Source organism: Hyaloscypha bicolor, assembly GCF_002865645.1.
Source record: "Hyaloscypha bicolor E unplaced genomic scaffold K444scaffold_92, whole genome shotgun sequence".
In the NCBI taxonomy this organism is placed as follows: domain Eukaryota; kingdom Fungi; phylum Ascomycota; class Leotiomycetes; order Helotiales; family Hyaloscyphaceae; genus Hyaloscypha; species Hyaloscypha bicolor.
Window position 1 is genome coordinate 9209 of NW_020194594.1, and position 279679 is coordinate 288887.

General features: G+C 37.3%; 61 protein-coding genes across 61 annotated transcripts; 34 read left to right on the forward strand and 27 right to left on the reverse strand.

The window, feature by feature from the left end:
• Positions 1–3149: 3149 nt before the first annotated feature.
• K444DRAFT_532041 (uncharacterized protein) lies at positions 3150–8236 on the forward strand (the record flags this gene model as incomplete). Its single annotated transcript, XM_024875050.1, has 2 exons — positions 3150–3242; positions 8138–8236. Coding segments are annotated over 2 exons (192 nt in total), but the record flags the coding sequence as incomplete, so codon positions are not given.
• Positions 8237–26526: 18290 nt separating this feature from the next.
• On the reverse strand, positions 26527–27519 carry K444DRAFT_664437 (uncharacterized protein; the record flags this gene model as incomplete). Its single annotated transcript, XM_024886960.1, has 3 exons — positions 26527–26838; positions 26913–27130; positions 27207–27519. The coding sequence occupies 3 exons, from the start codon at positions 27517–27519 to the stop codon at positions 26527–26529; spliced, it is 843 nt and encodes a 280-aa protein (XP_024735235.1).
• Positions 27520–28006: 487 nt separating this feature from the next.
• On the forward strand, positions 28007–28225 carry K444DRAFT_532027 (heat shock protein DnaJ; the record flags this gene model as incomplete). The annotated part of the gene is made up of 1 exon (XM_024875046.1): positions 28007–28225. A coding segment is annotated over one exon (219 nt), but the record flags the coding sequence as incomplete, so codon positions are not given.
• Positions 28028–29164, forward strand: K444DRAFT_563618 (uncharacterized protein; the record flags this gene model as incomplete). The annotated part of the gene is made up of 1 exon (XM_024877030.1): positions 28028–29164. A coding segment is annotated over exon 1 (912 nt), but the record flags the coding sequence as incomplete, so codon positions are not given.
• A 900-nt stretch (positions 29165–30064) lies between these two features.
• On the reverse strand, positions 30065–32083 carry K444DRAFT_532111 (SCF E3 ubiquitin ligase complex F-box protein-like protein grrA; the record flags this gene model as incomplete). The annotated part of the gene is made up of 4 exons (XM_024875053.1): positions 30065–30339; positions 30389–30500; positions 30553–31278; positions 31328–32083. 4 exons carry the CDS (start codon positions 32081–32083, stop codon positions 30065–30067), a joined length of 1869 nt encoding a protein of 622 aa, XP_024735238.1.
• A 1680-nt stretch (positions 32084–33763) lies between these two features.
• Positions 33764–34063, forward strand: K444DRAFT_725509 (uncharacterized protein; the record flags this gene model as incomplete). Its single annotated transcript, XM_024888649.1, has 1 exon — positions 33764–34063. A coding segment is annotated over one exon (300 nt), but the record flags the coding sequence as incomplete, so codon positions are not given.
• A 768-nt stretch (positions 34064–34831) lies between these two features.
• Positions 34832–39817, reverse strand: K444DRAFT_630943 (uncharacterized protein; the record flags this gene model as incomplete). The annotated part of the gene is made up of 1 exon (XM_024883282.1): positions 34832–39817. One exon carries the CDS (start codon positions 39815–39817, stop codon positions 34832–34834), a length of 4986 nt encoding a protein of 1661 aa, XP_024735240.1.
• A 610-nt stretch (positions 39818–40427) lies between these two features.
• Positions 40428–41396, forward strand: K444DRAFT_614125 (uncharacterized protein). Its single transcript, XM_024880480.1, has one exon. The coding sequence runs from the start codon at positions 40461–40463 to the stop codon at positions 41286–41288; it is 828 nt and encodes a 275-aa protein (XP_024735241.1). The 5' UTR covers positions 40428–40460; the 3' UTR covers positions 41289–41396.
• Positions 41397–41619: 223 nt separating this feature from the next.
• K444DRAFT_532017 (putative altered inheritance of mitochondria protein 18, mitochondrial) lies at positions 41620–42855 on the forward strand (the record flags this gene model as incomplete). Its single annotated transcript, XM_024875043.1, has 1 exon — positions 41620–42855. The coding sequence occupies one exon, from the start codon at positions 41620–41622 to the stop codon at positions 42853–42855; it is 1236 nt and encodes a 411-aa protein (XP_024735242.1).
• Positions 42856–42967: 112 nt separating this feature from the next.
• On the reverse strand, positions 42968–43412 carry K444DRAFT_531964 (putative glutaredoxin; the record flags this gene model as incomplete). Its single annotated transcript, XM_024875039.1, has 3 exons — positions 42968–43125; positions 43188–43286; positions 43361–43412. 3 exons carry the CDS (start codon positions 43410–43412, stop codon positions 42968–42970), a joined length of 309 nt encoding a protein of 102 aa, XP_024735243.1.
• A 288-nt stretch (positions 43413–43700) lies between these two features.
• K444DRAFT_653445 (uncharacterized protein) lies at positions 43701–45600 on the forward strand (the record flags this gene model as incomplete). Its single annotated transcript, XM_024885880.1, has 2 exons — positions 43701–43801; positions 44158–45600. 2 exons carry the CDS (start codon positions 43701–43703, stop codon positions 45275–45277), a joined length of 1221 nt encoding a protein of 406 aa, XP_024735244.1. The 3' UTR covers positions 45278–45600.
• Positions 45601–46058: 458 nt separating this feature from the next.
• K444DRAFT_614128 (60S ribosomal protein L13) lies at positions 46059–47465 on the forward strand. Its single transcript, XM_024880481.1, has 5 exons — positions 46059–46179; positions 46294–46429; positions 46539–46592; positions 46662–46920; positions 46972–47465. The coding sequence occupies exons 1-5, from the start codon at positions 46159–46161 to the stop codon at positions 47108–47110; spliced, it is 609 nt and encodes a 202-aa protein (XP_024735245.1). The 5' UTR covers positions 46059–46158; the 3' UTR covers positions 47111–47465.
• Positions 47466–47854: 389 nt separating this feature from the next.
• On the forward strand, positions 47855–50435 carry K444DRAFT_614129 (2-succinylbenzoate-CoA ligase). Its single transcript, XM_024880482.1, has 3 exons — positions 47855–48907; positions 49136–49759; positions 49832–50435. The coding sequence occupies exons 1-3, from the start codon at positions 48100–48102 to the stop codon at positions 50140–50142; spliced, it is 1743 nt and encodes a 580-aa protein (XP_024735246.1). The 5' UTR covers positions 47855–48099; the 3' UTR covers positions 50143–50435.
• A 12200-nt stretch (positions 50436–62635) lies between these two features.
• K444DRAFT_430978 (uncharacterized protein) lies at positions 62636–65197 on the reverse strand. Its single transcript, XM_024872762.1, has 4 exons — positions 64456–65197; positions 64037–64398; positions 63198–63955; positions 62636–63147 (listed from the first exon to the last, which is right to left on the reverse strand). Exons 1-4 carry the CDS (start codon positions 64998–65000, stop codon positions 62695–62697), a joined length of 2118 nt encoding a protein of 705 aa, XP_024735247.1. The 5' UTR covers positions 65001–65197; the 3' UTR covers positions 62636–62694.
• K444DRAFT_430944 (uncharacterized protein) lies at positions 65198–66253 on the reverse strand. Its single transcript, XM_024872761.1, has 2 exons — positions 65976–66253; positions 65198–65918 (listed from the first exon to the last, which is right to left on the reverse strand). The coding sequence occupies exons 1-2, from the start codon at positions 66116–66118 to the stop codon at positions 65396–65398; spliced, it is 666 nt and encodes a 221-aa protein (XP_024735248.1). The 5' UTR covers positions 66119–66253; the 3' UTR covers positions 65198–65395.
• On the reverse strand, positions 66056–68254 carry K444DRAFT_664447 (uncharacterized protein). The gene is made up of 3 exons (XM_024886961.1): positions 67996–68254; positions 67456–67942; positions 66056–67403 (listed from the first exon to the last, which is right to left on the reverse strand). Exons 1-3 carry the CDS (start codon positions 68076–68078, stop codon positions 66390–66392), a joined length of 1584 nt encoding a protein of 527 aa, XP_024735249.1. The 5' UTR covers positions 68079–68254; the 3' UTR covers positions 66056–66389.
• Positions 68255–68764: 510 nt separating this feature from the next.
• K444DRAFT_531939 (uncharacterized protein) lies at positions 68765–69860 on the forward strand (the record flags this gene model as incomplete). Its single annotated transcript, XM_024875037.1, has 3 exons — positions 68765–68849; positions 68897–69090; positions 69144–69860. 3 exons carry the CDS (start codon positions 68765–68767, stop codon positions 69858–69860), a joined length of 996 nt encoding a protein of 331 aa, XP_024735250.1.
• A 494-nt stretch (positions 69861–70354) lies between these two features.
• K444DRAFT_614137 (uncharacterized protein) lies at positions 70355–72672 on the reverse strand. The gene has a single exon (XM_024880483.1). The coding sequence runs from the start codon at positions 72214–72216 to the stop codon at positions 70450–70452; it is 1767 nt and encodes a 588-aa protein (XP_024735251.1). The 5' UTR covers positions 72217–72672; the 3' UTR covers positions 70355–70449.
• Positions 72673–75357: 2685 nt separating this feature from the next.
• On the reverse strand, positions 75358–79437 carry K444DRAFT_563644 (uncharacterized protein). The gene is made up of 6 exons (XM_024877031.1): positions 78843–79437; positions 78730–78786; positions 78353–78673; positions 78135–78306; positions 77950–78085; positions 75358–77899 (listed from the first exon to the last, which is right to left on the reverse strand). Exons 1-6 carry the CDS (start codon positions 79278–79280, stop codon positions 75544–75546), a joined length of 3480 nt encoding a protein of 1159 aa, XP_024735252.1. The 5' UTR covers positions 79281–79437; the 3' UTR covers positions 75358–75543.
• Positions 79438–81198: 1761 nt separating this feature from the next.
• On the reverse strand, positions 81199–82335 carry K444DRAFT_531874 (HET-domain-containing protein; the record flags this gene model as incomplete). Its single annotated transcript, XM_024875034.1, has 1 exon — positions 81199–82335. A coding segment is annotated over one exon (1137 nt), but the record flags the coding sequence as incomplete, so codon positions are not given.
• A 3221-nt stretch (positions 82336–85556) lies between these two features.
• K444DRAFT_591615 (NAD(P)-binding protein) lies at positions 85557–87104 on the forward strand. Its single transcript, XM_024878198.1, has 2 exons — positions 85557–86106; positions 86342–87104. The coding sequence occupies exons 1-2, from the start codon at positions 85636–85638 to the stop codon at positions 86942–86944; spliced, it is 1074 nt and encodes a 357-aa protein (XP_024735254.1). The 5' UTR covers positions 85557–85635; the 3' UTR covers positions 86945–87104.
• A 2287-nt stretch (positions 87105–89391) lies between these two features.
• K444DRAFT_531984 (uncharacterized protein) lies at positions 89392–90110 on the reverse strand (the record flags this gene model as incomplete). Its single annotated transcript, XM_024875041.1, has 2 exons — positions 89392–89830; positions 89887–90110. 2 exons carry the CDS (start codon positions 90108–90110, stop codon positions 89392–89394), a joined length of 663 nt encoding a protein of 220 aa, XP_024735255.1.
• A 255-nt stretch (positions 90111–90365) lies between these two features.
• Positions 90366–92840, forward strand: K444DRAFT_664453 (uncharacterized protein; the record flags this gene model as incomplete). Its single annotated transcript, XM_024886962.1, has 3 exons — positions 90366–90424; positions 90558–90630; positions 90688–92840. 3 exons carry the CDS (start codon positions 90366–90368, stop codon positions 92782–92784), a joined length of 2229 nt encoding a protein of 742 aa, XP_024735256.1. The 3' UTR covers positions 92785–92840.
• A 183-nt stretch (positions 92841–93023) lies between these two features.
• Positions 93024–93973, forward strand: K444DRAFT_614143 (uncharacterized protein). Its single transcript, XM_024880484.1, has one exon. The coding sequence runs from the start codon at positions 93189–93191 to the stop codon at positions 93591–93593; it is 405 nt and encodes a 134-aa protein (XP_024735257.1). The 5' UTR covers positions 93024–93188; the 3' UTR covers positions 93594–93973.
• Positions 93974–103901: 9928 nt separating this feature from the next.
• Positions 103902–104853, forward strand: K444DRAFT_431160 (uncharacterized protein). Its single transcript, XM_024872763.1, has 2 exons — positions 103902–104087; positions 104143–104853. The coding sequence occupies exons 1-2, from the start codon at positions 104038–104040 to the stop codon at positions 104543–104545; spliced, it is 453 nt and encodes a 150-aa protein (XP_024735258.1). The 5' UTR covers positions 103902–104037; the 3' UTR covers positions 104546–104853.
• Positions 104854–108113: 3260 nt separating this feature from the next.
• On the forward strand, positions 108114–110383 carry K444DRAFT_431245 (uncharacterized protein). The gene is made up of 4 exons (XM_024872764.1): positions 108114–108317; positions 108364–108990; positions 109050–109224; positions 109276–110383. The coding sequence occupies exons 1-4, from the start codon at positions 108240–108242 to the stop codon at positions 110157–110159; spliced, it is 1764 nt and encodes a 587-aa protein (XP_024735259.1). The 5' UTR covers positions 108114–108239; the 3' UTR covers positions 110160–110383.
• Positions 110384–110489: 106 nt separating this feature from the next.
• K444DRAFT_664458 (uncharacterized protein) lies at positions 110490–111929 on the reverse strand. The gene is made up of 2 exons (XM_024886963.1): positions 111300–111929; positions 110490–111253 (listed from the first exon to the last, which is right to left on the reverse strand). Exons 1-2 carry the CDS (start codon positions 111740–111742, stop codon positions 110608–110610), a joined length of 1089 nt encoding a protein of 362 aa, XP_024735260.1. The 5' UTR covers positions 111743–111929; the 3' UTR covers positions 110490–110607.
• A 2556-nt stretch (positions 111930–114485) lies between these two features.
• On the forward strand, positions 114486–116000 carry K444DRAFT_532220 (bacterial luciferase-like protein; the record flags this gene model as incomplete). Its single annotated transcript, XM_024875064.1, has 4 exons — positions 114486–114580; positions 114635–114867; positions 114950–115017; positions 115083–116000. The coding sequence occupies 4 exons, from the start codon at positions 114486–114488 to the stop codon at positions 115998–116000; spliced, it is 1314 nt and encodes a 437-aa protein (XP_024735261.1).
• Positions 116001–119998: 3998 nt separating this feature from the next.
• K444DRAFT_591626 (uncharacterized protein) lies at positions 119999–123497 on the reverse strand. The gene is made up of 2 exons (XM_024878199.1): positions 122729–123497; positions 119999–122670 (listed from the first exon to the last, which is right to left on the reverse strand). The coding sequence occupies exons 1-2, from the start codon at positions 123154–123156 to the stop codon at positions 120117–120119; spliced, it is 2982 nt and encodes a 993-aa protein (XP_024735262.1). The 5' UTR covers positions 123157–123497; the 3' UTR covers positions 119999–120116.
• A 78-nt stretch (positions 123498–123575) lies between these two features.
• K444DRAFT_664461 (uncharacterized protein) lies at positions 123576–124796 on the forward strand. The gene is made up of 2 exons (XM_024886964.1): positions 123576–123890; positions 123941–124796. Coding segments are annotated over exons 1-2 (516 nt in total). The 5' UTR covers positions 123576–123889; the 3' UTR covers positions 124456–124796.
• A 652-nt stretch (positions 124797–125448) lies between these two features.
• Positions 125449–126113, reverse strand: K444DRAFT_664462 (uncharacterized protein; the record flags this gene model as incomplete). The annotated part of the gene is made up of 1 exon (XM_024886965.1): positions 125449–126113. Exon 1 carries the CDS (start codon positions 125899–125901, stop codon positions 125449–125451), a length of 453 nt encoding a protein of 150 aa, XP_024735264.1. The 5' UTR covers positions 125902–126113.
• Positions 126114–173343: 47230 nt separating this feature from the next.
• Positions 173344–174269, reverse strand: K444DRAFT_591630 (uncharacterized protein; the record flags this gene model as incomplete). Its single annotated transcript, XM_024878200.1, has 2 exons — positions 173898–174269; positions 173344–173828 (listed from the first exon to the last, which is right to left on the reverse strand). The coding sequence occupies exons 1-2, from the start codon at positions 174076–174078 to the stop codon at positions 173344–173346; spliced, it is 666 nt and encodes a 221-aa protein (XP_024735265.1). The 5' UTR covers positions 174079–174269.
• On the reverse strand, positions 174255–175501 carry K444DRAFT_653453 (uncharacterized protein). The gene is made up of 4 exons (XM_024885881.1): positions 175127–175501; positions 174975–175072; positions 174673–174915; positions 174255–174618 (listed from the first exon to the last, which is right to left on the reverse strand). Exons 1-4 carry the CDS (start codon positions 175438–175440, stop codon positions 174458–174460), a joined length of 816 nt encoding a protein of 271 aa, XP_024735266.1. The 5' UTR covers positions 175441–175501; the 3' UTR covers positions 174255–174457.
• Positions 175502–176923: 1422 nt separating this feature from the next.
• Positions 176924–177963, forward strand: K444DRAFT_664464 (carbohydrate esterase family 3 protein; the record flags this gene model as incomplete). Its single annotated transcript, XM_024886966.1, has 2 exons — positions 176924–176990; positions 177038–177963. The coding sequence occupies 2 exons, from the start codon at positions 176924–176926 to the stop codon at positions 177742–177744; spliced, it is 774 nt and encodes a 257-aa protein (XP_024735267.1). The 3' UTR covers positions 177745–177963.
• K444DRAFT_431386 (uncharacterized protein) lies at positions 177897–178569 on the forward strand. Its single transcript, XM_024872765.1, has one exon. It carries the CDS (start codon positions 178049–178051, stop codon positions 178532–178534), a length of 486 nt encoding a protein of 161 aa, XP_024735268.1. The 5' UTR covers positions 177897–178048; the 3' UTR covers positions 178535–178569.
• A 35-nt stretch (positions 178570–178604) lies between these two features.
• K444DRAFT_630970 (uncharacterized protein) lies at positions 178605–179468 on the reverse strand (the record flags this gene model as incomplete). Its single annotated transcript, XM_024883283.1, has 2 exons — positions 178605–179205; positions 179272–179468. The coding sequence occupies 2 exons, from the start codon at positions 179466–179468 to the stop codon at positions 178605–178607; spliced, it is 798 nt and encodes a 265-aa protein (XP_024735269.1).
• Positions 179469–180136: 668 nt separating this feature from the next.
• On the forward strand, positions 180137–182253 carry K444DRAFT_563672 (cytochrome P450). Its single transcript, XM_024877032.1, has 6 exons — positions 180137–180357; positions 180498–181316; positions 181367–181447; positions 181525–181674; positions 181758–181901; positions 181983–182253. Exons 1-6 carry the CDS (start codon positions 180224–180226, stop codon positions 182056–182058), a joined length of 1404 nt encoding a protein of 467 aa, XP_024735270.1. The 5' UTR covers positions 180137–180223; the 3' UTR covers positions 182059–182253.
• A 2139-nt stretch (positions 182254–184392) lies between these two features.
• On the reverse strand, positions 184393–185472 carry K444DRAFT_614159 (uncharacterized protein). The gene is made up of 2 exons (XM_024880485.1): positions 185090–185472; positions 184393–185044 (listed from the first exon to the last, which is right to left on the reverse strand). The coding sequence occupies exons 1-2, from the start codon at positions 185209–185211 to the stop codon at positions 184528–184530; spliced, it is 639 nt and encodes a 212-aa protein (XP_024735271.1). The 5' UTR covers positions 185212–185472; the 3' UTR covers positions 184393–184527.
• A 1811-nt stretch (positions 185473–187283) lies between these two features.
• K444DRAFT_563676 (uncharacterized protein) lies at positions 187284–192007 on the reverse strand. Its single transcript, XM_024877033.1, has 7 exons — positions 191852–192007; positions 191707–191789; positions 191208–191656; positions 191136–191152; positions 190748–191071; positions 190439–190685; positions 187284–190383 (listed from the first exon to the last, which is right to left on the reverse strand). Exons 1-7 carry the CDS (start codon positions 191852–191854, stop codon positions 187646–187648), a joined length of 3861 nt encoding a protein of 1286 aa, XP_024735272.1. The 5' UTR covers positions 191855–192007; the 3' UTR covers positions 187284–187645.
• Positions 192008–193594: 1587 nt separating this feature from the next.
• On the reverse strand, positions 193595–194669 carry K444DRAFT_653457 (uncharacterized protein; the record flags this gene model as incomplete). The annotated part of the gene is made up of 2 exons (XM_024885882.1): positions 193595–194220; positions 194305–194669. The coding sequence occupies 2 exons, from the start codon at positions 194667–194669 to the stop codon at positions 193683–193685; spliced, it is 903 nt and encodes a 300-aa protein (XP_024735273.1). The 3' UTR covers positions 193595–193682.
• Positions 194670–197969: 3300 nt separating this feature from the next.
• On the reverse strand, positions 197970–198422 carry K444DRAFT_431473 (uncharacterized protein). Its single transcript, XM_024872766.1, has one exon. It carries the CDS (start codon positions 198290–198292, stop codon positions 198023–198025), a length of 270 nt encoding a protein of 89 aa, XP_024735274.1. The 5' UTR covers positions 198293–198422; the 3' UTR covers positions 197970–198022.
• Positions 198423–199212: 790 nt separating this feature from the next.
• Positions 199213–199930, forward strand: K444DRAFT_614161 (uncharacterized protein). The gene is made up of 2 exons (XM_024880486.1): positions 199213–199508; positions 199581–199930. Exons 1-2 carry the CDS (start codon positions 199503–199505, stop codon positions 199785–199787), a joined length of 213 nt encoding a protein of 70 aa, XP_024735275.1. The 5' UTR covers positions 199213–199502; the 3' UTR covers positions 199788–199930.
• Positions 199931–201285: 1355 nt separating this feature from the next.
• On the forward strand, positions 201286–202024 carry K444DRAFT_614162 (HET-domain-containing protein). The gene has a single exon (XM_024880487.1). It carries the CDS (start codon positions 201420–201422, stop codon positions 201792–201794), a length of 375 nt encoding a protein of 124 aa, XP_024735276.1. The 5' UTR covers positions 201286–201419; the 3' UTR covers positions 201795–202024.
• K444DRAFT_431479 (uncharacterized protein) lies at positions 201544–202568 on the forward strand. Its single transcript, XM_024872767.1, has one exon. The coding sequence runs from the start codon at positions 201846–201848 to the stop codon at positions 202422–202424; it is 579 nt and encodes a 192-aa protein (XP_024735277.1). The 5' UTR covers positions 201544–201845; the 3' UTR covers positions 202425–202568.
• On the forward strand, positions 202569–203257 carry K444DRAFT_431480 (uncharacterized protein). Its single transcript, XM_024872768.1, has one exon. The coding sequence runs from the start codon at positions 202712–202714 to the stop codon at positions 203216–203218; it is 507 nt and encodes a 168-aa protein (XP_024735278.1). The 5' UTR covers positions 202569–202711; the 3' UTR covers positions 203219–203257.
• A 703-nt stretch (positions 203258–203960) lies between these two features.
• On the reverse strand, positions 203961–204833 carry K444DRAFT_591649 (glycoside hydrolase family 11 protein; the record flags this gene model as incomplete). Its single annotated transcript, XM_024878201.1, has 2 exons — positions 204450–204833; positions 203961–204393 (listed from the first exon to the last, which is right to left on the reverse strand). The coding sequence occupies exons 1-2, from the start codon at positions 204722–204724 to the stop codon at positions 203961–203963; spliced, it is 708 nt and encodes a 235-aa protein (XP_024735279.1). The 5' UTR covers positions 204725–204833.
• Positions 204834–219989: 15156 nt separating this feature from the next.
• Positions 219990–220809, forward strand: K444DRAFT_630978 (uncharacterized protein; the record flags this gene model as incomplete). The annotated part of the gene is made up of 2 exons (XM_024883284.1): positions 219990–220110; positions 220205–220809. 2 exons carry the CDS (start codon positions 219990–219992, stop codon positions 220807–220809), a joined length of 726 nt encoding a protein of 241 aa, XP_024735280.1.
• Positions 220810–222028: 1219 nt separating this feature from the next.
• On the forward strand, positions 222029–222834 carry K444DRAFT_614164 (uncharacterized protein). Its single transcript, XM_024880488.1, has one exon. The coding sequence runs from the start codon at positions 222455–222457 to the stop codon at positions 222764–222766; it is 312 nt and encodes a 103-aa protein (XP_024735281.1). The 5' UTR covers positions 222029–222454; the 3' UTR covers positions 222767–222834.
• Positions 222835–227308: 4474 nt separating this feature from the next.
• Positions 227309–229031, forward strand: K444DRAFT_563688 (uncharacterized protein; the record flags this gene model as incomplete). The annotated part of the gene is made up of 2 exons (XM_024877034.1): positions 227309–227763; positions 227819–229031. Coding segments are annotated over 2 exons (1668 nt in total), but the record flags the coding sequence as incomplete, so codon positions are not given.
• A 1766-nt stretch (positions 229032–230797) lies between these two features.
• K444DRAFT_531857 (P-loop containing nucleoside triphosphate hydrolase protein) lies at positions 230798–234912 on the reverse strand (the record flags this gene model as incomplete). Its single annotated transcript, XM_024875032.1, has 5 exons — positions 230798–231047; positions 231123–231238; positions 231290–233189; positions 233261–234621; positions 234670–234912. 5 exons carry the CDS (start codon positions 234910–234912, stop codon positions 230798–230800), a joined length of 3870 nt encoding a protein of 1289 aa, XP_024735283.1.
• A 323-nt stretch (positions 234913–235235) lies between these two features.
• On the reverse strand, positions 235236–237304 carry K444DRAFT_664474 (uncharacterized protein). Its single transcript, XM_024886967.1, has 3 exons — positions 237023–237304; positions 236385–236957; positions 235236–236329 (listed from the first exon to the last, which is right to left on the reverse strand). Exons 1-3 carry the CDS (start codon positions 237176–237178, stop codon positions 235454–235456), a joined length of 1605 nt encoding a protein of 534 aa, XP_024735284.1. The 5' UTR covers positions 237179–237304; the 3' UTR covers positions 235236–235453.
• A 696-nt stretch (positions 237305–238000) lies between these two features.
• On the forward strand, positions 238001–239793 carry K444DRAFT_563694 (MFS general substrate transporter). Its single transcript, XM_024877035.1, has 2 exons — positions 238001–238261; positions 238316–239793. The coding sequence occupies exons 1-2, from the start codon at positions 238036–238038 to the stop codon at positions 239497–239499; spliced, it is 1410 nt and encodes a 469-aa protein (XP_024735285.1). The 5' UTR covers positions 238001–238035; the 3' UTR covers positions 239500–239793.
• Positions 239794–239807: 14 nt separating this feature from the next.
• K444DRAFT_431562 (uncharacterized protein) lies at positions 239808–240406 on the forward strand. The gene has a single exon (XM_024872769.1). It carries the CDS (start codon positions 239850–239852, stop codon positions 240150–240152), a length of 303 nt encoding a protein of 100 aa, XP_024735286.1. The 5' UTR covers positions 239808–239849; the 3' UTR covers positions 240153–240406.
• A 205-nt stretch (positions 240407–240611) lies between these two features.
• K444DRAFT_503173 (uncharacterized protein) lies at positions 240612–241051 on the forward strand (the record flags this gene model as incomplete). Its single annotated transcript, XM_024873367.1, has 2 exons — positions 240612–240923; positions 240980–241051. Coding segments are annotated over 2 exons (384 nt in total), but the record flags the coding sequence as incomplete, so codon positions are not given.
• A 489-nt stretch (positions 241052–241540) lies between these two features.
• On the forward strand, positions 241541–242705 carry K444DRAFT_614171 (P-loop containing nucleoside triphosphate hydrolase protein). Its single transcript, XM_024880489.1, has one exon. The coding sequence runs from the start codon at positions 241765–241767 to the stop codon at positions 242455–242457; it is 693 nt and encodes a 230-aa protein (XP_024735288.1). The 5' UTR covers positions 241541–241764; the 3' UTR covers positions 242458–242705.
• Positions 242706–242779: 74 nt separating this feature from the next.
• K444DRAFT_488842 (ankyrin) lies at positions 242780–243049 on the reverse strand (the record flags this gene model as incomplete). The annotated part of the gene is made up of 1 exon (XM_024873173.1): positions 242780–243049. A coding segment is annotated over one exon (270 nt), but the record flags the coding sequence as incomplete, so codon positions are not given.
• A 703-nt stretch (positions 243050–243752) lies between these two features.
• K444DRAFT_431583 (TPR-like protein) lies at positions 243753–248062 on the reverse strand. The gene is made up of 7 exons (XM_024872770.1): positions 247439–248062; positions 247314–247373; positions 246939–247259; positions 246701–246875; positions 246579–246611; positions 246385–246520; positions 243753–246338 (listed from the first exon to the last, which is right to left on the reverse strand). The coding sequence occupies exons 1-7, from the start codon at positions 247880–247882 to the stop codon at positions 244046–244048; spliced, it is 3462 nt and encodes a 1153-aa protein (XP_024735290.1). The 5' UTR covers positions 247883–248062; the 3' UTR covers positions 243753–244045.
• A 20616-nt stretch (positions 248063–268678) lies between these two features.
• On the forward strand, positions 268679–269737 carry K444DRAFT_431694 (uncharacterized protein). The gene is made up of 3 exons (XM_024872771.1): positions 268679–268848; positions 269018–269683; positions 269736–269737. The coding sequence occupies exons 1-2, from the start codon at positions 268822–268824 to the stop codon at positions 269561–269563; spliced, it is 573 nt and encodes a 190-aa protein (XP_024735291.1). The 5' UTR covers positions 268679–268821; the 3' UTR covers positions 269564–269683; positions 269736–269737.
• Positions 269738–269924: 187 nt separating this feature from the next.
• K444DRAFT_532135 (uncharacterized protein) lies at positions 269925–271643 on the forward strand (the record flags this gene model as incomplete). The annotated part of the gene is made up of 6 exons (XM_024875055.1): positions 269925–270140; positions 270191–270688; positions 270743–271019; positions 271136–271230; positions 271291–271489; positions 271540–271643. 6 exons carry the CDS (start codon positions 269925–269927, stop codon positions 271641–271643), a joined length of 1389 nt encoding a protein of 462 aa, XP_024735292.1.
• Positions 271644–271741: 98 nt separating this feature from the next.
• K444DRAFT_563714 (Clavaminate synthase-like protein) lies at positions 271742–273454 on the reverse strand. Its single transcript, XM_024877036.1, has 5 exons — positions 273091–273454; positions 272807–273037; positions 272679–272752; positions 272448–272617; positions 271742–272368 (listed from the first exon to the last, which is right to left on the reverse strand). The coding sequence occupies exons 1-5, from the start codon at positions 273425–273427 to the stop codon at positions 271906–271908; spliced, it is 1275 nt and encodes a 424-aa protein (XP_024735293.1). The 5' UTR covers positions 273428–273454; the 3' UTR covers positions 271742–271905.
• Positions 273455–273899: 445 nt separating this feature from the next.
• On the forward strand, positions 273900–275685 carry K444DRAFT_591681 (uncharacterized protein; the record flags this gene model as incomplete). Its single annotated transcript, XM_024878202.1, has 1 exon — positions 273900–275685. One exon carries the CDS (start codon positions 273900–273902, stop codon positions 275634–275636), a length of 1737 nt encoding a protein of 578 aa, XP_024735294.1. The 3' UTR covers positions 275637–275685.
• Between the last annotated feature and the right edge of the window lie 3994 nt (positions 275686–279679).

A 279679-nucleotide genomic window follows, 5' to 3' on the forward strand; every position in this document is an offset into this window, starting at 1 on the left:
ATAGTTAAAGGAAATTAGGGGTTATTTGAATATAGTTATAGTAATAGTAGTAATAAGAGTATATTATTTATTTCTGGAGCTTTTATACTAGTATATAAATCTAGTAGAGATATAGGATATAATAGTAAAGGAAATAGTAAAGGAGGTAATAATAGTATAAGAATATTAAAAATAATAGGTTCTAGATACTTATTTTTTATAAGAATAATAAAGCCTAATAGGATTAGTTCCTTAATAAGGTCTAGTCTAGCTACTAATATATTCTTATTTAATTATATATATAATTTTTTTTTATAATAATATATAAGGTATTTATAATAGTATTAATACTATTATTTTATTATATAAATATACTACTATACTAAAGAGTCTTATATAAGTATAATATCTCCGGGAGTTCGAATTTATTAAAGTTTCTTTAATAAGTAAAGTCTTTAAAGTTATATCTAAATAGCTCTCAAAGGTTATTATTAACTATTTTATAGAGAATATATTAAAATAGCTTAGTATCTAAGAACTTAGTTATCTTATTTACTTTAGTAAAGTTTAGGTTAATCCTATATTTCTATTTTCTTACTAATTTCTTGAAATTATTATTATCTATAGAGTAATTAGATTAGATAGATCTAATAAAGGAATTATTTACTATAGTATATTCCGCTATTATATATTCCGTAGGCTTATATCTAGTTCGAGATATAGTAGTTTGTAAGGAGGGTAGGTTTATAAGAAGGAGGATAGTTTATAAGATAAATAGTTTATAGTAAGTATTATATTTGAGGTAAAAATTTCGTCTATAATGAGAAATTTAGGAAGTGAAATTTAAGAAGTGAAATATCGAGATTCCGGGAGGACTTAATAGTTCTAAAGCTTAAGAGCCCCAGGGATTTAAAAGAAGGTAGTTTTTGAGAGGGTTTTATAGGAGTTAAATAAGAATAGAATAGGATAGTCAAATAGCTAACCGTTTTGGTATTTGGCAAGATTAAGTACTCTTCCTGCCTATATAACCGAATTATAGGTAATAGAACTAATAGATATTTCCCTCTTTAATATAGTATAATCGGGCTTTAGTAAGATTAAGTATCTTTCCTGCCTATATAACCGAATTATAGGTAATAGAATTAATAGTTATTTCCTCTTTAACTAGAATAATAGCTTTGCCCCTAAGTAACCGAATCTTAGGTAAGTATAGCTTAATTTTTCCTAATCTATAAGTACTAACTAATTAGTATCGGTTTACTAGAAATATATAGCACTATTATATATGCGTGAAAGTACTATTTATATAAGGTTAGTAAAGTTATTATTTAGAAGTAGGGATTATAGTATTATAGTATTAATATATAATCCCTAAATCTGCTAAGCCTAAAGGAATCTAGTTTACTAGTCGAATTACTAATAAGATACGAGATTATATAACCATATCCTATATCCTATATCCTATTACCTATATCTTATTACCTATTACCTATATCCCGTATTCCGTATCCCGTAATTATATATGTGACTTCTAGAGAAATAGCTATACTAATAATAATATATTTATAAGCTAGTAATATTCAAATATTAATACTATTACTTTTAAATTAAATAATCTTATTAGTATTAGATATCTGAATTAGTATTTCTAATTCCTTAAATATTCTATCTATTATATAAGTTATAATTACTAGTTTTATAAATTTCCTAATATATTTAATTATATTTAATATAATAGTAGTTCCTATTTATAAAATAATAAAATAAAGAATATTATTCTTAATTTATTAGTTCTAAAATATAATAGCTAAATTTGGTATTTTTATTTCTTTCTAAATCTTTAGAAATAAAATAATTACTTTTTTTAGTAGTTTTATTAGAATATTATTAATTTCAGAAATCCTATACTTATTATAGCTAAGAGTATATTAGGTTTCTAATTCATTTTATTTATTTCTGGAAAACCTCTTTAGTTATTTCTATTTCTATTTTTTTTCTTTTTAATAAAAAACCTATTATAGTATTAATAGAAATACTATTTATAATTAAATTTTAATACTATTTATTAATTCCAGAACCTGAAATATTAGTAATTCTAATATAATTTTCTTTAAGGCAAAATAGCTATTTAGATTCTCTAAATATAACTTATTTACTTTTATATATAAATTCCAGTTAGCTAATTTCCTTATTTCTTTCTTATCTAGTAAATTAGATATTTTCTATTATTCTTTAAATATTCTTAAATTATACTTTTAAATTATAATTGAATTCTTCTTTTTAGACTTAGGAAATAATTTAATTAAACTACTAATATTTATTAATAAAAAAAAGGAAAAGCTTTTTTATCTAGGCTTAAATAGCCCTTTATATTATTTTTTATTAAATTAATAAATATATCTATAATTTATAAGCTTTTCTATTAATAGATAATAGAACTAAAAAGTATAAATATATTTTAAATTAATATTATTATTCTTATTTCTATTATAATATTTATAACAAATTTGTTCTTTTAATTTAGGTTTATATTATAGGCTATATTAACTTAAATAGTATTCTCTAATTATATTTAAGACTAATTTTTTCTAGAATATAATTATTTAAATCCCTTATTTATTTTAGTTTAATTATTATAGCTATTATAGTATTTCTTATAACCTCTATTATAATTTCTAATATATTTTTTTTAAAACCCCGAATTATATTTACTAGGCTATTAATACTATTATATTTACTATAATTAGCTAAATTATATAAATAGGCTATAAATATTTTCTCGAATTATAATAATAGCTATATTAAGTTCTTTTTATAAGTTCTTTTAAGTTATAATAGTAATAGATAGTTTTTCCAGATTCTTTACTAGTTAATTAATATTATTTCTTTTAAGTTTATTACTTTTAACAGGTTTTATATAATTAGCTATAGGCTAAATTCTTTTTTTACTTATATTTATAATAGCTTTAAGAAATATAATAGAAGGAACTAATAAAAAATAATTATTTTCTAGCTTAGAAACTATATTATAAACTATTATATCTAAGTATTCTTATTTAAATCTAAATATATTAAAATTATTAATAATATTAAAATAGTATTTCTTTTTTTTTATTAATGAAATTTTTTTATTTTTTTTATATATTTTATATATTTTATTATATTTTATTATATTTTATTATATTTTATTATATTTTATTATATTTTATTATATTTTATTATATTTTATTATATTTATAAATAAAAATATTTATAGATTTAAAGTTTATATTCTTAAAAATATAATCTTTTACTAAAATAGATAATTCTTTTATAAATTCTTAATATTAAATTATTTCTTTTATTTCTTTTTTCTTTAATAACTTTTTTAATATTTTATTAAATATATTAATATAAAACTTAGAAAAGATCTTTTTATTCTAGGCTTATATAATAATCTAATTAAGAAAATTATAGCTAATTTTGAATATCTCCTAGTTATACTTTCGGAATTCCTTTAATAAGGCCTTAAAAAACTTAATTTTTTAGTAATTTCCTAAATTATTAATATAATATTCTAGTATAGCCTTAATTTAATTCTTATAAATAAAAGAAATATAATAGATAATTCTTTCTTTTTTAGTATTATTAGAAATATAATAGTTCTTATATATATCTATATACTATTTCAAGAATATAGAAATATTATTTTTCTAAAACTATAATATTTCAGAAGCTTTTATAAATAATAGATTTAAATCCGATATTAGTATATATTTGTTTTTAGCTATATTAATTTTAATAATTTCTTTTATAATTAATTATAGAATTTCTATATCTAAAACTTCTATTAATAAGATTTCTAAAAAACTAATTTCTTATTTAAATATATCTTTTAGTTTAGAAACCGGAATTTGAAAAAGAAACTAGTTAATAATAATAAATATAATCTAGATTCGAGTTTTAATATTAGTAATAATAAAATAATAGCTTTTCTAGTTTTATTTCTATTATTTATATTCTCTTTTATATTCTATTAGCTTAATATCTATAGTATTTTTCTTTAATTTTACTAAATTAAATATATTTAATAATATTATTAAAGGTAATAATAAATATAATAAATATAATTTTACTAATTTTTCTGACTATTCTGAATTTTCTTTTTTCTTTTTATTTAGTATCCTTTTCTTTCTCTAGAAGCTTCTCTAAATTATTTATATAATTTCTTATTTCCGATTTCTATTTATTATTTTACTTGAAATTAAGAATATTTTCTTTTTTAGATATCTTTTTTAGATTTAGAAATAAGCTTTTTTATTAAAACTAATACTATTTCTATTCCGGTTTTTATTATAACTAAAAATAATATATAAATTAATAATATAATTTCATTCCTAAATATTAAAGTTTATTTCTAATTAAAGTCTAATTTATACTATTTTAGTATAATATTTCTTATTTTATTTCTTTTCTTTTTATAATTAGCCTTTATTTCTATTATTCTTATATATTATACTAGTAATTATATCTTATAGCTAATTTATATTCAAGTTACTAAATATATTAGAAATTAATATAAGATACTAAGATTAATACTTATATATTTTTAATATTTTAGCCTTAGGCTTAAAGTATTATAATAGCTCTTTTTTTTCTAAACTTATTAAACTAATAATTCGCCTTATAAAAACCCTTTAGAACTTTATAAAAGTATTACCTTAATTATAAAGTTTTAATTTCTTTATTTTATTTATTATAAAATATATAAAAAAGAAATTATAATAAAGTAAAAACCTATATAAAATATACTAGAATATAAAATATAACTTAATAATAAAATAATAAGATTAAAAATATGAATAATAAAGTATAAATAATAAATAATATATAAAAGCTTAATTAATTAAATATTAAAAAGAAATTATTTTTCAGAACTATAGAAAAATTAGCTTTTTTATATAATTCCTATAAGTTATATATAAAATACCACGGCTTTTATTATATAACTAAAACCTTAAAACTACTAAAATAATATAATTTTTAGAAAATATAGCTTATTATATTATATTAAATATATTTCTAATATATATTTAACTTTTATTATTAAGAAATAGTATATAAATAAATTAAAATATATCTTACTTTATTATTACTATTATTTATAATATATATTTAATATATAAAACTCATATATTTAGTATATATTTAATTTCTATTATTAAAAATATATAAGTAATATAACGAGTTAAAATAATATAATTTATATACTTAACTAAAAGCCTTTACTAAATTATATAATAAAGACCGGGGCCTTTATTATATAATATATCTCTTTAGATTAATGAAATAATTATATATTATTTAGGAAGCTCGAATATTTTAGGAAATATAATTCCGCTTCTTTCTGTTTTTTCTCTTTCTTTTCTTTTTAGAGAATTCTATTTAATTAATTAAATTACTAGTTTTTTTTATATAAAGGCCTGGCTCGTAATATTAGAATTCTTTTTCTTTTATTTTTACTAACTAGAGATTATATATATATAAAGCTAGAAGTAAAAAGTACTCGAATCTATATATAAAAAATAAAGCTTAAAATAGATAAAGCTAAAAATAAATTCTATTTAAAACTACTTATAAAGCCAATGCCTTAGTAAAACTTTAAAGTATATAAAAGCTAGTAATAGAAAATATCCGAAATTATATATAAAAGCCAGAGTATTAACTTAGCTAGTTAATACCAGGAATTATCTGGATTTTCCTAAATCCGGCTTAAAAAAAGAAAACTACTAAATTCTTCTATTATATAAAGATTTAGAAGCAAGACTTCTAATAATTAGTTAAATAAATAAATAGCTATATAAAGTTAAAATAGTAAATAAAGCCTTCTAATAAATATAGAAAGCCTTTATAATATAGTTCTAATAGCTATTAGAGGTAGTAATATAATAAGTAAATTTAATAATAAATCTGGCTATATAAATTAAATTAATTAATAAATATATAATAATTTCAAATCTTTTATAAATATAAATATTCTTTCTATTTTATATATTTCTCTAATTTTCTTTTATAAGATAACTAAAAGCCTACTTTTCAAATTCTAATAAGTTTAATAGAAATAACTTAGTTCTATATCTCTATTTTAAAAAACTCTTATAAATAAAGCTAGAAATTAATAAAAAGATAATTAGTAGAAAAAAAGAAAGAATTTAGTATAAATTCGGATATTTATTTAGAGAAATAGTAAGCTAGATATATTTATAGCTAAGATATATCTAGAAAAAAGAGAAATTTATAATTAAAAAACTATTTAAATAAATAAATCTAGCCTTTTATAACTTATAAAAATAATAGAAAACCCTAGAAAAATTAAACTAAATTTAGTAAAAATTAATTTCTTTAAATAAATTCTTAAGTGATTTTAATTACTTAATTCTAGAAATAAAGAAATAGAAATAGTAAAATAAGATTAAGAAAAGATATTTTAAAACTACTATTATAACTAAACTTATAAAAGAAATAGTAAAAAAAATTTAAAAAATATTATATAAAAAATATTACTTCTAGTTATAAATAATTAATAACTAGCTAGCTAAAATCAAAAACATAAAATTTTATTATCCGAATTAGTTAAATAAGAGATTTAAAAGCCCTTTTTTGTCTAGAGCTACTTTATTTATTTAGCTAATAAAATAGAAGCCTATTATAAGTAATATAAGATAATAATTAAAGAATATTTCTAATTAGGCCTCTCGAAATAAAATTAATTAATAAAAGAAAAAAAAACTTTATTTTTAGTATAATTAAAATAACTATTTTATATATAATTATTAAATAAAGCTATATTCGAATTTCTTTTTTCGAGCTAGTAAATAAAATTAAAAAATTAAAAATAAATAGCTAAAAATAAAAGTAAAAAATATAAAAATATTAAGAATAGCCCTAAAAAAACAAAAGTAATTTAAGAAAAAAATATTAATATCTCGAATAAGAATAAAAATAAAAATAAAAAGAACTTGAATATATCTAATTCGGAAAAAGACTAGCTTCTAATAAAAATTGCTATTAAAAATATATAGAAATAAGCTTAGATTAATAAGCTTAGAAATAATTCCGGAAAGATATAATTAGACTTTTTTTTCTTATATTAGTAATAGTTAATAAAAAGTATTTTATATAAACCTTTATTAATATTAGATATATATTATATAAAATAATTAATTCTTACTTTATTAATTAATATAACCTCTAGTATATACTAATTATTTCTAAATAAATAAAGGCTTTTAATAAAATAATAGTATTTAATATAAATATTAATAGCTATTATAAATCTTATATTTTTCTTAATATAATTCCTAAGATTTCTAGCTTAGATATAATCTTAAATATATAATAGCTTTATTTATAGAATATATAAATTTATAATTCGAGATTAAAGCTATTTATTTTATTATTAGTAACCTTAATATAGAATAAAATAAATAAATTATATATAAGTTTTAATAGCCTTATTCTTTTATTTAATAAAGAGAAATAAAAAGAGAAATATAAAAGTTTTCTTAACTAGTTTAATAAATATTTAAAAAGCTCTAATTCGGAAAAATAGAACTAATTTTTATATAAAGCTTCTAGAATAATATAAGAGCTTCTAAAAGATATTTTATCTAATTAAAATAAAAAAGTTATTATTTATTTAAAATTAGGAAATTAATTACTAGATTAAATTAAAAAAAATTAATAGAAAGAAATCTATTATATTATAGGGCCTATTATATAATATATCTCGAAATAAGCTTCTAATATTATAGAAGATTTTACGGAACTATTAGAAAAGGAATTTATTTAAATAAGCTATTTTTTTACTATTATTTCTATTCTTTTTATATAAAAACCTAATAGGGAATTATAGTTTTATATAAACTACCGGGGCCTAAATAAGCTTATAAAAAAGAACTAGTATATATTTCTATTAATTTATGAGATTCTTTAAAATATTAGAAAAGTAAAATAATTTATAAAGCTTAATATTATAATAGCTTTTTAAAAGACTTATATTATTAAAAGAAATAAATAAAAAATAGTTTTTTATATAAGGTATAAATTCTATAAATAATTAGTAATTCTTTTTAGTCTAATAAATATCCCGAATATATTTCAGAAATATATTAATTAGGCCTTTATAGATTTTCTAAATAAGTTTTATTCTATTTATATAAATAATATTCTAGTTTATTTATTAGAATTAAGGAAAAAATACTATAAATATATATAAAGAATTCTCTAATAACTTTAAAAAACAAGTCTATAGCTAGATATTAATAAATTTAAAATTAAAATTAAATTAATAAAATCCTTGAAATTTATTATAAAGGCCAAAAAGAGTATTTATATAAATCTAGTAAATATTAAAGCTATTTTAAGTTAAGAAATCCCGAAGTTAGTAAAAATTATATAGAGTTTTCTAAAATTTACTAATTTCTATTAATATTTTATTCGAGAATTCTTAGAAATTATTTAATTACTATCTAATCTTATATATAAGAATCGAGTATTCTTATAAATAAATAAAATAGAAACCATTTTCTAAAAGCTTAAGAAAATATTTATTTTGACTCTAATACTAATATAGTTTAATTATAACCGGGAAATAATTCTCGAAATAAATTTCTTTAAATAAAATATAAATAGTATTCTTATATAAATTAATAAAAAGAATATTCTATAATCTTATATATATTTTTAAAGAAAAATAATTCTATAAAATATAATTATAAGATTTATAATAAAGAAATAAAATATAAAATTAAAAAGTATTTATTAATTCGAGATTTAAATAAATTATAAAAACCTGAAATACTTTATAATAATATAGAAACTTATTAAATAATAAATAAAATGATTCTTAATTCTTTTATAATATAATTTCAAGATTTTATATATTTTAAAAAATAATAATAAATAAATAAATAAATATAATTTTAAGGCAAGAAGAAAATCTTTTTAGTAAAAAAGAAAATAACTATTAATAGTCTAGAATATTATAACTATTAAAGCCAAAGACCCTTAATAATTTTTTTTAAAAACTCAATTCTTATAATACTAATATAAATAAGAAAATAAATTTAAAAAAGGCCTATTCGGTTTCCTAAATCCGGCCTAGAAAATTAAAACCAAGAAAAAAATTCTTAGTTAGGAAACTAATAAGATATAAAGGCCTAACTTATAAATATAAATTAGTAAAGAAATAGAGAAAATAAAATAAAACTTCTTTTAAAATAAAAAAATCTTTCTAAGCTAAATTTAAAAAACTAAAAATAGAATAAAAACTAAAATAATAATAAATAAAAAATAATACCTAAAATATATTATTAAAGCTTTAGTATAATATCTAAGAAAAAAACATACTATATTAGGCTATAGTTAAAATAATATAAAAAGAAAAATAAATATTCTTTATTAATTTAAAAGTTAAAATATTAATAAAAAAATATTTATTATTTTAATTAAAATAATTTCTTTTTCGGAAATAATAATAGATTTCTAACTTAAAAAAGCTTTATATAAAGCTAATTTAATAGACCTATAACTTAATCTAATATAAGTATCTAAAATAAGATATTATAAGTACTTTTCTTATATAATAATTCTTTTAGCTAAATATATTAAAATAAATATACTAGTTTATATAGAACTATAAAAGAAATAAAAGAAATAAAATATAAAGAAATTATTATTAAAGGTTTTTAAAGCCTTTTCTTATTTTAAATTAAATTTAGTAAAATATTTCAATTAATTTTATAATAAAAATTTTATTAAATAAAGAATATATTAATATAATAATTATTATAAATTATCTAGAAAAAAAAGTAATACTTAAGGCTATAATAAATATTATAATTAAAGTAGTAATAAAATAGTTTATAAGAATTTATTATTACTAATATAGGCTTTCGAGAATAATAGTTTCTAATTAAAAGAAATAGTTTATAGAAGTATTATAGACTAGAATATATAAATTATTAGATATTATTTATTAATTATTTATAATATATTATTTAGAAATAAATAAGTTTATAGAAAAAATAAACTAAATAATTAAAACCTTTTTTTATATTTTTATAAACTATAATTAAGAAAACTAAATAACTTTCTTATTATATATTAAGCTAGTAATTAATAATAGAAATATTTTATTTATAGAAATTAGCTTATTTTTTCTATTTTATAAATATTATATTAAGCTAATATAGTTCTAGAATAAAGTTAGTAAAAAAGGCAAGAGATTATTACTTATTTAAATAATAGATAATATTATATATAGGCTTTATAATATACGAGAATATATATAAACTATAATAGTAATAGTCTAATAATTTTAAAAGAAAATAGTAAATTAGAAAAAAAACCAGGTTTCGGAATTTAAGATTAGAAATAAAGTCTAGCTTAATCTCTAGAATATCTAGATAAATAAGCTAATTAAAAAGCTTAATATAAAATATACTAAATATATAATAGTTAAGGTAATAAAAAGCTATAGTTTTTGGCTTAATATTTTTCTAGAAATATATAATATATTTTATAATAAGCTTTTTTAGCTAATTATAATAGACTTATTACTAAATTAGTTTTAAGATAACTTATAGCTATAACTATAACTTGTAAATAATAAATATAAATATAAAATTAAACGAATTCTTAATAAGAAAAATATATAAAATATAATTAAGGGCTTTTAAAAAAGCTATTTATAAAATAGAAGAATTATATATACTTTATATAAGAACTATATTTCGTATTTAAGAAAATAATAGTATTAGAAGCTTAAAAAGAAATTATTTAATAAAAAAAAACTTTATTTATATATTTATAGAACCGGTATTTATAAATAAAAAGAGAAATAATATAATAGATTAAAATCCGATTTATATATTTGGCTAAAAGCCTTTACTAAATTATATAATAAAGGCTAGAGCTTTTATTATATAATATATCTCCTTGAATTAATAGAGTAATTATATATTACTTAAAAAGCTCGGATATTTTAAGGAATATAGTTTTGCTTTTTCCTGTTTTTTCTCTTTTTTTTCTTTTTAGAGAATTCTATTTAATTAATTAAATTACTAGTTTTCTTTATATAAAGGCCTAGCCTATAATAAATAAGTTAGAATATATTTTGCTTTACTATTACTATTATTTATAATATATACTCGATATATAAAACTTATATACTTAGTATATTATAATATAATAAGTTATATTTTCTAAAAATTATATTATTTTAGTAATTTTAAGGTTTTAGTTATATAGTAAAGGCTATAGCCTTTTATATATAACTTGCGGGAATTATATAAGAAAGCTAGTTTTTCTATAATTCTAGAGAATAATCTCTTTTTAATATTTAATTAATTAAGCTTTTATATATTATATACTATTTATACTTTACTATTTATACTTTTAATCTTATTATTTTGCTATTAAGTTACCTTTTATACTCTAATATACTTTATATGGGTTTTTGTTTTATTATAGTTTCCTTTTTATAATATACTAACCCTAATTTATAGGGCCTTTATATTTTAATATATTCTAATATAAAAAGCTTTTACTATTCTTTTAAACCCCCGGGGCTAACCCGAACCCTAATTCCTAACCCTAAGCCCTCTTTTAAGCTCGAAACTAACCCGAACTCTTCTAGTTTATATTTATAAAATATAAAGAAAGTATATATAAAGTATATATCTAAAATATAATTATTACAAGTTCTATTTATTTATTCTACTAGCTAGTTTGCTTTTTTAAGTAATAATAGTAATTAAAGTAGCTAAATAAACGAGTATATTATAGTATAGCAGGCTATACTTATTAAAAATTATATTATTTTAGCGGTTTTGAGATTTAGATTATATAATAAAGGCTGCGGCCTTTTATATATAACTTATAGAAATTATATAAGAAAGCTAGTTTTTCTATAAATTTAGAGAATAATTCTTTATAAGTATTTAATTAATTAAGCTTTTATATATAGTATACTATTTATATTTTACTATTTATACTTTTAATTTATTATTTTACTATTAAATTACGTTTTGTATTCTGGTATACTTTATATAGGTTTTTGTCTTATTATAGTTTCCTTCCTATATATTTTATAATAAGTAATATAGAGAGAATAGAAACTTTATAATTAAGGTAATACTTTTATAAAGTTCTAAAAAGTATTTATAAGGCGGATTATTAGTTTAGTAAGTTAGGGAAAAAAAGAACTATTATAATACCTTGAGTTTAAGGCCAAAATATTAAGGATATATAAGTATTAATCTTAATATCTTATATTAATTTCTAATATATCTAGTAATTTAGATACAAGTTAGCTATAAGATATAATTATTAATATAGTATATAAAAATAGTAAAAATAGAGGCTAATTATAAAAGAAAAAGAAATAAAGGAAATAGAATAAGAAAAATTATACTAAGATAATATAAGTTAGACCTTAGTTAGAAATAAACTTTAATATTTAGAAATAAAGTTATATTATTAATTTATATATTATTTTTAGTTATAGTAAAAACTAGAATAAAGGTAATATTAGTTTTAGTAGAAAAGCTTATTTCTAAATCCGGAAAAAATATTTAAAAGAGGAAATACTCTTAAATTTAAGTAAAATAGTAAATAGAAATCGGAAATAAGAATTAAAAAGAAATCAGAAATAAGAAATTATATAAATAAACTAGAGAAGCTTCTAGAAAAAGAAATAGATACTAAATAAAGAAATAAAAAAGAATTTAGAAAAGTTAGAAAAATTAGTAAAATTATATTTATTATTTTTATTATTATCTTTAATAATATTAATAAATATATTTAGTTTAATAAAATTAAGGAAAAATACTATAGGTATTAAGCTAAAGAAATAGGAAAGAAAATAGAAATAATAGAAATAAGACTAGAAAAGCTATTACTTTATTATTACTAATACTAAAACTCGAATCTTAACTATATTTATTATTATTAACCGGTTTCTTTCTAATTCCGGTTCCTAAATTAAAAGATATACTTAAATAAAAAATTAGTTTTTTTAGGAATCTTATTAGTAAAAGTCTCAGGTATAAAAATTCTATAATTAATTATAAAAGAAATTATTAAGATTAATATAGCTAAGAATAAGTATATACTAGTACCGGATTTAAACCTACTATTTATAAGAGCTCCTAAAATACTATAGTTTTAGGAAAGTAATATTTCTATATTCTTAGAATAGTATATAAATATATATAAAAACTATTATATTTCTAATAATACTAAAAGAAAGAGAATTATTTATTATATTTCTTCTATTTATAAGAATTAGATTAAGGCTATACTAAAGTACTATATTAATAATCCAGGAGATTACTAGAAAACCAAGTTCTTTAAGGCCTTACTAAAGGAATTCCGAGAATATAACTAGGAAATATTTAAAATTAGCTATAACTTTCTTAATTAAATTATTATATAAGCCTAGAATAGAGAAATCTTTTTTAAGTCTTATATTAATATATTTAATAAAGTATTAAAGAAATTACTAAAGAGAAAAGAAATAAATGAAATTACTTAGTACCGAGAATTTATAAAAAAGTTATTTATTTTAGTAAGAGATTATATTCTTAAGAATATAAACTTTAAACCTATAAATATTTCTATTTATAAATATAGTAAGATATATAAGAAAATAATAATATCTTATTAGTATAAAAAAAAGAAATACTGTTTTAATATTACTAATAATCTAGATATATCTAGACTTAGATAAGAATACTTAGATATAATAATTTATAATATAGTTTCTAAACCGGAAAATAATTATTCTTTACTAATTTCTCTTATTATATTTCCTAAAGCTACTATAGATATAAATAAGAAAAGAATCTAGCCTATAGCTAATTATATAAAACCTACTAAAAGTAATAAACCTAAGGGAAATAATATTAACTAGCTAGTAAGAAATCTGGAAAAACTATCTATTATTACTATAACTTAAGAGAACCTATAGAAATAATTTAGTATAGCTACTATTATAATTCGGGAGAATATTTATAGCCTATTTATATAGCTTAGCTAACTATAGTAAGCTTAATAGTATTAATAGCCTAGTAAGTATAATTCGGGTCTTTAGGAAAGATATACTAGAAGTTATAATAAAGAATATAGAGAATACTATAATAGCTATAGTAATTGAGCTAAATTAAGTAAAAAATCTAAATAACCATATTCTAGAGAAAGTTAGTTTTAAGTATAATTAGAAAATACTACTTAAGTTAATATAGCCTATAGTATAGACCTAGAACTAAAAGAACGAATTTACTATAAGTATTATAATAGAAATAAGAATAATAATATTAATTTAGAATATATTTATATCTCTTAGTTCTATTATTTACTAATAAAAAAGCTTATAAATTATAAATATATTTACTAATTTAATAGAAGATAATATAAAGGGCTATTTAAGCCTAAATAAGAAAGTATTTCCTTTTTTCTTACTAGTAAGTATTAGTAATTTAACTAAATTATTTCTCAAGTTCAAAGAAAAGAATTTAACTATAACTTAAATATTTAACTCAAAAATATCTAGAGATTAATAGGAAATATCTAGTTTACTAGATAAGAAAAAGAAAAGAGAACTAGTTAACCGGGATCTATATATAGAAGTAAATAAGTTATATTAAGAGAATCTAAATAACTACTTTGCCTTAAAGGAAATTATATTAGAATTACTAATACTTTAGGTTCTAGAATTAATAAATAATATTAAAATTTGGCTATAAATAGTATTTCTATTAATATTATAATAGGTTTCTTATTAAGGAAAAAAGAAAAAGAAATAAAAATAGCTAAAAAGGTTTTCCGAAAATAAGCTAAAATAAAAAAAAAGCTATTTTATATAAGAGGCCAGAAAAATACTACTTTAAGAAATAATAAATAAGGAAATAGCCTAGCTAAGAATATAAATATTAATACTTCCGGAGATAAATAGAACGAATTAGAAACCTAGTATACTTTTAATTATAATAAGTATAGAATTCCTAAAATTAATAATATTCTAATAAGGCTATTAAAAAAAAAATTTATTTTATTTCTAAAGACTTAGAAAAAAACGAGAATATTTATTAATATCTTAAAGATACTAGATCTAGCTATTATATTTTAGAACTAATAAATTAGGAATAATACTTCCTATTTTACTATCTTATAAATAGGAAATACTATTATATTAAATATAATTAGATATACTAGAAGATCTATAAAGCTAGTAGCTATAGCTTATATAATAAATAGAATATTTAAGAAATTAGAAATACTAGCTCAGGTACCTAATACTAATAGAATTATTTAATTTAAAAGTAATAATATTAATATTCGAATATTACTAGCTTATAAATATATTATATAATCTCTATATTTTTAATTTATATTTCGAGAATCTTAAGGAAATATTAAATATAAAGAAATAATTAATACTAGAACTAAAGTTAATATTTTCCCTAAAAAGATCTTTAGAAATATTAGTAAAGTAATATATAATACTATAAATTATTAAATATTTACTATTATTAGAATAGAATTTAGATTTATAGAAATAATAAAGCTTAGAGCTAAAGTTATAGATAAAGTAGAATATAAAGATATATTTTTCCTAATTAAAAGAGCTCTAAAGATTTTACTTAATTAATTATTTTTAGTAAAAATAAAAATAAATATTATATATAAAAGTAATAGTTTATAAAATAGAAGATTTACTAATCCTAAAAATAATTAGAATACCTATATTATTATAATTATTTCATTTTTGAAAAATATTAAGAAATAGAGAAAAGTAATAGTTTAAAAGTATTAAGCTTCTAGAATTAAGGAATTAAATAATATAAAATAGGAAACTAAAAGTAAAAAAGAAAAATAAAGCCTAGTATTATAACTAGTAATAATATTAGAGGAAATAGAAAAATGCCAGAATTTCTTATAAATTCTTTTATTTTGGGTTTAGGAGTTTAAAAAATTAATAATATTTTTAGGAAAACTAAAATAAAAAAGGCTCTAATTAGAGTATTATTAAAAGTAGTTCCGGATTTAATAGAAAAAAAATAAAAAGAATATTAAGTAAAGATATTTCTAAAAAAGAAATAAAATAATATTTCCTAATAATAAAGAAATATATTTCCGAAGCTAAGAAATATAAAACTTAAGACTAGAAAGAATTCTGGAATATATAAAAGCTTAAGAAAAATATATTAAAATACTAGATAAAAAAATACTTTTTATATCTAACTAGAAAGAAGCTAAATAGAAAGATTATAAATTCCGGAGATTAGATAAAAAAAATACTAGAGAAAATAGCTATAGCTCTTAAAAAAAAAGATAATAACTATAATTTATTTCTAGTTATAGAAATATATAAAATAAAAAATAAGAAGATTTAACTAGTAAATACTAATAATAAAATTAAAAAAGGCCCTAGTAAATATCCGGACTAGTTTAAAAGATCTAAGGCTAGAAAATATTTATAGAAATATACTAGGAAATATAAGAATTACTTTTTACTAAAGATATTAGCTATTTTAAGAGATTTATAACTTATTCCGGAATGCCTTAAATAATTAGATATTAGTAACTAGTTCTGAGAAAAGAAACTAGCTATATTCTAAGAATTAATAATTAATTAAGAAAATATAATTATATTTAATTAGAAAGAAATAGGAAAAGTTTATAAGAATATTAGCTTACTTATTCTAATTAAGACTATTAAATATAAGGTCTAGTAAGAAAAGAATTTTCTATATCCCAAAGCTCTAGTATTAGTAATAGTAAAAATACTATTAGAATATTTAGATTATAGAGTTTTTAAGAAATATAATAAATCTTACTAAAATCTATAATTTTTGGTTATAAAAAAGATTACTAGAACTTATAGACTAATTAATACTACTATAAAGATAAATTTAGTAATCCTATAAAATACTAACTTACTTTTATTTACTAATAAGATCTCGAAGAAATTTACTAGATATATTTATATTTCTCTAATTAATTTCTTTTCTAAATATAATTAATTTATACTAGATACTTATAATAGAGATTTAACTATATTTATAATGCCTCTAGGGCTATTAAGAATAATTATACTACTTTAGGAAGCTACTAATTCTATTATATAGTTTATATAGGTTATTATAACTATTCTAGAGAATCTATTTCCTAAAATCGCTATATTATTTATTAATAATATTAAAATTAAGGAACCTTATATAGATTATAATAAGTAGCTTATTTTACCTAAAATTTAATATTTTATATTTAAATATTTTTAAAACGTAAATATAATCTTAAATAAAATTAAATAAACCAGAGCTAATATTAGAGAAAAATCGCAGTTTTATTATAATAATATAATTATTATTAGCTTTATTTATAAAGTACTTAAAAGAAGCCTTTTAAATTCAGGAATTACTAAGATCTTAAAATAGGAATATTATAATAATATAATTAAAAATAAGGTATTTATTAGAATTATTATTTATTACTATATTTGAATTAAAGGCTTTATAATTATTACTAAACCTATTTACTATTTAATAAGGAAAGATATAATATAAAACTGGAATAATAAATAAAAGTAAATTATATAAATTCTTTAAAAAAAGCTTATTACTACTCTAATACTTTATAAGTTATACTATAATTTATTAGAAAGTTAGGAAATAATTATATTAGTAATAAATACTAGCCTTAATAAATAAAATAGAACTTTTAGTTAATATAATAATAAAGGAAAAAAGAGAGTTATATAATATAAGTCTGGAATCTGGAATAATACTAAATAGAAATATAATATTATTAAGAAAGAATACTAAGAGCTAGTAAAGTATTTATAGAAAGTATAATTCTGGCTATATAGAGTTTACTTTATCCTTAAACTAGATACTAATATACTTATTATATAGCTAAGTAAAGCGGCTATAGATTTTCCTGAAGCTCTAGTTACTTGCTAGCTAATATGAATTTAACTATTTAATTTTAAAGTTAAGTATATTAAAGAAACTAAATATATTATTATTAATAAATTATTAAGATACTTATAGTAAAAAGGTAATACCAAAAATAATAAGAATATTAATAAATAGTTAGTAATAGAGTTTAATACTATTAGAATAGTACTTATTAGACGGAAAGTTTAGTTAAAGAAAGCGGTTCTAGTTTAGTTATATAATATTATTTTAAGAAATCTTATTCCCAAGATCTTTACTAGATATTTAAATAATAGTATCTAGTTACTAGAGATTAATAATTAAAGCCTTATTATATCTGAAAGCAAATTAGTAATATTAAAAAATAATAAAATCCGAAAGTTATATAATAAAGGCTATAGCCTTTTATATATAATTTCTAATAAAATAGTAAATAATAATACTAACTCCTATACTTTATTTAATAACCTAACTATTTTACTAGATTCTTTAGATAATAGCTATTTCAAATAATACTAGAATATTATATAATACCTTATAATACTTTTTAGACTAGAAGAAATATCTAAAGCCGAGTTTCGAAAATTAAATAGAGAAGCTTTAAATTATAATATAAGAGATTAATTACTATAAAAAATAATATCTAAAATATACTTATCTTAACTTATTATTAATAATAAAGAATAAAGAGAAATTACTATTAAAGAGCTATATAATAAGATTAGATATATTAGAAAAGAAAGTACTTTTTACTTAGTAGCTAGCTATTATTACTAGAAAAGTTACTATAATTATATATAAAAGTATATTAATACTTATAAGGTTTATTAGTATAAAAGTAAAAGAAAATAAAAAGAAGTTCTATATCTAATAAAAGCTATATTTCTTTTCTATTATTTTGGGATTAATATAATTAAACTATTAGATTATAAAGAATATAACTTATTAGTTATTACTAGAAATAACTTCTTAGAATAAGTTAAAGCTAGATCTTTAAAGAACCTAACTAGTAAGAAGATTACTAAGTTTATTTAGGAAGAACTTATTTATAAGTATAATTTATTTAGCTAGCTTAAGATAAATAGTAAATCGGAATTTAAAGAAGTAGTAATTCAGGAACTTAATAAGCTAGGAATTAATAGAATTATTATTTTGGCCTATAATTTCAAGAGAAATAATATAATTAAAAGAAAATATTAACTAATTATTTAAGTACTTATTATATTTATAATAAATAAAAAGAAGCCTTAGGTTAATTTATTATTATATATTCTATTTACTAACCGAGTTATTATATATAGACTAACTAGATTTATTTCTTTTTATATAGTCTATAATAAAGAAGCCATATTACTTATAGAATTATACTTTTTAACTTGGAAAATACTTAAATAAAATAAAGTCTATAATAGAGAAATACTTCTGGAAATATATATAAAGTAAATATAAATAAAAGATAAAGATATTAAAGAAGCTAGAATAAAAAAGAATAAATAATATTAAAAAAAAAGAAGTAATTTAATATTACTTACTAGATTTATTTAAAGCCTATTTCCGAAAAGAATCTAGTTCTTATATATAATATTAAATTAATAGATTAAAATAAGTTAAGAAATATAAAGCTATTATATTACTAGCTTAACTTATATAAAATAAGATATATAGATTAACTAAAAGAATACTATATACTAGAAAAGCTTAATAGTACTATATTCCGAAAGATATATACCGGGAATTAATTTAAATAGTTTATTAAAAGAAATAAATTCTAGTATTTCCCTAAAAACAAAATTAATAATAAATATATATTTATAAATAAATATTTTAAGATAGATATAGAACTAGAAAGAGAAATAGTTATAAAATATTATAAGTAAAATAGTATTTAGGAAATTAAGAAAGCTACTAGTATTATTATATATATTCTAGAGTTATTAGAATTAGAGAAAGTAAAATATATTTCCTTTATAAAGAACTAGAAGGAAGTATCTAATAATAGAAGCTTTTCTTAACCTGAAATAAAGCTTATTATCTTTAATTTCTTATATATCTTTTAAATTCATTTTTTAATTATTACTTATAATCTTTAAAGAATATTATTAATAGATTACTATTCTAGAAATCGAATAAACTTTATTATTACTTATTTCTTACTATTATCTAATTATTATTACTAGATAATATTCTTAATATATAAAATTCTATTACTAGATCTTGGGAATTAAATATAAAGTATTTCTTTTAGTATAAAAATAAATAGGGAATTAAGAAATTATTTTATAGATTCTTAATTCCGAATTATAATAATAGATAATAATTATATTTAGAAATAAAAAAAAATAAAAAAAGAAAAAGGGCCTTTTATATATATCTTACTAAGCTAGAAATCTTTTAGAAGCTTTACTTATTCTTTTAACTAGCTATTCTTATAGCTTATACTAGTCTAAAGCTTAATTATAATATTTATAGATCTTAACTTTAACTTGAATTACTATTATAAGTTTCCTTATAATATCTAAATAAACTTCCTAATTAGGAATTATATATAAATGAAATAGCTAAACTAGAAGCCTTATAAGAGAAAAGAAAACCTTATTAAATCTAATAATTATTTCCGAAAATACTTAATAATATATAATTCTAGAAATCTATTAGATATTAGATAAACTAAATCTATTTATTTAAAGCTTATCTTATATTAGAAAACCCATTTCCTCTTTAATATAACTATAGCTACTCTTAAAACTCATACTAAGGCTTAATTAGTATATTATATATTCCTACTTTTATAAAGAACTTCTTCTATATTAAATTCTTTCTCTAATTATAATACTATTTTATTACTAGAAACTAGTTATTTCTTTAAAAAGCTAGTATAATTTACTAATTCTTATTATTAATTTATTTCTTATTATTAAATATTATCTAAATAATTCCTATATTCTTAATATTAATTCGAAATACCTGATTTTCTATATTTTATATTAACTTTAATATTAACTATTCCAAACTTAATAATAGTATTATAAACCTTATTTATATTATTTTATAATTCTTCTTTCTATATATCTTAATATTTTTAATATTACTTTTATAAATATAAATATTACTTTAAAGTCCTAACTAACTAAATAGTTTTATATTATATAAAATTAACTTTAATAAGTATTAAATAAATATAATTAGCTTTTAGAAAAGATATAAATTAGTTTTAGAAGAAGTAATATCTTATTCTAAATTATTTCTTAATTCTATTATTCTAATTTCTTTTCTATTAATACTTACTTTATATTTTCCTAATATCTTTAGTATACTTATATACCTTACTTTTTATATATTCCCTATATTATTTCCTTTCTTTTATATTTTTTTTTAAGTTAATAAAAACGTTTTTAAATAAATAAAGAATTAGGATATATTTATATTATAAAAATTTTATTATTTTCTTTTATATTCTAATACTTTAAATACTATTATTATATTTATATTTATATTATATTACCTTTTTATTTCCCTATTATTACTATTTAGTTTAACCTGCTTTAATTATTTCCTTAATTATATTTCCTTAAATATATATATTTATATTCTTTTTTATAATAAAAGCCTAACTTTATATTTTACTTTCTATAATTATTTTTAATTTATAATTATATTACTTTAAATATACCTACTTATTATACCTATTTTCTTTATTATATATACTATTATTTCAGTTTTATTTTCTTACTAGAAAGAAAGAAAAACTTAAATATATATAATATCTTTATATAATTCAAGTCTATTCTAATTTACTTTTTATTTTGGAATATATTTAAAAGAAATTCTCGTAATCTCGAGAACTTTTAATTCTATAACCTATAACTATTATACTAATAATATCTTTATAACCTATTAAGAATAACAAAATGGCCAAAATATAGATTCCTTAAACTAGTAAAGTATAGTAGCTAGTTCTTATAAGCCATAGTATTATTAAAAGCCTATAGATTAATAGTATTAAAGTTTAGAGTATTAAAGAAGCTTAGGCAGTTATAGAAGGCCTACTAATACTAGAAAAAATAACTATAATTACTGAATTTAATACGAATATCCTAGATAAGCTAAGTAATATATATAATAAGCTCTTAAAGTAAAAAACCTTTATTAGAAACAGAACTAGACTAGAATTAACTAAGGAGAAGCTAAAGAATTATTAAGCCAATAATAGAGAATTCGAGAATATTATTAAAGGTATTTCTAAAAGCAAATAAGAGAAGCTTAATAAAATTAAGACTATAATAAATAGTTTTAATACTAAGAGTCAGAATAGAATTATATTATATAATAAAGCTTTTGGCTAATATATTAATAATATCTATAATAACCTTAGTAAAAATATTTATAAGAAGTTATACTTTTTCTTTAAAATAAAAGCTTTAGTATATAAAGCTATTTAGTTAATTAATAAAGCTATTTTAGAGTATATTAAGGATAAAAAGTATTAGAATACTAGTATATTTACTAAATTAGATATTACTAAGATACTTAAATATACTAAAGCTATTTCGGAATATAGAGAATTAGAGTTTAAGCTATTATTAGCTAATAATTTTAAGGCTAGATAATATATCTTTAATATTTCCGGAATTCTAATTAAGGAAGTTTATAATAATAAGCCTTTTTCTGCTTTCCGAGATAAGCCTAAAAAATAGGCTCCTATTATAATTTCAGCTTTAATTTAATCGGATCTAGCTAAGAAAATTAGAACTAATTTAATAGAGCCTAATAAGAAAACTACTAGTAAAGCTAGTAGAACTAGTATAACTAAATAAGAAAAACCTAGTAAGAATAGAGAATAAGCTAAGCCTAAAACTTCTAATAAATAGTAGAGATCTAAGTACTAGACTAAATATAAAGTTAGTAAAATAGAAAAAAATAAAAAGAAATTCTTTATTTTAAAAGGAAAGATATTATCTAGAAAGATTTTTATAACTATATCTAGAATTAAAAAGCGGAAAACCAAGAGTATTAAGTCCAGAAAACTTAATAAAGGCATTTAGTATATTTATAAGATATTAGCTAAATAGAAGTTAATATTTACTTAGTAAGATAAGTATATTTTTAAGGAGATATATAATAGTATTATAGAACCTATTTATAAGCAAGAATATTATAGGATTAATAATAGATTTCTTAAAGCTTTCTATATAGTATATACTTAGTAATTTACTAATACTTTCTCTATTAATATATAAGAGATTAAAGATACTCTAAAGCTAGTTATTAAGATCTATAAAGTTACTAAAAATAAGAAGTATATTTTTATTATTTAGGTAAATAAGGAAATATAGGATTTCTTTTTTAAGAACTAGGAAATTAAGAAGTATAAATATAAGTACTATATTTCTAATTAATTCCGCTTAAATCTATAGCTTTAATTCAATATTATAGTCTCTATTCCTGAGTCTAGTATTACTAATCTAAATACTAATAGCCATATTTATAAGAAGAATTACCTGAAGTAAATTAAGAAGCTTAGTATTTGAGAGCTTTTAATAAAAGAAATAAAAATACTATAGTTTTATTTCTAAAAAGATAATATATTAATATATAAAGATTTTAGTAATAGCTATTTTATCTTAGCCTCTTAACTCTTAATAACAGATCTATTAATATGGCTCGGATTTTATAAGATATTAAGCAAGTATCCTATTTATCTAGTTACTTATCTTTAGCTAGCCTAATACTTTATTTCTAGAAATATTAATTATAATTAATATAAAAGTAATACTAAAGATCTAGCTATTACTAAAGCTTTAAGTAGCGAATTCTATTTTAGTAAAAAGTATTAAAATATTAGCTATATTTTCTTTATAGACTATAAAAAGGCTACTACTTTTAATAAGAAGTTCTTTAAAAATATTAATTACTTCTCTATTTCTAATAAATTTAAGCCAGAAGTAGTTAAGGAAATAAGCAAGTATTTACTAAAGGTAATAGGAAAAAAGGCTCCGAATATAGTCTATTTAACTAGATAAATAAATACTTTTAGCTAGGTAATTTATAAGTCTGGAATTATAAGAAAGTATTAATTCTCGGATAATATATAAGTTAAAAAATAGCTTAATAATAATTTACTACTTAATAGGCCTTTTATTATAGTTCTAATAAGTCTAGTTACTATTAAGAATAAAATATACGAAAATGAAGTCTTTTATAAGGTTATTAAAGCCTTTTATCTAGAGCTTTCCTCTCTTATTAAAGATTAATTTCAGAATATAGTAAATAATATAAAATTCGAAGAAGCTATTTATTTAGAGTATATTAGTATGATTTATAATATAATTTACTATAATAAGCCTTTTTAATATCCTATAGTAAAGGCGGAAATTAAGTAATAATTAAAGGCAAATACTAATTAATATAGAGAACTATATTGGATTTAGTATAAGAATATAGCTAAACGGGTTCGAATTGCCTTTAAATAAGTTCGGAAATATAAAATAAGACTATTTAAGGGTAATAAGTCTTATTTTAGGTATATAAAAGAGAAATTAGATTAATTAATAGAGGAGAATCTTAAATATTTTATTATTTCGGACTCTAAATAGGATTTTTCTATTATTTTTAGTATTTAGGAAATAAGTATAAATAAATAGGGGATCGGATATAGTATGGCAGGCCATACTTATTAAAAACCATATTATTTTAGTGGTTTTGAGGTTTAGATTATATAGTAAAGATTATGGCCTTTTATATATAACTTGCGGGAATTATATAAGAAAGCTGGTTTTTCTATAGACTTAGAGAATAATTCTTTATAAGTATTTAATTAATTAAGCTTTTATATATAATATACTATTTATACTTTACTATTTATGCTTTTAATTCGTTATTTTACTATTAAGTTACGTTTTATACTCTAGTATACTTTATATGGGTTTTTGTCTTATTATAGTTTCCCTTTTATAATATATAGAGTTTAATAATAATAATTAGCTTAAGTAATATTATGAATTAACTAAAACCTTAATAATTTTATAGTAATACTATAATAGGGATTTGATTATTATATGAATTTCGGACTATATATAGGTATTTAATATATAAATAAAAGTAAAGAGAATAGAAAGCTAAATAAGTAGAAGTAATAATCTTAAGATTCTTAATACTAGTAATGAAATAATACGAATGGTTAAAAATAAGGGGCTCTGAAAGTTAATGTATTAGAAAAGCTAATTGTATATATAGACGGAAGTCTTATGCAACCCCCTAAACTAGCGCCAGCATGCCTGGGAAGCAGGACACGTGACGGTAGTCACGGGGCAGGAGAGAAAAAACCCCACCACAACGCGTTATTACGAGATCCAATATGCTTTCAATTGTGTCGGGATGCCTCTCACCAAAGACTTGGGTCGGACAAGCATATGGACAGCCGACTCTTCAAATTTGACAATAGCCTCAGTGTGATATGCACATTGACAGCGAGCGTTCAGGTGGATTTGGTAGCCTAATTGGGCTAGTGCTTATGTGGGATCGCATTTCCTAATTGGGACTAGTGCTTCCATACATCCAGCGGAACACTAGATTCTATATATGGAGGCATGCGAGCTTTGGAAATGGGCATCGATTAGTTTCTTGATAAGAACCAGTTCTTGGAATCAATTATACTTCCACGCTTCACTCCATACTTTACCTTATATTCCACTCCTTACCTTGACTACTTGCGTAGCACCCTGCTATATTGTGCGCCTCACACTCAGAAATTAATATTATGTATTTATTTAAAATTAAAGATAAATAGTATAAAAATATAAGAAGTATATATTATAGATAATATAAATAAAAGGGTAAGGCAATATATATATTATTAATCAATTAAGTCTAATGCTTAAAGTTAATAAGTTACTTATTATTGGAAATTATTTAGTGAAATAGACTTATATTCCGGTTCATTCCAAGTAGCAAATCCAACAAGAGTACTATTATCCTGTCTATAGTGAATATGAGCTTATATGTGGAATATATCAGGTTTTGCCTAGTATATTTGATCTCTAGAGACGGGGTCTCTAGCTAATTAGAGCTTTTCTAGTAATAGGATGTTTATAGTATGGATTGCGTGGGAAAAACCACTAAAGACACTGACTCTAGCTATGGTAATAAAGTGGAGGAGTATAAAGAAATAATGATTCAACTTCTGATAAAGACTTTCTATTAACTTTATTGATTTGAACATGCGGTTATAACACTAGTCACAGTTAAAACAGGCGTGGACTCTCTGAAAATTAGGCGCCTCTTGAAAATGGCACACGGTCTGCTAAATTCGGTGCATGCTTCAAAAGTTATATTTCATATTTTGTTTGTTTAAGCCGTACTGCAACGAAAATGACATCATACCCAGACCATCGACTACTCCAGTAAATAGGACACATCAGTTCGTCTGGAAATATGTAGTGAGGCAAAAGGATAGTGGAGCAAGCTTGAATGTGGCATGGTCTCTTCTAATGGTTCACAAAGGAGGCGTCGCAAAGACCCAGTGACATAGAAGTATTCGTAACTTTGCACGTGGGGTATCTATCCTTCAACTTGTCGTTCTAGGACCTACACCAGAGCTTTGGGACACAAAAACCACCAATACAGCCGCACACGCCGCTGTTGCAAGGATGATATCCGTTCTTCTCCCGTCAGTCATGACAGCCAAGCTCGCTGCAAAAATGCTAGTAAACAGTGCTATTAATCCTAACCTGACATGCTGATTTTGCACAATATACAACGCGACGATTGCCCCTTCAATTACCAATGAAGCGGCAAGTACTGTGACTATTGTGGCTAGGCGTGAGACGAGCGTAGACGAGTAGTATTTCACTTCTTTGGACGTTGTGTGTCTTGTGCCCTGCCTCAAGGCTATCAACACTCTATTGCGAAGAACGAAGCAGAGATGATGTGATTTGATAAAATGGGGCTCACAAGAAGGCATCTTCCTCCAAGGTCCTGTAAGAATCTCGCCAGGAAATCTTGATCAGGAGAAGGTTTGAGAGCGACGAAGTCATCTCGTTGTTGAAGGAGTTCATTTCCATAGCCTACGAATGGTTTTTCGCTTTCGAACCAGCCCTGGAAGACTCGAAACACACGCTTACTCGGTTTCGAGAATTTGAGAACTTCGGACTGTAGGAGGAGCGCCTCGTCTGAAAGGCCTTTTAGCGACCAATCGATAAATGTGACATGTCAAGTACGGTATCGACCAAAACACTAGAGACATACGATATTCTTTAATTTGTTTCTTGATCATCATGATAAGTTCCATCCTTTCAGCTTCTCTTGGATGCTCTTTGGCCCTGTCCGAAAATGTCTCCCAGCATTTTGCAGAGAAAAAGTTGTTAATATTTAGCCCTTTCAGGTCTTCCTCGTCGAGCTCCTTTAGTCTGTTCTCGAGCCCTAAGAGGGAACTTTGGAGATACAAGAGATTCCTAGAACTTAGAGCGTGGAAGGTTCTGTAGAGGGAGAGCTCGGTGTCGGAAGAAATGAACGCTGAGAAAGCTGCATAGCTTGAAAATATGGGTGGGGTAGAAGGCATTCTAGTGGTAATAAAAAGTTGAGAATAGTGTGATGTAGCGTGATGGTTGGTGGCGTCAATATGCTGTTAGAGAGGTTAAGCCTTCAGAATAGTGTTGTATTCTCTATTTCGTCAAGAAGGTTAAAATGAAAATGAAAATGCAAATGCTACTTCAACCTCCAGGGTTTGTGCAGAAAGCGGCAGTGTTGCTCTAGCGTGGTTGGAGCAAGCCCTGCCAATGAAAGAGCAGCACTTGTTGGCAGCCACAAGCGGGATAATCGTGAGGCTTTCACCACTTGACACAATCTTTATTGGTGGAAGCCTCATGATCAGCCCTGAGAATAGGGCGCGATGCAAGGATATGTGTCTCTACGAATGTGGGAGAGTTACCACTGCCACTGCCACTGCCACATTTAATTTTTAGAAAACAAAATCTACAGCCTTGCTTGCCAAAAACCTCCATTCTCCTCACAATATTATAATTGAACCTCGTCGAGCATTGTCCAACATGAATTCTTACCTTCCCCCTGATCCTTACAAGCTACTCGGCGTTGCCAGGGATGCGAAACTAGCAGAGATCAGAAGTGCGCATCGCAAGTCAGTCCTCAAATGCCATCCCGACAAGGTACAAGACGCGGCTCTGAAGGCGGTTAAGCAAGATGAGTTCCAGAAGGTGCAACAAGCCTACGAGCTGCTCAGCGACGACGCCAAGCGACAACAATACGATTCCCAAGTCAAGTTGTTCGAGTTGAGGATGGAGATGGGAAGAGGGAATCCGTCCAAAGGCTCGCATTTCGAACCGCCTTTGAAAGCTAAAGAACAGGGGCTGGGACAATGGAATGTAGAGAGAATGAAGCCTCTCTCAAGACCACGGAATAAACCCACCGGAATATTAGTTGTACAAGGACATATCAACGGCCGAAAGACACAAGCAATCCCCGATACTGGAGCAGAAGGTAATATCATGGCGGCTTCCTTCGCCCGCGACATCGGTCTTACCATTCAGAACCAGAACCCCAGTCAACTTCTACGTATGGCCAACGGAAAGCACATTGAAACTATAGGCACTGTTCAAGCTGTGTGGAGCTTTGTGTCAGATCCTGTCCAAAACTGGAAAATCACATTCCAGGTCCTTGCCGATTTTGTTTACGACCTTGTACTTGGCTCAGCATTCCTTACTGCTACTCAAACAATGTCTTATCACCAACACCGGCTCTGTCGGATTCCCCGACCTTTGCAATCCCTCTCAGTTCTCCGCGTAAATATTCTTGGGAGTGGATGCCAGCGAGTGCTCGGTATCTTCCAAGGAAATATGATGCAAGCCCTACCGGATTCCGGGTCGGAGGCAAATCTCGTGTCGCTTGACTATGTGAAAAGGCACGGGTGGCTGCCAAAGATCAAACGCGAGGATCAGAATATGTTACAATTTGCGGACGGAAGTACTGAAAAGACGGAAGGATCGATTATGGCGCGATGGAGATTCCTAAGAGTCGGTGACGATGACCCGGAGACAAGCTTGCGGGTGAAATTACACGTCCTCCGTGGCTGTGTCTATAATGTGATCCTGGGGCAGGATGTGCTTGAGGACGCAGATGCCTTCTTAAGGCACGAGAAGGCTTTCCTGGATATGGCGTCAAGTAAGGAGTCTTTAGGGCTGAACTTAGTGATCTGGCTGCCAAAGGCAAGGCGAAAGACACTATTCAGATCCTCGCGCGGTAATCAATCAGACATAGCGATACCCGAGGCAGCTAGAGAAGGCGAGGGCCTCCACAGTGAGCTCCAACGACGCGCAGCTGCGGACCGGAATATCAGTCGGATGCCAAGCGGTAATGAAAGGGAAGCCGCTATTGCAACAGAAACAGAGATGCGCCGCACCTTCGACACTAGTCAGCGCTTTACCAATGCGCGGCCCGAAGCTGAGTATTCTAGTTTATAAGAAAGGAAGTGGAACGCAAGATAAGCAAGTGCGTTGGATTCCGTGTACATCTTTTTTTGAATGTCTGTAGACACTTGAACAGAAAGTGCGAGTCTTTTGCTATCAAGATCGGTGTATGGTGAAACTTTACAATCATCGTATTTTGAAGACATGGTATTGAGAGATGAAGAGATCAACGTTCAAAGCGGGAGTCACTCCATATAAGTTGTAGGATCGAGGGGATGAGGTCTTGCTGTATGTCTCAAGAATCCTCACAAAGCAAAGTAAACCCGACAAATCAGGAATCAACGCGGATGAATTGATCAGCAGTAAGGTCCCTCAGACCAGAATTTAACGCCATGCCGCCCGGTCTTCTGTCTCACAACTCTCCACCCCACGATAACGGAGCAGAGGGATAGCGTGCCCTTATCCTATATACAAGTGGGCAGCTCCTTCGGTCCCTTCGCATGTCAGGCCGTAACTGATGTGCTTGCTCCTCGGCCATCATTCGCAAAGAATAAGGAAGCCTTGCTTGGCCTCAAAACTTCGAGGTTCTATGCGCGATTAGTTAAGTCCAGCCGTATGACCCATATATGGTCAAGTACTCTCTACATCCTCAGCACCAATCTGAGCTTTCTTCAGCCTGTGGTTTCAAGTCTGATGGAACGACACGCCTCCGTCGCCACCTCCATCACCATCCTCAAGCTCCTCGTCTGCGTCTTCGTCGTCGCCATTCAACGGGTTCATGCCCATCATTGCAGTTGCCCCAACCATGCCCGTCATAGTCTGATCATCGTCGTCATCGGCACCCGTCATTGGGTCATCGAAGCCACCAGTTGGTTCCAGACGGTTGAGGTGGTTGCGAAGACCAGTGACTCCTTGTCCAGAGAAGACGCAGAAGACATTTCGTTGATGCTCAGTGAATTCTATTGGAAAGTAAGCAGAGAATCGCAGTCTAGAAGGAACCAGACTAACCTGGAGGTGCGTCCCTGCAGAACTGTTCAAGATCATTTCGAAGGAAGGCTTGAACACCTGTCAAGCTGAGATGGGTGAGTTTTTGGCAGTTGTTGAGGAGGACAACAATGCTCTGTATAAAGAAGTCAGCATAGAAGAGAGAATAATGACTATGGTAATCATACGTTGAGCGTCAAGTTAGTGCAATAGCTAAGATGAACTCTCTCGAGGCTACTGCCAATCATGAAGTCTGGATCATCGGGTCTCATGATCCGACCATGTCGATCATGTCTTGGGCGTTGAGCCTGTGCCAAAGCATAAACACTCTCGTCGGTGATGTTGGAACATTTAACAAGACCAATTCGGCGTAACTTGGGAAGAGAAGCCAACTTCATGACTGATGAGTCAGTCAGATGAACGCAGCAGCCTAAGTCGATGTATCGGATTCGGTTGCAACATTGGACAAGCTTCATGACAGCAGCATCCGTGATCTGTCCGCAATGTCCCAGGTGGAGGTAATGGAGATTCTTTCCCAGCTTGCTGATAGCGTTCACAGCCAGATCAGTCAAGTTTCTGCATTTGGCAAACACCAAATTCCTCAATCGGGGGGCCACGTCAATGATCCTCTCAACAGCTCGATCCGTCAGGCGTGCACAGCTTGTCAGATCAAGAATTCGTAGATGTTCGTATGTTTGGTTGGGAGGTAAGGTAAGGAAGGCAGCATCGGAGATCTGTTCGCAGTTGGCAAGTCTTAGTTCTCGGAGGGTCTGGCCATTGGTAAGGAGAGCATGGACTGGTTCGTTGCCGATCAGTTTGCATTGGTGTAGGTCGATTTCGAGGATGTTGGGGCAGTTCTTCGCAAAGGCCATAATGGCAAGGTCTTCGAGTTGTTCGCATTCGTTGAGTTTCAGCTATAAAGGATTAGCATACATCAGCAGGTATAAATAGAGGTGAGCTGACCCTCTTGATGTATCTGCACTTCTCAGCGACCTTAATCATAGACTCATTAGAGATCTTTATGCAAGCGGAGATGTTGAGTCCTTGTAATCGTCGACAGTTTTCTGCCAGAGTGAACATCGATGCCTCGGTGATTTGCGTGTCGCCTGATATGTCCAGAGCAAGGAGATGGCTGCAATCCGTGAGGAGACCTTTCAGTCCGTGATCTGTCAGACCTTCACAATTTGTCAGCGTCAAACGCTCGACTCGCGTACAGACGGAGAGCGGGAAAACGCTGCCATCGTTGACCCCGTCTGCTAACGTAGCCAGGTTGAGGCGCTTGATGAAGTCTCGATATGCGAAGTATGGGTTGGCTATGCTGAGCGTTCTGCAGATCGAGCCATGCTTATTCCACGTCGTACAAGCCGGCCGATGCCACAGCAAGTCCACACTGTTCCGAGCCCATCTCTTCGATACACACATGCAGTTCAGCAGATCCTGCGGGTTGCTGAGCTTCGAGAATATGCCAATAAGGACCTCTGCTGGGAGGCGATTCGCGGGGGGCATGCAAACTTCTTCCGACACGGCCATATCTTGGAAGGTGGGCACACCGATGGAGGACTGGGAATCGTTGTTGCCCAGGTAGAAATCCGACTCCTCGTAGTCTGCGCGAGCCGGAGAGTTGCTCGAAGAGGATTGCGAGTCCCCCTCTGGGTCGGGAGTGGCCCGATATGGGGCATCTGTATCTAGGGGCGCCATGTTGGGAACGGGGCCTCTCATGATAACGGCGGGGTCTGTTTCGGGAGGGAAAGAGCGATTAGGTCGAGCTGGCAACAGCGCTGGACGCGTCGAGCAAAGTCCGGGGAAGGCGTGAGCTGTTGAGGGCAATTATTAATGGAGCGGGATCGCGGCCAAGGCTTGTTCTCGTTTCGGGGGAATGTTGGGGAGCCTCTCAGCCTCGCGCGAAGCAAGGGTTTTCGTTGTGGGGTGTCGTCGTGTTCAAGGCGACCTGGATCCAGAGAGTCGTGCTCGAGGGTCCATGGGGTGAGCGACGGTCCTGCTTTCGATGCTGGTGGTCTGGAGAGGCGGCGGGTGTTGCTTGGTGATCAGATTCTGGCGATGTTTGAGTCTGTGATGGAGGTTGCAAATGCACCTGGTGATGCAGCCGTTGGTTGGTTCGCTTAGTGTGACGTCCTTGCTGAGGAATGGAAATTGTTGACACGTGATGGCTGAGCGTCATCCGCTATCCCCGGGCCGAGCAACTCGCTGCTGGTGAGTGCGGGCCGCAGACAAGAGGTCACAGAGGACTTCCAGTCACACGAGAAGGAAGACAGTATTCACCTTTGACTCGGAAAGGGGTTGGGGGTGATTCTGATTATGTCTTACATCACTACTGAAATTGGAAAGAGACAACGGTTATCCTAAAAATAGATTTGATGTCAGTGTTGAGACATCTACCAACATTCAAGTGATGCTTGGTCCAGGAAGTTCCCATTGGTATCCCGACTCCATTCGCAATTCGCGTTGATCTTACCGCTTTATATCTCGCAGCGCACTATCTATCCCCAAGAACAATCTGTGCATCAGGCCATGCTGTTAGCGTATCAACGGCTGACGAGTGCCATTATTGCTACCAAAAGCAAAGCAAAGCGAAGTAAGATGGGTGTTAAGGAAGGTCCTGTTTGTACTTTATGAGTATAGGTACTATTTGAGGCGGTGGCGTCGTTGCTCCAGTGACATGACACAGCGGGGGTTCAGAAGCAGCTCAGCTGCCATGATCGATCTCCCTGTCGTGCCTTCCTCATTGAAGATACATCAACCAAATTTGAGCCCCCAGCCCACAGCTGCATTACACATCGATTCCCAAGTGCTCTTGTCATAATTTCTTAGAGCAGAATTTCCGGATCGGACCGAGCTCCGTATGATCATCCTTATATCTGCTCCATTTGTCCAACGGCAAGAAACACCAGGCTTCAACCTAGTTAGGCCCATCCTTCGAGAAGCAATCGCTCACAACTCACAACTCGGATTTGAAAAGTCACGGGAAGAAACTCTGACCTCATGTCGGTACACCTATCGCTTGCCCTCAGATGGAGAATTCCGGCTGCTTACCTTGCATCCTGGGGAGTTCGGCGACAATGTATCAATCTCGCTGGAACACTTGCCATTCACTATATCACCAAGCACATATGAAGCTCTTTCTTATGTGTGTGGCATTTCAGCCGGTTGTCTTGAGGCGGCCTAAGATTCAACGCTAGAAGCTATAAGACGCAGAAAAGTAATAGCTAAAACGGGTCATCGATTAGATTCTTACTAGAACTGAGTAATTAAAGAGCTTTAGACATACTTATTGCTCATTGTACACACTTTACTAGCCCTACTAACCGCTTGCCTGCAGCACCCTGCCATTGAGTTCACACCCCAGGCAAGCTTGCCCACCATTCACTAGGACAAGGCGCTTGCTTATCATTTTGGCAGTTCTTCTCTAACTTCAGTCCCAATGTGACAATATCTATCATTCTTGCAGAAGTCTTGCCATTGAGGGTCAGGGGCTTTGCGCATGGCCTCTCCGCCGCAGTTGGAGAGTTCGGTGCCGTTTTCTCTGCACTACTCTCCAACTGGCTTACTACTCCCATGGTAATCGGCCTGGCCAATGTCTCGTGGGTCTTCTTTGCCTGTAACTTGATGGGTGCTATTAGTACTTATTTCTTAATCCCCGAGTCGAAGAACAGAGATGCGGATAGGATTGACTTTGAGTGACAAGATGCCCAAGCGAAGGAAAACGGTGTGACGGTCAAGATATGAGAGTTAATGGCAAGAATCTAAAGGAGAATAATTCGATATGAATTAACTGTTTTCCTTAGGGGGTGTTTTTTTAACTTTTAAATTGACACAAAATTCAAAGCGCGTCACATACATGTCATGACTCAGTTACGAAATGTCTACTAGAGTATCCCACGCGCCAGGAATTAAGGGAGCGAGCCACTTGCGCCGCCGTAGAAAATCATTGGAAGAGAAAAACGACGTATCTGCTCATAAGCTAAGAGAGTTTTGGACTTGGAAAGATAACTTATAAATTAATAATTGAGGCAGATATCACGTGGGGCACAGCACGTGATCCTATAAGTAGGATAAAAGGTTTGATTCTTAAGTAGCATCCATGATTCTAGGCTTCAATTATTCAATTTTGGAGGGCAGTTAAAAATGAGCCGAGGGGATATATTAATTAGTCTAATAAAGACGTTGAGAACTACGTAAACCCTCTCTGAAACATGTCTAGTACTCTTATGAAAGGAGACAAGAATTCTCGAACAGCAAATTTAGCAGTTAAATGTTACACTCACTACACTTTATGTTTCTTCAACCCGGCCCCAAAGTTTGAAATCAATCAAAGAATATAAGAAAATACGGTCGGGATACGGAAACACCCTAGGTCCCAGCCAAAGCTCGATCTTGGTCTACTTGGAAAACTTGAAATACATGACCTGCAACTCCTTGTTACTACTAGGTCCCAGGTGACTAGGAAACTCAGCCGAAATTGTCTCCGTGATTTTCTCTTTCTTCAGCCGCGATTTGCGAAACAATTGCCTTGGCAGCTTCAAAACCCCGTTCAATCACCAGCTCACTTGCGCGTCTCAGGCTCTGCTCGAACTGCTCCAACACCTCCTTGGTAATTTCCGGAGTCGCCCTCTCAATTCCCTTTGGCAGTTTCCGCTGCCTAACATACAATGTTTCCAACTTCTCCAGGTGCTGAAATGCATCTGAGATATTTAATTCCGTGTAGGATGCCATCAGCTGGCTCACATAGTAAGATAATTCACAAGTGTCTCGCATATCTCTCACAGGGGGCCCGTCAGGTGAGTCCATTGTCTGCTCCCACAGACTTTTGTAGTCTTCTTCCCATTCTCGGCAGCAGGTCACCCCAGATTTCCAGTTCTTGGACCGCACTGCCTGTTCGATGCGTGCCAAAAACTGTGTTTTCCGTGCGAAAGAAATGCTCTCCTCTCGTATTTCAGGAGTAGAGAAGATTAAAGACCCAGAATCGAGAAGTGTAAAAAATTTGTCGAGGTCAGCAAAGCATTTCGAATGATCCCGTCTCTGGCGGGCGGCATTAGCTTCCAGTGTAAGTCGAATGCTATATGTATGCTCGATAGAACGAAACAGGTCCGCGAAATAGTTTGGCGAGAGGAATTCAGAGTCTGGCGGTGCACTTTTCTGGAGTTCTGCGACGAGATGCGGCAGATCTGCGCGTATCTGCTCAACTTTCTCAACTGGTATATCGTCCTTCAAGGAAGCGGCGACCTTCTTCAGGCCCGCGAGGAGCAGGCGATAACGTGCGGTTTGTGGCAAGCACATTGCTACCAACTCTGGCACGCCATCAGGACCAGAGAGACGGTCTGCACGATCAATAACCTCTATCGTAGAATGGTAATCCCCGTCTTTCTCAGCATTTTCGACGCCTTGGTAAAGGAGTGCTGTCTCCACTAACATATCCAATGTCTTCTCTTTGGTTCTCTCGTTGGCAAGCCGGGGAAGATAACTCTGCATAAATTTCTGAACCGACTCTCTTGTTTCTGAGTCTTGTAGTCCAATTCTAAAAGAATCAGGATTGGTGTCTTTGAAGGTTTCCTTCAACGTTTCCAGGTATTTGATCGCTTGTGGTGGAGCTCCGGTTCTTTTTAAGATACTCAATTCGTTATCCATCATCTCTGGATATGTTTGTTTCACAGAGCTGGAATCTGGTTGCTGCTCTGACATCAAGAGTTGTTGTAAAGATCCTTCCTTAGCGTAACTTTCTTTGATAATACGGATATTTTCGACCACAGTAGCAGAAGAGGGATCCTGTGAAAGGATATTTGCAACGGCGTCAAGATGGTTACTCGCTTCGTCGGTATCAAGACTAACCATGGCATCGATGATCAATTCCTTGTGATAGTGAACGGCGGTGACAGGGTTTCCTCCCGGTCCAAGAGCACGTTCTATCGCACCAAGCTGTACATCTGGGTTCTGCAGGTCGAAAAGAAGGTCCACCAAACTGCTCTCCTTGTCGTGGAGCGTCAAGCTGCTACCTTTCATTTGTGACCTCTCAAACCTCTCACCACGAACCCTGCTCTTAAATATGTCCCAAACTTTCTCCAGTGACTTGTACCAAGCTCTCATTTGATCGAACACGAATCTTGGAGATTGAGTCGCGGAGATTTCGGGTATCATGGTGCTTGAAAGGATTGCCTCGAATCCTCTCATCGCTTGCTTGCCAGATTCGAGCATAACTGCCCAAGCAGTATCAGCTTCTTCCTCGTTGCCTTCAGCTAGGCATAGCTCTGCCTTTGCTATGAATAGAATGCTTTTCGGTAGGAGGACTCCGGGATCTGATACAATGCCATATTTTCCCTCTGATTGATGGAGTGCATCCTCTCCCAGTTTGACGAATTTTCGGGCTTTTTGGTTTTCCGAGGTTGGTGAGTGGATATACTTGGAGTGTATGGTAGCGAGAGAACCGGCAAGACTGAGGATACAACCTAGTTCCCGGTGTTCATAGAACGGCCCACCTCGACTAGCCTGGCTGTGACAAACTGATTTTTCAAGCAGTTGTTCGAACAACTCAGAAACTGCCCTGATTTCGGAGTCGGTAGCGACTTTTCGGAAGCTCATTCCATAAAAATCAAAACTTAAACGGGGCCACAATAGTACAGGTAAAGCAGTCGGACCTCCCCCGATACAAATCTTGCATGCAAAAAGAATGTTTTGTAGGCCACGTTCGCTCAATCTCCGGATTTCTTTGGGGCTAGCGACAGCATTTTGCGGGCCTAAGGGAATTTGGAACAGTGGATTGATTGGACTGTCCATACCGCTCATCACCGTTTGCGTAAAGCGAAAATACTGGAAGTTGAGTTGTCTTAGAATCTCGGAACTCAAGGAAGTCGTGAGAAACTGAACCGCGTCGTGCAGGCCGCCTGGAGACTCTGTAGCAAAGGAAACTAGGTTTCGAGGCCCGCGTTGTACGTGTCCCATGACACTGCAGGCGAAAGATTTGGAGAACGATGCCCAACTTCCTGTTGTCAAATTTGGTAGAGATTGATCTTTTGAGCAGGCCAGCACTCTGCAATATATAGTAAATAGTGGGTGGACCCATTCGATCTTGTCGCCACATCCTAGATCAATATAGCCCCATTTTGATGCCAACTCTAGAGCTCGGTCAATATCTGACTCGAACAGACAGATCTTGAATTCGGTCAACATCTTCCGAAACAAGTGTATAGGCGGCCCTTCATGCCAATACCAGCCGAGTGTTATCAGTACTGGCAGTAAGTTCTTTGGTGAGTTGTTGATATTGCGTTCCAACTCTCTGAAGATGCCCCCCAGGTCGTAGTCCGAGTGGAGTAGCAATTCTCTACTTAAATATCCACCGTGAAGCATTTCGTATAACTGAACCACAGGGTATGAATAGGTTCTTGCCAAGTTACCAAAGTATAACAGGGCAGCGGGTATTCCTTGAAGTAGATTTACCAGAAGCTCAAAATAGTCGATCCCCCTCGCGTCCTGGTTGTTGTCGATATCTGCATGTTTGTGTAACATAGTCGCTCTCAGAAAATCTCCAGAAAGCGGATGTTCCAACGGAATGAGTTCGAGTACAGCCATACTCGACCAAACATCGAGCCAGTGAGGCTTAGCCTTAGATCGACCAGCAATTACACAGAAGCCACAAGGCTCATTGGTGGATTCCTGTTGTGACTTGGTGAGCTCCATTAGAAATTTGTTGATTTCGGAGGTGGCGATATTTGCAGTTCGATTTCCAGGCTCGAGCGCGGTAAGACCGTGTATTCCATCAAGTATCAGAGCAAAACGGAGTTGCTGAAAGAGCCGCAAAACCTTTCTTTCCTTCGTAGCAACTGTATCCGCGGGTGCGTCACTGACTGTGGATTCGCCATGAGGCAATTGTGCGAGTAGCTCGGTGAGGAGCGCTTCTCGACTTCGAATTGAGGTGACCGTGAAATCAATGTAGATTACAGCAGCAACAAAAGACGTACTCCTCCAAAGTGACCCTAGATTCTTCAAAAATGCCGATTTCCCAACGCCAGGGACTCCATACAGGTAAAGTGCCTTCATAGCACTGGTTTCCCCATTTTCGAATGGCTGTCCCAGCAACCTCTTCTCCAATCGGAGTATGTCGAAGTCTCGTCCCACGAAGTTGGTGTGTATGGGAGTACTATCATCCATGGGAAGTGTTTGACTGGTAGGACTGTTGATCGGGGCTATGTAATGACTCTGGGCCTCAAAGAGGCGTTCCTCCAGAGGACCATAGCAGTAGGAAACGGGAATAAACCAGTCAAGAAGTGTCCTCTTCAGGTTGAATCTTGCTTCTCGATCTGATTCCTGCCGAAGCATATCCCTCGCGTTTGACGCTGCTGTAGGGAAGTCCATTCTATCTAGCAGGAGACCCTGATAAAAGGAAGTAAGGAATACCTTCGAAGCACTTTCGAGAACTCTGAAAGACATTGCAATAATGTTTTTGATGCCATGCTTTGCAAAGATCTTTGCTACATTGGAGTCATCTCCACAATTTGCCCTCGCAGACTCGCAGGCATTCAAAACCACCATCCTAACTGCATATCTTTGGAGGATTTTCGCGACATGATGTGCATCTATCCTGGTCGTCTCATCCGAAACCGCGCCATCAGAGTTTCGTTTGCTGAATAAGAGAACAGCTGAATTACGCTTCTTTCTCACAGCACCATGGAGGTCGAAATGAACCAAGTGAAAGTATCCAGGATGGTGTTGATTCTCTGCTCTTGCAAGGTGTTCCTCTAAGGAGTCTAAAGTCCCCGGCCTGACAACCTCCAGATTGATTTTGATGGAACCACGTGCCCCATTAACGCTCCTTTGGACTGCTGTAAGGATTGCAGACGCACAGTTGGGGTCAATCTCAAGCCTCTTGAGTCCCCTGGAGGTATCTCGAGCGATGACTAGTAGCACGTTGAAGCTTTGCTCGCGTGGTGAAAGTGAAGTTATGATATTAGCAGCGGCGTCGGGAGGTGGCTCAGCAATTCCTCTCCGGACTTGAACTTTGACAATATTTTGGGTCCAAAGATTTGGTTGCTCAAGAAGTTCCCAGTGAAGTTGATGTATCGAATTCTGTGAGGTTTTCTCATCTAGTGAATCTTCTTTGACCTCAATCACCAACGTTCTTCGTTTATTTGAGAGAGAGCAATCTGTGTCTGGAGTAAGGCCAAGCAGGTTGAGATCTTGCTGCAAGGCCTCTGCGTAGGATTTCAGAACCTTTGCAGCTTTCTGGGCCCGGGTTGTGGAATATGGTGCCTCCGCAACGAAGTTCTCCAGATACCAACAGCATTCCTCTTTCTCTGCGTTAGTCAAAGGGTCTTTGAGTTTACAACTTTGCACAACGGTAGTTTCCCCGATGAGGATATCGATCGGCCAGGCCAATCTTTCGTTTATCTGTTCAGCCAGATGGCTCTTGGCGTAGATGGTTATGTGTTCGGGGAACAGCGGGCCCATGGTTGCAGCAGCTGGTTAAAGTTTATCAAAGAAGTCCGGTTCCTTGTATAACCATTCGAAATGGACCACTTGACCGCCGTCTAATTGATCCTTGTTTGCGCAGCCCGAAACCGTCGATTGAATACCGAGACTGACTGCAATCAGAGGTGGTGGCCCAGAACCAAAGTGGAATTCGTCGCCTCTAAGGCAGAAAAAGATGGATTTGAAGCACTGTGAGGTGCAAATGAGATGTTCCACAAAAGGGGCACCTCTCGTCCTGATAAAGTCTGAAAGAAGTCACACGGGAAACGATTGCATTGGTTTCAGCCTCGGCGGCAGGTTTTCAGCTGCTTCAGCCCATCACAGTGATACATCAGCCACAGCGGCTCGCCGAGGAACAATCACGCCAGATCCGTCAGAATCATTCTTTGCGGATATCAATATATCTGCACTCTTCCTCGATGTCCCAGGAGTGGGCCAAACTTTGTTCGACGTGGACCTGGAACAACAATTACAATTGGGGGTATCGTAAACAGAAAGTAGGTTGATACTGAACATTCGATGTTTCAATGAGATCCACTGACACTTGATAGCGGCGCCCAGGATGACGCGACGAAGACATCACTTTCTCGACGAGACATGCGCGGCAACGGAGATCAACAAGATGATGTGCCGTGTCGTTGTCAATAAGTTGCTTCCACTCCACGAGTACGCGCCAGACGACCCACTGTCACCAGGCGAGCCCTCCCATAACGTCCAAGCCATTCTGCCGAATATTCTTCCAGAGCCATTCGTCTACGAGAACCGCCGCCAGTTCCTCGAGACCGTCAACGAAGGTAGCATTCGCGCAGCGATATCATCTTTGTTCGACGTCGACTTGTCGTCAAGCGCAAAGGCCAGTCTCTTGATGCAGGGCGGAACGGTAAAGAGATATACTCTGAACAATCCGAAAAAGATATTCAGCAAGTTGATGGAGAATGAGGACTATGCGCGCGACGTGAGGGATTTGTTGAAAGACACGTCCTTTGGACGAGCATACTTGGTAGTCGGATTCTTGACAACCACTGGGACTATATGGACGCAAACTGAGAGTCGAAGCATGTCGGCCGGGCTTAAAGTAACACTTCCTGCTCAAGTGGTAGGATTACCTCTCCTTGGAGTTGCAAACCCGGAACTTCACCCATCGGTCTCAACCATAAAACGACAAGACCGACATATGCATGCGGTTGAAGAAGAGATCTTTGCCATCGCGTATGACGAGGTCAAGACTTCTTACGGCATATTGAAAAAGACACCTGTGTTGGGAAGTTCAGTCCGGCCCCAAGGTAAATCATTTGCATTCACACCCGAGAGCGATTCCGATGACTCGAGTGATGAAGACGACGGCTCAGACGCTATGGAAGTTGTGTTAGTGGATGGGTACGACGAGGACGATGAGGACGATGACTTCATGGCCCGGCCGAATCATTTTGATTGCGAAGTGGAAGATTGATAGCGAGTCGAGTGAAGATAGATGAGAATTATCGGAAAGGGGTGCTAGCATGTGAGCACCAGAGCAATATTATCAGAATTAAGCACCATTTCACGCACTACGAATCGCAGAAGATGATTTCGCAGAATTTCTATTGATTTTTGGCGGACGATCTAATTACATGATTGAACTACCACTTGTCAGGGGTCTTGTTCCCCTGCATCAACTGTTGAAATAGCGCCAAGGGCCTAGTGCTGTATCAAGCTTCCCCAGATTTCGCTTCGCTTGCACCAAAAAAACATCAGCCCATCCTCAATACCACTCCTCCACCTTACAGCAACAACAATCCACGATGTCTCTTTTTACCCCCTCAGCACGGATACTGCGAGGCCTCGGCCCTCATCTCCGAAAGTCACAATGCCTTCGCACCCGCGCTCAATTCCGCACGCTAACAACCAAACCACCCCTCTCCTCCCCTCCGAGCTCCAAACCACCCCGCACCCGGCTGGACCCCATAATCCTCCATCGCCTCGAAGCAGAACGCAGAGCATACTACAAACGCCGCTCCTACTACGCAGCAGCCGGTTTCGTCTTCGGCATGATAGCTATCTTCGTCACAGCAACACAAATCCCACTCGATCCTACCCCAAAACCTACCTCCACCTCCGACTCCTCCAGCACAACCAGCTCAATCATCAAACCCACCAAACTCGATTCAGGACGCAGAGCAGATGACCCAATGGTAGTTTTAGGAAGGGAGAGGAAAGTGGTAGTGCAAAAGCTCGGCGAGGAGCCTGAAGAGAAGGTCGACGTAGTGCATACGGGCACTTCTACAGTACCGACATTTCCTAGGATACTAGATTTTTACGACGACGAGCGAGAAGCGCGCGGTAATGGAACTGCGCCTGCTGTTCTCGACGACAGACTTGTGGAGTACCAATTAGTCGGTTTGGGCATCCGGACGGTCAGTTTTCTGGGGATAGAAGTTTATGTGGTAGGGATGTATGTCGCGACGGACGATATTGCAGCCTTGCAGCAGGGCCTGGTGAGGATGATTGACCCGGTTGCTAGTACGCTTGTCGCAGGGGAGAAGGAGCAGTTGAAGGGCAAGCTGTTTGATGCTGAGGAGGGGACGAGGGTTTGGAGCACGGTGTTGAAGGAGGGGGGCATTAGAACGTTGTTGAGGATTGTGCCGACGCGGAATACGGACTTCCACCACCTGAGGGATGGCTGGGTTAGGAGTATTACGGCTAGGGCGGTGGCTGATAAGGAACAGTATGGAGATGAGGCGTTTGGGGATGCGGTAAGGGAGTTTAAGGGGTTGTTTAATAGGGGGAGCGTGCCGAAGCAGAAGGAGCTGTTGCTGAGCAGGGACAAGAAGGGCAAGTTGGCGGTTTGGTATGATGATGGGAAGAACGGGGCACAGAGGTTGGGAGGTGTGCGTGATGAGAGGTTATCGAGGGCTGTGTGGTTGAATTACCTGGCTGGGAAAACGGTCGCAAGTGAAGGAGCGAGGAAAAGCATTATAGAGGGCATTATGGAGTTCGTAGAGCGTCCCGTTGGCACCGTAGCCACACAGGTTGTATAGTATGTAAATATAGCATCACACCCAAAATTAAAATATGCAATGCGTATCCAAAGTATCAACCTTGTTTTCATTTCTAGTGTATCATCATCATTTCTCCCATCCCACATCTAGTTTACAAAGCGCCAGCATCCTTCAACAATTGAGGCAGTTGGCTCTTCTTCGCCTGTAAATCCGAATTGCCACCGATGTGTTGCTTCTTGATGTATATATTTGGCACCGATCGCTGGCCGTTGATCTCCTCGAGCGCATCCTGGATTGCCCTCCCGTCATCTGCATGCAATATTAGCCCCCGTCTTTCTTTTTCCCTCTCTCATCCACCAAGGATAACTCACCAACTTGATCCAACTCAATGGTATAGTACTTCGCGCCCATCTCGGTCAAGAGAGTCTTTGTAGCTCTGCAGTATGGGCAGTATGATTTGCTGAAGACGGCTAGAGTATACCAATGGGTTAGCAATTGCGCAAGATCGGGAATGGGGTGGGGGAGGGAAGGAGGGAGTACTTACCAACAGCATTCTCGTCAATGATTTGCTCGGCCTTGGTCTTTGCGGCAGACATGTTTGCGGGGCTGACAGAAGTCGAAGTGAAGAATCGGCGTAGGAACGAAATGGTGGGCAACTGTTTTGGGGGTTGTTTTGGGAAAGGGGGTTTTGCGCTCTTTAAGTACGGAGGGGGAGGGGCGAGGGGCAAGGGGCAATGCCGCAATGGATACTTTATCAAAGCGGAATGGAATCAGAAAGTGAATTTCTAAGAAGAGTACCGAGTGATTGTGATGACTGATTGGGCCAGGTCTGGAATGACGCAAGATGCAGCGAGTGATTGGGGCCGAGGCGATCTCGCAGAAGGATGACAAAGAGAGAGCGACCCTTGCCGAGCCTGGCACAAGCCATCCTTGAACGAAGCAGAAGAAGCATCACCACCGCTTTGCTGGCAGGTTCCGAAACGAGGTCAGTATTTGGAATCTCTGAAAGAAAAAAACACGGCATGTTCTGAAATACCGGAAATTGAATAGAATTATGTGAGAGGATGATCGTGACATTTTCAAGACATTGAGAAACGCTCGTCAGCATGACCATGACAACGTGATTCCCGCCCCCAAAAGATGTGTTGGAAAAGATTTCCATTTTCGCTTCCGGGCACAACCAGCTGTCCTTGTCCTCGAGTCAACTCCACGCCTCCGATCAATCCACCCCACCTCACCTCACCACCTGACTCAAAAGGCAAGCACATATCCAATAAGCCAGGCACCAGATAGGTTTCCGCAGGGCTCAAGGAAACCAGATTCAAAACTGGCTTCCTCCAGCGCCGTGGGTGGCACGCTGTCATCCATTCTCTCGCGACTTCCTGACTCTCTTCAGAGCTACCTCGACGCCTCTCTCACACATCTGCAATCCGCCTACTCCTCACTCCCGCCCTCCACTCAATCCTACCTCGAATCTGCAGCCAAGGCCACGCACCTCGACAGCGTCCCTCCCACCGTCGCTGGTAGCGTCCTCCTGCTCCTTACAACCGCAGCAGCAGTTTCAATGAGCGGCTGGGGCCGCTCGTTCTGGGGTGGACCAAGACCACGACTCTCGCCCTTTGGAAGTCGTGCATACACACCAAACGTCACGGACGAAGACTTCTCGTATATCACCTCTGAAGACTTAGCCCATCCAGGGCGAACATATGACCCTCACGCACGACCTCCTCCCCCTTCCCTCTCGGCGGAAGACGATGTTCTGTTGATCAAGAACAAGGGGATTATATACCCGGTCAAGTTCCCGGCGTACAGTATCGGGGATGGGAAGCTGGAGGTTAGGGATGTGAGGGAGCGTGCTGCGGATGTCATGGATCTGCCGGACGGCAGTGCAAGGAGGATCAAGTTGCTGTATAAGGGCCAGCAGTTGAAAGATGACTATAAGCCGTGCAGGGACTACAGTCTCAAGAATAACAGCGAGGTGCTGTGTATAGTGGGCGATGCACAAGAAGGCAGCGAGGACTCAGAGGATGACAGCGAAAGCGTGGCTGAGGGCGTAACTAAGAAGAAACGGAATCGCAAGAGCAAGAAGAAGGGGAAGAGGAAGGATGGCAATCTTTCTCCTGGCGATGGGGCAAGTTCTGATGCCAGAGGAGCCAGCTCTGCGAATTCCAGAACGGTGTCCCCGGCTCCGCCGAACAGCGCGATGGAGAAGATCCAGGCTATTTCTTCCCATTTCCATACCAAAATCTTGCCCATGTGCGTCCAGTTCACCGCTTCTCCGCCCGAGGATCCCAAGAAGAGAGACTTTGAGCATAAGAAGCTGAGCGAGACGATCATGAATGAGGTCTTGCTCAAGCTGGATGCTGTGGAGACAGAGGGGGATAATGAGGCGAGGGAGAAGAGGAGAGCGTTGGTTAGGGAGACGCAGGGCGTTTTGAATGGCTTAGATGAAAAGGTTTAATTCTACGTTCTAGAGTGATGGGCCAGCATATTACGAATTTCCTTGCGCATTTGCATGGGCGCTTGCAGGAGGAAGGGAGAGATGCTTGGGCATGGCGTTTGCGAGATATGGCTTAGTTGCATGGGGTCGTTGACCATAGTGGGGACTTGAAAGACAGGTTTCTCATATAGAATGGCATGCCTTTCTGATGATCTTGGGCGTTGTGATTCCAGTTGAAGATGGAGCGTGCCGTGGTTTACTTCATATTGTGGCTGAATTAACCATCAACAGCTGGAACAATCAACTTGAATGGCTTTTCGGTGACACTGACACATTGAAGCCTGTGAATAAGATACATTCATGTTGTTATATTACTTGCTTTCTAAGTATCCCAGGAAAAGCAAGGTTAAAGGATTCAATGTACCAAATTATGGGGGACTTTCAGACAACAATTTGCTACTATTGTCTCACAGGGGGTTTAAACTCCGGGATCCCGCTGCGTTTTTCCCCTCCCAATATCACCGTTTGCAGCCCCAGCAAATCACGGGGATGGTAAATGTTAAAAACAACCAGCCATCAACATCCGCCCAACAAGTTGCCATCAATCCTCGATCAACGAGAATTGGAAATCTAGAGCCGCTTTGTTAAATCATTTTCACTGAACAAATTCACCTCGCTGCACTCAAAGTTTTGGATTTTGTCAATTGGGCTTTTCAGGGCCCAGTTGTGGTCACGTGGACGCTAAAGAAGCGAGTCGCACTTTCTTTCTACAATTTCTGTGCAGGGCATCGGAATCAAGTAACTCACGACAAATCGACACCACACCTCCACCATCACGAAGGTAGAGGATACCGGCAACCCTTCCGACATCTGTCTTCTCACCACCGTGAAGCAGGACAAAAATGTCGACCTTCGAGCCAACCGTAAGTCTCCCGTACCACCTCGCACCTCGCGCCTGTCAACACGATGGAAAAGCTTTGCGGATTGAGGATGAGGACTGTCTGGGAAATGGATACTGATTCTACTGTGTGGCATAGATCACGATCGATGGCAAGGGTCATCTCCTCGGTCGGCTGGCAAGCACTGTCGCTAAGCAGTTGCTCAATGGCCAGAAGATCGTCGTTGTGCGCTGTGAGGCCTTGAACATCTCCGGAGAGTTCTTCCGTGCGAAGCGTACGTTATACCAATGCTCCCCAGCTGCTGCATTCGATTTGAAGGAAAAGGGATTGGTTGGCGCGTCGAGGACACGATGGGACGATGACTGACTCGATTTTGTCCACAGTAAAGTACCACGCCTACCTCCGAAAGATGACCCGATACAACCCAACTCGAGGAGGTATGATCTCCCTCCCGGACTGCGAAGCTGTCGAATTTGCGCAAGGAAATTTTGTCTGACTCATAACAGGTCCTTTCCATTTCCGTGCTCCGTCAAGAATCTTCTACAAGACCGTCCGTGGCATGATTCCCCACAAGACCGCCCGCGGTGCCGCTGCTATGGAGAGACTCAAGGTTTTCGAGGGTGTCCCGCCGCCATATGACAAGATCAAGAGAGTTGTTGTCCCGCAAGCATTGAGGGTATTGAGATTGAAGCCCGGCCGAAAGTACTGCACGGTTGGCAGGTTGAGCCATGAAGTCGGCTGGAAGTACCAAGATGTTGTTGCTAGGTTCGTACTGCTGGGTTACTGGAGCTGAGAATCAGAGCTGACTGGAAATAGACTTGAGGAGAGACGAAAGGTTAAGGGCGCAGCATACTATGCACGCAAGAAGGCGGCAAGAAAACAACTATCGGACGCCCAAAAGAGCGCGAAGGTTGACGGCAAGACCAAGAAGCAGTTGGCCGAGTACGGTTACTAGACATTCCTCGGGAGTTGATTCTGCTTTTCGGGATGGTTTGGGGCTGTTCATGTTTCCTGCTGCGGTTTTCGTATTCTGCGTCAGCATCAACACCTTTTCAATGCTTTGTTCGAGCCTTTCGTTTGGCGAGATCCCAAGGCCTGGTTACACCACAATCATACGCATACACTGGTCGGAGGGGTTGCTATCATCGAAAAGAGCGTTGATATCTGGGAACTCTGCTGTGTATAAGCTTTCGTCTTGCATGCCATAAGGAAATGAATCCGAATAAAGAATAAGAATAGAGGCGTCTTTGGACCTGTGACATGGAGAGGACTTGATATGCTAATGATATTGATGGAAGGCCTCATAATTGAACATCCGTCTCAATAAGCTGATGTGAATCTCCCATATATATCCCTGTTCGTACTCCCCTACCTCTCAGCAAGTAATCTTGCCGTATCTTTCCTATTCAATTCTCTTCTCTTCCAACCTCCCCCATCCCAGCTCTCAGCCTTGCATTAACCCTCGACTCCTTCCACCCTTCTAATCAACCAATCACACCCCAAACCACCAAAAGGAAGTCTCCCGATACCGCCAACCTTTCCTCAGGCTAGCTTCCACTCATCCCTCCAACCGAGGAAGTCGAACTCCAATAGCAGAGCGGGCCCGCAAGCCAACCTACCCCACACCAAGCTAAGATCGTCGCCAGCCAGTGACGAGCTCCCCTTGGCTTCTCCATAAGAAGAACTTCTCCCCTGCTTTAAATTTTCTTAGATACTTAAACACACCTCTCTCAACTCAATTACCCTCGTTATTTTCTTAGACTGCGGTTCTATAAGAGGAAGCAATTCAGCAAGCCATTGGATGTGTTCCTTCGGACACTCGTGATACTCCGCCAATCGTCACCAACGTCACCTCATCCCACCAGCTTGTTTGAACTTATATATCTCATCCACCTTCACCACCAGCTCCCTCCTCAATCCTCTCTCTCACGCCAAGTCCTTGAAATGTCACCACCACTCTCCCGACTCCAAGCGCTCACAACACACTTCCTCCCCTCCGCCTCGCCCACCGCAACAGACCCCACAAAATACACGCACACTCATCACATCCATACGCTTTCTCCAACTTCATTTCTCCCACGAGCCGCCGAGATAGAACCAGATGCGGAAGCTATCGTCCACATAACGTCCAACGGAGCCATCCTGCGACGCACTTACACCGAATTCGGAGACCGGTCTCGCGGGCTCGCTTACTTCCTGCTCAAGCACGGCTTCAAGCGCATCGGGATCCTGGCACCCAACACCCCTGCTTTCCTGGAAAGTATTTTTGGGATTGCGGCTGCCGGAGCGGTTAATGTGGCGGTTAATTATAGGTTGAAGACGGAGGATATTAGTTACATCTTCACGTTCTCGGAAGTCGATGTAATCATCGTAGACCAAGAATATTTGCATCTTCTAGATGATTTTAGGAAGCAAAGACCAGGAGTACCGTTTATCATCGACACGGACACGGATGCCACCTCAGGCGAGCTTTCGGGGCCATTCGATGAGGCGGTGTTGGAAGGATTGAGATGGGATGGCGAGAATGGGGCGAAAGGATGGAAGGGCTTGAAAGCCCAGGCAGATGATGAGGATGATATGATTGCGATTCCGTTTACGAGTGGGACGACGGCGAAGCCGAAGGGTGTTGTTTATACGCATCGTGGTGCGTATCTTGCGGCGCTGGGGAATGTGATTGAGAGTGGCCTGAACTTTCATACGGGGCGGTGCGGGTATCTTTGGACGCTACCGATGTTTCATGCTATGGGCTGGAGTAAGTGAACACTCTCTTTTTTGACTTTCTGGAAGTTGGGATTTTGGAATAGGTATCACTTTTCAAGTGGACTTGGATGGTTGAAGGAGTTTTCCGAGCTACTCAGCTCCAGTCTGAAGAGTCCTTGAAATCACCCTATCCTCTCAACTATGAGCCCAAATTCTGTCTGGACGAAACGATATTTTCATATCAAATCTTTTGGTGCCAAATTACTAACATCCACCCTAGCATTTCCGTGGGCAGTAACAGCCGTCCGAGGAACCCATTACTGCCTCCGCAAAATCGACTACCCCCTGATCTGGAAACTCCTCAAAACCGAAAACATCACACACTTCAACGCAGCCCCAACAGTCAACACCCTCCTCTGTGCCTCTAAAGATGCTTCAAAACTCCCCAACCCGGTCCGTGTCACCGTAGCCGCCTCGCCACCAACAGCCCATCTCTTCGAGCAAATGACAAACCTAAACCTCTACCCCGTGCACGTCTACGGCTTAACCGAAACCTACGGGCCCATCACAAAAGGTTACCACATGCCTGTCTGGGACACGCTCCCCCTCAAAGAAAAATACGCGCGAATGGCGCGCCAGGGTCACGGCTTCATCACCGGCCTCCCCATCCGGATCATCAAGCCCGACCAACCCGACGGCGTCCTCATCGACGTCGCGAAAGACGGCAAGGAGATTGGAGAAATCATCTTTTTTGGCAATATCTGCGCGAAGGAGTATTTGAAAGATGACGAGGCGACGAGGAAGCTGTTTGCCGGGGGTGCGTTGCACAGTGGAGATTTGGCGGTTTGGCATGAGGATGGGAGTGCGCAGATCTTGGATCGGGCGAAGGATATTATTATCTCTGGTTTGTGTCCCGTTCCTTTCCCTTTCCCTCCCTCTTCCTTCCTTTCATTTTACTGACGTTAAGATTCTTTAGGAGGCGAAAACATCTCCTCCGTCGCCCTGGAAGCAATGCTCGTGCAACATCCCTCCGTCCTCGAAGCAGGCGTAGTGGCGGTATCAGATTCCCACTGGGGCGAGCGTCCAAAGGCTTTCATTACCGTCAAAGAAGGGAAGGAAATGAAAGGCGAGGAACTGATCAAGTGGGCGAAGCACGAGAGTGCAATTAGTAAGTTTATGGTGCCGAGGGAGGTGGAGGTTGTGAAGGAGCTGCCGAAGACGAGTACGGGGAAGGTGAAGAAGAATGTGCTTAGAAAGTGGGCGAAGGGGGACTATAGTGAAAAGTGAAGGATGAGTGAGGTTGGCATGAGAAGAAGTGTATATATTTCGCTTTGCAGCTTAGACGGGTTGTGAGTGGTTGCTTAGACAAATCTCTGTATTATTCTTTCAGTGTGGGTTATGGTCGGCCCATTGATTCCTAACCAATATTTCGACGGAGCTTTATCTCAATAAACGAACTCCCAGCCAAAAATTCAAGACTGAGATCACTCTACCTCCGAAATGTCGTTGCGGTTTTCCAGCATCAAGACCACGAAGTTCCATCGCTGGCCAAGGTGAGTCGACGAGTGTCCTCCTTGAATCCTCATAGCCTGCCTCTTCGCCTCACCGTTTCACATGTCAGTGCTAGATTACCCCCTAGAAATATGGGCGGCGGAACTCACTTTAGGTGGGCTTGGTACCACTATAAACCTTAAAACCACAACATCGCATCCGTTGCCCACCTTTTGGGGGAATCTTCCTCCATATCTTGACATTCAAAGGGCAGATTATCAAGACATAATCGATTAATAACCTGTAGATTTACCCTGGCTAGCCACAAGTGCTTGTGTTGGGACAGTCGCAATATATCCTTCCTCATTGACCCAGACAAGCTGCGTGTCCTCGTTTAGAATGGGAACCTAGCCCATACGGGGGTTTTATCATGTTACGCTCCGCAGTATGGACGCCTATCGAATGGCGCATGGAGAATCACCCTGAGGGAGAAAACCTTCAAGATATTGATGCCGCGCAAGAAGGATACCACAAAAACCGAACCAGGCTATTGTTGACATTGCTCAGAGCTACAGGTTTGAGAAGCTTCTCTGCCGGTGTGTGAGTCTGAGACGATCTGAACTTCAGGACTGACCATGGTCACTTTAGCCGTCAAGATGCGGCGATATCATCCGAGTGTATGGATGCCCTGCCCAGGTGTTCCGATCTTCAAAGTCTGGTAATGGAGTTCCCTTGGGAAATGGAGGTGTTCCAGTTCACCAGATCAGAGGTGGGATGGGTGACGCCCCATGAAAATGACGCCCAGAAATTCCACATCCGACATCCTGAATTCAAATTGCCTGCCTTCTCTAGTCTTCAGAGACTGTCGCTGCATGGCTTGTGGGGAGACATCGGGAGTTGGAGGACCCAAGTGCTGCATGTCATTCTGAACTCTCCTCAGCTCAAACATATCAGCCTTTACTATCTCGAGAGGTACCACAGCGATACTTTTGTGCGGGCGCACACCAAGTAACAAGCATTGTCTCGAATTCCTCGAGTGGCTTAGCAACCAATGCTGAGAGAAGAAAGGCCAATCTTTGAAGTTGATCTCAATAAGATCGAGTTGGGGAATTCCTTTCCCGAAACTCTCTTCCGTGGCCAAAGCCATCAATTTAGATGCATTGGAAGAGGTTTACATCAAAACCCTCGAAAGTCGCCCTCAACTCTACAACGACATGCCAGATGTCTTCGTTTCGCATCTTCGACCTACTTTGTGAATCTTATTCTTCTATTAGCAGCGAAGTGAAATCCGCGTATCACTCCCTTCGTGGGTGAACTCCGCCATGAATTCTAGAAGGGGAGAGAGCCTGGGGATTACTTGCTCCAGCGGTCTCAGTGCGGAATTCTTGGTTTACGACTGTGTGGACTCGAGAGTGTCAGGATACCGATGCTGATGATCGCACAAGACCAGAACTGGGATCTCCACGAAAAGAGCGTGCCGCATCCTCCAGCCCCCTCTTGGATCACGACTCTTGCCTTCAAACTAGAGTACCTGAAGGAATCAAATGACATTCTAGCATACCTCCCCAGTTTCTGTGACGGCTATGATTGCACTCGAAGCTTTATGGATCATGCGCCTAGAGGGTCCTGTGACTCGGGCGTCAGAAAAGTAGCAAAAAACATGAAAATGACCAATTGCACTTCGGCCCCCGAGCACATTTCGCAGGCTTCTCGGAGCCTGCGTTATATAAAGATTAGACTGCATGCGTGGCGGATCTGAAGGAAAGGCGACGCGCAAAACATGGCATGCCTGGAAGCCTTAGATGAGTGGGAGGGGCCTGTGTTCTTTCATGTCCCCTCTCTGCCGCGATGGAAGGACGGAATGTCTTGGCTTCGAAGGTTGATTTGACAGGATTGCCAATATGCTACTCTCCCCTCCTCTAAATAAAACGTAGCCTGACAAAGCTGGCACGGCCGTTCTCGGGTATACCGCACCCTGGCCGCGCTACGTTTTACCCCGCGGTCACGCTTTTAGTCTTTTAGTCTTTTAGTGAAAAGCGAAGAGCCTAAACAGGCGATCGATCGACACCCGGAGTCATCCTCAGGATCAACCACCCTAAACCAACTAGTCAACGAATGAGCCTAACGAGGCTTGAATTTATCTCCGGAACCCAGAAGCTCTCCGCGTCGAGTCCTAAGATGTGATTTCGCAGGTTAAACAGTTCACTAGAGTCTACCAACACCTCGGAGGGGTCTCTCTGCCGAGGGACTTTGATCTTTTCCAAAGACTCCACCTAATGGCGAACCCGACAGGTTTCTGAAGGACTAGAGGAGAGCTTGCTGCAGAAGAAAGGGATCGCAGTCAAAAACTTACCTCCATGACGCGGCAAAAGGATTTTAGACTGTAGACTCGGGCCTAGTTCCTAGTAGTGCCGCCTTAGATGCCTCATTAGGGTGGAAGTGTCTAGCTGCTAGTACGCTAGACTGTTGGGGGGGGGGGGGGGGGGGGGAGTTTCCCCCCACCCCCCCCCCCCCCCCCCCTCCTCCTCCCCAAGGCAGAATTCCTAATTAGGGGTATAGCACCCACACGTGACTTTTGGCTTGGATAACGCAATAATAGTAAGGCTGCTTGCTTGTCTAATTAACGAAGTGAGAGCCCATACTACCACATGAAATCGTACCAAAATTGGGCCGGGTAGTATAATATAAAATTAAGTATTTATTACAAATTACTATAGTCAGGTAACTACAGGCTATAAGCCCTTCTAGAATAATGCTATTAATAGGGTCTAATAACTTCCTTAATATTCCCGAGATTAGAAATAAGAAAATTAAACTATTAAAATAACTAAAAAGCCGGCTAATTACTTTTTTTTAGTAATTAATTAATAAAATCATATAAGAGTAATATTACTCGAGTTTTTTAGTACTTATATTACTAAAAAGTATATTATAATAGTAAAGTATACCCTAAACTTAATTTCTATTAAAATAACTTAGTAGATTTTATTAAAATAATACTATAATTTTTAATAAATCTATTACTATATTATAAAGCTATTACTAAATAGGCTTATATAAATATTAATTAAGAAGAAATTATAAATAGATTAAAAGATTTATATAGAATCTTAGTTAATCTATATATAGTCCAATAGTAACTACAAGAATAGAATATCTAAATATATACTTAAATAGTAGATACGCCTTTCCTTTATATATAGATTATAATCCTATATTATCTAGGAGATATAAATAAGGAAATACTTGAGGATCTTAAGAATTATAATTATATAGCTTTAATTACTAGAGTTATTCGTATATATAAGAAGCTTAGTCTCATTTGCCATATAACTATAATAGATAGGCAAGCAGTAAACGAATAACTATTTATAATACTATAGAGTAAGCTAAATAATAGGCGAGTTATAGATTATAAATAGTAGTATTTATATATATATTTCCGTTAATAAGGTTTACTAGTAACCCGGTTAGTCTTTCTATACTTTACTATTTTGCCCTAGCTTAAAAGATTAGAGCCTTATTTACTAATGTATTTTATTATCTATAGGGAGAGCTTATATATAATATTATAACTCCTAGATCCCGAGATAATTATACTATAAATATAACGGATATAGTTTAAGAAAGAAGAATATATTATATCTGGGCCGGACTAGATTTAGTTAATTAATAAATATAATAAGCTATTATTATTTGGGATCGAGATATATACTTATATTAATACTTATTTATATAATATTATCTGGGTATATATCGGAATCTCTAATTAGACTATTTATTTAGTTATATAATAGTATCTTTAGATTTGTATTTAAATAGGCTATTGCCCTTACTTCTTTAAGGCTAATCGAGGCTCTAAACTCTCCCTTATTACCGAAACATACTTTATATTCTTATAGATAGCCGATTCATTAGTTATATATATAGAGAACTACTTTATTTCTAGGAAAAGCACCGAGAATTAGCGGGTTAAATCCTGGTAGTAAAAGCTTTAGAAAAGCTAGCTATACCGGTAGTATATAAGTAATTCCGTTTCCCTATATCTGCCCCTTATTCTTTTTATTATTAGAAGAAAATATTAGGTACTAATAATTATACCGCTTTTTATTAAAGCTATTAGGTCTAGTATTATAGTACCAGATTATATAACTAATTCCGATTAGTATATATAGAACTACTTTCAGAAACTGGCTTATATCAGAAATTATAATTACTAATACCTATAGAACCGGATTACTTTACTAGTATTTTATATATAGCAGATCCAAAACAAGATATATAGGTTTACGGACTTATAGAATATCTATAGGATTAGAAAAGATAGATCTAGGCCTAATATAGTAGCTAGTAAGCCATTCAGACTATATATAAGGCCCCTAGGCAGGGTATAGTACTAGGGTTATCCTATAAATATAGAGCTTTATAATATAATCCTTAATAATTATTTAGTTTGGGATAAGTAATATAACCTTATATAGCTTTATACGAATAGTTTACTTATATACCAATATAGATATTAACGAGTTTCTACTAAAAGAAATACTAGAGTAGTATTATTAGAAGCTTATATCTTATAGTATAAATATAGCTAATATTTATATAGGAAATACTAATAGAAACAGTAACTAACTATATATTTAAGCTTATTACTAGCTCTGATATATAGTCCGGGCATATATAGCCTTAGGGCAGCTACTAATATTAGGAGAGTCCGAGAAGCTAACTAGTAGATATAATATTACTATTATATGAAATAGGATCTTTAAGTAAGTTATCTTAATAAATATAGAATATATAAATAATATATAGGCCAGAAGAATACCTGTATAGTTCCTAATAGTTCAGGACTTTATCCAGAAATAGTTCTTTATTAGTAATATTTCTAATAATATAGGATAATTAAATAAGCCGGTTACGGAATAACTAGGTATATTAAGATAGGTATTATTTATTATTAAATATATTATTTTTAAAACTTCCTTTTTACTTTTAAGAATAATACTAATAGAATTATTAAGTTTATCTATTATATAAATATTCTATATCCTCAAATTCTTATCTCTTAAAATAGTACTACTATTTCTCAAAACCTGCCCTAATACTATATATCTCGTAACTAAATACTAATATAGTAATATCTAATATTATAAATTCTATTAATTTACTAATAATAAATATAATATAGAGGCTGCTATTTTACTTGCCTAGAGTAGTAATACTAATAGACTTAAACCTTATAGCTCTAGAATTCCGTCTGTATCTGCTCCTCTCTTTATATCTGGAATACTTTAGATCCCTAGCTTTTCTTAGTATTCTTATCCCATATCTTTTCTTTTAGAAATATTTATTATACCTATTTCTCTAGTTACTATTACTATATAGCCGCCAGATACTAGTTCTATTTTACCTTAGGCTCCTCCTATTCTAATAGTCCTATAATTACTTTCTTTTATATTTCCTTTTACTATAAACTATATTACTTAACCTAACTACTTTTCTAGTAATATTTATATTACTATATAAGCTTAATAGGCTATAAATACGAGAGTTACTCAGGCTACTACCCAGGCCATAGCTTCTTATACTAGTAATAGGCTATCTGAAGCCTTTTAAGATCTTATAAATCAAAATATAGCCGGATCTAGTCTTATAGAATTATAGACTATAATTTTATAGCTAGTTCTCTATAAGTAGGTATTTAATAATATAAAGAATTAGAGAGCTAAGTAAAGAACTATCTAACTTTCTAAAGAAGTTAGTAATAAGTTTTCTCTTATTTCTTTTACTAGATTCTCTATATAAATTCTAATAGATGTTTTTTAATAGATAGCTTTTAATTTAAAATAAATAATTAAGTCTTTTCTACTCTTTCCAATATAGTTTCTTAGTAGCTACTTTCTTACTTCTCTCTCCGTATTAGTAGACTTACCTGCTATTATTAATTTATTAATAATATAAATAAACTAGTATTCTATACTAGTCCTAATAGTAAAAGAGCCTAGGAACTTATAGTCTTACTAGGTTCTATCTAAACTATCTTTAACCTTTTCTACTATAATATATATCTGGGCCCTAAGGATATCTGAATAATTTTTCTTGTTTTATACTAGAATAAGACTTTATATAAAGATATCTGTTTTAAAATTACTTATAAAAAGCTAGAAAATACTTAGAAAAAGACTTTATATAAAGATTTCTATTTTAAAGTTACTTATAAAGAGCTAGAAAATACTCAAAAGGTATAATAACTTGAGAAGATTAAATAATAAACTAAGGAGGCCCAGAGAACCCAGAAGAATATTACCTACTAATACAGGTATAAGACTTTAAGAGTAAGAAGGGATCTAATAAACTAGTAGGCAAATAAAGGCATATATATAATTCTCTTCTTTAATTCTAGCTCTTACTTTTTATTTCTTTTATAGATTCTTTTTTGTTTTTAGGTTTAATTAACTTATATATATCAGGATTCTTCTCTACTTACTAACCTTTAGAAGCCGCAAGATAATACAGAAAATGCTATTAAAAGTACTACTAAAGCTAATTCTAATAGTAATAATAATAATAATAGTAATAGGCTATTAGATCCTTCTTTAATTTTACTATTTTCTTTTTTAGTAAAGAGAACTATAGTTAATCTTATAAACTATATAAGTATTACTTTATAGTAATAAATATATTAGAGATATAAATATACTATCTCTCTTTCTTATTAGATATAGAGAATTAATAGATATAATATCTTTAGCTTTATAAATAAAACCCAAAGTATCCGGGCTACTACTAGTACTTTACCTATTACCCCGAATAAAAGTCTAACTATTATTATTAAACTCTCTAGGCTAATTAATCTTACTTCTCCTAAGTAAATCTATTATATAAGGTCTAATAAATTATATATAAATATCCGCTAAGATTAAGGTAATTAAGAAAAAATAGGCCTAATATCTAATATACTTTTTCCTATATTTTATAATTAGCTTAGTACTATTTTAGGTCTTATTTCCTTATAAATATATATATACTTGAAATTTATAATTAATACTTTAAAGTAATACTCTTTAATTAGTTCTTATATAATTTAAAAGTCAGGCTACTAAATTTAATACTTTTATAATACTTAAATCTATCCAAATTTATAAAGTCTTATAATTATTAGGGCCTTTATAATTCTTTGCCTTTTGAGTTTAATACCCAAATAGTATTATATATTCTACCTTTAGTATAGAGAAGGCTCCTAAAAGTCTAGGATTATAAAGGGATTTTTATATTAAGAATATATTATATTATAATAATAAAATTATAGATATTTATATATAAATATATAATATATTAGACTAGCTATACTAAAAACCATATTATATCTATATATAAAATTACTAATTACTTTATATTAATACCGGACCCATATAGTTATATAACTTTATATAATTAGCTAGCTATAAAAAAGCCCTAAAGCCCGAAACTTATAAAGAGTCTTAAGAGCTTTAGGGCTTCCGGACTATTACTAGTATCCGGTACTTTTTGGGAAAAGAATATAATATATTTTATAATAAATAATCTATTATAAATTACTTAATCTTTAAGTTAAGCAGGAAATCTAAGGGCCGGGCTCGTAATTTAAGTCTTATTAAAGTTATTAAAGTCTTTGCTAGCTAGTACTATAGATTTAATAAAAATATTACGGGAATCCTATAGATTCTATTCTAATTTATCTAGAAAGCATATATAGTATATCTCCTTATTTATTCTAATATTTATATATAATTCCTGAGAGCTAAACTATTACTTAAGGGAAGAATAAGAAGACTAGACTAATATTTTTAAAAACTAAGGCCTTAATAAATCTATTTAGAAAAGCTTACTAATTCTTCTAAAAATAATTCAAGAAAAGTTTAAATTTATTATATATTATAACTCATATAACCAGAGACAGGAACTACTTTAATAGGCCAGAAAGAGTTTCTTATATGGCTCACTTATATAACTAGAGATAGAGACTTGAGTTTATTATATGAAATTACTTATATATAGAAATTCCTGCTATAAATTCCTTATTTAGATTAATTAATTAAACCTATTTTTAATACTAAGTCTTTATTAAGGCAACTTCCCGCTCCTAGAGGCTTTAGATAAAGTAGCTAATAAGTTTCTTAGCTATTAGCTAAGACTTATTAGCTAGAAAATCTATAAGTAATAGATAAGATTATAAAATAGAACTTTCCTAACTATAATACTAAGATATTTTACTATAATATAAAGTAATTAGATATAAAAGCCCTATTAAATATAATATATCTCAAACTATAAATTTGCGAGATAGATATAGGAAGTCTTAGTACTTAACTAGTACTATAGTCTAGCCCAAAAGCACCTACTATTCTTTATACCTAATTTAATAGAAATAAGAAGTACCTATACTTTAACTCGAGAAATAATTAGGACTTTTATATAGACTTAGAATAGCGGTTTGCTCTATAAAGAAAGAATAAACCAGAAATACCTATACTATATTAATCTTTAGGAAAGGTTATAATAAATATTATAATTTCTGAAATATTCTTAAAAAAGCTTCCCTAAACTAAAGTAGGCTAGTTTATAATTCCGAAAGATCTATAGAAGTCTTATATACCCGAGAGTATAAGTACTTAAGGTAAATACTATTTAAGTCCTAACCTATAATAAAAGAAAAATAAAGTATATAAAATAAAATATATAAAATAAAAGTAAAATAAAATATCCGGATATTTAATAAATAAAAAGCCTAACTATAGGTTATAAGAACTAGTACTAACTAGGTATATATATGGTAATATTAAAGAAGAGATAAGGCAAGGGAAACTAAAAAGTAAATTAGTATATATTCTATAAAAGCAAACGGGAAAATATCTAAATAGCCCAAAAGCGAGAAGTATATATTAAAGAAATCGAGATTAGAGGAAAAAGGGCTATTTCCTATAAGAATAAGTTAGTATATATTTCAAGATAAAGAATAAAGATACTTAGTAATAGCCCAAAGGCTTTTATAAGTATTAAAGAAAAAGAGGAGGTATTAAAGTTCAGAGAGATCTAAATAGGAATTAGCCTCTTTTTTGGAAGTTCGAGAGAGGGTATTCCCAAAGGGCCTAAAGATATAAGAGATATTAGAAAAGGAGAGAAAGAGATATTAGAGAAAGAGAGAAAGGATCTAAAATTTAGCTTTCTAAGAAGCAAGTAAGTTAAAGACTTATAATATAGGAGTTCTAAATAAAAGTAACCCGGAAGTAGTAATTAAGTACTAGCTTTTGGTATTATTAGTAAAAGTATTAAAAGAAGAGGGATTCGAAAAAAGGATTTAGAAAAGGGGTTTAGAGAAGTTCGGAGAAAGAAAGGAAGATTATAAGGCAGTTAGATACTAGCTCTTGGTATTAATAGAAGAAGTATTAAAAAAAGAGGAATAAGGAAAAGAAATAAGGAGGAGAAGTAAGAAGAAGTTCGGAAAAAAAGAGAAAGGTTATAAGGTAGTTAGATACTAGCTCTTGGTATTAATAGAGATATTAATAAAAGTATTAGTAAAGGGCAGAAGCTCTTAATATTAATAGTAAAATCGAAAAAATATAAAAGAAAGATAAAGGTTTTAAAATAAAGATAGAATAGAGTTATAGTTTTATAGAAAATAAAGTTACTAGTATAGGATAGTTATATTATTATATAATTCCATATTTACTTTTATTATTTATTAAGGATATATATTTCTTAGGAAAAAGTATTACTTAGAATTCTTGAGCCTTTCTAATTTAATAATTATATATTTAAAAAATAAGAAATAAATATAATTATATATACTAGAATAAGAGAATTCTTCTTATCTAAAAATTATAATTATAGTATTACTAAATATAAAGATATAGAAGTTTATATAATAAGCTATATATAGAGATTTAAGGAAATTTAAATTACCTTGAATTATTTATAATTAGTAAAGTAAATTAGCTAATTATATAAGTCAAATATAGTTTAATTATTATTAGTATATCTTAGCTTTTATAAGTTAGTAAGAGAAAGAATATTTTTATTTTTATTTTTATAACTATAATATCTAAAATTATAATTTTTTTAATATTTAAATATACTTAATCTAGGGCTATTAAGTACTAATATTTCTATTTTTAGATATTATTTATTATAAATTTATTTGAATTTAAATAATTATATTAAATATATATCTTTATATCCCAAAAGTAAATAATAAAGATATAGTTATACTAGCTTTAACCTTAGCCTTAACCTTAACCTTAATCTTTTTCCGAAAATAACTTTAATTCTAATATATAATACTATTATTAAAGCTTTCTTTTATTAAAAACATATTAAATATAGCTTTAGGTAGCGGCTCTAGTAAAGGCAAAAATAATAGAAAAGATAATAAAGCTATAAATAAGCAGAAAGATAATATTTATAATATATTTTTTAATAATCCAGACTTAGTCTATAATATCTTCTCCTATTAATATATTTAACTAATAAATCCTTTTATTTCTTAATCTCTTTCTTATATATAACCTCCTCTTTCTTCTCTATAATAATACTTTAATTTCCTTATACTATCTAATAATATTACTAAAATAGTAAAGTGAATTAATAATAAGGCTAAAGTTAGAAAGATAGAGCTATACTAGGGTAAGAAGCTAAAGAAATTAGAGAAAGGCAAGGCAAATCTAGAGGCAAGCTTAGTATATACTTATAAAACCGAATTCTTTTAAGCTTATACTACTTATAGTAATAAGAAGAGACTAAGAGGCTCTTTTAAATACTATATAGTTATAGAAGGCAAATTTAATAGTACTTATATAAATTATAGATATAATAATAATAGTAAAATCTATATTTTCTATTAACTTAATACTAATCCTATTAAGTCTGGAAAGCCTTGCTCTGTATTTGCAAAACCCTTTATACTAAAGCCTTGACTGCCTATAAGATATAGAAAGCAAGTATAAAAACAGATATAAGGTCAGAAGGCAATAGGAAAGGAGGTTATAGCAGAGGAGGGTAAGGATACTGGAAGAGAAGAGGACGAAGAAGATATAGATAATTCGAGTAATATAGATAGTACGGAGGATATAGAGAGTAAGGGAGATAGAGATATATTTTATAATCCATGGGATTTGCCTTACGGACTATGCAAGCTAAGGGGGGGTTAGGAGTAGTCGAGAATAAGGCGTATATACTGTACTTTTTTTTTTTGGTAAGGTGTAGTGGGGGGGGGGGGGGTGTGGGCGCGAAAATCAGAAAATCAGAAAATCACTTTTCGCTTCTCGGATTTGTCCGCTAGCCCGCTAATGGTCTCAGTAACTCCCTCGTTTTATCTCTCCCTAGACTCCGCATAAGGCTGATGTCCTAGAAAATCCTGCCGCGGCGGCGCCGGATATCTCGTCGGAGGATACCCAATCAGGCTAGCGTCACCACCCTCGCTAAGAAATTCAGGGGCTTTCCCGTGCAGAGTCGCCTGAGGGAACACGAGGACGGAATTTGCCAAAATGACGACGCGGCAATCCAAGCAGCTTGAAACCCGCGCCTCCCGGCGCTCGTATTCCAGCTCGCAGCGCTGCAAGACACAATGACACATAGCCCAGGCGTCCAATGAAGCTTCCTACATAAGGCTTGGCGACCCCCTTAAACTGGCGTGAAGCTTATTTGCACGAGCTTGGATCGAAAGGATGACCGGATTAGGGTAGGATGCGGATGCTGGACCACGCAGGGACATCGTGACTTTCGTAGGTGTTTTCAATCTTATTTCTGCCTAAGCTGGCCGTTTAAAGTTCGCCGCTCCTCAGGGGCGCAATTTTCATTTTTAAGAGTCTTCGATGCCGCCAGTTTGCGCGCGATCAACCTGCTGCTAGTCGCAGGCTTATTTTCATCATGTTTAAAGAGTTGGTTTCTTTGGCGATTATTGTGGGGTTTATTCTGAATATTCTCTATGTGGAACACCCGGACACCACTTCATACACCATTGCGTTCGTTCTTAGCATGGCTGTCTTCTCACCCTTCGCGCTTGCCTGGAGATATAGAGCTGCTTTGAGACAGTTGAGAGTGATTAGGGATGCGGCTGAGGAGGCGGAAGAGGAGCCAGTTGTGAGCGTGAGTGGAGCCACACGAGTCAGCAAGGACGTACAGTCCAGTGCTGACGTCGAGCTGGCCGTGATGCATGCGGACGGAGCTTCTGCTGTACCTCTTGAAGGGACTTGAAGACGTCGAAAGCCGGTCTCTCCTGGGGCACCGTTTCCAGTGAACCGTATCAGGTATGCCCCCTCCCATGAGTAGAACGTTTAGATCCAGCATTCGTTGCAAGTTTTGCTGACTTCTTCACACAGTCCACATCTGCCAAGTCATGACAGCAAGCGTAATTACACTCGTCACATAAGATGCAACACCAAACGCGCCCTGTACGTCCTGTTTCCAAACACTCCAACAGATCGCAAACACAATACCAAGGACCAGCGAAACAGAAAACATGACTGTCACAGCTAGCGCACTATTCAACCCTTCCACGAAATGGAGACCCCACCCAGTAATTGCATCAACCAGATCAGGTCTAAAAGACAACGCTAGTTCCTTTCGCTTCGGAATGTAGCGGAGGTAGAGAGACGTGTCAAGCGGTTGCGCAGAGCAGGAAGTAAAGAGGTGCATCATGTGCGAGGCACCAATCGGAGGGCATTTCTTGACCGGTGGAGGGGGCAGGAAATCGTACTCGTCGAGGGTGGGAGGGAGTTTGTTGGGCAGGATGTGGTCGACCAGGTTTTCGGGACAAAGCTCGAACTTCCATTCATCAGCACCGTCTTGGACTATAAGGAAACGGACAGTTGTACCTCGACGAACTCGATCTTCTTCAATTTGAAGAGAAGCCTCTCCCTCCAACGCTTGCTCCCAAAATACGCCCGTCTCAAAGCTTGAAAGAAAGTTGCATCAGTAAAATCATTCTCTTCATCGTCTTTGCACACATGCAACGGCTCTAATTTTGTGGCGTATGGTGGTTTCTTTAGACACATGTGCAGCCATCTGCATTTTGTGCTCGGTAAACATTGTAAGGGAATCGATTTGATGGAGCTAGGCTTCGTGTTAAACGTTGGCAGTGTTGGGGTTCGGAGACTTGAGATGCGTCTCCGGGCTCCGATGAAAATGTTTTGAACTCTGGTTGTCAGAGAAGTGATAGGGCTATTTGTCTGATTTGAGATCTGTGCGTGAGTTATGTAGCCTGCCTCGAACATGTCGTTTGCGAGCTCGAGGATTGCGCCCTGAGAGAGTTCTTGGAAATCGTCATGGGACCGGTGGCCACATTTCTGGGATGTGGTGTCAGTATTTTGCAATAAAATCAGGAAGCGGAGGAGTTTGTGACTTACACATGTCCATTCTAGCCGCTTGATGTTACCACCCAGTTTTCGTTGTTGTTGAAATTTATTGCCTATACGGGAAAGCCAGATGTTAAACCAAGGCCTCTCCCCTTCATTATCCAAAGTATCGATGAGCATCATGTAGACGATTTCTTCGTCGGAAACTATATCTTTGAGCGCTCCCCCAGCATTTGTACCACGGCTCATCGTCACTTTGAGGAAGTCGAGGAGGCGCACTATCAAGTGGTAGGACATAGTCAGCAAGTAATAGATATGGTAAAAAGAACGAAAAGTTGAGGTGAGGTCAGGTGACAAACCAGGAACGACTCTTTCTGTTAGCGTTCTTTGGAGCCTCATACGCCAACGACATATCATTACTTGGAATTGACCGAACCAATGAGTTAGATCCCACAACATCGTCCTTATCATAATAGGCTCAGGTCTGTACTTCCTGTCGATACTCATGCTCCCTGTTCCGAAATTAATGTCGATAGTTTCCGAAAACAGACGATTGCGGAGGGTAGACGGCATATCCAACGCAACCCACCCCTGCTGTTTTTCCTCCTGCCTTTGGTTTGATAATAGTTGTTTTGCTCGACACGCTGGACAGCGTGTTATGTGGGTATCATCAAGGGCTCGCTCAAAATATTCGTAACAGTCGGAAGACATGCAGATTGTTCTGGGAAGTAGTGGGTCAGGCTGCTGTGAGCAAGCATTGAGGAGGGAAGAAACGTACATAACTTCCAATGGGCCAGGTCTGCTCTGATGCCTTTGAGGAACAGAGACTTGTTCGATATCGGCTTCTATATCCACCGCTGATTCTCGCTCTTTTCCGACCCCCAAGCCCTCTGTAGGCGGCGGGGGCAGATTTTGAGTCGTTTCATGTTTGGGGAGGGGTTTTCCTCCTTCCAAGGGAGTAGATTGACTGGGAACAGGACTCGGCCTGCCTCCCACTTCGGCAAGCGAGCTAGATTCCCCAGTGGGGGTCCGTCCAAGGGAATCTAAACAAAAATCCAATTCATGGTCCAGATCCACATTCGCCTCTTCCTGCAACGTACGAGGTGGCCTACTCTCTTCAGCACCCCCGAGAATAATATCTCGCTGCTCTGTGGCAACTAAATCAAATGACAATCGTTGATTTGATAACAAGGGGGAAGAGCGCCTCCCCAAAATGTTTGTTCGCGTTGAGCCAAAAGCGCCGTTATTCTTCTTTCTTGCCAGCCAGCTCGACAAAAGCGTTGTGGTCTCCTTGCTTGCTTGCTGCGTTTTATCTTTATTCATTTCCCTGACCTTAGCCAGTCGCGCTTCTCTAGTAATTGCTCTTTGAGCAGCTTTTTCCAATCCCTTCTTATCAAGTGGGGCACTATCTGTGGAAATGCTGCTACCACTATACCTCTTTAAATCTTCAATACAGATATTGAGCCCAGAACAACATAATCCCAGCCTCAAGCAAAGGACTTCCAATTCCCATTTCGCCGAAACGGCATACTCGGCAGTGGAGTTGTACTTCTCCCACGTACTTCGTTCGCCAGGCGCTTTGAGGAACACAGGGTGTCTTTCGAAGACCCTCTTACAATCTTCGAGTTTAATTTCAACGTACTTGGTGTAGAGCTTGCCATCCTGTAATATGTCTTCAAGCTGTTCAAGAACTGCTTGAAGCTCTTCGACTTTTTCATTCAGATCTGATAGGTGACGAGAAGCCCCTTGGCTGCCATCCGAGTATGCTTTTCGAAAATCATTACAGAAGCCGATGAGTATGCGAGCCTCACCGCGGCCCCCCCCCCGGTTATACCCCTTTCCGGTGGGCTTATGCGCTCCGGAGTGGAAACCTTTTCTTGATCCAATATGTTGACAGATTCCGAACTCGGGTAACCTAAACCTCGGAGGGGAGGTTTCTGGGGGGAGGGGCGCTCTGGAGGACCACCATCGGACATTGCACGCAATCGAGCAGGTCCAGATATCTGCAAGCCTGCGCTCGCTCCAAGCGCTAAAGGATTGTCTATATCTTCGAGGGGAAAATTGTCTCTTCTTGCAGCAGCCTCCGGTTGTTCTTCATTGTCGTCGCCGTCGTCACCGAAAACGTCGGCCGGCGGTGCAGGGAGAGGATCTTCAGAGAATTGCCAATAGCTACATACTCTCCCGAATTTCCTACATCTCACGCAGCTGGGTTTCGTCTCATCACACTTCACTCTTCGTTTTCTGTACAGAAAGATCAACGATGAATCGCTATATTATATGATACGATAGGATGCATACCTGCAGGTATTACATCCTGCTTTGCCTGCCGTGCGCTTCTTAAGATCTGAGGGGGGTTGCATGATTGATCGTGATACAGGGGGAATATCATAGGACGACTCGTCTCCTTCTGGAGCGGGTTGGTCGTAAGAGAATGGAGGCATAGCTTCTGCCTCTGTGTGTCAGGAGAATTAATGTGCTGGAAGAATTGTTCTTAAAAGAGATAGTGGGAAGTGTTCAGCTGAAAGGCTTGTTCAGCCTCATCCCTCAGCCCCAAGAGATCGTGGATGGTGCATGCAAGTCTGCCAAGCTAGTCACACAGTGTCTCACAATGCACCAATAAAGACTAGATGGCGTCTTTCCCTTGTCACAAGGCCCAATTCTTGACAGAACTCGAATTTTTTCAAGCCATCCAGGTAACCAACTCCAGCCGGGCTACCACACAACCACATCTTCCCTTGCTCGGATCTCTGCATCTGATGAATCTTCCCAGCCTTTCACGATATAGCTCACCAAGGCCCTCCGTCTGTCATGATCAAACTCAACATCGATATCTGAAATCCTTAGCGGTTTCGCCTCGCTCCCACCATCATCACTTCCCCTCTCTTCGATCTCCATTACACTCTCTGCGACTTGCGCCAAGAATGAACTATCCCAGAGACCCTCAAGTCTTCTCGACAGCCTCAACAACGAGATAGCCTTCCTTCGCAATATCTTATGACGACACCGCACTGCGACAAAGAACAGTGGACCAAGAACACACCCATCAAGCGTGAAGCGAACCGTATCCCCACCCAACGACTCGTCGGCGGAAGAGTCAATAATATCCGTCACAAGGCAAATGATCTCCGAGAACTGCTTCTCATAATTACGGAAGACCTCTTCGTTATCCCTGTCGTTTTGGTGCTCTGGCATGAGACACATCGAGGCAACGAGATGGCAGATCTTCATTGCGTTTGCTGCTTGTCTTCCCTTGGCATCTAAGTTACTGCCCGAGTGCTCCATGAAACGTTCGAAGGCTGCGAAAGATTGACTAAATTTTGTCGAACATAGTTGAAGTGTCGCAGCGCGGGTGTCGCCGGCACGCACAGAAGTGTTCTCTTGCGGGGATTTGAGAGAGCAGAGGCAGAAATTCCAAATTTGGTCTGCGATGCGTCTTGTTTCTTCGAGACTGGTACAGGGTGTGGGAATGTGTCGTACGGCTTTGAACGTGAGTTCTTCTAGCCTGGAATTTTTGGTGAGCTTGCGGTTCCAGAGTAATTGGTTTGCTTGTGTATCAAGTCGGGTGAAGATGAGAGCGAGGTCTTCGAGCGATGCGAACGAGTTATGGGAGTAGAGAAGGCGGGCAGGAGCCGATGGGTCCTTCTGGTCTTCTGGCTCAATCTCTGACAGTAATCGTAGGCCATAATTGAGGTGAACAAGGGCGGTAGCGAGGTGGCCGCGGAGAGACTGTTTGTGATCATCAGTTTCAAGTAGGTAAGGTTAACAGTTTACAACTCACTTCAAAGCATATGAAGAATATACAGCAAATAAGAACGACTTCTGCAGTTGGTCTTTGATCCTTACTATAGAATCCCCTTAGATGTTGCATTGCCTTGACATACTGATTAAGTGTAAAATCACTTAGATGCTCGTCATCCTCAACAACCTTATGAACTGTGGCACTACGTTCTTGTTGAAGAGCTGCAACTGCCACAGCTGCGTGCCAGATGGCCGGTTGAGAAACGCATGCTTGTAGCACTTCCTGGTTCCAGAAAGTGCATCCAAATAAACCGGATAATTGGAGAGTAGTCTTGGTGCAGAAAAACTGGAAATGATTGCTTTCTACCAAGGTTCCAGGAAATTGCCGGAGGGGGAGGCATACTGCAGCCGTTGCCACGTATGACCCAAATGCTGGGATTGTGCACCTTTTCCAATCACATTTTCTGCCCGTGCTCTTGCATCTGTGGCAACTTGGCTTTCCTTCGTCACATTTTACCCGTCTGGTCCTGGACGCAGGATCAACATATGAACAGCGGACGTAAGATGAGGGGGAACATGCTTGCAAGTGAGGCACCCCGTGGTGACCTTGGGTTTGGAAGCTCTCGACCTTTTAGTGATCTCCTTCCCACCCTGCTTCGCCATGCGGATGAAGTCGAAACCTCCCCTCTTCGGCGTAGACACTTCAACGAATCTCGCAAAGAGCGACAGACCCACCTCCCACGCTTGGGGTAGGAGCAAGAGTAAGACTCGGAGGGATAAGTTGGAGGTGGACTGAGGGCTTAATTTGCATGAAGCAACTGGGAGAACGAAAAGGAGGCGCATCTGTTTTGATGTCTAGAGATCGAAATTCAGTCACCTCAGCTGTAGCTTGCGGTGTGAAGCACGGACAGAAATAACATCCTGGTTCGCACCAATGATGATGCCTGGGCCCAGACAGACGGGAAGGACATTTGTCGATCGTTTACGAACACACCAATCTCAGCGCTGCAAAAAATAAGCTTAAGATATTCTTCGGGGTAATATAACTCCGATTGACTTCGGAGATAAGACTGCCTGGAATTCTACCAAGAAGTTACGATGGGCAGAGAATAATTGTAAGCTCTCGGTAGCGATATTGTCGCGAGCATGACTTTGCTCGCAAAATGAGGCTGCGCATCGGCGACATCAATAACGAGCAGACGCGTGATACGACAGTTCTGAGGTAGGCACTTTCATACAAGAATGTCGGTGCCCAAGTCAACTATGCATGAGTTGAGTTCCACCATCTCAATATTCTGTCATAGTTTTCTAAAACCCGGCAATCTCCTCTCGTTCACTTCCTAAGGAAAATGGCGTTGAAAATTTCTCACAATGTGTGGTGGAGAAAGGCATATCAAGCTGCTGGCTTTCGGAAGGGGTACAATTTTCCTCTCTGTAAGGCAAATATTCATTTCCTTAAACGCATTTAATAACTATGCAAGTTATTATTTTCGCGGGCTCAATGCTCGGCTTTTCTCTCGCGCGGATCAGCTACCTGAACATCGGTGGGAATGCATCCTCATCTTACAAAAAAGGCGCTGCGCCAGGAGAATGGTACTGGTATCGAGAAGGACTCGCTCGAGTCGGAATATCGATCCACCTTGGATGCATAATCCCAGCTGGAGTTCTCATGGTGGTATGTCGATTCCGTACACTTATCACTTTGATGCTGATAATCCGGCTTCCCAGTGGCAATTCGTGCCTGTCATCCGCCACAAATTCATTCTTCTCCACCGCATCAATGGCTACATTGTCATTGTCTTGGTCATGATCTCGAATACCGGTGCATTTCTCATCATTAGGCGATCGTTTGGTGGCACTTTACCAACTCAAGCAGCAATGGGCCTCCTCATCATTCTCAGCACTATCTCCATAGCAATGGCATATTATAACATCAAACGACTACAAATCGAGCAACACAGAGCTTGGATGTTGCGTGCGATGTTTTATCTTGGAGTCATCATCACTACTCGGATCATCATGGTGATCGCTGCTCAAGTGTCGACTGCAGTAGGCAAGTACTACGTACCCATGATTTGCGATGAAATTGTCTTTGTACAGGACTCACTAACACAAAACAATACAATGTATCCACAATGTAGCATTGCCAATATGTCAGTTGATGGGATGATTGCGGTTGCCGCAAACTTTGGGAGTGACAGGAAGGAGCAACTTCAAGCCAGCTTGGAACTGAACTTCGGCATGGCCGCGTGGCTTTCCATCTTTCTGCACACTATTGGTGTGGAGATCTACTTGAACCTGACACCTGCAGAAGGGGAACGTCTGAGAAGAGTTAGTTATGCAAAGCAATTGGAGGCTGGTATGAGGAATCCGGGAAGTGCGGGGTTGACGGTTGACAGGTGGGGGGATGCGGACGAGTGGATTGTGCCAGCAGAGGATACTTAGACATTGCAGGAGTTGATAATGAGGCGCTTTGGTGGAAGTGGTGAGCATATCATCGACCTGGATAATTTGGAACACTCACAAGTGCTCAGTTCCCAGTTCTCTCCCGACGCACAAGCGGTTCTTTCAGACTCTAGGCACAATTGGACTCAGATGCAATATGCTTCTGTCGAGCGGATAGACGACATAATGTTGTTTGCTGAGAGCGAATGCGCAAACGTGTAATTTAAGCAAAATGAAAGACTGGCAGGAAACGGCAGTTCAGTGGGTGATCTAAACTGTGTTTTAGCGTTCCTGGGGTACCGCGAGTTGAGGCCCTAAGCCCCTATTTCTAAGATAGGGGCCTTTTATCAAGCTCAGCAACTCGCGCCTGCTGTCGTAATGCTTAATTATTGCTTATTTTTTGTGCTGGTTATTGCAAAGGAGGGTTCCCCAGGTTAGGAATCTGGATGAGAAGTATTCTCGTTCAGTTATTTCACCGATAGAACATCATTTGAGGCAAATTTCACTTTCTGATTGACTGACTCGGAAATGAAGGAGTACGCAGAGACTGCAAGGGCCAAACTTACTCGACGAAATCATTACCGAACTATCACACCAAGTTGAACTCATGCGCCGTTACCTTGTCCCCATCTCTCATCGCTAAAGCTTCGCCGTCCATGAAACCATGCCAATAGCACTCCCCAATAAATTGAAACTCGTTAGGTCGTGCTGTCTTGCGCAGAATAACTGATACACTACACCCCATCAGGACATAAATCATGTCATTCTCTTGCGTTTGCTCTGTAGCCGCGCCCATCTGCTTCCTCTCGGACATGATGAGGCGGCGACCTTGTGTTCCAGCATCCAAAGCCTTACACAATCTTTCGAGCGTCTCGATACCTTCCTGATCTGGGATACACGAGCGTGCAAAGTGTTCCGAAAGCTCCTCCTCACTGCAACGAGTTTCTTTGGCTATTCGACCACAAAGAAGTGTAAGAAAATATTTGTAGTTTAGACCAAGCGTACCATCTCTTTGGTCGTTCGCATTGCCGATCATAGCTCGAAGTCGACCTAATTTGTCCGGGTTACGAGCCCAAAAAGTGGCTCGATTTGAGTTTTGATAGAACTCGGCGTATATTGCCACGAGATCTGAGACGTTACCAACCGTTTGAGCTTCTTCTGGTGCCCATTCTTGACTCTGAATGAACTTGGCCGACCATAGTCTCTCACGCAGAGCAAAAGTTTCTGTCTGGAGGTCCTGACCTGGCACCAAGATATCTGACAATACAGAAACATTGCCCAGAAAGATTCCAGTAACGATTAGAGTTTGCCACTCCCGTGTAACGTGGAAGGGATGCTCTGGTAGCGCATGCTTCTCAGATTCCGAGGCGCGGTAGATGATGTTCTCGCCATTTGCGTTCACCAAGCTGCTTGCCTCCAAGCCGAAATGACGAAAATCAGGAACCCAAGATGGCAGTTCAGAAAGTCTACCAAGTAGCTGATGGCCACATATCACGTCCAGGGATTCTCCTGTGGAAATTATATGACGTGCAACGTTGGCGTAGACCTCTGCGACTGGCTTCATGTAATCTGGCTTAAGCAAAGGATTTTGCTCATCCTTCATGAGTCCATGGAGGCCATAGATCCTATCCCTTGGATTTTCCGAGTTTCTACCAGCGGACAATGCAAGAAGGACTCTTAACGGTAGTCGTTGTCCATTGTTGAACTTTGAATTGATCTCAAAGAGTGTGGTGATCTTTTCAAAACTAAGGTGGCGGATGTTGAAGGTTCGCTGAAGGTAGTAAAATACCAAAAGCAAATCTTCAAGATTCACCTCTAGCACCTCCACCAGGCCACGATTGGCTACACACAGTTCTTGCAGTGTCCACATCCTATCGAAGTATTGAGTGTCCGAGAATAGGACTTTATCAAGTAGTGTTGCCATTGCTTGGAAATCTTCACCTTGGACTAGTTTGAGTTGTCTTTCGTTTGGCGACCAGGACTTTATTTCTTCCATACGTTGAAGATATTCATCTTCCCTGACTCTCTGGTCATTCAAATGATCACTCAGTGAATTGTACTCCACGTCGAGACCAATTTGCATTCCTCTGAGCAGACCCATGCCACCTTTGAATGCCCCCTTTAGTAATAGTCTCTCAGATTCATTGCGGATGAATTTTGCCAAAGGCTGTTTCCTTTCACCCCTGTCTCGAGCTTTGGTTTCGATGCCCGTCACTTCACGGCCCCATTTGTCTCCCTTTGTTACATAACCTTCGTTTACGAGGTTACTAATGAACAGCTCTAAGCGATTAATCTCATCGGTTTTATCGCCAAGCCAGACAAGTACAGACACTGCGAGATGGTAGATATCGCGCATGAGAGGCACCTGTGCTGATTTCTCGTCATCGTCTGCCTGATTGATGCAAATGGCATCGACCTAGAATCGAATAGACGCGGGCACAAAAGAGCGGTATGAATGCAAGGCCGCATAGAGGGTCGCTGTGATGGGGAATCGCCTATTATCGAGGATAATTTCATGACTTGGATGCCGATCAGGGCCCGTGCCCCATACATATGACAAGGCAAAGTAGCCGGGTAGTTGTAGATGTTTGCTGAGCCTGGCTACACGGCTTCCGTCTCGTGGAGGAATCTTGTACACGGATAAGCTTCCTGTGAGGACAGATCCATTGTCGTGAGTGGTGTCCAGTTTGAGCAAACGTATCTGCCGGGAAGGATCTTCAAGGGTTTCATATTGGTATGTGTGTGATATCGACATTGTACTTCCCTTCAACGTGTACAAACGGCAATATGGCGCGACTGCAGCGAGCGAAAGAACATAAAGCTATCGTGATAGGAAATAAGGAATGGCACAGAACTTTGCGATGGTAGTCAGCAAACTTATTTTAGCGCCTATGTTCAGATCCGAACCTATAGGGTTATGACGGGAACGCGATACAGAGGCGCAGCATTTCTACTCAAGTGGGGTATGCGCTCTTAATTAACGGCGCCTCCAGGCTGATGCGGATCGAAACGAGGAACGGGGAGGAGAATTGTAATCAGTGTGAGGATGTGGGTAGCCTGGAAATGACGGCGTTTTTGTTTGTTGAGAGCGAGTGTGTGTTGAAATGATGAAATGAAACAAATTTTGTAGGGGTAGAGGTTGATTTCGCGTTTCTTGGTAAAAGCAACTTGTAAAAACCAGAGAATTTTATTTATTCGCATTGTTTCCGGCTTTTACCCGATTTTAACCCTCTGATATCTTCCAATAGTTATAAAAAGTAAATTAAAATACTCATTTAAGCTAGGGCTATTAAGATTATTAAAGGGTTATATTTCTAAGACTTAAAAGTAAGTTATAAAAGATACTTTAAAAAATAAGCTATAACTTATAAAAGGGCAAACAGAAAATTTGTTTCTGCTATTTTCACTTATAAAAATTAAAAATTTCTTTAAAATGCTCGTATTATAACTAATTCTTATTTAATTTACTATTATATATACTAGAATTAGAGTTATAAGGTAATAACTTCCCCTAGTAAATTACCTTATTTAATACTTATTACTTTATTTTAAACTACTATAACTTTTTTATTCCTGAACTATTATATAATAGCAAATATTAGATTGAATTTAATAGCCCAATTGGGCCAATATTTGAGTCATATAAGATTATATTCCCTAATTAGAACTTATACTTTTATATATCTAGTAAAATACTAGATAATATATATAAAGAAATATAAAGCTTTAAAAATGAATATTAATTAGTTTATTATAAAAGCTAGCTCTTGGAATTAGTTATACTTATATACTTTATTTTATATCTTAGATTCTATTCTTATCTTAGCTACTTATATAATACTTTATTATTAAATACCTTATATTTATTATAAAACTAGTATTTTCAAATAACTTAGAGTTTTCTTTTTTAATTTAGTAATTTCTAGCTTTAATCTAAGCCTTTTTAATAGCTTGAATTCTTATAAACTTGGAATTCGAACTAGTATTATAAATCGGTAATAATATATTAAATTAAATAGTTTCCCTAAATATAAAAAGAAGAATCTAAAAAAAGAAATTAAATCTAGGCCTTATATAATTATTTATATTTTATATAAGGCTATTAATATAGTAATATAAGTATTTAGAGATTTTAAGTATTTAATTTCTTTATAAATCTCAATTTATTATATTAGTATATAATAGTAAATATTAATAAGTATAAAACGTATATAAAATAAGAAGTAAATTTTAATTTTAAATTTTAATATATAAATTAAAAAGTTTATTTTACTTATAAGAAAATTAATTTATATTTTATTAAAATTTGCTTTTAGATATATTTTATTTATTTTTAGAGAAATAAACAAAAATTAATATTAATAAATATTATAATAAAATCTTAATTATAATTTAAATATATTTAATTACTTGAATTTGTTTTATATTATATGAATTATAAAATAAGAAATAATTATATATATATAATTTCTAAGATTAGTAACTTTAAGCTAATAGAAATAAATAATAAATATTTTCAGAAAAGCATATTATTAATTCCTTGAATTAATAGTATTATATAATAATTCAGGAAACAATATTACTTTAATATAACTTATTTTAATTATATTAAAGTAATAGCTATAATAAGAAAATATATATTATAAAGAACTATATTATACTAAGAATTTAATTAAGGCTTGTAAAAGCTTCTTTTAATAAATAAAGAATTAGTATATATAATTATATAATTTACTTATTTAAAAATAAATATAGGAATTAAAAATGCTATTAATATATTATAATTAAGCTTTACTATTTTGCAAAATAAAGTAGCTTCTTTAATATATATAACCTCTTATAAAATCTAGACTTTATTAAACTAGATATAAGTAAAGAATTCTATAATAAGTCTCTATTAATATATATTTAGTAAGGGTATAATAGGATTTATATAAAAAGATAATCTAGAATTATTAAATAAAAAGATAAGCAGTATTATTGCGGATTCTTGCCGGGCTTTCCCAGAGGCCTATATAATAGTAAAGATCAAAATAATAGCCTCTTGTACATTATTATCCTCTTTTCCAAGCCATATAATAACTCGATTCGCATTCGAATAGATGTCACCCATGACTCCAACTTGCTCGCCTCACTCCTTAATGTTCCCTTGATCTATACAGAGGGCATTGTTCGGCAGGAAAGGAGCCAGCAAGTGGCCCACCCCGGTCAGATCCTCGGGCCCGCCAAGGTTTATGCTCGGCACCTAGTAGGCTACAATAAACCCTAACTGAGCATAATCGAATAAAGGCTCGCCTGAATTCCTTCCTCCGTGATGCCGCATCTTTATCGCCAACCGAATAGCCATTCGACATCTATAAGAATAACGCACTATTGTCCCTATCGCGTATCAGGTCGTTTATCATACCTTTGCCAAGTCAATAGCAGGCCGATTTATAGGGAATGCCTTATTCCTAATAGCCACTACCTCACAGGGAATAAGAATAAGAGATTTCTAGACCTTAAGAAGCATCTCGTCTCGCGTTAAAGTTACTCTACTTGAAAGCTTCAAAGCACCGTGGTATTAATGCGAAGATAAATAAAAAGCTAAGGGAATGAAAGAAACCAGTTGCATCTCCTTATACTTGATCTCTTTTCCTCAAAAGTCCTACTAAAGGAACAACAACGAGATATATAGATAGGCCTATAATCGTTTTTTTTTACTTTCTCTTCCATCATTTGACACGCTAGCACCGCTGGAAAACATTATAGTATCCGATCGAGCATGTTTCTTACTTTGGTAAGGCGGAAAAGCAAAGGCATAGGGGTCGTCTTGTTTGCGTGCCTCTGCTATGCGGTACTGACTTCTCATCGAACCATAGCAATTCCCGTTAGCCGCCATGTTGGCGCCAGACACGTAGTGTGTTGGTATATCTGTGCTGTGCTGACGACTGCTTGAATTTGGATCATGGTGGATGAGCCCTTGGATCCTGGCTATTTCCCTCTGAGCCAATTGAGTCCTCTCATGTGTCACACCAAAGCTGCTCAGCGAGATCTTATACCTGCTTTCACAGTATTTCAGTGCTTCGATGTAGTGTCCCTGGCTCTCCTGGCTCACACCCAGATAGCTAATACAGTTCAGCGCTTCGAGTGGGTAAATTTCTCCACCATGGGTGTTGAAGAAACGAAGTGCGCGTTTAAGGTATGCATCAGCGTCCTCGAAATAAGCTTGTTTCATCAATACAAGGCCATAATTATAGACGATATTTGCCGTTTGATGATGATCTGGCCCATACATCTTCTCACATAGGTCCATCACCCGTTGACTTATATGCCTAGCCTCCTTCAGCCCAGTCGGCTGACCAATCATCATTAGTGTGACAGCAAGATCATGAAGGTTGTTAAAAACCCTAGGATGTTCAGGGCCGTACTTATTCGTAAGTGATATGTCGAGGTTACGTTGGATTCGAATAGCATCGTCGTAACGTCGAGTATCTCCCAGGACCTTCGAAAGAGAATTTTCGCCCAGAAGTCGCGCTCGTTCAGCTTCTTCGCCATCAAAGTTTTTGAGTTCTCTAAGAGCAATTCTAGCTTCTGATTCGGCTTCGGGGTACCTTTTTTGAATCCGTAAAATACCACTCAGGAAAATCTTTGCCTTATAAATTTTGACGTCCTGTGAGCCGAAAACTCTGGAATAAGAATCGATAGCTGAACAGTAAACCTTCTCCGCTCGTTCATATTGCTTCAAATCCTGAAAACAGTGTCCTTGTTCGCATAATGCATCGATGGTTGTAGGGTCGTCATTGCCAAGGTTTGTGCGAAGGGTCGTCAATGCAAGGGTTATATATTTGTCGGCTCTTTGGAGTTGTCCTTTCCTCCTCAAGTACGCTGATGCTGCTGTCAAAAGTATTCCAAGTTTACCCGCCGGTAGGTTTGAATTCATTTTGTATTCCGCCATAGCCTGAACATGTGGCAGAAGTTCAGCTGAGAGTTCCCAGGACTCGTATTCCTCCAAAGGAAAGACGCTCACGAGGAAATCGAGGGCGTTGGTGGCCCACTTGTCAGCAATGCCAAGATCTTCAAGCCGATATTGAATGAACTTCTGCACTAGGCGGTGAAGTGTGTACCTTTGGCCTCTGGGCCCCTCTGAAACAGTTAAAAACGAATAGGACAAGAGAGTGGAAATTGACATTGCCAGATAGTAGTTCTTATTGGCCTTTTCTTCCTGATAACCAATCGAATTGGAATCTGGTCCAAGAAGAAGATCGTGGGGTATGTCTTGCCGATTATAACAAGACATTAGTCGAAGCAGGTCGGCAGCCTTGGGCTCCTGTTCTTCCAGCTGCTTCATTGTAATTATCCATGTCCTAAAAACAGGATTGTTCCCTTTATAATCTCGTGTCTTGTCCCGGAAATCGTGCAAGAGGGGCCCAGAAGACGACACAGATCCTTCGGCCTCAAAGTTCGTCAAGTATTGCGTAATCGACCACGATTTATGTCGTATGAAACTAGCCGCCTGTACAATTGCAAGTGGCAAACGGTCGAGTGTAGTAATCAGGCGTGTCAGATCATTGTCGCTGAACGCCTCATTTTTAAACTTACTCTTGAGAAGGGATTTGAGATCCTCCTCATCCATTTCGCTTACTTTAATAACTTGCCCCTCGCCAGTCAATCTTAGTGCATCATCTTTTGTTCTGGTCGTATAAAGAATGAATCCATTCAGGCCGCGTGGAATATATTTTGCAAGGCCTTCACGATCAGTAGAATCATTTTGGATAGACGTTTCTGAATAATTGGCCTTCGATGTTCCCCATAGAGTTGTTGAGTCGTCCGCATTATCAATTATCATAGCCCAGTTTGATCTCTTTTCCAGGGCTGTCTTGACAAGAGCTAAGACATCGACAGTTGATCCATGAAAACCAGGCAGTTGCAATCGTCTCGCAATTCCTAAGTAATCCTGTTCAAATCTCTCCTTACTGCCTCCGAAAACCCAGAAGATGAGAGTTTCCGGATTTCTTTCCAGCAGGTTGTAGGCATATTCCACAGCAATCTGAGATTTCCTGATATCGTTACTATTGATGGTAGACAGATGACAGGGGGAAAACCCTACCCGATCCCACCAAGGCCGTAGAGCGCCACTTCCCGATCCATAGGATGTCTGCTGAAGTCGTCCAGTAAAACTTGCAAAATATTTTGTTGCCCCACAAAATCGAAGTTTCGTTGGAAGGGAAAGTAGGGGGCCTGAGCTGATCGCACTTGAGTAACAATCGTTCACATATGGAGAAGTATACTTACTAGCTTTGGCAAGTGAATTTTTAGGCAAACATTGCCTGATTTCGGAGAAAATAAGCTTCAATCCCTGATCACCAGTGGAAGCATGTCTACAGAGCGCTTTGTGGTCATATCCTGGCATAAGAATCTTTCGTTCTAAGGGAGAGCCTAGATGAGCGCTTTGGTCGTCGACAACCTTCAAAGTCAGATAAAGCAACTAAATAACTGGACAGTCGACTCACTCTCTCATTTAGTCCCAATGTCTTCTTGCCTTCGACAAACGATATAATCTTGATATCGGCTGCATGTTTCTTGAAATCCTCAGCCGCAGCCGCCAATTCAGGAGAGTGCTTTTCCAAGGTTCCCAGAAGATCGGATCGCATCTTTCCTAGAAGTCTTGATGCCTGCAAGCCGACTACGAGGACATTCGCTGTTTTCGCCATTATGTTGCCATATCTAGCATACCCTGACCCATGGTGTGGGGTTCCGAGAAATAGTATTCCTGCTATGGCATTTCCAATCCCAGGGTAGTTTTCAGGTTTCGATTTTGCCATAGTAATTGCCTGGTTGATTTGTGTCAGTATGGGGACTCCAATGTATAGAGGTCTAAGAAACCAACCAATTTTGCAACTATGCCACCCATGCTGTGACATACGAGCACCAGAAGACGACGTTGCTGCAAATCACCTTGTCAGCGTCATCTTTGGTGGCAGAAACAAACTAGAAGGATACCTGATCGGGTCTCCTTCTCTCTAGCTTTACAGCTTCTAGAAAGCTTCTCGCAAAGTCGTCCAAAGTCCCAGTACCACGAGAGAACGCAAAACCAGAGTCGTAACCGAAAGTGTAAACCCTTGCCCCTGGAAACTCGCTCGGCACAAAATCACTGAGCCAATTCTTGCCATTGCTATGAGTCCAAGTCTTGAATGCTGTACCACCTAGTCCATGAATTGCAATTATGTCGGCATCAAATGACTCTGTTGTCTCCTCGAAATTCCTGGTGGACGATACACTATCATCAGGGTTCAAACGAAATAATCCAAAGGATTCTTTTGATTCATTGATGTTATCGTGGTCTACGTTCTCCGGTTGATTGGATTTCGATGCACAATGATCGCTTGGGCTCTTGAAGGAGCCCATGGTAGCCCCTCTTGAAGACGATGGATCGTTCATGACCAATTTCGTGGAAAACCAGGAACGGAAAGAGTGTAAGAAGATCAAGAGATAGGGGCAACTAAAACTTGCGTACAAATCCTCACACAAATAAGATAGAGGGAATAATCCGTAGACCGAGAGGGAACAACAAGCTCAGAGATGTCGTGAGGTTTTCAGAGGCGGCTGGGAGAAATTGGCGCAGCAAAAACAGAAGGTAAATGGGTGCCTAGTGGAATTCTTACATTTGAGGTCCTTAAAGTTACCGCACCCTCTGATCATCCTTGCCAACAGAAGGTGGCTTGCGTTGTGTGACCTCGCGCCCAGTTTGCTCGTCATGATACCCAATCATGACGTTACTCTTCATGGCCGTACGCGGCACCACCGGCTCCTAGCTAGGCTTCCATGTTCTAGTCAACCAATCTCAACGTCTCAGTATCAGGCTGTTAGTATTGATTGGGCGAAAACCACTGAGGTTCGCACCCGCCTCAGCCCAGCTTCTAAACTTAGACTAACCTTCAATTTTAAAGTAATTTTAAGAGGAATTTGTTATAATACAAGTATTTTTTAAGAAAACGTATATAAAATAACCCTGCTGTTACGTGGCACCGGTCACGTAGTGCCACTACACGTGACTTAGCATGCAGCCAGTGCTTTTGGCCTGGCAAACAGCCTCCGGCTCAATGTAAGCTCTTTACTACCACTGCAGCACTCACCTTATCGTGACACTTACTTTATACCTAGAAATATAAAATTGAGGAACTTTTAATAACTTCCCTTATAAAAGACTATGTCTAATAAAAATAAAAATAAAAATAAAAATAATTATATGAGTAAAGTTTTCTCTCCCTATAAGGCTTTATAATTTGATTAAGTAATAGTTACAATATAAGAGAGTAAAATCTGTAAAAGAGGTGCGTGGAAAAGAGGTGCAAAAGACGGTTTTTAGCCGAAAACCACTGGGTTTATTGCTTCGGTGTTAGCGAGGCGTGAGCCCCCTATTCGCCAAAATAGGGGACAGGGACGGCATAAAACATCTTCTCAAAACTTTAATCAAGTTCAGCAACTCGTTTGATCTTCATTTTTACACCAATATAATCTCGCGCTCCTCCACATCCCCAAAGAAGTTATGAGGATCAATATTCAGCGGCTCTCGAGAAGGCTCTATCCCACGTCTTCCAAATCCAACGATAGTCGGGTACCTCAGCCTTGGTGCTTCACAGGATAGCTCGATATAGCCTACTCTCCTATATTCCAAGCAAGTGTCGGATCCATCCATTGGGGCAACGGCGATACCTCTATTCAACCACAGATTAAAAGGATTCATTCTTCCTTCTTCAGTCTCAGGTTCTAGTTTAATTTGCAGACAGTAGATTTCATCTGGTACGTCTTCGGAGACATCTGGTAAAAGCCAACCTACTTCCTCGGTATCAATACCGTTTGTTTTGAGTAACGCAAACGTTTGTGGTCCATCTTTCGAGTTGTCTGTTGTTGTTTGAAGATAGTTGAAGTCTTGATAGTACTCGAAGTGAAAGGGTCTGCCTTCTGGACGAGTTAAGCGGTACTCGAGTTCGTTCCTGCGTGCATCTGCAGTGTACCGCCACTCAGCTGTTCTACGTCGATAGAAACAGTCTGTAGTATCTGCCGCAAGCGGTCTCCATATTGCCCGCTGTAATTTCCCTCTGATTTGCAGCTTCATTGCCCCTTGTGGGAATGCTCGAAGCAGAATTGGTCTGTTTCGCAAGCTTGGACGAAGTGGTGCCAGTTGTTCCAATGGGATGGCGATTTCGGCAGGATCTATTGTCTCTTTTCGTCTGACCCCAACAATCTCTTTCCCGCTCTCAATCCGTTCGGCACCGTTGCCACCATCAAAAGAAATCCCCTGAACTTCAAGCCCACAATTTGAACTCCAGCATTCAGGAGAGTCATGCGAGATAGCCCCATCTACCGATGTCCATGACCAGCTTGGGCCTCTAGCACCATCCGGCCGTTTCCTTCGAATACCCGCAGAGACATACCACAAAAGATCTCGTGGCAGGGTATCCTCCCAAAGCCCTGCAATATAATGTGATTTCAGGCCGGATTTCCACAAATACTCAGCTATGCCCGCTATCGCCACCATCTTGTCGCCAGCTTTTGTCAAATTCCGTGGTGAGTATTCAGCCACGTGATCCCACCAGACCCTGGAGAAGTAGTTGTCCGCGTTTATTTGCTCCACTTCCAAATTTTCCCAAGCTTGCTCTGTCTCCAAGCTTTTGTCGATCTTGTGGTGATGGTCGTTGGGAGTATTGGTAGTCGAGAATTTCCTCCACCCATGATGATGAGGCTCGCGCACACTTGCATGGACCTGACTGCTTCCAAAGAAGATCATGATTTTCGATAAGGCCATTTCCTGATAACACCACCCGCGAGAGTTCCACCTGGACATAGTAATATCTCGCTGCCAAGACATTTCAACACCGCTGCTTTTCGATTGGACATACCATGGCAAGTCAACAGCAGAAAGTAAGCATGGAGTCATTGCTAGAGGATTCTGTCCCACAAACATGCTTTCAGAAGCGGCCCAAGATTTGACTGCTGCAATTGTACATACAGCATTGTTGTACACATCACACATGCTGATTGACTCAATGTTCCAATCGTCTATGGAGTCCTGGAGGATGCAGAGTGCGTCAACCCAGAGATAGCGGAATCCTAACTGGCTGGTAGCAAGGATAGCATCTTGAATGGTCTGGCCCAGAGAAGCTAAAGGGATTTTTTCTTGAAATCGTTGCTGATTTGCCCTGGTAAGCCTGGTAAAGTCACCGTGTCCCCAGCAATAACTCAAAGCAATATATTCCACCCCTTCTGCTGTCCCTTCTCGTAGATCTGTCCCGTTGACGAGCTTGACGTCTGGAGGGACGGAACTCCCGACATCAAGGAGCCTGGTCGGAACAAATCCTTGGAGTCGTCCCTCTGATGGCACAAAATTCCAAGGATACTGCCAATCAAATCTGGCATCATATTGTTGTTCTGGCAATTCAGGTCGCACTCCAGCAGTGTTTCGAGATCGGAGATGCAGCCATTTCTTTATCATCGCCAGAGCTGCATTGGACCCAGTTGAGCTAGCCACCGGCTGTACGATTGGACCTCCTCCAGAAAGTGTAGTAATGCGTAAAGGTTCCACAGCCTCAACGCCCACCTGTATCCTTCTTATACCATACCCTCTCACAGCTTGCAACCAAAGCCTAGGAACCTTAAAGCCTCCGAAATGCGGGATAATCTCCCGCCGAAACGGCGGCGGATGTGTTTCCGAAACCAACTCAACTAAACGCAACCGAATCCAAATCAAACGTCGGCCGCGAAACTCCTCTCTCACCCTGGATAGTTGCTGCTCATCTGAGCTAACATCTGGCATCATTACATCCATTTCTTGCTGCACGACCTCATCAGCCCGAATCAAAGTTTCCTGCTGTTCCTGATTAAGAGACGCCCAAACCAGTGTGCAAAGATGACAGCCATTCGCGGCCGAGTCGGCCAGCTCTGATGGCGTATTCCAGAGAGCAAACCGCTCGGAGTTGTCGACTTTGAAAGCGCCCTGTATTGCCCAATGTTTCCGTTTCAGAAACGTAGAGGAGTTACAAACTTTTTCACATCTAGCGCAGATGGCGTGGGGCCGGGAGTCGAGTTGTGCAACTTCTGCTGCAAACTCTTGTGCGGGGGAAGTTATTGGAGAAAGGAGAAAGGATTCTCTTTTTCTGCGTCTTCTTTTAGCCTTCCAAGAGAGAGAAGTGGATCCTAGGATGATGGCCGGGTCTGTTTCGGTAACTTCCAGTTTAGGAATCTCAGAGCTGGAGACGCAACATGTGCAGCGAACGAAACCGGGAAACATTTGTTTCTCTTTCACCTCATTCGGTGGACATGGTAAAGAGGTTCCTCGGGCTATCATATGAGGTGGCTCGTACAGGAACCCGCCCGTTTGGTCTTCATTCTCCCGAGGTTGTGCTCGGCTCGAGGCAGCCAGACCAACTCGGGAGGCTTCATCCCCCATTTCCTCAGGTGCGCTCAGCATCTGGCGCTGTGCCTCGAGCATGGCAATTGTAAGGCTCGCTACACTAGTCTTAGACTCGGATTTCGAACTCCTCGATATCTTTCGCGGCCCCCTAAGACCTCGCAGAACTTCAAACCATAACGCTATAGGGAAACAAACGAATTGAATCCACGCGAAGTATGGTGCATGTACGACCGCGATAGTCACACACCACACTACTGCCCCCATAGCCTTAAAAGCGAAGGTTGCATTGGCGCATCTTCTCACCCACGGAAGCTGCCCAAAGAGAAATTGCCCCAATGAAATGAAAATCGATGCCCCGACCACGACAAAGCCTATGATCCAGCTCACTCTTGTTCGAACAGTGGCAAAGGGGTATGTAAGCTGTAACAAACCGAGGCTTATTAGCAACATCGCACCCTTGACGAATTGGCGCGGGAGTGAGTTGTCTCCAAAGGCAGCGGGGTGCGTGGTTCTCTCGTCAAGGCCATCGAAGTAGGATAGGAGTCGACTGAAGCGCACCCTCTGCACGACAGGGAGGAAACGTCTTGCTAGTGGCCGTGAGGTGCTAACCACGAAGTAGAGAAGCGTCCATGGAACGAGGAAATATAGTATGATAACCATTCTGAAGCCGATGGAGGCGACTCAAAGGGAGATATAATTAGATGCGAATATGGCGTGGTCATGAAAGCTAATTGCAGTTGTGGTAGCATAGCTGCCTAGAAGAAAGACCCCTTTCTTCAGATAAGGTGTGATGTGAGATGAGAAGTGTAGACCACGAGGCCCGGCTGGTGCACACTTTACGCCCATCCAACCAAAAAGTGAGGCGAACAACCGAGCGAGTCTCTTATGTCACCTGAACAAATTTCATCCTTTACACATCAATACATCAATACCCCCTGCCTAGCGCCTCTACATCGTAGCTGAATACAAACTAAAAAAACAAGAAATTTGACATCGCTGTCTTCTCCCAAGTCTCCATCTCTTTTCTGAAATGATCGACAGCTGGAAACTTCTTGTAATCATTTTTTCCGCGTTGGCAAGCCCAATAATTTTGTTCTTTATTTACCAGCAAACGTTTCGGTATCTGAGGAGAAAGAGAGCGCGAGAGCTAGAGCGGATTTGGAGGATGACGCATGATGAGCTAGAGGGGGAGGGGGTATTTGACCAGTGACTTTGAGAGAAGCGGTCGTGTGGAACGAGAGTGAGTCCACTTTTGACCATCGATTTTCCTCTTTCTCTACCCCCTACCTAACGGTCGTCTTCACCGAACGAAGAGGCTCCGATTAAACTTGTTTCGATTATCTGTTTTCTAATATTGTTAGTGAGAAGGTGCATTTCCAAAGCAGAGAGCCTGCCATGCTTCAGCGATGGCCTTCCCTCTGCGCCTATGGAGTCTTAGAAGAGACAGCCATGAGCTGCAGCTGGAAGGTGCAATGAAGAATTCGGGAGATGCGGGATTGACTTGACAGTCAACAGGTGGGGGGCGCGGGGAGGGGGGTGCGAAGGAATGGGTTGCACTAGCTCAGGAGAGTTGAATATGCCAGAAAACTTTGTATGGAGAACTCATGTAGAATTGTTTTATTTCAAAATGGAACTGCGCGTGAATGATAAATACTTCTCTGGTGTTTAGCCTTCGGGATTATAGGGTAATACGTCGAAGTCCCTTCTTATCCCGCGCCCTTCATTGAAATGGGCGATGCTCACATTTATACCATTGTAATGCTCAGATTTGCTTTGAGCAACATGTTGAGAGAAAGCCTGTTGTAATTGTTCTTTTTTGAGAGCCAGTGTGAGCAGCAACACGGATGAAGTACATTCTGGGGGCGAGAGAACTCAAGTGAATTTTAGCGGCCTTCGGCTACATTTAGCGAGCCGCTGAACCCCTATCTGCCAAAATAGGGACGGAGACGGTACTACACCCCTCTAAACTCCCCTTTTCAGGCAATAAATGGTGAAACTTTTTCAAGTTCAATAAATCCTTTATTATTGCATATGAAATAGAAAAATACAATGGCGCTGCTAGAACTATTCTGACTGCTTTTAGCTTCCAAGTTCAGCAAACGAGACGGGGCCTAATCCGCGCAACGTACGTAATACGGGACCATGTCAGTTTACAAGGGAAGCCGCAGCCGCACAGGTTATGGTTGGGGCCATATACGAATACGGCAACAGCAATGAAAATCACCGTCCAAGTGCAGGGTTTAAAAACTACACCGTGTAACGGGTTGCACAGGGACAATCCAAACACCCCTGTTTTTACTCGAACCCCATCTCAACTGCAAACTACTCCAAAGCACTTCCTTCCACATTCAACCTCAAACTTCCACCACAGCACTACACAGCATGGCCATCAAAAACCTCACGGCTCTCATAACTGGTGGCTGTGGCCAAATCGGCCTCGCCATCACGGAGTATTTGCAATCCCATCATCCGAGCACCAAAATTCACATTCTCGACATCTCAACACCCATCAAGCCATCCCCAGGCGTAATTTACCACATAGGCAGCATCACCGATGCTTCCGTAACCTCCTCTCAATTCTCTCTCGTCAAACCAGAAATCGTGTTTCACACAGCCGGACTCATTCCATCAATCGCGGCACGTTTGGGGATGGATGAGGAAAAAGATTTTATGAATGTTAATTTGGAAGGTACGAGGATTGTCTTAGAGGAAGCGAAGAAGGCCGGAGCGAAGGCTTTTGTGTACACAAGTAGTGCGGACGTGATGAAGGGAAATAGTTGGCAGGATCTGAGGGGGGTTGATGAGGAGATGCCGATCTCTGAGGTATTTGATAATCCATATGGGAAGTCAAAGGTAAACATTTTTCTTTCTTTGGGTTTTCTCTTTATGGGATTGGGGATGGTTTGAGTGAGAACTATCTCACTATTGTTCGCTTGTCTTGACTTCATTTCAAGCTCTGCGTCGAATTGAAAGTCACGTGCATAAGCCAGCACTCCCCGAACTGCCCATATACTTCTCGGAACATCCAGGCGCAATTTAGGATTCCTCGTTGCGGTGACAGGTTCCTGAACTAACGATCTCCATCAAGGCACTAGCGGAATCCTTGGTCCTCTCCGCCTCCTCACCCACTTTCCCTACCACCGCACTCCGAGCCCATGCAGTCTTCAGCGCAAAAGACACCAACCTCCTCCCCCTCATGCTCGCCGCACCAAGGAACCTACATCTTGGGCCAGGAACAAACCTCTACGATTTCACCTATGCGCCAAATCTTGCTCACGCCCACGTTCTCGCAGCTATCAACCTCCTCACAACCACCTCAGCCCCAAGGTCGGCAGCAGGGAAAGCGTTTTTTATCACAAATTCTGAGTCCCTCCCATTTCGAGTGTTCTCGAAGCTGTTGTGGACAGTATTTGATGGGAAAGAGCCTGGGAAGGGAATCACAGTGCCGACGAATGTAGCGGTAGTGATGGTTTGGTTATCAGAGAAGATTGCGGGGTGGACGGGCAAGAAGCCTGTATTGACGACCAAGGATTTGGGGGATAGCTTGGCTGAGAGATGGTTTGACTGTGGGAGGGCAAAAGAAATTTTAGGGTATGTGCCGCAGGTGAGTATCAAGGATGCGTTGGTGGAAGCGGCTGAGGAGAAGAGGAGGTTGGGCAAAGCAGCGACAGCTGTCGCGGAGATTGGCTAGCGGTGCGTGTTGATCTTTCATGATATAAAGTTTAGCATGGAAGATAACCTGCAACAGTGGAAATGTGGAAATAATACAAAAAGGTTCTTCTTTACTTTGAAAATAAGAGAGGGAGATCCTCCCCAGTAAATGGAGGAAGACTTTGCAAAAGCATTGAGGCCTTCTCATTTCCAACTTTCTTCATCCATCATATGATTGGTTGCAGATTATACTGTAAGAGGACGTATAACGGCGCGCTGGAAGTACCAATATTCGAACAGCCTCAAGCCAATTGGATGCAAAATGATTTTGATTGTTCTTAATGGAAGCAAAAAAAAAAGGAGTTTCTCTGCTTCGATTTCTTATAAATACCGCGCCTCTTTATTTCCGAGCATTAAGAATCCGAAAATGATTTCAAACGCCTTTTATTGGATCCAGCTTTTTCTGAGCATACGAGCCAGCTAAATGATTGGCTACTCAAGTTTTTCCATGACGCCCCATGACCGCTCCACGTACATATTAGTATTCAACCTCGATTGCATCCCCAGTCACTACTTTCTAGGAGGATTAGAAGGAGTCAAAGTAACACACTCTGGATCCAGACGAAACGCCTTATCAATTGTGCACCCAAGTACCGCCGACATTGCGTCCATACACATGCGGCTCCTAAGTCTGCCTAGCTCGGCAATTCATAGTCTAGATCGTGCAGTGAAACCAGGAGGATTTGTTTGAGCCGTTTGTTGGTTCACAAACGGTCTCCATTGGAGACACGGAGAAAAGAAAAAGGCTGGGAAAGGAGATGGATAAAGAACCCCCAATCCATCTCCAGCCCGAGAGGGGTAAGTCAACCAAAAATATATTAACTCTTCATGCATAATACGCGAAAGCCATGACAGCTACTCAAGACAACAACAATCCTGCATTGAAATGTATGCCACTCGTATCTGAGGTAGTCACTAATGAGGGTGGAATTTAGGTCGAGGTGGTGTTACTCGGAAAGGCCTTGGTGGCTGGCGAGGTTGTTCCTAGTACGAATCTGTTAGCTCTCTCTCAGTACATGAGACGGAGAGATAAATCAACCTGGTAATGAAGTATAGGAGGTCGATTTTGTGCCAGGAGAAGTTGATACGTCCCAGGGTCAAGACCCAGAAGCGTAAGCGTTGGAGAAGGTACATCTGAGGAACTCTTAATGGACAACGAGGCAATACTGAGCGCGGATATCAACGAAGATAAGAATGATGATTGGTCTGACATGAAGCTTTCAAGCGAGTTGAGGGTAATCGAGTCAGCAGTAGGATTAAGGCGTAAATTGGTCGTTGGGGAACTTAAGACTTCATTAGAATGTATTCAACGATACAACGGCTATGTGGGACAATAGATACGTAATCAAACCCATCATCATTAGTGACTCCCTGAACAACACAGCTCCATCCTCCATCGACCATGTCACCAGGATTTGCCACACAGATTTCGAACTCCAGAGAGAATCAAAAATTCTAATTGATGATCTAACCTAAAGGCTAAGCAGTTTTAAGGAACCTATGTTCATCTCTAGAGAATGGCGATCGGCGATCACATTGAAAGCGGTTCAAGCCTTAATGGAAAGCCGAACCCGAGCAGAATGAAGATAAATCGAGGAATCCAACATCAATGAGTTTCAATCAATACACACCTCGGCTTTCTCCGTTTGGGCCAGAGCGAATCCATCTCAAAATGAACCCCCCTTAAAGTGTAGCTCACAAAGTAGGTTTTCGCATTGGGGACGCGTGCGTGTTGCAATGTGGCTGTGGCTTGCTTGTGTTACTGGGATACGCTGGGCGCCAATGGTGAGCTGCAATGCTTTCTTCTGTAAAAAGAGATATTAAGCGACGCCAAGCACGACACAACTTCACCATGTCTTGGCAACTTATTTTGGGATGCAGTGCGGGATCCTTGAGCGCGATTCGGCTTCCCGGGGCAAATATCAAACCTGGACAGAACATGATGGGTGAGCAATTCACCAGGGCCGATCAGGTGCCCAGGCAGCTCAGATGAGCCGAGTGAAGATGAGTTGATGGTGAAGTAACCAGTTCCAGCATCATCGTCAGGGGAACATGAAACAAACTTCCGGCTCTCATCGGGATAGAAATACTCAATTGAGCTTCATTATCGTTGGTTCATTGACTAGAGAAAACGAAAAGACACTCGATTGTGTTTATGGTTCCTTCGTGACGCGAAAGCCAAGTTTTGCCAAAGTCGACACCTCGGAATACTTCATGTCAAAGCAACAAAAGATACCAGAAAGATGAAGAGAGCACACAAACCAGCCATCTATAGACACCAAAGCGAGCCCCATCAGAAGTTTTCGTCGTTGTTGCTGTCTGGGAAGCCGTCGCTGCCGTTCTCGAAGGAGGAGGAGTGATCAGCAAGCTTGAAGTCTTGCTCGGACCCAGAATGGTCACCACATCCCCAGAAGTTGGCTGCTACCATCAATAAAGTCTCACCTGAAGCCAAGGAAATGTACTTACAAGTCCAGTCCCGATGATACTTTGAAAGTTGGGACAGTCATAACCGATCAAATTCGACAATGTGGCCGGGATGCCCAAGCAAGAAGTGTTTCCCGCAAAGTTGCATTGATAATCCAGGCTTAGAAACCTCGGTTGACAAACACATGAAGTGAAGGCGGCATCGGGAGTCTTAAAGGTATTTCCGCAATTGTCGTATAGTAGTTGGGCAGTTTGGCATGCATCTACTGCACCGGGGCAGAGTGGGCGATAGGTTGCGGTAATTGTACCGAGCGGTGGTGTCGTGACTGTCAAGGAGGGAGGGAGAAAGGTGTTACAAAGGCTATGCCACAGGCTCAGTGCAGATTGGTACTCGTAGTCAAGGTGGCCGTCTTGGAAACAGACTCTTACTTCGCTCTCGCAGCTACGGTAGCAAGTCAGTTTAAATATTGCCCTTTGGTCAGCGAGCGAAAGTCGTACCCAAAGAGAGAGTTAATGTAATCTTGATTACAAAGACACTCTTTCCACGCTTGATCGGTGGGAAGATATGGGCAAGTGTTGCCAAAATATAGGAAGTGGTTGCAGTTTGGGAATGCTGTCTGTTGACTTTCGGGAACGCAAGAAGGTGAAAATAAACTTGATGTATCCGCGAGAGCAGAACTACATATATTTGAGACAATAACAAAACTGTAGATCCATTTCATCGAAAAGGATTGCATTTTAAGATCGATGAAAGATGGGATCATGAGGGGTGGAATTCTCTCATCGATTCTGAGGACTTGGCAAATGAATACAGCCGGGATTGTACTTTTGTAAAGGCGGGGTAAAGGTAGAAATCCACAATAAATAAAACGTTGTCTGCCTAGATAAGCAACGCCGGGGCGAATTTCAACTTCTCTCCCTGGTGGAGCTGCATGTGCTATGTGTGACATGCAAGGGAAAGTTGGTCAAGTGGCACTATGTCTGCAGCTTGCTGGGCTTTGATTGTGCGCCGGGAGCTCTTGGTTACCTTAAACAGGTGATGGCTTGGGAATTTAGTGGTGTGTTGCCGGGAGCCCTTGTCTATGTCTCAAATTTTTTATCCCGCTCCTCATCCCGCTTTGTCTTCAGCTGAACCCACACGACAAAAAACAAATATGGCCATCACTTAGGTTTCCACACTACGGCGAAGCCTCGGTCAATCGGTTTCATCGATTACAGGAGCCGGAGAACATATGCGGTAGAGTACGTATAAACTCAAAATATTTGTTAACGGTGCTAAGGATACAAACAGACTCGTAGTTCAGTACTCCAAGGATGCCAAAGCGAGCTGCACAGGCTGTGCCAACCTCCACAGCATCACCGAATGGGATTTCAGAGAGCAAGCTGCCTCGAAATGGGTCACCTCCGCTCCCAAATCAGAGAACCCTCTTGGAGAAAGCTCAAGCACTGGCATGGAAATGTATCCATCCATGGAGAACTTTCCAGAGCCACAAAGACAAACGAAAAAGAATCAAGAAGCCCCCGGAAAAGAAGCCACCATTTAATCTGAGTCTTTGGGGGCTGCTAATTCTGCTCATCTTCGAAGTCCTCATACTCACCGCCCTCGCGGTCCTCTGGGTTCTTACTACGAAGTACAACGGATTCGTTGATGTTCCCGATACCCCAGCATCAATAACAGCCTCCAAAAACATCCACGAAAGACTCCTATGGATTTATTCTCTTCTTTGGACTTCCGTCCCCGCATTCATCGTAACAATGTGTGGAGCGCTTTTTGCAACCACCCTCCGTGCACTGCAGGATTCTCGGCCAACCATCGAACTGAGAAGAGCGTCGGATTCAGGCTCGAAAACTTTTTCATATGGCCCCAGAAAAGCTGGGTTTTTATTGCCATTCAGGAGAAAAGCTCCAAGTCATCAAATAGGGGAGAAAGCGAAGGCAAAGCACACTGTTTTGCTTGACTACGGACGTGACTGGTTTCCGTTTGTCGATTCATACCATGCGTTTCAAAACAAACATTTCCTCATCAGCGCGTGCACGATAGTAAAGTGGTTCTTTGTCGCAATTGGCCCATTGGCAGCAGCTATCATTTCCATCGGAAATGTTCCTTCTTCCAAAGGCATTGCGGTAACAACCAATTCCTTTTTCGATGACAATAAGAACGTGTCATCCAGCCGGCTCGCTCTCCAGTCTACCTCGGCCATCCTGCTCAATAACGCAAGCTCACATCCCTGGTCCACGGATATGTATTCTGTTGTGCCCTTCTTCGCAAATTCCGAAACTCCTGGAAATCTGTCAGCCGACACCAGGACGTTTTCTGGGACGTTAGACTGCGTCCCTATTAGCGTTGAGACTCTCCAAAGTGCAGGCAACCTCACTCTGGTCGATCAAGTTGTTCCTACCTTTAATTTCGTGGATCGAGGGTGTCCAGGAAGCACATTCCTTACGGTAGCCCAAGATACACCTGTGTACGCGAACACTTTCTATCTAGATTGCCCGTACGAAGCTGTACCCATGAGGCTGGTGCTCCTCACCGGGGTTTACGAAAATACTTCCAGGTATCTTCTCGGCAACGTTTCCCTCATATCATGTATACCGTACTTTTGGAAATCTATTTCCCGCGTCACTGTACTATCCGCTGCCAATTCACTAGAAAAACCCGGACAGATTTTGAACATAGTTGAAGATAAGTCTTCCGTCAAACAATGGCTGCCATCTTTGTGGAGCAGATGGATGCCCGAAATTACCGAATATCGGGTTCAAGACCCTCGACTCCTAATGGATGCGGATGATTTTGGATTCATAACATATAACTACGCAATGAATTCAAGCGGAACGATCGACTTCGCTCAAGCAATGAATATTACCTTCAGCGTCCTTTTCGCTACTTTCTCCACGTTGGAAGCTTACTCTCCTTTACCGGAGAGTTTCGCTTCCAATGGAACACTTTCGCGACCTGGGAACAGACTTTTCGTTGTCTTCTTGCCAGCAACGATCGTCACCTTCGTCATGGCACTCTCTTTTGTGGTTACTATATGGATTTCATTTTATGCCTACAAGCACAGAGTTATTCTCAAAGAGCATGTGGGTCTGATCTTAGGGCACGCACTCTTGTTGGAAGGAAACGACGGGGTCGGCAGTTTTGTCGACGCAGTCAGGGCAGACTTACGAAGACAAGCAGAGGTGGCTATCAGAGCACCGGATAATAAGACAATCAAGAAAATTGGGGAAGCTTCCAGTGATGTGACTGTGAATCTCCAGATGGAAAATATGATAAGACATGGAGATCTCGTCCAGTACGCGGAGGACTTTGGAAATTTGAAGGACTGGGACTGCTGGGTAGACGACGATGGAAAGCTTTGGATGCGAGAGCCTGCGCCAACAGACAATTCCACTTAAGCAAAGCCCCGGAAGCGTATGCTCGGGCAGATTATTAGAAATAATGCAACACTTTCAGCTAGGAAGCAAAAGACTTTCAAGTCTGGTCCCAAGTCTCCACCTCCACCCCGAAAAGAATCTGCACCAATTCAAAACAACATAAAAATCGCAATACATCAGCTTTGAAATCCAAGCTATCACCTCTCTATAGTCCACTTGGCAGTCTCCTTCTCGACTCTCATAAAACTACTAAAGCAGAACCGTCACCAATTTAATCGACCTACGAACCACAATATAAACTTCCCAATTTCACTGAATATAATATCACTGGGTCACACGTTGCAAGTCTTTCAAGCAATGAATCAGAACGTCAAGATCCTGTTCGAGAAAGTCAACAACCACCATGCCCACCTCACTCCACTATCATGCACTCGCGCGTCCCATTCCACCCCCTCGACCCCCTCGTTACCCTCGTTACCCTCGCTACCCTCACGCTTCCTTCCCTCCCAAAAAAGAAAACATCCAAAATCCCAAACCTCAACGGGAACCTACAAAACGTCGTCCGATCACGTGACACACATCCAACTCCCTCCCCACTCACCACTCTGGTGAACCTAGCGCGCCATCGACCATCTCAACCCCCGTCTCATATATCCTCCACCCTCTCCATGTTCCCTCCCGCGAGCTTGCGAGCAAGCCCTCCCTCAATCGATCTCGATCTCGATCCCAAGTTCAGCCACGCTCGCTGGTGCTTTTCAAGCTGTGGCGCTGCGGCGGGGCTGGCTCCGCGCCAGGACACACTTTCGCTGCTTTTGCTCGACGTGGGGTGAGATGGATTGGAAGAGTCTGAGATTGTGTGATTTTGGTCTTGAAATTATAGCAGATGAAGAGAGTGGTTGGGGGTGGTGGTGAGTGGTGGTGGAGGGGTAATTGCACTTGCAATTGGCGCTTCGAGTAAGCAGCTGGACGACAAATTTCGTTTCGATGATATTTGTTTATTGTTGGGATTTGGAAATGAGCAATTGAAATTTGGATTGGGAGGGGAGGGGGGATGCTTGGGCTGATGTAGACTGGAGGGAGATTGGCGAGACGATCTTGCGGGAGATCGGCGTCGTCGGGGCGATTGTGATGAGCTTCGAGCTTTCCTAAAGTAGAATTGACAGAACGTGGCAGAACGTGGCTAACAAGGGATGGCAAGACGGTCGGTCGTAAATAATACTCCGTAGTGTGAACTTTCACAAGCTTGATGGAAATGGTCACTAAAAATGCAAAGAGGAACCGCCAGTAAAATATACAAGAATCGAATTGGTTCAAATATATAGTTTATCGTCAAGGTCATCAACAGGGTATGTACAAGAATTAACCTCCTCTCTTCATCGATCCAAACAAGAATCGAAGACTCAAAAAACGGTGTCAAGTGTAAGAATCAAAAATACCAAGTATCGATTCCCGCTCCCTTGGTGTTGAGAGCAAGGAAGATATATCCATTATGCAACGCCGTGAACCATCCCTCCTTTGCCAATTGATTGGGTATAGACGCCACTTTTGATTCCATTTCCTGGTGTGTTGTGTCGAATCGAGTCGAATCGAGTCGCTGGACGGACACACGTATGTAATCTCCCATCCCATTCCCAATTTCCCATGTACAGTTTTCTCATCCTATCTACACACCACCCTCGCACTTGTCGTATATACGTTCAAAGCAACCAACTCGCTACCAGCAACACCAATGCAAATATCCCAACATTTGAAAGTGGTTGCGAGACTTGGGCGCCAGATGTGGCTGCAGCGGCTAAGCTGGAATTCACGAAGGAAGGTCCACAGTTGACGTTCACTTGCATTGCTGCGGAGACGTAGTCGAATGCGAGAGCACTGCTCCTATCACTGGTCGCAGCTTCAAACACTGCCATCGTCTGCTTCAAGCACGTTGAACAAGTCGGCTGACTGCCTCCCACCAAAGTAGTATTCAGCGGCAGGAAGTAAATGTAGCTGTCCGCCGGGTTCGTGGCATTGGTGATAGCGTCTGCGAAGCAATATGATGCCGTCGAGGGATTCTTCAAGCATGAAGCTCGGTAAAGAGGTTGGTACGCCATCAATCCCAGACGTGCGTATGAGATTAGAGGGTTTTCAGCTTCGAAGTCCGCTCCACAGGTAACTAGGGTCGTGAGGTTTGCAGCGTATTGTGCCATTACTTTGCTGCATGTTGGGAAATCTGCTGCGCAGGTATGGTCGAGGGTTTGGGTTATGCGGGTGACTGATTTCTCGGTTTGGAAGAAGGAATTGGAGTTCTGTTAAGTGAGATGTTAGATAATGTTGTAGGGGAAGAGGGACCAATTAGCGGGCATACTTGGAGGAGTAGAGAGAATGGCAGGCATGATTTGAATGTGCTATTCGTGAGCATGCTAGTCATGAAGGATGAACAGCTTGAAGTGATGTTGTTGCTGAATCCGATGTCGAAAGGAACTGGCAATTGGCTGGTGGCAAGCGGCGTAGCCGCGATCAGAGTGCTTGACAACGCCACTGTAGTAGTAGCCGTCCCCGACACGGTTGACGTTGAACTTGATGAGTCCTTCGAAGCATGTTCGTCGCGCCGTCTAAGATCGCCAGCTGTTTCGTGCAGCGCTTGCAGCCTTTCCGGGGTCCACGCTGGATCAGCAAGAAGTGGTCCCAACCCGGCTAGACCAGATGCCGATCCAGATCCCAGACCATCGTCCTGGGCCTCGATCATCTGCTCTTCAATGTACGCTGTTGCTGAAGAAAACGAAAGACAGCATGTTAGGAATATCAAGAAGAAAAGGTGGGTGGTTTGGATTGGGCGATGACGGAGCCAAGGCATGTGTTCGTTTCTTCGCCGAGGGGTGGGATTATGGTGCGACACCGGATGTGTCGAAGATAGAGTCGTCAAACAATAACAGACATCCCGTTTGCCCTCCATTATGAATTCGAAATGACGGAATAATTCAATCTCTTATAATCGTGGTTCCAGCATCACTCGGACTGTGAGTCGACAACCAGATGTCGTCCCCGGAATACCTCGAACTTGCGAAAGCGGAAACAGACAGGTCCCAGAAGCAAAGCTTTGGAAGGCGTGGGAGAGGCTTTGCGTTATCCAATTGTTCTTTGGCTACCAGCTTCTGCAGATTGTCGGGATGAGCTGCAGGTTGAGTCTCTGGTCAGCCCTGGTTGGTTTCTTCTAGGTGATCGATCTTGAGTACTTCTAGAAGGATGGGAGGGTGTGGTTGGGTGATCCGAACATAGGTAAATGAGTGACAATAGTTGGTATCCGTAGGTGTTTGGAAGTGTTCTGTGTCCAGACCTTGGTGTTTTCTCCTCAGTTGGGTATATGGGTCGATCGATACAGGCAGAATGCAACTCGCACCTCACTCGCACCGCATCTGATGGGAGCACCACCCTTTTGTTCGCGGCACCTTGTCAATATTGGACAGGCCTGCTTCCCGAGCGGTGGGGGGAGGGACTGGGACCGCTGGAACAGGCCCTGGACGCCCCGGCATGCAGCCAAATATTGAAATATTGAGCGCCCCCCAGCGCCTCTGCAGGGTCCCACAAGGAAGGCGATAACAGCCAGCGTCGATTCTGGCCTGGACACACCCCACCTGAGCTCACCTCTTCCCTACTCCGCAGAGCAATTCTGCTTTTTCCTGGCTGCCGGGCTATGGGGCTACATAAATTAAACCCCTCAGCAAAGACCAGATGACGGTAGGTTCCCCTCACGGTGCCGACCGTTGCAATTTGTGAGCGCCATCCTTCACTCCTAGTCTCCCTCTCCATCCCCGACTGCTCCGCCTCGCCTCGGGCTTCGATGGCTTCGATATTGCGGCACTCTGGCGACCGCCCGGCTTCCGGCCACGCCTGTCTGCCAAGGACTAGAGGACGACTGTGGTCTAGACCCGAGGTTGTGCTGTTCCTGAACGGGAATCTTCGATCTCGCTGCCGCTGTTCCTTGCCAGCGGGCCAACGCTCCTCCACTCGCGGGTCTACCTCCGTAGAACAGCTGCCAGGTGGCACGCAACTTCCCCATAAAAGTCTACGAGCCTTTCCGCTTCCAGAGCCGCTGCTTGCAAACGAAATGAGCCCAATGGCAGCCAGCGGCGGCAGCCATACCAATTGGACACTAGACCTTGGTTATATTTGGCGGCGTTAATGCCCACTTGAGCGCCAAATTCTACGCGACCGCGGCGGTTGGCTGAAGCTTTTCATGGCCAGAATGGAGTTTGATGATGTTTTCATGGCATATGGGTGTACGTGAATTTAAGATTCCCACCCTACTGAAAGAACCAAGAGTTTAAAGTTGGATGAGGAATCAACTTCAAACATGTAAGGTTAATGAGCAAAAAGCACGTTCCTTGCGGAACTGTGCGCGGGTACGACGCGAGCGCGGCGAAAACCGCTGGATACTGAATCACAGATAGCAGCAAGCCCTATTCATCTGCACAAAGCCCCCATAACGGTCTGTAAGATACTAAGACTGTAATCTATTCCTGCAGGTTCCCTCATCTGTGCATGAAAAACCTTGGCAGTATGCACCGACAAATTTCCATATATTAATTATCCTTCCGGCAAGTGGATCACTCGCATAACTTTATCAATTTTCTTCCTCGCTTGGCGGCATTTACCCCTAACCCCCAAACCTTAAGATCCCCCATCTCGTCTCTCCTCCAACCACCCCCCTAACACAATATCAATGTCGACACACCCTTCCAGAAAGTTTGCTGATTCTTCCATGGCACTCTTGATTACGCTCATTACACTCGTAGAAGGTGGCCTCTCTCGGCCCTTCGAAATATTACCCCGAGAATGGCGTGCGTGCCGTCTCTTGAGCTCCATCGGTGGTGCACTTGCGAACGTACGCCATCGACGGGTTGGCACCGTGTGGAGCCTGTCATCAATCGAATTGACTCTGAACGGTGCAGCGGCGCTGACGGGGAAGACGCAGTCAGCACACCAGGAACGCCACCAATATTAGATAGCGATAGCGATGCAGCCCTTCTGTCAAACGAGCGAAGCCACTCACCATGCCGTGCCGCCTGCCGCACCGATCATCCGATCTCGATGGCTTCCATGGTTTTCATTAGTCGCACGGTGGTGCTGCTTCATTACTGAAAGTTCGATGTTTGGTTTGAATCCGTCTGAAGTTTTCGGAGTCATTTTAACTCATTTCGACCTGAGAGAAGTCTCTGTTGACGATGAGATGACTGCACGTGTTCAAAGGAAATTATTTTGGAAATTGGCGAGCGCTTGCCTGGTGTGTTGATAAAGTGATAGGGGGAGACAGCGTGAGCACAAGTGTACGGTACGATGACACGAAGTTGATGGAAATTCCCGAGTGTGTGGACCGTGGGAGCCCGAGTGCGACTGGGGAAATTATGTGTCGCCCATTTATTGTACAAGTCTCATATCAACATCAGCGGCTGGTCCATTCGTGGAACTTGGAAGATAAGATCGAGTTCTGGATGTTGGTTTGGAACGCCAGGTGTGAGGCGGGAGCCATCACGCGGAAGTCACTCGTGCAGCACACTCCAAAGCACCAAGCCTTCTTTCTGCTGTTGGACGTTCGTCATCATCCCTCCCTTCAGTATTGGCACCGAAATTCCATGGGAGTACTTTCAATATGTCTTCTTCCTAACAAGGCCACAAGCAACATTCGACAAGCTCACTGAGCTCTACCCTGCTCTGTACAATGGTAGCTATGCCTGGACGAAGGGGCTCATGCGAGAAACACAAGTCTGGGCTGGTGGCGTGGCGCTAACGTGCAGTGTGAACTAGGTCCCGAAAGCCTTGCAACCGCTCAAGAAACACGGAAAGTAGAATCCTGGGGCGTACATGTCGAGCGTGCCGAATGATACTGTTGCTATGCATGGTATGGACCTCCTGTCCACTTTCTACGACGGGCCCGAAGGGAACCCGATCGCTATTCCCGAGGTAGCGCTCGTGCATCAGCGCTTCTTGGTTAAATTTATGAAGTATGGGGACCCGAATGTTGTGGTAGGGGTCCCGAAGTTTGAGGGGTATGATGCGGGGAAAGGTAATAATCCGTTGAATTATAATAGATTGGATGGGAAGGGGAGAGCGGGGTTTGTGAAGATTGTGGATCCGGATGTTATTGAGAGGTGTGCGTGGTGGGAGACGCTTGACTATCCGCATTATGTACCGTAAGTTTAATGGAATTGGAGTTGGTGTGCAGTAAATGGGGATGCTCAGCAGTGGGTCGGCCTTGCTAAATCGCGGAGATATGGAGCACCATGACATTTGCTGCACATCTCTTCTATGGTGATGTGCCGGTATTCTAAATTTAATCTTCCGCCCAAGGTATGAAATGGGAATTAGCATTCCAAAGTTCCAAACAAGTCTCGTTCCGTCAAAGAATCGAGTAGTTCCTGAACTTGACAACCCACATTCTGAATTTCCCTAGACGGATAAACTTTTCTGACGAGATTTGCCGTAGGAGCAAACCGTCAAGTTTGTTAAACCCACCTTCTTCCTCTGCGAAGTCCTCAATTTCTACCGGTAAGAAATAAGGCCGTCCGCAATCCGGCTTCTCTGAAACGTCGTCCAAATGTACTTTAGTATTCAAATACTCCAAATCTATGTCGTCAACTGATATAATTCCTGGTGTGTCGTAGGGGTCTTCCATCATATCGATTTTTTTTTTGGGAAGAAGGTAAGCCAGTCGAGACAAAACCAGAGATACCATTTCACCAATGCTTCTCAGTGGCCGGAAAGTCCCGATATAGCTTTCCCATTTCCCCTCGAACGCGGAGGAATCCATCGGTCGGTTGGCCAAAGGTACTTTTGATATTGGCCAGTATCACGTTGGCTTCTAGAATAGTCAAGCACGCTCCTTCAGTGATCCGCATTCCTTCTCTCTCTTCATACATTGTCTCAGGGTATTCGATTGCGCTTTGAGTCCGATGCCCGAGACCACGTCCGCGCAACGTATTCCTGTGGCCTGAAAATTGGCGTCTCCAAACGTGTTGTAGACCATAACAAGGAATGCGGTAAATGCTCTTTCCACATACCCGCCGCGTACTCCAACCCGAGTAATTTTTGCAGTTCGCTCGCTACTCCGGAAAGAGCAACAAGTTTGTCTTTGATGAACGCCAGATCACAAGTTGTGTGCTTTTTAACCACCTCTTTTCAGTACATGAATTCCATTTCAATCAATTCCCGCGGATCACAATCAGCAAGGGTCCGCTCAAGTTCGAAATCATGTGAAATCTTTGATATGCAGTGTGTCCCCAAAAAATATTAATTATATTTAATTAAATCAATTATTATGTGAAGTATATATATATATCTTTTATTTATAAAATTACTTAGAGACTCTTTGTTGCATGGCAACTGCGGGTTGGTCACGTGAGCCCACCACACTTGACCACATTCACTGTACTTAGTATTGCAATGTTTTGGAGTTGACGACTTGATTTCTCAGCTCACGCGGGCTAAGCACTCTAAATATGCATCCAGTATATAAACTACAGTGTATCAGTGTACATTCAGTTCCGACATTTGGCTCTGGCCATCCGCGCCACACTTCTCTTCCTTCCATATCTCAAATATATTACATTCAACCACATTTACTGCAATACACTTTTTTTTTTAATATCTGAATTTATCTTTATATTCTCTCTTGCCTTTATATACTCCTGTCTTCTTATAAACTTTATTTTTCTAATATTTATATCACTCACGTGTTCCTTCACGTACACCTTTCTCACGTGATTATTTCTTTTCATTACTAATTCTTTTTCTTCTTCTTTCACTTAAAATAAAGCTATATAAAAGTTTAATGAAATCTTATATTAAGTCTCATATAGTACCCTAGCCTTTAGCTCCTTTTATAAACTCACGTGACGAATTAATCAATTATAATTTAATTATTAGGTTTCTGACTTAACTTAATTTAAATTAATTGCCGTCTGATAATTATAATTAATTAAATTATTTGACACACCGTCTAAGCTCAAGCCACCGCATAACTCATATTGCTCCCGAGTAATTGGAGGGGCATTCTCTCCAGGGAACCCCACTGGTGGCCCAAAGTCATGTATCCTTAGCTATTACTTGGCCCGGAGGTTGGTGTCAGAAGCAACCCAATCACGTTAGGATTTTCGGGCAGTAGCACGTCAAGCAGGCGTGACGGAGACTCAACGCCAAGGTTGCCGAGGGGGTACCTTGTGAGACACTGCTCTCTCCAGCCTCTTGTAATCTTGAAGGTCGTTTCTGAAGCAGTGCTGTCTCCAATTCGGGGTATTTTTAGCGTTATGGAATAATCGATCTCTTTCGGTGTGGTTTCCTAGGGATTCCTCCCCATTTCCTATTCTAAGCGGTCAAGGGGAACTGCAGGGTAACCAAATTCGTGGTTGAGAAATTTGCCCAGACTGGGAAAAGCTGTCGTCAACCATTTCTGGTTATATTGAATCGATATCACGTGGATAGAGTGCTAGATGTGTCGTGTCGTGTAGACACTGCATGGCGTCGACAACCGTAGTATCAATGCGCGCCTGGTATTCATCTGTTAAAGCCCTCCGAGAAGGACCAAGCAGATTTTACACCCTAGAAAACTGGATTGGAGCAAGCTTAGATAGCTACTATGATGCGTGTGGTCATCGCGATCCGTTTTCACCAGAATTCCACAAACATGGATCGACAGACTAAACAAAAACATGGTCGACGTGGTCTTGAGGAGTTCATGATATATCAATAGTCGTTGTGCAATGAGGGCTGAGACAAGATAGCAGCCTCGAAACTGAGCATTCTGGCATCCTATGACATCACTGCCTCTCAACCAGCACCGCCCTCTCTTTAACGAGCAAAATGAGCTCACGTCTAGAGAGCTTACCAACTCCCGGGGCAGGGCAGGTCTCGCCAGTGCAGAATCTATTTTGGGAAACAACAAGTACCATCTCAAAAGAGTTGGTTCCAAAAAGAGGTGAACGGTGTGAAGGCGGCGAACACATTGATTACTACTCATAAACCAAGCAAAACCAAAGAGAACGAGAGCCTGAGAGCATGTAAATCCAGTCGAGTTGCAAAAAAGGAGGCAGCCTACAACAGACGTGTATACCATCAAATCAAACTGTCAACCCAGCTTAGATCTAGATGTAGAACGCCACAGGCGACGGGTGTGGTGTGACCTGATTCTTTCGCTGAAGTCCTTCTATGCCCTCATCTCCAGCTCAGATCTACTAGTGGATCCTGCTGAGCCAGCTGTAAGCACCTGCCCCATATATTGAACCTCAACGCGGATCAAATGTCCGCACCCTGAAAGAAACCTGCATCCTCGTCAACGGTTGTAATTGCACCTCCCATGTATGTATCCGAGTAGTCTAGACTCATTTCGAAGGGTTGCTGGCCTGAATAGTTGTCAACAAGTTGCCGAGTAGGTCCGGTGTGTGAAGAGGTTAACAAGGGTGGCATCGGATACAAGTAATCAAGGTAGTTTATCGATGTCGACGAGGTGATGTGCTCCGAGTTATCGACAGGGAACGAAGGAGCTGCAGACATTCCCGTTTGTGAGTCTGACGCTGTGTAGCATCCCTGTTGATGCAGATGATTTTCTTGAAAGCTTCTGTAAGGCGCATTCACTGTGTGTGGCGGAGTGATGGTACTGTTTGTGAAAGGCTCATTTGCAAAGGCTCCTCCGGTGAGTATTGGATCAAGAGACCGGGAGTTGTGCTGATGGCCAGAAAAGACTGGCGAGCCCTTGCTCAAGGGTTCTATATCATGTGCGGCAGTGGACGTCGGGTTCGAGGGAGTGGGTACAGTTGTAGGCGTCTTCCAGAACCGAGCGTGAGGATTCTCGATGGCGTTTCGTGGGCCAGTGTCAAGCGAGTTGCCGTTATTCCAATGTACTACTTCGCGGTCAGAGAGAAGCCATATCGACTAAATTCGCAGTCAAGACTTACGACCCTGCTGAAGTGCTCGAACCTCCTTCCTCAGTCCATCGTTTTCATTCCGCAGCGCATCGTTTTCCCAGATAAGGGCCTCTGGTCGAGAATTTTAGCCCCATAGTTGAATCGAAAGTGTTAAACCTACCAATTTCCTCCCGATGGGCTCTCCCTACATGAGTATGGAGTGTCTCAAATTTTTGATACGGTTTTGTTGAACATCGGGGAATGTAACAAGAAAAACCGCCCGCAGAGTGGGCCTTGGTACGCTTCAGATGACGGTCGAGTCCTTTCTTCCCAGTGAATGGTGACTTGCATTTTGTGCAATAGGCACGCTTGTTGATAGATGCTGAGGTCTCCAGTGTGTTCTTGGAAGTTTTCATCTTCAGTTGTGACAATCGTCGAGGATGGAAGGAATACTGGAAAACTGAATGAAACCCAATACCTACGACTCCTTTATACCGGTCACCACTGTCGGGAGCCTGCATGATGTCTTGCTCCATTTGTCCTTGGGGCCCTTGAGCCCAAGTAAGATAGCAAGCAATGGCTTTGCGAACGTCCAGTCAACTCCTAATATCTGTCCATCCATCATGAAGGTGCAGCGATGTCTGGTCGTCCTCGAGGGTATTGTAATGACCAGATGACGCTAAAACGCAGTGGAACAGAAAGATCCTCCTTGAAATAGTCTATCAGGTTTAGTCATAGACGAGTCTGCATGTCTGACAGCCCGTGGGAGACTGTTGTATTTATTCTGTTTGACGATGCCTGGTGGTGCTGTTCGGAGGCGACGTTTTCCCACATTCAAACAGCAAACCTTTGTAAAATAAAGCTTGATAAAGCAAGGGAGGCCCATCGCGTACAGGGGTATCAAAAGGGTTCCCACTCGGCCGAGGCCCTCATCACACTGGTATATCCTTGTTCTTACCTGCTATTGGCCGAAGAAAATTTGATAACGCCCGAGTGGCGGACTGAAGATCTCACTTCGCAGGTGTTTGCAAGTTCGAGGAATAGTTTGGCAATGGTGTCTTGTCGAGTCACTCGAGTGCCATGCCTTCCTCAAGATTTTCGAGGCCCCCACGGCTTGTTATTTTAAGCTAACCGCTAGGCGGCGTTAGGGCAGGTTTGTCTCTCTCATTTAAGGTCAAGCCTCGACTTCTCAGGGGGTGGCTATGTGCACAAACCCCCAAGAAATTTGCAACAACTTTATCGCAATTATTTCTCCGAGCTTCTTGGAGACAAAAAGACAACCTCAAACAATAGTCCTCTTCGATAGAGACTTGATGCCGAGCCGGCTAGTTGACACTATCTACCGGACTTCTGCCAGTTTCGCGATGCTCAAGCATAGAGCCCACCGCACCCGCAGCGAATGTTTGTTGAGCAGTCCAAGGAGACCAAATTTTGCACAAGCATCGCAAGGTGAGGTAGATGAAAGTCCTTGAAATCCAGTCTTCACTGACGATATTGTGAGTAGGAAAGACTGCCTTCGATGGAGTGCCACACTTGATACACCTACTGAAGATCTAATCCGCGAACGATCTCCGACCACAATTACTCGAGACCCGAGTCCTCAACCTCGATTCACAAGCACCTCAATTCGCAGAAACGAAGCTACTCCAATTTGGGAGAAGCAAAAGAATACCGCGGGAAGAAACTGTAATCAAGGAGGAAGTGCCTCGAATTGCTTTAGAACTTTCCATTCCTTGCGCGGTCCTCTGACGCGGTATAAAACAAGCCATCATGGGAAAAGGAGCCTATTGCACTTGCAGATTTGGCCAAGGGAATTACAGGCTACCGTCTGCCTCCTGCGCGGAATTACAACGGCCTGCTCCTTCTGGCATCACGCAGGGGGTCTCTGTCCCCTCCTGCGAACATAAATTGGGTCGAGCGATTCAAGTTGCGCCAGTCTCCATTCCACATAAATGGTCTTTAGAGCGCTAAATCGAATCTATATCAGCTTTTAACAAGGCTTCGCGACATAGAGATTGATATTTTTGGAGCTGCTTTTCTGGGAACTCGAAAACATATTTTCCATTATGGCTCAGTTGATATGAGTGTACCGATTCAGGGCAAATGTGCGGAAGCTAATTGTTTTATTTGTACTCGTTCTGCTACGCCTTGTGTCAAGTGAGTGCGCTCTCTAGTAAGGGAGACTTGCATTGGCTTCTAGGTCTTCTTGTGGTTACTGCCCTCCTTCAAATACTGGGGCAGCCTGCGCGGTTCTGGAACTTCCCCGTTGCGGTGTTTTGCTCGAGATAAAACGTCTTATCTTACAGCCTCGGAGGGCCTTTGGTAGCCCTTTTGGTGTTTTGCTCGAGCTCGAGTAATCTTCAAAGCGCATGTCGTAGCATAGGATACGGAAATAATGTGTCCTGAGCGTAAGTTGTTAAGCCTTACTGCCTTTTAACTCCCTTCTCAATTGGAAAACGTTGCTCTTATATCCAAAGTCATTGTTTGCTTTCCTCCACACCATCGCGGATCCCTGCATACTCCTCACATGGATATTTTCTTGAAGTCGCCTTTCTCCAAAGGCTGAAGGTATTCTATGGGATGGGTACACGATTGCCCCATCAACACCCTCGATATAAATTGCACAAACCTCTCTCTTATACGAAGTCCTGGAATCGCAATCAAGTTCAAGATACAGAATAATCGAGATTTCTTGAAGTTCTTCCAGTGTCCTCTCCTTGGCCTTTCAAAGGCGTTGCGCCACAACTTGGCCGTCAATCGGAATTGACCCTCCGGCGAAGATACTACAAAGAGCATCGCGTCGTTGTCCCAATTGAGATTGGTGCATCTCTATCCATGCATCTCTATCGAGGCCCGATTGAAGGTGCATCCTGACAAGCGTCGCACCAGAATCCTAGACGTCACTTCGCCATAACTTCCGACCCGCATACATCTTACACTTCTTTATCCTCTCCTCACTTAGGTCTGCTGCACACTCCTGGCCGGCTTCCACGGCAGTCGTCGAGGTGAGCGCAGGTGGCAAATTGATCGTTTGCGCAGGGGAGTTCTGTTAGGGATACGTACTGCTCATTATACCAGCATCCTTACTGCTACGGTACGATTCTGAGCCCGTTGCATCCGACCTGAGTATCCCCAATTGCAACCGTCGAGTCCTCTTCTCGGCATTATAGATTTTGGGGTCCCGCCTACTGACCCTTAGTTCGTGCAACTACCTTGACGTTCAAAAACATATCTGAGATCAAAAGTGTAAGGGGTTACATATCCGCTAATAGAATGCACGGATGTGTGGAAGACCGTGACATTTGTTGGCACATTGCATTGTGTAGTGACCACCTGGGGACACCTGCTTGGGAGCGGCATTGTCGAAATCCAGAGTTCAGGCACGCTTTCAAATTTAGAAAAAATTATACCCTTCACAATGGTAAAAACCGGCTTGTATTTGGAAACACTAGAGTTAGTAGCAATGGAATAGGAACACTGGACTTGCTAAACACGGCGAACAGCATAATTCCTGGAATTAATATACACCTAAACTTGTGATCAACACTCACTACTACCTCGACTTTCAGCTTTACTTGAGCCCCATCAGCCCCTTTCACGCGACAACCCAAATGCAGATATTCCTCCATAACATGTGACATAAGCCTAGCACATCTCCGCCACCCAGTACATCAGAGGCACAGCACACCTCTCCAGCCCTATCCAATAGGTATCCCCATCGTTCTTGTCACCGTTCAGCCCTATATTGCCTTTCCCACCTCAAATATGAAAACCATTCACGACTATCACCTGACTCTCCCCCCTTCCTATCCCGTTCAATCCAGAAAAGCAACAAGAAAACGGAGGAATCTTTGTTGCAAATCGACAAAATCGTCGCGTTCCGAGAGCGCCAATTCTAGAGGTCCAGATATACGAAGAGTGGTTCTTAAAAACGGGACCAGCCAGTGGCGGCAGCGCGGCGCGCCACACCTATTGCTTTTCATGCCAGCGGCGAGAGGCCGCCAACCAGATAGAGGTTTTGCCGATAGTGGGAAATGCCCTCTGAGATGGACGAATGGTGGTGACGGATGTGAGGGTTCGGGTTACCTAACATAAACTGAGTTTGCTGTGTTTTTGCGAGTGAGTTTGGCGATGAAAGTCGAAAATGGGGGAATGGAGAGGATGGGCGAATCACAGGCCACTGCATACGGCGCAGGTATCGTGATTAGTTATCAGGTTCGGGTACGTGGAAGGGTTGCGCGTGGTTGTTGGTATTGTGGGATCCGAGGGAGAGAGTGTGAATGGTTGGAATTTACGATCACGGGATGCGGTACGAGGCCTGAAGTTTGAAGGGAGATAAGCTGAGGTTACTTTTTGTGAAGTGTATGAGGCCGGAAGGGCGGGTGGTGGGACGAAGCGAAACGCGGAGGCGATGTTGGGCAACCGGGTTCTTGGGTTCTCAGGATGGGCTGAGAAAAAGGAATGAAAGCCTGACGATTGTGAGCGTGAGATATCACTGGACAGTGGAAGCACTGGGAGAGCATTGGAGTGAGGATGCGGAGCAAGCCGATTACTGAGAACTTGAGCCTTTGTACTGTAAGCGTCCGAATTCGAGGTGTGTGAACCATAAGTAGTATGCAGGTGTTCGTGAGAGCCGAGGGGAAGTTTCTTTCGAGGGAAGTGGGTCGAGAGCTCATCAGCTGACTGATAACTGGACAGACGTGCAACAAAAAGATGACCTTCAATTGAGTTGCATACCTACCAAGGGTATTAAGATTGGTCACCTGACGGAAATCTATGAGCATGATGAATATGGGAGGTTTTGAGCCAGCGTTGAGTAAGAAGTTATAGCAGTAATACTTAATCAAGTCTTGCTGCTCTGAAGCCAACAAGTAAAACTCCTTTGATGCAAAAGCGAATGGAAGTGTTTGAGATCAGAGTCATGTGATAAGGTGGCCTTCAAAGGTGGGTTTACCTAATCACCCCCCACCAACCCTTTCCCAAAAGATGATCGTCCCGAACGCCAGTCCATTTTGAATACATGCGCTCCTGCAACAACGTTTTCCCAGGCGCTCAGCCTTATCAATGCGAGAATATGACTGCGTGCTTTCCGTTGAGCGGGTTCTCCTGCCTGGATGAAGCCGTGCAATTGCCAATTGGTTCGAAGCCCATGGCTTGCTTGCATAGGATTGAAACATCGCCAGCCTCGTTACTTCTCGGGTTTCTCAGCCGCACCAACTCAGGACGAGACCTATCTTTCGCGAAGATAAGACGGAAGGCCTTCCTCAAAGCCTCGGGCTCCGTTCCACGCCATTTGCTTTGATTCATCACTTCGATAGAGGCGGTCGAATCGCTCACGATGTCAAGCTGTCCTGCCCTGGATTGTGCAAATGCATTGCAGGTTCCTCCTCCACTTCAACCAAACCCGGACATCTCTGGCATAGGTGTAAGAACTCAATGTGGCTTATTTCTGTGGCGTACTCACCCGTGCAGGTCCTCGTTGGATTCTTTGCTACTGCGTATCTGGCCTGGATTCTGCTCGTTATACATTATGTATAGGTCTTCGATCCCGCTGAGGCTAGTCTTGCCAAGGAGAAGCGCCCAACGAACCCCATCGATAAGATGCTTGTGGAGTTCATCACGAGAATTACCAAGCGTCCAGAAAAGACCAAAAAGATATGGAGCAATGCTCTGGAAAAGGTACGATTCTAACAAACCGAATGAGTCATGAACTGACTCCGATTAGATGATCCTTATGATGAGTGATCAACAAATGATCACTGGCATTGCACTAATGGTCAGCGCAATAACACAATTGCGTTGCGGCATATCGGCATACCACTGGCAAATCACCATTTACTTGGTGTGGTTTTCTTCCTTCACACACTTGGCCACGTTGACATTCCTCCGGGGATATCTACATGAAAATTCGCCACTGCGATGGTGGAGGCTTTTCTTCATGACAGCCTTGATTGGACTGCTAACAGCGGCTCTGGTACCTACAAGGCGCGGAGACTGGCTCCCTGACGACCAAACCGCCATGAGTGGTACGCCAGCACTATGCATGTTCAATTATCCACGAAGTCCCCCTGAATCTGCGTCATTGATAACTATGCTTTTCTCAATCCTGGTGCTAAGTATAAGCTACACTACTCGAGCAATCAAGCTCTTCAAATGGAGCTCTGAAGCCAGCAGAAGGATTTTTCGCACGATTCCTGGAAATGCATTCAAAAAGCATCTTGAAGTCCTCTACACTGGTAGCCAGAAAACCAAAGCCAACAAATGGATATTCTATATTCCGTATTATGTCATTTTGGCAGTCTTTCTTGTCATAAGGTCATGGATGGATTTCCTGGAGAGCATGTTCTGGGAAGTACGCTAATCGCTCACTCGTACCCGTACGTTGGCCTTGACGGTAACAGTTTACTACAGATAACCTGGCTCCTGATTGCCTTACTCTGGGGTACTCTTCGGCTACTTTCTACTAGGAACTCCACTATAGATCAGGACAACGATATTCTTGTGGAGAATTCTTGGGGTTTCGGCCAATGCCTTTCTACCGCAATGGTTCTTCTTTTGCTTTTCTCGGGCATCGAGACATACCTTGGTGAGATCCTGGTGATTGACAAGTTCATGAAAGTTACTGACTGATGAACAGAAACCAAACGGCTTATTGCACAGAGTTTATTGACTCCCCCGCAAAATGTGGACAATTCATCGACCGGCAATGTCGACGATGCTGAGAACAGAGCGGTTTTGCCCCCTTCAAATGGGGACAGAAACACTTCCGCATCCCCTGAGACATCGCCAATCGAACGTGCTTCCGCAGAAACTGCAGATATTACTGATCATGGAATCGTTGCGACCGAGACGGACGACCAGTTGCAAAGAATTACACGATCAGCGACCGTCCTAAGCTGGGAAGAAAGATCAATGGAAACCTCGTCCCGCCGACACAATCCAGTCCAGATTGTCGGTTCCCTTTTCGAGCTTGAAAGATCCCCTAATACTGCATCCACACACCCCGAAACGCGTATTGAGCCGCAACTCGCTCCACACATGCGAGATTACTATGATGACAAGTGGTATAGAGGTCTGGTTTATCATAATTTCCTCATAATTACCGTACTTTCGGGCGGAATCTTAAGTGGTGCAAGTGGCAAGACCGCCGGTTTTGACGGCCTCTTCGGCAATGCACGACACGTGGGTGCAATGATGTTGCATTTATTCAATTGGGTACTGGTATATGCTCCCCTGTCATCGTGTTTCATTACCTTGCCTTATGTTCTGTTCCGCGATACACACAGGATACGCTTGAAACGGATCCACACGTTTGCTTCTCGCGTTTACTGGTACCAGATAACTGCGTTGGCCTTTGCTTTTTGTCTGTTGTTCGCTGTACCTAGTGTATCCTGGAAGGCTCTTCTACCAAAGAATGGGGATGCTTTGTTTGCCTTTTGGTTTTATTTTAGCATTTTTTTCGGATATCGTTGTTGGTATAAGGTAATATACGAAAAGTTGAAGAGAGAGGCGAGGACTTGAGTGGGCAATGCGAAGAATGGCTCTGAGCTTGAGGAGTAGATCCTGCCCTTATTCCAAGGTTAATTGGATGGGCTCCAAGAAAAGCTGCCCTAGAGTTGGAACCGATCAAGTTGTAATCGAGCTTGGAGACACTGATGATTGAGCCTACGTGCAAGCCGAAGGGCAAGGAGGTCTGGGAATTGAGGAGAGTTGGGGTTGAAAGTAGCTAGATGTTTGAGAGGAGGTTCTACCACCCCTAACAATTTCTTTGCCAGTCCACTTCCATTGCCGTTACTCAAAAGCCATGTTTTCTATCACCGGACTCGGCGGGATATCTATTGCTCACTGCTTGAAGATGTTCATTAAAACCCCGAAACTTTTGATGCTCTAAATGCAAGTAGTTCAACGTTCTTCAACACAAAGGTGGAAAATATGAGATACCCAAGCCATGTGATATCTCCAATCTAGTTTATCTCGCATCCCCAGATCCCCGTTCCAGGAACCTAACCGTCCCAGTCTTCGCATCCATAATACACCCAAAATGCGTACACTCGTTCATAACCGGATACGCTCGGACCCATTCCCTCAACCTATCCTCCCTCACCATCGGCGGCTTCAATTCGAAAGCCTCCTCTCTCTCCAACGCTTCATTCAGTCTCTTCTCATATCTCCTTCTCACACCATCCCATTTCTTCTGCACACAAGCTCTCCTCTCCTCGCTCTCTTCAACCAGAGCTTCTATACCTAAAACTATACTCTTCTTGTTCTGGGCATGTTCGGCAGGGTCGTCGGATCGGGTATCGTGGTTCGTGTGCACGATGAATTCCTTCGAGTTGCGGATCTTGGCTCCGATGAGGTCTTTCTCTATAACGGTAGTCGCCTCCCCGTCACATAAGACGAGATAGCAAGGCGCCGTCTTCGACTGTGCTATGGCGACCGTCAAGCCCATGGTTGGCAGGGGCGGTGGTCCAGCTGGGTCGGGAAAAATAGTATTCCGGAGGTGAGACGCGATTGCCGGACGGAAGCCGAAGATAACGAGTAGTTGATGCAGCCTTAGCTTGAAATTCGAGCAGCGATGGTTTGGGCGGAAGTTCAAGGATATCGACAGCCCTTCTCTGCTTCCTGTTAGCACGTGATATTCAAGAAGTACAGTTGACTCACCTCACGCCCGTCAGAACGCCCACAAAGCCGGCATAAGTAATTGTCCTCGCAATCACTTTCTCAGGTTCGTCGCTCTCCGACCGTATGAACTCGAGTTGAACCAGCACATTCCTCAAAGGATCCATCCCCCAGTCCAACGTCCGGAAATGCAGCATTCTCTCTTCTTCCCGCCCCGGAGCTCTCCTCCCTCCCCTCTTATCAAGAGAAGCGATGACCGCACCACTCGTACACCCCAATAAACTATCCAGCAAAACATTCAACGCAATAATAATATACAACGCAACTCCGCTTGCTTTGGCAATACCTTTCAACTCTTTCGTTTCTTCGGGAGAATAGACACGTCTCAAGAGGATGGAGGCGAGAAACTCGATCCAGCGGCGGAGTTGCGGCCAGGGGATCATGGTTGAGAGGACTTCGTCGAAGAGAGGTGTTATTTCTCGCATTTTTGGGACCGAAATCGATTGCGACTTGGAGGTAGCGTTGTTCTGGAGGGAGGGAGAGGTCGATGCGGTAGGTTGGGATGGGCTCGGGCCGGACTGGAGCTCTGGGTGCCATGGCGAGGAGATGGTCACTTGGCTTGGAGTGAGAGCGAAGAATGCTGAAACGCGAAATAGACAAGAGGAGGTTGAGATGCTAAAAAAAAAAAAAGTATTTGTACTTGATGAGGTCAAAGTAGGGATGCTCAGCCTTGTGAGATGTGACGCGATCTTCAAGGGAACAACAGGGGCATGCAGAAGTGTGATTGGAGCAAGAACATTATAAAGAAATGTGAGTCACTTATCCAAACATTCAAATATTTAGGGAGAGATGGGTATCTTGGACCTCGACCCAAAATTCATGAAAAGATTTAGGAGTGATTCAAGTTTCAACTTTCATGGCCGGAATTCACCAGGTACTTTTCCGGCTTTGCAGTATTGCATTTTTAGCCAGACGAGCTACACCTCTTTCCAAACCCCAGGTAACCCAAAGCAGTTAGGTGCATCTATCTCATGCGGCCGGAATCGAATCTGTGTCTTTTTTGTACTGTGAAGGCAAGGTTGCACTGCAATTTTAGCGCAGGGAGTGAAGGCCAATGAAAAGCTCGTGCTGTTGACTTTCTGGTCTGTGCCAGCCCTGGACCCCCCTGTCTCGCTACAATTAATGGCCCTGATACGTTGTACTTGTAGTCTTGACACATGACCGAGAAAGTATGCGGATTGTGTTTTCACTGCAATTTTAGCGCAGACGACGAGGATCGGGTTGACACGTGACCAGCCTCCTTAGAAGGTCCGTGCGCGGTGCCTTTTTTTAAGTCGTGGATGCACTGCAATTTTAGCGCAAACGGGGAGGATTAGCCTCTTTTTAAGGTCCGTGCATGAGGGCCCCGAACCGTGGAGAAAGTGAAGTCTCCTTCTGATCTGCGCGAGAAGAAATGCCTCTCAAACCGCCAACATCAAACCTTCAGCAGCACGATACCCAACCCCAGAGGATTACTAACAGATGCCTCGATCCTGGACCGAATTACTCGCGTTAATGGTGTTATCTCTCGTCCTTGGGACTTGAGTCTGGACCCCTCAGGTATCGCAAGTGTGACGATGCATTTCGATATCATTGAAATGGATAAGTCCAATTCTGCACTTCTCTCTGTCCCAAGCTCGCTCTCTCTTCCGTTCCTATACTGTTTCTCTTCTGGTGAGGAAATATGAACTCGTCAAAACTCTCACCCATAGAAGTGCTCGCTGAACCATTGGCCTTGCCCTATGGCCTCGTACTACCCAATCGGTATGCTATTCTCTCTTCGTGACACCTGAGTTGAGTTACTAACGTATAATAGTCTTGTTAAATGCCCAATGAAAGAGACTCTCGCCAGAGCTCCCTTGGACCCTCCCATCGACAAGTTTAACAATCTATATGGATAATGGGTGCGGGTAAGTTACGGACTGATCACTACGGAACAAGTTTGGATTGATATATGATGTGCGTTCTTCCTTGCACCATCAAGATGAATTAATGGGTGACCGTGCATATCTCAGTTCTCTCCGTAGCCGGCGACGTGGTCTGCCACTTCGATACTCTCTCTTCCCCACACTTCGAAACCTGAAAAGAATGGGCACAAACCGCACAATCAGGAGGAACGCCATGCATTGTACAGCTTGCACACCCAAAACACATATCCCCGGCTGGCGCAGGAAACCGACCAGCGGATATCCCCGCCTTGTAGCCCTCCTCGGTCCCAGTCACCCTCGGCGGTAAATCATCCGACAAGCCTGCCGTCCAATCTCTTCTCGGAACACCCAAAGCTATGACGATTCCTGAAATCGGCAAGCGGTAGAGAGTTGGAAGCATGGGGCGTGAGTCGCGAAAGGACCAGGAGGATTCAAAGGCATACAATTACACGGTGCCCACGGCTTCCTCAGCCAATTCCTAAGCCACATACAAGTCGCAGGACCGATTGATATGGAGGTAGTCCCGAGGGACGAATGAAGCTCCACAGACATTTATTTACTGAGAGTGGCGAGGAAAATCCCGCGTCATTCTGCTTGAGCGTGAAGCTCAACTCGGGCGATTACGTGGAAGCCGGAGGTCTCTCTCAAGAGGAAGCACTGGAATAAGTCCGCTGGCTAGTCGCCTGTGGCCTGGTAGATTCCATCGAGATCTCCAGTAGGAATGTGGAGTGGGAGAGCTCGGGGCTGCGTAATTCTTTCGGTGTGCAATCATTGAGCAAGGCTGCGAAAATTAAAGAGTCGATGAGGATCCTGGAAGCATATTTCACCGAGTGAGCGGATATACGTTGTCATTTCTTTTGATATATACTAGATTCTAGAATCCTTCCGGTCCTGTCCTGGTGTTTTGCAATATTCATTGAAACTGAAGTTCAATTCAACATTTAATAGTTCACGAGGGCACAATGAGGAAACCAAGTGGTTCTTGGCAGACAATCCACTCTTCGGGAGCACCTACCGACAATACCATCCCACTTCACGTGCAGTGGCTCCTCTTGAGTCTTTCGGAGGCTTTTCCCGCTCTCCGCTTCAGGGATGTTGCTATATCAGTTGAACCTTATCGCGTCCACCCTGCACATTTAGTCTTCGAGTTCGCGTTTTATATTGCAATATATCCCCAGAGTGTTGGAAACGCTCTTCAACTATCTTGACAAGTTACCATCTTCCTCAGCCATCTGCGGTCATTCTCAAAAAAGGTTTGACAATGGCTACCAACGGATCAGCCCCAAAGCGCCAGCTGCACTTGAACTTCTTTGAGACAGCTTGCAACAGCTCCCATATGTGCACCGGACAATGGAAGTAGGTATCAAACCCTCCTTTTCCATCCTTCGATGATGGCTAAGATTTCCTCAGGGATCCCGCAGATAATACGAAGAGCAAGGACACACTTGGCTGCTATTTATGGCTGGCAAAGCTCGCGGATAAGGGCAAAATCACATCCATTTTCTTCGCAGACGGCTACGGTCTCCATCAGACCTACCAAGGAAAACCAGATGCAACTTACGCCGGAGGCTCGATGGTCGCATATATGGATCCGGTTGTTATGGTCTCTGCTATGGCAGCTGTGACGAAGTCTGTGGCGTTTGGTATCACGGGGAGCACGAGCTACATTCGTAAGCTTGACCTCGGACCTGCTTTCCAAATACCAGTTGTTGATCTTAGATGCAGCTCCATACATGCTAGCTCGAACATGGTCAACCTTAGACCACATGACCAAAGGCCGAGTCGCCTGGAACGTACGTTTGTCTCCTCCCTCATCTCTCCCCTCTTCAGCACCTACTCACATCCCTTTCTTCCATAGGTCGTAACCAGCTACAGCAACTCAGCCGCCAAGGCTTTTGGAAAAGACAAAGTCAAGCCCAGTGCGGAACGCTACGAAGCCGCAACCGAATACATGGACGTGTGCTACCAACTGTGGGAAAAATCCTGGGAAGACGGGGCGCCCACCTGGCAAGTGGAGCCCGAGATGGCGTACGACCCAAGCAAGATCCACCGCATCGACTACAAAGGACAACACCACCAGCTCTTTGCATATGGTTCGACGCATCCATCACCACAACGCACACCAGTCATCTCCCAAGCCGGGGCTTCGAAATCTGGCATCGATTTTGCTGGCAAGCACGCAGAAGCTATTTATACAGACTACAGCACAGTTTTTATGCTAAAGGAATACGTCGAGCAAGTCCGAGCAGCAGCCGTTCGCCACGGCCGCGCACCTACGGATGTCAAGATCTTCGCAGCCATGTGTCCCATTCTCGGTCGCACTCTCAAAGAAGCGCAAGCCAAGCATGACAAAGCTTTCTCCCTGATCTCCATCCAGTCTGGCATGGCGAAATTTGGTGGCTACACGAACATTGATCTGAGCAAGTATCCGCTCAAGGAAGCGATCAACATCGAGGCTGAGGAAGCCGATAACCTCATTACAGGTGTGCTGAGAGATTTCAATGAGCGGGCGAAGAGGGCGAAGGAGCCGTTTACGCCGGAGAGTATTGGGCGGGCGGGAGGCTTTAACACTACGCCTAAGCCGGTGGGAACTGCGGAGATGGTGGCGGATGAGTTGCAGAGTTGGTTTGAAGAGACGGGAATTGATGGGTTTAATCTTGTTTGTCGGTTCTCCTTTCTTTCTTTCTTTCTTTCTTTCTTTCTTTCTTTCTTTCTTTCTTTCTTTCCTCCTAGCTCGCTTTCCTCCCCTATTCTCCTCGCGAAACTTAGCGCATAAAGCTAACTTATCTTGTTATTGCAGACGTATCGAACCCGATGTCCTACGAAGACATCGTGGAGCTGCTGGTCCCTGAACTGCAGAAGCGAGGCTTGATGTGGCAGAACTATCACGTCCCGGGTGGAACCTTCAGAGAGAATCTTCATAATATTCCTGGAGAGCCGGGTCTGAGTCCAAGACATCCTGGGTCGAAGTTTAAGTGGAGTGCTCCAGCGGATGAGAAGAGCGAGATGAATGGAAATGGAAATGGGGAAGTGAAGACGAATGGGCATACGGTGCCGATTGTGGTTGGGGCGTGAGCCACTTTGGTTGTGATCTTAGACCTTCTTGAAGCCTATCCAATGCCAACATCACTATCGAGGGCCAGCCAGCCGGATTCCAAATACAACGCATAGTTACATACAACAACTCACAGCCCGTTCTAGAATATTGAAATCAAATTAAGTTCTTCAATCCGCTGTGGACATAGGCGTGAGCCAAGTTTCCCGAAACGTCATGCCAGAACAAAAACCTGGTTTCGCTCCCTTTCCCCGCGTTCCCGTCACACACTCTCGGCACAGAAGCCATGCAATGCGCCACACTAATATAAAGTGGCTGAATAGGAGTGACTTTGCTGGAGGATCGGCACGCCGTATGAGATCAATGTTATGTTGGAGTCTGCTGTTGCCTCTATGCCCGGTAAATTTAGTATCATGACCTCACGCGTGACAAACGCCGAAGTACATAAGTATAAACCAAGTATATCAAGACAACCTCCCTCGTCCCAACCGTGAAAAAGGTCTCTAAAGAAGAAGAAAACATAACAATAAAACTGAATCGAATCAAATCTACACCGCAATCATGTCTTCAAGAAACGCCGCTCCCACCGACCTCAAAGACCCCGAAGTTACACAACAGAATCTGCCTAAGGGCGAAACATGGGATGGAAATGAGTGCGCGCCCCTCTCTTTTCTTCCTAAACCCGCTCCGCCTCCGCATATAGGAGTAAGTACGATAAGTAGAAGGCTGATCATCATAGGCCAGAGCGTACAGAAGGGAAAGATCAAATCCAAAGTTCGGCGTGGGAGGGACTGCGTAAGTACTCCTTTCTAGTTGATTGCCGTATTTCGTCAGTGAAAAGAAATTGATAATACTATATAGGAGAGATGGCGGCATGAGCACTGCGGATACGGTGGCGGATGGAGGGCAGGATGTGAGTAGTGTTCCCCGGTTCGAGGGTGGAATTGAGTGTATGATGAATGGTGGACTGACGACTTAAAGGCCCCGGAGCAAGATGAAGAGTACAAGCCTTCTTAATTAAGATTTTGGAAGAGCCCGTTGATGAGGAGTGAGAAAAGGGGGAACTACCATAATGTACGGATGGTAGGCTTCCTGACGAGACTTCTCGATAGCAACCCCAATTCCAAAATATCTCTTACATCCGAGCTTGCGGCCTTGACAGAGAACTCTTTCCTCCAATAGATTCCATCTCAGGACTCATTCACCAAACCCTTCACAATCAAGGTCTTGTAATTATTAATAGATAAAAGGAATATAATATCCAGCCTAGTGTGGTACGGCAAGCCGTACTCCATGAAAATCGCTTTGTTTTGGTAGTTTTGAGGTTTTGGTCACATGTCAAAGGCTGGGGCCTTTCGCACGTGACTTGCGCGGAAATCACATAAGAAAGCTGGCTTTTCTGTAGTTCTAGACAACAATCCCTCTTTCATATCCAATCAATTGAGCTTTTAAATAGCACACTGTTTATGCTTTACTGCTTATGTCTTTGTTCCTGCTGTTTTGCTGTCAAGTCACGTTTTGCGCTCTGGTGTACTTTATGTGGGTTTTGTCTTGTCGCAGTTTCCCTCCCACACTAGCTACTCCTAGTGAGATAGTCTCTACTTCTTAAGACAGAATATGGAATAGGGAAGATGCCGAATTTCCCATGCACCGTAGCCCGACGAACTAATAAGCCGTTTCTTTAGTGAGAACTTGATTCAAGGCTCTTATTTGCCTTGCTAAAGTAAGGGATGTGGCTGAATTAGATTAATGAGCCCTAAAGGAAAAGACAACTACGCGTGAAGAGTGCTCATCTGGAATTGAAGTATATTTCTAAACAGTGGAATAGTTGAAGTGAAGGTCCATGCAATGGAAGTGAATATAAGGCGCTATTCCGTTTTTAGCGAGCTAGGCACCCCCTATTCCGGGAAAATGTAAAACGACCCCCCCTCCCCCCCCCCCCCGGGTGTCGATTGGGGGCTAGGCTAACCTAAAGTAGTGGCGCTCGGACAGGAACACCAAAACTCTGGCTTTTTCTTTAATTTAATTCAACTTTATAAGGAATTAATACAATTTAATACTTATTTTATTCGCTTATTGCACTAATTAAGAGCTATCTAAATATAAACTTTTTAAAAAGTTTGGATTAGTAATAAATCTTTAAATTAAAAAAGGTAAAAATTCCGTATTTTATAGTTTAAAGATAAGCTTAAGAAAGCCTAGAAATTTAGCAAATAAGTCCCTAATTTATAGGGCCTTATAGGGTTCAAAAACTAGAACCTAATTAATTAGTATATAAACTCCCTTAAATTAAAATTCTATTTTAGGGAATTTTTTAATTATAAGTTTGGAAGCACGTGATTATAATACTAGGGTTATAATATACTAGCTTATGCTTATATTAAAAAATATAACTTAAGATTTTTGAAGAACTTAGGTAGCCAATTACAAGTTTATTAACACCCCTGCCCTAATCTACGCCCTTAATCGACACCTGAGGGGGGTCGTTTTACATTTTCCCATTCTTCGGAGCCAATTCTAGATCCCCGTCAGCCAGAGCCGCACCTCACAACTTATTAAGCGAACTTCAACCTCATCGTATAAGAACACATCGCGTCAGTCTGTTAATCACCCATTCAACTCCTCTCTGCCACAAGGAGTCGTACTCAAATACGCACGATACTGCTCTATAATGACCGTCGGTAGTTCTGTATGGTTTCGACTGGACAAGGGTTCCAATACATGATGACCTCACTAAGCGTCTAGGAGACTTGACGAAGCACTTTAAGCGGAAGTATCTAGCTAATATCAACGAAAGAGATTGGATCGGGTGTAAGGTCTGTCGGATATCTCTATAGCATAAGCCGCATCTGCAGAATCACGCAGAGAGCATCCACTGGACGGTTTCTTGACCCCTTGATGCTCTACGAAAAGTGTACGGCTACCTAGCCGACTTTGTTTTTGTCTTTTATTTTTGTGCTATCATGTATTACATAGGCATTTCCTTTCCACTATCTTCTAGAATATATAGATCAAGGGGGATTCAATTGCAAGAAAGAGGGCAAGCCTTAGGAGTGGATTTTTGGCAAGTTCCCTAGCAGGACTCGACCCGCAATACATACGCGCTGGAACATGGTCCGACCCCGAGGCGAATAGGCTTCCTCCCATAGGTAGACGGGCAGCAGCTCAAGCTCTGTGCCTACTTGTCCCTTGGCATCTGCCGGGACGAACGTCTGAAAGGAATCTTGTCCTTCTGTCGGCCAGTCCCGACGCCGGAGCAGGTACAGTCAAGGGAAGCGGCGTTCAAGGCGTGGAGGTTTATGGGGGGGAATCAAATGCATGGGTGAAACACCACTTCCCGATTTGTCCAGAGTTGACAGCGCCTTCCTCCTCGAGCTCGCCGAATATCTGATCGCAAATAAACTATCAAAGCTTCTCGGACTTCGGGTCATTGACCTAAATCCACACGCATGTTAGAGCTCATTCCCCCTCAAGGAACTGTCATGCTGGATATCTCGGTTCTAAATGGTTGTGTCCCCGCTAGGCAGACTGGCTGGAAGTTCGAAAGTGAGGATGGCGAGCCACGCGTGTCAGGCAAATGAGTCGCACGGCCAGACTGCCACAACGCATGAGATTTACAACAAAGGCGACCCTCATCCAAGGCTTTTCAAGATCTGAAGCATGTACTTGTGGAATTCTCTGTTTGTAGCTCAGAACTGGCACTGTGTTGACACTAAGCTCTGAGGATAAGTGGCCTGAATTCCCTGCTATTTTCTATATAGATTCTAGCAATTCGTCTTTCCAGGGAAGTCTTGCTCATACGGGTTCGGATAGACAGCGTTCCTCACTTGACAGATATCAAGAATCTTCCGAGCCTCGTGTAACATGATCCCTATCCTTCAGATTATCTCTGATTAGCCCCAACAATTCTTTGCAATTTGGAGGATGGTGCGTCTTGATGAAATCAACAAGGGAGATTCGTGACTTTCCATATCGTAGTCGGACGAACTCTGGTTCATAATAAAAGAAAAAATCATTGGGGGATATGCTATAGAGCACTTCTCCGTCAGCTCCTGTCAGCACCCCCTTCTCCCATTCTCCGGCCTCAGCCAGCCATACTTGAGGGTCAGCTCCAAGCTTGAGCATGATCTCTATGCCCTTCCAATTGAAATGCTTCTCATAATCGTTATAGCCTGGATATTGACGCCATGCATGACTCGTTGCTTGGAAGAATACTTCTCTGGCCAAGAATTGGTACCATATCCATGCAGGGCAGCCAACGTTGTACTGCTTGCTCGTCCCGTCTGTTGAAAGACCCGCCGTCTCGAATGTCAGGCCGATGTCAACCAGTTTGCTTGCCAAGAACTCAGCGGAGCGAGATCGAACGTATGATTTCTTCGCTCCGACGGTAAAGAGGAGGTCGGTCAAGATTGTGTGAATCCGACTTTTGTCCTTTGGCAGGTTGAGATAGTTGTTAAGCGCCCAGTCGAGGTATTCGTGGATACCCAATATCTGGCACTGGCGGAAGACATCCACGATTCGCCCAGTCGGGTGAAGATTCGTCTGGAAGTGGTGCAGGATCTCGGTTGTCCACTGGGGGTCCAACTGTGCCAGTCCCAGCTCGACATCGATTCGGCGAAGGAGGTGGAAGATTTTCTCGTGACCGATGAGGTCACACTCTCTAAGGCGGTGGAGCAAGTAAGGAGTTGTGATGATCCTGCGTTCAGGTGGGCTGCTCGAATCTGCCAGGACAAGCCAGGTGAGCATCTCCGCAACTCGGCCGTCACTGAGCCCCACCTCTGCCGCGTGTTTTGAGAGGTAGTGTTGTAGCGACTCCGGTATAGCTCGATGGGTGAAGCGAATGAGGCCGTTGTCGTCAACCTCGACGAGGCCTCTGCATCGAATCGATAGTCTGTTTTCCCGTACGGCTCGAGATCTCCGCAGTCGATGAGGGGCGTTTGTGAGGACGTCGGAGTCAAAGGCCAAGTGTTTGTTCTTGTCCGCTAGATCGAACACAAGCTCAGAGTGTTCTAGGGTTAGGAATTGTTCCTTACTCACAGGCAGAAGGATATCTTCTAAGATCCTCAGTTCGACTTTGGTCTTGGAAGCTGATATCAGAAGTCCGGACATCCTCATGGCTCCTGCGAGAAGATAGTACGAGCCCGTTCGATGATGAGCTGGGACTGACTCGACAATCGTCTTGAAGAAGCTATCCAGGTCCTTGTCGGACGACTCTCTGACAATCCTCTCCATCACATCCATCACATCCACGGAATCACCTTCCGCGAGGGCGATCTCGATCTGGTTTAGGATCATTCCTACCCACAGAAAGATGCCATTTGCCTCAGCGAAAACCTTGTCTCTGAGAGCAATACATCGTTCTCTCATCTCCTTTGACCCTTGCATCATTCTTGTAAAGTACGGGTTGTTGACCAATTTGTTGATGACAAGAGTCTCGATATCATCTTTCGTGAGATTCTGGAGCATAATTCTTTGAGATGTCGGAAAGACATTCAGGAACTCTGGCAGAGGGCGACTCGAAACGCACATCTTCACGTCCCCTTTTGAATCATTCGCCCATTTCTGTAGGTCGCACGCGAGGCGGTAGTGAGTTTGGTTCCTCTGCTCAAACTCGTCGAGGCCATCGATGAAGAAGCAGATACAATACTCTCCAAGTATCCCACGGTCGGTTAAAAGTATCTCGAACGCTTTGTTTATCTCTCGGTCTCCAAGCTCTAGGTGTGATATGTCTTGAACCATGTCTCTCCGTTGTTCCCACTGCCTAGGGAATAAACGTGGAGCCAGAGTTGGGACCTGTTGCAAGACACTGTGCAACAGACTGTGGATGAGGCCTTTCCAGGTCTTCTGTTGCTCGACCGACGTGACCCTATAGAAGAAGAATTTACAGAAAATTGGAGTCTTGCTGCGTGAGGCTGCCCATCCATGCAATAGCATTTCAGCCTCACGGTCCTCATCGCCATCGCAGAGATACTTCATCAAAGTGGATTTACCCGACCCTGCTTTCCCTGCGATGTGAAAGATGCCCGAGCCTCTCTCAAGCCATTCAGTGAAGGTCAAGTCGAGATCACGCTGCATTTCGCGGAGTTTGTCCGGATTTTTATAAATCCAGCCAAAGGTGTTCGGCTCTGCGTTGCCGATGGTTCGAAATCGGGTATCGATACCAGGGAACCAGAGCGCTTCGAGGATCAGCTTTCTTCGGATCACATCTTGAGCTTCCTGGAATGCGGCTTTTAAGGACTCAATCTTCTGTCCCAAATCGCCTCCAGCATTTTTGATACTATCGTCGAGTTCCTCCAGGTTTCTTTCCAGGTTTCTTTTGATGGAATAAACCTCGTGGCTCATCTGCGTTTTAAGGTCTTCGAGCCTATCGACCATGTCTATAACTCTCTCGCTGTCGATACGTAAGTCAGAAACTTGTGGCCTTTCTAGATGACCATGGCCATGCTTACCTAATGGTGGCTAGTAGAAGAGTCTCTAATTTCGTTCGGTAGCCTTCCAATTCCTTCTGGAACTTCGTGATATCAGAGCTCTTCAGCATTGTGCGGAGAGTAGCAGAAATTGCGGATCGCAATGAGCCTTTTTGGGCCTTGCACTCCCTAAGCACCTCACGAAGATTGACACATGTTGTCTTCATTTTGCCAATCACCGTTGCCACCTCTAAATCTGTCTTGGACATTTGATGCTTGGCCATTATCTGTGCCGAATTGAGCTCTTTGACGACAATTTCCATCTTGTCAGCAGTCTCCTCTAGCTCTTTGTGTTCGTCTGTCGCTCCCAAGTCATGGAGTTTCTTGACGATCTTGCCGCACTGGATGGCCCTATCGCATAGAGCCAGGAGGCCGTTCGTGATACTGATGGCAGTGAAGGGGTCCACCATGATGTACCGCAAGCTAGTATCACAAAAAGCATTCGCAGGACTTGAATCTAGAGTTTCTGCGCGAGTGAAGACTGCTCTCTCGAAATTCTAGATGATGATAATTGCCTTTGGCGTCTGGGCACGTTCTCGGCTCGACTGACGTGTCAATCCCGCACCCTCCATTATTGTCCCTCTCTCCTCCACACCACTAGCAAATCGGCTGCTGGCTGACGTGATTGTTGGCTGACTTCAGGGTCCTTATAGACACTAAAATTGCAGTGCTTCCGGGGAGAGATGGTTACGCTTCTCTGCCTAAGGTAGCGTCTATTCGGGGGGTGTTGTGTCGTCACATGACCTTTTAGCGTCTTAGCGCGGCACCCTGTATCTTAGTCTCGAGCTCCCCGCTCCTTCTTCTCTCTTTAGACGTAATACACCACACACCCGAATACAGCTGTTTTCCGCGAGAACACCAGCTCTAGGATCGTGATAGGGGGAAGCCATCGCGCGATGCCAGACATTCGTAAAGAATGTGTCTTATTTTACAGTCACGTGCGGTTTCAGATTCTGCTGCCACGTGCTACCCTATCAAAAGTTCACCCTCTCTAAATTCTTATGAGAATCATTACTAAGTTTACTATTCTTGGACAACAAGGAAGTGGACATTCAAGTTGATGTACTTACTGGCAAAGATTGGAATCCAGAAGCGTTAGGAAATGATGCCTCGGTGGAACCTTCCACGCGGCAAGAGGCAACGAGTGAGACAAGGAATCTGTCACATCATTTATGGTTACTGACAGGGACCTAGTGGTGCACCCCAGATCATCTTTGGTCTCACAAATGCAGCCACCTTCTTCCTTCCCGACATTTTTTGGGCAAGTCATCGCAGCTGCATCACTCGCAGTCTTTCAACCACAACCATCCTATCCCGCAGGAAGACACCAAATGAGCCACCAAGCAGATGGTGTATCAAGTTCGTATCCTGGTGATCCAAACATAATGACTCCGAGCCAGGTTTCACCAACCCCTCTAAGGACCTACCAATCTTCCTCACCTCTGGCCGGTTTGCCAAAGAGTCTATCGAGACTGAACTTTGTTAACTTGCAAGGGATACAAGGCGGTCCTCCTTCGTGGAGCCCAACTGAGATGAGTGCGAGAAACTCGATGGTCAACGGAGGACACGCCGGGCCCAATCCGGATGCCTTCCACCGCGACAATACCACGCACCAAGAAAAAGGCCAAAGGAAAAGAAAGGCCGATGAAACCATTGATTATTCCGATACTGATACTGCGGGGAAGAGGAGGAAGGCTTTTGACCAGTGAAGCACGCAAGATCTCTCGACTCGGGAGTCTCTTTCCTGATGATTATCAATATTGGCAAATATGGGTACTGTTTCTTCCGTTAATTAGAATGGCAAGAACTTTGGGGTCGGCATCCGGCTAAAGAAAGAGTAGGGTGGATATTTGATTCATTTGAGAACTAGAAGGATGGCATCTTCAAGGCGCGTGTCTTACGAACTCAACATTAGGAATGGAACCGGCTACCAAGAGCATTAATTTGTTTCCGAGTCCAAATCCAAACTCAGTGGTAAAACACCGCAGATGTGAGTCGTGCAAGCCGAACATGGTTCGGAGGGACGTGGATTCCTGAGACTGCCAAAGCTCTGAGCCAATCAGAAACGAAGCAACGAGAGTCATCGAAAGCGGAATTCGAGTCTCTAGAACATGAAGGATGAAGGAAACAGGCTAAAATATCCTTTGAGTATCGTTATTTATGAGTCGCGCTCGCCGGAATCTTCCACACTGTACAGCGATGCAGAGTCCGTAGTGGTAGGCTGGCATTGCACCCTGCGTAGACTACATGTCATATGACCGCTGCAAGCAGCCATTCCGCCGTGTCCACCTGTTCCAAGTGTATATGACTTGTTGTCTCATGGCCCGCAATCTGTAATGTATCTCTCCGCGGGTAGGCTCGTTAGATCTGAGTCTTCACTTCATTTATCTATGTTTCTGGAAGGTTTCTTCTCTGGAGCACGTGATTATGTCGCAGGACATTCTCATTTAGCACAGCTGCTGGAGCCTACACTATTCTTCACAACGCCGACTATAATATATTTATGCCTCCAGAGATATCATACCAATATCCATGGTAAAGTTGAGTTGGATTCTTACCCAAGAATCCGGGATGGATGTCAAACTTCCAATTATCTCCCAAATCTGCCTCGTGAATGGGAGATCTCCGGGCTCCCATGCCCCGGATTCCATTGGCTGGATCGTTATTTATTTCTGGGGAATCTCAAAGCATTTCTAAAAGCGTTAAAAATGCAGCCTTCTATCGACAGCCTGGCGGAAAGCAGCATATGGAGCCGAGCTAGGGCGAGCGTTAGGCCGGTACAATGCCACGCCACTCTCCAGCTTCAAACTGTGCTCGAACCCCTTCACCACCGTGCCGCCACCATACTGCGCCTGGCCTGTAAACGTACTACTCAGTACCTTAACCAGCATTTCCGAGTCAACGACTTCCTTGCTCTTTTGGATCACGGGGGAGAAGCGCCTTTGAAGACCTACGATAGCGAGTTTGGGGGTGTGGAGTTTGGAAATGGAGAGAAGTTCGTATTCCTCTATGGCTTTATGAGCGCACTCAGGGGTGGAATTGTAGATTGCAGGTGGTTTGGGAGTCATCTGAAGCATCAAGGCATGGGAAGTGAGATTTCGTGCCCAGCCCCGATTATACGAAAGCCTGATAAAACCAGCACGGATTGGTGCCATATCTCTACGCTTATCGTCAAATATTGTCAGTAAGAAGCCGGAAAGAAGGTGACATTGGAATCTTCAAGCTGAAGTGACTGAAAGGGACTGAGAAATGTGGATCACGTTTGACCCTTGGTACTTGTTTAAGGGACAGCAGGCAGCGGAAGACACAAAAAAAACAACATTACAGGGCCAACCAACTGTGGTAGGATGACTTTTCCAAATATTTCCATCTTCAGGTACGCAATGGGGGTACTACTGCCGAAGCTGAGGAGGTGGGGAGGCAAGCCGAGTGATGTTCGGCAGGAGTGGGATGAGTGAAGCTGTTCACGACCGTTCGTCAATACGAGCGGTTTACTAATCGGGTAATATTGAGATCTCGGAAATAGCAAAAGCTTTACTATACATGCCTCCCACTATATCTAGGCGCTCCTATAGCTATCCTAGCCCTTTTTGGTACCCTCCCCTTTACTTGATTACCTGATTCTCTAGTTCTAGCTCCATTTTCACGTACTTGCTCCTTAGCTACTCTTCTTTTTACTCTCTCAGATATCCTTCTAGCTTTCTGAACTAATATAATTAAACTATAATTATTCTTCTTTATTAACGCTTTAGGAAGGGTGATTTTATTCTTTTTATGGGTTATACTAGTAGTAGGTAAGTTAGGATAAGTTAATTGAGAGGTGATTTTATTAAGGGTACTATATAGCCAGAGAGTAGTAAGCTCGCTATGCTTAGTAGCTAAGTAATAGCCCTATTTTAATTAGCTTTTACTAAAAGTAAGGCTTATAAACCATATATCTTTAGAGTTTTTTTTCCAGAACTCTTACTAGAATTCTAGCTATTGCCGTACTAAATCTGTATTACTTTGGGATCTAAAGAATTATAATCTCTTGAATATTATACTTAATATTACGCTCTGCCGCTTTACTAGTAAATTTAGCGTCACGTGACCGCGATGACGCATGCGACTTGTTGAAATTAGGGGCCTGAGGCCCCTAATAGGCTTAGTAAGCCCTGGAACCGAACGCTATGGGGCTGTGCACTAGCTTAATACCCTGTCCAGCTGGAATACCCTGTATAGCTGGAATACCCTGTACGGCTGGAATACCCTGTATAGCTGGAATACCCTGTACGGCTGGAATACCCTGTATAGCTGGAATACCATATACGGCTGGAATACCCTGTATAGCTGTAATCGGTTCAGCTGGTATAGGGATTTAGTACATGTGACTTAGGGGGTTCAGGGCTATATATACGGGCTACTTACTACTGTAGAACAGCAGTCAATTCAGTATCGTTTACTTGGTTTACATTGCAAGCACGTGACCCTAGCTATATTGCTTTAGCTAGTTCAACACGACTGGGGCTAGTATTTAGAACACCAAGCTCCCGCACTTACGAGCTTCCCTCCTTAGTTTAGAATCCTCGGAATAGAGCCACTCTACCTGCTTTCCAAGCCCAGAGCCCGGTCTCGTAATACTTAAGAGCTTTGGAATTTGCCCTCTTTACTATATTCTCTCTCTGTTTTTTTATATACTGTGGGAGGGAAACTGTAATAAGACAAAAACCCATATAAAGTACACCAGAGCACAAAACGTGACTTGATAGCAAAATAATAAATCAAAAGCGTAAATAGTAAAGCATAAATAGTATATAGTATATAAAAGCTCAATTAATTAAATACTTATAAGGGATTATTCTCTAAGTCTATAGAAAAACTAGCTTTCTTATATAATTTCCGCAAGTTATATATAAAAGGCTATAGCCTTTACTATATAACCTAAATCTCAAAACCGCTAAAATAATATAATTTTTAATAAGTATAGCCTGCTATATTACATCCGATCCCCTATTTATTTATACTTGTTCCCTAAGTACCAAAAATAATAGAAAAATTCTACTTAGAGTTCGAAATAATAAAATATTCAAGATCTTCCTCTATTAGTTAATCTAATTTCTCCTCCGTATACCTAAAATAAGACTTATTACCCTTAAATAGTCTTATTTCATATTTCCGAACTTGCTTAAAGATAATCCGAATCCGCTTAGCTATATTCTTATACTAAATCTAATATAGTTCTCTATATTAATTAGTATCCGCCTTTAATTATTATTTAATTTCTACCTTTATTACAGGATATTAAAGAGGCTTATTATAGTAAATTATATTATAAATTATACTAATATACTTCAAATAAATAGCTTTTTCGAATTTCGTATTATCTATTATATTTTTAAATTAACTTTTAGTAAGAGGAGAAAGCTCTAGATAAGAGGCTTTAATAACCTTATAGAAGACTTTATTTTCGTATATTCTATCCTTAATAATAACTAGACTTATTAGAACTATAATAAAAGGCCTATTAAATAGCAAATTATTATTAAGCTATTCTTTAACTTATATATTATCTAAGAATTAATACTTTCCTATAATTCCAGACTTATAGATTACCTAGCTAAAAGCATTTATTTATCTAGTTAAATAGACTATATTCAAAGTCTTTTCTTCTATTATCTTTAGTAAATACTTACTTATTTCCTTAGCTATTTCTAGCTTAAATTTATTAGAAATAAAGAAGTAATTAATATCTTTAAAGAACTTCTTATTAAAGATAGTAGCCTTCTTATAGTCTATAAGGAAAATATAGCTAATATTCCGATATTCTTTATTAAGATAGAATTCGCTATTTAAAGCTTTAGTAATAGCTAGATCTTTAGTATTATTTTTATACTAATTATAATTAATATTTCTAGAAGTAAAGTATTAGGCTAGCTAAGGGTAAATAACTAGATAAATAGGGTACTTATTTAATATCTCGTAAAATCCGAGCTATATTAATAGATCTATTATTAAAAGTTAAGAGGCTAAAGTAAAATAACTATTACTAAGATCTTTATATATTAATATATTATTTTTTCGGAAATAAAACTATAATATTTCTATTCCTCTATTAAGAGTTCTTGAATACTAAGCTTTTTAATTTACTTTAAATAATTCTTCTTATAAATATAGCTATTTATACCTAGATTAATAGTACTAGATTCAGGAATAGGAACTATAGTATTAAATTAGAACTATAAATTAGGGCGGAATTAATTAGAAATACGGTACTTATATTTATATTACTTAATTTCCTAGGTTTTAAAAAAGAAATTCCATATTTCCTTATTTATTTAAGTAATGGAAATATATTTCTTATTTTTAGTAACTTTATAAATCTTAGTAACTAGCTTTAGAATATTCTTAATATCTCGCATATTAATAGAGAAAATATTAGCAAGTTACTAAATATATCCTATATAAGAAGCTTTAAGGAATTTATTATTAATCCTATAATATTCTTACTTATAAATAGGTTTTATAATACTACTATATATTTCCTTAAAAGTATATTTATCTTACTAAGTAAGTATTAACTTCTATTTAGTTAGTATTTTATAAATATACTAAATGCCTTTATTAAGTTCTCTGAACTTAATATCCTTAGTTTTTTACTTCTTGGTTCTAAATATAATTACGGAAATCTTTCTAGATAATATTTTTCTTTTTAGAATAAAGGATTTCTCTTTACTTTTCTTTATTTTACTAATCTTATACTTAGTCTAATACTCAGATTTCTACTATTTATTAAAAGCTTTAGGCTTAGTTTACTTTCTATTCTTGCCAGGTTCTTTTTATCTAGTTATACTAGTTCTACTAGCCTTACTAGTAGTTTTCTTACTAGGCTTTATTAAATTAGCTTTATTTTTCTTAGCTAGATCTAATTAAGTTAAAGCTAAAATTATAATAGGAGCCTATTCTTTAGGCTTATCTTAGAAAGCAGGAAAAGGCTTATTACTATAAACTTCTTTAATTAGGATTCCGGAAGTATTAAAGATATATTATTTAGCCTTAAGATTATTAGCTAATAGTAGCTTAAACTCTAATTCTTTAGGTTCCGAAATAGCTTTAATATACTTAAATATTTTAATAATATCTAATTTAATAAATATACTAGTATTTTAATACTTCTTATCCTTAATATACTTTAAAATAGCTTTATTAATTAACTAAATAGCTTTATATACTAAAGCTTTTATCTTAAAAAAAAGTATAATTTCTTATAGATATTTTTACTAAGATTATTATAAATATTATTAATATATTAGCTAAAAGCTTTATTATATAATATAATTCTATTCTGATTCTTAGTTTCTAGATTATTTACTATAATCTTAATCTTATTAAGCTTCTCTTATTTACCTTTAGAAATGCCTTTAATAATATTCTCGAATTTTCTATTATTAGCTTAATAGTTCTTTAGCTCTTTCTTAGTTAATTCTAGTCTAGTTTTGTTTCTAATAAAGGTCTTTTATTTTAAGAGCTTATTATATATATTATTTAGTTTATTTAGGATATTTATATTAAATTCGGTAATTATAGCTATCTTTTCTAATATTAGTAAGCCTTCTATAACTACCCAAACTTCTTTAATACTCTAAACTTTAATACTATTAATTTATAGGCTTTTAATAATATTATAGCTTATAAGAACTAGCTATTATATTTTACTAGCTTAAGAAATTTATACTTTGGCTATTTTATTATTCTTAATAAGTTATAAAGATATTATTAATATAATAGTTATAAATTATAGAGTTAAAGGTTTTTGAAATTATAAGAATTTCTTTTAAGTATATTTTAAAATAAAAAATAAATTGAAATAATCTTAAATTATATAAAAGTATTATATATATTCGAGTTTTTCTTTCTTTCTAGTAAGAAAACAAAGCTAAAATAGTAGTATATATAATAGAGAAAGTAAGTATAATAAATTAGATATATTTAAGGTAATATAATTATAAATTAGAGATAATTATAGAAGGTAAAATATAAAGTTAAACTTCTATTATAGAAAAAAATATAAATATATATATTTAAGGAAATATAATTAAGGAAATAATTAAGGCAGGTTAAACTAAATAGTAATAATAGAGAAATAAGAAAGTAATATAATAGAAATATAAATATAATAATAGTATCTAAAATATTAGAATATAAAAAGAAATAATGAAAATTTTATAATATAAATATATTCTAATTTCTTATTTATTTAGAGATATTTCTATTAACTTAAAGAATAATATAAAAGAAGGGAAATAATATAGGAAATATATAAAAGGTAAGATATATAAATATACTAAAGATATTAGGAAAATATAAAATAAGTATTAATAGAAAAAAAGTCAAAATAATAGAATTAAGAAATAATTTAGAATAAGATATTATTTCTTTTAAAACTAATTCGTATTTCTTCCGAAAGCTAATTATATTTATTTAGTACTTATTAAAATCGACTTTATATAATATAAAACTATTTAATTAGTTAGAACTTTAAAATTATATTTATATTTATAAAAGTAATACTAAAAGTATTAAAATATATAAAAAGAAAAATTATAAGATAATATAAATAGGGTTTATAATACTATTATTAAATTTAAAATAGTTAATATAAAATATAAAAAGATTAGATATTCCGAATTAGTATTAAAAATATAGGAATTATTTAGATAATATTTAATAATAAGAAATAGATTAATAATAAGAATTAGTAAATTATATTAGCTTTTTAAAAAAGTAACTAGTTTCTAGTAATAAAATAGTATTATAGTTAGAGAAAGAATTCTATATAGGAGAAGTTTTTTATAGAAATAGAAATATATAATATACTAACTAAGCTTTAATATATACTTTTAAAATAGTTATAGTATATACCTTAAATATAGCTATAAGTATATAGGAAAAGAAATAGGTTTTCTAGTATAAGATAGGCTTTAAATAAATAAATCTAGTTTATTTAATATCTAAAAAATTCCTAGAATTATATATTATTAAATATTTTTAGAAATAACTATTAGATTTAATAAGGTTTTTCTTTTCTCTTATAGGACTTCTAGTTTAGCTATTCTAATTATATATAACTTCTAATTAGAAAGTTTATTTAGATATTATAAGGAAACTTATAATAGTAGTTTAAATTAAAGTTAAGATCTATAAATATTATAATTAAGCTTTAGACTAGTATAAGCCATAAGAATAGCTAGTTAAAAAGGCAAGTAATACTTTTAAAAGATTTCTAGTTTAGTAAAATATATATAAAAGGCTCTCTTTTTTCTTTTCTTTTCTCTTTATCTCTAAATATAGTTACTATTTATTATTATAATTCGGAGTTAAGAATTCGTAAAATAATTTCTTAATTTCTTATTTATTTTTATATTAAAAGAAATACTTTATATTTAATTCTCAAGATCTAATAATAGAATTTTATATATTAAGAATATTATCTAATAATAATAATTAGATAATAATAAGAAATAAGTAATAATAAAGTTTATCTAATTTCTAGAATAGTAGTTTAATAATAATATTTTTTAAAAGTTATAAATAATAGTTAGAAGAAAAAATAAAAGATATATAAAAAATTAAAAATAATAAGCTTTATTTCAGGTTAGGAAAAGCTTTTATTATTAAATACTTTCTTCTAGTTTTTTATAAAAGAAATATACTTTACTTTTTCTAATTCTAGTAATTCTAGAATATATATAATAATACTAGTAGCTTTCTTAATTTCCTAAATACTATTTTACTTATAATACTTTATAACTACTTTTTTTTCTAGTTCTATATCTATCTTAAAATATTTATTTACAGATATATACTTACTATTAACTTTATTTTTAGGGAAATACCAGAATTTATTTCTTTTAATAAATTACTTAAATTAATTCCCGATATATATTCTTTAGAATATAATACTATTAAGTTCTTCTAGTATATAATATCCTTTTAATTAATCTATATATCTTATTTTATATAGGCTAAGCTAGTAATATAATAGCTTTATATTTCTTAACTTGTCTTAATTTATTAATTTAATATTATATATAAGAACCAGATTTTTTTCGGAAATAGACTTTAAATAAATCTAATAAATAATATTAAATTACTCTTTTCTTTTTTAATATTATTTATTCTTTTTTATTCTGGCTTCTTTAATATCTTTATTTCTTATTTATATTTATTTTATATATATTTCCAGAAGCGTTTTCCTATTATAAACTTTATTTTATCTAAGTATTCTCTAAGTTAGAAAGTATATTTTAATAAATAATATAGCTTCTTTACTATAAATTATATAAAAGAAAATAAATCCAGTTAGTTTATATATAGTAACTCGATTAGTAAATAAAATAAATAGTAATAAATTTATCTAAGGCTTCTTTTTATTTATTATAAGTATAATAAGTATTTAAATAATTAATTAATATTTTTTTTAATTATACTATTTTCCTTGAAGTTATAGGCTAAAATAATAATTCTATTAATTTCTAGCTTATTAAATTCTTAAATTACTACTTTTTTAAATTCTAATTTACTATTTATCTTAAGTTATTTAAATAAACTATATTTATAAATAATTTCTTCCTAAATAAACTTAGTAATCTTCTTACTAGTTAGGTTTTTTAAAAATCTAGCCTTAACCTATTCTGAGAAGTTATTTCTAGTAATAACTAATAAGTTATATTCTTTATAATCTAGTAGTTTAATTATATTAATTCTAAGGTAATAGAAAAGAAATATAGCTTTTATTAAATATAGCTTTTATTAAATATAGCTTTTATTAAATATAGCTTTTATTAAATATAGCTTTTATTAAATATAGAACTTCTTTTTATTTTCTTTTAGTTTTATACTAATAAATCTTATAAATATTAATATATTTCTATATATAGTTATAATAATTTTCCTAGTAATAATAACTAGCTATTAAGTAAAAGATATTCTTTTTTCTTATATATCTAATCTTATTATATAGCTTTTTAATAATAATTTTCCTTTATTTTAATTATTAATAATAAGCTAAGGCAGATATATTTTAAATATAACTCTTTATAGTAACTAATCTCTTATATTATAATTTAAAGCTTTTTTTATTTAATTTTTAAAACTTGATTCTAGATATTTCTTTTAGTCTATAAGGCACGTAATAGCAGGGTAATACACAAGTAGTTAAGGTAAGTAAGCTACGGAGTAATACTTGCAAGTATAACTGATTCCAAGAATTAATTCCAACAAGAGACTAATTAATGCCCCTTTCAAAGCTAGAAGCGTCTCCCTATATATTCCCTAGTACTTAGCCAGGCATGCAAAGCCCTTTACTTAATTAGGAAATCCCATGCGATCCATATGATTCCGATTGCAAGCTATACCCAAAATAGGAAACTAGATCTATAATATCTAATACCTGTCTATACGCCATTACATATACCTATTATATTAACTCCCCCTCTGGGCCCTTATTTCCAAGAGGCCTGGGAAAACTACAAATAGCTTTACAAATATCCCCCTGAAACTTTCCTGGCCGCTAGCTTTCTCTAAAGACTCCCTATAATTACCCTATTATTATACCAGGTAATAGAGTTAAGGATATAGTTTACTAACCCTTCCTAGCTAGTTTGCAAATTGCCTCTAGCGATTCCCCCTCATAAAGGTAGTACGAATATAGTATATACTATTAGATATAAAGCTTATCCGATCTCCTAATTAGTTCGTAAATCCCAACTTAGCCTCTATTTGCGAATAAATTATTACTCTATAGGCCCAAGAGCTTGGAAAAGTTAATCTGATCTTCTGGTTTATTTATAAATCCTTTCTTTGGAATTTTCTGGGTATTTCTGGTATAGAGCCGGTTCCGAATTCGTAATTACTATTTGGGAAGAGGGTATTATAAAAAGGCCTCTCTTTTTCCACTAACTAACCTTTCTTTTCCTTAATTATAATATTATACCTAGCTTCTCTTTATCCCTTGCCTTTCTTCTTTAAGCCTTCTTTAAGCTCCTTTAAGCTCCTTTAAGCCTTATTTAAGCTTTATTTAAGTTCCTTTCTAATTTCCTCTTCTACTTCTTTATTTATTAAGATAAATACTTCTCTTAGTACTTATTAGCCTATTACTACCCGTTTGACTAATACTCCTATATCCTTAATTTGCCCTTACTATCTTTAATATTCTAAGAATATTACCAAGTTTCCCGACCTCACTTATATTAAGAGTAATAATTACTCGGTATATAATTATTACCGCTCTAAGAATAAGAAGTATAATCCTATAAGTTATAAATTTCTTCTTTTATTCCTTATTCTAATACTATTTAAGGTTTCTCAAGCATATATAATATGGTTAAACTGCCTTTTTTAAGCCATTAATATATATAAGTATCTTCCTTATCCTTTGCCCGAAAGAAAGAAGGCTATTACTGCCTTTTTTCTATACTAAACTATATATATTTCTCGTATTAAAGCTATTATTTGAGGCTAACGGATTTCCCTAATAATCCAAGAAATAAGTTAAGTAATTCTCACTAGCTTAGTGCAAGTATAAAGTACTCTTAATAATATGGTTAATATTCTTTAGTATTAAGTAAGCTTACTTCTTCCTCGTTTCTTGCTAATAGCTAATAGCTTTATAGGCTAATTTGCTACCTGTTTCTCGAGAGAATCCTAATAAGGATAATAATAAGGATAGTAGAGAGTAGTCGCAAGAGTAAAATATTTATAGGATACAGAAATTAGAGTTTTTAATAATTTTTATATAGTTTTTCCAAGAATAAATATATAGTTTTTTAATAGTTTCCTAATAAAAGCGTTTATCTTTTATGCCTCTATTTGGCTAATAGTATTATAATATTACTCTTTTTCAAGTATTCTTGTAATTCTTGAGCTATATTCTCCAGATTACTTAGTAGTTCCCATATATTATCCGCTAGTAAGTAGCCCTTCTAATAAATGAGATACTCTCTTCCTTTTCTGCCCTCTTTATAGGCCATAATAGATTCTATTTCGAATTCCTCTTTGCCCTCGATCTTGACCGGCTCTGGTTCTACTATAATACTAGCTTGCGGGTATTATGGTTCTAAGAGGGAAATATAGAAAATATTATGGATCTAATATAATAGCGGTAATTTCAAGTAGTATACCTATCTATATATTCCTATAACTTCCAGAACTTTAAAAGGGCCGAGATATCTATTCGCTAGCTTTATACTAGGTCATAGCTATTAAATATTCTTTATATAAAGCATGACTTTATTATATATCTTGAATTCCTTATTAATATATTTCTTATTATAGTACTTTTTCTATATATCTACTATTTCTTGCTATTATTTCTCTAGTGCCTCCCGTTTTACTTAAATCCTTTATACTCTTTCCTATATTACTAGTACCCCTTCTTCTGGAATATTATCCTTAATATATAGTTTAATACTGGGATGGAATTCATATAAGATATAGAATAGGAATATTCCTATTATTAAATATATAGAGTTATTATATGTAAATTCTATAAGAGTAAGCTTTACTACCTAGTTATTCTATTAGTAGCTAGTATAGTACCTCAAATATTATTCTAGAGTTTGGTTTAGATTCTTTGTTTATTTATTAGTTTATGGGTAAAATACTATACTTAGCTATTATTAAATCTTTAAGTAGAAATACAGACTTAACTAGAACTTACTTATAAAAACAGATCCTCTATTAGAGATTATATCTATAGGCGTGCCAAAGTCTTTAATAATATGGTATATAAATAGCTCTACTAGCTCAAGAGCCGAGACCTTTTTAGTAGTCGGAATATATTATATTATTTTCGTATATCTATTAATAATAATAAGTATAGAATTATATACTTTACTATAAAACCTAAAAGGGGGCAGTCCCGTAATAAAGTCTATAGTAATTTCTTGCTATGGCTTAGAGGAGAGGAGAAATAAACTAAGTATATTATATAGCAGATATCTCTTTACCTTAGTCTATTAATATATAAGACAAGTTCTAATATAGTCTTTTATATTCTTTCTTATATTTTGCCAGAAGTACTTTCTCTAGAGGATCTCTAGTATCTTACTAGTACCAAAATACCTACCTATAGAATTATTATAGTTAGCTTATAATAATTCTTTTTTAAGAGGCAGCTTATTTGGTATATAAATAGCGCCCTAATATCTTAATAACCCAGATATATTAAGTTCCCAAGTCTTAATAGCTCTAGTAAAGGTTCTTTTTAAGAACTATTTATACTACTAGTATTATACTAATAGATTAAGCCTTTAGTACTATAATAGTAATTCAAGTAATATCTCTCTGCTTTTCTCGTATACTATTTCGGACCCAGCTACCCATATAGCTAGAATCCATAGTATATACTATTTATAACCAGCTATACTAGTAATAGGCTCAAGTAGTAGTATCTCCGGTACTATTCCGTTACTAAAATAGACTTCCTCTTTAGAATTCCTTAGTATCTCACTAATCGAGAAGTGCCTACCTTCTCTTTTCTGGGCCTTATATTACGGTATTATAGGGATAGTATAGCGTCCTATTACCGCTATCTATAGGATTCTCTATTCTGTATTCTATAGCTTATTATAAAATATAGGTAATAAAGTATCTTTATTTATATCTACTATAAAGTCTGGCCTCCTTAATAGCCCATTAGCGGAATTATTATACTCTGGCCGGTACTCTAAGACAAAGTTAAAGGCAGCTAGCTCCTTTGCCTATCTTATCTATTAACTATTTAGTTTTCTCTTAGTTATAAAGTATTTCAAATTATTATAATCTGTCTTAATAATAATAGTATACCGGGTATATACTAGGTAATACTACCAAGTACGGAATACTAGAATAATGGCCAAGAGTTCAGAGTTATATATCTTATATTTACTCTTAATTATAGTTATCTTTTTTAAATAGAAAATAATAGGGTATTACCTGGCTTCTACCTCTTTACTAAAGAGCTAGGAAATTATACTTATAATTATAAATCCTGAAGTATTCGTTTCTATATAAATCTTTAAGGCTAGGTCAAAATAATAAAGAATTAGTACTATTATAAATATAATTTATAGCTTCCTAAAAGCCTTATTTACCTCATCCGTCTAGCTAAACTAATATAGTAGTTTTCCGCTAGTTTTTAGTAAATTAGTTAACCCTTTTACTACCCTGGAATATCTATAAATAAACCTCTAGTAAAAGTTAGTAAAATCCAGGAATACTTGGACTTCTCGGATATTATTTTTTGGGGCCGGCTATTTCCTAATAGCTATAACCCGGCTAGCCTCTATTTCTATATTATCTGGGCTAATTATAAATCCCAGAAACTCTATTCTCTCTATATTAAACTCGTATTTTGCCAAGTTTATAAAGAGCTAGTATTACTATAACTACTCGAGTATATATCGGACTACTATTATATACTATTCTAGGTTCTCTAAATAAATTAAAATATTATCTAGATAGACTATATAAATAATGTCTATAAGGCCCACTAATATATAGTTAATATATGCCTGAAATATTACCGGAGTATTAGATAGTTTAAAGGATATAATATAGTACTCAAAATATCTATAGTATATTCGGAATACTATCTTTTACTTATTACTTTCCCGTATTTATAACTAATAGTAAGTATTTTTTAAGTCTAGCTTTATATATACCTTTGCTTTATAAAGCCTGTCTATTATCTTACTAATAAGTAGTAATGGCATTTAGTTCTTAATAATAATTCTATTTAGATCCCGGTAGTTAATATATAGATATAGGCCGCCTTCTTTCTTTAGAACAAATATAATTAGGGTACTAGCTAGGCTAATAAAATAACGGATTTATTCCTTCTCTAAGCTAGTATTAAGATATTCCCGAAGGACTTTAAGCTTCCTTTCTGACAAAGCATATATAGGACTATATAATAGTTGGAATCCTGGTTCCAGATCTATATAATACTTTATTATATAGTAGTCGGGCAGTATGCCTATAGCCTTTATAAAGAATACTCGGAAAAGGTCCTAATACTTTCTGGAAAGTATAGCTATTCTATTTATAGTAATAGTAGTAATTCTTTAGCTATCTATTATAGGATAGGTAATTAATAGAAAAACATATGCCTTATACTTTACTACTTTAGTAAATTTCCTGGTATTTAGAACTTTAATCTTCTATAGTCAAATCTAGTATCTTTATATTATCTCCCTAAAGGAAATCAGGGAGTTAACCTAGTAAAGCTATAGGAATCCAAGTATTATATTAATATAGTTTAGATCGAAATCATATAATATAAAGTATATATTAGTCTTTCTTTAGTTCCCTAGTATATTCTCGGTAGTAATCCCAAGAATATAATCTCTATATAAATAAATCCTTCTTTCCTCTAGTAAGAATAAGGGAATTGCCCTTAATATTAACGGAATACCTATATCTAAGGCTAATTTCCTCTTTATATAATTAGCCTCTATACCCGAGTTAACTAATACTCTAATTCTTTACTTACCTTTCCTTATCTTAATAGTAACCTTAATTACTATTCTCGTTTTAGGGGCCTTGCCCTCTATAGTATAAATAAGTATAACTATTACGGGATATACCCGTTTCCTGGCTTCTTTAATTCTGGATACTTATATGCCTTATAGCCAGACTTATTATAATTATAGTAAGTCGGTTTTCCCTAATTTGGGCAAATAGTAATATAGTAACCCTTCTTCTGGCAAATAAAGCAAGTTATATCCGGTCTTATAGATCCCGATACGGGTACTATATTAGACCCCGTTACTATACTTTTGCTATCCCGGTTATATGAACCTCGTAACGGGGATATATTTCTCTTCCGTTTCCCTTTATTATTTCCTTTTTCCTTTCTCTAATTTCCTTTTTTTTATTAACCTATTAGCTTATTATTATATTCCTATCAAGTAGACTAGTTTAAGTTATTCTTGACTCTTATGGCCGCAGAAATAAGCTTCTCCCTTTCTTATAGAGTATTCCCTTAGTAATTAATCTCGTCTCGAATCTCTTGCCTCAAGCTACTAAATAAGTTGTCCTGCTCTTATAATAAACTCGTATATCCCAAGTTATCTAATAGGCTATCCAAGTAGGATATAAAGCTTTGGATACTCTAACCTGGCTACTATTTTATATCCTTGAACTTAGTAAGAGTATTATTACTATAATTCTCCGGATCCAAGATAGAATCCTTTATAAACTTAATAAAGGTCTCCCAATTCGTAGTATTAATGCTCACTAATTACTTCCTATATTTCCAGATATTCCTAGCTATATTCTTAAAGTAGAAAGTATAATATATAACCTTTACTATATCTGTAGCCCAGGTAATCCCGCCGTTTTTATACTATTTTAGCTCTACTTAGTAGAAGAAGTCCTGGGCTTCCTTAATACTCTTTCCCTTATAAGTTAGTAATTCTCGGGTTTTTGGAGCCTTATAAACTAAATATATTACTAGTAGTATAATAGGTTCTATAATAAGTATCCAAATATTCTTAAGATAGTAAATCTGAGCTTCTAAATTCTCTAGATTCTCCCTCTATTATATCTCTGCTTCTAACTTAGTAATACGATAATGAGCTATTACTAGCTTTTCTATTATTATTATCCTACTAGCTAGTTCTAGAAATATCTGAGTTCTACTTCCTTCTCCTAATTAGGCGGTAGCTAGAGTAGCTAACTAGGCGCTCCCCTGGATACCCGACTAGGTTACCCTAGTAATAGTAGAGGCACTTCTTCTAGTTAATACTCTAGCCATTAGTGGTTTTGTCTATTAATAGCTTAACTACCTCATAATAAACTATTTCCCGAAGATTAGATTAATTAGAATATAAGGCACGTAATAGTAGGGTAATATATAAGTAGTTAAGATAAGTAAGCTACGGAGTAATACTTGTAAGTATAACTAATTCCAAGAATTAATTCTAATAAGAGACTAATTAATACCTCTTCCAAAGCTAGGAGCATTTCCCTATATATTCCCTAGTACTTAGCCAGGTATATAAAGCCCTTTACTTAATTAGGAAATCTCATATAATTCATATAATTCCGATTGCAAGCTATACCCAAAATAGGAAACTAGATTCACGATATCTAATACCTGTCTATGCGCCATCACGTGTGCCTATTACATAGTCTAGAGAATATTATAAGATATTATATAATATTCTAGTATTATTCGAAATAGCTATTATTTAAGAAATCTAATAAAATAGTTAGGTTATTAAGTATTAGTATAGCTATTCCTTTGGGAGTCACGTGCGTAGTCACGAGACACGGGACACGGGACATGGGTAATAGGACATGGGATACGGGATATGGTCATGTGACCTCGCGTCCCATTAGTGACTCGACTAGTAGACTAGACCCCTTTAGGCTTAGCAGATTTAGGGATCGCATATTAATACTATAATACTGCAATTCCTACTTCTAAACAAAAATAACAACTTTACTAACCATATATAAATAGCATTCCACGACTTATATAATGGTGCCATGCGTTACTAGTAAACCGACATTAAGTAAAGTATAAGAATTAGTATTATTATTTATTATTTTACTAGAAGTTATATATAAAAGGCTATAGCCTTTATTATATAACTTCCGGATTTTATTATTTTTTAATATTACTAATTTACTTCCAGATATAATAAGGCTTTAATTATTAATCTCTAGTAACTAGATATTATTATTTAAATATCTAATAAAAGTCTTAGGAGTCTAATTTCTTAAAATAATATTATATAACTAAACCGGAACTACTTTCTTTAATTAAACTTTCTGTCTAATAAATATTATCCTAATAATATTAAGCTCTATTATTAACTATTTATTAATATTCTTATTATTTTCGGTATTACTTTCTTATTATAAATATCTTAATAATTCATTAGTAATAATATATTTGATTTCTTTAATATACTTAATTTTAAAGTCAAATAATTAAATTTATACTAGCTAGTAAATAACTAGAGTTTTAGGAAGATCTATAGCTATTTTACTTAGCTATATAATAAATATATTAGTATCTAGTTTAAGAATAAAATAAACTTTATATAGCCAGAATTATACTTTTTATAAATACTTTACTAGCCTTTAGTATTTTCTCTTAGTAATATTATATTTCTATTTAGTATTATTTTAGATTTTAGACTTATATTATATAACTTTCTTTTTTCTTTTATTATTATATTAACTAAGGGTTCTGCCTTATTTATCTAGGCTAGTATCTATTACTAATATAATTATTTCCTAATTTTCTAATAAATTATAATATAACTTATAAAATATTAGAATAGTAATAAGCTTTTTTTTAAAGAATTTATATAGCTTGCTTTTATTTATTATTCTAGTTCTATATTATATCTTTTCTTATTAAGTAATAAATAGATTTAGTAATAATTATAAGGCCTCTAATCTAAATATAATAATAAATAATAATTCTAATAAATGCCTTATTTTTAGTTATATTATTATAATACTTCTATTTTAAGATTTTAGTAATTCCTGAGCTTAAAGGCTTTTTTTAAAGATTCTATAAATAAAGCTAATAATAACTATATTATTATAATGGAACTATAATTTTTCTCTAATACTAGCTCTAGCTTATTTAATTCTATCTAAAATTATATTTAGGTTTTAAAGATATTTAAATATAAAACATTAAATTCCAGGTAAAATAAGCTATTTATTATAGTTTATATAAGGTCTCTTAACTCTAATATTATTAATAAATAATATAGTAATTTTGAGAAATAGATTTTCTAGAATAGTTATAATAACTTATATAAATTATATAACGGAATTAGTAGCTTCCTAAAGTAGTATAATTATTTTTAATAGCTCTAGAGGTATTATAAATATAGTTAAATTTCTATTATAAATATCTAGTATAAGTTAATTATATCCGGAAAAGAAATTAATTAGAGAAATATAAGTATATCTAATAAATTCTTCTAAGATCTTATTAGTAAATAGAGATAAGTTAGTATTTTATAGGATTACTAAATTCATTTTTATAGTAGTATTAATTAGTTTATAAGTTCTAGTAATCTTTTTTATAACTAAAAACTATAGATTTTAATAAGGTTTATTATATTTCTTAAGAACTTTATAATTTAGATATTTTAATAATATTTTTATTATTACTAGTATTAGAGCTTTAAGATATAAGAAATTCTTTTCTTATTAGGCTTTATACTTAATAATCTTAATTAGAATAAGTAAGCTAATATTTTTATAAACTTTTCTTATTTCTTTCTAATTAAATATAATTATATTTTCTTAATTAATTATTAATTCTTGAAATATAGCTAGTTATTTTTTCTAGAGCTAGTTACTAATATCTAATTATTTAAGGCATTCTGAAATAAGTTATAAATCTCTTAAAATAGCTAATATTTTTAGTAAAAAATAGTTTTTATATTTTCTAGTATATTTCTATAGATATTCTCTAGCTTTAGATTTTTTAAACTAGTTTAGATATTTACTAGAGCTTTTTCTAGTTCTATTATTAGTATTTACTAATTAAATCTTTTTATTTTTTATTTTATATATTTCTATAACTAGAAATAAACTATAATTATTATCTTTTTTTTTAAGAGCTATAACTATTTTCTCTAGTATTTTTTTTATTTAATTTCCGGAATTTATAACTTTTCTATTTAACTTCTTTCTAGTTAGATATAAAAAGCGCCTTTTTATCTAGTATTTAATATATTTTCCTTAAGTTTCTATATATTTCAGAATTCTTTCTAGTTTTAGGTTTTATATTTCTTAGCTTTAGAAATATATTTCTTTATTATTAGGAAATACTACTTTATTATTTTTTTTAGAAATATTTTTATTTAATATTCTTTTTATTTCCTTTTCTATTAAATCCGGAATTACTTTTAATAATACTCTAATTAAAGTCTTTTTTATTTTAGTTTCTCTAAAAATATTATTAATTTCTTGAATTTCTAAACCTAAAATAAAAGAATCTATAGGAAATCCCGGTATCTTTCTATTTCCTCTAATATTACTACTAGTTATAATACTAGGCTCTATTTTTCCTTTTTATTTTTGGTTTTCTATTTTATATTACTTAATTTCTTAACTTTAAAAGCTTAATACTTTTAAACTATTACTTTTTTCTATTTCCCGGTATTTTTTAAAAATGAAATAATTATAATAATATAGGTATTTTAGTTACTTTTAGAATTAGTAAACCTTTTATCTTATAAATTATTACTTTTATATATAATATTTATTTTTATTTTTACTAAGAATAATTAATTAAATAGAATCTTTAAAGCTTTTTTAATTAGAAAAAACGTATTTTCGCATTTTACTCTATTTATAACTTTAATTCTAAGCTTTATTATTTCTATAAATTCAAATTCTGTTCTAGTAATAGTAAATATTTAATAATTTATAATATTATATATTACTTTACTAATATTTCTAGAGATTTTTTCGGGGAAAATATTAACTTTAGCTCTAATATTAATTATTTCTTTATATTTAATATTTCCTTAAGGTTCTCGAAATATAAATTAGAAATATAAAGATTATATAATATATTTATAAGCTAGTAATATCTAAATATTAATACTATTACTTTTAAATTAAATAATTCTATTAGTATTAGGTATTTAAGCTAGTATTTCTAATTTCTTAAATATTCTATCTATTATATAAGCTATAGCTACTAGTTTTATAGATTTCCTAGTATATTTAATTATATTTAATATAATAGTATTTCTTATTTATAAGATAATAAAATAAGAAGTATTATTCTTAATTTATTAGTTCTAAAATATAATAGCTAGATCTAGTATTTTTAAGATATTAATAAGTATTTTTATTTCTTTTTAAGTTTTTAGAAATAAAATAGTTATTTTCTTTAATAGCCTTATTAGAATATTATTAATTTCAGAAATCCTATACTTATTATAATTAAGAATATACTAGGTTCCTAATTTATCTAGTTTATTTCTGGAAGTATTAATATCTATATCCTTAGCTAGGCTATTTCCTTATCTATTATTTCTTGAAATAATATTCTTCTAGCTTCTTATATAAAGTAACTTTTCTTTTATTCTGGCTTATTTTCGGAAAACCTTTTTAGCTATTTCTATTTCTTTTTCCTTTTTCTTTAATAAGAAACTTGTTATAATATTAATAGAAATACTATTTATAGCCAAATCTTAATATTATTTATTAATTCCAGAACCTAAAATATTAGTAATTTTAATATAATTTCCTTTAAAGCAAAGCGGCTATTTAAATTCCCTAGATATAACTTATTTGCTTTTATATATAAATTCCGGTTAGCTAGTTCTCTTTTCTTTTTCTTGCCTAGTAAACTAGATATTTCCTATTAATCTCTAGATATTTTTAGATTAAATATTTAAGTTATAGTTAAATTCTTTTTTTTGGACTTAAGAAATAATTTAGTTAAATTACTAGTATTTACTAGTAAAAAAAAGAAAATACTTTCTTATTTAGGCTTAAATAGCTCTTTATACTATCTTTTATTAAATTAGTAAGTATATTTATAATTTATAAGCTCTTTTATTAGTAGGTAATAGAATTAAGAAATATAAATATATTCTAGATTAATATTATTATTTTTATTTCTATTATAGTATTTATAGTAAATTTATTTTTTTAGTTCTAGATTTATATTATAGGCTATATTAACTTAAATAGTATTTTCTAATTATACTTATAACTAATTTCCTCTAGAATATAGTTATTTATATTCTTTATTTATTTTAGCTTAATTACTATAGTTATTATAATATTCTTTATATCTTTTATTATAACTTCTAGTATATTTTCTCTAAAGACCCGAATTATATCTATTAGGCTATTAATACTATTATATTAGTTATATTTACTATAATTAACTAGGTTATATAAGCAGGCTATAAATATTTTCCCGAATTATAATAATAGCTATATTGAATTATTTTTATAAGTTTTCTTAAATTATAATAGTAATAGATAGTTTTTTTAGACTTTTTACTAGTTAGTTAATATTATTTCTTTTAGATTTATTACTTTTAATAGGTTTTATATAATTAGTTATAGGCTGAATTCTTTTTTTATTTATATTTATAGTAGCTTTAGGAAATATAATAAAAGGAACTAGTAAAAAATAATTATTTTCTAGTTTAGAAACTATATTATAAACTACTATATCTAAATATTCTTATTTAAGTCTAGATATATCTGGGTTATTAGTAATATTAAAATAGTATTTTTTCTTTTTATATTAATAGAATATTATTACTTTCTTATATATCTTATTATATTTATAAATAGAAATATCTATAGGTTTAAAGTTTATATTCTTAAGAATATAATTTTTTTATAAATTCTCGGTACTAAATAATTTTATCTATTTCTTTTCTCTTTAATAATTTCTTTAATACTTTATTAAATATATTAATATAAGACTTAAAAAAGATCTCTTTATTTTAAGCTTATATAATAATCTAATTAAGAAAGTTATAGCTAATTTTAAGTATTTCCTAATTATATTTTCGGAATTTCTTTAGTAAGGCCTTAAAGAACTTAGTTTCTTAGTAATCTTCTAAGTTATTAGTATAGTACTTTAGTATAGCCTTAATCTAATTCTTATAAATAAATAAGATATAATAAATAATTCTCTTTTTTTTTTAGTATTATTAGAAATATAATAGTTCTTATATATATTTATATACTATTCTAAGAATATAGAGATATTACTTTTCTAAAACTATAGTATTTTAGAAGCTTTTATAAATAATAGATTCAAATCTAGTACTAGTATATACTTATTCTTAGCTATATTAATCTTAATAATTTCTTCTATAATTAATTATAGAGTTTCTATACCTGAGACTTTTATTAATAAGGTTCCTAAAAGGCTAATTTCTTATTTAAATATATCTTTTAATTTAGGAACCGGAACTAGAAAGAAATTAGTTAATAATAATAAATATAATTAAGATTTGAGTTTTAATATTAGTAATAATAAAGTAATAGCTTTTTTAATCTTATTTTTATTATTTATATTCTCTTTTTTATTTCTTTAGCTTAGTATTTATAGTATTTTCCCTTAATTTTACTAAACTAGATATATTTATTAATACTATTAAAAATAATAATAAAAATAATAAAAATAATTTTTCTAACTTTTCTAACTTTTCTAACTTTTCTTTACTTAGTATTTATTTATTTCTCTAGAAGCTTCTCTAGTTTATCTATATAATTTCTTATTTCTAATTTCTTTTTAATTCTTATTTCCGATTTCTATTTATTATTCTACTTAAAATTAAGGATATTTCTTCTTTTAGATATCTTTTCCGAACTTAAAAGCAAGCTTTTTTACTAAAACTAATACTGCCTTTATTCCGGTCTTTATTATAACTAAAAATAATATATAAATTAATAATATAACTTCATTTCCGAATACTAAAGTCTATTTCTAAGGTCTAACTTATATTATTTTAGTATAATATTTCTTATTTTATTTCCTCTATTTCTATTATTTCTATATACTATACTAGTAATTATATTTTATAGCTAATCTATATTTAAATTACTAGATATATTAGAAATTAATATAAGATATTAAAATTAATACTTATATATTCTTAATATTTTAGCTTTAGGCTTAAGATATTATAATAATTCTTTTCTTCTCTAATTTACTAAGCTAATAATCCGCTTTATAAATATTTCTTAAAACTTTATAAGAGTATTACCTTAATTATAAAGTTTCTATTTTCCCTATATTATTTATTATAAAATATATAAGAAAGAAACTATAATAAGACAAAAACCTATATAAAGTATATTAAAGTATAAAACATAACTTAATAATAAAATAATAAATTAAAAGTATAAATAATAAAATATAAATAGTATATAGTATATAAAAGCTTAATTAATTAAATATTTATAAGAAATTATTCTCTAAGTTTATAGAAAAACTAGCTTTCTTATATAATTTCCGTAAGTTATATATAAAAGGCTACGGCCTTTATTATATAACCTAAATCTTAAAACTACTAAAATAATATAATTTTTAATAAATATAGCCTATTATATTATAATACTTTATAACTTTTCTAGTTAGTTTAGATAAAATTATTTCCTTAGCTACTTTTTTCTATTTTATTTATTTATTTATAAAAAAGTTATTTTCTTTATTCTTTCTATTCTCTTTATTCTTTCTATTTTCTTTATTTTCTTTATTCTTTCTATTTTCTCTAGAAGTACTATTCTTAATAATACTTTCTATAAGCCTTATAGCTTTTAGGGCCATATATATATAATAAGTACTTTTCTTATAATCTAAGAAATTAGTAAGTAGCTTTTATTTAAACTAGATCTTATATAATTGTAATATATATAAGGTCGCACGTGACTTAAGGGCATATAATAAACTTCGGATATCGCGGGTATTAATTAGGGAGTTTGGTAGCCCTTTAATATTCTAACTAATTACTATTTATATTATATGTATTAGGCTTATAAATTACTAATTATATATATGCCATTGGGGCCTCCTATTTAGAGAGGGCTTCCCTAGACCTTATAGGAGAGATAGAGATTAGTTCTATACTAAATTTAATACTATGGTTTTATAATATACTAATTTATTCTATTGTTTTATTACTTACTAATAAATATCTTATAAGCTAATCTCTTTATCTTTAAAGGAGGTAGTTTAATAAGTAATTATATCTCGAAATCTGCGAAATATATAATCCCTTACTAAAGCTATTCCTATAGAAGAAATCAAATAGATTAACCCTAATACGGGTAATAGTAAAGGCTTATCTAATACTTTTAACGGGGCCCCTCAGGAGCCTCCGAAAGCCAGTAATAATAATATAAATAATTCCGGTAATAATTAAGACACCGAGATTAATACCCGAGTTACTACTACCCAAGCTATAAAATAGGGCTTGTATACTAAAGTCGAAGCGCTCTAACGAAAACAAGAATTAGTAAATATAATTAACTAATATATCCTATAATTAGAGTAATATAAGAATATCCTCAGGAATACCTTATGGTTTACTATATCTTATAGAAACTCTATTTATAAGTTTACTTTATCTTCCTTAGTAATTCCTACTAGGGAACTTCCTATAATAGGCATATATAATAGTATATAGATAGGTATTAGATATTATGAATCTAGTTTCCTATTTTGGGTATAGCTTGCAATCGGAATTATATAGATTATATGGGATTTCCTAATTAAATAAAGGGCTTCATATACCTGGCTAAATACTAGGAAATATATAGGGAGACGCTTCTAGCTTTGGAAGAGGCATTAATTAGTCTCTTATTAGAATTAATTCTTGGAATTAGTTATATTTGCAAGTATTACTTTATAGCTTACTTACCTTAACTACTTATATATTACCCTGCTATTACGTGCCTTATATTCTAATTAATCTAATCTTTGGGGAATAGTTTATTATAAGGTAGTTAAGCCATTAATAGACAAAATTACTAATAGCTAGAGTATTAACTAGAAGAAGTACTTCTACTATTACTAGGGTAACCTAGTCGGGTATTCAGGGAAGTACCCAGTTAGCCACTCTAGCTATTGCCTAATTAGAAGAAGGAAATAGAACTCAGATATTCCCAGAACTAGCTAGTAGGATAATAATAATAGAGAAGCTAGTAATAGCTCGTTATTATATTACTAAATTAGAAGCAGAGATATAATAGAGAGAGGATCTAAAAGATCTAGAAGCTTAGATTTGCTATCTTAAGAATATTCGGATACTTATTATAAAACCTATTATACTACCGGTAATATATTTGGTTTATAGGACTTCAAAAACCCGAGAATTACTAACTTATAAGGGAAAGAGTATTAAGGAAGCCCAGGACTTCTTCTATTAGATAAAACTGAAATAGTATAAAGATAGTAGGATTACTTGGGCTATAAATATAGTAAAGATTATATATTATACTTTCTATTTTAAGAATATAGCCAGGAATATCTGGAAATATAGGAAGTAATTAGTAGGTATTAATACTATGAATTAGGAGACCTTTATTAAGTTTATAAAGAATTCTATCTTGGATCCGGAGAACTATAGTAATAATACCCTTACTAAGTTTAAGAATATAAAATAATAGCCAGATTAGAATATCTAAAGCTTTATATCCTACTTAGATAGCCTATTAGATAACTTGGGATATACGGGTTTATTATAAGAGTAGAATGACTTATTTAGTAGCTTGAGGCAGGAAATTCGGAATAAGATTAATTACTAAGGGAATACTCTATAAGAAAGAGAGAAGCTTATTTCTGTAACTATAAGAGTCGAGAATAACTTAAACTAGTCTATTTAATAGGAATATAATAATAAGCTAACGGATTAATAAAAGGAAGGAAATTAGAGAAAGGAGAGAGGAAATAATAAAGGGAAATAGAAGAGAAGTATATTTCTATTATAAGGTTTATATAACCGGAATAGTAAAAGTATAGTAATAGGATCTAATATAGTATTTATATTAGGATTTATAAGATCGGGTATAACTTGCTTTACTTACTAGAAAAAGGGTTACTATATTATTACCTGTCCAAATTAGGGAAAACTGACTTACTATAACTATAATAAGTCTGGTTATAAGGTATATAAGTATCTAGAACCAAAGAAGCCAGGAAACGAATATATCCTATAGTAATTATACTTATTTATATTATAGAGGGCAAGGCTCCTAAAATAAGAATAGTAATTAAGGTTATTATTAAGACAAGGAAAGGTAAATAAAGGATTAGAGTATTAGTTAACTCGGATATAGAGACTAATTATATAAAGAGGAGATTAGCCTTGAATATAGATATTTCATTAATATTAAAGGCAATTTCCTTATTCTTATTAGAGGAAAAAAGAATTTATTTATATAAAAATTATATTCTTGGGATTATTACTAAGAATATACTAGGGAACTAAAGAAAGGCTAATATATACTTTATATTATATAATTTTAATCTGAACTATATTAATATAATACTTGGATTTCTATAGCTTTATTAGGTTAATTCCCTAATTTCTTTTAGGGAGGTAATATAGAGATACTAGATTTAATTATAGAAGATTAAAGTTCTAAATACTAGGAAGTTTACTAAAATAGTAAAGTATAAGATATATATTTTTCTATTAATTACCTATTCTATAATAAATAGCCAAAGAATTACTACTATTACTATAAATAGAATAGCTATATTTTCTAGGAAGTATTAGGATCTTTTTCGAGTATTTTCTATAGAAGCTATAGATATATTACCTAATTACTATATAATAGAGTATTATATAAATCTGGAACCAGAATTCTAATTACTATATAGTTCTATATATACTTTATTAGAAAGAGAACTTAAAGTTCTTTGGGAATATTTTAATACTAGCTTAAAAAAGAAATAGATTTATTATTTTACTAGCCTAGCTAGTACTCTAATTATATTTATTTTAAAGAAAGAAAGCGGCCTATATTTATATATTAATTACCGGAATCTAAATAGGATTACTATTAAGAACTAAATACTATTACTACTTATTAGTAAAATAATAAATAGGCTTTATAGAATAAAGATATATATAAAGCTAGATTTAAAGAATATTTACTATTAGTTATAAATACGGGAAAGTAATAAATAAAAGACGGCATTTCGAATATATTATAGATATTTTAAATACTATATTATATTCTTTGAACTATCTAATACTCTAGTAATATTTCAGGTATATATTAATTATATACTAGTAGGCCTTATAGATATTATTTATATAATCTATCTGAATAATATTTTAATTTATTTAAAGAACCCAGAATAATATATAATAGTAGTCTAATATATACTCAAGCGGTTATAGTAATACTAGCTTTTTATAAACTTAGCAAAATGCGAATTTAATATAAAGAGAATAAAGTTCCTGGGATTTATAATTAGCCCAGATAGTATAGAAATAGAGGCTAGCTAGGTTATAGCTATTAGGAAATAGCCGGCTCTAAAAAATAATATCCGAGAAGTTCAAGTATTTCTGGGTTTTACTAACTTTTACTAGAGATTTATTTATAGATATTTTAGAATAGTAAAAAAATTAACTAATTTATTAAAAACTGGCAGAAAACTACTATATTAGTTTAGCTAGACGGATAAGGCAAATAAGGCTTTTAGGAAGCTATAAATTATATTTATAATAGTACTAATCTTTTATTATTTTAACCTAGCCTTAAAGATTTATATAGAAATAGATACTTCAGGATTTATAGTTATAGATATAATTTCCTAGCTTTTTAGTAAGAGAGTAGAAGCCAGATAGTACCCTATTACTTTTTATTTAAAAAAGATAACTATAATTAAGAATAGATATAAAATATATAATTCTAAACTCTTAGCTATTATTCTAGTATTCCGTACTTAGTAGTATTATCTAGTATATATCTAGTATATTATTATTATTAAAACAGATTATAATAACTTAAAATACTTTATAATTAAGAGAAAACTAAATAGTTAATAGATAAGATAGGCAGAGGAGCTAGCTGCCTTTAATTTTGTTTTAGAATATTGGCCGGGATATAGTAATTCTACTAATAGGCTATTAAGGAAGCCAGACTTTATAGTAGGTATAAATAAAGATACTTTACTATTTATACTTTATAATAAGCTATAGAATATAGAATAAAGAATCCTATAAATAATAGTAATAGGATATTATACTATTTCTATAATATTATAATATAAGGCTTAGGAAAGAGGAAGTAGGCATTTCTTAATTAGTAAGATACTAAGGAATTCCGAAGAGGAAATCTATTTTAGTAACGGAATAATACCAGAAATACTATTACTTGAGCCTATTACTAGTATAGCTAGTTATAAATAGTATATACTATGGATTCTAGCTATATAGGTAGCTAGGTCCGAAATAGTATATAAAGAAAGCAGAGAGATATTACTTAAACTATTATTATAGTACTAAAGGCTCGATTTATTAGTATAATACCGGTAGTATAAATAGTTTTTAAAAGAGACCTTTACTAGAGCTATTAAAACTTGGGAACTTAATATATCTGGGTTATTAAAATATTAGAATATTATCTATATACTAAATAAGCTAGCTCTTAAAGAAGAATTACTATAAGCTAACTATAATAATCCTATAGATAGGTATTTTGGTACTAGTAAGATACTAGAGATCCTCTAGAGAAAATACTTCTAATAAAGTATAAGAAAGAATATAAAAGACTATATTAGAACTTATCCTATATATTAATAGATTAAGGTAAAGAGATATTTGCTATATAATATACTTAGTTTATTTCCCCTCTTCTCTAAGCTATAATAAGAAATTACTATAGATTTTATTATAGGACTATTTCCTTCTAGGTTTTATAGTAAAGTATATAATTCTATACTTATTATTATTAATAGATATATGAAAATAGTATAATATATTCCGATTACTAAGGAGATCTCGGCTCCTGAACTAGTAGAGCTATTTATATACTATATTATTAAAGACTTTAATATACTTATAAATATAATCTTTAATAAAAGATCTGTCTTTATAAATAAGTTCTAGTTAAGTTTATATTTCTATTTAAAGATTTAATAATAGCTAAATATAGTATTTTATTTATAAACTAATAAATAAATAGAGAATCTGAACCAAACTCTAGAATAATACTTGAGATACTATACTAGCTATTAGTAGGATAACTAGATAGTAAAGCTTACTCTTATAGAATTCATATATAATAACTCTATATATTTAATAATAGGAATATCTCTATTCTATACCTTATACGGATTCTATTCTAGTATTAAATTATATATTAAGGATAATATTTCAGAAGAAGAGGTACTAGTAATATAGAAAAGAATATAAAGGATTTAAATAAAATAGAAGATACTAGAGAAATAATAGTAAAAAGTAATAGATATATAGAAAAAGTACTATAATAAGAAATATATTAATAAGAAGTTTAAGATATATAATAAAGTCATACTTTATATAAAGAATATTTAATAGCTATAACCTAGTATAAAGCTAGCAGATAGATATCTTGATTCCTTTAAAGTTCTAGAAGTTATAAGAATATATAAATAGGTATACTATTTGGAATTACTACTATTATATTAAATCTATAATATTTTTTATATTTCTCTCTTAGAACTATAGTATCCGCAAGCTAATACTATAATAGAACTAGAACCGGTCAAGATTAAAGGCAAAGAGAAATTCGAGATGAAATCTATTATAGTTTATAGAAAAGGCAGAAAAGAAAGGAAATATTTTATTTATTAGAAAGGCTATTTACTAGTAGATAATATATAAGAACTACTAAGTAATCTAGAGAATATAACTTAAGAATTACAAGAATACTTGGAAAAGAGTAATATTATAATACTATTAACTAAATAGAGATATAAAAAATAAATACTTTTATTAGAAAACTATTAAAAAACTATATATTTATTCTTGGAAAAACTATATGAAAATTATTAAAAACTCTAATTTCTATATCCTATAAATACCTTACTCTTATAACTACTCTTTACTATTCTTATTATTATTTTTATTAGGATTCTTTCGAGAAATAGGTAGTAAATTAGCCTATAAAGCTATTAGCTATTAGTAAGAAATAAGAAAGAAATAAGCTTACTTAATACTAAAAAATATTAATTATATTATTAAGAGTACTTTATACTTATACTAAGCTAGTAAGAATTACTTAACTTATTCCTTAGATTATTAGAGAAATCTATTAGCCTCGAATAATAGCTTTAATATAAGAAGTATATATAGTTTAGTATAGAAAAAGAATAATAATAGCCTTTTTTCTTTTAGGCAAAAAATAGAAAAGATACTTATATATATTAATAGCTTAAAGAAAGTAATTTAATTATACTATATATATTTAAGGAATCTTAGATAGTATTAGAATAAGAAATAAAAGAAGAAATTTATAACTTATAAGATTATATTTCTTATTCTTGGAATAGTAGTAATTATATATCGAATAATTATTATTTTTAATATAAATAAGGTCGGGAAACTTAGTAATATTCTTGGAATATTAAAGATAATAAGGGCAAATTAAGAATATAAGAGTATTAGCTAAATAGGTAATAATAGACTAATAAGTACTAAGAGAAGTATTTATTTTAATAAATAAAAAAGTAAAAAAGGAAATTAGAAAGAGACTTAAATAAAGCTTAAATAAGGCTTAAAGGAGCTTAAAGAAGGCTTAAAGAAGGAAGGCAAGAGATAAAAAGAAGCTAGATATAGTATTATAGTTAAGGAAAAGAAAGATTAGTTAGTAGGAAAAGAAAGACCTTTTTATAATACCTTTTTCCTAAATAGTAATTATAAATTTAGAACTGGCTCTATACCAGAAATATCCAGAAAATTCTAAAAAAGGAATTTATAAATAAACTAGAAGATTGGATTAACTTTTCCAAGCTCTTGGGTTTATAAAATAATAATTTATTTATAAATAGAGGCTAAGTTAGGATTTATAAACTAATTAGAAGATTAGATAAGCTTTATATCCGATAGTATATATTATATTTATATTATCTTTATAAAAGAGAATTACTAGAGGCGATTTACAAACTAGCTAGAAAGAATTAGTAAACTATATTCTTAATTCTATTACCTGGTATAATAATAGGGCAATTATAGGAAGTTTTTAGGGAAAGCTAGTAGCCAGGAAAGTTTTAGGAAGATATTTATAAAGCTATTTACAGTTTTCCCAGGCCTCTTGGGAATAAGGGTCTAAAGAGAGGATTAATATAATAGGTATATATAATAGTATATAGACAGGTATTAGATATTATAGATCTAGTTTCCTATTTTGGATATAGCTTATAATCGGAATTATATGAATTATATAGGATTTCCTAATTAAGTAAAGGGCTTTATATACCTGGCTAAATACTAGGAAATATATAGGAAGATACTCCTAGCTTTAGAAGAGGTATTAATTAGTTTCTTATTAGAATTAATTCTTGGAATTAGTTATATTTACAAGTATTATTCCGTAGCTTATTTACCTTAATTACTTATATATTACCCTACTATTACATGCCTTATACTTCCTGAAATAGGATTAGAACCTATTCCCTTTCCTAATATAATAAGCTTTAAAAGTAATCTTAATACTATTTATTAGAAGCTATTATATAATATCCTGAAAATATATTTAGACCAAAAGAAGCTTTTTAAGGTCCGGATACCTGACTTATATTATAGAAAGTCTCTTAAGAAATAGAGAATATTTATATTTTTCTGAGAAGCAGTTTTTAGGACCTAACCTTAAACTTATAATAGATACTTTTCTAGAATTAACTCTATTATAAGTGCCCTTAGAAACAAATCTTATAATACTTAGGAGGCTATAATAAAGTAAAGCCTACTATTATATAAGGTCTATTAGAAGTAATTCAAGGCCTACTTAGCTAATATACTCCAAGTATCTTAAACCCGTTAATAAGATATCTTTAAAGAATTCCGAGATCTTTATTAGAAAGATAGTAAGATAGTTACCAAGTTATATACTCGGATAATTAGTCTCGAAGTTAACTAGGACTTATATCCTAAAAGAAACCAGGTCCGGACTTTTAATACTGCTTTATCTAATTATAAGACTTATTAGATACTTATATTTATTCTTTTAGAAAATAAAGCAGTATCTATTTCTGAATAATTTGAGAAAGCTTAGAAAGTAAAATATACTACTTATTCTAAATTAAGAAAAGCAAAGACGGGAAAGTCTAGTAAGAGTAATTCGACTCCTAAAGACCCTGACTTAGCAAATTCTAATTCGTAAAGCTATTAAAAAAGGAAGAATAAGTTCCAAAGATTATATAAGAAATCCTTAGGTAATACTTTGGCCTCTTTAAGGCCTTAATAAAGTACTAGTTCTATTTCAGGTATAGTTTATTAGACTTATAAATAGAAAGAATATTTCTCAGGAAATATAAAATATTTTAAGTATACTAAATAGGCTTAATAGAACTCTAATAAGGCCAAAACTATAGAAAAATCAAGGTATTTATAAAAGCAGGTTAATATTATAGTTATAGAGAAGTACTCTAAAAAAGACCCTCCTAAGAAATAGGGAAAAGAAAAGGCCAAATCTTAAATATTAATAATTTTAGCTATAATAAAAAAGATATATTACTTTATATAACTATTTAAATAAGATTAATATAGCCAGAAATAGGTATCTTAGAAATATATAGTAGACTCGGTAATACCGGATCAGATTATAACTTCCTTAATAATAATTAGACTTAAAGCCGAGGCTTTATTACCTTAGCTAAATATAACCAAGAATTTATAACCTTTTATAAGAACTAATTTAAGATCTATTAAGCCTATAATCTTAAGGTATTTATTATAGATAATTATAGTAAGATATATTCTTTTAAGCTCTAGTTCTATAAATATAAGAATATTAGCTCTTATAGTCTTATCTTTAGTATAGAATTTTATAAAATAACTCTTATATAATATATAAATTATATTAAGAAATAATAGATATATATATCTATATAGCCTAATAATATTAAGATCCTAATATTAAAAGAATTTAGTAAAGAGCTTAACTAGTACCCTAAATTAGTACCTCAAGTCTTATTCTTAACTAAAGGCAAATATAACTATCCTAGATAATAGGCTTTATATATTTATAATAATTACTAGGTCTTTATTTTATTATATAATTCTAGTAATACTAAATAGGAGTTTTTAATATAGCAAATTAATACTTTCCGGAAAGGGGCCTTAGAGATACCTATTTACCTCCGGAATAATAAATATAAAAACTTCTTAGAGGTTTTTAATTCTAATAAAGCTTTAGAACTTTCTGATTTTAGCAGTATTAAATACTCTATTAATATAGATAATATAGTCCCGTATAGGCCTTTATATAATCTATTAGAGACCTAACTAGAAGTATTATATCTATATTTATAGGATATACTTTATAAATATTAGATAAGGCCTAGTAAAAGCCTAATAAGGACGCCTATTCTTTTTATTCCTAAGAAGAATAGAGAACTATATCTTTATATTAATTATTATAGACTTAATTAAGTTATAATTAAGAATTAGTATCTGCTTCCTCTTATTAATAAGACCCTTAACTGGCTCCGAGAAGCCAAGATCTTTATAAAGCTAGATCTCAAAAATATATATTATTAGATAAAATTCATAAAAAATACGAGTAGAAAACGGCTTTTAGGACCTGCTATAGCTATTTTAAATATCTTATAATATCTTTTAGGCTAGCTAATATACTAGCCATATTTTAAGTATATATTAATACTATACTTATAGGATTCCTGGATTATTTTATAGTTATTTATTTAAATAATATTCTTATTTATTTCCGAAATAAAGGTAAATACTATAATTATATTTACTAAATACTTACTAGGCTATATAAAAATAACCTGTTTTATAAACTTAGTAAATATAAGTTTAATATTAAGGAAGTCGAATTTTTGGGCTTTTTTATTAGAATAAAAGATATTTATATAGATCCTAAATAGGTCTATAGTATTATTAAATAGCCAGAACCAGAATTATTCTATAATATCCAAGTATTTCTTGGATTTACTAATTTCTACTATAGGTTTATCTACTATTACTCTTAAGTAATTATAGGCTTAATAGATCTCTTAAAAGAAATAGAAAAGGGCCGGAAATCCGGTCCCTTTATATAGATAGATAAAGCGGCTAAAAGCTTTAAGACTTTAAAAAAAGCTTTTATTATAATACCTGTCCTAGTTTATTTTGACCCTTCCAAGAAGATTTATATTAAAACTAATATATCGAAATTCGTAATTACTAGTTATTATAGTAAGAATTACTAAATTGGGGCTAGTATAATTACTTTGCTTAGTTAGGATCTATATACTTATTTTCTAAAGCTTTATACTTTATTCAAGCTCTTTTCTAGCTAGTTTAATAAACTCTTTTATTATCTAATATAATTCCCTATTCTGTAATCTTTATATATATTACTAGTACTATTTTATAACAAGTTAATCCCAGTAATAGCCCGAAAAAACACTAGTATCTAGTAGTATTCTAGTTCCGGAAACTCTCTAGAGCCAAACGTAATTATAGTACCTATAATAGGGAGCTACTTATAATTATTAAAGCCTTTAAATATTAGTACTATTACCTTAAAAAGTCCAGGTTTATAATTAAGATTATTATAGACTATAATAACCTCTAATACTTTATAGAAATAAAGTATCTAGAAAGCTATTAAGTATATTAGGTAATATATCTTATAATATATAATTTTAATATTATTTACTATAGAAGTGCTTTAAACCTAGTAGACGGACCTAGTAAAAGACCTAATTATAAAGAAAGTCCTATTAATATAACTTGGCTTCTAATCTTTTAGAATAAGTTAAAAAGAGCTTTTATAGTTATGATTTAGAGGTCCTTATAAATATCTAAAAAGTTCTCTCTTTGGAATAGGTATTATTTAATACTTGCTATATCTATAGTAGCTAAGGAGAAATATTTATTATAAGACAAGTAAATAGATTATCTTATAGATTCCTTAGCTATAGAATTAGTTAAGAAGTAAGGTATAGGGAGATGCCTTAAAGGCTCTACTACTATAGCTAAGGTAATAAGAATATTTATAACTATATTATTTAATAGAACTAAAGACTTCTCAATTTCCCGAGTTTTTGAATTAGATAATTATAAATACCTAATTCCTTATATATAGATATATACAGCTACTAAAAGAGCTATAGTATTAGTTCCTCTATCTGAATTTCTTTTAAATATTATCTAGATAACTTAGAGAAATAATTCTCAATATTAGAATATTATAAAATAGAGACTTAGTAAAAAAGATACTAAGAGAAAAGAAATCTAGAAAAATAATTCGGGCCTATTTAGATACTATTCAAGAATTATTATACCTAATAATCCTGCTTTATATTAAGAAGTTATAAAGCTTTATTATAATAACCTAATAGCTAGATACTATAGAATAAAGAAGACTCTCAAGCTTTTTAGAAAGTTCTGGTATTAGAAGAATATAAAAAGAAATATTTGTAATTATTATTAAAAATATAATATTTACTAGAAAGTTAAGGTAAAGAGGTATTTACTATATAGTCTACTTAGTAATTTACTATAGCCTAAAAGATTCTAGGATAAGATTTCTATAGATTTTATTATAGGTCTATTACTATATAAGAACCTAGTAAGAAGTCCTAATTTTAATATAATTCTTATAGTTATTAACTAGTACTCTAAAATAGCAAGATATATTATATATTATAAGACTATTAACTTTCCAAAGCTTATTAAGATTATATAGGAATATATTTTCTTAATCTTTAGCTTCTCTAATAAAATTATTTCCGACCGAGAAACGGTATTTACTAGCTAGTTCTAGTCTATTTTCTGCTTTTATTTAATATATAAATAGTATTTAAATATAGCTTATTATTCTTAGATAAATAGTTAGATAAAAAGGCAAAACCAGGCCCTAGAATACTATCTAAGATATTATTATAATACCTAAAAGAATAACTAGTTTAAGAAATTATTTTTTATGAAATTTATATATAATAACTCAAAATATTAGATTTTATAAAATATATCTTTTTATATATATTATAAATACTATCTTTAACTTCTATAGAATTCTGAGAATAGAATTATAAAAGAGGTACTAGCTATATATAGGAGGCTAGAAACCTTTAAAATAAAATAGAGAAAGCTTAAGGATTTATAGTATTATATATAAAATAACCGGGAAACCTATTATAATAAATACTAATTAGCTAAATATTACTTTAAAAGAGCCTAGATAATACTATTAATAAAAAACATTAAACTTAAAATAGGAAAGCTTAAGCCAAAATTTATAGGTCTATTTAGGATCCTTAAATATATTAGTAATTTGGTATATAAGTTAGAACTACTAAGTATATATAATTATTTATATCTAACTTTCTATATTTTCTTTCTTAAAAAGTATATAATAAAAAAAAATTAGAAGCTATATTTATATTTCTCTAAAGAACTTCCGGAATTAGTAGATAATAATAAAGAATAAGAATAGGAAATAGAAGCTATTATTAATTATTAATAAAATAATAGAAATAAAAAGTAATAGTATTTAATTAAATAGAAAGCCTAATCTAAAGATTATAATATCTAGTTATTTACTTTCTCTAATCTTAAAAATTCCAAGAAACTTCTAAAATTATATAACTAAAACCATAACTTAGAATCCGAAACTATCTTTTAATAATCTCTTAAAATTAAAAAGAATTCTAGACTATTAAGAAAAAGGCTATTTAAAAGAAAGAAAGAACCTAGATAGCTAAGAAAAGACCCGGAATAGTAATAGAGATACTCTTTTCCTAGAATTTTTTTATTTATAAAGGTTTTCTAGGATTTTATTAAGGCTTATAAAAATCATATTTAAATTATTAGAAAAAGGTTTAGAATTAAGAAAAGTTTATTATAAATAAACTAGCTATAGGTATTTCAAATAAATAAATTCTAATTCCTATAAATTCCCAATTTCTAAAATAAGAATACCAAATACTAGCCCTATTTAGGACTTAGTAAAGAATTAGCTAATACTCTCCGGAATTCGCTTATCTCTTAATAAGATATAGTTATATTATAATAATATTAGTATTAAGGATATTAAGAGAAGTAAATAAGAAACTTATAATAGCTATATATGCCTTATAAAAGGCCCGAACTTCTAAAGTTAGGTCCCGAATAGCTATAAGTATTATATTATTAGTACTTAAAGTATTAGTAGTAAATTATTTAGTAATCTTAGTAATAAGCTTAATAATGAGATTAATATCTTAAAAATAGATATTATAGTATTTCTTTAAGGAATTAGTAAGTACCTAAGTATATTAGAAAAAACTTATTTTTAGAATACTAATCTAAATAATATTATTATCTGCCTTATTAAAATAGAAAGAAGAATTCCGAAGCTTATTAGTATTTTTCTAGTCTTTAAAAACCTAATTAATAATATTATTCTTATTAGTATAATACTATTTAGGATATACTTTAAGAAATTTCTTAAAGATTATAATAGTATCTTCCCAGAACTAGTAAGCCTCTAATAAGTAGTAAGGAATCTGAAATCGTATTAGCTTTAATAGATATTAAAGCTAAAGAACTTACTAATATATAAGATTTAGAACCCTTATTATAATAGTTATAATTCTTCTTACTAGATACTATAGTATATAAGGTAAAAGAATTAATAAGCAAATACTTGAAATATTTCAAGTATCTACTAGTAATAGGAAAGAAGGCTATAAGATTACCTTTATACTTATTATTATAGGAATAGATAATAAAGCCAGAAGAAAATATTATAGAATTAATTAAAAATAATTAAAAAAGACTTAGAAAAGGGCAGAAAAAGAGGCTAAAAGGCAATAATAGAAAAAGTTATATATATAGTTATTAGAAAAAAAGAAAGTATATAGTAATATAAAGAGGTCCTTTTATAAAAATAGAGAACTACCTGGATTAATTACTAGTTTTTATACTAGTCCTAATTAGAAACCAGTATAACTAATTAATATATATTTCCAGAAGCCTGTAAATAATCTCTAGGATCTCAGAAATATTTATATGGGTTTCTTATATAAATATTTATTAAATACTTTCTATATAGCTATTTAGATTATTTTAATACGAGATCTAATAGGTAGTATTAATTTTATAGGGTAGTACCTTGGTATTTTGGATTAAGCTAATTAGAATACTCAGATCCCAAACGAAATCGCAATTACCGGCTAGCTCCTATATCTGGGATATAATTACCCTTTCTTCTCGCTTACTTAGCCCCGATCTAATTAGACGATTTTTATATCTATTATCCAGATTATATTAGCAAAACCATTTCCCAAGATACTAGAAGTTTATATTAATTAAATAAATAATTAATTAAATATTTACCAGAATAGATTAATAGATTTTGAGAATAAGATTCTAGGAAGAGAGTATAGTTATAATATATATAGGATTATACGTAACTTAAGGATATATAATAAATCTCGGATATTGCGGGTATTAATTAGGAAGTTCGGTAGTCCTTTAATATCCCAACTAACTATTATTTATATTATATATATTAGGCTTATAAATTACTAATTATATATATGCCATCGGGGCCTCCTATTTAGAGGGGGCTTCCCTGGACCTTATAGGAGAAATAGAGATTAGTTCTATACTGAATTTAATACTATGGTTTTATAATATACTAATTCATTCTATTATCTTATTACTTATTAATAAATATCTTATAATAATATATTTCTTTTAAAAAGAACTAATATAGCTATAATATTAATTACTTATATAATTAAAGAAAATAACTATATCTATAATTAGATACTAGTATTTACTTATATAGTATATAGTTATTTTTTAAAGATTTAATTAGTTATTTTAATAGAGTTCTAAAATTAAAAGTAATAAGCTTATTTATAAATAATTTTTATTTCTTTTTTCTTATAAATCTTAATTATTTTTTTTTAAACTCGCTTTTATTATATTATAATAATAATATATAAATAAATCTAGAAAAAAGAAAATATAATATAAATAGCTAAAGCTTAAATATAGTAAATATAGTTATATAAGCCTATATATAACTACTAGTATATAATTACTATATAATATATTATTATAGGCTAAAATAGAAATATATTTATTATTATTTAGTTATTTAATAAGCTAGTCTATAGCTTTATTTATAGTTTTAGCCTTAAATCTATAGATTTATATAAACTTGAAAAAGTAGTATTTTAATTACTAGATTTATATATATTCTTTATTCGGATTATATTATAATAGTATTAATAATAATAATACTATAATATTAATTAAATATAAATAAAAAGATTCGGAAATTATAAAAATTACAGGAATTATAAAAATTATAGAAAAATTATAGGAAAAGCTTAAAAATTATAATATATAAGAATTAGACTTATACTATAGTTTACTAGACTAAAAGACTATAGTATTTACTATATAGTAAATATACCTAATTATAGTTAAATAACTGGATTATAGTTATATAATAGCTATATATAATAATTATATATGAAAATTGCAAAAATTATAAAAAAAGCTTAAAAATATATAAAATATAGGAAATATAGGAATATAAAAGTAAATTATATAACTTAGGAAATACTTATATAAAAATTTATTAAATCTAGAATTATATATTTACTAGAATAATAAGATTAAATAAATATAATTTCTTTAGTATTTTTCTAAATATTTTTCTTATTATAATAAATATAGTAAATATTTATTTAAATATAATTATTACGAAATAGGCTATACTAACTATAATAGCTAATATAAGAGTATAATTTATTAAGGACAGGATATTAGAAACAGGTATAAAACGAAACTAAGCCAGAATTACTTAGATAGAATAATACTAAAAATCAAGGCATTTTCTTTACTTTATTCTATAGCTTAGTATTTTCTAATATATAAGATTCTTTAAACTTTAAGCCTTTAATTATTATATTAATCCCGTTATTATATAATACTAAACTCTCTTAACTCGGCCTATAGAGGTAATATAATACTACTAGTAAAAAACCTATATTTATTCTTAAAAAGCAAAGATAAAATACTACTTTTAATATTTAATAACTTCCTTAAACTATAAAGAACTAGAGAGTTTAATTAGAAATATAATATTCTCTATAATCTAGTTAATTTCGGAGCCTAACCCTTAACTAGAGCAGATAATATTTCTCTTCTAGTAATTAGTTCTCTACTAATATAAAAGAAGAAAAATATTATTCTCTATAACCTAATTAATCTCGGAGCCTAACCCTTAACTAGAGCAAATAATATTCCCTTAATACTAATAAAAATAAAAGAACCGGCCCCTTTCCCTAATATAAGAAGAATTAATAGTAGTCTACTAATTTAAAATAAGAAAAAATAATAGTTAGTTTTAGTCTACTAACTTAAAACTAGATAAAATAATAATTAGTTATAGTTTACTAATATTAAATAAGAAGAACTTACTTAGTATTTATTTTTATAGCTAATATCTTTTCTAAAGTTACTATAAATAGCCCGGGGCCAAGTACTATTACTATAGGTATATTAGATAAGAGGCCCTAATATAATAAAACAGAGAAATTGAACTTTAATATTATAAACTCATATTACTAGGAAAGCCATTATAATACTATTTTAAAAAAAGATATTAAAAAATAATTAGCTAACTTAGAACTCAAAATTAATATAAATATTCCGAAAATAGATAAGGCCTAGCAGAAATTACTTATACGGGATAACCTTATTAATAAATACTATTTTATAGCTAATAAATAAGTAGAATATTACTAGAAATTTCACTTATATATTAACTAACTTACTAAGAAAGTTAATAAGCTAGAAGTAATTACTAGTTAATTTTATATAAGGGAAAGACTAGTATAAGAAGAAGTAATAAAATAAAGATCTAAATAAGTAAATATTTAGGAATACTATAGATTCCCATTAAGAGAACTATTTAGGAGCTAATACTAAAACTCCCTCCCGCTTTTAGTCTATAGTAATTAATTATAGCTTATTAGAATTAAGAATCCCGCCCTATTTATAAATAAGAATAATTACTAGATTAATAATTAGATATTTAATATAAGAAATAAACTAATATAGAACTTCTCTGAATTTAATAGTAAACTACTAAAAATTACTTATATAGTATAACTAGTTACCGGAAACGCCCGTAACTTTATTTATAATTAACTAGAATCTGAATTAGTTAGATAAATCTTAACTATTAAATAGATCTTTAAGATCTTCTAGTAAGCTTATAGTAAAAATAAAGAAATAAAGTACTAGAAAGTAAAAGAGGTATACCGGTACCTAAAATAAAGAAATAAGCTATTTCTGGTATTCTGGATAGAGTTTATTTACTTAATAATAAAACTAGAGAAGTTACCGGATAACTAATATAATAATTTAATAAATAAAATAAATCTCGAGCTACTTAAGAGCTTGGGTAATAAGAAGTTTAATACTTCCAGAGACCTTGCCAAATAGTATATAGAATAAGAAAATAGGCTTCTTTTAATTAAAAATCAGTAATTCCAGAAAAAATAACTAGTAGAAATCACTTGCTATTAAATATTACCTCGGGCTAGAAAGCCTACCGGAATTTAAGAAGCTATAGTAATCCTATATCTAGCGAATTAACCTTAATAGCCGGTATTCTTATAGCTAAAGAAGGCAGTCTGCCTCGAATTTAAGAAGAAATTAGACTAGCCAGAAGGTTTTTATTATTATAGTTATAGAAAGCCTAGATATATAAAAAGTATTTATCCTGACTTTAATAAAGTTATACTTATTAAAGAGAATTATTTAGAGAAAGCCAATAATTCGGAAATAAATAATAAGAATACTAATTCCTATTTATTATCTAATAAGAAATATAATATTAATAAGTCAGGAAAAGTCTAGCTTTAGATATAAAAGTAGCTCTTCTAGAATAAGAACTTTACTAAGAATCTATAGATCTTATTTAGTTAATTAGTAGGAACTAGTTCTTTATTAATTATTAAGTATACTAGAAAAGTAAAACTATAATCTTCTAGTATTTAGTAAATACTAGAATAAATATATATATATTCTAATTAACTAAAAATATATTTATTCCCTAATAAAAGTACTATAAATATTCTTATATAAACTCAAAACCTCTATCCCTTTATAAGGTTTTAATAAATAACCTAGTAAAGCTATTTAATATATAGCTATTATAGATCTAGTTATTAATTAATACTCCCAAATTTAATAATATCTATTTACTACTAACCTTGGCTTTTATAATATAATCCTAGAAAGGAAATAACTAATAAAGTATAATATCCTACCGGACTATTAACGGAATTAATTCTATTAGCTAGAGAACTATAAGACAAATTAGCCGGACCTTATTTAGAAAATCCGATATTTTAATAAAAAATATTAAAAAAATAACTATTTCAAAAATATTCTAACTAGAATCCTAAAAGAAACTAGTAAAACCAGATCCAAGAAATAAAAAGATATACTTCTTACTCTTTTATAAAACCTTCTTATAAAGAAAGCCAAATACTAGGTAAGAAAAAAAAAGCTAGACCTTAATATTCTTAAAATAGTCGAGCTACTAGACTATTCCTGCTATTTTATTAGAATAGCTGCCTTCTAATTAAGTACTAAAAACCCCGGTAACTTAATCGGATTAGTTACTATTAATGAGATTAATTATATATTTAAGAAATAGAATTATAAACTAAAGAGATATCTATTATTACCTATAGTAATTAGATAACTAATATTATAGTTTACTAGATACTATATTTAAACTAGTAACCTAATATATTTTTTAGATATAAATAAACCTAATATCCTTAGTAATATACTATTTTTTAATTCTAAAGAACTTTAAGAGTTCCGGATATTTCTTTCTATATAGCTATATAATATAGCTAGGGTATTTTCTAAGAAAGTAGTAAATAAGCTTCCTTAATCTTAATTCTTTAACTATAAGCTCTATTTTAATAGACCAGACCCCTTAATAAAAATAGTTTACTTTTATAAAATAAGCTCTAGTAAACTCGAAAAAATAAAAAAGTATCTTATTAAGAACCTAAAAAAGAGTTTTATTAAGCTATCCGAATTTCCCTTTTTATTACTAGTTTTATTTATTAAAAAGAAAGACAATAGCCTATAATTTTATATTAACTATTAATAGCTAAATACTATAATAAAAAAGAACTACTATTTCTTACTATTTATTATTAAGACTTTTAATTAATTAGCCGAATTATTAGTATTTATTAAATTAGATATTTAATATACTTTTAACCGAATTTATATAAAACTAGCTTCTATAATATAAGTAGCTTTTAGGATAAGATATAGATCCTTTAAACTAGTAGTTCTACTATTTGGATTCTATAATAGTCTAGTAATTTTCTAGTAATATATTAATATTATTCTAATAGATTATTTAGATAACTTTTATTCGGCCTATATTAATAATATACTAATCTTTTCCAAGAATAAGAAGAAGTATTAATAGTATATTAGAACGGTTCTATAGAAGCTCTAGGATATCGGATTATAAATTAATATTTATAAATATAAATTTAAAGTCTCTAAAATAATATTTTTAGGATTTATTATCTCGAATTAAGATATATAAATAGATTCTATTAAAACATTTATTATCTAAAACTAGTACTAACCTATAATAAAAAGGGAAATATAGTTGTTTTTGGGCTTCTATAACTTCTATTATAGGTTTATCTAAGCCTATAGATATATCTCTTACTCCTTAAATTATCTAACTAAAAAGAATACTCTACTAAAGTTTATATTTAATAAAATTTAGCTAGATGCCTTTAATTAGCTTAAAGATCTATTTTTTTCTATTCTTATATTTCTCTATTTTAAATATAATAGGGAAACCTGTCTAGAAACTGACTATTTAGATCTAGCTATTATAGGTATACTCTCTCAAAAAAGCTCAGAGAACGAATAATAGTACCCGGTCTCATTCTATTCCAAAGCTTTTTAAGGAGTCAAAAGCTACTATAAAGTTTATAATAAGGAACTTTTTATTATTATCTAAGGATTTCGGGAATAGCAAATAGAACTAATTAGCTTACTTAATTTTCTAATTATTACTAACTATAAAGCTCTCAAGTATTTTGGTACTAAGAGGCTCTTAAATAAATAATAAATCCGATAAATAGATTTCCTATTATAATTCTATTACTAGATTATCTATTAGCCGGGTAAAAATAATACTATTACTAATATCTTATCCCGAAAAAATAAGCTTATATTAATTTAGAAATAAACTAAAGAAGCCAAAAAAACTAGATAAGTTATTTTATTAGACCTAATTCTTACTTTTACTAAGATAATAGATATAGCTTATATTCCTATTAAAATAGAAGAAATAAATAAGCTATTTATTATAATTAAAGTTCTATAAGCTAATTAGATAAACCCAGTCCTAGAAAACAAATATAGGAAAGCCCGGAAAAATACGGAACTATAGGAAATATTAAATAGTTATATATTTTATAATAAAAGACTTATTATACTAGATAGATATAATAATCTATAAATTAGACTCCTATAACAAATCTATAATATAATAACTATTATATATCCCGGTTAAAATAAAACAAAAATCTTAGTTCGGAAACTTTACTAATAGCCTACTTTTTCTATAGATATTAACTACTTTATAGTAAACTATTACAAATATTAAAGATCTTATAAGCTAAGAAATAAAATACCAGGCCTATTATATCTATTACTAGTTTCCCTAAGAATATAGAATAATTTATTTATAGACTTCTATATTTCTGGTTCTATAAGTAAAGAATATAATAATATATTTATTATAATTAATTAATTATCTAAATAATATATAAGCCTATTAATAACCAAGAATACTATAGCTAGGACTATTACTGGCCTATTCTATTACTATATCTAGTAATTCCGAGGATTTTTCCTTATTATTATAAATAACCGAAAACCCTAATTTATTTCAGATTTTATAAATAAACTATTAAGATTAACTAGAATTAAGCTAAAGCTCTCGATTATAGAATATATCTAAACTAATAAATAAATAGAAATCATTAACTAGATTATTAATACCTGACTTTGTTTTTTTATTAATTACTTTTAGAATAATTAGGCAAATTTACTTCTGGTATTTAATATTATAGATACCGCTTGCTTATATAAATTAACCGGCTTATTTCCCTTAATAATTAATTATAGATATAAACCCAGGCTAAACTTTAACTAAATATTACTAATAATAGAATTTAAAATATTAAGAAAGAAACTTAATTAGAAGAAAATATAATAGTAGGCTAAGAGAATTAATACTATTATTAATTATACCCGAGAATATATAGTAGTAGTTTAGGAATATTAAGCCAAATAAGCTAATAAGAAATAGTAAGGACCGGATTTTAGTCTAGAAAATATAATCTATATAATTAAAAAAATATAGAAAACAGACTATTTATCTAATAAATTAGACTATTTCCTTATTAGACTATTTAAAATTAATAAAATAATTAATTATTTATATTAATTAGATCTTTTCCTATTATATAGGATTTGGCTAATTTTTTATATAAATAGACTTTATAAAAATCCTACTAATCTATTATCCGGCTAGACTAATAAAGAGCCTAGTTTTACTAAACTTAATAGTAAACTTAAATAGGAAGTTAAAAAGATTCTCTCTTCTAAAATACTTTATAATAAGCTTTATTATAAGATTAGATAAAAGAAATAAGATATAAATAATAAATAGTACCTTATATTAAACTTTAAGAATTTAGTACTTAAACTATATAAATTTTACGAATAGAACCCTAGTAAAATAGGACCTCCTATTTAGTTAAATAAATAGATTTAGTATACTAAAAATTTTTTTTTAATAAAGATTACCCAGATAATAATAAACCTTAATAATAAGGCTTCTATAACTAGAAAAAAAGAAAAAAAATCTAGATATTTCCCGGGTTTTATCTAAACCCTAATATATTTCTTTTATTTTATTATATTAATATCTATTTTTTTTTATAGAAATCTGGGCAAAATATCTTTCTTTATTATACTAGATTATACTTTACTATCTAGGTAAATTATAAAAAAAAAGTGAATTCTTAAAGCTAAATTAAAAATAAATACTTACCTATATTAGTTCGAAATATTATTAAAAATTAAGAGAAACCTTTCTAATTACTTTAATCTTTATAACCTCAACTATTTATATTACTACTACTGCCTTAATAGAACTATTAATAAAGATAAAATAAATAAGAAATCCCGGTAATATATTATCTATAGCCGGACTAAATAAAGCTACTTACTAGATTCTAGATAACTTAAGTAGTAGTAGCAGTATCTCAAGTTTAGTAGCTATTACTATTATTAATATAACTACTAGCTAAACTATTTTTATAGACGAAAATAGCAATTTCCTTATCTAAGAATAAATTAATATATAGAATATAGCTCATATTACTCTTGAGAATATACCTGAAATTATTATAGAGAATATCTTAGTAAAATATTCTAAGAATAATAAAATAAAGGTTTTAGTTATTAGTAATAATAAGTCTAATAGTTAAATAGGCGGAATAGATAGTACTAATAAGGGCTATCTAATTAACTTTATAGAGCCAAATACTAAGAAGGCAAAAAAGAGTAAGGCTAGCTTATCTAAAAAATATAAGGTATTAGATAATAATAAGAATTCTAATAATAAAAAGACTAAGGACGGAAAAACTTCTAGTAATAAAGAAGATTCTAACTATAATAAAGGTAGCTAAACTAGTATTAAGATACTTATTATAACTAGAAGATATATAGTACTAAGTAGTAGTTATTATATAAAGTACTAGTCTGAAACTAAAAGCTAGTAAATAATTCTAAAGGCCGAATTAAAGAAGTAATATCCTATAGATATTAATAAATTAGTAAATAATACTATTTAGGAAGTCGGAAAATCTTTTAGAAGTTTCTATAAAACCAAAATTATATAGCTTAAGGCCCGGGAATTTGATAATAAAGTAGCTCAAGTAATTGCTCTTAATATATAAGTTTCTACTATAGAGAGATAACTTGAGAATATATATATTAAGCTCGAAAAGGCCCAGAAGTTAATTAAGTAGCTCAGAAACGGTATAATTAAGCCAAATGCCGCTATCCTAATTAAGAAGAAAGGCAAGTAAGCTATTATATTAAAGCTTGTATTAACGGATGAACTTGATCTGCTATCCCTATTTAAAGACCGCCCGATAATAATAGTCCTAATATTGGCTATGGCCTATATGGTACTTCCAGACTATATTATTAATATGAGTATAGGTATAATACGAGTAATAGATACTAAGAACTAGCCGGAATATACTAGGAACTGGGTTATTCTAGTAGAGTCAAGACTATACTTTGATTATAAGTAAGCTATAGGAATTAGACAGAATAGGATTAATGGCCGTTATTTCCTCTTTTTTCTTTTCTATACTGCGGCTGAATAATTCCCTAAATAAGGGTATTTAGACTTCTCTTTGGGAGGGGGGTAATATAATGGCTGGTATAAGGGTATGATCTATTAAGAATAGGATATCGGAAACAGGTATAAAACGAAGCTAAGCCAGAATTACTTAAACGGAATAATACTAAAGGTCGAGGCATTCTCTCTATTTTGTTCTATAGCTTAGTATTTTCTAATATATGAGATTCTTTGAACTTTGAGCCTTTAACTATTATATTAATCCCGCCATTATACTAACTATGTTTTATATACTTAAATATAGTATTAAAAGCTATTATATAGGTTATTAGTATAAAAATTAGTAAATTCAAGAGATATTTATTTATATATATTAATTTCTTATAAATAGTAATTAAAACCTTAAAAGTATTATTATAATAAAAGATATACCGGACTAAAATAATCTTATTATAGCAGGTATTATAGTATTTTTTTATAATATATCTAATTATTTTAAAGCTTATATAATTGGGATTTATATTTAATATTAGCCTAATAGCGCTTTTCTGTTTTTGTTTTACTAGGAAATAAAGTATTAGAATTTTATAACTACTATCTAATATCTATATATTTCCTAATAGTAAGAATTTTCCTATTATTGCCTTTAATAAACCTTTAATTCTATATAGCTTCGTTTTTAGTAAACTAATTATTAGTAGGCTTTTTAGTAATAAGGGAGGATAAAAACTGAGTACTAGAGAAATATATTCCTGATATAGTAATATTAAAATATTACTTTGCTTGGTTATAGATATATTAATGAGGTATATATAGGACTGGAAATAAACGAAGGGTTAAAAGAGATATATTAAAAGTAAGGTAATTAATTGAGAGATATATAGAATTAGTAATTATACTTGGAAAGTAGGTACTTATACTGTGAACTATATACTATAAACTGTGTCTAGGTAGTAAAAAGGGAGCAGAGGCCCTATACATATCTAGAAGCTCTGGAGAAGTGTCTTTACCCCTATTATATACTGAGAACTAAAGGGTTTCAGCCTCCTCAGCCCCGAAACCCCAATATCATGCGATTAATTAATCAGCCATTCGATTAATCAATCGGCCCCCTTATTAATTAATCAGGACCCACTGTGGCTTGCGAATCGTATTCCATTTCCTATTGATTAATCGTAGCGCCCCATTGGTAAACCGCTCGTGTTGACGAACGGGCGTGAACAAAGCGACTTCGCGATTCATCCACATCCATACCGCACCTATGCCACAACAGGTCTAAACGTTGAAGTCAGAATTGCGTGTTGGCAGTCAAATAATTTCGCAAATAAGAGAATCTCAAACACGAAACAATGCTAAACAGCTGGTTTTGACTTTTGTGGTAGTGTAGTGAAGATCATATTCGCAGGCAAGACAGCCGCTCACTCGAGGAGCTCGAAAGCTCGTACCAGGTATCCTCTCCCAAGAACAATCACCGTATCCCCCATATTCCAATCTGCCTCGCCCTCGAAACCTTCAGCCCCGAGATCAGCAACAGAAGGAACATCTTCCACATCACCAATCTTGTATTTCAACTCCCAGCTCTTCCTCACCTTATCCCACTCTTCCCTCCTCGCGCCAAAAGTTTCTCCCTTCTTGTCACCCATGGCAATATATCCTCCCCCAATCCTCCCCAAGAAAACCTTCCTCCCCTCACCAGCACTCTCAAGTATCCATGCCCTCCTCGGTCCAGGCACAGGCAGTATCTGTCTCCACACCTCCTCATATTCCGTGACTTGCATCCCTCGCTCAGGACACGGCATCTTGCCTGTCTCGAAATCATCGCCGTTTGGGAGTTTTGTGAAGTCGCCTTCGTCTGGTTCAGTCATGTTTAGGGAGTCGAGGGTTTTGTTGAAGCGGACTTTCACTACAATGCTTACCATCTGATTAGCATTGAACTTTGGCCATGTGGGGAGGGAGAGGTATGAGAGCTTACTGGGATCTGTGGATATCACTTGTCGTTCGCCTGCCAGTGCCCAGTCTATAGAGTTGTTGGATTTGAGGACTCGCAAGTCGAGGTAGTAGGCGCCGACGCCGAAGACGAGGGTATCTGTGGGTTCGGAGGCGGTATCGGGTAGCCAGCGGAGGCTGATGCGGATTGATACTCGCGGTGCCATTGTTGGATGCTGGAGTGGGGAGAGTGAAGGAGGAGAGAAGGAGAGATGGAAGAAATGGCGAAAGCCGAAGCCAGAAGGACAAGCTTCCCTGGGAGGTTTGCTAAGCAACTTGATCGAAATACCTACCGAACTTACCAGCTATCTATATAAAGAGCTGTGACATCGATTCGTGGCAGGTGAGTACTGTTTTGTCAACATTCGATGAAGTCTGTGGGCGTTAAGGTTCAGATGTTTGGTGTCTCTTGGACTTTCCCGATTGGGGCAAGCTTGCAATTTGGCCCCCACTTCATATCAAAGTGTCCCCTTTTCAGAAGCTCACCCCCTGGTCTAAGTATCCTCGGACCTCGAATTATAGTAATTGTTTCTCTCCTACTTCCACTTAATCATTATGAGCCTCTTTCTCTGTCGTCAAATTCTTCATTCTGCTTTTCATTGACTTCCAAGTTGGCCCTTTTGCCTCCATCAACCCACTCGCGTGAGGGGCCCTCATTCCCTTCTTTCTCATGGAATCTGCTTCCTTAAAGGGTTGCTTTGCTTGCCCTACTTCTGTTAGCAAGACGGTAAGATTTGACGATCCGTATATAGTTAGCTCACCTAGTCCGAACGGTACGAAGTTGTGGTAAATAGTCTCCCAGTTCCCGGCCGGCACGACATATGTTTCGTGCATAATCCCAACAGACGGGTGCTTTCCTTTCATGTACCAATTGAGCCCCTTCTGGTGGGCTTCCGCTTGGGCAAAAGCTTGAAGGTGCTCTAGACTTCTCCAGTAGGAGATCCACGCCGCACTGTTGGTATTCTCCACATCTGTGGAGAGCAGGGTACCAGTTTTGCCAATGACTTTGATGGCTAATCAGTATTTCGTGACCGAGAGCAGACGGAAATAAATTAGAACTTACAACCCCATTTCTCTCGGTTATCAGACAGCTCTTTCCACATGTCTCCGAACATGTCACGAACTTCCAGGGTATCGGAATCAAAACGGCCATCGATTGCGCTGCAATGAGGAGTAAGCAAGGCACAACTCAATGAAAAATAGGATAGAACTCACTTGTTTGTACAAGAGCCTAACAGAAAGACGACGATCTCCTTATCGCATCCATTTTCAGGGACCGATCCGTCATCGTTGACGATTTGTGCTGTGGTTCTCCCCACATATACTCTGTCAAAACTTGGGTCACGCATGAAGCCAAATCGGATCAACATGTTCTTCGTGACAATACCAGCTAGCGTCAGAACTACGGGCATAGCAACAATGCGGTGAGGAGCGATGAGGAAAAGGACAGCTTGAATGAAGGCGCCCATGTAGAGCAATGTCGACAATTTGAAGTCATCCCGGAGGATTTGATGGGGCATTGGAGCCATAGTAGGCTTGAGAGCTAAGAGAGAAACCTCAAGTGATGGGAGAAAATGTGCATAAAATTTATTGAGGTCTGCAGTCGCGATTTTATCGTGAGGCTGAGGGAAGTTGTGATCTAGCCCTGCTGCGCCACACCAGGGCGTGGCGGGGCTGAAGCCGGCTCACGTCAGGCGACATCTCAAAATATCTTCTGAGTTCAGGCACTTTGAAATTGAGAATGATTCCCTCCATATATGAAGAGGAAGTTCACAAGGTGCGCATAGAACCTCTGGATGACTGTTCTGAAAGCTCTTTCCAACTTGTGAAACATGTTTTGGGCACGGGGGCTAGGTCGTCCGTTCTCTGTTCCGTCCACAATGATTCAGTGAATCACAATTGGAATTCCATTGCGATTGAAGAAGAGAAACCAGCCCTAATTGGAATTTCTTTTGCCGTGCAAAGTTCGGGATATCTCAAGAAGAGCAAAATATATCCACGGGCCACTCAACACTTCAGCGTCCTTGCTGACTTTTCGGATCATGAGACGAGAAATATCGGAACAGTGACACCCCGCACTTTTGTCCTTCCCGGAGGAGTGTCTTCGCCTTCGTATTTGGTTTGAGTTTCGCGTCAACTGTTGCAGTCACTGGACCTGGGCTTGATCAGAAGGTCATAATGCGGAAGCAATAGAGCAGCTCGGTGCAGTGTGTCTAACTCGAGTTGTCACCTTCGACAGAAGAATCAGATCTAGAGAGGTCCTATTTGCAACACGTGTTGCGCGGGAAAGAAGTTCTGCAGACTTTAAAGGCTTGCAGGTACGAAATTTACTTCCAAGGAGTCTGACATCAGACTTCACCTGGATCGCCTCCGGATTTTGGGTCCATTGATTGTTACCCACTCTCCCGGATGAGATCTGATGCGGGCTGAGGTGGTCGAGGCTGCGCCTACCATGAGTCGCAGAGCAGTCGCTAGTTGGTTAGTTGGTTCCGAGCGTGTTTCCCGTCGTTTCACTATTATCATCCCAACTCTTTACCCAATCACAAATGTTTCCAACACGAAAACGATGGCCACCCTCATGAAAGATGTCAAACCTTAGGTGGTGGACCCAGTGAAGTCGTCAGCTTATACTTGTCTGAACATTGGATGTGATGCGAGGGCCCACTAAGACCCTCACGATGACCCTCAGCCTCATTCAGTACAGAGAGAACCTTCGCGCGGCCTGGTTCTTTTCTTTTCGGATACCAAAGTTGGCGTTGGCTTATCTCCTGTCAGCGTGCACCAATACTGGCCCCTCACTGCCTCCAGCACCGTCGAGGTTTTGCTTGCGCCACATCAGAGCGCGAATCTCTGGACTGATTACTTTGAAGGATCCTCAGATAGCCATATAATGTCTATTTTTACGGATCTCAGGTTTTCATTCAAGACGTGGACTTATAAAGCGCACGATCCCGCTGTACTTGGAAATATCCCGGCACCGCCGTTGTTCGGTTGCCCCTTCACATCCTGATCATGTTTATTACCCAAACTAAACTATCCCCGGTTCTCTACTTGATATGTAGCTTCTGTCTGTTGGGTTGTAAGTTCAAGATCCAGAGCGACCGAGAATTCAAACTCAAATTTCAGATTCAGCTGCAGCACCACCCACTAGAGCAGACAGGACACTCGTCGGCCAGCCAATCGGAAATGGGAACCCAATCCCCTTGCGAATTCTCCCGCTCGGCGACTCAATCACATGGGGAACCCTAAGCACTGATGGCAACGGATACCGCCAGGATCTCCTAGACTTGCTTTCCGGAACTCCAGTTCAATACATCGGCTCCCAGCGCTCCGGAAACATGACAAATAACTTCAACGAAGGCCATCCAGGAGCGACCATCAGCCAAATCACTGGCTTTGCAAACCAAAGTCTACCACAAAGACCGAATCTCATCTTGCTGATGGCGGGTACCAACGATATGATCAAGGATGTCGACCCAGTGGACGCCCCACAGAGACTTGGCAATTTACTCGATGAGTGTTTGGCGGCTTGTCCAGACGCTGTTCTCATCAGCGCTCAATTGACGCCCACCACAAACGCAACGGCAACAGCCTTTATGAACGTCTTCAACCCCACCATCTCCAGACTGGCAGCTAGTCGCGTGAGTGCTGGGAAGAAAGTCATGACTGTCGATATGCGCTCCTATGTTAATACGACGGAGCTGAAGGATGGGCTGCATCCGACAGATTGTGGGTATAATCAGATGGCGATTGGGTGGCAAGATGCGATTCGGCAGGCTATTTCTATGGGGTGGATTACTCCTCCGGTGGCTGTGAATGGTCTTTCGAGTTGAGACTTGAGCGTGTCTTTGTCTTAATATTGGTTATATTGGTTGCCGTGCCACTGGGATGTGGGATCCATAGTTGAAGTGGCACAGCAAGCCTTTTGTAATCTTACCATCACAAGTTCACAACACTTCAATGTATCAGAACGAGCTGGAACGAAATTAGCAGGTTTCAACGGAGTGAGGTTGGAGAAGTATTTATTCACAAATTTATTAAGAAGCAATGTTAATTAGAGGAGCAAGGGACTTCTCCCTTTGAAGTTTGAAGTGTCTCAATTGCGATCATACAGGGAGGTGCCGCAGAGGTGACCAAATGTACTCACCAACTTGCCACAAACTTCAAATTTCGCTCTGGTCACAGCATACACGCATCTCCGTAGAAAAAAAAGTCTGTATGCATCTGCTTAGACTCAAACATTCTGGTAGAGTCCCTTTCCTGCGAGACTTCTTTCGTCTGCCTGCTGTCATAGTATGCTGCAGTTCAATTCGCAGAAATGAAAGCTCCAACAATCTTCACTTCAATCATGCCACCATCACAACCTCAGAGTGTAGATCCCAACCCTCCATTAGTGCCTCATCCCCTCCACTCATCGCTCTTAATTTGATGTTTGTAGTGGCCTCGCTCTCCACTCCTGGCTTCGGCATCTCCTACCGATTCATGGACCCGATGCCGCCGTCGTGTTCTCCCGGTCATTCATGGAGCTCTTCACATCCTTCCCCGTCCCTGCATCTCACGCTTATTCTCCACTGCTCAGCTCAGAGTTATGCCGGTTCTCCTCATCCACAGTTTCAGCAATGATCCAGAGTTCGTTTCCACAGTTACTCAATTGCTTATATCCAACCAGCTAATCATCACACTCTTTCTGTGCTCAATCCAATTCAGCGATGTCCCCATTTTTACTCTCCTGCGAACCAGCACTAAGACTGCATTCGAAAACATCCAGTTTGAAAGTAGGCCGTTGGATATCGGGGGGAGTTGGCAAGGGCTGCAGCTTGAGCACCTTTGTAAGCGGGAGCAATTGTTGTTCAGCTTGCTCTCGAGAAACACCTCTAGCCATTAAGCTATCTTCTAATTGCTCAAGCATCTCACTTGTGCTCAGATGCCGATCCTTCTCAACAGATGAGTGCCGCTTCTCGAGCATCCTCATCACCTCCTTTTGAGCTCTGTCGTATTCTTCTTCTATTTTCTGTTGTCCCTCTCGGCTTTCGACCAACTCACACAACTTTACAGTCGATGATCTTCTTTCAGATGGAGTCTGATTCTCGAGCAGCTCCTTCATAACGCAAAGGCTCTCTCGGTGAGCCGGAAGCTTTTCGCGGAACGCTTCGAGCTTTGCCTTGTAGAGAATCATATACCGTACTTTATCCACAACATGCACGCTGGGCTTGCGCTTGCACTCATGCAAGATTTTATTCACACTTAACATGTCCCTGTGTAAAGGCTCCAGCGAGCGTTTGATGACGGGAGCGCTATTCTTGTTCAGCTTTCCTCCTTTTGTAACTTTGGTAGAGAAATCCTGGCTTCGAGCAGCTTACATATCAGGCCGTGCGGTTACAAAAGCTTTTTCGTCCCCTATTTGGCTCTCCAGTTCCTTCAAGTGTGCTCTTATCAGCTTCATCTCCGCGATAACGGATTTGACATCCTCGGGTTCATCGTGAATCCCTCTGCTGCAAAGGTCCACCGCTCCTTTGCACACTGTAAATACGTCACCGACTCCTAGCCTTAATGCCATGGCTGAATGTTGGCTTGAATTTATTAGGCATGTGTAGTGGTTTCGTGGTCGGGTTGATGATTGAAGATGGGATATGACGTCCGTGCAGCTCCGAAACTAGTCGCGCGCACATGATGGGGTCACGGAAAAGCCACCAAGTTAAGCGGAACCCATGTACGCATCCACGAATTTGATTGGATGACTACTACAGCCAAAAGTGGTTGTCGACGTGTCTTTGCAGATCTCCTTGACATGTCATTCACTCTGACCATTAACAAACTGGGTCTTCCCCGTAATCACTAAAAGCTAAACCTATAACAATACGAAGCTACTCGGGTCGTGTAAGCTATCCCTAGGGCTGTGCTCCCCTCCCTAGTTAAATGTAACAGTGGTCAAAGTGCAGGGTTTTTTTTGTATGGCAACTCAGCCGTGCCAGGCTGGTTTTGCGGGGACCCACTATTACATTTATTTACCGGTGGGGGGAGCACGACAGTGTCTGCTGATTGACCTAAAAGTTCGATCTTACATTCCTAGTGGCCCACAAGCTGAAAACGACCAAGTCCTCTTAGATAAGCCTAGACATTCCCATCCCTTTAATGTTCAAGAGCTTGGACATTTGCCCTTCACCTTCGACTATGTCTTTTCCAAACGGAGTCTTTCTTGTACTTTTACTCATTGTTGCAGTGGTATGGAAGTTTACCCTGGGAAGAAAACCTTCCACGTCTGTACCACTTCCCCCAGGCCCACCAGGAGATCCAATTATCGGCCATGTTCGCATGGTTCCATCTTCCAGACCTGAACTATCTTTTCAGAAATGGGGGGAAGAATACAACTCCGATGTAATTTATCTGAACTTCATGGGCCAGCCAGCTGTCATCCTCAACAGCGCCAAAGCTGCTGTTGACTTGATGTAAGGATCGCGGTTGGACCTTGTCCTGGCTATATTTTTTTTTACTGCTTAACTGTCATCTATCCTGTTTCCAGAACATATTTTAACATCTTCCAAAGGTATCGGTTGATAATCCATTTGCTGACCCCCACACTTTCCAGGGATAAACGTAGCGCCATCTACAGTGATAGACCTGGCTTTCATTTCTTCGAAGAATCTGGATGGAGAGACTCTGTTACTTTCTCGAAAGCAGCGAGCCCTACATTTCGCAAGCACCGCAAGATGTTTCAGAGCGCCTTCTCACCAACCAGCATTATCCAATACCGCGACAAGCAAGAAAATCTTGCCCGAGCACTAGTCAAACAGATCATCCAGAATCCTACGCAGTGGAGGCACCTTCTTACAAGATTTGCAAGCTCCCTTATTCTATCTATTGCATACGGGATTCGAATTACGGAAGACAATGATCCATATATCGTTCTTGCGGACAAAATCGCATGGTACTTTGCCAATGGAGGTTCTCCAGGCTCCACATCCGTCGATATAGCGCCGATTATACGCCGCCTTCCAACCTGGGTGAGGATATTTCCCTCCTTGAATTTCGCTAGAGACAGCTACCCCATGGTTAGAGAGTTCGTCGAATCACCTTTTGCTTCAGTCAAAACTCAGATGGCAAGTGGGTTGGCCGGATTCTCCTTTGTCCGCAGAATGCTAGAAGAGAAGCAATCTGCAGGGATTGGTGACCAAAGTGGTATCACTGAGGACGATATCAAGGGGGCAGCTGCAACTATGTATGCAGCTGGGGCAGATACCACACTGAGCACGCTTGTCGTTTGGGTCCTGTGCATGGTCCAGAATCCAGAAGTGCAGGAGAATGCTCGCCAAGAACTCGATCGCGTGGTCGGTAGGGACCGTCTCCCAAATCTAGCAGATCGAGGTACATTGCCGTGCATTGATAGGATGGTCTACGAGACGGCTAGGTGAGTATTCTTTTGTTGCTCAACTACGTCGCTTAACTAGAGATCATCAGATGGCACCCAGTCGTGCAACTTGGCGTCCCTCATAAATCCACCAAGGACGACGTTTACAAGAACATGTTCATACCAAAAGGGTAAGGACGAAATTTACGTGCTCACTCCAACTCGGGGCTAAATTTCGTGTTCGATGCTGATATGGCCAATTCCGCAGATCTTTAGTCATGGCAAATGCACATGCAATTACTCACGACCCAGCTGTATATTCTGATCCCGACAAATTCAATCCAGATCGATACATTCCCGCTTCAGAAGGAGGGGCTGGTGAGCCATTACCTGTAGGCCACTTCGGATTTGGACGACGGTAAGGATTCGGCTGATATCTTCCAATTTTTTTTAATAAAAAAAATCAAACCAGGAACAGTTGGACTTACAAGATGTTGGCAGAGTCTGTCCCGGTCAATACCTTGGAACGGCGAGTGTTTGGATATCCATTGCAACTTTGCTCGCAACACTCAAAATCTCGAAGGCCATCGACAACCAAGGAAATGAGGTCATCCCAACACCTGAGATGACGACTGGATTAGAAAGGTATGTGCTACGCGTTATTTGTCTTAATACTTGAGTTCCTGGGAATGATTTTGTAGGCTGACTATTATCTTTATGAGATAGTCATCCAGAGGAGTTTCCGTGTGTGATTGAGCCACGTGATGAGCAAGCTGTAAAGCTCATTCGGACTCTTAAGTAGTGGGCAGCGGAGGGCAAGTGGGAGAGTTAACGAAGCAGGGAAAAGGCACCTCGCTAAGAAAAGGGGAAACGGTCACATTCTCAAAGCTGCAGTCATAATTCACTTTTGCTCCTTATAATATGTACTTTTGATGCCTTTTCAGGTAATACCAGACAAATCAGTGAATATTCAGACATTAGCAAATCTCTACCCGTCACACATTATAGTAGTAGCATACCAAAAATCGATAACAGCTGGACAATACTTGACAGTGAAGTCTCAAAGTTTAGATAATCGTCATCTATTTATACATTGTGGCAATAGTAATTCTGATTTATTGGCAATTTTAGTTGCAATAACTAAATTTTGTGCTTCAGGTGATTTTCACCTGTAGGCAAGGCGGGCCGAAATTAACCATGAACGGTAATTGATAACAGAACCTCGGCGTTCGGATGTTTTCCATTTTCTTATATAATCCAATTCCAGTGTGTCAAATGAATAGAGTAGAATAGAATAACGGCCGTTACTCTTATTTTATTCATATAATATTCAAGTTATTCATGAATAATCATGAATAACTTGAATAACGCACGTGATCTGTGCACGTGATTGAGCTAGCCTAATAGGGTAAGGCTTCGGGGGGCCCGCACCTAGCGCTACCTCGCTACCCAATCAGGTGGTAGTGGCACTTGGTAAGCGAATCGAACCTTAGCGATAATTAGTTTATTTATTATAGAAAATCTGTATTTAAGTAGCCTTATCTAAGTATTAGCTTAGCTTATATAAAGCTACATAATAAATACCTTAGTTCTTTGTTTTAAATTTAAATATATGTTAATTTATTATAATTAATTGACTTCTACGTGACTTCTACGTGGTTATTCATGGTTATTCATGTTATTCATGAATAATTATTCTATTTTACTCGAATTATTTAAGATATTCGTTACTCTTATTTTATTCAAGTTATTCATGAATTATTCGTGAATAACTTGAATAACTTGAATAATCCTTTGATACAGTGTCCAATTCCGAATAAAGGAGATATTCGAGGTTACTGGACAGTGCTTCTCATGTTTGGAGGTTTAGGAATCTTGGCGGGCTTCTTCAATACAAATGAGGTAACCTGGAGGTTCGCGGCTTAAAGTAGCGTAAAGATAGAGAAACGAGCCTTTGCCGGTTCTAGCATTCGAGTTTCTCAATTACAACTTACACATCAAATCTTGCTGCCGACCTTCACTCTCAAGCCTGACCTGCAACCGAGTCTACGAAAGAGAGTAGCTGAAAAATTCTTTTACTTAACCAACGCTGTGTCTCTTAATAGTATCAGAAGCGCAGTGCTCTGCTAACAGTAAAGTTACCGCAGTGAATGACGGTTCTGCACATTTGGCCTAGCCGTTTTCGGAACCAAGGGGTCTTTCCTTAAACGGCTCTTATACTTGTACCTAAAACTCAATGAAAACTAGCTTGGTAGGACATGCTTAAAATCGCTAGCGTCCCTTACCTCCCTCCTAGCGATGGTGTTCCCGTCCTGCATTGTGGGCCAGAGTCTTGCCTTGCCTTGTGGTGTTGTGAAACTGCTCCGCCTTTTGTCGCGCTTTTAGTTACACAGGCACTAGTACTGTGTTCTGGAACACGGAACCGTGGTCCCGTGCGAATTCTTTGAGAGGAAAGGCCTAAAGCAGGTGATAACAAAAAGATTGTTGACAGCAAGGAAAGGTAAGATGAAGTTTCGTTGGAAAACCTGTTCTTTGCCCAGAGAAGGAAAGTGTAGCTCCAGTAGTAGAGAAGACCCTGTCTAGGCGCAAACACTCCCACAGTAAGCAGCCATATAGAGTACGATTGAGAAGTCATTTTTAATACTTTGAGGAATGTGGATACTGGCGCTTCTTGTTGTCCTGGTTCTTTCTTGATGGTGGATTATAGAGAGAGCGGGAGGGGAGGTGTAGGAAGTGGGGAAACTAGATCTTATTGAGAGAGAGAGAGCGAAATAGCTTGACATACTAAATGGTGAAGTGTATACTCTCTTACTTGAAAGTAAAAACAGAGACGACAGCAAGAATTATTCAATACCGGATGAGAAGCTCACCCGGCTCAATCATTGTTGAGGCGATCAGGCCACTGTAAAAGTTTTCAACCCCTGGGAATGGCCAGTAAGAAGTGAGCTTTATAAGGATCTACGATAGCTTTTGAAATTTATGAAGTCAAGGTATCGTAGTCGATATAGGTGCTGCTTGATATGCTAGTTGGATGCGATCTTTGATGCCTTATAAATAGCTGGCGTCCGAGTGACGAAGGGTTCGAGATTTCTTGTCTTGCACTACTTCAGGCGGGCACTTACTGACTACACCCGTATGTGTTTCGAAATTCAGCAAGCTGACTTGTTTGTATTACCTATTATGATTACCCAGATTCAAAAGCGAAGTTTACATGTATTAGACATTGCTAGACTCGACCGAGCGTCAGAATTTCCAGATTACAGCTTCCTCGTTAGACCAACTCTCTTGCCTCCCTTGGGGGACCGCCCAGCTCCACATCCGTCCTGGCCGAGCTCAAACTGGCTCCTCTGGTGGCTGGTGCAGACCCAAAAAGTGTCAAATCTTTGGATACCCTCCTTTCCACACGCGGGACCTCCTCTCTGCTACCTTCCAGCTCAACGTCCCCCGTGGTAGGCCTCTTCATCTCAGCCAGAACACCCTTCCTCACTCTCCTCCTAATAACAACAACATAAATACATATCCCAATGCTCACGGCCACCTCTGCGCCAATAATAATACTATCAAAGAAATCCTGGGCACCGCAAAATAATGCCAGACCAAGCAGCCCGATGAGTATCGCTGCTATGCTCTGTATCTGGAATTCTTTGGTGGTGAGTCTGAAGCTGGCGAACTTCTTGATGATGTGGATTATGTAGATGGAGAGGATTGAGCCGAGGATCATGTTTATGCCCCAAGCTGCACGCTCAAATTGAGAGCCGCCAGCGTCAGAACCGGCATTGGCGACGAGGCTGAGGAGTTTAGCGGGGTTGGCAGGAGCAGGAAGGTGACCATACATGAGTAGCGTGAGACACCAGCTGAATTCGAAGAGGGAGAGGCCGAGCTGGAGGACCCAGAGGGTAATTAGGACCTTTTTACTCCATGGGGCGTGCTTGTGGAGTTTCTCCTGTCTTGCCATTTTGACAGTGAGAGATCAGGCTGCGTTGCGAGGCGAGAGTGTGAGGGGAAGGCGATGGACTGTCCCTCCCGGTGTTTGAGGGGATGGATGACTCGTGGGTGGTCAGAAGTTCAGTTTGGTAGAGACTTTAGGTAAGATTTTTAACAGATCTAGGCCGCCTGAAGGGTAACGGTAAATATTGGGAGCTGAAATTGTCGTATGTTCAAGGCTATGACCCCACTTCACGTGACGGAGTCACGCGACCAGTGATCATAAATTTTCTGCAGAAGAGAGGAATACTTCTAGAAAGAACATCCACGACAGAGGGGATCTTTATCTTTATCCTTATATCTAGCAAAAATCTTTCCCTTTGGATTGGGGCTTTGTTCCTGCTCCTGTACACCTTACCAGGTCTTGACTTGGCTTAGCGAGGGAGATCGTATGGCGACGTACGGTAGTTGCATAGCCACCAACGAGAGCTTCGCCTCTCTTGGCATGTCTTGGGTGAACCCAATTGGACCGCGCCGCAGAGGTACATGGCCAATCCCCTCTGAATACAAGATCTTGCACCCGCTTCCTATTTGTTTTGTTCTTAGGTTTATTCAGGTGCAAGGGGTCGTCGGTCACTCAGCTTTACGCGGAATGGAGGGCTTGTCTCAAATTCCCTTTTTTTGGCCTACGAACCACAAGGCGGTTTGTTTTCAACCTCTAATTTCTGGATGCCCAAATGGAAGTGGAAGCGTTATCTTGCTGGCATTCTGTATTAGCACTTGAGAGTGCTTAACAAATGCACTTGCTAAAGAAAGGGATTCAAAATTGGGGCGATAAACGCGCCCGAGCACAAGAGTCATGCTCACTAACCACATTCGAAGCACGGGGTGAATGAAACTGATATGTTATCACGATATATTACCTCGGAATTTGCAGTTGGGAACAATAATGCCCATACCAGCAATGCTATCTCGTTTCAAGGAGGTGCCCAAAACAACACCCGAGGTAAACATGCCTGGTCTGATCCTAGATCTTTCCTTCTGTAGTCAAGTTTGGAATCCTTATTGTTCACACGATGATGTGCAGCTTAAACTCAATTGCGAAGGAGATAAGACGAGGCGAGTGACAACGCCCGTAGACTTGATGACAAAGAATGACCTACAAGGGAGGATGGAGCTGGGGATAGTGTTGATTCATATCTTAGGTTGTTCTGGCAATCAAGAGATTGACGGCAAATCGGGATTTGGAATTGGAAACAAGAATAGAATACAAGTTGTGAACAAGATGGATTGGCCTAAGGTCAAGAATTTCTCATTCGAATTTCGAAATGGTTCTTTTTATATTCCCGTCTACATTCCTAGTACGGGAGGAATTTAGCAAGTATTATTAATAAATGACAACTTTGAATACTTTGATCTTTAGGGTCGGAGCAGGTTCTCCTATTACAAGCCAAGCTCGGCCCCAAAGCATCCCATTTAACATCTTCCTTATCCATGGAAGTCACCTCGTGTAGTCGCTATGATCGTCGTGGGATTTTGTCTGCTCGTTGTCTTCGCCATGTGGGAATGGAAGTTGCAAAGCTTAGGCTCTTTCCTAGGATCGTCTCCCAACATCGCAACTTCCTTATCTCCTCGGCTGCATAGTTTATTGAATCTCTTAAGCAGGGTTGCCAGCATCTAGCACCCCCCTGTTGGTACCTGATGGTCTCGGCGGCTTTCCTCAATATATCCCGCAATTCCTGGAATAACGGAGGCTATTATCGAGGCCGCCACCCAAGCCGTGGCGCAGGCGTACCCAGACTCCTGGCGATACGTCTCGTATATTCTACTCCCATTTTGGCTTTAGTGTTCTTCCTGCAATCAACGAGCGCACAGATGACACAGGAAGTTCCGTCGCCTGTCCTCAAAATCCACAATCTCTACCATCTCAATGAGGAGGATGAGAAGGTCGCTACTCTGGCGTAAAGAAGAAAAATTAATTTTCGCATATATATTTATCGAAATTCTCTTTATCATGTGAAACTAAATTCAAAGTTGCTTCATTCGTGGATGTGGTATGTGCAATATTCTGTTGCTTAACTGCAGCTTAATATTCACATAGTGGCGTCTTGTTCTCAGCTCTCCGACTGTGGTCGTAGTTAAATTATAGCTTCATATTACCTTTGAACTTTGATATTAGCTATGTAACTACTAGCCTTTAAATGAGATCCTTTCGTCCTCTCAGTTGAAATTCTCATTGCAAGTAACAAAAGTAGGTCGAAAAACGCCATAAATTCAGGACCTGAGTAATTTGACCGGTCACTTTGGTCACACATTGGTCTTCCAAGCCACCAATCCACTACTCGGAAACCCAAAACAACTTCTATTGAGAGGTCGAAGGAATAAGCGAAGGAATTCCAATACTCGATCACGAATTCTTCTGAATCTGGTGGCTGAAACCAAGTTTTCAATACCTGTGCGTGTTGTTACTGCAATAATGTTACTATCTCCGGGTATGCCGTTGCATGTGAAAGGGGTGTCCGTCCATCGTTGTCTTCGCTCTTGATGTCGATGTCCGCGGCAGTTAATAATAACCTGACAACCTCTAGATAGCCGTAACCTGCTGCAAACGAGAGGGCACTCCGGCCATTTTGATCCTTCTTATTTACGTCCACGAGGCCGGAGTCAAGAAGCACCTGCACAGTCTTTGGGCTTTGGCTAAAGAGAGACCATGCTAACGGCGTCCAGCCGTCGATATCTGCCTCATCAGCACCTTGCCGATCATGCTTAATCAGATATTTAACCACCCCGTGGTGGCATCCCGAACAGGCCCACGAAATTGCATTTCGCCCCTCGTTATCCTTTTTCGACAAGTCGATGCGCTGGCTGCGCCGAAGGCAAACGGTCGTTTGCAAATGTCCGTTTCCTGCTGCCCAAGATAGCGGTGTTCGGCCAGTTCGATCTACTTCGTTAGCATTGAGGTCTTTCAGACCTATCAGACATTCTACGAGCTCAAGCTCGCCTCCTGAAGCGGCCCAAGAGAGGACGTTTCGGCCCAATCCGTCCACGTGATTTATAGAGAGACGGTTATCTGCAAGGAGCAACTTAAGTACTTCCAGGTGTTTCCCATGTACAGCCCAGAAGAGGGGGGTCCAATGGTTGAAGTCTGCTATGTCGGGCTTGATTAGGCTGTGTTGGAGGAGCTCTGCAACAACTTCGACAAAGCCGTTACCAGCTGCAATAGACAAAGGTGTCCGGCCACCCGTCGTGCTATGATTAACACGGGATTCCTCATGTTGGGGAACATGCCTCTCATCTTTCAATAGACGCTTTACCACTTCCAGGCGATTGAAAGAAACCGCAGCGATGAATGTATTTTGGCCATTCAGGATCTTCAAATCAGGATCGAGCCCTTCTCCAAGAAGCAGATCTACTACCTGATGGTGTCCGTTCCGCGCGGCCCAATGTAGACCACGTAATCCTACTTCAGTCTCGATGGGAGTTCTCTCGCGTAAGATGGTTTTGAGAGATATCGAGTGGCCGAAGTAACATGCGGTCACAGCGGGAACGAAATCTTGAGGGCATGACAGATCGATCTCAGCCTGAAGCCAATAGACCCTTAGCCAATTCATGCCGCGAGAGCTGCTGGCATCTGACAACAAGATTACTAAATTTTGGAGCTCGGGCGTCCCCATTGAGCCGGCCAAGGAGACATGTTCTGGCCAATGTCTAGCGGAATAGTCAAAAAACGTGTATTTTGTTCCGATGAACGCGCAAGCCTCTGCCTCAAGCGCTAGGGGCTCCTTGAACAAATAGTCCTCCTCCAAAAGAAACGGGTCCCAAGACTGTCCGGTGGATCCATCGGCGGAGACTGCGGCGGAGGAGGCGGGAGAGACTCCAGGGCTTGATTCATCTATGGAGAACAGGTCCTGCTTGAAGTTGTCAAGCAACAGATAAGAGACGCACGCTTCGGCCATGAGCAAGCTTGCCCTGCCTAAATTTACGCCGTAGATTGCAGAGAGTGGGCTGTCCGTTTGGGTTTCGAGAGCTATCAGGAATTCCTTTAGCGACTGGTGGGCGAGATGGACTCGATTGTCCCAGACCCTCACTAGTGGGCCTAAAACCCCTTCAATTGTTTCCCGAACGTTAGGCTGAGAATCCTCCTCTACGGCAGATAGCCTACCATGATGGTGCTGTATTGCGATGAGAATTTGTATCTCGTCTAGAGTCAGAGGCCTTAAGCTTCCGACGAGGAAATGCAATAACCTAGTGGCGAGCATTTGGTGCTCAACTGGGATAGCTTGGAGGTAACGTTGGTATGTGGCCGTCAAAGTCTTTGGCAATTCGTCGATGATACGCTTGAAATCCTGTTGCGATGCCAAAAGACTCTTTTCCAGGAGATGAAGTACGAGATTCACCCAGAGAAAAGTGCAATCTGCTTTGGAATACAAAGCATTCTCAAGGTATCTCCTCACGTCAGGCTTGCATTGCGTTCGTTGGACGATAATTTCAATTTTCGTCTGTATTACAAGCCTTAAATCTTGTTCGAGGTGGTGCTGATCGATTTGCAGAAGATTCGTAGTATACAGACGTCCCAATCGAGGGCGACTTGTGATAAGGAACTTGATGCAAGGAGTATGTGGTCCATTAGAATTTGACTTGCGAATGAGGTGTAACGTGTCCTGTAAGAAGCGTTCTCTTGTTGTCTGCTCACACTCATCGATGGCGTCAATGATGACGCTTACCGTCCCAATCCGCTTGTCACTTGCAATGGCTAAGAATATTCTCCAAAGTTCATGGAAATTCTGGTCAAAATGGGGTCCGTAGAAGTCGTACGCAGCCTTCACATGCTTGACTAACAATCGGCGTCGCATCAACAGCTGAAGAATGAGGCTCCTGACAATGGCCAAGCCATCCCGCTGGGTGTTACTCTTTTCGTCACAAAAGAAATAACATAGGGTTGTGCGCGTGCTTGGCGAACGTTCCCCTGTGGTGAGGTATTCCAGAAGGTAGGCTGAGAGGATTGTCTTTCCACTCCCAGGATATCCACTTATCCAAAGAAGGCAAGGTTCATTTTGCACATTCCAGTCACGGTATTGCGCATCTGACAAAATCCATTGACAAGTACCCTCTACGCGGCGGGGAAGCGAGGACTTGTATTCTGCCGCATTTGATGTGTTCTGAGTTAGCAGCGAAAGGCATTTTCTTTCGACATCGTTCAGAGCTTACACCTTTGCTCAGCTGCGTTCCACTGTGATTAGGAGCTCAGAGCTACATACAGTATGACGTAGAAGTTGTCGTCGCTTGACTCGGAGACCCAACCTGTGCTTCAACAACCAATCTTTCCCTCTCAAATGCACCCTGTTCCATCTTCTGCTGTATTTCGGCTATGAGGATCTTGATTTCTCCCGACACCTGTTTATACCCCTCATCGTCTTTGCTTGGAAATCGGCACATTGACATGTGGTTGGCGTTAATGGTTTGCGTTGGTTCCGTAGTGATCGAAGACGAGAAAGGCTCTACGACCTAGATATTGTAAAATGCGATGAGTTTCAACATCTTCAAGATAGCTGTGCAGGATCACCTACCCTTTCATTCAGACTCATATAGCTTATCCCGACCACACCCTTGGCTTCCTGGAACGTCAGAACCTTGAAGTGTCGATTCATCTGGTCATACAGTTTCATAAAGAGCTCATGGATCAGCTCCAATTCGGTACTGTTCACTTGAAGTGCCTGAATATTCCGGTTTGTTGTGTCGAATCCTGATACAGAAACAATTTTTCTGACCACTTCTGCAATTTCAGCTTTATTGCTACCCCGGTGGGGTGTTCCAAGGAAAAGTATCGCCTCCGTGGAGTTGTATATATCTAGCAGTGCCGGTTCAGTGGTTGTGGCGGCGCGGTAGAGGACCTACATGTGTGATAGTCAATACTTTTCACAAGTGATGGGCTTGTCGCCCCTCAGAAATACACACATCTTTCACGATGATCCCTGTGTTTTGTCAGCCCGGGATAATTGGATTTTGTGTTGATTTTGAAAGACTTACCACCAAAAGAATGTGCTACAAATATGATGCTTCGGCCTTGCTGGTTCGCGATTAGTCGAACGCCGCCAAAAGGGTTCGAGAAACTGACGCAATTCAATCTGCGGAGCTTCAATGCCTGCAGCAGATTTTTGGCGTGTGCGCTTATGTTGCTCTGGTTTGCCGGCCCGCTGAAAAAGTGCGAGACCATTGAATCATATCCCCATGTGAGGATCCGTGAATTCTTACAGTCCTCCGGAAGAAGGTCAAGTGGCCAGAAGACCCCATCTGCTCCAAGCTTGTGCGAGCCCTTGGTACCATGTCTATGTCTAGATGTCCGCGAAAAGAGATTCCTCATGGTTCGATGCGAGGTGCCGACGCCGCCTCCCGAACCCTGTGGTCCCGTCCTAGAGATCTTCTCGCAGGTCCATGTTCGCCGCGGATGGCCTTGCAGGCCGTGGACAAATATGATGCTGTGATCGAATTAGACTGTAGTTATGGCCTTTGTGCAGCATGGACTCACTCTGCAACCGCATCTTCTGGATCGTGAAGGAGGGAAAAGCCGATGTCGTTGATTCGAGGAGTTTCTGCCTGCGATAGGCTTTCCTGCTCCCGAGACCTTCGTCAGCTCTTCGCTTCATACGCTTCCGTGCAGACCTGTTACATACCATGTTTGCACTACATGCGACACAACCGCACGTTGAGAATTCGCAGTGGGAGACGGTTAGGGAGAGCCACCGAAGGTCGAATCATGTTGGAAATCTCCAAATCCGCTGGCGACCTGATTGGCTGGCACGATTTTCCAAAGCGCGGCTGGAAGCCTGGAGCGGGGCTGCCAATGTGCCATAAGCGCTTCAAGGAGCGCAGCCAAAGGGCTCAGCGGGGCGGTTCCCGGAGAGTGGCGCCCCGGCGCGACCCGTGTGCCGAGTAGTGCTAGTATGGTTAGCAGGACTTAAGACCCCACAAAGGCTAGCCTTCTTTGTTTCCCATGTGAAGAGGAGAGATATACGTACGAAGTACAATAAAACCTCGATATAAGGATACCGAAATTGTCACCTAAATGCAAGGATAATGCGAGTTATACTTGTGGCGAGGGTCACGTGACAGGGTTGCTAAGATAATACTCTTTTAGTTTAGAGACTTTACGCCAAGTAAGATTATGCCCTGATTATGCCCTAAATTAATTTTTTTGAGTTAGCCTTAAGGGAAATACGCTTTACTTTTCTTGTCTAATAAGGAAACTATTAAAATTCAGGGGCTGTGCCTGCCCGCCCGCCCCCTAACTTTTAAGTAAAGACGTAATTTCCAGAGTTTTAAGAGAGCTGAGCTTTCTAAAAAAAATTAAAAAAACACTATAATCAAGCTTTAATTCAATAGAAAATCCTCAGGTTCACTCAAATTCGAGCTAAATTTCAAGGGTTCTTAGCAAGGTTTAAGGTAATTATAAGAATATCCCATACAAGTTCTTAGTTCGGGACTGGAATCCAAAGATAATCCTTATATCGAGTATCTTTATATCGAGTATTGTCGTATGTACGGGTACTAGGGAGCTTAGCTTCGCTTACTCAGCGGCCCCTTTTATTTCCAGAGGCTCCCTTCAGAGCTTCTTTTAATCAGACAACCACTTATGCAAATCACTGTTCCTTGCTATTTTGCGATAAGTATCTTTATATCGAGTATCCTTATAGCGAGGTTTTACTGTAAGTCCTACGTGCATGGGTGCGAGGAATATGGTGACTCCCCCGAAACCGCAGAGCAAAGAGGATAGGTGCCATACGCGCCATGAACCGTATTCGTATTCGGTAGGTGCACCTCGCTTCATCCCTTTGCAATGACCAGTAGCCTCCTCCACTAGACGATCTGGCTCTTATCTACGACTATTTATATAGGCATCTCAAGGAGTCCGTTGCTTCGTTTGTAGAAATATCTTAGGCTCCTTGGCTGCCGCTGTTACTAGCCATCTCGTGTCCTCGTAGCTTCAGTCTCCCCAGCTTTACCTCTACCTCCTCCTACCACCTACTTATGGACTACTTTTGATTTCAATTCTATACAAGCTCTGAATCTATTAGCATTTAGCATTTAGTATTGCGCTAAAACCTGGTAAATATTAGCGTCGGTTAGGGATGAGAGGTGCTAGATACATAGGAGTAGGATTTAAATCTGAGTGTTAAAGAGAAGAGGGAGGGGATGGGGAGGGGGAGGGGAAGTTAAATTGATTGATTGATTGATTGATTGATAGTGGGGAAGGGAGGGTGTTGGCGCGGAATGAATGGATTATTCCTAAACAAATATGGATGGATGGCGGGTGGATTTAAGGGGAGTTTTCAAAGGGAGGTTATAGATAGGGAAGTAGGTGGGTAATTTTATTCGTCATTGAGAGATGAGGAATCATCTGAAGTATTTGGAGGGCTCGAAGGAAGAAGGAAAGATCGCTTTGTCCCTGATATATATATTCTCCCCTTTGCATCAACATCCTATCGCTCATCCATCCATCATCCATCATTCACTAATAAACGCAAACATCTTAATCTCAATACTCTCTCTCGGCTCCGCCGTAGCAAACTGGGAATCCACAAACGCACTGTGAGGCAAAGAAACGCCGTTCTCGACCTTGCTATCAAACTGCTTGAAAAGCAACGCCTCATCGGGTCTCTGACCACCAAGATAAAACCACTTCTGCCTCTCACTGAAGTGCACCTTCCCAAACTCATGCCAACTACCATCCTTCCAAATCAGACGGCTGCCAGCGAGATCATTCTTCGCATCCACGGTCGTCCAGTCGCAGACAGTCAGGGGATCCTTCTGGATTGTCTTCAGCGGGCGCCAGACGTTCATGACCATGATGCGGGTCTTCAATAGCGAGTCGAGCTCCGCTGGGTTGTCTTTGACGATATTCTTGAGCGTATTCATCGCGCCGATGGGGGTCATGTCTGAATGGACGCTGTGAGCTGGTGCGACGGAGTCCTGGCGTTTGGCCTTGTCTTCCGCCTTGTTCCGGATGCGATGTTTGAACAGAATTGTTTTGAATGCTCCCGTGCTGTGCATCAAGATAAGTTAGAAAGTGTACTCACTCACTCGGTCCGCGAGAAATATAATGTGTGTAATAAATGAATATACTCACGCTCTCTTGACCAGTTCATCTGTGGCGGGAATCAGAACCCGTTCCACCTCCTCTTCGTTGGACCAGTCTTGCAGCTCTTTCACTTCATGCGGGATGTATTGGAATCCATTCTTATCGAGTGTATACTTTGCCTCCTCGCCGCGGATGTCGTGAACTATCACTTGATGTAACTGGTTAAGGTCATCCAGCTTCTGGAAATGCTCCTCGACGTCTGGGAGTCGGAGATCAATGGCTTCGACGGGATGGTCAAGTCGTTTCAAAAAATAGAGTTCTGTTACGACGTCTCGTTTGGTACCATTTACATCGAACTCGTGGCTGTTTGGGAGCGCGGAGGGTGTTGGTGTTGCTGCCAGCGTGGCGGCCATGATGTAATATCTGGAGGTAATCGTGTAGAGGTTCTTTTAAATGGTCACTGGTGTGAGAGCTGTTGTGACTTGCAGTTGAGTTGGGTTACTGCCAATGGGCAGGCGCTCTGTTATTATTATATTTGCCTGGAACGCAAATGCCGATCCTCGGCTCCGTCCCTCTCTGGTTGGCTTACCAGCATCCCCGCGGTGTCCATGTTGGATGACACTACGGTACGAAAGGGGGTCTCAGCAAATCAAGGTCACCCCCCCAGTTCTGCCATCGCTTAATGCAGGAATTTACGGGGCGAAATTGACGAACCTCGATAATTAATTGGCTGGAAATCTCACCGCCTTACGCGGGGTGACCTTGATATATTGAGACCCCCTTTCGTACAACCTGCGATTTTGCCGAAGGAGTAAATGTATGACCTAGTCTAGACACGTAGTTCTAAAGTTATTTAAGAAATAGTTAGATTTTAAGTTCGTAGGGCTAAAAATCGAGGGGCTGGGGCAGAGCCTTAATAACGCGAGGCTAACTCGAGGCTAGAACATCCCGACTCCGCCGTTTTTTAAACAGCTTTACAACTATGCTTCTAAAATAAGAGTCCTATAGCTCAAATTAATTGCATAAATACGTCCGATAATTTGATAAGAGCATTAATGATTTAGGTCTTTGGTTTTGTGTTCCATGTTTCTCGGAAAAGCCTTCCTTGTTAAGGTCCCACTGCATTACTAGCCCCCAGGGCCTAATAAACGTTAAATGGCACCTAATTCCCTCAATTACTACCTGATTACAGGGTCTCCACCGGCGAGCCAGCTAGAATTACAGGGTGGTCCCACCAATCAAGCTCACTAAAATCACGCGTCACAACAGCTAATTACTGTGAGTCCCCTGTCTCTCCCGCCGCTATAAGGCCAGTCTCTCTCTCTTCCTCTCTCCCTTCCAATCTCAAGGGAATCAACGATTTTTGTACCTACACCAAAGACACCAAATAATAATCCAACGAGCAAAGATAACCGTCTCCGTATACAGACTCTTTACTATACAGCCGGCTGGACAGCAAGCCATATCCTCCTTCAAAATCCACGCCTCTCTCGCCGGCAGGTTAATTACGCTCTCTCCTTCCGTCTTACCTCTCAAAAACAACGATGTGGGAGACAGCCTTCTCTCTCTACCCCACAACGCAAGCGCCTTATCGGCTGGGCTACCTTTAGCTCTTGCTCACGCGATATTCTAATGAAAGAGCTGCCTAGATGGCTTGGATGAAGCTGTGGGGAGAAGGCTGTCCGCACAGCCTTTAAGAAAGAGGGTTACTGCCGGGCAATAAGGAGGAGGAAGCCGCCAATCTCACTTGCGAATCAAAGACTCCGGCTTGCGTGGGCAGAGGAGCACGAAAACTGGACAGGCGAGCAATGGAATGAGATCTGCTGGAGTGACGAGACGTGGGTACAGCCTGGCTACCACAGGAAGCAGTGGTGCACGAGGAAGATCGGTCTAGAGGAGCTCTTCCACCCTGATTGCGTCCAACACAAGTGGCAGAGACGAATTGGTTGGATGTTCTGGGGCTATATAAGTGGGAAGTACGGCAAGGGGACAGGCTTGTGTTGAGAGAAGGAGTGGGGGACAATAACTACGAAAACGTATTGCGAATATATAGTACCAGCGATTCTCAACTACTTATTTAACCACCCAGGGCTCTCCATTCAGCAAGACAGAGGCACAGGGCACTACGCAGTAGCTACTTTAGCTCTTTTAAAGAGTTGGAGAGTTGTACTAATTTTCTGGCCACCGTTCTTGCCAGATCTCTCCCCAATTGAGGATATTTGGAGTCGATTAAAGGATATCTTACAAGAGATAGACCCTGAGGTATACCGGAACTCACAGAGGCTTAAGGGGGCCGTTTTGAGAGCCTGGGAAACGATTACAGATGCAGAGATAAGAGAGAGGAGAGGGACAATTCACCAGCGTTGTTTAGATGTAATTGCAGCTAATGGAATGGAGACAAAGTGGCGAAATCGTGAATAGCTTCAATTATAGTGATTTACCCCTTTGGAGTGATTGAAGTGTGGGATAAAAGCGGCAGTAGTGGCGTAATTTTACGGTTAATGGGCCCTGTACGTAGTACTACGTACTCCGGACACGGTGCTTTGAGTGTTTTAGTAACGTCCGTAATGACTACTTTATAGGTTCCCGAGTGCAAGTACGAGATCGGATAATCAGAAGGCTATGTACTACTCCGCATGGTGCGCGTTTCGGGGAGATTAATTGTCGGGCTCCATGTCGCCGGGCATATTCTCGGGAAAATGTAAAACGACCACCGGGGGACTTGCTCAATACCTGTTCGTGGTATCACCTACGAACCTGCAGCTTATGCCCTGTGTCCTTGGTATTACACTGCATCCAGGGGGCAGAGGAGAGTCTGCAAAGCCAAGATTGAGCGGGTGGTTACTGGAGGTGACCCTTCGGGAGTCCTCCTTTGGAGAAAAAGGTATGGAGAATTACTCTGGACACCTGGAAACGATCTAAAAAGAGCTCGCAGAAGCTTGTAGCCGCTAATAGAGGTCTAAGAACCTCTTTAGAGGTAGAGGAACTCTATATTACTACTATTTAACGTTAAATATCTTCCCCTTGCCATTAACTCCTTTACTACTATTCCGAATTCGAATTAATAGTAATATCTCTCCTTATAATTAATATATATATTTGCTAGATAAGAAGAGGGCTCAAGGTCTAATAAAGCAGTAGTTCTCTATAGCTCAATTAATAGCTATTGCTTATAGCACTAGTAATTATAAAGATATTTAGAAAAACAAGAGCAATTCTCTTTTTATTATCTATTCCAGTTTTGGCTTTTGCTATAATATATATAATAGATAAATAGGTAGTTTTAAGATATTATATAAAGTTCTATAGGCTAAAAAAAGAAAGTATAAGATATATACTATGCTTTTACTTTTTCTATATTTACTAGATATTATAGAGGCTAGTATATTACTAGCTATAAGGTCGGTATATCTAAACCTGTATTAATTAAGATACCTTATATTTTCCGATAATTATATAAAGAGCAAAGTAATATTAGAATATAAACTACAGACACTCTTATATATATACCCTTACCAAATAATAATAGTACTAGAAAACGCGGCAGAATCAGGCTTATCGATCGAAATTGGGGACAGTCAGACTTTCAATTCGTATTGTCCGGAGACGTTTCGGGTATTGGAGGAGAAATTATTTGGGTTGGGGGATATACCATGTTGAGCTGCCTCATGAGAGACCGCTGAAACTGCAGCCTTCAGGAGCTCTTGGAGATTAAACTTCAGATATCGTTGCCCAAGTTGAACTGATTCCTTGGATCTATGTCGGGTCAGCGTAGTTTAGAGGAGAAGAATCCAACGTGCATCCATCGATTCCTCGTGTATCTGTAGAGCTGCTCCTCCGCTATGTCTTCCACTCCAACAATTAGAGATTTCAGAAGTGGGAATAAAATATACACACGTATTCCGTCGGAGTTCTTAGTACTGAGGTGGGGCAATGCTCTCCGACTCTGTCTTTGTATTGAAGCCGCAAAGGGAGTACGCATTCCATATTTAGAAAGAGGAGGATGCAATCGATGAGTCCATGGTCTGAGATACATGCTCTTTTCTTTCCTGGAGTCGTAAATTCGCGTTGTGGTGGGGGACAAAAGTTGCGGTGAAAAGTGGCCAATTCAGTGAGCGGGGTCTTAATCCAAAGGAAGTGATCGCTGAAATCAATGGGTTGTCGGGCTACCTTAGCGGAGAGTATCGCTGAGATATCTAATTTATAGGGCAGTTACAGCGCTTCGACGCTTCACTACCCGAGATTTTGGTTGTAACCGCTCAAGCGTTTGTATCGACGAGACCGGCCCGAGAAGCGATGCTAGTCACTTCTAGTTACCTGGGCCTCATTCAATGCCGACTTCATTCTCTTCTGAGATGGCGGATGTGTTGTTGCGATGTTGGACACGAGGGGCGCTTTGGGATGTTGGGGAAGATTGAGGGTTCGCGACTGAAGCCTGGATGATTTCCAGCCGCAACTCCTTTGCCGAAGGTCACGTAATCAGCCCCTGAAATACGAGCGAAGCGAAGCCAGGCGTCTCAGAGATGAAGCGCGTACTGACACCGAAAGTACTCCAGAAGGCGTCGAAGAGCTTTGCTCTAGCCGCTATTACATTCCAGCCCTCAATTTCACAAGTAAGCTGACCTTGCGCCGGAGCGAAGTCAGGGGTAATTCCCTGAATTATAGGGGCTTCTCGCTAATCATTTTACGGAGATCAAAACACCCCCCGAAGCTTTCAAGAGAGGGACGCCTCTAAAGATGTTTTCGGATAAAGTTAGATCAAGTACTGTTGTAAGAGACATTATCATCTTACTTAACCTCGGTTTCGGAATACCTTGGTATCCATTAGAGCAGTTTAGAACAGTCTGTTAACTGTTGTCACAGAAACCGCCTACGAGTAGCGCCGGAATCTCTTGAACTGCAAATCGCGAATCGCGTCAAACGTGCCTTTCCAAATCCCAATCCACAACCTCACAGAATGACTTGAGGCGCCGCGCACCTCCAGACGGAACCGATGGCCTACTATGAGATGGGCGGCACTGTCAGATATGTTCAGTCGCGTTCAACATTGGTCGAGCTCGTACGAAGTTCGAGCCACCTGAAGCAGGCAAGGGCGTGAGACAGGACTACATCAGATACGATACACTTCGATGCCTAGCATTTCGGCGGCAAAGTGGATGTAGGGAGGATGATGGAGGCATACATGTTGCGGGGCCGGGTTGTTCTTTCGATGGAGCTTACAGTGGGCATCGTTCAACCTGGCAGAAATGAAGGTCAGTAGTGATCCCTCTCAAATCCTCGCTTCATCTTTAATCAATATGGCCGCTAATATTATAATGTGGTAGGGCATGAGTCGGCCACGATGTATTGTCAAAAATCCTGCACAATATCTTTGGGAGGACGATGGGACCGAAGAAGTGGATGATGATGATGACGGCGAGCAGGGAGAAGCAGATGAAATAGAAGGAGAGGAGCAAAAAGAGGAAGGAGTAGAAGAGAGAGTAGAGGAAGGAGTGAAAAGGAGATGGGACGAAAGCAGGGATGACTATTAGGATAAAGAGCAACACGACCACGAAAGGCCAGCGAGTACGTCATCACTCCTCAAACAGCAGACTGGGTGACAGCTCGTTGGTTACATCTTCTACACCGACACCAAGTAAACTTCGGCATTGAAGAATTCTCGCCTTCAAACTACACCACCGGACCAATTGATCCCGATGAGCCCTTGGAGCTCAATGAAAGTTATGGGATACTTGTACACGCTGCCTGCTAGACGATTTTCGAGCGGGTCTGCAAATTACACCTTGGAAGAGTCGATCTACGGGGCTTTGTTGCGCTATGGTAAGTATGAAATCGCATTTACCACTTTGTGAGTTTACTGCTGATATTTAGCTGGTGTAGAGAGAAGCTCGCGAAAGTTAGGGGTTTCAAAACTTGAAGCAAGAGGCTACTAATCAACAACTCAGTAGGCGCCCTGGAGACTGGGCTCACCTTGTTGGGGCCGAGTTGAGTACGGAGTAAGATGGGTAGAATGGTTCCCTCTGTATTATCTGACATCTTAAGTACGTTGCTGCAAATCCATACCGTATCCCGGGCCTTGCCTTCGGACTTTTCGAATCAATTGTAGGCGGCGGCAATACACCCTTCGCTGGAACCTACCCACAATCCGAGCCATAGAAGACTCCTACATCACTTGATCCTTTCAAGGCACTTCCAAACGAATTAATAAACACGGTCCTATTCCAACTGATGCCAAAAGATATTGCAAATATACGCTTGGTCTCTCGATCGTTCCACCAATTACCAGGATATCTCTTCAAGCACCTAATCAAGGGACATATGCCCTGGTTCCGGGAAGTGGATGAACTGGAACATCGGGATGAATGCTTTGGTCGAAGATTTCAGAGTCGGATATTCGCGGACGTACAGCCAACATCAATTGGCTGCGAATATATCAGTAATGCTCGTACTCCAGAAGAGAATGTTGGGCGTCAGAAATCGAGTAAGGATTCACAAGCTTGTGGAAGAAAGCATAGACCGTATTCGACGCTTGCAAACCGAGGGCCCTAGCGGAAAATATCACATCCTAGGAAATCGACTTGAATGGCTCGGGCGTACTGGCAGTCTATCTCCTCTAGAGGCCCCCGTTCATGTGACGCATTCACGGCATTGCCCAAGATGTGTGCAAAAAATTTTTTCAAGTTGCAAGAACTGACGAGCTGGACATTGACGAAAATAAGAGAACTCTGGCCAATTTCTGTTCAAATTTGTCAGGAAATACGACATTCTGCAAAGGAGCAGCAACTCTCAGGTAAGGTAGAAGCCAAACAGATTCAGCCTGCGTTCTGGTCCACCCAATCTTCGCCTTGTCATAATGCAATATTGACATGGTTTATATCACTTCACAAGAACAGCCTCTTCTTGACCGAAGTCGATGGCTGTCGGTTACACTTCTTCCGTGGCAGTATCTCAGAAGATCTTACACAAGCTGCGCCCATCATGTGACAGATCTCTGATGCTGAATTTTCATTGCGTCGTTGAATCAGGTGTCTCCACTCAGAGTTACGAGATGGGCTGCAGTAACCTTAGCGTGCGCCACGCCAACAGGCAACCTCATCCACGAACAACTTCTTCTCTTCACTGTCAAAGCCGCGACACGTCCCTTACTTCATACCCAGGATACCATGGCTGAGAACATCTACTCGGAACTACGTCCTGAACGCCAAGAGATCCGCCTCATGTTCCTTGAGTCCGGCCAACCGGAAGACGAGATCATCGCGAGCCTGCGCTGGGCTCCCGAATGCTGGACTCCCGAGTTTGAAGCACTCTCCTACGTCTGGGGAGACCCTCTGATCACTCGTCCGATCAAGTTGAATGACCAGCCCTACCAAGTTACCGAAAATCTGGAAGCTGCATTACGAAGACTGCGGCATGATGATAGAGTGCGAATTATGTGGATCGACGCTATTTGTATCAATCAACAAAATCCTCGGGAGCAAGAGCATCAGATCGGCCTCATGCGTGATATATTTGGAGGATGTGCTCAGTGTATTGTCTAGCTGGGAGAGGAGGATCATGAAACCGAGAAGGTTCTTGAGTCTCTTCAATGGATGCACGACAATCTGCACGTACATGAATGGCCGTGTTTTTCTAACTCCAAAGCCACCAAGACCCTGTTGGGCGCAGGCAAAAATAACACTTGTGGAATTGGTCCAGCACTCGAGCCATTACAAAAGTTTTTGCGCCGGCCCTGGTTCTCTCGTACTTGGACCTTCCAAGAGTTCGTACTACCAAGAAATCATGAAATACGTTGTGGCCATTTCCAAATCCCTTTTAGCTTTCTATTGAAAGCTCAACAGACATTCCATGATCACACCAGCAAATGCTGCAAAATGAACTCGATTTTTCTCCTGCAGCTTGTCCAAGATCTCAACGTCCAACTCGATATTACCATTATTCCTCTTTGGTACACGCTTAGTTGTCTCCACCGCTGCAAGGCGAGAAACTTTCTAGATATGTTAGATGACACCCGTCACCGAATCGCAACCAGAGATCATGATAAAGTATACGGGCTCATTGGTCTTGCCCCGCCTTACATTCAAAAGACAATACTCCCAGATTACCGACTGGACGTCGCAGCTGTATTTGCCCAACCACTGGTGCGTATTGGCAGTCGAACGCATCTCTAAGACCTCTTATATATGTGGTGAGAAGAGAGAGTTGCAAGTTTCGACTACCATCATGGGTACCAGACTGGTCTCATGCTCCGATGTCTCGAGATTCTCGAGTGCTTCGAAGAGCCACATACGACATTTTCAATGCATGCGGCTACGGAAGTCTTCTTCCAATTAGATGTCATGATAGGATTATCCATGTATAAGGCGTGTGTTCCGATACTGTGAAAACGTTGTGCGACGCCGAGTCAAGGATCCATACGAAATCGGACCTCTTTGTTACAGTATGGGGTTGGCTGGAGATGGCAGCAAAGTGCAGCGTTCAGAAGCCATGCAGAGGGCTCGGGACATTCTCGGAGAACACTCTTTGGAGAATTTTACTTCTTGACAGTGTTGAACCACAGGTTAAAACTGCTTTGTTGCGTCGGGCCACCGAAAGCGATTTCAACAGTCTTCACACCGAATTGGCATCATTCGAAAGCGACTCGGGGTCACTAGAGGCAGACCAAGTGTCTCTACTCATGTGGAACGTATTATATAGAATGCGTCGAGCCAAGCTCATCACTACTAATGGTTGGCTGGGTATGGTTCCACGAGATACTCAAATTGGGGATGAAATATATGTTTTAGCAGGTGGAAGGATACCCTTCGTCTTACGACCTTCGCAAGAAAAGTTTTCCCCGTCCGGTTCATCGAATTCTCAACGTTCCTGTCACACGTTGGTGAGAGAATGTTATCTCGATGGATCCATGGATGGAGAGCTGTCGGTTAAGTTGAGAAGTGAAGCTGTCGATGTCTTCATCGTCTAAATAATCAACTTCTGAAAAGCCTTTTGATACAAACGTGAGATATATGGATTGCATATCGCATTAGAAAAACAGCTCCCATTTAAGTGATGAATTGTGGAAAGTAAGTTCTTGGGAGAAAGAAGGGGCGCGGGGCGTCAGGGACACCATATACTTTGGAAAGAAAATCAGTGTGCCCCTGCCAACCCCTGCAACACCCCTGTTTTGCTCGCGTAGCATTCCTAAAACATGGGTGTACGTCCAAAGGGGAAATGACAGGAGGCCAACTCTGATTAGAATATATAAGCACCCTCTCTGGGTAAACCCTAGAACGGGTGCTTATGCAATTGAGAATTGGATTCCCTTCTAGCCCCCTTCCCCGGCATTTCGCAAGCTAATTTTTATAATTTTATCGTAAAGTAAGGCTTTCTTTAGCCCCCGGTACGCATACAAAAGGTGGGCAAGACGTATGTCCCTCTGTCCCTCACTTGTAATCGCTTAGGAAGTATATCCTCAAGGATATACGTATACTTCCTGCACTTAAGATATAGGTATATATACACTCCTGTAAAGCGCCGAAGGCGCCGAACGCCGTGCCCCTGGCCTCCTAAGCTTTAGAACTCCCAGAACTAGCGCTCTGTCTAGTTTATCCCTAAGACAGGTTTCATGCAGGAATCTTAAAAACTGTGCGTGTAAATTAAAACTGCATACAGAATTTTCGCCCTCTCGACTCATGCACGAGACTGCAACTCAGAATAGCAAAAAACTATCGATAATGCGCACTCGCATTCCCACTGAGCTCACCAACAGTGATATCCGCCGAACCTGTACTATGATACCCCTCAGTGGCAAGAATCATATAATCGTGCGTGCCCAACTTCATGCCCAAATTTGCCCAGGCCGCAAAATGTGCTCCAGTGTCAATTGTTCCGCCAATACGCTTAGTCTGTCTCACACTCCAGAATTGCTGGAAAGTCGCGGTGCCCTTGATGGATGGTTCATTTGTTCGTGTAGTCGTCAGGATATTGTAGACCGACCCATCAGAGGTGACCGTCCCCTTCTTGGAAGCAGCTGATGAAGGGTCGTAGCTGCCGAAATTTTCGGTGATGTAGTATTCCACGAGCGGATCCACGGTCCAACCGTACAAGGAGAGATATCCATTGCCAGGGCTTTGCCAAGTCCCATTGTACGTAACCATCCTGGACAGAAGACTGTTAGGATGTTCTGATTCTATGAATAGATGGAAATAACCTACTTGGCTCCGCCCGGGTTCCATCCTTTTCCAACGACCAAGTTGCCGCTGCCACTGCTCCAGTTGACGGAGTACTCGCCACCAGCGAGGTTGTTGTAAGAGAACGAGCCCCCATCGCTCCAGCACGAATAGAAGTAACCATTGTTCATCCCTGAGCCTTGTGGTGTATCACGCTCGACGACCCTCCTCAACTTGGAGAAATCGGGAAGCTGCCTAGGTGCTGCAAAGGTTGCGGTGATGGCCGAGCAAGCCAGGGCAAGTGACGAGAAGGAGACCATGGTGAGTGCTAACGACCGTTCAGGACTTTAGGAACAATACTATTCTCCTTCCACGGGGCAGCCTATCCTTTTATCCATCTCCCCCTAGCTCCCTGGAGGCGAAGGAGATAAATTGTAAGAAACTGGCGTTTGATCATTATTCCATTTTTTTCATGGATCGTGAGGTCGATGGAGATTTTGCCAGCAGCAGATATGAATTTTTCAACCTTGGCCTCACTGGAGTTAGTCAAAACGCGGAGGTGATGCCCCACCTTCACAGAATCTGTGGATGCCGAGTGGCGTCTGGTGCAAATTACCAGTACTTCACCCCTCACACGGAACATATGACAATTTCTTGAGTTAAGACCTTATCTTGTGAATTCATACCCCTCCGTCGGAGTTTTAACAAACATGCAGGCTTACAAGAAGCCAATAAGAACATTAAGGGGCGCGGGCGCGTTTCGTTTCTCCGAAATTCGAATTAACCCGAAACAGCTGCCCATCCACTCGGAAGTGGACGACTATGAATCGCTTGGACGTCATATATCTGCGATGTTTCAAACCTGAAATATCGCTTCTTAGTTCTTACAACCGGGCTCATGATAATTTCTCCGAGACCAAGGGAGATGTCACCAACGGTATGTGTTGACGTCATATCTCAGACAGCATGGAAAGCTGTGTGCCGATCTGGAGTTGTTCCCAGGAGCGACAGGATCTTTTTCAATCTGAATCGGGTAAGTAATAAACTAATCAAATTTCAGCCTAGACACTGAGGCCATTAGCGGGCTAGTCGACAAAACCGAGAAGCGAAAAGTGATTTTCTGATTTTTTGATTTTTGCGCCCGCACCCCTCCCCCCTCCCCATACCTTACTAAAAAAAGAAGTACAGTATATACGCCCTTATTCTCGACTACTCCTAGCCCCCCCTTAGCTTGTATGGTCCGTAAGGCAAATCCCATAGATTACGAGGCATATCTTTATCTCCCTTACTCTCTATATCCTCCGTACTGCCTAGATTATTCGAATTATCTATATCTCCTTTATCCCCTTCTCCTCTAGTATTCTTACCCTCCTCTACTATAACCTCCTTCCCTATTATCTTCTAATCTTATATCTGTCTTTATATTCGCTTTCTATATTTTATAGGTAGTTAAGGCTTTAGTATAAAGGGTTTTATAGATATAGAGTAAGGCTTTCCAGACTTAGTAGGATTAGTATTAAGTTAATAGAAAGTATAGATTTTACCATTATTATTATATCTATAATTTATATAAGTACTATCGAATTTGCCTTCTATAACTATATAGTATTTAAAAGGGCTCTTCGGTTTCTTCTTATTACTATAAGTAATATAAACTTAAGAGAATTTGGTTCCGTAAATATATATTAAGCTTGCTTCCAGATTTGCCTTGCCTTTCTCTAATTCCTTTAGCTCCCTACCCTAATATAGCTCTATCTCTTTAACTTTAGTCTTATTATTAATTTACTTTACTACTTTAGTAGTATTATCGGATAGTATAAAGAGATTAAAGTATTATTATAGAAGAGGAAAAAGAGGTTATATATAAGAAGGAAATCGAGGAATAAAGAGGTTTATTAATTAAATATATTAATAGGAGAGAATATTATAGACTAAATCTGGATTATTAAAAAATATATTATAAATATTTTTTTAACTTATTTATAGCTTTATTGCCTTTTCTACTACTTTTGCCTTTACTAGAGCTACTATCTAAAGCTATATTTAATATATTTTTAATAAAAGAGAGCTTTAATAATAGTATTATATATCGGAATTAAAATTATTTTTAGAAAGAGATTAAGATTAAGGTTAAGGCTAAGATTAAAGCTAGTATAGCTATATCTTTATTATTTACTTTTAGAATATAAAAATATATATTTAATATAATTATTTAAACCCGAATAAATTTATAATAAATAATACCTGAAAATGGAAATATTAATATTTAATAGCCCTAGATTAAATATATTTAAATATTAAAAAAATTATAATTTTAGGTATTATAGTTATAAAAATAAAAATAAAAATATTCTTTCTTTTACTAATTTATAAAAGCCAAAATATATTAATAATAATTAAACTATATTCGACTTATATAGTTAGCTAATTTACTTTACTAATTATAAATAATTCGAAGTAATTTAAATCTCCTTAAATTTCTATATATAGCTTATTATATAAATTTCTATATTTCTATATTTAGTAATACTATAATTATAATTTTTAGATAAAAAGAATTCCTTTATTCTAATATATATAATTATATTTATTTCTTATTTTTCGAATATATAGTTATTAAATTAGAGAGATTTAAGAATTTTAAATAATACTTTTTCCTAAAAAGTATATATTTTTAATAAATAGTAAAAATAAAAATAGAATTATATAATAATATAACTATTCTATACTAATAACTTTATTTTCTGTAAAATTATAATTCTATTCTATTTTTATTTTAAAACCTCTATTCTTTTTTTATATTTTTTTGATTTTATTATTAATACTAAAAGCTTTTATTTTCTACTAATATCTTTTCTATTAATACCTCTATTAATATTAAGAACTAGTATCTAATTACCTTATAACCTTTCTTTCCTTCTCTAAATTCCTCTTTTAAATTCTTTTTCTAAATCCTTTCTCTAAATCCTTTTTCTTTTAATACTTCTATTATTAATACTAAGAACTAGTATTTAATTACTTTATAACCTTCCTTTCCTTCTCTAAACCCCTCCTTTAAACCCTTCTTCTAAATCCTTTCTCTAAATCTCTTTTCCGAATCCCTCTTCCTTTAATACTTCTACTAATAATACTAAAGCTAGTACCTAATTACTGCTTCCGAATTACTTTTATCTAGAACTCCTATATTATAAGTCTTTAATCTATTTATTTCTTAGAAAGCTAAATTTTAGATCTCTTCTTTTCTTTTCTAATATCTCCTTTTCTCTTTTTCTAATATCTCTTATATTTTTGGGCCCTTTAGAAATACCCTTTTTCAAACTTCTAAAAAAGAAACTAATTCCTATTTAGCTCTCTTCAAACTTTAATACCTCCTTCTCTTTTCCAATATCTTTTATATTTTCGGGCCTTTTAGGAATATTCTTTCTCGAACTTCTAAAAAGAAACTAACTTTTATTTAGATTTCTCTAAACTTTAATACCTCTTTTCTTTTTTTAATATTTATAAAAGCTTTTAGGCTATTACTAAATACTTCTATTCTTTATCTTAAAATATATACTAATTTATTCTTATAGGAAATAGTTCTTCTTTTTCTAATCTCGATTTCTTTAATATATATTTCTTATTTTTGGATTATTTAAATATCTTTTTATTTACTTTTATAGAATATATACTAACTTATTTTTTTAGTTTCCTTTATCTTATTTTTCTTTTAATATTATTATATATATATCTAGTTAGTACTAATTCTTATAACCTATAATTAGGCTTTTTATTTATTAAATACCCGGGTATTTTATTTTACTTTTACTTTATATATTTTATTTTATATATTTTATTTTTCTTTTATTATAGATTAGGACTTAAATAGTATTTACCTTAAGTATTTATACTTTCGGATATATAAGACTTCTATAGATCTTTCGGGATTATAAACCAGCCTATTTTGGTTTAGGAAAGCTTCCTTAAAAGTATTTCAGGAATTATAATATTTATTATAACTTCTTTTAAAAATTAATATAATATAGGTATTTCTAATCTATTCTTTTTCTATAAAATAAACTACTATTCTAAGTCTATATAAAAATCCCAATTATTTCTTAAATTAAAATATAGATATAAAGAATAATAGGTACTTTTAGGCTAGATTATAGTATTAGTTAAATATTAAAACTTCCTATATCTATTTTATAAACTTATAGTTCGAAATATATTATATTTAATAGGACTTCTATATCTAATTACTTTATATTATAGTAAAACGTTTTAGTATTATAATTAGGAGAGTTCTATTTTATAATCTTATTTACTATTTATAGATTTTCTAGCTAATAAGTCTTAGCTAATAGCTAAGAAATTTATTAGCTATTTTATCTAAAGCCTCTGGGAATAGGAAGTTACTTTAATAAAGACTTAATATTAAAAATAAATTTAATTAATTAATCCAAATAAGAAGTTTATAATAGAAATCTTTATATCTAGGTAATTCTATATAATAAACTCAAGTTTCTATTTCTGGTTATATAAATAAGCTATATAAGAAACTTCTATTAGAATAGTCTCTATTTCTAATTATATAAGTTATAATCTATAATAAACTCAAAATTTTCTGGTTTATTAGAGCTTGGGTTATTTTTAGAAAAATTAGTAAGCTTTTCTAAATAGACTTATTAAGGCCTTAGTTTTTAAAAATATTAGTCTAGTTTTCTTATTTCCTTTTTAGGTAATAGTTCGGCTTTTAGGAATTATATATAAATATTAATAAAACAAATATAAAAACATATTATATATACTTTCTAGATAGATTAGAATAGAACTTATAGGATTCCTATAATATTTATATTAAATCTATAATACTAGCTAGTAAAAACTTTAATAACTTTAATTAGACTTAAATTATAAGTCTAGTTTTTAGATTTCCTATTTAATTTAAAAGTTAAATAGTTTATAATAGGTTACTTATTATAGAATATATTATACTCTTTTCCCAAAAAGTATTAAATACTAGTAATAATTCGGAAGCCCTAAAGCTCTTAAAACTCTTTATAAGTTTCGGGCTTTAGGGCTTTTCTATAGCTAGCTAATTATATAGAATTATATAATTATATAGGTCCAGTATTAATATAAAGTAATTAGTAACTTTATATATAGATATAGTATAGTTTTTAGTATAGCTAGTCTAATATATTATATATCTATATATAAATATCTATAATTTTATTATTATAATATAATATATTCTTAATATATCCTTAATATAAAAATCCCTTTATAACCCTAGACTTTTAGGAGTTTCTTCTATATTAAAAGTAAAGTATATAATACGGTTTAAGTATTAAACTCAAAAGATAAAGAATTATAAAGGCCCTAATAATTATAAGACTTTATAAATTTAGATGAATTTAAATATTATAAAAGTATTAAATTTAATAGCCTGATTTTTAAATTATATAATAACTAATTAAAGAATATTACTTTAAAGTATTAATTATAAATTTTAAATATATATATATTTATAAGGAAATAAAACCCAAAATAGTACTAAGCTAATTATAAAATATAAGAAAAAATATATTAGATATTAGATTTATTTTTTCTTAACTATCTTAACCTTAATAAATATTTATATATAATTTATTAGACTTTATATAATGGATTTATTTAGGAGAAATAAGATTAATTAGTCTGGGAAGTTTAATAATAATAGTTAAATTTCCGTCTAATATAATAAATAAAATACTAGTAATAGTCCGGATATCTTGGGTTTTATTTATAAAGCTAAAGATATTATATCTATTAATTCTTTATATCTAATAAGGAAAAGAAATAATATATTTATATAATCTATAAGATTAACTATAATTCTCTTTACCAGAAAAGAAAATAATAAAATTAAAAGAAAATCTAATAGCCTATTACTATTATTATTATTAATAGCTTTAATATTATTATTACTATTACTATTAGAATTAGCTTTAGTAGTACTTTCTATAATACTTTCTATATTATCTTACGGCTTTTAGAAATTAATAAATAGAAAAGAATCCTGATATATATAAGTTAATTAAATCTAAAAATAAGGATTTATAGAAGAAATAAAGAATAGAAGCCAGAATTAAAAGAAAGAATTATATATATATTTTTATTTACCTATTCGTTTATTAAATTTCTTCTTATTTTTAAAGTCTTATATCTATACTAGTAAATAATACTTTTCTGGGCTCTTTGGGCCTCTTTAGTCTATTATTTAATCTCTTTAAGTTATTATATCTTCTAAGTATTTTCTAGTTCTTTATATAGAATCTTATTCTAATATAAAATAAGGAAAATTATTTAGGTATTTTTAGGGTCTAGATATATACTATAATAGGAAAAATTAAAGATAATTTAAATAGAATCTAATAAAACTATAAGTTTCTAGGCTCTTTTACTATTAGAACTAGTATAGAATACTAGTTTATTTATATTATTAATAAATTAATAATAGTAGATAGGTCTACTAATATAAAAAGAGAAATAAGGAAATAGCTATTAAGAAACTATATCAGAAAGAATAGAAAAGACTTAATTATTTATTTTAAATCGAAAGCTATCTATTAAAAAACATTTATTAGAATTTATATAAAGAATCTAATAAAAGAAATAAAAAGAAACTTATTACTAATTTCTTTAGAAAGTTAGATAATTCTTTATTTAGTTCTCTAATTCTTTATATTATTAAATATTTATTTATAGAAAACTAGCTATAAAACTATAGTTTATAATTCTATAAGACTAGATCCGGCTATATTTTAATTTATAAGACCTTAAAGGGCTTTAGGTAATCTATTACTAGTATAAGAAGTTATGGCCTAAATAATAGCTTAAATAACTTTTATATTTATAGTTTATTAAACTTATATAATAGTATAAATATTATTAGAAAAGTAGTTAGGTTAAATAATATAACTTATAATAAAAGGAAATATAGAAGAAAATAGTTATAGAGCTATTAGAGTAGAAGGAGCTTAGAATAGAATAGAAATAGTATTTAATAGCTATATAATAATAGTAATTAGAGGAATAGGTATAATAGATATTTCTAGAAAAAAAGATATAGGATAAGAATATTAAAAAGAGCTAGAAATCTAAAGTATTCCAGGTATAAAGAAAGAGGTAGATATAAACGAAATTCCAGAATTATAAGATTTAAGTCTACTAGTATTACTATTCTAGATAAGTAAAATAGTAGCCTTTATATTATATTTATTATTAGTAGATTAATAGAATTTATAATATTAGATATTATTATACTAGTATTTGACTATAAAATATATAGTATTAGAATAGGTTTTAAAAAATAATAGTATTATTTTAAGAAATAAGAATTTTAAGAATATAGAATATTTATATAATAAATAAACTTAATAATTCTATTAGTATTATTTTTAAAAGTAAGAAAGAGGTTTCGAAAATAATATATTTAATAATAAATAATATTTATCTTAATATATCTAGTTATTTTATAATTAGTTTATTTAATTATCTTATATTATTAGAAATATTACTAATAAAGAACTATTTCTAAATAAAGTTCTAGACTATTAGGAATTATATAGGTATTTTTCCGGCCTATATATTATTTATATATTTTATATTTATTAGAATAACTTACTTAAAAATTCCATTCTATATAATAGTAATATTATATTTACTAGTTAGCTTTTCGAATTCTCCTAATATTAGTAATTACTCTAAGGCTATATATATCCAGATTATATATTAGAGCTAGTAGTAAGCTTAAATATATAATTAATTATTGTTTTTATTAATATCTCCTATATAAATATTAGCTATATTTATACTATAAGATATAAGCTTCTAATAATACTATTCTAGTATTTCTTTTAGTAAAAACTTATTAATATTTATATTAGTATATAAATAAACTATTTATATAAAGCTATATAAAGTTATATTACTTATTCTAAACTAAATAATTATTAAGAATTATATTATAAAACTCTATATTTATAGGGTAATTCCAGTACTATATCTTGCCTAAAGGCCTTATATATAGTCTAAATAGCTTACTAACTACTATATTAGGCCTAGATCTGTTTTTTCTAATCCTATAAATATTCTATAAGTCTATAAACTTATATACCTCGTTTTAGATCTATTATATATAAAGTACTAGTAAAATAATCCGGTTCTATAAATATTAGTAATTATAACCCCTAATATAGACCAGTTCCTAAAAGTAATTCTATATATACTAATTAGAATTAGTTATATAATTCGCTATTATAATACTAGACCTAATAGCCTTAATAAAAAGTAGTATAATTATTAGTATCTAATATTATTTTCTAATAATAAAAAGAATAAGGGACAGATATAGAAAAATAGAATTACTTATATACTACTAATATAGCTAGCTCTTCTAAAGCTTCTATTATTAGAATTCAATCTACTAATTCTCGGTATTTTTCCTAGAAATAAAGTAGTTCTTTATATATATAACTAATAAATCGGCTATCTATAAGAATATAAAGTATATTTCAGTAATAAGAGAGATTTTAGAGTCTTAATTAGCCTTAAAGAAATAAGGGCAGTAGCCTATTTAAATATAAATCTGAAAATACTATTATATAACTAAATAGATAGTCTAATTAGAAATTCTGATATATATTTAAATAATATTATATAAATAAATATTAATATAAATACATATCTCGATCCCAAATAATAATAGCTTATTATATCTATTAATTAACTAAATCCAGTCCGGCCCAGATATAATATATTTTCTCTTTTTAAATTATATCTATTATATTTATAATATAATTATCTCGGGACCCAGGAATTATAATATTATATATAAGCTCTCTCTATAGATAATAAAATATATTAGTAAATAAGGCCCTAACCTTTTAAGCTAGGGCAAAATAATAAAGTATAAAAAGACTAACCGGGTTACTAGTAAACCTTATTAATAGAAATATATATATAAATACTACTATTTATAACCTGTAATCCGCCTATTATTTAGTTTACTTTATAATATTATAAATAATTATTTATCTATTACTTACCTGTTTATTATAGTTATATAGTAAATGAGATTAAACTTCTTATATATATAGACAACTCTAGTAATTAAAGCTATATAGCTATAATTCTTAAGATCCTTAAGTATTTCCTTATTTATATCTCCCAGATAATATAGGATTATAATCTATATATAAAAAAAAGATATATTTACTATTTAAATATATACTTAAATATTTCATTCTTATAGTCGGTATTTAATTATACGAATATTAATATTAATTTTCTATAAATCTTTTAATCTTATTATAATTATTTTATAGGAAATATTTATATAAGCCTATTTAATAATAATAATATAATATAGTAAAAGATTTATAGAATATTATAGTATTTTAATATAATTAAATAAGGTATTAATATATTATAAGTTCAGGCTATATATTACTATTATAAAGCACTTTTAGTAATATAAGCGCTAAATTACTAGAGTAATAATAAGGCGTAATAGCCGGTGCCCCTCCCATATGCTTCGCTTATGGTCGGGATAAGTAAGTGTCTCGTTTAACTAAGTATCCTATTGAGAAAATATACGCCCTAAAATTTATATATAATCCTTACCAAAAAACGCATCTTATAATTATGTATTTGGCCCAACTTATTAACTAATTTATTATTTAATTCATATATAAAGATTCCAAAAATGGATATATCTTTATTTAATTCTACTAGGATTAGGGAGATATCCTGGAAGTATTTCTATTATCCACATGCTACGGAAGCTAATTACTACCGTATCTTTAATGAGGCCCGCAAATAGTACCTTGAGAACAATAATAATTCAGTAATTACTACTGCGAGAATATATTATATTAAGAAAGCTTCTTTGCGAAAATCGGTACTCTGCGAGCGTAATAAGAAGAGGAACTCCCAAGGACTCTATAATATATATAGTAGTAATAATAAGATCCTAAATGAGGTATAGGAGAAGGCAATTCGGTAATATTACTACGAGTAATAGGAGGCTGGTTTGGGTACTATATATTAGATAGTTTAAGCCGCAATTGCTTACTTAAAGGCTATAAGTACTTCTTTTAAATCTAATAATATATCTAACGTAATTAGGCTGAATCTCCCCCAAAACCACTTCCTTTGGCCACTTGGTTTAGCCTCTGGATACGGAACTACAAGATACTTTATATAATTAAAACGAAGCTAATTACATATATATAACTCGAGTCTTATATAGAAGAGAATATTAGAATATAGTTTCAGAAATATTACGATATCCTGGAGAAGCTTTATATTATAAAGGGAAAGAACGTTCTAAATATAGATAAGTCAGGAGTATATATTAGTTGCCCTACTAGTAAGTATGTAATTATACCTATAGAGGTAAAAGAGCTATATACGGCTAGCCCTGAGAATCGCAAATCAGTTATAATAATTGAGACTATTTATATAAATAGTTATAAACCTCTTCCGCCATTTGTAATTACTCCTGGGAAGAAGATTATAGATAATTAGGTATTAGAAAACCTGATCGGGACAGAGTATATTAAGTATATACCTACCGGATATATAAATAATAATATAGCTATAAAATACCTCGATTATTTAATCAAGTATTCAAGAGCTGGGCTAGACAAACCTTGGAAAATCCTTCTTCTAGACAGTTACAAATCGCATATCTATAAACCATTTTAATTAAAGGCCGGGAAATATAATATTAAGCTATTCTGGTTTCCCTCTCACTTAATATATATCCTTTAATTACTTGATATTAGTATATTCCGCCCCTGGAAGCACTATTATAAAATGGCAATTCATATGGCCCTCCGTTCCCTCGATTTTGAATATATAATTACTTCCTTTTTCTATAATCTTACCCTAATTCGTATATAAATAATACAAAAGTATATAATCAAGAATGCCTTTAAGAGCTCTGGTATATGGCCCGTTAGTTATAAAGCTGGAATTAAAAAGATGTAATTATATAGAAAGAAGAAGAGATTAATTAAGGAGATTAAGGAAGAGGAGAGCTTAGATCTTCCCCCTTTATTACTTACTCGCCCCGATAAAGTATGGAATATAGCCGTAACCCTTAGGGCACTTGCAGATTGTAATCCTACTACTTTTTCAGAAAATTCAAAGGAAACTTGGATAGCTATAATCAAAAAGGTTAATATCCAACTGCAAAAAAGTTATCTCCAGATAATAGAGTACCAGGCTCTCTAAACAAAGCTTCGTAAGGAGTATAATCGCAAGGCGAAGTCCCGTAAAAGCTTATATAAGGAAGGGCCATCTGCTAGTATAGTAGAGCTTTATATAGAGATTAAAGAGAAGAAGGAGAAAGATAATGGAGAAGCTCTTTGCAAGGCTAAAAAAAAGCTCGCCACTGCCATAAATCAAGCTAAAAATTAGCTCAAGGACGCCGGGATTCAAGCTCGCAAGGATAAGAAAGCTAGACTAGCTAGAATCGTAGAGTATTAACTAAAGGATAAGCTAATTCCAGTAGAGGATATGGTACCAATTCGCAAACCTGATAAATACCCTATAATTATTGAACGAGCTTGCTATAAGGAGGACTTTTACCCTGATTTATAGCTCGTGGTTCGCCAGCTTACGGCATCCCTTAGTAATCTAGCCCCCGATTGGCTAGAGGCACCAAATACCTTTATTAATATTAACGGGGATAAGGATATAGTAATTAATACTACTGAACGGAAGCATTAAAAGGAGAGGGTGGGAGAGTATATAGACTCAAGTCCACCCCCCCTTATTATTCCAGACTCTTCAGATATAGAGAGTAATGCGGGCTCAATTAATAGTATATAAGCGAATGCCGATTTTGTATAGTTCTAGGTAGCTTTGTATTTTTTATAACTAGTATCCTTAAATTCCATTGCAAAAATATAGCTTGATTTTGTATGCGATGCGTACCAAAAATCAAGAATCGGCTAAAATCTACGATGGGACAGCTTGGTTAAACGAGACACTTGCTTATCCCGGACCACAAGCGAAGCGCCGTGGGAGGGGCACCGGCTATTACCTAAAAATAGAGGGCAGTTACGTACGGTTGTCTAGAAATCAGAAAATCAGAAAATCGAAAATCAGAAAAATCAAATCTCGCTTTCTCTGTTGTCCCGACCTAGCTAGCTGTGGGCGCTCAGTACTAGAACTCCTGAAATCCTGGTCAATGTAGGCTCGGCCCAGCGTGGTGTACAAACAGTCCGCGTCTTCCCACACTAGAGGTGTGTACCTACAATTTCATCTATCAATCAATTTTCTGTTCTCCCTATAGGGAAGCCTTCGCACAATAAGCATGGCTCTTTAAGTGATACTCCTTCTCTTTTGCGGGAATACAGCTTATTTCTTTATAAAAACCGAAAACAGGTTCGAGAATAATGATCTGTGACTCCTACTCTTGACCGCAGGAGATAGCGGGATTCAAGCAGCTAGTTAAGCGAACGCCTGTCTCGCTGAAGAAAGGGGCTGTTGTTTTCACGTGAACATCGATCTGAATCGCTATTTAAGCCCCCTACCACGAAATCTAAGTTGCAAAATCGAGGACTTGCAGACTTACAGTCACCATGAAAAGGTGATGCTCTTCGTTTACTCAAGTGTGGTTGATGGAATTTTATTGGTTATTAGATAGTTCAACTGGAAATGCCAGAACTCTAAACTCCCAAGGAATTCTACTCTCGAGCTTCCAATACCTCAAACCAAAGATAAATCTCAACTTTATTCTGTGGTTCTTCACTATCCGGTTTGAATTTCTCTGTGGTGTTGTCTGAGCGATCAGAACTCGACCCAGATAAACCTCCAGAGCTTACCAACTTCCCCCGACTTTCATTTTCTCAATCATCAGTCCACAGCTCCCAATAAAGAAGACACATCAAATTAAATAATGCAACTATTCAGATCAATACAATAGCAGTGATATATCCAGCACCAATAATATCTCCCTCGGTCCATCTTCCTGACTCCTTCCTGAATCTTGGTCATGGTCTCATAAAGTCTTCTTTTATCTTTGTAAGCTCTCAATACTTCTGGCTATTGGGGATAGAGGTGCTGATGGTTGGTGGTCTGGGGGTGTCGGCACCCAGAATCGTCAAGATTTCCAAGTTACAACAAAAGCGTCAGTGGTTATGCTTACAAACAGCTGGCACACATGATCATGGAGTTTGATCACCTTTGCTTGTCAGTGTATACCTATACTACAGCATTGTAAGAAGTTCTCTCACTGCTGTTGAGTATTGTTACTCCTACTTGAGGAGGAGCTGCGATCTTTTGACGTGATTCCCTCGCCAAATCGAAGCGATACCAATCGTGGAAGGAGAAGACTTAAATATTTAAGCTCCCATCTTCCCTGCATTTATTCCCCATCCCCTCGCCACACGCTGAGATGAACCTTATATCCCTTCTGAGGAAATTTCTAAGAAATTCATGAAGTCAAAGTTGATTGTAGTGAGCTAGTAAATACAGGGTTTCCCGGACCACGTAGAAGTAAGCCTTCTTAGACAGTGGTATAGGTCGATCTTTTCGCTCATACAAGAAGTTATTGTCAAGCCTGCTGTTTCTATCACTTTGCTTGCTATATTTTCCAAATACTTGTTCTGGGACGGGGTGTTAGCGAAAGTGTATGGGAAGGCGTGTTCAGAAGAGTGTAAAAGACATATATTTGAGGTTAAATTGTTGCCCGGTGTCTGTGGGTAGGGGGTAGCACATGGAAGTTCAAGCTCGGAGATGTCGAATAGATTTTTGTGATTTCTCTTGAAGGTACGGAGATCGCGGCATAAAGGGTCGGGAATACAGGGCATTTTGACCTTTGGTGTTCTACAGGTACCGAAATTAGGGCAATAGCTCGCTATAAGTCTCTATAGCTCTAGGCAGTGCTCCCTAAATCGACGTAAAGAGGCGCTGCAAGACATTCGCAAGGGATAAGTAGATCTTCCAGGGTTATCGCTATTAGAAGAGCAACTGTGCGCTTGGAAGTTAAACGAGCAACTATTACAGGCCTCATTAGCGACGATACCCTTGTAAGTACAGGGGAGAAGGTGCCCTTGCTCCCGCCTTCTAGCGTGTTTTTAAGGGCAATTGCCTAGAATTAATAGGTTAATTTAGTGACCGAGTGCGCTAAAAATAAAAATAAAAATAAAAAGACAATGAAGTGCTGTTAAAGCACAAATGCCCTGTAATCCCGTCACTTTATGCCGTGATCTTTGTACGTCGATGGTAATCAAAAATACAACTTGATTATTTATCCAGCCAGGATATGCAGTTCCTGTTGAACGCCTATACAAGAGTGAATGATGAGAATTATGCGAATTTGCGAATATGAAAGTGTCTGAAAGTGAATTGGGAAATTTCAGTCCAGCCAACTGAGGATTCACATCTTCAAACTTAATCCAAGCCTCCGGCCTCCTTTGAACTCCTCGACAACCACCTGTGATCAAACCCTCCTCAAATCTCTCCATCTTTTCAGATCCCCGACCGTTTCAAAGACAATCACCTTTAAGGAACCAATTTTTGTATCCTCTCTGCTCTTTCAGAACCCCAGACGTTACCACATCTCCAGTCATTTCCAATCGACGGAACTATGACCTGCGTCATGGATCTGACCATTGTATGGCTACCTCAGCAGATGGAGCCACAGCAAGATGCCCAAGTTATTGCGACCACTTTCGCCGGATTCCCGGAGCTACCCGCTGAACTGAGACTGAGAATCTGGGGATTTGCTTTCCCGGTCCACGAACAGTTAGCATTCGGGCTGTGGGCAGAAGAGCCAAGCATCGAACCAAGGACGATAAATCAGGTCCGTCGGCAATTTTGCAAACCTGCGTCGTACTCCCATCATCTCATCCCGTGGTGATGCTCTCCCCGGCGGTTTCGATTCTGAACTCGACGTCCTTCGCATGCTCAACCAGGCCGCATTTTACGGGTACGCTGGTGGAACGGAACGTGGGCCAATATTGAGTAGTCACTGCAAACTAGGATATTGACGCTTGATCCTTTGTGTGGTAATGCTTTTTTGCGCTCTGGAGAAGTAACGGGGTGATGATAAGGTAATGATGAAAGTTGATTGACTGAGCTGCAAACCTTGAACTGGAGGGACGTGCCAGAAGCTTCAGGAGGGACTTGATGGTGGCTGATATTGATGACTGTAGATAATGAACAATACCAGCAGCGTTCGCCGGCCGGTGTAGTCTTTTCCTAAGTTTCCTATTGAACTTATGTTCTTTCCTGTTCCATTTAAATAATTTCCCATGTATCGATCTTAAGGGACAGTCAATCTTTGAAAGTGAGCCCGATGCCCCATTGCCACATGCCCTCGGTTAAATCCTGTTGGCATTTGCTCCGTCTTTTGCCATCCGACTATAAATTCAAGCTCTTTCACATGATCCTCCCAATAAATCTTAGCTCTACAGACTCATTCCTTGTCGAGTCAAGACAACAGCACGGCAAGTTGTGCCTCTTGCACAACCCCAAGCGGAAAGCTTCTCAGTTTATCCCGAAGGTCAACGCATCCACCAAGCTAACCTTATCTTAAAAATGGGCCAGCAAATCTCTACTCCCGCAATGCCCATGGAAGAGCCACCTCCTTTGAAGTTTACACTGTTTCCCAAACTTCCACCAGAGTTGAGAAACAAGATCTGGGAGTTTGCCTTACCTGGTATGTGCCCCAGCGCCGCGGGCAAAACCAATTTCTATTCCAATCTTCCCAAAACAATCTGTATGGAGCAATTGCTAAATCTGTCTTCATCCAGGTCCACGAAAGATCACGATCGAGTCATGGGATTGTGTCACCGTCTACCGCAAGCTCCAACATCGTCATCGACAACAGCAAAACAAATCCGATATCCCTGTCACTCTTCGTGTCTGCCGCGACTCTCGCGCGATAGCACTGAAACACTACTCCCTCGCCTTCAGATACCGCCTTCTCCGAACCGTTTATTTCGACTTCGATATTGATACCCTGCATCTTGTTGATGAGTACGCCTTAAGGGCTTTTACCCAATCCTACGATGGCGAATTCGAAGAAGAGAGAGCGGAATTGAACGTCAGGAGACTTCACGTTGGCATTGAATTCGAAACCATCAGAGGTCATCCATTTTCTCGCATAAAAGACTTCGATGCCTTGCAGCACCTGACCATCGAGTTTTACAACTATATTCCTTTCGCCAGTCCACTCAATGACAAGGATTTGGTGTTCGCATTCCGTCGGCGATGGGAGAACGATATATATGGATGGACGAAGGCAGCGAAAGTTCCAAAGAATACTCGCCTTCGGTACTGCTACAGAGAACTTCAGTTGCCACAGCTGGTTTCTGCCAATTCTGAGGTATTTGAGCTCCCTGAGGATATTTTATAATTGCTAATTTACGTCGTGACAAGGCTTGCTCCTAAGGCGACAACTCAGATAATTAAGTCAATCCTTCAGAGCACTCTGATGCCGTTGACTGATATCGAGTGTTTTACGCCTCAGCACACACTCTGGTAAAGACCGAAAAGCAAATAATGGAGTACTGAGAAGCCATAATTCATTAAAAATGGCAAATTAAACTCCTAATGACAAAGTCTTTGTGCAAAACTGAACAGGCTAGTGTCTCTGAGGGGAAAGTGGTCTCCTATTTCCGTAGAATTCGAATTACTTTCTTCAAAACTATTTCTGTATTATCCTGGAGCCAAATGCTTAACGCCTTCTTCAAAATTACATACGGGTCAATCGCTTGTAATCATCCCACGAAGTCTCCCGACTAAAGTAGCCCGAGTCGGGGATAGACCCCCTCTTTCAGGCATGGGTCAAGAAGAGCATTTTCAACCAGGAGCTGCCAGCCAGCATGCCATGGCTGAGCTCACCACCTCCGCCCTCTTCTCAGGACTTCCACCAGAGATGCGACTGAGAGTTTGGAAACAAGTACTTCCCATCCGGCCACAGATCATCAAGGTTGGCAAATGCTGTGTATGTCCGACCATAGGTTGCTACTGGCACAAAGCACACAACTAGCCTTCGACAAGTACCGATCTCACTCAAGACAATGCTGAAATTCGCCCTGAAGCACTCGAGAACCACGAGATTGGATTTGGAAAACGCGTACTCCACCTAGCCCTCTTTAACTTCTCCCAAAACAGACCCCATTTCAGATAAGAAGAAGCAACTAGAAATTTCTACCTTGCGCATGATCCTAGCCTCAAGGATCCCGAGGATGTAAAATACAAGCTGGGCATGTCATCCTTGATAATCAGTTGGGCAAATGGTGCCGTATTTAGGAGCGGCTTCTGAACTTCGTCAACCTGGAGACCGTGACGGTGATTCGGGTTGAAATCAGTAATGACAATGATATGGATTGATGGAGTGGACTCAAGGATACGACTTTGAGATACCCTGGCCGTTTTTGGGATCCAGAATTCCCTTTCCAAGGACTGGATGAAGATGGAAATGGACAAGAGAGGCCGGGTCGGCCGGTGGGAGCTCCTAAGATTATAATTTTGACTGTCGACGAAGTTGAAAGATTGGACTGGCGAATATCTCCTTTCGTTTCTTGATCTCGCCTTTAGCCACAGCTGGAGTTAAGAATTGCCAAGAGGTTGACAGGACTTGACCTTCTATTTAGGCAGGCCTTAACAAACTGTATTTTCCCTACAGTCTATTCTTCATTGTGCCGATCTTTGAACGTGTGAGCTAGAAATACCACATGTGACTAATAACGCAAGCAAACTACTTTATATCATGAAGTCGCTGTTGTGTTCGTGCCGAATCAAAAATCTCGTGCTATCATGTAGCCTTGCCCCAAGTTAGGGTTATCTGCCGTGTTCGGCACGCCATCCTCTCTACCCGACAACAACAAGCAAACAGGGTTTGCGATATTTGACAACACCAAGGAAAATTTCTGGGACATTTCGTGGTACGGTATCCCAATTATCCCTTGCCCAACTGTCTTCTCGCCCTCTGGGGAGGGTCAGGTGGTGTTTGGACCTGCTCTGACAATAAACAGTTCCCCCGCCATCGCAACAAGATGGAAATCGGAGATCTCGCGACTGCTCAGATCGTCGAGCAGCCTGAGTTCACCTTGTTTCCTAGGCTGGCACCGGAGATACGCCTCACCATCTGGAAATTGGCAATCCCCGGACCTCGAGTCATAACAATTCAAGAACACAACGATGCGACACCGAACTTCCGATTACTGGCGGCAAGCTACGCAATTCCGGCGATGCTGCATACCTCCCGGGAGTCGAGAGAGGTAGCACTGGGAAGCTACGAACTCGCTTTCACAAATCACCGAAACGTCAAACCCATGTATCTAGACTTCTCAAAAGACATCTATTGAACTGGGATCGATTTATCGGTGGAAAATCGATATATTGGAGATTGACAATCTGTAGAATGACTAGTTTTGACTAGATACAGGAGAGTGATTCCATAAAAAACAGAGGGAATGGGTTCCCTAGCTATATTCCTGATTTCCACCCCACCATGTGATTTACCCCGCACTTACTTGGTGGTGGGAACGATTTACCAATCTGATTCCTGAACGCACGTTTAAGGAACGTAATCGAATGGCGATACTAATAAACGATTGGTGTGTTCGTACGTAAGTAATACCCAATAATCGGACGAACTGAATTAGTGGTTGAACCTGGAGTGGAAGGAAAGGATGCTAGCCAAGCTAGCTAGTTCAACAACATCATCTTCGCCAAAAACGCCAGGGACCTCCTTTCATTGTGCGTCGGAACCCAAGAAGATCCTCGAAACCACACAAAATTACGGGGAAGCTTGCGCCACTCGAAATTTTTGGGAGATCTGCGTCATTTGATGCTTGGCGGAAGTGATAACGACTTTGAGAGGAGTGGGGCACTTGAGGCACTTGGTTTCTGCATAATCAGGGAATTTCGGAACCTTGAGACTCTGGTTCTTGAACCTCGGGAAAGCTTCGAGACACCATCATGGACATTGGAGGAGGCTATTCGGAGGAACATAGCTAGATCTGCGGGGGAGCATCTTGATCCGAATAAGCTTGCTGGTCGTGTCTCGTTGGCTGTCATGTCAGTTCAGGAGATCATAGCCCGGGCTGAGAAATTGAAGGTAAGATTTTTTTTCTCCAGAAATAGAGGCCAAAAAGTCTGACCTGATGCAGGATGGAACTTCGGAGCTGGAGGAAGTGAAGTGGGATAGACTGAAGGCATAAAACATAGTCCTTGTCATTGAGGTGTTCGCAAGTTCTCATCCGCGAGGTCCAGCAAGCATAATAGGGGATCTGAACTTGTCCAATTGACGTTGCTTTGAGCTTGGGTGTAATTTGCAAAAGCCAAGACTGATAGACGTAGTTGAACGAGCAAATACATAACAATCTCTCTTTGCTACTGGTCACCATAATTGTGAAGAGGGGAAGGGATGTCCGGGTCTGGTTTGTGAAACGGGTAACGGGTCAAGGCCTTACCCGTGGGATATGTTATCCGGCATCCGGTAAAACCGAAAAAGTGAAAACACCGAACACACGTTCATTTTGAACAACACCCGATAAGAGCAACTAAGACAAAGGATATACATCTGCGCTCATTCGCTTCGCGGCAAATCATCGGTCCGGACTCACCTTCGACTCTGTTGAACTAGCTAAAGCAATATAGCTAGGGTCACGTGCTTGCAATGTAAACCAAGTAAAACGTACTGAATTGACTGCTGTTCTACAGTGGTAAGTAGACCGTATATATAGCCCTGAACCTCCTAAGTCACATGCACTAAACCCCTAAACCAGAGAGCCTTATACTGAACCATTCAACCTCAGCTGAACCGATTTAGCCTCACAGGGCATAATCTACTCAGTAATAAGCCTATGGCTTAAGCCCCATTAGTGCACAGCCCCTTAAGGCTCTGTTCCATTAGTACACAGCCCCTAAGGCTCTGTTCCAGGGCTTACTAAGCCTATTAGGGGCCTCAGGCCCCTAATTTCAACAGACTCCTTTCGAGCTAAGCGAACCTTGCATCACTCTGTACAGAGGCCAGCCATACTGCTATTCACCCTCAACCCCAAATGCCAGAAACAGCAAACATGGGTGTGAGTTGGGAAAATTTGCACAACACTCGCGTCTGTTTCTACCCTCAACCTCTAACTTTAAGCGCGATAAGCGCCTTTCTGTTACAACTCTTGCTCACAACCCACAATAGACTAAGACATTGTAGAGCAATCGTCCCATCTCCCGATCTAGCTCTTGCTTTCTTTTACGCTCTCTTCACATTATCCACGTCCATTTGGAACAACAGTTTGGTGTCGGTGCATCACATCGCACTTCAAAGTACCATGTAAGTTCTGGACCGTCTCCTCTCCGATAATCACATTCGACAGAAGGACGTTGGAACATTCGTCTGACCTCTTTGTCTGGCTTTTGCCTTGCTCTCTACATGGAGTTGACATTTCTCTACCCAGATTCGTACTGTACTTTCCAAATGGCTCTTGCAGAGTTCGATCGCTTCTTTAAGAAGTTTCCCGCTGAGGTCAAGGAGATGATATGGGTCTGCTCTGCAACCTCATCTCCACGAATCGTTACCATCAAACTTGACGAGAACCAAGAGATCAGAGTTGTCCATAACATTCCCGCCCTACTACATACAAATCAGCATGGTACGCATACTCCTGAGCTACTCTTGCAATTCGCGATTTACATATTGCTAACTCAGTGCTTAAGCTCGCGCTGTTGCCTTGAAGAAGTACACACTCATGTTCGCCAACCAACCTGCTATAGGCCCCTTTTACATCAATATGTGCACCGATATGATCTACGCTGAGGGCTTTGGAGCGTTGGCCATTCTCACTGAATTTCCGTACAAGATCGAAAATGGAGGAGCACGTCACTTTACTCAAGGCGCTCTTCAAAACCTGATGGTCAGTGGAGATATTCAAAACATGGAGGGTCCCGAGTTCAAGCTACTGCAAAAGTTCACTGCGCTGAGGGTCTTGAAGCTTGAATTTCAGGCTGCTGCGTTGGAGTCGGGACCTGCTGCGGACATGGGCGGTTCTTGGCATAAGATCTTGGTAAAGAGACTGCGCAAGGAGAACAAGGGTCTAATGGTCAAGTGGTACAAGAAGGTTGAGATAGAGGAGGAGGTGGCTCAGAAGCGCTCTTAGGATCCTGAGATGCAAAGTACATAGAACTCTGCACAGATGGGCAGCTCGTCTGTGAGACGTGGCTCCTTTTGTTAATGCATATAACAGAGCACCTTTCAAGAACTGCATCAATGTGTGTATGCTTCACATAATCCACTCCGCGGTGGGAATCTGCTCTTCTGAAGCGACGCTTTCCTAAAATTAAGATCGGCAACCTTTCGGAGAGCTATCGGCTAGCAGGGCTCTGCCAATTTCTACAAAATATCACGTCGCCACTGTATATCTTTCCGCGACTTCACCTCAATTTTCCTCAAGATTATCCAGCAAACGGCTACGGTAGGCACGAATATCTCCTCATATTATGGATCCAAGCCAGCTGACTCCACCAGATCACCCAAGCGGCGCATACGATCTCTTCGACAGCGGGCCAGCCACCATGGGCAACATCCTACAAGTAGTTCACACTCTTTCCGAGGCTCCCTCCGGAGTTTATATTGATTATATGGCAATGGACTGTCCCTGGTCCCTGCATCATTGAGATTACAGGCTCAGAGCGCTCTATCCCGTGGTTTTCACCAGTCAATATTGCGTCCCCGAATAGTCTCTACCAACAGAGCTGCTCTTGAATACCACAAATTGTTATTCCGCTCCAGACTTCGGAGGGGACTCTATTTCAGCTTCGCTTTCGACACTCTTACTTCCCGGGATCCGCCCATTGAGGGCCTTCCTCGGAACGGCACCCAATAGCTTCATCTACCTCCGCTATGCCGATTCCATCGATGTAGAGAGTAAGGTGAGACATATGATTGTGCGCAGTCCAGGGTCAATCTCATTTCGAAAACTGCAACCCTGGGCTGGATTCTTTGGGAACTTAGAGACAGCAGTATTCGAGTGGGACATTCACAAGCACCCGTTCGAACAAGTGCATCTGGATTTAAAGAAGCGTGGGAGAAAGACCAAGGAGTCTGAGAGAGAGTTTGCGGTGGTTCAGTGAGTCTCACATATGACTTGCAGGCTCTGTTGCAGAACAAGGAGCAGAGTAAGTCTATCCTCCGGAATTTTTGATAGACCTTGACTAAAATCACAAGCAGAAGGGCCTTTGGATTCCAGGAGGTTCTGGGACTGGGAGGATGTGTTTTCTAGTAACTTCGAAATATCCGGTCGTCGAGAAAGTATTCCCATGTTGGTGTATATAGTCTCATCGATTCGCGGTCTCGCTGCAGGCCCAACACGCCGGATAAGAGTGAGAGAAGGTCTTTATTTACTTGAGAGGGACATGACGGAGTTCCAAACTAAGGAGTACTCTTTCTTTGCCATATATCAATACCGCAGTCACCATAACAAGAATTGCCAGAGTATCTGTGTTTTTGTGTGGAACCCGCCTCAAAATACTTGCTTCTAATGAACTTAAGCTAACACCAACTCGGTTTCCCTTTTTTGTCGAAACCAGTGTCTTCAATAGAGATACTTTGCAGTATCCAGGACTACATTGCGCAGCAAGGCTGAGTTTTGCAAAGAGGGTCGAAGGAATGATTGGTTGCAAAAATCCAGGTGTCGAGATTCGACAACAGCCGAAGAGGCGTTGAATGCCAGCACAGCCTACTTTCTTGTCGCAGCACACCCCAGCTTCAAGATCGAGAACTTCACCCAACGCTCGAATATCCTCACTCCGTCTTTCATTTCATATTAAGCTTCATGTATGAGGTTTGCGTGACAAACATCGTGCATCTATCGATCAAGCTGACACTTTGAAACGCGCTGCGTGGTACTATGGACCCCCTCTCAGCCTTGTCCGTGGCTGCGGCTGTAATTCAGTTCGTCGACTATGGAGCTGGTATTGTATCAAAAGGAACCCAACTTTATAAGTCTGTGGATGGGGCCTTGGGCGAGAATATTGAGCTCGAAACAGCATCTATCCGACTTCAACAGTTGAGCAGCGGTGTGCAAGGCTCTCTCAGTCAGGCTCGTCGGGATAGTACGCAGGGCTCACCCACTCAAGTTGACCAAGATCTGGAGACAATATGCAAGGAATGCGTAACGGTATCAAAGGAATTAGTGGACAAGCTTGAAACATTGAAGGTCCCTGGAGATCACCGCTACAAGAAGTGGAAGAGCTTCCGGCAGGCACTGAAATCGGTTTGGTCCAAAGAGAAGATCGAAGCGATTGCGAAAAGATTATACAGCTTGAGGGCGGAGTTGAATACACATGTTGTAGTTTCTCTGAGGTAATGTTCGATGGATCCTCCTAGCTCGATGCTGTCTAAACAATTTGGCGAATAGTGGCAAGGTGACCTCACTGTCTATTCAACAGGACGCTCGCTTTATATCGCTTGACGCTGGTGTCGGAAGAATTATGATAGCACTACTAGCCAACAATGAGGCCACCCAAGCCGAGATTGCCCAAGTGGAAAGCAAAGTCGACGGGGTATCTATCCAGCTTAATGCCATGAGTTTGTCTGGACAAGAAGAACATGCCAAGACTCGAGAACTATTAGAGAATCAAGAGAAAGATAGGCACCGAAGAAAAGCGGAGCTTCACATTCGTGAGAGCCTCCGATTTGAATCAATGACCCATCGATATGAGACCATTTCGGAAGCACATCAACGTACATTCGAATGGATATTTCGGGAGCCCGAGGAAGAACATTTGACGTGGAGCAGCTTCATCGACTGGGCCGAGTCAGGTAGCGGGATTTATTGGATCAACGGGAAAGCTGGGTCTGGGAAGTCGACTCTTATGAGATTTATTGTTGACGATTCACGAACTAGAGGGCACTTGCAAAAATGGGCACCACATGGGGCTCTGAACACTCTAGCTTTCTTCTTCTGGAACAGTGGGGTGCCAGAACAGTGTTCACAAGCTGGATTGCTGAGGTCAATCATTCATGATGTCCTGGAAAAACATACCAATTTGTTTCCGGAAGTCTGCCCCGAGGAATGGGAGAAGTCTCTGGAGCTGGCCAAACATGGAGTACCTGTAGCACTTGAGAGCTGGTCGCTATCGAGACTACAAAAAAACTTCAAACGACTGGTTGGCTGTGCCTCCGAGAAGAATCACTTTTGTTTCTTTATCGACGGTTTGGATGAATATAATGGAGACTACGAAGAGATATCCGACTACTTTTCTTCGCTTTCCAATTTACCGTATGTCAAATTCTGCATCGCCAGCCGGCCCTTGATTGTTTTCAAGGACTCCTTCAACGGATTTCCAAGCCTCAAACTTCAGGATCTGACATCAAACGATATTCAAAGATATATCAAGGACAAGTTAAATGGTCATAAGAGAATGAAGTTTTGGACCACAAGAGAACCTGAGACATGCAAAAGACTTGTTGCACAGCTTATTAACAAAGCTGAGGGTGTGTTCCTTTGGGTTAAGCTTGTCGTCAAATCCTTGCTCAAGGGACTGAGCCAAAGGGATGGCATTCCTCAGCTTCTGAAGAGACTCGATGCATTTCCATCGGACCTAGAACTGCTGTATGGACATATGCTGAGCTCAATTGACCCCATCAACGTGGAAGAAGGTGCCATCCTCTTCCAAGTTTTCGACGCGGCGTACAAATTTTCAGCGCTAAACGACTCTTCGGTAGAGATATTGTACACTGCCTATACGGTTGATCTACCACGGGTATTTGGCACCAGTGAAGACGATCTAAGACAAGCAGTGAAGGAAGAAGTGGGGCTTCGAGATTTGACTCTGCTTAAGTCCAAAAACTGCTCCATATATGCAATCGAAAGCCTCAGTGAATACATGGATGATATGCTCCGGACACGATGCGGCGGGCTCATCGAACTAACTCAAACGGACCACGTCCAGGTCAATCTTCACTACCTCCATCGAACAGTAAGAGACTACTTGGCTCGAGCAGACGTATGGAAAGGTATCTGCAGCCATAACAGATACGGTTCTATGTTCGATCCGTTACTCCAGCTAATTATGTCCTATGTCCTGCGCCTGAAAAGACTCTTTCTCTTCGAGAAACTTCCGTCAGAGAATACAAGTCAAGCAATCGACAATCTATGGAGTTGTATGTGCTGGGAATTGGCGGCCGAATTCGACAAGTTGTGGTTATCCGACCGCAGAACGAGGGATTTGACCGTCCCTTGCCGTCTCTTCGACGAGTTCGATCGAGCAGCAACAGAGTTGAGCCATAGGGTACATGCCCTGCGAGGGCGTACGCTCGGCCATTGGTCGAACCAGAAGTTTCCAGCAACCTGGGAATCTGATTTCCTTTGCGAGGCAATCAGACAGAAACTTCTTTTCTACGTTGCACCCAGATTTCTTTCGAATGGCGGATCTGTGGAACGGGCTTCGGGGCTACCATTAATCGGGTTCACATTCTTGGGGAACCATCCAAGGCCCTTGAATGAGCCATTGTGCAGGATGATGGAATTTTTGCTGGAGCAGGGTGCCGATCCCAATGAGGTTTTTGAGGGCCACACAATTTGGGAGTACTTCATCCATTATTTTCATACTTCCGATAAATCAGGATATAGCTTCATTCTGGGGAGAGGGTCGAAGATCCTAAAAAGGCTTCTAGAAACTTTCATGAAAAGCGGCGCTGATCTAGATATATGCTGCATCGAAGATGATAAGATTTGGGACCGAGGGTTTAATTACGGGCCTTCTGGGCCTTCTGGGACCCTCGGAATGTGGTTTATGCATCAAAAAAACCTTTTGATTAATCATGTGGTACCATCCACGGACGCAGACACGAAGAGATATAAGAGAGTAGAAAGCACTAGTTCCGGTTTTACAACCTCGATATTTTCCGCCGAATCACCAAGAACAACTGACCAGAGCGAAGTGTCTACTCTGATGAAGGTTCAATGGACGACAATGAAAATCTTTCGTTTCAGGAACGCCATTCGTTGGCCGCTGTAATCAAATACCTGTTCGCGACAGAGGACGACCCACATGGTGCTGATGAACTTTTGGAGTTGATGGTTGCATTGAAAGCAGCCAAAAATCCATCAGAAGATAGACAGTCATAGGCAGCACACCAACTTGGTTAATTGGTACGTGAACGACGCCTAAGCCGAGGAATCAACATGTCAACAATGTCGAAGTCAAATCCGAGATGAAGGCGGCGGAATCAAGAAGTCAAGAGAAACTGAATCGTTCTTTGACGTATGGTATTACTAGGTTGAGTGGAATAAAAAGTCTATCCATATGATTCTCCCTATAATATACAACATCAGAACCACCGCCCCGACCAGTGCGAAGAAAAACTTACAAGAAACACTGCGATCTACTCATCAAGTCTTCTTCATCCTCTGCAACTGCACCAACTCCGAATACCGACCCCTTGCTTCCAAAAGACTATCATGGTTCCCACTCTCCACAACCTGCCCTTGATCAATGACATAGATTATATCAGCATTCTGAATGGTACTGAGACGGTGAGCGACGGATATTGTGGTGCGCCCTTTGGAGACACGGTCAAGTGCTTCTTGGACGACTTTCTCGGAGGTAGAGTCCAGGGCTGAAGTGGCTTCGTCGAGAAGTCTGGTGGTGTCATCAAGTCAGCAAAGAGGCCTCCTGCTCTGAGAGACCTGGTGGGAGAGAGGGAAGATGACTTACAGGATCTTGGGATCACGGATCAATGCTCGTGCAATGGCGACCCGTTGTTTTTGACCACCTGACAACATAACACCTTTCGACCCCACAATGGTGTCAAGGCCTGCCGGAAGAGAGATCTGCCCATGTGTTAGACTGAATCTGAATTACACTGAGCAATAGAGACTCACGATAAAATCATAGATGTTTGCGTCCTTGCAAGCTCTGATAACTTCTTCCTCGCCAACTTCAGATTCTGTTCCAAGCATGATATTTTCCCGAATCGTTCCAGAATAGAGAACCGGCTCTTGGCTAACGAGCGCAATATGACTTCTATAATCCCGGATATTGAAAGTGGAAATGTCCGTTCCATCCAAGAATATCGAGCCTCCAGTGGGATCATAGAACCGTTCGATGAGCGAGACGATCGTGCTCTTACCGCACCCACTTGGCCCGACCAGAGCTACGTACTGCCCAGGCTTGAAGGTCAAGTTAACACCCCTCAAAACCTTTTGTGTAGTACGGGTAGGGTACTGGAACTTGACATCACGGAACTCAATTGAACCCTCGACACTGTCAAGCTTTGTACCCGCGTCGGACCAGGTATCGATTTCGGGGACTCGGTCGAACAGAGACTTGAGTGTCTCTGCTGCTTGCTTTGACTTTCCCATGTCGGGGGCATAGGAGAACACTCCACCGGTAGATTGTGCTCCGAAGATGACTGCTGCGAACGCAACGAAGAAGTCCTGGATTGATAGCTGGTGATTTGAGATCAAGGTGCCGCCGTACCAGAAACCCAGTGCAGAAGCGAACAGCATCCCCGCCTGGGAAGCAGCGTAAAGGAGAGTTGAGTTCAAGGTAGACTTCAGATCTTTGGCAGTTTGATCAATGAGCATAGCCTCATAAGTTTCCAGCACATCATCTTCGCGGGTAAGAGATACGATGGTGCGGATAGCGGCCGTGGCTTCACAAGCATAGCTGGCTGAAACCTGATAGGCTGACCGACTTTGCTTGCTGAATCGTGCGAGCATCCAGAAACGGAGGAAGCCACAACACATAAGAACAGGCATTGCTGTTGCGCACACTAGTCCGAGTCTCCAGCTTATTGCACAGGCGAGAGCTAGCGCGACGATGATAGTGGTGAGAGCATTCAAAATGGCGCCGAGGGTTGCCCCACTCATCCCAGATAAATCGTTGACATCTGTGGATAGCATAGAGACAAGAGCCCCAGAAGAGTTCTCGGGTAGATCGAAAAAGGCGATGTCTTGACGGAGGATTGAGCGGATTGCGCGAGATCGAGCACGGAAGATAAGTCTCTCTGAGCCGTATGCGAACGTGATACCCTGACCTGTATAAGACCCGAAAACTCCGAGTCCAAGAACAAGGAACATCAAAGACCAGAAGTTGACATCGTGTCGTAGTTTGGGATATTGTTCGGAGGGGAGTGAAAGGGCGGAGATTTCGTGGCCCAAGAACAATGCCTGAATAGGCATGGCTGATCCACCTAGAATGGAACAGAAGATGCCGAGAACCATGATACCGATTTCTGGCTTGTTGAAGGACGCTACGAAAGCGATCAATGTCCATAGTGAGTAGTTTGCTTGAGACTTGATTTGCTCTCCTTGCGGCCTATGTCCGGATTTCTCAGTGAAGGTTTTCGTTAGGCTGATTGTCTTCTCTCTCAAAGAATGGGATTTTGAGTGGACAAGAGACAACTCATGGTGCTCTGTGTCGTCTAGAGAAGTTTCCGGGTGGGCATCAGAACTAGGCTGTGAGGCTTGATCTCCCGCGAGCTTTTGTGCTTCGAGTAACTGAAAATATGCACCGTGGCTTTGAACGAGTTCCTCATGTGTGCCTTGCTCAACAATAGAACCCTCGGACATTACCACAATGTTGTCAGCTCCCTTGATAGTAGACAACCTGTGGGCTATGGCAATGGTGGTGCGCCCTTGAGAAGCAGCATCAAGAGCTTCTTGAACAATTGACTCGGACTTGGTGTCTAAGGCGGATGTGGCTTCATCAAGCAGCAAGATTCGCGGATCACTTATGACAGCGCGGGCAATTGCAATTCGTTGCTTCTGACCCCCAGAGCTATGGTTGACAGTCAGTATAATTTCTTCCTCGGTATATGGAAGCATGTAGTGGGCAAAAGACAGCCTTACAGGAGGAACCCTCTTTCACCAACGTTCGTGTCATATCCTTCTGGCAAAGAGGTGATGAATGAGTGTGCGTTCGCCATCTTTGCTGCATTGACGACCAAATCCATTTTTTCAGCGCCGGTAGCATCCGAAAATCTGCTTCCGATGAGACCATGTGCAATGTTGGCAAAGATGGTAGTGCCAAATAAAACTGGCTCTTGACTCACCAGAGCCATTTGCCTTCTGAGCCACTTCAAATCCAGAGTCTGAATATCGTGACCGTCAAGAAGGACTTGACTTCTGATTGGAGTGTAGAATCGCTCGACCAATCCCACGATGGTCGATTTTCCAGAACCAGATGCACCAACAAGTGCTGTGACTTTTCCTGCTGGGATAGTGAGATCAACGTCATGCATGACAACCACCTCAGGCCGCGAGGGGTACACATGTTTGATTCCTTTGAGCTCGATTTCCCCTCGTACCTGATCTAGTACTTTACCATCGGTATGTTCATCTGTGGGAGGTCGATCGATGACGCTGAAGATTGGTCCAGCGGTCGCGGATGCGGCTGCGAAGGCTTGGAAATGAGGTGCAATTTGACCAAGAGCCGTTGACCCCATCATAGTTGCTAGTAAAACAGTGATGATCTGACCAACTGACATTTCCCCTTTCACCAAAAGTCTAGAACCCTCCCAGAATGATAGGCCATAGCCGCAGAAAATGATCCCAAGCATCGTCCCCAACATCATACCTGTGACGACTCTCATTCTGAAGCCCCATATCTCTGCCTGTGAAAGGTATCCATCGTACTCCTCGGCGAGCCTCTCTTGTGTTCCCAGGGCTGTGGCGTTTCTGATGGAGCTGAATACTTCTTCGGCAATGGTGGCTGATGTACCAGACGACTCTCCAGACTTTTGCTTGAACCGAACCATGAGTTTAGAAAAGCCGGACATCGAGACCACCATTGTGAGAATTGCTGTACACATGATAAAGGTCAACTTCCAGTTCTTGATGAACCCAACAATGAGTGCTCCAAAGAACATAGAAATGCCAGTAACTGTCAGCCCGAGCTTATGAGATATTCCATCCTGAATCGTGGCCATGTCGCCGGTGATGCGGCTTGTAATCTCTCCGGCTCCAAGTTTGTCGAAGAAGGCCACATTTTGGTTGAGAATAGCGGCAAGATACTTTTGTCGAAGCTTTTGCGAGATGTGTTCCCCGGTGTAGATGAATCCGACAGTGGCAATATAGTTTGCACAAAAGGCTGTTATGCCCAAGTAAACGAAGAATAGAGACAAATGACTGATTTCGTGTCGAAACGAGGCGGGATTTGAATGACTGCTAAAGAATGACTGGAAGCTTGAAGTAAGAGAGCCAAATACAACCTTCCAAAGTTAGCCTTGTTTTCAGAGATTCTTGGGCAGGGCACTCACGGTCATCAAGGGGAATATAACACCTGCAACAATTGCAAAAAATGTGCTGATTATTATAATAAACAAGTCGATGTTCGTCGCATAGCGATACAGCATGAAGTAAGAGGCTTTCACACGAGGCAAATTCAATTGCTTGGCTAGAATCTCCTGCTCTGCTTTTGTAAGATCGTGGCTCTGACCTTCTTTTTCGTTTCTGAGTTCTTCATGGCTCGCTTTCGAGGAGGTTGGCAAGTTGGCTGCCATGCCTGTAGCTGTTTGCGTCCAGAGAGAGCTTCTGCGACGGCGAAGGCTCGAGGCAGAGGATTAGCCAGGGACAACTTGGCTTGAGGCCCGATTGAAGATGCCGTAAATCAAAGAATAGAAGAATTATAACGCTTTGGGGCAGCAAGAAGAAAGTGACTGATTTTGAGAAAACAAGGGATGGATGGAAGTATTTCTTTCCTCGACGTTGGAAATCGGAGGTTAAGAGCCCCGAGTCCCCGGCAAACTGGGCCAATCGAACTCCCTGCAGAAATTCGTACTCCCAATCGGTAATACGCTAATCCAAAAAGGGAATACGGAAGGATGTTTTTGGATCTGATACTTCTCGGGGATTAGCTACATGGAAACAGTGCTCTGCCCATCGGGTAAGCATTGCGTGTTCCACCGGTTCGAGGGCCTTGGCAGGATATCTTTTCCACCAGTCTGCGGTCTCAACTCTCAACCATTTGCAAGGGACACAGTTTGTAAATGTCTCAATCTTTCCGGGTCCCATATTTCTTGCAATATTTTCAATGAGGTAAACCTAATGCTTCCAATTTCCATGATTGTAAGCAGCAGTGGCCTGTTGCTCGGGCGGGGCTAGCAATGACAATGGGATATCAGTGCACCGCGAGCAATGCCCACCCAACTTTGACCGCAGTTTATTGAACATCATTGTGGCTCCATCTCGCATCCACCAGATCTTCTCCGTGTATACGCGCAGAATTGCTGCGTAGTAGTATAATAGAATCGTCAACGATACAGGATTTCCCTCGCCAATTTGCAGTATAAACCCTTTGGTGGACATCTTACCACTGGAGGGCCAAGTGAACAGATATCGATAAATGTCTGGCAAAAGGCCAGTTGATTCAATGTCAGGTGAACTGATGCAAATGACGTTCAGAACAATAATGAGCCGTTTGAGGGCGGAGACGTTGTTATTTGAGGCGTTATCAGGAGCTCTTGTACTGAGTCCGCAATCGATGCAGTGGAAAAAGACGTTCTCTAGCTTGTTGGCCGTGGACTGCGATTCCATCAAATACCGTTCTAAGTTGACCCTGGGACTGTAGACCAAGACGCTTGACCATTTGGTTTGACTGAATGCCCCCCGAACGAGGGCCATGCAGTCCTTTAAGCCATGGAAGTGGTCGGCCGTATGACTGAAGCATACAGCAATATCTATGTCGGCGTTTAGATCGTGCTCCATGTGCGACCATGCGTAGTGAACGAGCAAAGATGTGCAGCTAATAATGGACTCCAAGTTTTCGCAAGTCATGTCTAAATTCAAGGCACCTCGTAAACCCGAAAGAGCACAGGATATGTATTGCAGATCAGATTCGCGGTCGTGGTGGTATGTAGGTGTGTTGTGCTTCATATGAGCTATCGTGACGAGGAGAATAGCGCTCTTGACAAAGTCATACTAGAGGGAGGTCTTAGCCAATGCTGTGTAAGATATTGAAGGATGAGAAACGAACCTGCCAGGCGCTCTTCAATACAACTGTTCGCCATAGTGTCTCACAAAGGGCGAGGTTCTGGGATGTGAACTTTTCAAAATACAGAAGAAGCTCCCGCTCTTTGGAACTCATGCTTGGGGCAAGTTCCATAAGATTGCATGATGGGGTGACCTCTTCTGTATTATGAACATCTTCTACTGGCATGCCTGCACGTGTAAAACAGGTTGGACAAGCCACTCCTGCACGGTGGTCTGTTGAATGTTTGTCGAGCATTTCTAGCCAATTCAGTCGTGACCTGTGAGGCTGGCCAGCATTCGGTCCTTGATAAACCGAATTTCCATCATCTTCAACTTCCGCACTAAACCCTGGCATTTGAATGTGAAAGATGTCTGTCAAACAGATCTCCCGATATTGCCTAGTAAGTCTATTGAGAAATTCTAGTTGACTTAGCGAAGTACTTTGAGACGGTCCAGACGTTTTCGCCACTTCAATCCGTCTCCTGGAATGGGCCTCCGCCGGTCCAAGTGAGACTTTGAAACTGCATTGCAAATTTCTCCTTGTGCAATTTAGACAAGCAGGTGATGTTTCGTCGCACTGAATTCGATGTCAGCCTTGCAGCCACAAGCCCTGATGCGGCACAGGGAACGTGGATCACATACTTTAACTTTCCTCCGCTTACAAGTCGCACATCCATTTCTTGATTTATGATGTGGCTGACGTTTCCGTAGGGGATTCCCGGCAGCATCAACCTGCAGCTTCGCTGGAGGGGTCCCGGATGCAGCTGGCAAAGCAAAGAACGAGAAATTGCTGTCCATGGCCACGAACTTCGTATTCCAACTTTGGTGAGACCAAGGCAGAACATTGCTCTTATATGGAACGTTCCACGCCACTGACTAGGATTAAGATTGACGTGGGGACCTGATTGTTGTTTGAGGAGGCTGAGTTGAGGTTGGCGGCGTCCAGGTTTCAATGTGGTTTGGCGGGCTTCTGTGGCTTCGTATTCCGAATGCAGTTAGCAGAATTCGTATTCCGGAAGCGGTTAGATTCCAACTCTCGACCGCTGAACTGGCACGCGTTCAGCACGATATTTGGCATTATTAGGCACCCATTTCATGCTTGCAGCAAGGTGTCCGTGTCCTTGAAAAGTGTTGAATTCCTGTTGAGCCCAATTCTCAAAGCTGAAAAACGTAGAGGCACGTGACGTCTGAAAAAGGGGTAGCGGGGCACCCCCTCGCGTAAACAATAGCTGACACTGCAAATTTGCTCACGACTGGGTTGAAAAATTCGAAGTCGGCTGCTAGATTACATTAAGTTTAACTTGGCAGCATAAACTTGCTGGTGTCTTGTTGGATAGGAAAGTTATGACCAAAGACAAAATGTATTTCCCCGTGAAATTAAAAGGTTTCTTTTCCCAACCCCCAATTCTTTAGTCTGGGGCGACCATGATAATCTTTGCATATCCATTATTACTGGGAAACTTTGAAGCATGGCCAGATAGATCTTAAATTCGATAAGCGGGGTTTCGAAGGGCGTATGAAGACCCCACTTTCGACATTTCGATGACTAAGAAAATTGTATACGTTCAGCAAAATCTCGTCTTCGACATTCTTCATCACTCAATTCTTAACTACTATCAATTCAACTTTCATTTCCGGTTGGTGGCCAAATCTAGATGGCAACATTAACAGCCCAAACCTCGCTCGAGCAATTTCAGCTCAGTACTTTGACTCCATCAAGCCCCTCACGAAGCCCAACACAGACAAGCGAGATTGCCGTGCTCTCAACCAACAATATCGCCTCTGGTGAGACAGTGATCCAAGAACTCAAGCCTGTAGATGGCGGAGTCGCAGCCTGGACCGTACTAATTACCGCTTTCGTGTTCGAAGCCGTATTATGGGGTACCCACCCACATTCTCTCCTCCAATGTCGATTGTCGACTTACAGGGTGACAGGATTCCCCATCTCCTTCGGCGTGTTCGAAGAATATTATTCCACAATCCCTGAATTCAAAGACAGCTCGTCTAAAATAGCACTCATTGGCACCCTAGCACAAGGGCTCTCCTACCTTGGGGCTCCGTTCTCAGCCTCGGTTGCGAAACGCTTCCCGCGGTACCAACGGCAGCAAATCTGGGCAGGCTGGCCGCTCTGCATCCTTGGTCTTGTGTGCGGTTCATTCACAACCACCGTGAACGGATTGATTATCACCCAGGGAATAATGTACGGCGTTGGTTTTGTCACGTTATACTATCCTATCATTAGTATGGTTGACGAGTGGTGGGTTGCGAGAAAGGGCATGGCATTCGGTATCATTGCCAGCGCAGCAGGTGCTTCTGGTACCGTCATGCCCCTCATTATTAACGCTTTACTGAAGAAATATGGGTACAAGACGACGTTGAGAGCTATTTCTGTTGCGATGGTGATCCTTACAGGACCGCTGATCTTTGCGTTGAAGGGACGCTTGACGCATTCTGAGCGCAGTACCATGACGAGGACCAATTGGTCCTTTGTTAGGAAACCGCTCTTTTGGGTTTATTGTAGCTCAACACTCATTCAAGGATTGGGCTTCTTCTTCCCGGCTGTTTACTTGCCTTCTTATGCTGCGGATATCGGTCTCTCGTCCACGCAAGGAGCGCTGATATTGGCGGCTATGGCTATTGCGCAAGTGCTGGGGCAATTCGTGTTTGGTTATCTTTCTGACAAACATCTTCCAGTCAGCTCCTTGGCGATAATCTGTTCGTTCATGGCGATGATAGCTACGTTTGGCCTATGGGGGGTGGCGAAATCCCTTGGATTGCTCCTCACGTTCAGTATCATATTTGGGTTCTTTGCGTATGGTTTTGCCACGATGAGAGTTGGTATGGGGAGGGCAGTTAGCGATGATCCTTCTGGTGTTGTTGCAACGTTTGCGATCTTGGTGTTTCTGCAAGGTGTTGGGAATGTGCTTGTTGGTCCAATTAGTGCGGGGTTGTTGGAGAAGACTGTGAGGATTGATGCTTACGGGATCAATATTTATAGGTCTCTGGTGATCTTTACTGGGGCGTGTATGTCTCTAAGCGCAGTGGTTATCGTGCTTTGGTTTCTGCTGCCGAAAAAAGTGAGAGAGGTACAATTTGGAGCATCGCCGTCTAGGAATTGAAAATGGAGACGAAAGGGGGGAAATGCTTTGAACCGGCCATTGATAAAAGCGGAAGGGGGCATAAAAGCGGGAGATGGTTCGAAAATCATGTTGAGTTGTCGGTAGGTCTTTTCAGGAGACTCTGCAACTATGGTGAAAGGATCGATATGATAAAAAGTCCGGATGCCGCTCGAGGTTCACAAAAAGGGGCGGTATCCGAAACATCAGGCCCATTATTAGCATAGCTTAAAAAACGGGATCAGTGTAACACTTCACAGGAAGGCTCGCTCAACTCTAAAGCAATTTCATCTCCATGGTCTGAAAAGAGTCGTTCCGTCTCAACCTAGCCACCAATCAATCGTGATTGTTGGATGAAGCAATTCCCGCGGCTTAATTTTGATAAAGATTTGTATACACTGCCTAAAATGGAGATTTGCCAACCCTTTCACACGACTCCATATAGGTACTTGCCTATGCACCACGATCAGATAAACCCTCATACCTACCACCAATCGGCTACCATCCCGTCCAATTATCCAGAATCGCTGAATCTATTGTGGGCCAGAAGGGTCATATGGTTTGGGATTGCAATATGTTGCCCTGTTTTATTACCGCAGCTTCAAGAACCCAAGTTCGGAAGGTCAACCCCTCATCCATGCACTGCGGTAAAGTGAGGCCCTTCTCTTGTCCCTTCGATAGTGTATGGAATCTCCTCCCCGCAAGTGCGGAGTTCGGTTTTTATTGCGCCTTCGCAACCGCGAGAGATCTCCTCCCACTACCGGTTACCCGTACAGCCTGATGGTTTCGTTTCCCCGACTGTGCAAACATGTCTCTTGTAAATCATCATAAATACGTGGCTTTCCCGTGGACCCCAAAACGAAAAGAAGCTCAAATTCCCTTACGTTAACCTCGCTGCACTTGGCCTTTTCGAATTATCAAGATGTTATTCTCCTTCGGCTCGCTAGCCCTAGTGGCTTCACTGTCAGCAACCGTATCCTCCCACGGCATAATCACCAACCCAACTCCTCGCGGTCCCGGTACGCCTCATTGGCCGCCTGCGGCAAAGCCGTAACAAACAACATCAAGGAGACCTAACCTCACACGTGGAAGGGCTTCCATAAGCCACAAAGACCGACCCAACCTACAAAGCTGCCGACTTCAACTTATGGCTCTGTCGTGGAATGCAGTTCGCCGACAACAAGGCGAATGTTCAGACATACACGGCCGGACAGACGGTGCATTTCGATGTCAAGATCATGGTTAGGCATACCGGGACCGCGAACATGAGTATCGTGGATATGAAGAGCAATAAGATCGTCAAGCAATTGTTGTATTGGGATCAGTATGCGGACGAGAAGCAGAAGACGTTGCCGGCGAATAATACGGCGTTTGATGTTACGATTCCGAGCGACTTGAAGGGTGCTTGTGCTACTGCTGGAGACTGTGTATACCATTTTCCCTTTCGAAAGATGACGAGGTGGATTTGGCTAATGCTTGGTAGGTCCGTCAATTGTGGTGGTATGGAGTTGGCGTCAAGCAGACTTATGAGTCGTGTGTGCACTTCACGGTTGTTGCACCCATGGCGCCAATGACGAACAAGCGGTTCAGGAGGGTTTGAAAAGTTGAGAGGGAGTAGTTGTGGCGTGGCTTTGCTAAACTTGGAAGGAAACTCGATGAATTGCATAGATGAACAGCTTTGCTCGAGTTCTCTCTCGATGTAAATATCCAAAATGCTAAGAGTGAAATCTCAAAACTCAGCTGTTGCACCAAGTGAAAACGACAGCAAGAACCAAGGTTTCGGCGGGGAAAAACCAAACCAGTGTTGTGAGCTTTGCAAACTCCATGATGCAGAAAAAAAGCTGGGTAAGGGAATAAACGCATCGACGAAGCGTGCAGGACTAAGAAAAGGGAACCTGGCAGAGTTTGTTGGAGCGGAGAAGATTTGAGGTGGAGTTTCCCAGGAAGAGGGTGTGCTCAGATATGCGCGGATTCTGTGCAGATTTCAGACCAAGGCGGGGTTTGATGCTACTCAACCTCAATCCATCCCAAAGACCTCAATCTCACCCTCGACACCCTCGCGATCAGTGCATCCTCATAATATCTATGGGATAAATAAGCTGAAGCTGTGTACTTTCCAATATGGCTGTCCATCTACACCGTTGGCCTTGAAGGTCCCTTCGCCTCCACAATCCCCACCGGACGACAGTCTCCCGGACAGCTCAACAATAAGAATGGCAACCACCTTGTGCCAGATATCAACACCAATTCCTCTCTCTATCCGTTGCCATGGAACCAATTTACAGATCCCTCACTGAAAGAGCACTATCGTTGAAAGATCGGCTCGATAATGGCTCTCCAGGCCAACACCGCATTGTGGTTGTGCTCGCCGGTCCACCTGGCTCCGGGAAGTCCACAATTGCAGCAAAGGTCGTGCAGCGCTTGAACGCAACATCCACGACCCCCTTTGCTGCTCTCATTCCAATGGATGGTTTCCACCTGCCACGCTCCGCTCTCGACCTCCTTCCCAACCGCGCAGAAGCCTACGCCCGTCGCGGGGCCTCCTGGACCTTCGACTCCAACGGCATCCTGGACCTCGTCCACTCCCTCTCCGAATCTCGCTTCGAGCCCTCTTCCGAAACTATACTTGCTCCATCCTTCGATCACGCGCTGAAAGATCCTGTGGAGGATGGCATACGGATTGCACCTGATATAGGGTTCGTGCTGTTGGAGGGCAATTATCTGCTACTGGATGAAGAGCCATGGTGCCGGATCGAGGGGCTGGTGGATGACAGTTGGTTCGTGGATGTCGAGGAGAGGTTAGCGAGGGGAAGGATTGCGAAGAGACACGTCAAGAGTGGGATTGAGACGAGCTTGGAGGCGGCGGTGAGGAGGGCGGAAGGGAATGATTTGGTGAACGGGAGAATCATTAGGCAGAAGTTGGTGAGGCCCGCTGTTGCCGTGCAGAGCGTTGAGGAATGAATGTTGCCATTTCAATCTCCAGAAGTCATGTCAATGCTTTTTGCGGAATGCCTTGATTTCTTTGAATCCGGGTAAAATGAAATGGCCTTTGCGTCAAAACCAGGAGCAATTTGGTGGCCTTGTCCGAGACAAAAGTTTGTTATTATATCTGGTCTGTCGTTGCGGTAGTCTTTGGTCGAAGATTCGGGGTAGTTCCCTCCGATGTCATTCTACCTTTCCTCTCCATGTTGTATGCGTGACACCCGCCTTCAAATTGTGTTAGTTGTTCCGGGCGTCCAACACTCTGAAGTATGGCCTTCACGATACCCTCCGAGCCATTTCTAGCTGCATAGTATATTGTGCTGTGGCCTTCGGTGTCGACCATCGATGTGTGTGCTGCATGCTTGATGAGGGGACTGGCGATTAAACAATCCCTCGTGTATGCAACCCGGTGTAATGGAGACTGTCCCTCGGTATCAGAAATATTCGGATTAGCACTTCTGCTCAATAGTTCCTCCATTAGGTCAACATTCCCACTCTGAGCCACCCAATGCAGAGGTGTCTCACCATCTGGTAATGGGATTGTTGGATCAGCACCTTGGTCTAGCAAAATTTGCTATTGCTGTTAGATCTGGTTTGAAACATGCTTCACAAAGTCCTAGACCACTTGTCACGTATTGCTGTTGCTGCGTAAGCAAGAACGGCAGCGGTGTGTGTCCGCCGAGAGAACATCCATCGACATCAGCACCATAAGTGGCCAGCAGCTCAAAGATTTGACGATTCTCCTTAGCTGCCAATAATTGAGGTGTGTCAACCGCAAATCAGATCTGCGGATTTCCTAGAAGCCTGTGGAAATCAACACTTGCCCCCTTCTCAAGCAGCCATCGCATAGTCTCGAGGTTCGCAGCTTCTATCGCCCACATCAATGGGGTTGAATCATCTTGGGCAAAAACCTGGTCGATTACAGCTTTTGTTTCTCCTTTGAATAACACTTCGAGTGTCCAGATCATGCCCCGGAAAGCGGCAAAATGCTGGATGGGTACTTGATCATGTATGACTCTATCGTGAGCTGTCGACCAGGGGCCGAATTAGTAGATCCAGGCACGAAGTAATGTTGATCCATCCCTGGTAAAATCTCACAGTCGATATCAGTCTTAGATATACTACTAGTATAGCGCGTATAAGAGTTAACTTACGTGATTAGAGAGGTGTTTATTAAAGGGAAGAAGGTTTGGAATTCGAAATTAAAACCTACCTTATTTAGCTTACCTAAAAAATTACTAGCCTTTTAAAAGTGAATTTGAAATCAATAAAGATGACATCCCTTAAATTAGTGCCTAAGGCATTCACCTGATCTCAAATCGAGATTAAGGCAAAACTAAAGGCTGACGGAGGCTTCTCCTTGGAAACCTTGGCGATGAAACGAAAACAATTTCTCGTCCCCTGACATGCCTAAACTCCTCCCACCCGGGAACAGAACTTGCCCTCTACCGTAATCTTGGATATACACGCACGGATACTACTTTCCCCTCCCTCCCTTTCCCATTCACCCCTCCTACCTCCGATCACCAGCTTCCTATCAGGCTGTCACGATTTCTTAGGGATGTACTTATCGAGTCCAGCTGCCAAAGCTAGAATCTCTAGCATAAGGCTTGTGGCGATGCCTGCCGCCGCCGCCTCCGCTGCCTCTTGGGAGAGTAATGTGGTGGATAGGTTCGCTGGCCAGAGGCTCCTCTTTCGACTCTATTATACTTTCAGCCAAGTGGTGTGTCAATTTCAGAGTCCTTGCGAGATCCTCCCCAAGAGCAACTACCCAAACATACTTAGTACCGGGGCTTTCGAGTAGCCGTTGGTATGCAGCTTGATAGTATTCATTTGCAGCTTGATACTTCTTCTGGTTCTCCAGGCACTCGGTGAGACTTCGAATGCAATCTATCGTCTCTGGGTCATATTTTCCAAGCAAATTTGTCCCCCGCGAATTAATTACACTTCGGAAGTGTGTCTCTGCTTCTCCATGATCCCCTTCCTCTTCCAGGACACGCCCCAAGTTATATTCTATATTTAACGTTCGGGGGTGGTCGGGTCCGTAGAATCGGCGGTTGAATTCCAGGATTTCACTGCTCAATACCCTCGACGCTGCATACTGGCCATCCTTACAAAGCGTAACAGCAATATTATGTTGGGCCTGTGCTACTCTGGGATGTTTCCGCTCATGTGACTCGAGTAAGCGCTGTAGAATTGCTTGCTGTATCTCAAGTGACTCCTTATATTGTCCAGTATCGCCCAAGACGGTCGCAAGAGCAGCCTCTACTTTAGTTCTACACTCAGCAAGCTTAGGATCCTGCAAGTGGTCTTGGTCTCCCAGATGGTGGAAAGCTGAACGTGCTAATTTCTCAGCCACTTCATATTTTTCTTGCTCTCGTAATACGACACTCAAGGTGGCCACCGCAGAGAGGGTTCTGGTATCTGCGCCTAGAGCAATGCTGTAATTTTCAATTGCGGGGCGGAGGAGTTGTTCTGCTTCCTGGAAGCGTGCGGTACTTCGATAAATGAGTGCAAGAGAGCATTTAGCATCCAAGATTGCGAAGGTCTGTTCTTCTGGGCTCTTTTCGAGTATCTCGATTGCGAGATGGGCGTATTTGCTAGCGAGGACGTAATGCGCCCTCATTCTTAGGTAGTCTGAGCATGCAATAAGGAGAACTCCAAAACGAAGGGGAGGCAGATGTGAAACGGGCTGAAGGTCCATGAACTTAAGGACATGTGGAAGCAGCTGTGCAGACTTCATCCAATTTTCAAACTCTGTCGCCGGGAACTCTCGCGAAAGGGAGTTGACGGCCTTAGCAGCCCAGCTATCTGCAGTATTCCTGTGCTCCACTAACCAATAACGTGTAAAGCTTTGCACAAGGCGGTGGATGGAGTAGCTTTCTGGTTGGCTGTCATATGCAATGTTGATGAGGGAATATGCCACGAGTGTCCCGATAGCCTGGTCGAGGAGATACTCGGCGGTATCCCCTAGAGTACGGTTCGACTTCGGAGATGGTAGATTTGTGACACATTCCGATCCATTAGAGGATTCAGGAAGTACATTTTCCGGGACGAGGAGATACCGCGGGATATTTTGACTACTATAGAACGCCATCATGAAAAGCGTCTCGGCTGCCTCCGGGTGCTGACCCTCGAGCTGTTGAGCAGTAATCATCCATGTCTTGAAAACGGAGTTTGCTACAGTTTTGTCTCGAGTCTGGTCCCGGAAATCGTGCAACAGAATTTGGAATGACAAATCAGTATCTTTACTGCGAAAGTACTTCAAGTATTTAGCAATCGACCATGAATTTTGACGGATATAGCTGGCAGCCTGAACAAGTGCGAGGGGGAGGCTGTCGAGAGTAGTTATCAAATCGGTATACTGTTCTTCATCTGGAGTTTCACCGTACAGTTTTGTCTGTAGGAGACTATGCAGATCCTTCAAGCCCATTTCTCTCACTTGGATGATGTGGCCACTGCTTGTCAGCTGTAAAGCATCCGCTTTGTTCCTGGTGGTATAAAGAACCGATCCGGAAGGACAACTAGGAATATAATTGAATAAACCATTAGGATAGCACTTTTTACCAGTATCTGACTCTTTCTCCTCTTCTTCTGGCGAGCCGTAGAACATTGACAGATCGTCAGCGTTGTCAATAACCATTATCCATTTTCCGAAGTGGGCCTTCTCCAGTGAAGTTTTCACAAGGTTGAAAATATCAACCTCTGGATTATTGTGACCTGGAAGCCTCAAGCCTTTCGCGATCTCCATGTAATCGCGCTCAAACCGCTCCTTAGTGCCAGCGAAGACCCAAAAGATGGAGATATCGGGATCGTTCTCATTGGCGTTGTGTACATATTGCAATGCAATCTGTGATTTCCTATCTCCAATGAGTTAGTGACCTCTGATACTGGGAGAAAACTCACCCAATTCCGCCAAGGCCATAGAGCGCAATTTGCCGGGTGTTATGGCTCCCGTGGAAGACGGTTGTCAGCTGTTCAAGGACTTCCTGCTGTCCGACAAAAGCTGAATTTTTCTGGAATGGGATGTTGACAAATGGGGCTGATGACGTTAACAACCTATCACCGCATGAAACTCCGGATATGAGAGGTTGACTTACGAGCTTCACGCTCGGGCACTCTTGTTGGATCATCTAGAGATCATAGTTAGCACAACTAGAAAAATTTTTTATCCTCCACCGTAAGCACCGTTAGCAGCGTGAAAGTGAATGATCAACGTAACTATATAGGCTTCGTGACATGCCGATCGGCATGCAACTTTTGAGCGCTCCAAGAAGTAGCTTTAAGCCATGATCATCAGGCGAGCCGTGCCTGCAGATTTCCCTATGGTCATAGCCTGGCATCGGTATTTTTCGTTCTGTAGAAGCTCCGACAAAAGCGCTGTGATCGTCAACGATCTAGACGGAAGTTAGTAAATTCCCCTCGGCTATATAACTCTTCCTCAAGATTAGCACTCTCACTCTTGAATTCATTCCTTTCATATTTCTGCCCTCAATGAATGAGATGATATTAAGGTTTGCAGTGTGGACTCTAAAATCTTCAGCCACACGTAAGAGTTCTGGTTCGTGTCGTTGTAGAGATTTTAATAGACTGGATCGTATAGGGCCAGTAAGTCGGGAGATTTGGGACCCAATGATCAAAGCGTTGGCAGTTCCTGCTAAGATGGTGGCATAGCGAGCTGACGCGGAACCTTGATGGGGTGTCCCTAGAAACAATATTGCTGTCACAGCTTTGCCAATGCCAGGGTAATGATCAGACTCGTTCCGTGCAATGGTAATAGCCTGTTAGCATGTCAGCAGGTGGGAGCTCTCGCAATAGAATTTTTGCAGACTAACCAGCTTTGCAACTATTCCACCCATGCTGTGGCAGACCAGAATAATTGGCCGAGCATTTGACTAGCCGCCTGATAGGTTATAACGTTCTGGAAAATCTTGATTGTAGGCCTTGAAAAATCACTTACCTCGGGAGTTGTTCGTTCCAGTCTGATCGCTTCTAGCAAATTCTTCGCAAAATCACTTAATGTTCCAGTTCCCTTAGAAAATGCAAAGCTCGAATCGTATCCAAAAGTGTAAATTCTTACTCCCGGTAATTCATTTGGCACAATGTCCCGAAGCCAAAGAATTCCATTCTCGTGGGTCCAAGTTTTGTGTGCTGTGCCTCCTAGCCCATGGATTGCTATGATGTCCGCATTATAGAGCCTCGTAGCCTCTGGTTCCTTACTTCCTCCAGCCACAGCTCCGCCAGCGTGCCTCTCTTCATCCTGTGGATGGAGAAGGAACAATCCGAAGGCATCTACATCGTTAGAATAGTTCTGAGCCCTGCCCGATCCGAGTAATGTAGCACTCTCAACTACCATTCCCTTCAGTTTCCTCGAAAATCCCTTCCATTGTAATCCTGCGGGCATGATGGCAAGATGAGGTTGGCAAGAACGACCAAGATGCCACGAGGAGCCGTTTGAAGTGAAGTGATGCTAATCAATTCAAAGGGATCGCAGGTTCGAAAGTATGACAGCTACGGGAAACTGTTTAGACTAGGATTTGCTTGGTTAAACGTAGGAGAGTTGAGAGAGAATTATCTTTTGGCATAGCTGCGCCACAACCCGACACACCATTTAAGTGGCTAAGGGTTGGAACACCGAAAAATTCACAGCATTCAAAAAATTCTAAAATTGGCTGGGGTTATTAAAGTGAAGTCCCTTATCTCGAATATTAGCTTACTCATCGGGGTTTGCATCGTCGTTGTGGCGAAATCGTCGTTTGAGTGGTGGAGAGAGCTAGCAAGAACGTGATGGAATGACATACTTTGCACTGTTGAACTAGCTAAAGCAATATAGCTAGGGTCACGTGCTTGCAATGTAAACCAAGTAAAACGTACTGAATTGACTGCTGTTCTACAGTGGTAGTGGTAAGTAGCCCGTATATATAGCCCTGAACCCCCTAAGTCACATGTACTAAATCCCTATGCCAGCTGAACCGATTACAGCTATACAGGGTATTCCAACCGTACAGGGTATTCCAGCTATACAGGGTATTCCAGCTGGACAGGGTATTCCAGCCGTACAGGGTATTCCAGCTATACAGGGTATTCCAGCTGGACAGGGTATTAAGCTAGTGCACAGCCCCATGGCGTTCGGTTCCAGGGCTTACTAAGCCTATTAGGGGCCTCAGGCCCCTAATTTCAACATGCACGACTTGCGTTTTCTGTTAAGATGCGACGTAGTCCCGGCGAATCTAGACCCACCCGGCGGGTACCTGCCTTATAGGTCTAGGTCCTTAAGTATTAGGAACTTGTTAAGTAAATTCCAATTTATTAATAAGTCTTAGGAACTTAGTGTGGTGGGGATTTTTGCCCACGTGCTTTATTGTCACGTTGTACGTGATGCGCACATTGACAGCGAGCGTCCAGCTGGATTTGGTAGCCTAATTGGGCTAATCGTTCGGTGGTTCTCACCTCCAACTCGCTTAGTACGCCTTGTAGGTGAGGGATAGCGATACGCAACGAACAGCGATACGCAAATCTGAGATTTTGGTGGGAATCTCTCCTTTTCTCCCTTTGAATTCTCACAACGCAGCATAATAAAATAGTGTCTAAGTATTGGGAATTAATCCCAAGGTGTAGGCCCTTTAGCTTAGTAAATTTTAAGTCTAAAAGATTAAGGCGTTATTGTGATGCAAATCTGCCCCATTTGCCCATACAAATTTTGGTGCGATTTGCGTATCGCTGTTCGTTGCGTATCGCTATCCCTCACCTACAAGGCGTGCTAGGCGAATTGTAGGTGGGAAACGCCGAACGATTAGTGCTTATGTGGGATCGCATTCCATAATTGGGACTAGTGCTTCCGTACATCCAGTGGAACACTAGATTCTATATATGGAGGCATGCGAGCTTTGGAAGTGGGTATCGATTAGTTTCTTGATAGGAACCAGTTCTTGGAATCAATTATACTTCCACGCTTCACTCCATACTTTACCTTGGATTCCACCCCTTACCTTGACTACTTGCGTAGCACCCTGCTATAGTGTGCGCCTCACATTGTGGGCTCTCAGGCTCTCGGGCCTTCCTGCATTAGCTTAGCTATCTGCTTGAGACCTTGTATTACGCATATAATAACTTGGAACAATATACACTTTATACCCGACTCTTATTACTGCTCGTTTATTGGCTTCTTTTGAGTACTTTAATTACTTACTTACTTACTTATACTTCTTCTTTACTCTTATATAATTCTATATCTTTATATAAGCCAAAATTCATATAATAATAAAAAATTTTTTATATTAATAAAGACTTACTAACTAAAATTAGGTTTTTAGAACTTAATAAAAACTTAATAAATAAGTAATAATTGTTACGGTTATTACGATATACGGTACTAGTAGGGGTTAGACTAGAGCTAGAGAGGCATCTGGTATCTGATAGAGGCATCTGACATCTGAGCGAGGCATCTGTAGTCACCTGATCATTGTATATAATCCCGAGCTTAAGCTAGTACGTGGGCCCGTATATAGCTTGCGATTATTTAGATCCGAGGCTCCTTCGAAATCCTCTTCTCTCTTTAGCTTTGAATCGTCGAAATAGAGACAGTCTGACTATGCCTTCCAGGCCCTAGATCTTGTACTCGTAATATAATTCAAAGCTTACCTATTTCTTAATCCTGCAGAGGATTTAAATAATACCTATCCAATCGGTTTTCGACGAGTATAGATGCAATATACCGTAGCTACTCCCGTACCGGTTAACTAATATCAGAATAAAAGAAAGCCCTAGAATAACTAGGCAAGAAAGCCCTGGACCGGCCAGGTAAGCGGATAGGCCAGTAACCTTATTACTAAACGAAGACCTATAAGAAAGCAAGTCCCAGAACGACTAGGCAAGTCAGAAGGAGCTATAGTACGAGATACTACTAGTATGCTACTAGAAGGTGGACCAGAGTCTCTCGTTAAGTCTCCTAAAAGGTCCAAATATCCCGTTAATACTTATAGTAGGAGAGATATTCTCTTTTAGAGAGCCAAGGAAAAAGAGGGACCTGCCCTATTAAAGGCGGATTTCCAAGAGTTGCTCTAAAGCCCAGAGGCTTTATATAAGGAGATTATTAAGCTAATTCTGAAAATATATAATATTCTTACCTATAGTAAGAATTATTATAATTAGCTAAGAGAAACCAAGTAAGCCCTATAAAAGAACAAAGCTATTATTAAGAAGCTTATTATATAGCCTATAGAGATAACCGGTTCCCTTACTCTAGAAAGTAAACGTTTAGTTAAACTCCCTAATCCTCCTATCTTTAAAGATATAACTAAGGACGGTATTACCTTTAATAATTAATTAGTTTAGATTAAGAAAAAGCTCTATAGTAACTCTAATACTTACTAGATAGAGGACCTTAAGATTATTTATATTTCCGGCTATATAAGTAGCCATATCCTTATACTAATTTCCCCTTGCCTAAACCAGAATAATTAATATATATACGAGACTATTAGAGAACTATATATCTATCTAGAGAAGCTATATAGTAACCTAAATAAGGAGTATAATACTCGGCAAGCCTTTAAGGAACTATTTATAAAAAAGGGCCAGATCTTTTAGGAATTCTATACTCTATTCCTGAGATATATAATAGACAGAAATATTAACCCGCAGGACCTTAAGAATAACCTGAATAATAAGCTTACCTAAAAGCTCTAAAAGGCTATAGCTATATACTATAATAACCTGGCTATTTATACTATAGAGTTTATATAATACTATACTATAAATAACTAGCAGATCCGAGCTTATTATAAAAAGAAAGACTAGGTATCCAAGAAAGCTAATAAAGATATAGATAAGCCAAGTTCAGGAGGCGCCCCTTATATAAAGCCTATTCCCAAAACCCTAGTAATAAATAAGCCTATTATTCCGAAGCCCGGATTCTTAGATCTCAAGTATTATAACTATAATAGATTTAGTTATATATTTAGAAGCTATCTAGAGCCCAAGACCAAATATATAAAGCAAGTCTTAGTAGCCAAGCTAGTAGTACTTATTATAAGTAAGTTATCTAAGGATATAGAATAGGGAAATAAGAACCCCTAAAGAAAGTCTCTTCTTTAGAGCCGTATTATATAAATATAATAGAAGTTAATTTGAGCTAGTTACTAGAAAATAAAGTATTTATACTTCTTTATATAATTAGTAATAATAAATTAGATATTAAGACTTCTTTTTTTATTAATACTAAAATAAATAAATATACTTTTATTAATTCCAAGTTTATAAGAATAATTAAATAATATCTAGATATTAAGCCTATTTAATTAGTATTATCTTATAATATAAGAGGGTTTAATAGTAAGTAGGCCGTATTTATTATTTACTATATTAAGCTTATACTCTTAATTAATAAATAGAAGGTCCTAGTACCTATACTAATTATAGGATTAGGAGAATATAATATAATTTTGGGATAATAGTAGTTTATAAATACTAGTATTCTAATTAATTATAAGAATAGAAAATTAATCTGGCTAGATAATTAGCCTAGAAAGAAGAATTAGAATAAGGTCCTAACTATTATATATAAGAACTTAGAACCTGGAAAAAGTAACTAGTACTAAGAAGATATAAATAAAAGAAATAAAGCTATAGCTATAGATAAGTCCTAGAAACCTTAGCTTATAAAGAAAAAACCCTCTTATTTTCTTCCTAATCCGGGCTCAGAAAGCTATATATAATAAAAAGATTAAGCTTAATATTATAAAGAAATATAAGTGGCCTTAGGAAATATAGAGGTTTCTCTTAAGCCGGAAATAGGAATATTAAAATTATATTATCTAAAGAAAAGCCATAAGAGCTAGTTAAGGCCTATAGTTAATATTATAGATATCTTACCGGCCGCTTTCTAGATAAACCTATAAAAGAAGAAGAATCTTTTCTTTATAATATTATTTTTCGAGATTAATAAAGAGCTAGAATTATAATAAGAGAATAAGTTTATTCCGGGTAAATAATAGCCAGGATAAACAGAACTATAGTAGCTAGTAAGAGTCTTACTAGAGGAGTTTAAGGATTTTATAGATATTTTTTTAAAGAAAGTATTAAATATCTTATTTCTATATTAATTATATAACTACAAAATTCAGATTAATAATCCCAAAGGCCTAGAGAGCCTAGGGTATTTCCCGCTTTATTAATAGTTAACCTATAAACTATAGGAGATCAAGTATTTCCTTAAAAAGAACCTCTAATAGGGCTTTATTAAACTAAGCTAGTTTTTCTTTATATCTCTAATTCTCTTTATAAAAAAGGCTAATAGAGTTCTCCGATTTTATATTAATTATTATAAGCTAAATAACTTAATATGGAAGAATTATTATTCTCTTTTCCTTATTTACGAGATCCTTATATAACTAGCTCAAGCCCAGGTTTATATAAAGCTAGATATTTAATAAATATTCTATTAGATTTAAATAGACCTAGAATTAGAAGAACTTATAATATTCTATATAAGATATAGGGCCTATAAATATAAAGTTCTTTGGAAAAGCCTAACTAATAGTCCTATTATATATTAGAGATATATAAATAATATCCTCTTTAATTATTTTAATATCTTTTATATAGCTTACTTAAATAATATCCTGATTTACTCAGACAATTTCCTAGAATATAAAGACTATATATAAAAGATTCTTTAGTAGTTATAAGATACCGGCCTCTAAGTAGATATTAAGAAATTAGAATTTAAGATTACTTATATAAAGTACCTAGGCTTTATTATTTCTATTAGAGGTATTAAAATAGACCCAGATAAGATAGTAGTTATTAAGAACTAGTAATTACTAAAGATAGTTAAAGGAATATAAGGCTTTCTGGGTTTTTATAACTTTTATTAGTATTTTATTACGGAATATAGCTATATAGCAAAGCCTCTAATAGCTCTAATATATAAGAGAGTTCCGTTTAAATAAATAGATTAGTATTAAGAAGGTTTTACTAAGCTAAAGCAAGCTATATTCTCGGTACTAATTCTATATTACTATAATTTAAACCTTCTTACTATAATTGAGACAAATATATTAAATAAAGTTATAGCCGGTATTCTTTTATAGTAAGACCCCTAGATAGGACTCTAGTACCCGGTAGTATTCTTTTCCAAGACTATATAGTTAGTAGAGCTAAATTATAATATCTATAATAAAGAGATATTTGCTATTATTCTTTTTTTAATCAAATAGCAAACGGAACTAGAAGGCCTATAAGAAGTACTCTTTATAATTTATTTAAACTACCGAACTCTCGAATACTTTATAATTATAAAGAAGCTTTTAGTAAGACAAGCTTACTAGGTAAAATATTTTTCCTATTACTATTTCAAGCTTATATACTAGTTAGGCAAATTAAATAAATAAGCGAATATCCTAAATAAAAAGTATAAGAATATAACTGCTTAGAATAAGGTAATAATAGCCTACCGGACCTAAATTCTCCTCCTATAATAAAAGATTAATAATAATATTATACAGGATTTCTAGTTAGCCCTAATTAAGGCCTTAATAAGCCTAGCTTAGGAAGAAACCCAGTATAATAGTATCTAGCTAGTAAATAAGCTATTAAGCAAGAACCGAGAGTTACCGGAATTAGAAAAGCTATAAGATAAGGCAAGAAATAAGAAAGAAGGTACTTAAATACTATAAGACGGCCTTTTTTTATAATATAGTAAACTATTTATATTTAATAATATAATAATATCCGAAATACCCTTATATACTATTCTTATTTAGGAGACATATATATAGCCCCTAATAGGATACCTAGAATAAGCCAAGCTTTAATAGCTTCTTTAGGCCCGCTATTACTAGCCAGGCCAAGGTATAGATATTAATTAGTATAGGAATAACTACTATACCTATTAATAATCCTATATTTCCAGAAACAAGAAGCCAGGGCTCTTATATTCGTTACTAGTTCCTAACCGCCCCTAGTAATATATATTAGTAAATTTCAAGAAATACCCAGAGAATAGAAATAAGTATAATATAGTAGTAATCTTTATTAATTACCTGAATAAATGCCCTATTATAATTTCTGTCCGAGATATAGTAATAGCTAAAGAATTAGTACTCTTATTTCTTACCTATATAGTTTACTAAGTTAATATCCCGGAGACTATAGTATCTAATTAAGGCCCCTAGTTTATATCGGATTTCTAGAGCAAATTCTATAAATGTATTAGTATAAAGCTCAAGTTATTAATTACTAACTATTCCTAAACTAATAGCCAAATAGAGATTATTAACTAGTATTTTAACTAATAGCTATATTCCTATATAAATTACTACTAGAATAATTAGGACAAATAAATAGTAATAATCGACTATTAATAAGTAGCTCTAGTCTATAAGACTATAGGCTAATCTCCGTTCCTTATAAAAAAGGGCTATAAACTACAGATATTATTTGACTAGAAAACCCAAATATAATTAGGTACTTTAAAGAAAGAGCTAAATAGACAGGAAGTAAAGACCCTAGTAATACGGCTCTATAAATTATAGCAAAAGATATAGGAGAATATAATATAAGTATAAGAATATTATATTATTCAAACTAATAAATATTACTAACTAGTAGACTTCGGAATAGGAAACAAAATATAGATTATTATTAAGTACTAGAAGAATAATTATTTAAGCTATAAGCTAGCTTACTAAATAGAAGAACTATATAAGATCCTGGAATAAGTAAGATATTTCTTTAGGCTTAAGCTTCCGGAATTAATAAGAATATATCCGGTATTCTATATAAAGAAGCTATATAAAGACCTAGATAATTCCCTTTCTAAATAAGTAAATCCAAAGCTTCTACTATTAAAACTATAAGACAGGGAAATAAAATACAAAGTTCAAGAAATATAAATAGTAAAACTACTTTATAGGAAGCTAAAATACTAAGTCTAATAGAAAGAATAGAACCTAGATCCGGAATAATATTCTATTTCCTTATTAAGTAATAGTATTCTAGCTTTTTAAAGCTTCTATAATAAGAACCCCGAATAGCCAGGACCGCCCCAGAATCTCCCCTATTAGTTAGACTATACCAAGAATAATATATTACTGGAACCGTATAATATAGACAGAAATCCTTCGAAGTTATATATAAAAGGCCCTGGCCTTTAATATATAACTTATAACTTGGAAATTTAATAGGAACTTTTAAAACTCGGGGACAAGCTTACTTTAAAGAGGGAGATAATATTACGGTTATTATAATATATAATACTAGTAGGGGTTAAACTAGAGCTAGAAAGGCATCTGGTATCTAAGAGAGGTATCTGGCATCTAAATAAAACATCTGTAATTACCTGATTATTACATATAATCCCGAGCTTAAGCTAGTATATGGGCCCGTATATAGCTTGCAATTATTTAGATCCGAGGCTTCTTCGAAATCCTCTTCTCTCTTTAGCTTTGAATTATCGAAATAGAGATAGTTTAACTATACCTTCCAGGCCCTAGATCTTATACTCGTAATAATAATAAATATAAAATATTTTTTTATTTCTATTTATAAAGTTTTTATAATAAATATATATAAATAAGTATTAGATATTATAGATCTAGTTTTCTATTTTAGATAAAGCTTATAATTGAAATTATATAAATTATATAAAATTGCTTTTTCTAATTAAATAAAGAGCTTTATATACTTAATTAAATATTAGGAAATATATAAAGAGATATTTCTAGCTTTAAAAAGAAATATTAATTAATATAATAAATATATAGAATAGTATATAAATAAATATTAGATATTATAGATCTAGTTTCCTATTTTAAATAAAGCTTATAATTAAAATTATATGAATTATATAAGATTGTATTTTTTAATTAAATAAAGAGCTTTATATATTTAATATTAGAATAGCTATACTGCGAATTTCCTGATTATATAACTAGTTATATAAGCTTGTATTATAGGTATAACTCGACTAATAGACTAGTTTTTATTAGGCTTAGCAGATTTAGGAATCATATATTAATACTATAATCTATAATTCTTATTTCTGAATATTAACTACTTTACTAACTTTAATATACTAGTATTCTATATATATTATATAATAGTATTATATATTTCTAGTAAATCGACTCTTTAGCTAAATATTAGAAAATATATAAAGAAATACTTCTAGTTTTAGAAAGGGGTATTAATTAGTTTTTATTAGAATTAATTCTTGAAATTAGTTATATATATAAGTATTATTCTATAGTTTACTTATTTTAACTATTTATATATTACTTTTATAATATATATAGGGTTATATATAATATAAGAATATATAATAAACCTTAAATATTACAGGTATTAATTAGGGAAATTAATAGCCCTTTAATACTATAACTAACTACTATTTATATTATAAGTATTAGGCTTATAAATTACTAATTATATTTATATTATTAGGGTCTCTTATTTAGAAGAGGCTTCTCTAGACTTTATAAGAAAAATAGAAATTAGTTTTATATTAAATTTAATATTATAGTTTTATAATTTACTAATTTATTCTATTATCTTATTACCTATTAATAAATATCTTATAAGCTAATCTTTATATCCTTAAAAGAAATAGTTTAATAAATAATTATATCTCGAAATCTATAGAATATATAATTTCTTATTAAAGCTATTTCTATAGAAGAAGTTAATTAAATTAACTCTAATATAGATAATAGTAAAAGCTCGTTTAATACTTTTAATAGGGCCCCTTAGAAGCCTCTAAAAGCCAGTAATAATAACGGAAATAATCCTGGTAATAATTAAGATACTAAGATTAATACCCAAGTTATTATTATTTAAACTATAAAATAAAACTTATATACTAAAATTAAAATGCTCTAATAAAAGCAAAAATTAGTAAATATAATTAATTAATATATTCTATAGTTAGAATAATATAAGAGTGCCTTTAAAGATATTTTATTATTTACTATATTTTATAGAAATTTTATTTATAAGTTTGCCTTATTTTTTTTAGTAATTCTTATTAAAAAACTTTCTAGAATAGAATTAGAACCTATTTCCTTTTCTAATATAATAAGCTTTAAGAGTAATTTTAATACTATTTATTAGAAGCTATTATATAATATTTTAAAAATATATTTAAACCAAAAAAAGCTTTTTAAAATCCGAATATCTGATTTATATTATAGAAAGTTCCTTAAAGAATAGAGAATATTTATATCTTTCTAGGAAATAATCTTTAGAATCTAATCTTAAACTTATAATAGATACTTTTCTAGAATTAACTTTATTATAAATACATTTAAGAATAAATCTTATAATATTTAAAAGGCTATAATAAAGCAAAGCCTATTATTATATAAGGTCTATTAGAAATAATTCAAGGCCTATTTAGCTAATATATTCCAAATACTTCAAACCTATTAGTAAGATATTTTTAAGGAACTTTGAGATCTTTATTAGATAAATAGAAAAATAATTACTAAATTATATATTTAAATAATTAGTTTCGAAATTAATTAGAACCTATATTCTAAAAGAAATCGAATTCGGACTCTCGATACTATTCTATTTAACTATAAGACTTATTAGATACTTGTATTTATTTTCTTAAGAAATAAGGTAATATCTATTTCTGAATAGTTTAAAAAAGCTTAAAAAGTAAAATATACTATTTATTCTAAATTAAAGAAAATAAAGATAGGAAAATCTAATAAAAGTAATTTTATTTCTAAAAACTCTAATTTAGTAAATTCTAATTTATAAGGCTATTAAAAAAGATTTTTTTTTTCGAAAATTATATAAGAAATTCTCAAATAATACTTTGGCTCTTTCTAGACTTTAATAAAATACTAGTTCTATTTCAAATATAGTTTATTAGATTTATAAATAGAAAAAACACTTTTTAGGAAATATAAAATATTTCAAATATATCAAATAGATTTAATAGAACCTTAATAAGGCCAAAACTATAAAAGAGTTAAAGTATTTATAGAAATAAATTAATACTATTATTATAAGGAAGTATTTCAAAAGAGATTCTCCTAAAAAACAAAGAAAAAAGAAAGCCAAATCTTAAATATTAATAATTTTAGCTATAATAAAAAAGATATATTACTTTATATAACTATTTAAATAAAATTAATATAGCTAGAAATAAATATCTTAAAAATCCATAATAGATTCGGTAATATTAGATTAGATTATAACTTCTTTAATAATAATTGGATTTAAAGCCGGGACTTTATTATCTTAGCTAAATCTAATTAAGAATTTATAACCTTTTATAAGAATAGATTTAAGATCTATTAAGCCTATAATTTTAAGATATTTATTATAAATAATTATAATAAAATATATTCTTTTAAGCTCTGGTTTTATAAATATAAGAATATTAGCTCTTATAGCCTGGTTTTTAATATAGAATTTTATAAAGTAATTCTTATCTAATATATAGACTATATTAAGAAATAATAAATATATATATCTATATAGCCTAATAATATTAAGATTCTAATATTAAAAGAATTTAATAAAAAGCTTAACTAGTATCCTAAACTAGTATCTTAAGTTTTATTTTTAATTAAAGGCAAATATAATTATTCTAGATAATAGGTTTTATATATTTATAATAATTACTAGATCTCTATTTTATTATATAGTTCTAGTAATACTAAACAGGAGTTTTTAATATAATAAATTAATATTTTCCGGAAAGAAGCCTTAAAGGTATTTATTTATTTCTAAAATAATAAATATAAAAATTTCTTAGAAGTTTTTAATTCTAATAAAGCTTCGGAATTTCCTAATCTTAGTAGTATTAAATATTCTATTAATACAGATAATATAGTCTCATATAGATCTTTATATAATTTATTAGAAACCTAACTAGAAGTATTATATTTATATTTATAAAATATACTTTATAAATATTAGATAAGGCCTAATAAAAGTTTAGTAAAAGCGCTTATTCTTTTTATTTCTAAGAAAAATAAAGAGCTATATCTTTATATTAATTATTATAGACTTAATTAAGTTATAATTAAGAATCGGTATTTGTTTTCTTTTATTAATAAAACCCTTAACCGGTTTTAAAAAGCCAAGATTTTTATAAAATTAGATTTCAAGAATATATATTATTAAATAAGAATTTATAAAGAATATAAATAGAAAACGGCTTTTAGAACTTACTATAGCTATTTTAAATATCTTATAATATCTTTTAGGCTAGCTAATATATTAGCTATATTTCACGTATATATTAATATTATATTTATAAGACTTCTGAATTATTTTATAATTATTTATTTAGATAATATCCTTATTTATTCCCGAAATAAAAATAAATATTATAATTATATTTACTAGATACGTATTAGGCTATATAAAAATAATCTGTTTTATAAACTTAGTAAATATAAGTTTAATATTAAGGAGATTAAATTCTTAGACTTTCTTATTAAAATAGAAGATATTTATATAGATTTTAAACAAGTATATAATATTATTAAATAGCCAGAACCCGAATTATTTTATAATATTTAAGTATTTCTTAGATTTACTAATTTCTATTATAGGTTTATTTACTATTACTTTCAGGTAATTATAGGCTTAATAAATCTCTTAAAAGAAATAGAAAAGAACTAGAAATTCGGTTTCTTTATATAAATAAATAAAGTAGCTAAAAGCTTTAAAACTTTAAAAAAAGCTTTTTCTATATATAATATCTATTCTAGTCTATTTTAATTCTTCTAAAAAAATTTATATTAAAACTAATATATCGAAATTTATAATTACTAATATTATTTTATAATAAGTTAATTCTAGTAATAGTTCGAAAAAATACTAGTATTTAGTAATATTCTAGTTCTAGAAACTTTCTAAAGCTAAATATAACTATAATATCTATAATAGAAAGCTATTTATAATTATTAAAGCCTTTAAATATTAATACTATTATTTTAAAAAGTCCAGATTTATAATTAAGATTATTATAAACTATAATAACCTTTAATATTTTATAGAAATAAAGTATTTAGAAAACTATTAAATATATTAGATAATAGATTTTATAATATATAATTTTAATATTATTTACTATAAAAGTATTTCAAATCTAGTAAATAAATCTAATAGAAAACCTAATTATAAAAAAGATTTTAATAATATAACTTGGTTTCTAATATTTTAGAATAAACTAAAAAAAAGTTTTTATAATTATAATTTAGAGGCCCTTATAGATATTTAAAGAGCCTTTCCTTTAAAACAAGTATTATTTAATATTTACTATATTTATAATAGCTAAAGAGAAATATTTATTATAAAACAAATAAATAAATTATTTTATAGATCTCTTAATTATAGAATTAGTTAAAAAGTAAAATATAAAAAAATACTTTAAAGGCTTTACTATTATAGCTAAAGTAATAAAAGTATTTATAACTATATTATTTAATAGAACTAAAAATTCTTTAGTTTCTCGAGTTTTTAAATTAGACAATTACAAATACTAAAGAGGGATACGTGGGGACACTAAAATATATATTGAGAACTTGAGTACTCGGGATACTATATTATGGTAAGAAGGAGAGAAGGAGAGGAGGAGAGAGCTATATATGGGGGTAGTGGACAGCCGAGAGCACCTGACCAGCCACGTAACCCGTCACCTGATTCCCTACTACACACGCCCCCAGCCAACTAGTACTCGTCCCGAGTATCGAACTAAAGAATAAAGCACCAAACCAATAAACCAAACCAAGCACCAAACCAAGTACCAAACCAAGAGCCAGCTGCATAAGTAACCCACTAAACTAGCTCCCATACGTCTGCGAACCGTAGGCAGTAAGCTAGTGAGTACGTACGTACTCTATCCCTGAATTATGGCTTCCATTCTGCCGTTCCACTAAGACACTACCAGAGCAGAATACCACAGGATTCCAAACCCTCCTTTCTACTACTTCGTCCCATTCCGTACCATCCGTACGGCGCTTCACCTGCTCCCCTTGGCTCACAGTACAGCTCCAGAAAGGGAGGGGCTGAGCTAGTGCTCGCTTCGGTCCAAGACACAGTTCACCACGATCGTTCAAGTGGCAAGTGCCCACAGCAAGGTGGTGGTGGAACCAGGGACAGTGATTCCTGTGCGTATGCCGAAGGCCAGAGGGGTGCTTGTTATGGCAATAGAAACAGCCCTTTTCTATCTTAACGTACGAAACGAACGGGGGGCCAAGAGAGCTAGCCGGAACGGGCGAAGCAGGAGCTTGGCGAGGCGCAAAGGACGAAGTAGGAGCTTGACGAGGTACGTGCGAAGGAGCAGAGCTTGCCGCAGGAGCCGTACGTAGCTGTGGAGGTACGTACGGTGAAGAGGGAACCACAGGAGACAAAGGAGGCGAAGGCGAAGGGGAAGGCGAAGGCAAAGGCTCTAGTGAAGTGTGGTTTGGTACCAAACCAAGCTCCAGTAAAGTGTCGTCCGGTACTAAACCATACTCAGCCAGAAGCTTTATGGAATCGAGATTCTCTGGCAAGTTCAGTAATTCCAGGAGCTCGCGATATGTCGAAACTGGCTTGTTTGCTAGTTCCAGGAGCTCGCGATCCGTCAATGAAATTGGCTCGTCTGGTGGAAAGCTTGGCGAAGGAGAGGGAGGCGATTGCGAAGGTTCCAGGCCAAGAGTATTAATCGAAAGGACTTGAGGGGAGCGTACGGCTTTCGATACCGGAGGACAAGGCGAAGACGAGGGAGCAGGTGGCGAACGAGTAGGTTCTCCCTGAGCCGGGCTCAAGGAGAAAATCACCTTATCTCCAACTATACTTCTCAGGAACTGGACGATCGAGTAAACCACGAAAAGAACAAGTAAAAGAAGCTCCACAAGCGTCTGATTCGCTCGCTCCTGAACGAGCTTTCATTGAACTACTATGGGATCCACTACAATATCGCTTGCTTGGGAAGTACCGGAAATTAGGGAAATTAGGTGGCTTGCTTGGCGAGAGACACCCATTTTTCAGGGTCTTTGCAATGCCCACGAAGGTCGTACGAATCGAAGCTACTACGAGGAAATCGAAGAGAAGAGGAGGGTACCAGGACAAACGAACCAAACGGACGACTTGACGACTTGACTGCGAATCGAGACATATAGGGATCGTTCCACTGAGAGAGAGAGTATATAAAGTGACTAATCTCCCTGTATCGCTCACTAATGAAGAGGGGCACGTAGGGATACTAAAATATATATTAAGAACTTGAGTACTCGGGATACTATATCATGGTAAGAAGGAAAGAAGGAGAGGAGGAGAGAGCTATATATAGGGGTGGTGGACAGCCGAGAGCACCTGACCAGCCACGCGACCCGTCACCTGATTCCCCACTACAATACCTAATTCCTTATATATAGATATATATAGCTACTAAAAAAGCCATAGTATTAGTTCCTTTATCTAAATCCCTTTTAAATATTATCTAGATAGCTTAGAGAAATAATTTTTAATATTAGAATATTTTAAAATAAAAGCTTAGTAAAAGAAATATTAAGGAAAAAGAAATCTAGAAAAATAATTCGAGTCTATTTAAGTATTATTTAGTAGTTTATTATAGCCTAAAAGACCCTGAGATAAGATTTCTATAGATTTTATTATAGGTTTATTATTATATAAAAACCCGATAAAAAGTCCTAATCTTAATATAATTCTTATAATTATTAACTACTATTCTAAAATAGTAAAATATATTATATATTATAAAATAGTTAACTTTCTAAAGCTTATTAAGATTATATAAAAATATATTTTCTTGATTTTTAGCTCTTTTAATAGAATTATTTCCGAATTAAAAACAGTATTTACTAGCTAGTTCTAGTTTACTTTCTATTTTTATTTAATATATAAATAGTATTTAAATATAGCTTATTATTCTTAAATAAATAATTAGATAAAAAGGCAGAACTAGGCCCTGAAATATTATTTAAAATATTATTATAATATCTAAAAAAATAACTAGTTTAAGAAATTATCCTTTATAGAATTTATATATAATAACTTAAAATATTAGGTTTTACAAAATATATTTTTTATATATATTATAAATACTACTTTTAATTTCTATAAAATTCTGAAAACAGAATTATAAAAAAGATATTAGCTATATATAAGAAACTAGAAATCCTTAAAATAAAATAGAAAAAGCTTAAGAACTTATAGTATTATATATAAAATAACCGGGAAACCTATTATAATAAATACCGGTTAGCTAAATACTATTTCAAAAAAGCCTAAATAATATTATTAATAAGAAATATTAAACTTAAAATAGAAAAGCTTAAGCCAAAATTTATAGATCTATTTAAAATCTTTAAATATATTAGTAATTCGGTATATAAATTAGATCTATTAAATATATATAATTATTTATATTTAACTTTCTATATTTCTTTCTTTAAGAAATATATAATAAAAAAAATTAGAAGCTATATTTATATTTTTCTGGAAAACTTCCGGAATTAGTAAATAATAATAAAAAACAAGAATAGAAAATAAAAGCTATTATTAATTACTAATAAAATAATAGAAGTAAGAAGTAATAATATTTAATTAAATAGAAAGCCTGGCTTAAAAATTATAATATATAATTATTTATTTTTCCTAATTTTAAAATTTTTAAAAAATTTCTAAAATTATATAATTAAAACTATAGCTCGAAATCTAAAACTACTTTTTAATAACTTTTTAAGATTAGAAAGAATTCTGGACTACTAAGAAAAAGGCTACTTAAAAGAGAAAGAAAATCTAAATAGCTAAGAAAGAGCCCGGAATAGTAATTGAAATATTCTTTTCCTAGGATTTTTTATTTATAAAAGTTTTCTAGGATTTTATTAAGGCTTATAAGAATTATATTTAAATTATTAGAAAAAGAATTCAGGATTAAGAAAGATTTATTATAGGTAAACTAGTTATAGATATCTTAAATAAATAAATTCTAATTTCTATAAATTCCTAATTCCTAAAGTAAAAATATTAAATACTAGCCCTATTTAGAATTTAGTAAAGAATCGAATAATACTTTCTGAAATCCGCTTATTCTTTAATAGAATATAGTTATACTATAGTAATATTAGTATTAAGAATATTAAAAGAAATAAATAAGAAACTTATAACTATTATATATATCTTATAAAAGATCCGAACTTCTAAAATCAGGTCTCGAATAGCTATAAGTATTATATTATTAGTATTTGAAATACTATTAGTAATTTATTTAGAAATCTTAATAGAAATCTCGGTAATAAGATTAATACTTTAAAAATAGATTTTGTAATATTTCTTTAAAGAATTAGTAAATATCTAAATATATTAGAAAAACTTATCTTTAGAATATTAATCTAAATAATATTATTATCTGCTTTATTAAAATAGAAAGAAGAATTCCGAAGCTTATTAAACTTCTTCTAGTTTTCGAAAACCCAATTAATAGTATTATTTATATTAGGATAATACTATTTAGGATATTTTTTTAAAAAAATTTAAAGATTATAATAATATTTTCCTAGAACTAGTAAGCCTCTAATAGATAATAAGAAATCTAAAATTATATTAGTTTTAATAGATATTAAAACTAAAGAATTTACTAATATATAAGATTTAGAGCCCTTATTATAATAGTTATAATTCTTTTTACTAGGTACTATAATATATAAAATAAAGAAATTAATAAATAAATACTTGAAATATTTCAAATATCTATTAGTAATAGGAAAAAAGATTATAAAATTACTTTTATATTTATAATTATATTAGCAGATAATAAAACTAGAAGATATTATAGAATTAATTAAAAATAATTAAAGAAAACTTGGAAAAGAATAAAAGAAAAGGCTAGAAAGTAATAATAGAAGAAGTTATTATATATATAGTTATTAGAAAGAAAAAAAGTATATAATAATATAAAAAGATTATTTTATAGAAATAGAGAACTATCTAGATTAACTACTAGTTTTTATACTAGTTCTAATTAGAAATTAGTATAACTAATTAATATATATTTCCAGAAGCCTATAAATAATTTCTAGAATCTTAGAAACATTTATATAAGTTTTTTATATAAATATTTTATTAAATTCTTTCTATATAGCTATTTAGATTATTCTAATATAAGATCTAATAAATAGTATTAATTTTATAGAATAGTATTTTAATATTTTAGATTAAGCTAATTAGAATACTTAGTTCCCAAATAAAATCACAATTACTAGCTAGCTCTTATATCTAGAATATAATTACTTTTTCTTTTTACTTATTTAGTTCTAATCTAATTAAATACTTTTTATATCTATTATTTAGATTATATTAATAAAGCTATTTCTCAAGATACTAGAAGTTTATCTCAATTAAATATATAATTAATTAAATATTTTACTAGAATAGATTAATAGATCTTGGAAATAAGATTCTAGAAAAGGGATATGGTTATAATATATATAGAGTTATATATAATATAAGAATATATAATAAACCTCGGATATTATAGGTATTAATTAGGAGGATTAATAGTTCTTTAATATTATAACTAACTACTATTTATATTATAAGTATTAGACTTATAAATTACTAATTATATATATATTATCGGGGCCTTCTATTTAGAAGAGGCTTCCTTGAATCTTATAAGAGAAATAGAGATTAGTTCTATAATAAATTTAATACTATAGTTTTATAACTTACTAATTCATTCTATTAGTTATATTTATAAGTATTATTTTATAGCTTATTTACCTTAATTACTTATATATTATTCTATTATTATATCTCTTATAATTTTAAATATTTAAATATTTACTTTAGTTTTTTATTAACTTATATAAAAGCTAATTTTATAACTTTACTAATATATATTTATTTTCTCTAAACTTTTTAAAATTACGAAATTTTTAAAAGTAATAAATATAAGAAAATAAACCTGAATATTAATTAATAATAAATTATTAAAGATATATTATTAAATAAAAGCTTAGTTTTAATCTTAAAATAAAGTCTAATATTAATTATATTAATATTATTAAAAATAAAATTATAAAAAAGTAATATATAATAATATTAATAATAATTTAGCCTAATAAATAATATATAAATAAAAGTAAATGGCTTTATAATTATAATAATTCTCTTAATATTACTAGCTTATTCTTATTACTAAATACAAATATATATTTATAATAAAAGCCTATAAAGTCAGGTTATATATAGGGCTTATATCTTTTAATAATATTACGAATTCTATATTTAATTAAGTAATAGCTAGATAGAGAAGGTTATAGTCCGCGGAGTAAGCTTATGCCTCCCTTACTGCCTTATATTATATTAATATTACGGGACAGACAGTCTTTGAAAACTGTCTGCCCTGAGAGGCTTAGAGATACAATGTTTGTATAATATCTTTGAACGGATCCCAGATGGGATCAATTGTACATGCGTCTGTTAACGGGATAGACATGACTGAAAGGTTTGGGAGACTGAATTCACTCAAGGCGAGAAAGGCACATTCGGGGGAATTTTAGAGTCTGCGGCAGCCTGTTATTCATAACTTCATAAGGCTCACCGCCTCGTGTGCGACCTCCCTTGTGGCGTCGGATTTTGGATTCAAGATTGCTGAGTCATTCGTCAATAGAGGAAGATCATTGGTCGCATCCACTGGAACCTATCTCGCCACGTTACATTTTGTTCCTGTGAAGGCAGCCTCTCAGTGGTCTAGTCCAAAATCTGATGAAATTAACTGAAGCAACGCACTTAATCCGACTTCCTTAATCTTATGGCTTGAGTGTTTAATTAATGTTCTACTAATAATAGACAGTTATCCTCTTAATATTTATTGGACCCATACAGAGGGGGAAAAGGAGGCACTCTAGTTTAGGCCAAGATTGTGGTTATAACATGGCCATGATAGATTCAAATGTGATAGTTACAACTTGGCTTAACCTTATAGATCGTCATAGCAAAGCAAGTATTTATTTCTTTGCCTCTGTCTCTAATCTCGCATCTATTGCCCGTTCTCCGCCAAGATTCACAGTTAGCGACCACAAATCGTCTTCGTGATTTTCTATCTTGCTGCATTTCACTGGCGCAGAGAATTCTGCCACCGGTCAGCTTTCATGGAGACTGTGATACTTGTCTAGCAGGGGGAGGAGGTGGATTATGTGAAGGCATCCATACCGTTACATCGAAGCAAGTCCCGATAGGAACTGACAACAACGCGTTCGCTCACGATTTCCCTTGCGGTCGGCGCCAGGTTTGGGATAGGCTTTCGTCCACTATGCTCCATTGTACAGCCTTGACAAGGGCGGGACGATGAATCACGTATTTGTGGAGAGAGAAACTCAATGTTTTAAAGGAGGTTGTTGCCCGAGCTTTTGGGAGGACGAGATGAGGTTGCTTTGCGAGCAAAACATGTTTCTGGTGGACTTACATTGTGTTATATCTTCTTGCCCACTTGTTGTAAGGCTACATGTTTCCTCCTCGGCGAGAGCCATGCCGAGCGAAGCTTGCACACTCTCGCTATTGCTAGAGTGTGCAGTTCTGACACTCTCGGGCTGGTTCTCGCCGAGAGCGGAAATCAAAGCTCGGAGAGCATTTTTGACGTCGCAATTTCGTGGTCTTCATTCCGGCCTGGAGGATTCAGCCTGAGGAGATTCGGGGTGGACTTCGCTGGCCACCCGGGGACGGCCTAGATGCCATTCTCAAGTTAGAAGGCTTGGACAGTGTTGGGATCCAACAACACTACGCAGAGCCCTGCCTTGGATCTGCAACTGCTTTCTTCCGTATTTCTAGCTCGTCGTGGGCGGGAGGAGCAGGCCGCACCAGTAAGTTCAGAAGCTTATTAGAAAAGAGCACGATTGGTGTGACGGCGCCATCCGTCGGAGGGAAAACAGACATTTGCGGCATGCTTCTTTTCCCAGGGCGGATTGGGCTTTTACCTTGAGACACGGAAGCAGAGCAAGCCACTCTGAGTGGCGGTCGTGATACTTCACACTCATGCACAGCTGCAAGCGAACCGGGCAAGGCCTCACCGGTCAACGGAAAGCGTGCTCGGGGAGACTACGTGGTGCTTGTGACGCCACTGCGCCTTCCTATTGGCTCGCTTCCTCGCCCGGGTTGCCAGGGGTCCCAGAACATCCATACCAGCAACGCACGAAATTGCTCGCATGCGATATTTAGCATTGGAGCTCCTCTCACGAACCGTGGCAAACCTCTGCATCGTCGAGGCGGTGTGGATCTCGTGTTCTTTGTCTTCCCAGTAAGGCTAGCTCTCAGGTATCGCAGGTTGACACCACCGCGCATTCCCCGCCTTCCGATGGGCCATGGTTGATGCCTCCCACGCCACCCGCTGCAATGGTAAGAGCCGCCTGCCCTCCAACCGTTCTTCCTTATTATGCTTCTATTATCTATTTAAACTTCCAAACTCCCATATCGCTGCCTTCCTTTCACAAGCAACCATCTGCTGGTTTGCCACCTGCCCATCAATTTGGTCCCCTCCTTATCCCGACCCCTAACGCTTGCCTAGGAGTTCCCCAGCGGCAGAAAGCGATCATGTGGTAACGTCCAAGTCAATCGTGAGGTCACTGTTAAAAGAGCTCGAAGGACACCTTGCAACGAGATTTCTCTCACGGACAAGCAGCAATTGATCATTGAACTCGCTGCGAAGACATTTCAGATCTCTCCAGACGGTCTTCTTGATGCTATCAATGATCTAAAGGCGTCCTCCCGTCTTCGTGCCCCAGACTCCTCGAGCCATAGACAACCGAGCATGCCTTTGACCATGGAAGAGGAGCTATTCGAGTCGGCTGGACCCTCGCTTACACAATCTTCCTCGGAAGGATCACCACCGGTAGACAATCTCACCCCAGCCCAAACCCAGGGTCATCAAATTGGAGCCGCGAGTGGCATGAGGCCCACCTCTGCCAAGCGAGATCCTCTTTTTGGATTTCAACTCGAACATGGTCCTTGGAGGGACTGCTTTGCGAGCCTGTTTCCGTTCGAGCAACAGAGACCGGATATCTCCGGTGGAGCAAGTCAAAGTGGGTGCTCCTTGTCAATACCAATATCCTGATTCGAGCGGTTCTGCTGATGCCTCTTCCCTCTTGTTGCAGGAGCTCTTCCGGAGAAATATTCAGGCCCTTATGGTTCCGGCCAAGATGTTTGGAATTTCCCGGAAACAAGCAACACGTGGGTAGGTTCCATATCCCCAGGCGCGGAATTGGCACGTGTGTTGATTGGAATAGTGCAATTCAGTTTTCGCTTGTGATAGTTTCGCTCCTGAGTGGCAACCATCCATTCCAGAATTACCGTTCTTCTCTCCTTTCTCCGAGCTGCAAACAACACAGCCCTCGCCATCGAAACAAGCGATGACAACCTCCATAGATGACTTTGGCTCAAACTATCTCGTAGCCCCTACTCTAAGTCAAGAACATATGGAAGGAAAGAATGTGCCATCTTGGGATGAGTCGTATGGACAACTCCCAGCGGGATATGGCGCAGATGAACCGCAGAGATCACAGTCTCCGCATGTTGTCGACAATCCTGGTAGACTACCACGAGGAGTATATAAAAATCGAAAGGACCGGGAGGAAACAGCGCAGACGCGAGGGGTTGGTGCCTGTATTCGTTGCAGAATGCAGCGTATTAGAGTAAGTTGCTTTCACGATCAAGAAGACTCTATGTGTAATTTATTATCTAGTGTGTCTTAAATCCTGACGATCCACGGGGCGTATGCATTACCTGCATGAAACCTACCAAATTCAAAGCCTCCAGGCTTCCGTGTCTGCGGTACAAGCTTACCGAGGTGCGGCTTTTTACGGAGAGCATGGCACCAGGACTTGTATGGAGCACTAGATGGCAAGATTTGCAATTGAAAGACATCAATGTTTGGGCGTCTTCGGAAACAAGAACAATCAAGCTGACTCAGGATTATGTTGCCACGCCACTAACTTTCCAGGTCAGGCAATTTGTTCCTCTGGAATCAGACATGTTAGATCGAAGATGGGCTCATGGGTCTGTCAAGAAGTCGGTGACTCTCCCACCATACGCATTTGCAAACATGAGAGAGGCATTGGAGATCTACAAGGACTTCATTAACCGAGAAGGGACACGGCATTTATATAGCATACTAGATCGCAATGACGGACTAGTCTGGGCGACCTACGGTACAGCTATCAAAGCTTCTAATAGTCCAACAGTTAGTCTATGAGCGTCTGATATATAGTCTACACTGTTGAACTAACCTTGTTAGGTTACAGAACCCGAGAAAATACTGTTGAAAATGATAGTCCGGCTTTGGGTGGCCTCTCGAATGACCACCAAATCAGAGCGAATCTGTGGGGATGACATACTCGATATGCCTCAAAATCTCCTCGACGAAACTCACCCCATGCATGGACAGATACCCATTCCACCGGTCATGGGTGCTCAAATTGAGACTCTGATAACTCACAACATCATGGCCCGACTTAAACCTCGCATCTTGGAGCAGCTTTACAATCTCATCACAGCCAACAAGCCAAGCAATTGTAGGTGTTATGTGGAGCATCATTTTTCCTAATCAAAAATGTCGGACTACATTCTGAGGCAGTTCAAAATTCCAAATGGGGCATTGAAGGCAGATACTGACTGTCCCGTTACCCAGGGCTCTCAACATACCTATGCACTTTTATTTTGTTACATGACTGCTCTCTAAAAGTTGCCAAAAACGCTGTTTATGCAAGGAAGCATGGTATGAAAGTAAGTCCTATTCTGTTACGGCGGATTTCGCTTTTGGCAATTAGTTAATCCACAGAACAGACTCAATTTGCAAACATGGATGCCATCTCCGAGATACAGATGGGAGCCAACATTCTGCTAGCTTATTTCCACTACTCTTGCAAAGGATACCGGGTCTTTGAAGATGGATGGAAAGAGGGGAAAATGAAATCGATGGCCAGTTTGAACGAAGAGCAGGCACAGTTTATCCAAAAAACAGCGGATTACGTGAAGATAAACAGTATGCATCTCTCCCTGATAATCGGGTGCAAAGTGCTAAGATATTGAAAGAGCATCACTTCGCTAAGGTAGTCGATCAAAAGCTGTACGAACACGAGCACTACTTCATTGCTCAACTATACGACGATGACTGGAAGCCAAAACCGACTGTATAACCATTAGATGTTATGGGGGATTTATTCCACAGTTTGCATCTGACAATAATGGCATGGATGAATGCAGAGATCTTACGGACTTGGACGAGGCAAATTTTGAAGCGGTTAATTTGCTATAATAACTACTATCACTATTTTTCAAGACCGTTGCAGTACACGCAGAAACAACAACACCGAAAGTAGATCGCTTTTTTGAAACAATAGTGAACCGCGGACCCAAAAATCCATGTACGAAATATTCAAAGCCCGAGCAAAAGACTACTCAATCGCCGTGAGATACGCGATGACGGATTATCTCCCAATCGACTGCTGGTGGCTCAATTTCCCATCTCTCCTGGCGGCCATCATTTTGGAACACTCGAGCCCAGGATAATCTCAGGGAAGGTGGCAACGGCCACTCCCCGGTCTCATCCCGCAGCCATAGCCTCACAAGGTGTCTCCTCTGTCCTTCTTTATCTTCATAAGGTTCCCGACAATGTAGCAGACCCAGGTTATTGAAGAAGCGTATGTCCCCTGCCTCGATGGTCGTTATCAGTTGATGTGACTGGGCGATAAAGTGCACAGTATCCAGTGCTTCAGCTTGGGCTTCAGTCAGATTCGGAATTCCTGCACTTCTAGGGAAGGAATGATGCCCGGTGAGAGGAGGTCGTGCGAACGAGAGGATGATATTGTCTTCGTGGTGATGGAGAAGAGCCCGACGACTGTAAGGAGGATCACGGCCGAAACTTGATTTCGCACATGTCAGCCATCAGTACAATTCATAAGCAGGCAATAAGGGCTCTGAGTGGGCAGAAAAGTACATGCCTATCGACTGGCCAGTCGGCCGTGGCCAGAACGTGGATTATATCTGGCCGTGTAGCCGCCAGTTCGTTGTACATTCTCCACGAAGAACTTAGGATGCTTCCCCCACCGTGTGCGGCGCAACTGCGAGCCAGTACGCCGATAATATCACATGCATTATCTGCGTGGAAGGGCTGTAGGCTTTGTCAGAGATTTGGTCAGATGAGGAGAAGGAGGAAATTTGGCTAGTAGTACTTGAGCAATCTTGGAATGTTCTGTCGGGGACAGCCCATGGCGACTGCACGATGCAGCGCAATCAGTAATATGTGCTTCTCTTGCGTCAGGTGAGTTGTTTCACAAGTAGAATCTTCAGTTATACTCACTAAGCATCCTTCCAGTCTCATCTTGCCTACCACGCTTCCCTGAGATGTAGCTGGAAATGCCGAGGAAGATGACGGTAAGGTCTTCGGCTGTGTAATTCTCAGGGTTCAGGCCACGCAGGATGAAGAATCCTGTTCCGTGAGAAAGGTCCCGGCGAGCTTCCTCGAGAAAGATGTTCAAGATGGTGAGTGGGAACCTGTCTCGGCTCACCTCGTCACCGTTGAGACCAAGTCCTTTATTATCAATACGTTAAGAGTCGATAAGTAGGTTAAGAATATGCGCCTACCTTTGAAGTACTCCAACGCTTTCTCTATGTCGGCTTTCTCTTCACTAGATAATTGATGGACATACGTTTCCCGTTTCGGAAAATCCACACCTGTCCATGCGAGGGGCGAGTCCAGATATTTCGGCCAGCCTGATGGAACCTCTTTCTCTAGGTTCCCAGAGCGGGTTTTCTCCGATACCCGACTAAGATACCTGGATAGATTTGGGGTATAACTGATGTCCGGAGCAAGAGCTGTCTGCTGAAGGGGTGGCACTCCCTTCCCGTCAACAATGTATAAGTCATGCAGACTCATCAAATGCTTGGGTGTAACCTGTGCCGCTGAACCGGTAGTTGCCATAGCTACGAACCGATATTTAGTGAAGAAAGTTTAGTAGAGAAGAAGGTTTAGTAGTGGAGAAAGTGTACGATTGACCCTTATCTAGGTAAATTTACATTACAAGAGCGGCAATAGGTACCCGAGGAGAGGAAAGTACCGCCGGATAAATCCCAAATGAGGCTTAAGTGAAAGAGGGAGGGTGGTGCACTGCAATTAGAACCAACCAACCCCCACCAACCCCAATGTCAGCACCAATCAGCTTTCGATGCATGATGCAACTTGCATGATTAATTCTGCATGTCGCCCAAAGAAACAGCACCCACCAACACTGGTGCGTCAGATGATCCGGTTGAGCCCCATCCATTCGAGCAGCGAGCTGATTCCATTCCCCCAGAATCGCGAGGGGTATTGATATCTGGAGATACCTGCCACATTTGGGGCTGTAATATTTTCCCACACTTATAGACCGGAGAATACTTATTTGATACTTTCAATGGTTGATATAAGTGCTAGTCTGATCGATGCCATTGGGTTTCCCACATGTGCTCTAAGTCCAGAAGAGACAGTACGTAAGAAGACCTCGAAGAAGCTGACCGAGTGGGATGTCTCGATACTGAACCCTAAGAACCGCATCGATTGTGCACAGCCATTTTGTAACTCGAAACTGGGCTGGCGCATTGACGGGTGCGCAGACCTTGGAACTCGCTTCTTTGTGATACCGATCACTCTACTTCCGGATCTGCCTCCTCTGAGAATAGACCTGGTCATTCCAGACCAGATTGAGCACTCAAACGAACTCCGCGTTGCTTTTGAATCTAGTATTTCGGCTACTCTTACAGACTCTCGAGTCGGAAAGCTAGGAATTTCACACCACCTTTGTCATATTCTCGACCACTGGTCTAGATCAAATCCCAACTTCTTAGCGGAATTTCGCTCACTTCCTTTTGGCTCTCAACTCATCATTTCAGAAGTCACAGGCTCGAAGTATTCTCCTGTACTTGTGAATCCGGCTCACGATCTCGAACGCAATTTGCTATCCCTCAACGCTCTGGCAGCGCTCTGGAAGAACGATATACTTCCTCTGGATTTCCCTCCCATACTGGATCTCCAAGCACTACGGTTAACCAGTCAGATTCAAGATACTGTTAGTCTTGTATACATTCCAAGCCAAGATAACAAAACGTTCATTTTTAAGTCCAATGTCACAGAACCCGAGTATCTCTATCACGAACTCAAGGTCCTGCTTACGCTGGCTCCGCACCCGCACTTAGTATCCAGGCCTCTTTTCCTGGTAACGAAGCGATGTGCATTCGGTGGCAAGATTGCCGTCTGTGGTTTCATCCTCCCCTATTATCTCGGTGGCCCCCTCAAGGATGTCCTCCCCTCGCAGATGGTAAAGGGAATATTGAATCTTCCCACGCAGATAAAATGGGCAACTCAGATCACGGAGGTGTTGCAGCATATTTATGCATCTAGGAGCTTCTACCCCGATCTTCGACCGGAGAACATCGTTCTTCATCCTTGCCAGACGTCAGGCGCTTGTGATGAAAGCGGTAGTCTCAACACCGTGCTCATCGACTTCGAGCAAAGGGGAAACTGGTACGCCTGGTCCGCGCCCGAGGTCCTATACTATGAGTACCTCTCCTACATTCTCTCTGCCCTACCCACCACAAGAACAACACACTATGCGCTCCTTTTCAATACCTACTTCCCCTCCGCCAACGCCCCACCGTATCCCCAGGAAGGAAGTGATAGATATCGCAACCCCAAAGAAGGATACTGCTATTCTTGGCTGAGACTTACCCATCAGCAGAGAGAAGCGGCTACTGTCTTTGCTTTGGGCAAGCTCCTGTGGTGTATTTTTGAGGGTCAGGGAAGCGTATGCCGGAATCTTAGAAATACGGCTAGATATGAGCCGACAATGGAGTTCCCGGAGTTCAGGACGTCGGTGGAGAAAGTGAGGGAGCTGATTTGGGAGTGTACGTGGGATGCTCCAGAGTGGAGAGGGGAGAAGGAGAAGGTTGTGAGAGTTGGTGGGAGGATTGAGGTGCTGGGAAAGACAGCGCGCGAGGAAGGTGTGTTGCATGTAGCGCGAGAGTGGTGGATGAGGGAGTTGAATGTTATGGAGGAGTGGCTTGCGAAGCAAGATAGTGGGGAGAAAAGATCTCAGAGATTGACATTGAGAGAAGTTAGGGATAGATTGCTGGATATTAAGAAGGATGTGTGCTGATATCGCCGGACTTGTTTTCCTTAGATAAGTTGCGAGTCGGCCGATCGAGGTGAAGAAATGCATTGCCATTCGCTTTGGCGAAATACTTGTGTGGTTAGGGGCTCATACTGGCGATCAAGGCTTTGGGAGGCGGCTTGTTGGGCGACATCAATATATGTTTCACGGGAAGAAGCATCTTGACAGTTCGCTTCCTATGAAAGAACACCGAAGTTGAGTTGAACGTAAAATACATGACGCTACGAATCGCCATCTCAAACTTTCCATTAAGCCCATGACTCCTGCTTAATAAGAGCACATCTGTATCCGCCCCGTCAAAGTGGATGCTGATTTTGGCCACAGCTGCCGGTAGAGGAGGCTAGCCTAGGCGACCCTCCCATATTAATTATCAAGGAATGGGGTTGTGAACGAGTGCTCGAAAGACCGCGCGCTGTCCCTAAGGCCTGGTGGCTCTATATCTCAGAATAGGAGCCCGTGGAAAACTACACGAGATGTATGCTAGTAAGTCAAGCTTACGCCCGCTACCTATCGCTCCCTGTAATTATAGTGCTTGTATTATTACAGCTCGCCCAAATTTATTCATATCGCTTATATTACTACAACTCACTAAAATTCCTACTCATATTACTATAGCTCTTTATAATTTTTTGGTTCATATTTCCTAAATAGTATTATTATTATATAACTAAAGTTTAGTAATTAGTAATTATTAATAAACTAGCTCTTATAATAATTTTAAGAGATTTAAGTCTTGTTTTTATTATTTAAAATAATATACTTTTTTTTATTTTATATTATAATTATAATAAAGATTAATAATAATTGAGAGAAAATATATAATTAATTAATTTAAAGCTAAAATAATAATAAATAAAAACTATTAAATATATAATAATATTCGATTATATTATAACTTTATATTTATTTAAAAAATTTAAAAGCTTTTAAATTTACTAGTATTTTAATATTTAAAAGAATTATTTTTATTTAATTTCACTAATTTTTACTTTTAATAATATAAGTATTTTTTATTACTTTTAAAAATAAAATAAATAAATAATAATAAAATAATAAATAATTTTTAATAACTTCTAATTTAGTTTTATAAATATAAACTTATTTATTATTACATAATTTAATTAAAATATATAAGAAAACTAGTCTTCTTTAATTTTATATAAGAAATTATATATATAGTTATAAGATTCGAGATATAAGATATAAATAACAGGATATAAAATACGGGATATAGTTATATAATCTCGTATTTTATAAGTAACTCGACTAGTAAACTAGACCTTATTAGACTTAGCAGATTTAGGAATTATATATTAATATTATAATATTATAATTCTTATTTCTAAAAAATAATTATTTTACTAATTTAATATATTTGTATTTTTTATATATTATATAATAATATTATATATTATTAGTAAACTAATACTAATTAATTAATACTTATAAATTAAAAGAAAACCTAGCTAGTTAGAAAAGTATTTAATAGCCTAAAACAAGTAATTTACTTCTAGTTAAAAAAAGAACTATTATTATTTCCGAAAAAGTATTTAATAGCCTATAAAGAAAATACTAGCTTTTATTAATTAATAAATAATTAGTTATTTAATTAATTATTTATTTATTTAACTTCTTTTAGTTCTAAAATTACTTTTTTGGAAATTATTTTTCTATTTATATAATATCTATATTTATAAATTACTTTTTCTAGAATATATATTTTATATATATTTTTAAAGCTCTTTAATTACTACTTTAATTTTATTATTAAATCGAGTTCTTTAAGCTTTAAACTCTCTCGGAATTATAATATTTCATTTCCTAAATTTTTTATTATAAATACAAAATTTAAGAATAAAAAATTTATATTAATACTTTTAATAATATTTAAATATCTGGGTATTTTTATTATTAAACTCTTTTTATAAATCTATTATAAACTATTTTATCTATAAATATCTCTTATTATAAATTATATATATATATTAGAAAGAAAAAGAAGTTAATTAAGAAATAAAAGAATAGAATTAATATTATTAATATTATAAAAATAGATTTTCGGAAATATCTAAATACTAAACTATATTAATATATCTTATATAGAACTTCTAATAAGAACCTATAGAATTTATTTAAAAATAACTTTAAAAACTTTAATAATATAATTTTTAATTAATATAATTATATATTACTAGTAAACTAATACTAATTAGTTTATATATATAGATTAGAAAAGATTTTAGATTAGTTCTAAAAGTATTTAATAGCCTAAGACAAATCTAGTCTATTTTATATTAAAGGAAGGAATTACTTATTAATTTTATAAAAGCATTTAGTAGCTTATAGAAAAGATATCTAGCTCTTATTAATTAATAAGCAATTAGCCATTTAATTATCTATTTATTTAATTTCTATTATTTTTTAAAACTAACTTCTTTTAGTCCTAAGATTACTTTCTTAAAAACTATCTTTTCTACTTATATAATACTCGTATCTATAGAACTCTCTTTCCGGAATATATACTCTATATATGCCCTTAAAGCTCTTTAACTACTACTTTAATTTTACTATTAAATCAAGTTCTTTAAGCTTTAGATTCTTCCGGAATTATAATATTTCACTTCCTAAATTTCTTATTATAGATAAAATATTTAAGGGCGAAATATTTACTTTAATATCCTTAATACTACTAGATATCTGAAGTATTTAGTATCTGAACCAGGTATCTGGTATCTTAATTAGGTATCTGAATTAGGTATCTGGTATCTTAACTAGGTATCTAGTATCTTAACTAGGTATCTGAACCAGGTATCTAGACATTTTTACTACTAAACCCTTTTTATAAACCTACTACAAACTGCCTTACCTTTAAACCCCTTCTATTACAAATCATATATATATACTAGGAAGAACCTAAACTCGGTTTAATATAGATACTAATAAGGAAAAGAAGCTAATTAAGAAATAGGAAGACGGTATTAATCCGGTAATTATAATAAAGGCTAAACTTCAGGAATATATAATTACTAAAATATATTAATATACCTTATATAAGAAAAGTAATAATAATTTATAGGATCTATTCTAGAATAACTTTAAAAACTTTAATAATATAGTATATAATCTAATTAGCTATATACTTATATAAAATCTTCGAATTTAATTTTACTATAATAATATTTATATTAAATAGAACTATAGAAACCTTACTATTATATAATTCTTTATTAATCTTGCCTAAAAGAAAATAAAAAGTATATAGAACAAAACTAATATTATTAATAATAGTCTAATTAGAATAGATTTTTTCTAGAGATCTATTATATTAGTTTATCTTACTTTAGATAGAACTAGATATAAGGAAACCAGATAATCTCAGTCGAGAAATTAAGCTATCTATTTACTTTCTCTAAGTTAAGGCTATTTACTATTTCTATTTTTACTATTACTAGTATTACTACTAAACCCGAACTACTATTAATTAGTACCTACTATTTTTACTAAAAAGCTTATTAGGAAAGTAGTAAAAATATATTCTGAAATATAGAAATATAATAGAATTAATAGTAGTTTTAATTATAAACTTACTATTTTCTTTAATATCTATTAATATATAGAGCTTCTAGAAAAGGTACTAGTAAAAGCTTTTCCTATTATATTAAAGAGCCTAGTATAAGACTGCTTTTATAATAACTAGCTCTCGAGCCATATATATAAAGAGGCCTATATAAATATTTATAGCTTTTTTAAAAGCCCCGGTTTCTATTATTAAAATTTAAATAAATGAAATATTATTATTTAGTAACTATAATAATAAAGAATTCTAAAAAAAAACAATATTTAAGCTTATCTAAATACTAATTAATAACTTATATAAATTATAATATAGCCTTATTCTTGCCTTATAAAATACTAAATTCCTATATAATAAGATTATTACTTCCTATTAAGGCTTACTAGTATACTAATATATAGTCTCGGACTCTCCTAATAATCTCGGCTAGCTTATTAATAAGCTCTAATTATCT

Coding starts and splice junctions, on each gene's coding strand:
- K444DRAFT_614125 (XM_024880480.1), top strand. CDS start 40,461: ATGATGTGCCGTGTCGTTGTCAATAAGTTGCTTCCACTCCACGAGTAC.
- K444DRAFT_614128 (XM_024880481.1), top strand. CDS start 46,159: ATGTCGACCTTCGAGCCAACC. Junction 46,430..46,538: donor AGAGTTCTTCCGTGCGAAGC/GTACGTTATACC, acceptor TTTTGTCCACAG/TAAAGTACCACGCCTACCTC. Junction 46,921..46,971: donor TACCAAGATGTTGTTGCTAG/GTTCGTACTGCT, acceptor GACTGGAAATAG/ACTTGAGGAGAGACGAAAGG.
- K444DRAFT_614129 (XM_024880482.1), top strand. CDS start 48,100: ATGTCACCACCACTCTCCCGACTCCAAGCGCTCACAACACACTTCCTC. Junction 48,908..49,135: donor GTTTCATGCTATGGGCTGGA/GTAAGTGAACAC, acceptor CATCCACCCTAG/CATTTCCGTGGGCAGTAACA. Junction 49,760..49,831: donor GAAGGATATTATTATCTCTG/GTTTGTGTCCCG, acceptor AAGATTCTTTAG/GAGGCGAAAACATCTCCTCC.
- K444DRAFT_430978 (XM_024872762.1), bottom strand. CDS start 65,000: ATGAATAAAGATAAAACGCAGCAAGCAAGCAAGGAGACCACAACGCTT. Junction 63,956..64,036: donor AACAGAAAGAGTCGTTCCTG/GTTTGTCACCTG, acceptor ACCACTTGATAG/TGCGCCTCCTCGACTTCCTC. Junction 63,148..63,197: donor AGAAGATCGAGTTCGTCGAG/GTACAACTGTCC, acceptor GATGAATGGAAG/TTCGAGCTTTGTCCCGAAAA.
- K444DRAFT_430944 (XM_024872761.1), bottom strand. CDS start 66,118: ATGCCTCCATTCTCTTACGACCAACCCGCTCCAGAAGGAGACGAGTCG. Junction 65,919..65,975: donor GCAGGATGTAATACCTGCAG/GTATGCATCCTA, acceptor CTTTCTGTACAG/AAAACGAAGAGTGAAGTGTG.
- K444DRAFT_664447 (XM_024886961.1), bottom strand. CDS start 68,078: ATGGCGAAGCAGGGTGGGAAGGAGATCACTAAAAGGTCGAGAGCTTCC. Junction 67,943..67,995: donor ACGGGGTGCCTCACTTGCAA/GCATGTTCCCCC, acceptor TCCTGCGTCCAG/GACCAGACGGGTAAAATGTG. Junction 67,404..67,455: donor TATTCTTCATATGCTTTGAA/GTGAGTTGTAAA, acceptor GATCACAAACAG/TCTCTCCGCGGCCACCTCGC.
- K444DRAFT_614137 (XM_024880483.1), bottom strand. CDS start 72,216: ATGCGCGATATCTACCATCTCGCAGTGTCTGTACTTGTCTGGCTTGGC.
- K444DRAFT_563644 (XM_024877031.1), bottom strand. CDS start 79,280: ATGAACGATCCATCGTCTTCAAGAGGGGCTACCATGGGCTCCTTCAAG. Junction 78,307..78,352: donor CATTGGGACTAAATGAGAGA/GTGAGTCGACTG, acceptor CTGACTTTGAAG/GTTGTCGACGACCAAAGCGC. Junction 78,086..78,134: donor AAATTCACTTGCCAAAGCTA/GTAAGTATACTT, acceptor AAGTGCGATCAG/CTCAGGCCCCCTACTTTCCC.
- K444DRAFT_591615 (XM_024878198.1), top strand. CDS start 85,636: ATGGCCATCAAAAACCTCACGGCTCTCATAACTGGTGGCTGTGGCCAA. Junction 86,107..86,341: donor ATCCATATGGGAAGTCAAAG/GTAAACATTTTT, acceptor ATCTCCATCAAG/GCACTAGCGGAATCCTTGGT.
- K444DRAFT_614143 (XM_024880484.1), top strand. CDS start 93,189: ATGCACTCGCGCGTCCCATTCCACCCCCTCGACCCCCTCGTTACCCTC.
- K444DRAFT_431160 (XM_024872763.1), top strand. CDS start 104,038: ATGTTTGTTGAGCAGTCCAAGGAGACCAAATTTTGCACAAGCATCGCA. Junction 104,088..104,142: donor TTTTGCACAAGCATCGCAAG/GTGAGGTAGATG, acceptor TATTGTGAGTAG/GAAAGACTGCCTTCGATGGA.
- K444DRAFT_431245 (XM_024872764.1), top strand. CDS start 108,240: ATGCTTGTGGAGTTCATCACGAGAATTACCAAGCGTCCAGAAAAGACC. Junction 108,318..108,363: donor GGAGCAATGCTCTGGAAAAG/GTACGATTCTAA, acceptor GACTCCGATTAG/ATGATCCTTATGATGAGTGA. Junction 108,991..109,049: donor TGGAGAGCATGTTCTGGGAA/GTACGCTAATCG, acceptor AGTTTACTACAG/ATAACCTGGCTCCTGATTGC.
- K444DRAFT_664458 (XM_024886963.1), bottom strand. CDS start 111,742: ATGCGAGAAATAACACCTCTCTTCGACGAAGTCCTCTCAACCATGATC. Junction 111,254..111,299: donor GGCGTTCTGACGGGCGTGAG/GTGAGTCAACTG, acceptor AACAGGAAGCAG/AGAAGGGCTGTCGATATCCT.
- K444DRAFT_591626 (XM_024878199.1), bottom strand. CDS start 123,156: ATGGTGGACCCCTTCACTGCCATCAGTATCACGAACGGCCTCCTGGCT. Junction 122,671..122,728: donor CTTCTACTAGCCACCATTAG/GTAAGCATGGCC, acceptor ACGTATCGACAG/CGAGAGAGTTATAGACATGG.
- K444DRAFT_653453 (XM_024885881.1), bottom strand. CDS start 175,440: ATGGCTCCAATGCCCCATCAAATCCTCCGGGATGACTTCAAATTGTCG. Junction 175,073..175,126: donor TTAGGCTCTTGTACAAACAA/GTGAGTTCTATC, acceptor TCCTCATTGCAG/CGCAATCGATGGCCGTTTTG. Junction 174,916..174,974: donor TAACCGAGAGAAATGGGGTT/GTAAGTTCTAAT, acceptor TAGCCATCAAAG/TCATTGGCAAAACTGGTACC.
- K444DRAFT_431386 (XM_024872765.1), top strand. CDS start 178,049: ATGTACTCACCAACTTGCCACAAACTTCAAATTTCGCTCTGGTCACAG.
- K444DRAFT_563672 (XM_024877032.1), top strand. CDS start 180,224: ATGGTTCCATCTTCCAGACCTGAACTATCTTTTCAGAAATGGGGGGAA. Junction 180,358..180,497: donor AAAGCTGCTGTTGACTTGAT/GTAAGGATCGCG, acceptor CACACTTTCCAG/GGATAAACGTAGCGCCATCT. Junction 181,317..181,366: donor ATGGTCTACGAGACGGCTAG/GTGAGTATTCTT, acceptor AGAGATCATCAG/ATGGCACCCAGTCGTGCAAC.
- K444DRAFT_614159 (XM_024880485.1), bottom strand. CDS start 185,211: ATGGCAAGACAGGAGAAACTCCACAAGCACGCCCCATGGAGTAAAAAG. Junction 185,045..185,089: donor TGGTGTCTCACGCTACTCAT/GTATGGTCACCT, acceptor TAAACTCCTCAG/CCTCGTCGCCAATGCCGGTT.
- K444DRAFT_563676 (XM_024877033.1), bottom strand. Junction 190,686..190,747: donor ATATGAGTCTGAATGAAAGG/GTAGGTGATCCT, acceptor TACAATATCTAG/GTCGTAGAGCCTTTCTCGTC. Junction 190,384..190,438: donor GACAACTTCTACGTCATACT/GTATGTAGCTCT, acceptor CAAAGGTGTAAG/CTCTGAACGATGTCGAAAGA.
- K444DRAFT_431473 (XM_024872766.1), bottom strand. CDS start 198,292: ATGTATCTCAGACCATGGACTCATCGATTGCATCCTCCTCTTTCTAAA.
- K444DRAFT_614162 (XM_024880487.1), top strand. CDS start 201,420: ATGGCTGAGAACATCTACTCGGAACTACGTCCTGAACGCCAAGAGATC.
- K444DRAFT_431479 (XM_024872767.1), top strand. CDS start 201,846: ATGCACGACAATCTGCACGTACATGAATGGCCGTGTTTTTCTAACTCC.
- K444DRAFT_431480 (XM_024872768.1), top strand. CDS start 202,712: ATGGCAGCAAAGTGCAGCGTTCAGAAGCCATGCAGAGGGCTCGGGACA.
- K444DRAFT_614164 (XM_024880488.1), top strand. CDS start 222,455: ATGGAAATCGGAGATCTCGCGACTGCTCAGATCGTCGAGCAGCCTGAG.
- K444DRAFT_664474 (XM_024886967.1), bottom strand. CDS start 237,178: ATGGACAGCAATTTCTCGTTCTTTGCTTTGCCAGCTGCATCCGGGACC. Junction 236,958..237,022: donor GTAAGCGGAGGAAAGTTAAA/GTATGTGATCCA, acceptor CATCGAATTCAG/TGCGACGAAACATCACCTGC. Junction 236,330..236,384: donor TATTGAAGAGCGCCTGGCAG/GTTCGTTTCTCA, acceptor ACCTCCCTCTAG/TATGACTTTGTCAAGAGCGC.
- K444DRAFT_563694 (XM_024877035.1), top strand. CDS start 238,036: ATGGCAACATTAACAGCCCAAACCTCGCTCGAGCAATTTCAGCTCAGT. Junction 238,262..238,315: donor GTTCGAAGCCGTATTATGGG/GTACCCACCCAC, acceptor ACAGGGTGACAG/GATTCCCCATCTCCTTCGGC.
- K444DRAFT_431562 (XM_024872769.1), top strand. CDS start 239,850: ATGAAGCAATTCCCGCGGCTTAATTTTGATAAAGATTTGTATACACTG.
- K444DRAFT_614171 (XM_024880489.1), top strand. CDS start 241,765: ATGGAACCAATTTACAGATCCCTCACTGAAAGAGCACTATCGTTGAAA.
- K444DRAFT_431583 (XM_024872770.1), bottom strand. CDS start 247,882: ATGCCCGCAGGATTACAATGGAAGGGATTTTCGAGGAAACTGAAGGGA. Junction 247,374..247,438: donor TGGAACGAACAACTCCCGAG/GTAAGTGATTTT, acceptor TCAGGCGGCTAG/TCAAATGCTCGGCCAATTAT. Junction 247,260..247,313: donor GTGGAATAGTTGCAAAGCTG/GTTAGTCTGCAA, acceptor ACATGCTAACAG/GCTATTACCATTGCACGGAA.
- K444DRAFT_431694 (XM_024872771.1), top strand. CDS start 268,822: ATGCCTCCCACGCCACCCGCTGCAATG. Junction 268,849..269,017: donor CCACGCCACCCGCTGCAATG/GTAAGAGCCGCC, acceptor ACGCTTGCCTAG/GAGTTCCCCAGCGGCAGAAA.
- K444DRAFT_563714 (XM_024877036.1), bottom strand. CDS start 273,427: ATGGCAACTACCGGTTCAGCGGCACAGGTTACACCCAAGCATTTGATG. Junction 273,038..273,090: donor AGCGTTGGAGTACTTCAAAG/GTAGGCGCATAT, acceptor TTGATAATAAAG/GACTTGGTCTCAACGGTGAC. Junction 272,618..272,678: donor AACATTCCAAGATTGCTCAA/GTACTACTAGCC, acceptor CAAAGCCTACAG/CCCTTCCACGCAGATAATGC.